The sequence below is a fragment of the Rhinolophus sinicus genome, linkage group LG09 (genome assembly GCF_036562045.2).
Source record: "Rhinolophus sinicus isolate RSC01 linkage group LG09, ASM3656204v1, whole genome shotgun sequence".
Taxonomy (NCBI): Eukaryota; Metazoa; Chordata; class Mammalia; order Chiroptera; family Rhinolophidae; genus Rhinolophus; species Rhinolophus sinicus.
The window spans coordinates 44,922,725-45,180,280 of record NC_133758.1 but is presented as its reverse complement, the minus strand read 5'-3'; the positions used below and the strand labels follow the sequence as shown (position 1 = coordinate 45,180,280).

At 37.3% G+C, this 257,556-nt stretch overlaps 2 protein-coding genes and 2 pseudogenes across 3 annotated transcripts; 2 read left to right on the top strand and 2 right to left on the bottom strand.

The window, feature by feature from the left end:
- Window positions 1-8,220: 8,220 nt before the first annotated feature.
- EMILIN2 (elastin microfibril interfacer 2) lies at window positions 8,221-64,289 on the bottom strand. The gene is made up of 8 exons (XM_019755771.2): window positions 64,012-64,289; window positions 63,379-63,501; window positions 33,518-33,693; window positions 27,444-29,372; window positions 14,182-14,589; window positions 12,923-12,955; window positions 12,045-12,173; window positions 8,221-9,292 (listed from the first exon to the last, which is right to left on the bottom strand). Exons 1-8 carry the CDS (start codon window positions 64,143-64,145, stop codon window positions 8,955-8,957), a joined length of 3,270 nt encoding a protein of 1,089 aa, XP_019611330.2. The 5' UTR covers window positions 64,146-64,289; the 3' UTR covers window positions 8,221-8,954.
- A 25,023-nt stretch (window positions 64,290-89,312) lies between these two features.
- SMCHD1 (structural maintenance of chromosomes flexible hinge domain containing 1) lies at window positions 89,313-234,906 on the bottom strand. Of its 2 annotated transcripts, XM_074340261.1 has the most exons (49): window positions 234,351-234,906; window positions 227,371-227,446; window positions 226,205-226,366; window positions 221,925-222,007; window positions 221,125-221,255; window positions 197,677-197,791; window positions 197,434-197,553; window positions 193,348-193,514; window positions 191,322-191,412; window positions 189,488-189,698; window positions 187,238-187,355; window positions 186,974-187,157; window positions 184,480-184,674; window positions 182,795-182,908; window positions 182,126-182,232; window positions 181,312-181,394; window positions 181,030-181,143; window positions 172,248-172,325; window positions 172,054-172,173; window positions 167,752-167,896; window positions 156,067-156,163; window positions 154,866-154,938; window positions 152,572-152,711; window positions 151,373-151,507; window positions 149,210-149,437; window positions 145,542-145,690; window positions 144,370-144,458; window positions 143,690-143,808; window positions 140,803-140,970; window positions 138,205-138,330; window positions 136,499-136,578; window positions 136,109-136,266; window positions 134,640-134,755; window positions 133,486-133,550; window positions 128,569-128,656; window positions 127,814-127,945; window positions 126,668-126,820; window positions 121,015-121,141; window positions 120,718-120,837; window positions 119,332-119,417; window positions 118,607-118,729; window positions 115,484-115,674; window positions 113,621-113,730; window positions 113,281-113,351; window positions 107,281-107,452; window positions 98,992-99,150; window positions 98,179-98,293; window positions 95,424-95,618; window positions 90,221-90,386 (listed from the first exon to the last, which is right to left on the bottom strand). In XM_074340261.1, the coding sequence occupies exons 1-49, from the start codon at window positions 234,525-234,527 to the stop codon at window positions 90,362-90,364; spliced, it is 6,201 nt and encodes a 2,066-aa protein (XP_074196362.1). In that variant the 5' UTR covers window positions 234,528-234,906; the 3' UTR covers window positions 90,221-90,361. The 2 variants fall into 2 exon arrangements, with proteins under 2 accessions (XP_019611303.2, XP_074196362.1); XM_019755744.2 differs by lacking the exon at window positions 95,424-95,618 and having other exon boundaries at window positions 89,313-90,386.
- Window positions 234,907-236,913: 2,007 nt separating this feature from the next.
- LOC109460380 (chromobox protein homolog 3) lies at window positions 236,914-237,540 on the top strand (annotated as a pseudogene).
- Window positions 237,541-255,855: 18,315 nt separating this feature from the next.
- On the top strand, window positions 255,856-257,222 carry LOC109460411 (actin, cytoplasmic 2; annotated as a pseudogene).
- The last annotated feature ends 334 nt before the right edge of the window (window positions 257,223-257,556 follow it).

Sequence of the window (257,556 nt, the reverse complement as noted above, 5' to 3'; positions counted from 1 at the left end):
GGAACTGTAGGATTCAACTTCTGTTTCCAATCTTTCTTTTGTTTTTCATTCTCCACTTCAGATTTTAGTATTTTATTCTCAGCTGTCAGAACATTCAGCTGTCCATTATATTGAAATACTGTTTTTGTTTCCTCATTCAGTTTTATTGTCTTTGGAAGACAGTCATTGATTTAAAATTGCAATGTCCTCAAAATACTTTCCATTTCCTGATTGTGATTTTTGACTGTGTCTAGTTCCAGTCTTAGTATGGCAATTTCATGCAACAGATCTTTTTCATGACTCTCAGAATTCATTTCCTTAAGATCTGTTTTTCTCCTTTCGTTTGCAAAGGTCCCTGGTTAGAATTGCATCTTGTAGTATTCTGTCATTGTGTTCTCGAGAACATGTTCCCTGAGTGTCATTTTGCTCTAGTACAACATGTGGGGGGTTATTTTCACTTCTATCACTCCTCCCTTGCTCTTCCTCTGACATCATGCTTAAGTGAGTTCTCCAATATGAGCCTTTTCTTTATCTGCTAAGGATATCTGCCCAAACTCTGTGGATGCTGACACATTTTTCGTCGTCGAGTGTGATGCAAACGGACATCGATCATCAACTTTCCAATCCCTGGATCTTTCACAAGTGTCCTGAGTGAAGGTCCAACTAGTATGATGCCATTCTGAAGAATCTTCTACTCTAGTAAGGATATATTTTCCTCTCTGATCTGCAGTGCCACAGAAATGATCCACATACTTCTGTGGACGTCTTGCAGAGAAACTGAGAATCCCCAGGTGATTTTGCATCTTCTCCTCCTCCTAATCTTAATGCTGACATTTTAACAGTTCTATTATTTTGGTGTGCTTCATCATAAGTCAAGTTGTCATTACTTGTTTGCTCTCGTGGAGCATTTTCAATAATATCCACACCATTTTCTTTTTTCCAATTGCCAGCTTTGTTGCTTTTTCCATTGGCAACATTGTGGGTGGACCTAGATGATATTATTCTAAGTGAAATAAGTCAGGTAGAGAAAAACAAATACCATATGATTTCACTTATTCACAAATGAATGACATTAAAAAAAAGTAAATGTCTCCATTGTTTCTTTGCCTTTTTGTTGCTATTATTTCAGCGTGGTGGTATTCTGATTTTTCCCTCTAGTTCTTTTTTTTTTTATGCTATATATTTCAGTTCTGGATTTTTTTTTGAGTGGTTACCATTAAGTTTATGCAAAAGAAAGTTTGATATTTAGAGTATTCCATTTTCTTCAGCACGCTTACTTTCTCCATTCCCTTGTGCCGGTTCAGACCTTTACTCTCCCCTTTTATGTTTTGTTGTCACAAATTATCCCTATTTATGCTGTGAGTTGGTTTCTGTGCTGCTGTAGCAAGTTGTCTTTTTCTTTAAGTGTTTTTTTTTTTTTCCTTCTTCACCCTGTATGTTATGTTTAAGTGTATACTGTCTTATGTGGTGTAGGGGTTGCCATTTCCTGCTTCTGTCTGTTCGTAATACTACTTATAGTTTTGTATTCTTTTGGTTTTCTGTTTCAGGTCAAATAGCTTCCTTCAATATTTCTGTAGTGCAGGTTGTGTGTTAGAAAATTCCCTCAGCTTCTGTATGTCTGGAAAGGTCTTTATTCCTCCTTCATATCTAAATGATATCTTTGCTGGATATATTATTCTTGGCTCATAATTTCTCTCTTTCAATAGTTTGAATATTTGATTCCACTCCTTCCTGGCTTGTAGAGTTTCTGCTGAAAAATCTGATGATAATCTAATGGGCTTTCCTTTGTAGGTTACCGTCTTCTTTTCCCTGGCTACCTTGAGGAATCTTTCTTTCTCATTAATTTTTGACAGCTTCAGTACAATGTGCCTTAGAGAAGGCCTGGTGAGACTGAGGTAATTAGGTGTTCTATTTGCTTCTTGGTTTTGAGGATCCAGTTCTTTCCACAAGTTTGGGAAGTCCTCATTGACTATTTGTTTGAATATACTCTGTTCCCTTCTCCTTTTCTTCTTCTTCTGGTATGCCCATTATTCTTAGATTGCTGTTTCTGATGGAGACAAAGTTCTTGTAGAGTTCTTTCATTTCTTTTAAGTCTCAAGTCTCTCTCTTCTTCCATCAGTGTCATTTCCAGATTTCTATCTTCGATGTCACTGACTCTCCTCCATCTGGTCAACGCTACTACCTAAGCTGGCTATTTTTTTCTTCATTTCTTTTATTGAGTTCTTAATCTCCAGAAATTCTATTTGGTTCTTTTTAAAATTTTCAGTCTCTTTGGTAAAGTGTTCATGTGTTGTTCTTTGATTTTTCTCTCTGAGTTCATTAAACTTCCTGTCTGTGTTTTGTTGCCTCTCGTTGAGTTTAAGAACTGCAATCTTGAATTCTCTGTCATTTAGTCACATATTTCCATGTCTTTAAATTCATTTTCTGGAGACTTCATTTTCTTTCTGAGCTGTCTTGTTCTTGGTTATCCACGGCAATTAATGATTTATTATTTCTCTTCTTAGACATCTACAGGAGTGGGTTCTGCAACAGGTTAATAGGAAGAGGTCTTTCTTTTGTTTTCCAATAGGTGTTGGTAGAATGTTTTATTTTCTCTCTGACTGCAGCCTTTTATTCTCTCTCCCACTGTAGTGTTATATTTTCTCTGCACTATTCTGGCTTCTCACAATGGGGGGGATTCCCTGAAAGGAGGGCTTCTCCTCTGTGAACAGGTCACCTGGGTCACAGGTCACCACCTCTGTGGGGGGATGTGGAGAGCTTCTGAAGTTCCAAAGCTCTTCCTGCCCCAAAACAGGGCCCATGTGTTTCAGCGGCTCTGTTTACTCCTGCAGGCATCCGCCCATATAGGTGGGGACAGGGGTAGGTGGGTTCTGAGAGGTGGCTCTGAGCAATGGCAGCGACCACCACCACAGCCCATCCTGCACCCAGGGCTCTCTCCCCTTTGCTGGAACTAGTTGGGCTGCGAGTCCAAGTCCGTGGCTGCGGACCACAGTTCTCAGAACTGCAAATATTCTGTTCTTTTGATCTGACAGTACTACCGTTCTGCTTCTAGCACTGGGCAGGTGGGGGCGGGGCGGGCTCTGGGAGGGTAGTGAGGGGGCCGCTAGTCTCAGTGCCTAAGGCTTCTGCCCTCTGCTTGGCAGCGAGGGCTTAAACCACCGTTTTCACCTTTGGGAAGGGTCTTTTTCTCTGTCCTTCTGCCTGCAGCTCATGTCAGAGTCCGAGTAAATAGCGCCAGAGAAAGGCTCTATCCCATAAGCCCCTCCAGAGCTGGGAGAGCCTGGAGCGATCAGGCTGGGTGCTGACAATCACCTCAGTACTCAAATTGAGAACTGTTGGGAGGCTTCCAGAGGATCAAATAACCACACACAGGCATCTGTTGGTGAGAAAGCAGTGAGCTGAGTTCCAGAGCAGAGGCACCAGCCTGCTCAGGATAGTTTCCATGCCCACCTCTGCTTTCCCCTGTTCTTGTATTGGGGGCTCTCCTTGTTTAAGTTTGCTCCCCCAAAATAATACTGATGTAAAGATGGAGAAACAGGGGCGGTTTTTTTTCCAGATTGGAGAGTTCCAAGTCCCTGATTTAGCTCAGCGTTTTTCCTAAGGCTACTGGATGCCAAGACCGTGGTGAATGCAGCTCTCAGTGACAGAACCCGGAGGCACAGGTGCTCAGAGGGGACACATTTCCTCCGGGTGAGCCTCCTCACCGCACATAGGTCAAGGCCTCATTGTTCAATGGATTTATTCATGTCCATTAGGGTAGGGAAATTAGTTTGTTTCTATGAAGTTCTGCCCAGTTAGTGGATTCAGTTCCTAGTAGAGTGGCTGTGCAGTTACTCATAGATGCCGTCAGTGTGTCCTCAACCGTATTTGCTTTAGAAAAATATGAGCTTTATGTGCTTAACCCGAGCTTAACTGGGCCTCTTTGCATATGTGCAGTATGGAAAATCTTAATACATGCTTTCTGTAGTCCTTTTTAGTTGTCCTTTAAAGAGTTTTTGACTAGACAATATCTCTCTGGACACGTGGGCCTTCCTGGGACCCTGGGTCTCCCAGTCCTGCATTGAGGGCAGCTGATAGCTGTTCCCAGTGTCCATTAGCACTAAACTTTGTCATTTCATCACTGCAGATTGATCCAGTGGGTACATAACGCTAATTAACATAAGTCTTTTCCCTTATTTAAAGGAGTCCCTCTTGCTGAAAAGTAGGTTATTATTACTATAGTGTTATGAAAGTATTATTTGTGCTGAAAATCCATTGCCATTTGGTACAAATGACATGTGTTCTTTCTGTGAAAGAGAGATGCCCTTGAGTGTGTTTGTACACAGACCCTTACGGTGGTGGGTGAGTGAATGAAGAAGCATTAGCCTCACGCTGCTTTCGGTGACAGCCAGACAGTATCTCAGGCGGGCAAACTGGGCTCTTCTCAGTCATTCTCTCGGTTGCTTCACTGGTGAAAAGGCCATGGCCCCTCTCCCTCTTTCCAACTCATCTTGACTTGAGTGTCTGCCTTGCTGTGTACGTGTAAGCTGGAGCTCTGTGGCGTCAGCATCTGCGCCTTCTCGGGAGTCGGGAAGAACACGTGTGGGCCTGTGGGCCCTGTGTGTGAGCTCTGGGTGCTGTGCTGAGACACATTTGCGTCGTTTGCAACTGGGAAAGAGAACCTTCCTACTATGATGTCCAAAAATAAAAGCCGCTGACGGTCACAGGGAGAACAGTTGAGGGACAACAGCCCGTAAATGACTGGAGGTGCTGAGCCCATTCTGGGAGATGCAGGCAAGACCTGAAAACAGGTCAGGAGTAAACTTTTTCTCTTTTTGCAAGTTGGTGAAAACAGACTGTTCCAGGGAATTTTAACATCTTTTCAGTATCACATTTACTCTGGGAAGCCTTGTTTCCCCTATTTTAGAGCATGCTGGGTTTAATGAAACTAGTTAAAAATTGAGTTTTTGTTTAAAGTAAGTACTCTTTCCAGGTGAAAACTAGTTTTTTTTGGTTTGTTTTGAAGAAAGGGAGAGGGAAACTTTGCTCTTTTAATTTAATAATTATAGTCGATGATGAAGTATTTGATTATTGGACAGCAAGCAGTGCCATTAATGTTTTAAGTTGTCAGAAATCGATTGTAAACATCACTCCAGTACTCTTAGTTATGGCAAAGACAATTGTCTTAAGATAAATGGCTCATATTTTGGTGCAGTGTTTGATGTTCAAAACAAAATGTTACAATAATAAACAAACGTAAACTGAATGCATTTGACTCTTTCCTTCAGAGGACACTTAAGCCATCTTCTCTGTACTCTTGCCAGAAATTGGTAATTTCCATAAATTACCATTTTGATTTTTGCTGACACTTAAATTTGTCTACAGAAAGGACTTCTTTTTTGGTGCTTATTTTTATAAAACCTGACTCCAAAAGTGAGGCTACACCCTCAGGAACTAACCTCTTGCTTTGTAGGTTTTGCCAGGGAGTGATTCATTCATACATATGTAATTTCTAGTGTGTTCTCACTGGTATCCTCTAGGCGTGTTTCCATCCCACCCCTCAGCATTTCAGGGGCCCCCTGAGAATCCTGCTCAGAACCACCCCACCTTTCATTAAACCTATCCTCAGGGTGAATACTACTTAGCAATCCTGATGTTTTCATCAGCTTAGGAAAGTCAGTGTGATCTTGGATCAAAAACCACATCGCACATATTATTTAAATGAGCATCTTTTTACCCTCCCGGATCGCTAGGCCCTGCCTAATGTAGTAGGTGCCGAACATGTTGAGTCCCAGAAGTCTTCCTTGAGAGTGTGCCTTCAGGTGTGGGAAAGCTCTCATTTCATGCTTCTTTGCCATGTAATGACAGCTGGGTGAGAAGTCGAGGGATGGCCACGGGGCCATTTGAGGTGTATTTGGGGAAGAGAGGAAGTGCTCAGAGAGGTTGATTATAAAGGAAATAGCTTTAACCCCAACAGCTTCGCGCGCTTTAGGGAGAAGCAAGGTGAGTTTCATCCTGGAGCTCTCCCAGGGCCTGTCTTAAGTTCAGCTTCCTTCTGCTGCACTCTGCACCCCTCAGAGTTTGCATCCTTCCTTTTTCCTTCCCTCTGATAAGGCAGTACAGGGAAAACCCATATGTATGTTTAGAAAGTGAATATATGCAAAGCTGTGTTTCAAATCTACAAGGGTGGACTTGGCTGTGTCTCTGATCACAAATATCAAACTGGAAATCAATTGTGAGAAACAGGAAGATGATAGGATCACTGAGAAAACTAAATTAATGTGCTAATGTGGACATGATTTCAAATGCAGTTTGCATTGATTTGCATTCTTTATTGCTAGGATCATTTTGTTTTTAATCATTTGCCGGGGACAAAAAAAATGTCCCAGCCCTGTCTCTGCTTACCTAAGAAGTGCCCCAACCTTTATCTCAGCAACAACTCCTTTATTTCAGAAGTTGTAACCCTGTGCCTGATTAAGTCCTAGGACGTGGTTCATATGCCTCACTTGCAGGCACACTGCTTAGGCACACTGCAGACTCCTGGAAGGAGCTGCTGCCGAGCTCCCGCCGAGCTCCCGCAGCCCTGAGTTCAGGTGACCTTCCATTTCCTCTCTGTACAAAAGGATGGCCTTTCCCTTTTGAAAGATGCTGTCTCCTAAATGAGCCATGATCCAGCTTTCATCCTGTCATCTTGACGTGAACACAGGACCTGCTGTAATTAATTAGACTTAAAACTTTGCCTAGCCTGAACACACAGCTGAAATTCACCTTTTTCAGTAAATGAGTTGTCAGGATGCACTGAGAGTAGGACCAAGTGTTGCTTGGTGCTTTGGAGAATCATTCATCTATGGAGTAGGGAAAAAAAGTAGTTACTACCTTCCCGGTCCCTGCCTTTCCGCCTATTGCACATTTGTCTCCTCTGACACTGAGTATATAGTCTTTACAAGGGGGGGTGAGAGAGAGAGGGCAAAAGCATGTGCATGTGCCAACTGGGTTTTCCTGAAAATGCTCCATTGCCCTGGGGTGTTTTCCCATGAGTCATTTCTAGGAAGCCAGCAATACTCTAACAGCTACCTCTAGCCAATTCTCCAGCTGGAGAAATGAGAATGCCAGTCTCCCCGCCCCTCCCCCTTGCACTCCTGGACAGAGAGGCCCAGACTAACACGTTGCGTACGGATCACGAGAATCTTCGTTTTTTTCTGAGCCATGCGTTAAGGACGGATAACGAGAATTCTCGTTTTTACTGTTGACTCTTTTTACTTTGCATATTTTATTGAATTATTTGTAGAATAATTTATAGAATAATTTATTTGTAGAATCTTATTTATAGAAAAATAATAAATGACATAGAAGCATTTACACTTAAAAGAGAAGAGTGCATTTTAAAGTAGTTTCTTTTAAAAACCTGCCGGAACAGAGGGGTATGAGGGATTTAAACCCCGCCGTACGCAACGAGTTAAAATACTAAAACAGCAAACTCTCAAGGTCTTGGTCACTGCTCCCTAGGTGAGGGAGGTGAGGAAGAAGGCTCCTCTCTGCAGTGTCCGGTGGTCACCCTTAATCTCATTTGCAAGCAGTCTTGGAAACGGAAAGCAATTTTTACAGTGTAAGAGTATCTGGTGGCTTGATTCAGACCAAGGAAACTTGTTTGTGGTCCACATGTTTCCCTGGGGCTCTAGGGGGTCTTGCCTCCCCCAGTGGCGCTTGATTGACCAACAAATTTTATCAAGCTGATGAGCAGAGACCACCTGGTGCTAAGGGTCTGCCTAGAGGTTTCTGTGGCTGCTGGTCAGGGAGTAACATGCCTGGGCTTCTCTGGAACAGAACGTGCTCTCCACGAGATGGTGCCAGCTTTTCTCAGATGAGCTCAGGTTTCAGTATGTGCTCAGCTTTATGTTGGGCCTCCCGTTGCCTAGGAACCCACGAGTTCTTAAAGTTGCATCTGTGGGCGGGGCAGCCAGCGAGCCAGGCTAATGCCTGGGCAGCTGCTGATTAGATGTGAATGCTCAGCACCCCCTGGAGTAGCTCCTCCAGCTGTGGGGCTCACATGGCAGCCTTGACCTCCAAGCACATCTGGTCTGTCTTTATAAGCAAAAAAGAACCAAGTGTACATCGTGGATGCTGAGGGGTAAATTATGTAGTTAAGATTAATTTATTCAAGCTTACTTTCTACAGCCATCAGAAAGTCAATTACCTTTCTGCAGTTTGCTTTTTAGCAACAACTCTCAATCCAGGCACCAGATTTAAGTAACTTGAAGTGGGTTAGTGGTTTTACATCTTTATTGACACTCCCTGTCTCTGCACTTAAATTGTACATGTCATTCAAGGAGCCCAATAAGCTGTGCAAATAGTCTCTCGTGCATCTGTTCACAGCTGGGGAGAGGCCCGGGGTGAGCCGTGGTGAACCAAACCTGGGACAGTCCAGACTGTGAACCCCAGGTCTCTGTGGTAGCACGTGCCACGTCAGCACTTCAGTGTTTAAACTTCTCTCCTGCATGCAGTATAAATAAACACAAAGACAGTTGGTGACAGGTTTGCTCTCCTGTCACAGACTAGCCACTGGGATCAATTTTGGCCAGGCTGCCTCCTCCCAGACCGGTATCCTGCAGCTCTTCCTTCTCCGTCAGCAGGACGTGATCCCACGGCCTAGGCCTACAGGGCAGCAGTTTGAGCCTCCTCGTCTGGCACCCTGGAGGCCCAGCTCAGGCCCATTGGGGCAGAGCCTGAGCTGGGAGAGGAGGACCCAGCTCACAGGTAGGGGCGTGTCGAGAGTGACAGAAGTCAGTGGCCATGTTAACGGTGTGTGTCACTCCTTGCAGCCTGCTGGGGAACTTGAAGGTGTGGGGGCCTCCACAGCCAGGGAAAGCCTTCATGTTGGGGGAGGTGGTGGGGATGGCTGCAGAAAACTAGACCATTGCTCCAGTAACATACATAAACTGAATATATTAAAGCTTTCCAGTTCTTACAACTTTTTCCCCTTAACTTTCCCCTGTGGCCTAGAGGTGGGAAAGGAAAGGATATAAGAAAACCCCACTAAATGTGGAGTACATTTCATCAAAGTCCGTGTGAGCCAACCTGCCCCCAGTCACTACTATGTTGACGTCATCTCCTGCCTTCAAGTGCACAACAAGGTGGAATGCCCCGGGGCCCCCACAAGTATGCAGAGGCCCTTGGGGCTGGTGGTATTCCAGGGATTCTCTCTTGTAGCCGGCTGTGTGCAGCTGGGCCACACTGGCATTGGAGACCGACAGGACAGCTTCCACGTACGCGTCCCTCTCAGGAGTGAGGGTGGCTGTGATCAGGTAGCGCCCATCGTATGGAGCCGTGAAGATCCCTGGGAGGAGGAAGACAGATACCTGTGCTCGTGTGACCCCATCATAGCCCCTTGCAATAGGTTATTGGTTAAGTCTTGGGGAGGTAGCCCACCTACACCCACCCAAGGACAGACCCCCTTAGCGTGCACTGCTCTTTGCCACTCACCCAGGCCTCACTGCAAGACTCACTGTCTTCTGTGTGTCACATCCAGAACAGGACGACTACTGCAAACCCCTGAGCATTTGGTATAATTAATATACCTCACTACACCCAGAGCAGCCCTAGGAAAAACCTGTCCCTTAGCACTGTACACAGTCCACGGATAGAACTTGGCAGCCTTGCTGGAAGAGCGCTCACTCCTTGTAACATTTCTGGCAACTGGGTCCACCAGCCTTTGCAATGCCGTGTATACCCCCCGTGCTTGGTGAAGATGCAGGGCTGAGCCCCCCTCACTTAAGGTGCAATGGGGAGGCGAGCCACCCGGACCCTGGTTGCCTCGGAGTTTTCTCCATCACTGAAAGCACCTCAAGGCCAACTTAGCCTCACAGCTTAGCTGCTGGGCACAATATCCACAAAACACCTAAGCTGCCTCCTGAGCAGGCTGGCCTCCAAAAAACCCACAAAGCTTGTCACTAACACAGGGAAAGTCCACAACCAGCTCTCCCATGGAAGAGCCAGTTTCCCTGCACTGGACCAGTATATAGGTAGCATCCACTCATGCCCAGGAATAAGTTGATTTTCACTTAGCCAGTGACTCATAGGTCTGGGCCTGGGAGGGCAAGGAGAGTGGTGGTCGGAGCTGAGGAGACGGTATGAGAAAGAGGAAATAAGGTTTGTAGATGTAGATACTGCAGCATTTGTAAAGCAGCAGCAACTGTAGGTGGCTCCACAGCCAAGAGAGTCAGAGCCCACACCAAATGCTGACAGGACCAGCCACTTCCCCTGAGCTCGGGGAGGACGAGACATGGAACGTGGACCACAGGCCAAGAGCTGACAGAAGGGTGGGGCCTGGAGCTGAGAAGGACTCGCAGGGGCTGGCCCTTCAAACTGTCCTGAAAAATGCCAGGCCACCCAGCTCCCTTCCCCAGCTTTTAATAGTAAGGAAGCGAAAGCTCCAGGAGCATGTCCTGAGGTACCTGGGCGTGAGGACAGACCCGGCCCCAGCACTTTGGGCCCCTGGCCTTCATTCCCTCAGAGTCTCCCTGAGGTGAGGCCTCCTCAGGGTCACCCAGAATTTACTGAGGACCTGCTCGACGAGAAAGGTTCTGGACTGGACATCCCAGGATTGTGGGAGAAATGTGGGTCATCGTCCCTGCTTGACAGTGGACAAGCAGTCCCCACCACCAAGGCAGCATGGAGTGAGGGCTCCAGAGGAAGCCATACTTGAGTTGAAAGCAAAGCAGCATCTGTCACGCCCCAGCCTTCCTGCCTCCAAGCCTCAGGAGCAGATCAGAAACAGGGTCCTGGGCTTCCCTCCAGTCAGCCTGGAGGACCCAGAGTTCCATGTTTCCTGGAGATTTTAATGCTCACTAACACTTAAGAACCACTGTCCTAAGAACAGGCAGGATTTACCATGTTTCCCCGAAAATAAGACCTAGCCGGACCAACAACTCTAATGCATCTTTTGGAGCAAAAATTAATATAAGACCTGGTCTTATATATATTACATTATATATATATTATATTATATATTATATACCGGGTCTTATATTAATTTTTGCTCCAAAAGACGCATTAGAGCTGATGTCCAGCTAGGTCTTACTTTCGGGGAAACAAGGTAACTAGACGGTGGTCAGACAGGGAAGACGTGAGGGTGATGACTAAAAACTACTCAGAAGGAACTCGGTTCCATCTCCCAATAGCCTCCCAGAAACGCACCAGCTGCCACATACATGCAACCCTTTGAGTACCCATGTTGGCACCTTGGTCTGTTGGCACTTGATGGTCCCAGATACTGGCCTCTCCTCAGTGTCCGAGCTCCTCAGGAAAAACACCCAGGCCATCTGGGCCCTCAGCAACTGCCTCAGGGCTCTGCCCTGATCTGACTCAGGCATACCTAGAGCTCTTCTTCCTCGAGGGTTGCCAGTGGGCCAGGTAGGGAAGCACGCCCCCTAGGGGGACATCAATGGACCAGGCGAAGGCCTGGCTCACCTTCCCTTTACATAGGAGACCATGTCCATCCACATCTGACCTGATGGGAAGGGCTCTGCTTCCAGTCCCCAGAGACAGGAGCCCAGGCTCCGGGGTGGTGGGGTGGGGGGAGGGAGCAAACCTGCGCTGCAGGAACCTAGGGTGACTTCTGTCCCTACTATTCTCGGGCTAGGGCAGGCAGAATCCAGGTAGCTGAAGTGGTTCTGTTTCAGGGCAAAAGACCACACACGGCCACCTTCTGGAGGGAAGGCTGTCCCTTTCTTGGCTCAGTTAATCATAAACCATGAGCTCCTGAAGGAGGCAGGGTGAGGTGGTCTCCAGCCTGTCCTGTCCCAGGCTTTGTTAGCTGTGGCTGGGAGAGCCTTTCTAACAACCTCCACAATCACATGAACAACAACAAGTCCCATGGCAAGGGCTGATATGCTGACCTCATGACTGGGAAATGTCACTGCACACCCACCCACCCTGCTGCCTGCGAGCTGGAAACCTCTTCACAAAAACCCACAACAAGGAACAGCAACATTGCCAACCACCCCCTCAAGTGCCCTCAGCTACTGGAGCATCTCTAGAGTGACGCCCACCCCCCAGGACCCCAGAGAGTGCGGCCCCTCAGAACTTACCCGTGCTGGGGTTATACACGTCCCCGTCATTGACCAGCACTTTGTTAAAGAGGACAACGCCCCCATCGCTGGGGAAAGGCTTCTGGGTGAGCCCTGCAGAGAAAGACACCAGAGAGGGCACCGGAACCCCTGGAACAGAGAGGACACAAGTGTTCACAGGCGGACGGGGTCAGCACCTGTTCTGAGAGGCAGCCTCACCAGTTTATTTTGCCTTTAAGTAGGAAAGCACCCAAGGACACACACCGTCCTCACCTGAGGGCCAGATGGTCCTTGTCAGATCAGCAGTGGGCACAGCTGGGCAGTTGGACAGGGATTTGCTGGAAGTGTGTGTGAGACTGTGTGTGTGACACTGTGCATAAGAGATTTTGTGTGTGTGTGACATGGGGGGGGGGCTAAGGACGATTTTGTGTGAGACTGAGAATCCCTCAGTGAGAGCAGACAGCATGCGGTGCTGTGTGTGAGAGGTAGGGGGCTTTTGTGTGGGGGCATGGGGTGGGCAGGGAGTGGGTAATGAGAAAAACCTAGGGAGCTGCTTACTTATTGAAGAACCAATAAAACCTGGACTCCCAGGAAGCAGGTCAGGGCCACACCGGGCAGAGGCCCACCCAGTGGTCCTCGGGAAACTGCATGAGCTGGGATAAAGCATGAGGGAAAATTCGTTGTCTCAGGCAAGACTCTGACCCTCTCTGGGGAGCAAACCTTGTGAGGAAGCTCAGTCCACTGCAGTCAGCAGAGGCCCTATCCCATGGCTGCTGGTGGGGAAGGGCTGGGCCCCAACCTCCACCCACACCAACAGACTGAAGGGAGGAGGAGGGACATGCCGGACAGAGGCTGCCAAGGAGAGCCAGCCTCCTGCCCTGGTCTCCAAGCAGACGTACCTGGGGAGGCTGCAGGAGGTGACTTAGGGTATCCTGAAAAACAAAAGTGGAATGGAGTATCAAAATCCTAAACAGCATCTCATTTTTTCAGAGCCCCTCTTTTTCTCCCTGCTCCTTACACTATTTCTTTAAATAGACATAAAGCAAGGGCACCCACTCCAAGCTGCCTCCCTAGCACCCAGTGTGCCTGCCTCCTTGCTAGCTGGCTTATCCCCAGGCAGAGATGGCCCTGAGGGGGAGCTGGCTGGGGGAACATGAAGAGAAAGATGCGATGCTGGGGCTTCTCAAGCCAGGGAGGAGATCTCCAAAGACTGAATCAGACTCACACATGCCAACTACCATGCTTGCCCTCTAGGAGTGTTGTCTGTTCACAGGCTTCGCCCCCAGCGAGGCTAGATGCAGTGTTTGTCACGCGGATAGATGGAGGCATGGATGGACAGACAGTAACCCAATAGCATATAAGCATTCATGATATATGAAACTAACAGAAAACAAACTGTCCAACACCATTTGTTTGCAAGTCATAGCCCTGAGCCTCAGTTTCCTCATCGGTAATTCGAACTAATATCAGCTTCACAGTGCTGTCAGGAGAGCTATAGGAGATCAAGCTCCTGGTTTGATTCCTGGCACGTGGTGGGGATCCCACAAATGCCTGCTCCCTTTTCTGTCTCCCTCCTGGCTTTGCCCAACACCATCACCTCACCTCCCACTGGTGCTGACACAACTCGCATGGAATACGCCTTAGCCAAGCACTGAACGAGGCTGTCCTCCTCCAGCCTCACAGTACTCGGGGGCCCTATTACTGTCCTCACTCTGCAGGGAAGGAGCTGAACCCCAGGTTAGGAAGCTGCCCCAGGTCTCAAAGCTTGTGATGACACAGCTGGGATTTGAGCCAGAACATTCTGGCCTACCCACTCTGGCATGCAGCTGTCTGCTGAGAAACAAGCTCCCAGTACACACTTGGCTTCCCAGGTACACTTCCTGCTGGGAAGATCGAGCTGCCCCATGGCCCAGGTAGTCCAGCCCATGGGGCGATTCTAAGTGTAATTTACTGCACTGTCCCTGGGGTACCCCAGCCTCTGGAGAGTCAATTAGCCCTCAGCACCTTTGGAGAGCTAAATTTTGGACCTTACACCCTGAAGGCTGGACCCTGGACCCACAAAGCCCCTGCAGCAGGTCCCTGAGGCCCAGGCTGCCCCTCCATTCATTCTCACCCTCTGCAGCTCAGATGTGCACAGCAACGGTGGCCATGGACTCACCTGGTGCTCCTGCGAAGCCTTCTGCGCTGGGAATGGGCACCTGCCTTGTCTGGCCATCCACCCCCTGGGGCAGGCCCCTGCCTGACATGCCCATCCTCCCTGGAGGCCCAGCCTCTCCAGTCTCCATGATGACCCCAGTGGAGCCAGGCAAGAATGGCAGCCCTGTCCAGCCGGGCAATGCTGGTGGGGGCAGCGGCTGCAGAGGTCTCTTAGGCAGAACAGGCTGCTGGCCTGTGTGTAGCTGTTGTCCAGGGTCCTCGGGAGGTGGGGATGCACTGGGCTTGGGCAGCAATGGAGGGGTCAGTTCTGGAGGAGATGGCTCTGTGGGGGCCTCTGCCAGCTGTGGGGGCTTCTCTGGGGTCTGCAGGTCCTTCCCTCGTGGTGGGGGTGCTTCTGAGGGCTCCTCAGCTGAGCATTTGGAAAATGGAAAGAAATACACAGAGTTAAAAACCTCAGGCTCGACTGCTCAGTCACAGCCCCTCTGAGAAACTAAAAGTGTGTGCCTAGGTGGCTGCCCCTGTAGTAGGATCAACAAAGTTGTGACTGCCCTGAGGAACACAAGAGCAGCCACCACAGCATGGGGACAGCTTGCCTCACAGCTTCAGAAAAGACCTCAGGTCAAGCTGCCCTTGGGTGGCCCGGAAGCCTTTGAGAAGGGCTTTTGGGGCCCGCATGCCCCAGGAAGTGGGATTTTCAGCCTTCCTGTATGATGGTTGCACTCTTTAAAACAGTACCATTCTTGGCTCCAGCACCCAAAACTTCCTGATTTTACTGCATAATGATACTCCAGATGTTATCACAAATTACTGAGAGGAATCTGCTGCCAGCAGCAACTTTACATTCTTTTAAACAAGCTAGTCTTGGGGTCACTGTGGACAGCTTCACAAGCCAAGGAGCTTCTAGGCACAGATAGCAAGGCGACCCAAGCAGGGGCAGGCAACTCTGGCCACCTCTGCAGGGAGACCAGGACCCAAAGGAGCAACAGCCCTTGCCTGTCACCACAACCTTAAGATCCCCAACCAAGGGGATTTCCACCCCTGATCAACGTTTGCCTTCCATCCTGGGATGGTGCTGTGACACAGCCGGGAAGTTGCCACCCTTTCCTCCAGTGAATACGTTCCTGGAACTAGCCTTCCAGGAAGGCTTCCTGAGGGCCCACAAGGCATCTAAAAATAATTGGGAATGGGCAGATACCACCCTCAAAAGCCATCCCCCATCTCCTCAGTCCCCATTGTGCCTGCAATGCCCAGGTTCCAAAGCTATAAATTATGTTCTGGCAAAATCAATGATTGCATTTTGACCCACTGTCTAGTTTGATTTTAAAACTCACTAAGGTAAATATGACATATCAAACACATGCTCCCCCTCCACCCACAGAGCCAGCTTGCTCATCCACCTCCAGCCCCAAAGGGAGGTTGTTTCTAAAACAGCCTTTCCTGACCAGTGCTCCATGAGAGAATTAAGCCCTATAGAGAATGAGTGGAGTTATCACTTTCTCAATTCTCCCAAGGTTAATACAGAGCTAATACCAGTCTAGATGCAGAGAAGAAAAGTGAATTCATGCCAATCAGTGGGACGGCATCAGGCCTTCTCTTCAGAACCCTGGTTGAGAAGGGCTGGGTTAGACAGTGAAATAGGCAGAGGGATTCCAGACATAGGGACAGCAGCCAGAGTGGAGGACAGGAGTTGACACAACAGTCTGAAAACACTAAGTCAAAGTTTACTGAATTAGGAGCCCAGCCCCCTTCCCTTGCTCAGCTTCTAGGATGCTTGTTTATATCTCAGGTCAGATATAGGAGAAATCTTCAAATTGACTCTACTGTCAAGTCCACAAGCATGAAACCCTATCTATGCCTCACCTTTAAATATGAACCACAGTTAAGATCACTTGAAGTGCAAGGAAAGCCTCTAATGTGAAAGAGACGAAAACAAGCCATCCAACCAACATTAATGAAAAGGAACTCTGAAGAAACAGACAATAAAATAACAAGAAAATAAACATGTAATACCCTCATAGAAAATAGAAGGCACCATCTAAAGATGCAAGAATAGATTGCTATAAAAAAGGCCTAATCAGAGAACAAGGGTGAGCCTTTGCTGATAAAAATATGCTTGCCAAAATAAGAAAATTCAATGAAATTTTGGTAGATAAAAATCAAGGATATCTTTTAGAAGGTAGAACAGGAAGACAAAATGATGGCTAATAGGAAGGAAACCATAAGAAAATTAGAGGGTCAACCCGGAAGTCTTTCCCTCACCAAAAAACAAAAGATCAGAAAAACTGGGATGAAGGGATGATGAGGTAAGGAGAGAATTATCAAATACAACACACACAATTTCTCAGGACTAAAGAAGATGAAAGATCCCAGCACAATTATTGAATAAGGCATAGTCAGAACACTGAGGATAAAGAGAAGTGTTCAGGGGAAAAACATTTTTTAAGTGACTTCGAATGAGAAGGGGGTCATCCGGCTTCTCAACAACAGGATCAAAAACTAGAAAACAAGAGAACAACGCCTTGAAATCTTAGGGGAATATCATTATTAACCTTGAATTCTATACCCAGCCAAAATATCTGTCAATTATGAGACTAGAATAAAAACATTTTCAGATATGCAATTTGCAAAACAAACAAAACTCCCTCAAGTACCATTTCTTAGAAAGCTATTGGAAAATGTGCTCCACTGAAACAAGGGAATAAACAATGAAAGAAACGTGAAATAAAGAAAAGGGTCTCCGACCAAAAAGAGGTTCAAGAAATTTCTAGGATGGTAGTGAAGGAAATTTCAGAATGAAAGTCTTATACCAAGTTTAGAGAATAAGCAGTCCAGATTGGATCAAGAAGAGAGAGGACTCCAGGAAGGCGGTTCACTTGTTTTAAGAAATGGAGTTGACAAGTATCTGATACATTTTATGCTATGGAAAATTATATGACAGAGTATTGATGGGAGAGAAAAATCCAAAATATACATTAAATCTAGCAAATAACAAGGGAACACTACTATGAAAAGCAAAACAAAAAGCAACATAATCATATTTAGCTATTATTGAGCTATTTAAGTTCATAACAACATAAATATTGATTTGATTTTTGTGGTACAAGTCTGTTGGAAGTAAGAGGAGGGGAAGCAGGGAGAGACATGAGAGAGTCTAAGGTGTAGGCTGTCTGTAGCTGATAAATGACATATACATATACTTTCTACATACTACATGTAATATTTATATAGAGAGATGTCTAAAGCTAATAAATCAATTTAGAAATATGGAGGCAAATATCAGGGGCAAAATAACAGCTAAAAGAGTTGCACACAGCTGCCCCTGGAGAGTGAGAAGGGTGACACAGAAAAGTGTTAGCAGCAATGCCGATTTTCATTATAAGATTCTCAGTACTGTTTTACTTATTTTTATAAGATGTAACTATAGAAGACACCAGGGCCTGTTTCTACCCCATCACTTCCAATCCAAGCATGCTTGACTCTATTTCTTGTCCATCTTCTCTTTCCTCTTCTTCACTGTTCCCCCGGCTCAGAAGTTATCCTTCCTCCCAGAGCACACCCTTCTGTCTGAGCCCCCAGAGCCCACCTCCCTTCTCTTCTTGGAGCTGCTCCATGCAACATCACTCCTCTCTTCTCATCCCTCTTTCCTTCCTTCCTCCTCATCAGCTCCTTCCTTTTAGACTAAGTTTAGTTGTCTCCACTCAAAACTTAAAAGTTAAACATACTTTTCCTTAGTCCTACAACCCTCAGTGAATTACAGTCAGCAAAGTACCTTAAAATAGCAAAGTCCAGCCCCTTAAACTGGTCGTTCTTTTCTTACCTATTCCCACCAAACCCTTCAAACCAGCCCTGTTTCTTTGAAATCTACTAGCCTTCTCCTGGCCAGCTTATTCAGGCACTCAGAGTAATATTTTACTCCCCGCTCTCCTTCATCACTCATAAGTCCAGCTGATTCTAATTCTGAAATATTTTTGGCTCCTTCTACCACACCTTTTTCACAGAGCTCTTTTGAAAGCATTCTAGTCGCCTTTTCTCTGCCAAAAATCTTCCATTGTTTTCCACTGCTCATAAAATTGAATCACATCTCCTCTGTCTGACACCCTGAGCCCCCATCACCTGGCCATCTCGTCCTGCAGGCTTCGGCACCCTCACTGGCGTCCAGTTCTCAGCTGAGCTTCATTCCTTTGTGCCTTTGCTTTTGTTGTCTGAAGTCCCTAAACTGCCTTTTCTGACTGCCTCACTGAGAGAAACACACGCATCCCTGAAGTCCCAGCTCAGATATCACCTCCTCCTTGAAGCCATCCTGGATCTGCCCAGGAGGGCTTGAACAATCCTGCCTCTGAACCATAAAGCTCTTTGGGCCTCTAAAGGCCCTTTCAATTTCTTATCTTTCCTCTTGTGCTGGGTGAAGAGCACTTGAGGATACATTTTAGGGATCAATTATCCCCAGGGCTAAGTACAGGGCCTAGCACAGGACATTGAGACATTTAAGTGTTTGGTGAATAAAAGAAAGCAGGAAGTATGGCAGGTACTACAGGCCACACCCAAATTCCTGCCAGCCATTAAATTGGGCACTCTAATTTTGCCAATAATTGCCAGTCTGGGGTCCTATTAGGCCAGTGCTGGTGTACAGAGACAGTGATAGTTCTCTCTTTTATAGTCATCACTCCCTCAGCACCCAGGTTTGTCATACCAGTGGAAGGCAGAGGGGAAAGAATGAACAAATATAATGCTTAGGCCAAATAGCCTGCACTAATCTCCTTGGGAGTCCGTCCACAAGTGCTGTGGAGAGCTCAATGCTCCAAAGCTCCCATCAGTTCCCAGCAAAGACAGTACCAAGAAAGCTGCACTGGACCTGGACTGACCCCAGCCCTGGCCTCTCCAGCTCACGCTCACTCCACAGCATCTGTGGTGTGTCTGATGCGCACATTTATTGCAAGTTGAACAAAGACTGGACAGGATTTTGCTCATTCTGGAAAGATAACTCTGGCAGTCGGTATCTTTCTGAACTGAACATATGTTTGTAATTCAGAGAGTGACCATTTGAATTGAATTCTTCATAAGAGCCAAGTTTTGCTGCCCCTGCATTTACTGGTGAGGAGTGGTGAGGAATGGATCAGCCACACATGTACTGGCTCTTGTTCTGGGACCTTGACCCATGGCACGGTCACGATGCCAGCGTGTGGCCTGGTGCCACTGTCATGCAGGGTGTCATGTGGGGTCTCTGATCCCGCTCCCCACATAAGAATGCAGGACATGGTGAGGCCAAAAAGGAACACCCACGGAGCCATACATAGGGGAGTCATATCACTATAGTCTCGCTGGTGGCTGAGTAGGAGACACAGGAAGCAGGAGCCACACGATCCGCAACCCGCCTTCCTAACTGCAGTCTGCACTTCCCAGCCACCATCTGCTGCTAGCGTAGCCACAGCAGTTATATTAGTGGCTAATGGCTAACTGGTAACAGCTGATGGCCAGCTAGTCACAGCTGATGGCCATCTACTGCCCGAGCCAGCACCTTTGCACGTGAGGCCGAGAGCCTGGAAACTGCTCTCTGGGGCTCTGTCCCTACAGCCACCGTGAGCAAGTTGGGCAGGGCCATGGCCTTCACAGATGGACCTAACACCCAGTAGTCAAGGCCACTCCCTCTTCTTTAAAGTTCTTATTAAAAGCCAATTTCAACTTTACTAAAACAAAAACCATCCTGAGAAAATCCCCAATAATCCACGAGGCCGATGTGCTAAGAATGCACATCTTGCAGCTGATTCTATCTCACTTTGCTGATATAAGCCTGTGTTCTGTCTCCTGCAGCTGCTAGGAAACCCTGCAGGCAGGCTGGTTGCAATGGGAATCTAAGTTGCAAAAATTAAGGCTCCTTAGCATGTTTCTGGCAACTTGGTGGTGTCTCGGCACAGAAGAAGAGGCTACATGGGACAGACACTAGTCTTAGACATTAGAGTCTGTATTGGAGACCTGGCTGTGGGAAAGCCACTGAAACCTCCTGAGTTATCAGCCTCCTCCATCACACAGGATAAACCTGCAATACCTCCTGTCACCCAGGCAGAATTCGGTGCCAGTAGATGAAGTGATGGGTGCGGGTAACATGGAAGAGTGAAGTGCAATTCATTAGAAGGCCAGTGGAGGTGAAATCTGATCTGCCTGGCATCCAGAGGGTGTGTCCACCCACCAAATGCTGCAACTATAGAAGTCTGTTAAAGACGTCAATCAAGACTTCTGGCTTAAAAAAAAAAAAAAAAAAAAAAACAAAAATCCATCGAAATGCTGACATAAGGCAGCTAAGTGGATGGACATAGGATCTTTTCAGAGTCGATTACCACACTGCGGCAAAAGCTCAGTTCCTGGGAACAGGCTCATGCGCCACCACTGACAGGTATGACAAATGCCTGCTCATCAGGAAGCTCAGAGGAACTGTGAACCCTGAACAGGCACAGGGTGGGCTACGAGAAATGGGCTTCTTGAGGAAACAGCTACTGATCTTCCCTGCAGGAAGGCTGAGGTGAGAGCAGGCCAGGAGGTGTGCCCTCTAAGTGGAGGACACATGGGCACACGAAAGGTTCTCAGGCTGAAGACATGACTGACAGAAAACCTGAACTGTTCTGACAGCAAAGAAAGGGAAAACGTATATTCACTGGAATGGTTCTACTCTGAGCAAATGGCAACCTAAATGCTGTTTCTGGCTTTGGTTGGAATAAAGAGGAAAAAAAAAAACCCTCAAGCTTGTACAAGGGACCATACTATGTTGGTTACATCACAGAAGGGCCCATATAGACTCTTCCTCAAGAGAGCCGAGCCAAGAAAGTGAGTCCAGACGTGAACACACAGAAATCTCATGGAATCAGGCAAAAACGGGTCTGCATTTCTAAAAAGTGCAACACGGAAATATAGATACAACTTTAGTTGCATGTGTTAAAATCTGTGGCACTACATTTGAAATGGAAAGTAATTCACTATCTGAATCCCAGAGAGGAAGTCTCGCCTATCTGAGCATCAGCATCACTTGGGAACTTTTTTTTTTTGTAGAAATTCACAAGCTAATTGTCATGCAGAATCTCTGGTCCCGCTCCCCGCATAAGAGCACAGGATATGGTGAGGCCCAAAAGGAACACCCACGGAGCCATAGGTAGGGGAGTCATACCACTATTTCTCACTGGCAGCTGGGTTGGAGACATGGGAAGCAGGAGCCCCACGATCGGCAATCCGCCATCCACTTCTCTGCAACCAACCAACCAACCACCCACCCACCCACCCACCCAAAAAACCAACCACCCAACCAACCAACCAGCTAGTGTAGCCACAGCAATTAATCAGTGGCTAATGGCTAACCTGTAACAGCTGATGTCCTACTAGTCACAGCTGATGACCATCTACTACCCGAGCCAGCACCTTTCCACGTGAGGCCGAGAGCCTGGAAACTGCTCTCTGGAACTCTGTCCCCACACTAATTCTAAAATGTATATGATGTATATGGAAATGCAGAAAGGATCTATGCTACTTGATTTTTCATACTTACTATAAAGCTGCAGTAATCAAGGCGTACAGAGATAACGAACAGAACAGAATCCGTAAGTGGATTCCCACATGCACAGTTGCCCTTTTGTTGATGGCAGGTGTCAAAGTTGGTGGTTTTCTTCTCTCTCCTCACCTCCCTCCTGCCCCCTCTTCTCCCCTTCTTTCTGGGCACAGCTAGTCCTGGGTAGTTGTCTCCTGCTGTCTCTGAGGTGGCCTTCCTTCCATTTCCAGGACCAGAGTCTGGAATTTATTATTTTAATTACAAATTTGATTACAAATTCCTGGGTCTCACCTCATCCCTGTTGAGAAGGAATCTCATGAGTGAGCTCAGGAGTTCTTATTTTTTTTAAGCTTCCAGAGGATTTTGCGTGCAGCTATGGGAGAGTTCAGTCCTCAGGACACTGTACTTCTAAATTCAAGGTTAAGATAGAGAAAAGCAGCTGCTATTTACACCAATTAAAGAGCATTATAAAAACCAGATGCCCACAAGGTCAAAGAGTGCATGTTGTTGGGATTCAGCACGGACCCAGTGTATGCAGTTCATTCAGCCTTTATATGTTTATAAAACTCCAAGTCCATCATGCTGTCTTAGACCTAAACTGGCCCCAAACTCAGCTGATTTTAAGTTGAGGGCTGAAACCATCATTATATTCATATCTGGCTACTCTTCCCCTGGCCAGCTTTTATGGTTAATTACTTGAAAAATCCATGCTTTTTCATTCTTACACATTTTGCACATCTTGATAAAGCAACTTGATAAAGAAGGAATTCCTAAATCTGTAACACTCCTAAATGAAACATCATGAATATAATTCAAGTACTATGAGAAATTACCCTAAGACATGATGTGGGGACAGAGCCAGGAGAGTAGTTTCCAGGCTCTCACCCTCACGTGGAAAGGTGCTGGCTCAGGTAGTAAATGGCCATCAACTGTGATTGGATGGCCATCAGCTGTGCCTAGTTGGCCCTCAGCTGTAACCAGTGAGCCATTGGCCACTAATATAACTGCCGTGGCTATGCCAGCAGAAAATGGGGGCTAGCAAGAAGATGGTGACTGAGCTAGCAAGAGCAGATTGCAGCTAGCAAGTGGGGTTGGTTGGCAGAGAAGTGGATGGCAGGTTGCAGATAGTGTGGCTCCTGCTTCCTGTGTCTCCAACCCAGCCGCCAGCGAGAATATAGTGGTATGACTCCCTTGTCTATGGCTCCGTGGGTGTTCCTTTTTGGCCTCACCATGTCCTGTGTTCTTATGTGGGGAGCGGAACCAGAGACCCCGCATGACATCCTGCAGGGCACATGAGCAGAAGAAAGAGTGGGCAATTTGGAAAAGGAAGTAATGCTTAGTCACTAGAGGATGTTGAAACCATACTGTGGCTTCTAGGCAGGCATGTCCCTTCTTGGAACTGTGACATAGGGAAAGAATTTCCCTGATGTACAGAAATATTCATGTGCCCACCATCCTCAGCTTTCTCAACACCAGGAACTCCCCTTCTCTTCCAACTGTAAGAGGAGCAGCAGAAATGCTGGAGTCCAGCCAGGCTCAGCACCTACGTCAGACCAGGAGAGGCTGGGGTATGCTGGGCTGTCCAAGGTGCAGTGCAGCAGAAAACAGACTCTGCCTTTCCGCCTCATATGGGGGGCAGACACCAGAGCTGTCCCCACCCCAACAGTGGGGGAAGATACCAACTAAAGGGAAAGGAGGGGGTGGCTGGTGATGAATGTGAAGGACCAGTGCCTCCGCCCATCTGTGAAAACGAACTGTCTAGTCACAGAGGGCCAAACCCTTACAGCCAAAGCGGACAGAAGGAAAAAAGGACTTAAGATGTCCTTGTCATTTAGAACCTAATTTGGCCCTAAGTGCCAAGCTTCTGGTCAACAAAAGTATTTGGACACGAATCCTGAACACTAGGGAGGGGACTTTTCTAGGCTTTTTACACTTCCTACCTGACCCTCAATTTAGAAAAGAAGAAAACAAAAGGGAAAGGGGGAAGAAAATGCCCTCTGGCTATCAAGAGCATTCTGCAGGGCAGTCGGGAGCCCAACACCCAGATCTGTCATCCCATGTCTTCTGCACAGACAGGCCCGCTCATTCCTCTGAGGCGGAGGCCTGGGGGTTTGTAGGAAGAGCAAGGGAGAGAAGTCCAGACAGAAGCAGACTGAACACCCATTGGAGGGACAGAGGCTTAAAATAATAGGTAATATTTATTGAGTAATTACCAAGGACTACTTAATACTCCACTACTTAGGAGTGTTAATCCTCATACGAACTTTTTGAAGTATTATTATTTCCAATTAACAGATGCAGAAAGTGAGGCAGATAAATAACTTGCCCAAAGTCACAGAGAACATATGGAGTAGCTAGGATTGCAAACCTGGGAAATAATAATCACTTCCTGACTCAAAATCCTCTGATACTGTGTTTCCCCGAAAATAAGACAGTCTTATATTAAGGTTTGCTCCAAAAGACACATTAGGGCTTATATTCAGGGGATGTCATCCAGAAAAATCATGCTAGGGCTTATTTTCCTGTTAGGTCTTATTTTCGGGGAAACACGGTAGTTTCTCATTGTACTAAAAATCCAACTTCTTTATCATAGCCTAAAAAATCCTACATGATCTGGTTCCTACCCCCTCTTTGACCTCACTGCCTATGACCTTCCTTGATCACAGACTTGATCAAACTGTCAATTCTGAGTTTTCAGACAGGGCAAACTCATTCCTGCCCCAGGGCCTTTGAACATGCTGTGCCCTCTGGCGGAAACACTTGTCCCACAGATCTCTGCAGGCCTTGCCCCTCATTTTATTCATTCATATTTCTGCTCAAATGTTATCGCCACTGAGCATCCCTCCCTGAGCACTCCCCTAAAATATACTCTCCCCCAATCTCAATCGCTTCGTACTGTTGTATCTTTTCTCACTAGCTGAAATCAGATCTTTATTTGCTTGGCTGTGCATTGTCTTCCCAGCTAGAGTGTAAGATCCATGAGGGCTGAAAATTCAGCACTAGGACGTGACTTGGTAAATATTTGTTAAATGAATGAATGGGTGGGAGTGTACGGGGGCCAGGAGAAGGGCCTCACACTCACTTCACTGAGCTGAAGGTGAGACAGTGATGAAAATGCAGTGGTTCTCCACTGATTGGAAGTTAGACATCTGTCCAAGTCCTAGACGGAAGTCATGGACCCTTTGTCCCCCAAATAACCAAACATCTGTACTAATGGGAGGAACACAAGAGAGACTTGGATCTATGTGAGAATCAGCTGAAGCCCCTCGCCCCCCCCCCCCCCTCCACTGGCTGCTTCCTGGATTATTCAGCTCCTGTTGGGGATGCTTCTGAAAAAAAGAATGGGATCTGTGAATAGGAGAGTGGACTGAGTAGAAATATGAGTCTGCATCCCTTGTCCAGCAATCTGGTCACTGGCTACTGCATCCTCACCCCGGCCCTTTGCTCACAGTGGACAATATGAGGACTATCATTAATATTCCCTCTCTCCTGACACATACAAGCCACATCACCCTTTAAGAGCTAACTTGCTTTGACCAACAGAATGTGGCAGAACTGACACGATGCCAGCCTGAGCCTAGCCTTCCACCTTCCCTTAGGGCCAGTTGCGTGTCATATATCTGACTACTCTGATATCACCATGCTGTGAGGAAGCCCAAGTGAACCACATGGAGAGAGAGAGAATGGCCATGTGGAGAAATCCTGAGGCACAGACATGTGACTGAAGTCTTCCTGGACCTTCTAGCCCAGCCAGGCCCAATGACAGCTGATTATAGCCAAGTAGGTGACTCAAGCCAATGCCGAAAGGAGCAGAAGAACAGCCAAGCCAAGCCCTGCCCAAGTTTCTGACCCACAGAATAGTGGACAAGAATTCATCTTTGTTGTTTTAAGCCAACAAGATTTGGGGTAGGCTGTCACACCGCAATAAATAACTGATCACTCCCAGTAACTCCTCACCAGATACACCCTCCCTCTTCCTGTTGTTCTGAATCATACCCATTCCTCAATTATTAGTGCCGGTAACACCTCCTTCCAGAAGTTTCTCTTATCACTACACCTCACTCCTTACCTTGCCAGTCTCTGAACTCTCAACCTATTCAACCTTAAAGGCTCAGCTGAGGGGCTCTCTCCTCTGAGAAGCCCTCCCCAGTGTCCACTGTGGCTGTGGGTGCTTCTCCACAAGCCCAGTACACCTATACGAATCCATTCCTGTGCCATCTGCATCTGCTTGCTTCCCCACAGACTGTCTTGTCACATACATTGTCATACATACTCCACATATATAGCTCATTACCAAACACACAATAAGGATTCAGTAAGATCCTATGAGCTAAAGGAATAACCCCTACACTACTCACTGGACCTTTACATACAGTCTCACTCATTCTCTCGGCAGACCTGTGTGTGTCTTCACCATTCTGACTGAAAATGCCTGAGGGTGAGGATCATGCCACTCGTCTACATTCGTCACAGAGCCTTGCACATAGTAGGTGTTCAATAATTGTTCCGTTGACTTTTCACAAGTTGATGTATGACTTTCACTGTGACCTTAAGTCCTGATTTGCCCGTGAAGCTCTAATACTCAGGTCACAGATCTCCCAGCCTGGATGCTATACAAGGACAGATAAAGCTCTACTTGGTTATTTTTGGCTCTTTGCAATCAACGAAATTCCCGGAAGTCCATGCGTTTCACATTCAGAACAGTGAGTTCATTCCAAAAGGATAATCTTTTGGAAGTCATATTCTCTTTAAAGGCGCCTCCAACTGCTACTTCAACAGACAAGCCTGAAAGAGTTAACACAGTGTCCCACACTAACTGGGAGTTACAAATCAACTGGAACTATCTGGTTCGATCTTTTACTATAAAGCACTGTCCAGACAGCACTGTCACCACAAGGGACAATCATTCTATGAACACATAGTCTTATGACCTTCACTCACCATTTCAGACCTACAGGAGCTGTGTGGGCCTGGGGAGGAGGGGGATAACAATAAATAGTGTGCAACAGTGAGCCCAACACTGGGGCAGAGGCCAGCTTCCTGCTCCTGGTTGGCCTGGGAAACTCCTTATCTACAAACCCCTTATTTCTGACTACCTCAGACCCTCCCCAGCGTCCTGAGGACCGGGTCCTAGCTCTCCTCAGCCAGGCCAGGGCTCATCTGCCTCTCATGCTCTAGCCTTCCCCTCATCGGGTTTTATGTCTCAGATGGGACTTGATGATAAAATCCTATAGGCTCACACCAGGCCATGAAATCTCAGCTCAGCGCATAAGGGCCTTTGTCACCTGGAGCTAAGCAAAATGGAAAAGGTGATAAAGGCCCAAAGGGGAGGAGAGGGAAAAAGAAAACAGGGAGAAGACAGGTCAGGAAGTGGGGTCCTTCTGGGCACACAGCTGACCCTCAACAAGTCCTATGGACCCAATAACTTGGCATTCAACTCTGGGAGACACAAAGGAGATGTGCGCTGGACCAGAAGACAACAGTTCTTGTATGCAGCCCACACACATGTCCTTGAATACTACGGTGATGTCAAGTTATTATACACGTTTCTAAATACTCTCGATGTTGGTGTTGATCTGATTACCATCCAGCACCAAACAATTCACAAACTGGCACCAATCTATGAAGCATACTTTAGGTAGCACTGATATAGTTAATTCCACAAACTGTCCAAAATCTAGCACAATACATGCTGCAAACACATATAAGAAAAGACATTGTAAAGGTCAACTTACCTGCTGGTGGTTGAAATTTGATCAGATCTTGCAAGTCAGTAGAAATTTGAAAAACATGGCTATAAAACTGCTGGACAGAATTCTTCAGGCCAGAAATGTCTCTGGAATGTGACCGGAGTGTCCCATTCATCTGCCTGACACAACTCCACAGGCTGCTGACATGCTTGTTGAGCCCTTCCTTGATCCTCTGAAGACTTCCTGAGATGGAGTCCAGTTTGCTGCAAGTTTTTTCCATCTGAGACACCCTGTCCTCAACCATGGAGACCTCCCTCTGGACCCCGTGGGTATTTTCCTTACAAGTATCCAGCTCAGAGAGGACCTGACTCTGGAGCTTCTGCCACCTCTCCTCCAGCTGGCTGCAGCAACGAGCCGTGGGGTCCTGGGGAGATGGGAGGGACTCCACCATTCTTTCTTGCTCACCCCCCTTAGAAAACCCACCCTCCCCAGCATTTTTGCCATCTCTACACTTGCTCAGCTCATTCTGAAGATGATTCATATCATCTTCTGTGTGGTTTAGTTGAGAATAAAGAAAACTAAAATCTTGTTGAAGTTTCTGGATGCTACGTTCAGTTTCTTGAAACTTCCTATGCATCGTGTCATTTAGAGATTTCAAAAGGTTCAAACTATCACCCACTGTGTGGTCTTCTCCATTTGGCAAAATATCTTCTATCCCATGAAGCTCTCCCTGGAAGTTCTGTAGGCAAATATCCTCGACAACTTGAACTTTGTCCTTCAGTTGGTTTAATTCCACCATAACCTGTTCATTCCCAGCCCCCGAAACACCTGGTAGGGCTGATGCTGGGGGAGTGAGTTCTGCATCAGTGCTGTTCGCCATCTCTAAGAGAATGCTCCCCAGACGCTCTTCCAGAGACTGTATTTTCTGATCAAGAAGTTGCTTCAAGTCATCTACCTCTCCATTAATGGTCCCCCGTAGGGTTTCTTCAATGTAAAAGCAATGTTCTTCCGCATTCTTCTCTGTCACATTGATCCTTGCATCTAGTTCATTCCATCTTGCATCAAAGTCTACATCTGGCTCTGGAACTATGAGTTGGTCAAACTCATTGTCCAATCGTCCATTCAGTATTCTGGTGGCTTCGGCAACTCTTTCAATTTTCTGGTCTAACATCTTGATCTGTTGCCCAAAGTCACTATTCTTTTCACCATCACAGCAATTTGACCGGACTGAAGGATCCTGTAGCTGGGCTCGAAGGTCATTTATTTCTTTCCTCAGGTTTGTTTCTTTTTCTCCTATAAGCTCGATCACTCCTAGGTAGCTGCTCCCATAGTCATCACAATGCTGTGGGAGACTAATCAGCTTGTACTCACACGAGTTCTTCAGATCAGCCAGCTTTCTGTCCATTCCTTCTATGAGTTCCTCTTTTAGGGCATCGATCTTACTATCAACATAAGCTTGATAGAGCTCATTGGTTGTCATGGTCACTGTTGGGCCCTGGGCAGCCTCCTGGAGCTGTTTGAGCTGCCCTTCATAACCCTTCACTTTCCCATCCAGCTCTTCCAGCTTGTCACTCTTAGTCTTCAGAGCATCTTTGACTTCGGCCAATTCGGACTTGATGTCCTTCATGCCAGATTCCTTATTGTTGATGGCACCAGGAAGCTGGTCTGTTTCTCCTTCTCTACCAATGGCACTGTCAGGCCCTGGCTGGGGGTGCAGGTTACTGAGCCATGATGCCAACATTTTGCTGGCATCGTCTTGAATGGTACGTTTGAGGTTTTTGTTCACTCCAGCCATAGAAGACTGGAGATCAAGAACTGTTCTTGTGAGATGGAGAACCTTCTCCTCAAGCATCTGGATTTTCTTACTCTGAAGTTCTTGGGGCCCCTGCTTTGGATCTACTGTCTGACTTGGTTCTGCTGCCCGAGTTGGTGACAAAGTCTTCTTGGGCTCTGAGACTTGGCTTGGTTCATTGTCTGTTACAAAGAAAGAGTTGACAATGACTTAACATTCTCTACCTTTATGCCGTGTCTGCAGACAATAAACAGGGTACATATAGAACACACTTAAACCCTCACTTCCAGATCCAGGTAATTATTGTGTTAGAGTAAAAAGACTATGGGCTTTGAGTCAAACAAACCTCCACTTGAATTCTGCCTTTGCAGTTTACTGTCTGTCCTTGATCAAGTTAACTTCTGTGAACTATAACTGCCTCATCTATGAAGCAGAGGTACTATCTTCCCTCCTAGGGTTGTTAATAGAATATGTACATGGCACATAATAGATACTCAATGGTCTCTTACATCCTGAAGGGAGATACTCTTTATCTACTTTATCATATGAACACATCCCCACATTAGTGAACTATAGCCACACCCCAATGGTTGACTGCACACTGTAAAACCACAAGAAGCCATTTTAGTGAGATCCACACGTTGGCTGTTGGATGGTATGATATCAGGCAAGCAGCAAGTTATCTTCCATGTAACTGCTAAATGTTCTCTTTTATTAACATCCCTATGCTAAAAGAGTTTCACAGACGTTGTTTAGCACTGTTATGCAGTTGGGGAAACTAAAAGCAAAGACAGATATAGAAATTGATTCTTTTGGTATCCCCTAACAATGGGAGCCATATGGCTGTATGTAGGAAAGTTCACTAGGTGAAAGAACACAAACACTGAATTTTTGATAATCTTACTTTGAGAAATACACACCCCCACAGAAATACTCCAAGAGAAAGAAAAATATTATAAAGATGATTATGATGAGTCATAAAGTGAAGATAAACTAACAGATATAAAGAAAGATAAATTAAACAAAAAGGAGATTATCAAAACCCGAGGCAACAGAAGACTAAGAAGCAAACCATACCCTTGAATGCACAGTAGGATAAAAGGAATACTAGAAAGAGGTTAACATCGACAAGCCTGCAGGATACTGTGTTTCCCCCAAAATAAGACCAGGTCTTATATTAATTTTTGCTCCAAAAGACGCATTAGGGCTTATGTTCAGGGTATGTCATCCTGGAAAATCATGCTAGGGCTTATTTTCCGGTTAGGTCTCATTTTTGGGGAAACACTGTATCTATACTGAGACATATTATGTAAAGTGGAAAAAGTCAAAGACAAAATAAATTACAATGAAATAAAATGCATTAATGTACACTGACAAACACTGGAAGTAAATTAAGAATGTTGTAGATATCTGAGTTAATATTCATTGTTTTTATCTCCTCTAAACTTTTGCACGATCATACTAACAGCTATTATTTATTAAAATCAATTTAGTAGTAAAACCAAGATGAGAATTCAGATGGCCAAACTCCCAAGCAGAGAACTGTAAAGAACACCTCATTTTCCATGCTGAGAATGTATTCTATTTCAAGGCACTAGAAGAAGAAAACAAGTTATTGAATCACGTACAAATGAAACGCTATTCTGAGCAAAGGAAACAAAACAGAGGGCAGGAGAATAGGGGAAGATCAGGACGTGAGGAACTGCTTCTTTCATATTTTACTGGTGACTGTGGGAATTCTACTCACAAATTTTTGGAAGGATAATTTGGTAGTATGTATCAAAATACTCAGAATCCTCTTGACCCTGCAATTATACTTCTAGAAATTTATTCTAGTAAGTAATCAGGGATGAATCAAAAAATCTAACAGGAAAAATTGCTTATTCAAATATTATCTATAATAATGAAAACTTACAATGTAAGTGACTATCAGTAGGGGATTGTGTTCAAATAATCACACTCTCTAAAGCCATTAAGTGATTTTGTAGAATATTTAATGAAATGGAAAGTTGTTCATTATAGATTAAGTTAAAAAATAAGTTCCAAAAACAGTATGTTCTTTGTAAGGATAGTGGATTGAGAATAAGCATTTCCTTTCATTCCCTTTCCCACTAAAATGACCAAAAAACCCTCACACAACCAAGTCACACATAAAAAAATGGGAATCAGAATGGTTTTGAACTTTTTAACAGTTACGTTGGAAGCTAGAGGAAAATTGAGCAACGCTTTAAAATTCTAAAGGAAAATGGTTTCCAACCTACAATTTTGAAACTAGAGTAAAAATATTTTCAGACTATAAAACATAAAAAAGTTTATCTCCCATCCAACCATCTCATGAAACTCCTAGAAGACGTGCTCTACCAAAACAAGGGAGTGAATTGAGAGAGAGCAAGCAGGAGATAGAAAACTGAGTTAAGAGAGAGGCAATTTAAGATCACAGGGCAGCAGCTGTGAACCAGGAAAAGAGGATGGTGCAGGCGAGAAAGCTCCAGGAGGGATTTCTTAAGGAAGATGAAACTGATGTATCTGAATGTAATGAGAGGACATTTAGATAACAAGAGAAGAGTTTGGGTTGAAATAGGAATAAAAACATAGAAAACCAAGCAATGAAAAATAGAAGATCATTATTAACTCTACAGAAGTGAAAAGGCTGTATAGAAAAGGCAACATATTCATAGCACACTATAGCTGTCAACATTATCTACATAGTTACTACAATGTAAACAGTAAATACTAAGTAAATAAAAATGCAGTATAATTCTTTGGAAAAGATGAAGGTAAAGGAACAGTGTGTTGGAGAGTAGATGAAAGAGAGTCAAATCCTCAGCTTCCATAATGAGAAGTCAATAGATATGGAGGTAAATTCCAAAAGGGTGCCTGAAACATTTAAAGTAATTACCCCTGGGAAGGGAAAGTGGGTGGGGAGGAGGATCACTGCTTTTCCTAGTAGAGCTCATAAAGCTATTCAACTCATTAAACTACATGTATGTTTAAACTTTTATAAAATGAAAACTGAAACTAAGCAAAACAAAAATAAACTATTATAATCCAAGAGACCCCCTTCATATGTGCCCATCCATCATGGTAGTACCTGTCATGATTTATTGTAATTACTTGTCTAATGTTTGCCTTCAATGAGGTCAGATACTGTGCCTGCTTTACTTTTCACTTTTCTCAAGTACCAATTATAGATATAGAAGCTCAATAAATATTTGTGGGATGAATGAATGAATTTTTCTTTCAAAAAATGCATATGCCGATATAGGAAAGAGAGTAATATACTATAACAAAATAGTAGTTATCACTTGGTGGTGAGATTATGTCTACTTAAATATTTTCCTATGTTTTATAAACATTCTTTAATTGATATGCATTACTTTTGTAATAAAACATTATCTGAAAATCTATTTTACGGACAACATTGGGACAAACTACCAGCTTCAAAACTGAAACATCTCATGGGAAAATACAATCATTTCAAAATGACTTAAACATTCCATTCATAAGAAGATGGAAGTTACATTTATTCTGACTCAACTTAAAACAGAGGAAAGATAAAGTGATGTAGAAAATAAAGACCAAAAAAAAATTTACCTGTATGTCACTCTTTTTTTTTTTTCTAAAGTTTATTGGAGTGTTGATTGTTAGTAAAGTTACATAGATTTCAGGTGTACAATCCTGTATTACATCATCTATAAATCACACTGTGACAAGTCACTCTCTTAATGTCATACTTAAAGGTGTGCTATACGTGAAAATGACCATTGCTTTCTTAGCTATTCATTGCATTTCTCCTACTTTACTTCAAAAAAAAGAATTTCAGAAACAAATGTAAGAACAATCTCAATGGATGCTTGTAACTTGAGGCTTAGCTTTGCATATATCTCAGCCGAAACAGAATGAGAATGATTCTATTTACCTACTAAACAAACAAAAGAAAACAATTTAACTCCTTTAAATTCAGGTTTATGGGAGCTTGTAGATGAAAGTAAAGTAAAAACAAGGAATGCACCCTTTCATCTTCTCATCTCTGCCTTAAGCTACACAAGCCTGAAACCATCAGCATTGTGTTCACTGATTTCTAAGGCCTTGGGTTTCCCAAGTTGGCCCTAACTAGGCCATTTACTTACAAAAACATTTGTCTTCCAATTGCTACTGCTTCTGCAAATAAATTTGTGTGCCACGCGTGTCTACTACAGGAATATATTCGTGTCCTTTGAAGACCCTGGAAAGCTCAACACTGTAAATTTTAAGTCCTGTTGTATGACGAGCTGGAATACATTAGTGGGGCCCATGCACTAATCAGCAAGTACAGATAAGAAGTTACCTGTGGGTTTCTTTAAGCTGTTTCGAGGCCGAGAGGGTGTGAGGCGTGGAGTCTTCAAGGGATCTCCGGGACCTTCTTGGCAGTCTGCCCCTCTAAAGCCAGGGCAGCACCTCCATTCCAACTGTGTCACCATCTTGTACCTGGTGACATATCTGGGTCTGTAGTTCACACGATATCTGCCAAAGAAAAAGGTGGTATCTCTCTTTACTGGCTGCTGTTGGAAGCAACTCTGGCCCTCCCAGAGCTGGACCCTAATGAAGAGGATCCAGGTCACTCAGGGCCCTGCCTGTTCTCTCCAGGCTTAACTAGAAAAAAAATCACTGGTCTCCTCAGTCCAGCCCTGATCCCTGGGGTTCAGCCAAAATCCTATTGGCCTCCTTCCTCCATCAGCTTAGATCCACCTGCATCCAGCTCGCCTCCCACTAAAGTCCTGGGAAAAGACAACTTTGAAAAACTTGGCCCCACAATTCCCATCGGACATGGACATTTCTTACAAACTGAGCTTTAGTTTCACTAACAAACTCCACAATTCGCTGCTTTGTGGAGATGTTGTCATGTGTCATCAGGGTTGTTTTGTATTTGAAAGAAGCATCCCGAGCGCCCTTCTCTCCCATAGTATCCAGATATTTATCCCGGCACCTTCTTTCCCTAATACTAGCAAAGTTAGCAGGCTGCAAGCCTTTGCCGATGGCATCTGATATTACTTGTGTTCAGATCTTTTTTAAAAGATGCCCTGATTCACACAGCTAATGACAGAAATAAGGAAGCAGAATTGACACCATTCAAAATTCCTATTTAAAAGTGCACATTCCCTGAAGTGCTTTCACATCACACAGAGACCCTTTGATGAGCTGTCAAGTCCTCCAGACCCAGAGCTGGGGCTGGGCCTAAAACAGACAGTGACGATCCAGCAGCCCCTGGGCACTCAAAGGGATGGCTCCAGGAGTGCAGCATCCCTGGGGTCCGGCTCACAGCTTAGATGCAAGCCGGCTCCTTAATTTACCCCAATTCCTGGCTTGGAATCATGACTCTCTTGAACTTTATCCCTTTCTCTTCATTTTAAACACCAGCACCAGCAGCTGGTTGTCTTTTGGGGGCCAATTCCCAGAAAAGAAAGAGGCTTTGTATCATTTCCCTATGGTTGCTGTGTCATGTTGGGGGTGGGGCAGGATTCGCGTGGACCAGTTGCCAGGTGGCCTGCGGCCCTTGCACTAGCCAAACAACTCCATCTCAGGCACCAGCCTGGTGGCAGGTGGAGTTGAAAGTTAGGTTCCTGAGAAAATTACAGATTACTACATGTAATGGACCTTTGGCATCTTCCAAGAGGGTCAAAACCATGTCACCTAAAACCTGACATGTAAGGATTTACTCTACCACCAGGACAGGTCAAGTGTCCCTTCAGAATTCCAAGAAAGCCCTGACAGCGCTGCCCCAACTGTGAGGGTCCCAGCTCCTTTCACCGTCCCTGTTTCCCTTTGTCTTTTAAGGCAGTGGTCTCACCTTGGCCGCGTATCAGAATCACCAGAGAACTGTAAAAATGCCTGGGTCCCACCGTCAGAGGTTCTGATTGAATTGGTATGCACTGGGGCCTGGGTGTGCAGATTTTGAGAAGATCTGCTGAGAGGCTTTTTCCAAGAGAATTGAAGAGAAAGCCCAATAAACAGAAAAGAAGGGCTGCTCAAGGAGTGAGGGGTAAGGAGGAGGGTAAGACCTCCATCCCAGGCATTTCATTCTCTCTCATTCCCACCACATCCCCCAGTAAGGCCCCACAATGCAGATTTTCCTCTTTTCACAAAGGAGAAAACAGGTTCACGGAGGCTAAGTGATTTGTCCAAGTTCTAACAGCCAGGAAGGGCAGGGCTGGGATTTAAACCCACGTGTTCTCCCCTGTATCCCACATGGCCTCCCGCACGCAGAAGCAGCAAGTCTCTCTAGCACTTGCCCTACATTTGAAACGGCCTCACCCACCCAGATATGTTCTAGAAGGACATTTGGATAAGAAGGTCCCCATTCAGCAAATATTCTCCAGAATGTCTAATTCAGTCCATGTACACGCAAGCCGTCAGCCCCTACCATCCACTTACCAAAAGAACCCTCTGTGTGTTCCTAGAAACTATAAAAGAAAAGAAAGAAAACTTCCACTTCATTGTTTTGAATGTTCAAGTACAGCATAATGCAGGAAAAATGTGTAATCTCAGAAAAACTTGGTTCCTCTGAGCATTTAACACTGAATGTGAAAATGTGTTTGCTCTGGATTTTTGTTCATATGCCAGTAGATGACAGCCCATGTTAAACTCTTTTGGATGTGGCTGAGCCAGGACTAGGAGAGCAAAGCACGAGGCTCAGATGCCCTGAGAAGAGGGACGACCTCCTAGCCCCTCACTGCTGGGCCAGGTGTAAGAAAGTTCTTGCTTTTCCAACACACTTCATTCTTTTATTTAAAACCAGTTATAATTTTGGAGCTGGTTCATAACTGAGGAAAACTCCCTGGAGTTCCCGTCTTCCTCTCCACCCTCACACACATTCCCCACTCCCACCCTTCCCTTAAATAGCTTGCTGTAGGGTTTCCAGTTTCAGGCAATGGAGTTTAGGCTGACAGTGTCTCTAACAAAGTTTTCAGGTCCAGCATGTGGAAGACGCCTTCCCAGTGACAGCTGAAAACGATCAGGTGGCTACTCTAACGCTCACGTCCCACTTCTCTGTGCATGACACAGATCCCAGAGGCGGCCTCAGGAACTCGGGCCTCAACTTGGAGACGATGAGGGGAGGAGATAGGTGTTCTCCAGCCCCACAGTCCTACTGGGATTTTCCTGCAGAAATGGGGTTCCTGCTTCCATAGGAGCCAACTGGAAGGTTCCCCAGACATGAGGAAGAACCCAGTAGGATTTCTGGGTCCCCTTCCGCCATCAGCCAGGGCACAGCAGGATGATATCCTGGCCAGGGAACCTTATAAAAATGCCTAGGCCTTTGCCCCTCAAAATTCTAATTTTAATTGGTTTGGGGGCAAGGGGTACCCAAGCACTGTACCTTTCAAAAATTACCCAAGTAATTGTCAAGCACCCCCAGAGTTGAGAAGCACAACCCCACACCCAGGGAACCCATCTGCCCCCAGAGCTAGGAGCTGGGAGCCTCTGAAGCAGCCAGGGCTGAACAACAGGGCAGGGAACAGCCAAAGCAGCCCAAGTGTTACCAGGGCCCCGGGCTGTGAGTACACGGAGATGCTCAATAAATACTTACTGAATCAGCTAACTCACTGCACCCAGCTGGGGGTCACCGAACTGAGAGACCAACAGCCAAAGGGGTAGCCAGGCTGTGCTGGGAGAGCAGGAGGGCTGACTCAGGCTGCAGCCTTGGCCCCCAGCCCAGTCTCGGGTCGGGACTGTGACAGCACCCTGTTCCTCAGATCCAGGCTATACTGCTGCCTCGGTCACCCTGGGGGGCTCCTGGGGGCTGTGGCACAGAGCCACCACCTGGGCCTGCCTCTGACCCCTGCCTCAGCCACACCCACTCTCCCCAACTCTCCTCTCCCCAAAACATTTTTCTGGGGTGAAAGAAGGGTTCACCATTTTCACAGGTTCAGCTCTGTGTTAAAGACACCAGATTGGCCCAAGGGAATTCTAATGATTAGGAAGGTGGAAAGGACTGAAAAAGTTAATCAGAGTTCAGGGACCACATGACTGGAAGTGTCCCTGTTGAATAGAAGGTGACAAAATGACTGTGCCTCCATTTGACATTAGCCCACAAAGACTCCTTCCTAACATGCTTCAATTCACACTTGCATTTGCTTGTTCAGTGCAGACCATAGGCCCTATTCAGGCAAGGATGCCTGTGGGTTTTGTTTTCTACAACATCCCCACTATTTAACACAGTGTCTGTCCTATTGTAGGAGCTCAATAAACATTTATTAATCAATCGATAATTGATTTATCAAACAATAATCAATGATACTAGGTCTACTTCTGACAAGGTTTTGCGGAGTCCAATGTTCATATTAAAAACCCCAGAGTTAGCCTCAGGTCTAACCCTGAGCAGATGTGAACTCCAAGTCTTCCCAGAACCAAAACAAGCTCCAGGGTTCTCAGGTCATGATGAATTGAATACGAATCAAACACCAGGTGACCTAGAGCTGTGCTGTCCAACAAAATAGCCATTAACCATGTGTGGCTTTTTACGTTTAAACTAATTAAAATTAAATAAAACTGAACACTTAGTTTCTCAGTCACACTAGCCACATTTTAAGTACTCAACAGCCACTAGTACGTCTCCATCACAGAAAATTCCATTAGACAGGGCTAGCCTAGAGTCATGAACTTGTCAGGGAAGAGCAATGGACACACGTCTATCTGTTCATCTCTGGATTTCTATCTCACACCCACCAGTCATCTTTCTCTTCCTACATCCCTAGAACTGCAAGTGGAACATTTCTCTGAAAATTAACCACACATCACTGGCAGAGGATCATCTAGACAGCTGTTCCATAAGGCAAGGATCTTTTCCCTGCATTTAGTATTTACCTGAATGTTAACATGGGCCACTCCGACTGCACAAATTCAAAGCCTGCTGCCCCATTGGGGACACTTGCTTGACTAGTGTTTCTCCCCAGAACAGACTTTCTAGTAAATTCCTCTTTCAGTCACTGGCTTGCCCTCAGAAATCTGGAGCCAACTCTTCTTGCTTCATTCTGCATGTGTGGTTCTGCACAGTGTTGACTGGAATTGGACTGAGAGGATGGAAAAGGAAGCCAGACAGAAGAGGTGCTTCCCTCTCTCTGGAAAGAGAGCCCCCTGGGCCTGGACAACCACCAGCCTGGGCCAGGGAAAAATTGCATGTATAGGCGAGAAGTCACTTCACTGAGTTTCAGAATGTTCATCCAGGGCAGATTTGGTTATCTTGCATTCAGCTACTACTCCAACTTTTCCACAGAGCAGAAGTTCACTCTAATTTTTGTTAATTATGGTAAAATACACATTACATAAAATTTACCACTTCACCATTTTTAAGAGTAAAATTCAGTGGCATTAGGTACACTCACATTGCTGTGCAACTGTCAATAGCATCCATCTCTATAACTTTTTCATCATCCCAACTAAAACTCTGTACCCATTAACATTAACTCCCATTCCCCCCTCCCAAAAGCCCCTGGCAACCATCATTCTACTTTCAGTCTCTATGAATCTTACCACTCTAGATACCTCAGATAAGTAGAATCATACAGTATTTGTCTTTTTGTGACTGGCTTATTTCACTTAGCATAATGTTCTTGCACGGAAGGAAAAAACTTTTCCTCTACCCTCTTAGGTTTGTGCTGGGGCCTGTGAATTAAACTGACAAAAGACAGATTAACAAGAGAAAGACATACAAATTTCATTGATGTTAATATTTTTACATGTACAGGGGCTTCAAAGAAAAGAAGCAAAAATTCAAAGAACAAGTGGTAGACTCAGGGCTTATATACCACGTTAACAAAGGGTGCTAAATTGTAGAAAAGTGACTAGACAAAGGAAAGGAGTTTGGGGCTTCCATGGATGATAAACTTTGGGAAGGTGATTAGGAAATATATGGGGAAACCTAACGGAAGATAAAGATTATTTTAGTAAGGTCTGTTTATACACGCTCATCTCAGTGCCAGCTCTCTGTCTCCAGTGACAAGGGTCACTCTCCTCATCCTGGTACAGGAGAGGTGGGAAATTTATACACTGCTTGAGGCAGAAAGGAGGAAGGCCGAGAGTTCGTGTGTCTGCTATTTCTCAATGAACTTCAGCTCAAAATAACCAATATGGAGTAGCATATCTCTCCTTTATCTTCAAGATTCATCCATGTTATAGCAGGTGTCAAAATTTTCTTCCATTTTATACAGTAATTCACTTTTACAAAGTTTGCTCTCTATGTTCTGATTTAAAACTGACAAGACAGTGGACTGATTTTCTAGGAACTGCATGTGACAAATGTTTTTTATTTTATTTGTTTTTATATCAATGAATAAATACATGAGTTTGTTTGTTTGAAGTAACACTTTTCCAAAAGTAGATACAGTCAGGCAGTAGACGCTATAAAGTCTGAAATTAAAATTTCATAACTACATTAGAAAGAAAGTGGCTCTGCACCAGCAGAAGAGACACTTGCCTTCTGAATGCACCCTGTCCTACTGACAATCAAAAATTGGCCATTTGGAACTATGTGCATCACAAAGACAAATCTCTGAAATCTGAGGAGGTGACTCTGATCCACAAGGACCCTCCCAATACTAACCCCACAATCTGAAAAGTTTCCCCATGGAGATAAGTGAAGGAACCAAAGGTCCTTCTTCTAGGTTAAAGCACATCAAACACAAAAATCAGAACTTTCACCTTATCTTTTTCTGCTACTTTACACACTTTTAATTAGATTTCAGCATGGAGAAATTAATGACATGAAAAGAAAAAAAAGAAATGTGAAACATTTAACATTTTTCTTGACTTTTTAGGAAAATCCATCTAAGTTTTAAAAGCCAGTATGCTTGGACAAGTATACTTCTGAAACACAAAATGTATTCAAAGAATCTGAAAGTCAGATTGATGAGCCCTGATTAAAATCAGATTACAATAGAGCTTTGTGCACATTTTAAAATAACAGATTCTGCATCAAAACAATGTGTTCAAATGAAAGTGTACATATAGGAGACTGTCTGTTTCCCAGTACAAAGGAGATACTTGCTGGAGAAACCACAATTGTAAGCTGCTTATTTTTCTGCTTCCTCTTGAATTAATTTTCTTATGTACTTAGAGTGGCAAGTTTGGTATCAAAACCTAAAATCCTCTTTATCTGTCAGTAGTTTGCTCTAACCATACAGTGTAATAAATAAAAAAATTTCCCTACAATTCACAATTTATCACCCCCCTTAACCCTGAGGACAGAGCAATTCTATAGTCTGGAAGAAAGGTGATTCAGGAAAACCACAGTGGCCCCACTACAAGACTCAGTCCAACTCGAGGACATAGCAATCAAGTTGTTACTCTTAGATTTACTATAAGAGCAATCAGGCCTCCCTTCTGAAAAACTTGCATTGCTAAAAATGACATCATTTCCAAGTGCAGGGCTTGTCCAGACCATGAAATACAGTTTATGCAAGAGTTCCAATGAGTCCACATTCTTAGTGTTAACTTCCTCACTTTAGGAGATATATTACAAAACCCAAGTCTATGCCGTGACAGTGGGGAGGAGGGCCAGGAGTGTGGGGCCTCTCCCAGGGTCCCAGCTAACTGTGATGGCTTTCTGAAGGGCTGAATAACCTAAGATTAGTAAAGGAACACAATCTCCCAAAGGATTCTTTTGGGAAGGGCTATCGCTGCTGCAGGCTGTTTTCCCCAAATAAATTCTATACTATCCTGTTTCTCAAACTTACATCATGTTTCCTCATTCCTGGAGTCAGAATCACAGAAGGCTCTCCTCCCTGTCATTCCCCATGCACTCATACTCAGTGTTCCCACAGTGCGGGCCATGAGAACATCTGCTGGCCTCAGCCTTTTGCATGTTGCTCACCACAAATATGACTTTCCATGGTTTGGGGATCCAAACCTTTCTTTTCAGAGCTACCGAATAAACTCTATTTTGATTATTTCCTTTTTTTTAAGAGGAAAAATTATTTCCTCAAATTCTCCTATAAAGTCACAATAATTTCGAAACCCTTCTTCCTGTGTTTCTCTTGACTGGTTAGCAACAACCATCCCTCCTTCGTAAGGATCTCAGTCACTCTCTTCTTCCTCAACTCCATATCCTCCCGCCACTCTTCAACTTGCAACTATCCACCCAATGTTCTCAGTACTGCTTTCTGATACTAAAAGGGAATTGGTTATGACATCCCTCTATATTTACTTTAGACCTTTGGGTAAAGACCATGGATGCTGGCAAGCTCTTACACAGGCCACACCTGTAACTTGGTGCAAGTCACGTAGAAGCTTAGAAAATCCTGAGGCATTACAAGTGTCTCTGCAGGTATAAAAATATTTTCTTCTTTTGGGCCAATTCACTCTCAGTTTTTAAAAACCCTGGGATTGGAAACAGGAACACTTATATTTCTTTTCTAATTTATGACCACATTTGGGGGAAAAGAAGCAAAACATTGCAACATTTCTCACATTATCCACGCTAACCCAGTATTACTTTATGTTTTTTTAAATCCACACTTAACACAGTGAGGTGGAGACATTTCATTCACCTGCACCCTACCTAGGAGGAGCATGTTTTTTCTTTGGAAGATGCTGTCACAACCCATCCTACCCAAGGCTTTAAGGTACAGACAATTAGGGAATTGGGATGGGGGGACTACTTAGCGAGACAAAAAAACAAAAAAGTTGTTTGCTTATTTGCTTTGGTAATGGAGCAGTGGGCCAAGAAGGAGAAAGTGAGGAGGAACTTTTCTCCAAGAAGAAAAGATAGGGTGACCAATGGATTTTTAAGGTTCGTGATACCTACAATATCCTTAAAGCCATCTGCGTTGCTACACTCTTCAGTACAGTCCTCATTGCTCACGTAAGCTTGTAGAACTAGATTTTTCTAAGGGAATTTGTAGGTATGGTATTCCTTACCTTGGTCAACCCCATGTGGTTCTAATAAAGCCGCCACAAAATTCAGGTACAAAGGGACTATGGGACAGTATGCCTTGGGAATTGTCCCAGGCTAGAGGGAAACTTTGGGGCACTGATAGTTTCTATAAATTGAGAGGTGTTGAAACAAATTTCTAGGTCTAAGATGGAGCTGCTCCTGCCAGGGGTACCACATCAGCAAACCAAACTTGTGTGTTCCTGAAAATGCTCCACTTGACCAGAAATACCATATATTCAGTCAGTTAATCCCCAAATGCCAAACCAACTCTAGGCTCTACACTTATTTTCTTGTTTCTTGATCTTTCTAAATAAGGTCAGGTATGCAACCCCAGCCAATCATGCCATTTCTGCATTGCTTCTTGTAACGCTCTATAAAACTCGCTGTTGCCTGTGAAAATTAATAAACAGAAACCTCATTTAAGATGGAGTTGGGAGGCTAGAAGAGAGAACTCACATGTTTCACTCAATGCACACTACTGACCCTACCAGGAAGAGACTTACCTTGAATTTCCGACAGGAAGTGACACTACTTTACTACCTCAGCAGGAGGAAGAAAAGATTTCTCCTAGGTAATAGCTCAGCCAATAGGAGACTGCCATAAGTCAGCCAATGAGAAGTCACTACACTTCAAACTTTCAGTTTCCTCCAATGGACTCTTTGTTTACAATAGCCCCTCCAACATCCATAAAAGAATGTTCTTCTCCTTTGTTTCTCTGGACTAGGGGCGCTTATCCTTTATACCACATGTACTGATTGCAATTCTTTATTGTTCCTGAATAAACCCATTTTGCTGGAGAAATATCTGGCCGTTTATTTGTTTAAGGTCAACATGCACAAAATCTCTAGGGAAGAGTGCTCCACTGCTTGAATAAAGGACAAACTTGTTACTAAATTGTATAGTTAGAGAGGAGTGAGACAAATATATAGACTTTGATATGAAGAGGGACCCAGCCAACAGCTGTTAACAAGTTGAAAATACATGCAGCTTGCTTTCCATTTCTTCAGAATCATATTTACCTTTTTTTTTAAGAAAAATTACATAGACTGCATTTTTTTATTTTAAAAATAAATAAAGCGAGCACTGACGTCATCAAAATGGCGGCATGAGGTGGGCCTCTGTAAGGCTCCCCTGGAATTTGCAACTGATCGAACAACAATGACTCCATGGAGCGCTCCCTGCACAGCAGACAGGCAAGATGAAGAGGCCCACTGATTAATTCACCTAGGGGTGGGCGAATCGCACGAGCAGAGGAGGAGGAGAGAGAGGAGGAATGCGGAGACGGAGCCGCGTGGGCACAGGACGCAGACCTAGCTCAGTGTTCCGAGCTCGCTGCTTCCTGGAACTACCACAGCTGCGGGAGAGGGAAGAACTCGGACTGCTAGGGCTCCACTAATGGCCCACAGGGCTGAAGGGACAGCATATAACACGGCTGAACCCAACGCTCATGGCAGAGACCTCGGAGAAAAGACTGAGGGAAGAGGGCTGAAAACGGTGCTTTGAGCCCTCACTGCCGAGCAGAGAATGGAAGCCTTAGGCACTGAGACTAGCCGCCCCCTCCTTGCCCTCCCAGAGCTCGCCCCGCCCACACCTGCCCGGTGCTAGAAGCGGAACAGTAGCACTGTCAGATCAAAAGAACGGAATATTTGCTGTTCTGAGAACTGTAGACCGCAGACACAGATTCGCGGCCCAACTGGTTCCGGCAGGGAGGAGGGAGCTGTGGACACAGGACCGACTGTGGTGGTGGTCGCCGCCATTGCTCTGGGCCACCTCTCACAACTCACCCCACCCCTGGCCCCACCTATATGGGCGGATCCCTGAAGCAGTAAACAGAACTGCTGAAACTCACTGGCTCTGAATCTGGTGCAGGAAGAGCTTTGGAACTTCAAAAGCTCTCCGCATACCCACACGGACACTGTGCCCTGTGACCCAGGCGAACTATTAACAGAGGAGAAGCCCATCACCCAGGGAATCCCTCCATTATGTGAGAAGCTGGAATAGTGCAGAGAAAACATAACATTACAGTGTGAGAGAGAAAAAAAGGCTGCAGTTGGAGAGAAAATAAAACATTCTACAAACACGTGCTGGAAAACAAAAGAAAGACCTCTTCCTAACAACCTGTTGCAGAAGCCACTCCTGTAGATGTCTAGGAAGAGAAATAATAAAACAGTAATTGCCATGAATAACCAAGGCAACAAGACAGCTCAGGAAGAAAGTGAAAAGTCTCCAGAAAAGGAACTTAAAGATATGGAAATATGTGAATTAAATGACAGAGAATTCAAGATTGCAGTTCTGACAAAACTCAACGAGATGCAAGAAAACACAGAAAGGCAGTGTAATGAACTCAGAAAGACAATCAAAGAACACCATGAGCATTTTACGAAAGATATTGTAATTTTAAAAAAGAACCAAATAGAATTTCTGGAGATTAAGAACTCAATAGAAGAAATTAAGAATGAAATAACCAGCTTAGGTAGTGGAGTTGACCAGATGGAGGAAAGAATCAGTGACATCAAAGATAGAAACCTGGAAATGACACAGAGATGGAAGAAGAAAGAGACTTGAGACTTAAAACAAATGAAAGAACTCTACAAGAACTTTCTGACTCCATCAGAAAGAGCAATATAAGAATAATGGGCAGACCAGAAAGAGAAGAAAGAGAGAAGGGAACAGAGAATATATTCAAACAAATTGTTGATGAGAACTTCCCAAACTTGTGGACAGAACTGGATCCTCGAATCCAAGAAGCAAATAGAACACCTAATTACCTCAATCCCAACAGTCCTTCTCCAAGGCACATTGTATTGAAGCGGTCTAAAATCAACGACAAAGAAAGGCAGCCAGGGAAAAGAAGACGGTAACCCACAAAGGAAAGCCCATTAGATTATCATCAGATTTTTCAGCAGAAACTCTACAAGCCAGGGGGGAGTGGAACCAAATATTCAAACTATTCAAAGAGAGAAATTATGAGCCAAGAATAATATATACAGCAAAGATATCCTTTAGATATGAAGGAGGAATAAAGACCTTTCCAGACATACAGAAGCTGAGGGAATTTTCTAATACACGTCCTGCACTACAAGAAATACTAAAGGAGGCTATCCGACCCCCATCAACAGGGACAATTTGTGGCAACCAAAACATAAAAAGGGGGAGAGTAAAGGCCTAACCGGAATGTGGGAATGGAGAAAGTAAGCGTGCTGAAGAAAATGGAATACTCTAAATATCAAACTTTCTTTTACATAAACTTAAGGGTAACCACTCAAAAAAAATCCAGAACGGAAATATATACTGTAATAAAAGAAGAAACAGAGGGAAACATCATAGAATACCACCACATAGAAATAATAGACAACAACAAAATGGCAAAGAAACAATGGAGATAGTCTTACCAGAGAACTAAAGATAGAATGACAGGAAATCCTCACATATCAATAATAACCCTAAAGGTAAATGGACTGAACTCACCAATGAAAAGGCACAGAGTAGCAAATTGGATCAAAAAACTAAACCCAACCATAAGCTGTCTCCAAGAGACACATCTCAGCTACAAGGACAAGCATAGACTCAAAGTGAAAGGGTGGAAATTGACACTCCAAGCAAATGGTACCCAGAGAAAATCAGGTGTAGCCATAATGATATCAGATGAAACAGACGTCAGGGTGAAAAAGGTAACAAGAGACAAAGATGGACATTTCATAATGGTAAAGGGGGCTATACAACAAGAAGGCATAACAGTCATCAATATTTATGCCCCCAATCAGGAGCAGCAAAATATACCAAGCAACTACTAACAGAACTAAGGGGAGAAATTGACCAAAACACAATTATACTAGGGGAATTAAATACATCATTGACAGCTATGGATAGATCATCCAAACAGAAAATAAATAATGAAATAGCAGCCCTAAATGACACATTAGATGAAATGGACATAATTGACATATATAGAGCACTTCATCCTAAAACATCAGACTATACATTCTTTTCTAGTGTACATGGAACATTCTCTAGGATAGACCATATATCGGGACATAAAATCAGCCTCAGCAAATTTAAGAAGATTGAAATCATACCAAGCGTATTCTATGATCACAAGGCTTTGAAATTGGATATCAACTGTAAAAAGAAAGCAGGAAAAAACACAAATACATGGAGATTAAACAACATACTTTTAAAGAACGATTGGGTCAAAGAAGAAATTAGAGGAGAGATCAAAAGACACATAGAAACAAATGACAATGAAAATACATCCTACCAAAATTTTGGGGATGCAGCAAAAGCAGTTTTAGAGGGAAATTTATATCATTACAGGCCTATCTCAAGAAACAAGAAAAATCCCAAATAAATAATCTCCTGTTACACCTTAAAGAACTAGAAAAAGAAGAACAAGTGAAACCCAAGGTCAGCAGAAGAAAGGAAATAATAAAAATCAGAGCAGAACTAAATGAAATAGAGAACAAAAAGACAGTAGAAAAAATTAATGTGACAAAGAGCTGGTTCTTTGAAAAGATTAACAAAATTGACAAACCCTTGGCTAGACTCACTAAGATAAAAAGAGAGAAGACACTAATTAACAAAATCAGAAATGAAAAAGGGGAAGTTATCACGTTATCACGGATGCCACAGAAATACAAAGGATCATCCAAGAATACTACGAAGGACTATATGCCACCAAATTCAATAACCTAGAAGAAATGGACAAGTTCTTAGAAACATATAGCCTTCCAAGGCTGAACCATGAAGAACTGGAAAATCTAAAGAGACCGATCACCAGTAACGAAATTGAATCAGTCATCCAAAACCCTCCCAAAAGCAAAAGTCCGGGACCAGATGGCTTCACTAGTGAATTCTACCAAACCTTCAAAGAGGATCTAATACCAATCCTGCTCAAACTCTTCCAAAAAATTGAAGAAGAGACAGTACTCCCTAACTCATTTTATGAGGCCAACATTACCCTGATACCAAAACCTGGTAAGGACAACACAAAAAAAAAAAAACTACAGACCAATATCTCTGATGAATACAGATGCAAAAATCCTAAACAAAATTCTAGCAAATCGAATACAACAATGCATTAAAAAGATTATTCATCATGACCAAGTGGGGTTCATCCCCGGGGCACAAGGATGGTTCAACATCCACAAATCCATCAATGTGATACATCACATAAACAAAATAAAGGACAAAAATCATATGATTATATCAATTGATGCAGAAGAAGCATTTGACAAGATACAACATCCATTTATGATTAAAACACTTAATAAAATAGGTATAGAAGGAAAATACCTTAACATAATAAAGGCCATATATGACAAGCCCTCAGCTAATCTCATAATTAATGGTGAAAAACTGAAGCCCTTTGCTCTACGTTCAGGAACACGACAGGGCTGTCCCCTATCACCTCTGCTTTTCAACATAGTGTTGGAAGTCCTTGCCAGAGCAATCAGGCAAGAGAAAGAAATAAAAGGCATCCAAATTGGGAATGAAGAAGTTAAATTATCACTCTTTGCAGATGACATGATGCTATATATAGAAAACCCTAAAGACTCCACCAAAAAGCTATTAGAAACAATCAACGAATATAGTAAAGTTGCTGGCTACAAAATCAACGTACAAAAGTTCATCGCATTCCTATATACTATCAATGAAATCTCAGAAAAGAAATACAGAAAACAATTCCTTTTGCAATTGCAGCAAAAAGAATAAAATACCTAGGAATAAACTTAACCAAGGATGTGAAGGACCTATATGCTGAAAACTATAAGACATTTTTGAAAGAAATTGAAGAAGACACAAAGAAATGGAAAGACATTCCGTGCTCATGGATTGGAAGAATCAACATAGTTAAAATGGCCATATTACCCAAAGCAATATACAGATTTAATGCAATCCCCATCAAAATCCCAATGGCATATTTTAAAGAAATAGAACAAAAATCATCAGATTTGTTTGGAACCACAAAAGACCCCAAATAGCCAAAGCAATCTTAAGAAAAAAGAACAATATTGGAGGTATCACACTCCCTGACTTTAGCTTGTACTACAGGGCTACAATAATCAAAATAGCATGGTATTGGCAGGATAACAGACACATAGACTAATGGAATAGAATTGAGAACCCAGAAATCAAACCACATAAGTATGGACAGACAATTTTTGACAAAGAAGCTAAAAACATACAATGGAAGAAAGACAGCCTCTTCAATAAATGGTGCTGGGAGAATTGGATAGCCACATGCAAAAGAATGAAACTGGACTGCTATCTGTCACCATGTACCAAAATTAATTCAAAATGGATCAAAGACTTAAGCATAAGACCTGACACAATAAACTGCATAGAAGAAAACATAGGTACTAAACTTATGGACCTTGGGTTCAAAGAACATTTTATGAATTTGACTCCAAAGGCAATGGAAGTAAAAGTTAAAATAAACGAATGGGACTATATCAAACTTAAAAGCTTCTGCACAGCAAAAGAGACCATTGACAAAATAAAGAGGCAACGAACTGAATGGGAGAAGATTTTTGCAAACGGTGCCTCCGATGAGGGGCTAATATCCAAAACATACAAGGAACTCATGCAACTCAACAACAAAAAAACAAAAAACCCAATTGAAAAAATGGGCAGAGGACCTGAAGAGACATTTCTCCAAAGAGGACATACAAATGGCAAATAGACATATGAAAAAATGCTCAACATCACTAATCATCAGAGAAATGCAAATCAAAACCACAATGAGATATCACCTCACCCCAGTCAGAATGGCTATCATCAACAAGACAAATAGTAACAAGTGTTGGAGAGGCTGTGGAGAAAAAGGAACCCTCATACACTGTTGGTGGGAATGCAGACTGGTGCAGCCGTTATGGAAGGCAGTGTGGAGGTTCCTCAAAAAATTACAAATAGAATTACCATATGACCCAGCAATCCCTCTCCTGGGTATCTACACCAAAAATCTGAAAAAATTTATACATAAAGACACGTATGCTCCAATGTTTATTGCAGCTTTGTTTACGGTGGCCAAGACATGGAAAAACCCAAAATGTCCTTCGATAGATGAATGGATACAGAAGTTGTGGTATATATACACAATGGAATACTATTCGGCGGTAAGAAAAGATGATATAGGAACATTTGTGACAACATGGATGGATCTTGAGAGTATGATGCTAAGTGAAATAAGTCAGACAGAAAAAGCAGAGAACCATATGATTTCACTGATATGTGGTATACAAACCAAAACAACAAAAGAACAAGACAAACAAATGAGGAACAAAAACTCATAGACACAGACAATAGTTTAGGGGGGTACAATAGAGGGTAATACAGACAATAGAGGGTAAAGGGGGTGGGGGTGGGAGAGGAGGATAAGGGGGATCAAATATATGGTGATGGAAGGAGAACTGACTCTGGGTGGTGAACACACAATGGGATTTATAGATGATGTAATACAGAATTGTACACCTGAAATCTATGTAATTTTACTAGCAATTGTCACCCCCAATAAATTTAAAAAATAAATATATAAGATAAAATAAATAAAGCAATTAAATGTGTAGTGTAAATAATGGTTCTCATCCTCCTAATAAGCTGGGGCCTAAACTGGCCCACTACCCAAAGACTTCATTAAAATTGCCTTCAACCAGTTTTTGCAAATAAAATACATAAGCAAGCATAGTATTTTCAAAGAAGCCACAAAGTTAATCTTTAAAATAATTCCCTATATTCTTAGTATTTAACTTTCTCAAAATGCAGTTCTCTCTCTGGTCATTTTAATCCTCCCAATAACACCAAACCATCTTTATAGTCATATAACATGAACCTTCACAAAATGAAGCTGTCTCATATCACAGAGAAAGTCAATGTCACTTACATCTTGGCAAAAAAACATCTAAGGTTACACTGAGATAGCCAGTTCAGGAATCTAAATGACCATTTATATCATTACCTTGATTGATTTAACTGGAATCCACCATATTTTAAATCCTTATTTCAGCTGCAAGCCACTGCATTTTTATTTAGTATTAACAATTATTTTCAAAGAATATATATATATACATATGTGTGTGTGTGTGTGTGTGAGTGTGTGTGTGTGTGTGTGTATGGTCCATTTTAAAAATACAAGCCATGGACAGTTGTTCAAATGTATGGCTTCCATGACTAAAAACTGAAAACCAAACTCAGCACATAGGATTCTTAACAATGGGAGGAAAGACGAGCAAAAAAACATGGCCCTCCCAAAAATAAACCCTACTGTAAACTACGGACTTTGGGTGATTATGATGTGTCAGTGTAGGTTCATCAATTGTAACAAATGCACCACTCTGGTGGGGATGTTGATAATGGGGAAGCTATGCAAGTGTGGAAGAAGAGGGCATGTGGGAAATCTCTGTACCTTCCCCTCAGTTTTGCTGTGAAACTTAAACTGTTCTTGAAAAAAAAAAAGGCCTCAATAGAAAAATAAAGAGTGTTGGAGAGGCTGTAGAGAAAAAGGAGCCTTCATACACTGTTGGTGGAAATGTAATTTGGTACAGCCACTATAGAAAACAGTATGGAAGTTCCTCAAAAAATTAAGACTAGAATTACCATATGACCCAGCAATCCCTCTCCTGGGTATCTCTGCCAAAAATCTGAAAACATTTATCCGTAAAGATATATGTGCTCCAATGTTCATTGCAGTGTTATTAATGGTGGCCAAGACATGGAAACAACCAAATTGTCCTTCGATAGATGAGTGGACAAAGAATATGTGGTAATATATACACAATGGAATACTATTCTGCCGTAAAAAAAGATGAAATACTGACATTTGCAACAACGTGGATGAATCTTGAGATTATTATGCTAAGTGAAATAATTCAGAGAGAAAAAATCAAGAACCATATGACTTCACTGATATGTGGGATATAAAAATGAAAGAAACAAAGGAACAAGACAAATAAAAAAACAAAAACTCATAGACACAGACAACAGTTTAGCGGTTACCAGAGGGTAAGTGGAGAGGAGAAATGGTAGAAGAGGCTAAAGGGGGTCAAATATATGGTGACGGAAGGAGAACTGACTCCGGGTGGTGAACACACAATGTGATACATAGATGATGTGTTATAGAATTGTATACTTGAAACCTATGTAATTTTACTAACCGTTGTCACCCCAATAGATTTTAAGAAATAAACAATAAAAAAAAAAAAAAAAGAAACAACCCACATGCTCTCTCTTTTATCCATTCATTCAGCAAACATCTTTTGGCTACCTATCAGGTGGTATGCAGGCACCACACTATCGCTTTCCTTGAACCAATAGTATCCAAAGTATCCAATATGAAACAATGACACTTAAATGGAGACTGTATGGAGAATAACATCTAATTCTATTATCCATTATAATAGTCACCATTCTACTCTCAACTCAGCCATAGACCAGTTATATCAGATAAAACCCCAAAACTTCTCTAATCCTCAGTTTCCTCTAAAATTTGGGATTTATAATATTTGCCTCTCTTCTACCTCCCAGATATTAGAATAAAATTAGGCAATAGCTATGAAAACTGTGAAACTATAAAACTTTAAATAAATGAAATTTATAAACTGTGTGTGTATAGATATATATATATATATATGGCAAAAATTTGCAATAAGACTAAAAATGTGGGTTCCTTCTATAATAATGAACTCAACTGCTCATGTGAAAGATTATAATTGGTTCCTGATCACCGAAGGTGATGAATAATGAGGTCCTGATTGTCCCATGGATAAAAGCAATGCTGTCATAATCTCCAAACCACAGTCCATGAACTAATTTGCCTTCCATTGAAATGTGTGCATCTTTTTATCAATATTCTTGACAACTATACAGGTTGCTCAGTGACAGATTTTCATACATCCTCAGAACCTGTGCAGTGAGTGCTATTGTACATTAAGCACAGAGGGCGTCAACTAGCCATTCAAACTGCATTGCTGCTTCTCCTCTTCTCCACAGCCAGATCTGCTTCTCCGATCGCACCTACCTCAGGTTTGGCATGGACTGCAGCCAGTCTCCTGACAGTGACCCTCCTACCCCGCCTTGTGCCCACCCCACTCTCTCCCCTCTCAAGCCCATTTTGTACACATTGACAGATCAACATTTGGAAGCATCCCTCTGATGGTGTCGCACATCAAAAACTTTCCATGACTCCCTTTTGCCTAAACAATAAAGCCCAAACTTCCAATCTTGGTTGTTATGGGTTGAATTGTATCTGCTTCTCCTCCCTAAATGTACATTGGTGTCCTTACCCCTAGTGCCTTAGAATGTGACCTTATTTGGAGAGGTGGTCAAGTTGAAATGAGGTCATTAGGATGGCTCTAATCCAGCATGACTGGTATCCTTATATAAAAAGGAAATTTGGACAGAGATACACATACCGTGTTTCCCCGAAAATAAGACCTGGCCGGACCATCAGCTCTAATGCGTCTTTTAGAGCAAAAATTAATAAAAGACTCAGTGTTATTTTAATATAAGACCGGGTCTTAAAATAAAATATAATACCAGGTCTTATATAATACAATGTAAGACCGGGTATAATATAATATAATATAATATAATATAATATAATATAGTATAATATAATATAATATAATATAATATAATATAATATAATACCAGGTCTTATATTAATTTTTGCTCCAAAAGATGCATTAGAGCTGATGGTCCGGCTAGGTCTTATTTTCAGGGAAACATGGTAGATGGAAGCTGTTGTAAAGAGACAGGTAGAAGGTAGCCATCTACACAACACAGAGGCCCAAAACAGATCCTTCCCTCCCAGTCCTCAGAAGAAACCAGACCTGCCAGCACTTTGATTTACTCTTCCCTATGGATATCCCAACTCTAGCCCCTTGCTCATGCTCTTTATTGGCATATGCTGGCCTCCTCTCACATCTGCATGTATTTAATTAGAACCATCTTTCAAAGCCCTGTTAAAATGTCACCATGAGCAAATAAGTGCTCACATTCCCCCTAGCTGGAAACATTTTCTTCCACCTCTGAATATCCTCAGCTATTTGTGCTTCTCTTATTGCAATTCTCATTTTTACCTTTTATTTTGTAATGATTTCTGTTTATGTCTAATTTCACCTACTGAATGTGAACTTCCAGAGGGCAAGTTCGAGGTCAGGTTCCCTGCTATGTCCCCGTGGGGCCTAGTCCTGTGCCAGGCATAAGCCCTGTACAAAGATACTTATTTAATGAAACTGAGTAACCAACAGCCTTCAAATAACAAGTCTTTTTTAAACCTATTGAGCTTTCTGCCAATTCAAAATGGCTTATGCTAATTATGTAGCCTTAATCCAACATTTGCTAGGACTATCAATGTAAACTGTGGATTTTTTTCTCCATTATGGTTTTATCCAGTGTTCTACATCTGTTATATAGCCACCATCTTGATTGGTCTTTAGAAAAATCAGAGAAGTAACCTTACTATCAATATAAATGATTTTCTACACTCTGTATTTCACCCCAAGTCCTCAGCTACAAAACTACTGTATGCAAATGGTGATATACACATAACAAAGGAATACTAGTCCACAACAGAAAGTATTCATTCAACTACTGATATATAGTATAAAATGGATGTACTTCAAAACCATTATGCTGAATGAAAAAAGTCTAAAATAAAAGAGTACATACTGTATGACTGTTACACAAAACTCTAGAAATTGCAAACTCATCTGTGATGATGGGAAGCAGATCAGCCTGGAGAAGGGGTGTGTGGGGAGGAACTGGAGGGAAGGATTATAAAGGAGTGTGAGAAAATTGGGGGGTAATGCAAATGTTCAATATCTTGATTGTGGTATTGGTTTTCATGTACATATATATGTCAAAATATTAAATTATACAACTTTAAATACATACAGTTTATATAAATTATATCTCACTAAAGCTGGGTTTTTTTTTTTAAACAACTATATATTTCTTCATTAGGGTATCTTAAAATCTCTTCAGGACTGTGAAAGCAGAGTGCTAGATAACCTTGTCTTGACCATCCAATAATATATCTCAGTTAAGTAGAAACCAAAACCAGCATCATTGAATCCTTTTCAGAATTTCAAAATGAGGATTTTACTAAAGTCTTTTTTTTAATGTATTAGATTATTCTTCAGACACACACCAATTAATTATTTGTCTATTGGAAACAGTTCTATATTTATTTTTGTACTTTTAAAGGTATAGATCAATGATTAAGAAAAAAAGTCAAAACAATTTTTTATAACCACCTTCAAATTGGCATTTGGTATAAAATAACAGAAAATATCAAAGGCATAAATTAGCATTTTGAAAATCAGACAGTCTACTCATGGATTATTATTTTCCCAGTGACACTTCTGACAAAAAATGTTTAGAGGATGCCTTGCTATTTGTTTCAGGAAACGAGCCATTTAAAGGAATTTCTGCTTTCCCTCTTGTACCATCGGGAATCTGTGTTATATCTTTCTAGTTGTTTTTTACAATGATAGAACAGAGTGACTCCCAATTATTTTGAGAATGGCCAGAAGATGATGCAACATGTTGGGATGGGAAAAGGGTGCATCATTTATTATGACCAAGCCAGGGCCCTGACCTGGCTTTGTGGTCCTCTAAAGCTGCTGCCCCAGTTGAAACCAGTTGAAGACGTCATAGACCACCTGACACACAAACCAGGCCTGAACACTGTCAGGACAGCAGTCCAGATTCGAGATTCTGCACAGTACTCAGAAAAACCCTGCTATGCCTCCCTGCCTAAGGTCTTAATTTCACCAGCATATGAGAACTCTTTGGGTTGAAACTGACTGAGACAGAGAAATGCTTTAATGGTGAAAAGATCTCCCAGTGAAGGGTTGGATTGTGAAACTCATCCCCACCCTGAGTGCTGTCGCAATCACTGCCACAGATTTGGAGTCCATTTTCAAGATAAGTAGAAAAGCCTGTTAGCAGAAAAACAAGTGGCATTTTCACCACTACAGTTTAGAAAAAGTTTTGGCCCTTATCTCATTATCCTTTAACAGCATCCCTGTCGAGCAGATGTTGGAAACAACATGAAGCAAGAGGGAAATCTCTAGTACCTTGTTTGATAATGGACTGTGAGTAAATCTCTATAAAAGATCACCGAATTAATCTCCCACATTCGGCAGACACTGTACAATCACAAATGTATATGAAGATGGGAAAAGTTAGGAAAAAGTTGAGAAGCCTCAGAGTAAATTTCCTTTCATCAAAATGACCAGTTTGAGAAGGCGTCGCCTAAACCATTAGTCTCTTAACCAAATTTCTTTTAACCAAATGCACAATAAAATACACTGTCCTGAAAGTCTGACGCTGCAAAAAATAACTTTTAGGCGTATTCCCTAATCTTCTAACATTTTTTTAGATGGAAAAAAAATAAAAAGAGCAGCTGGGCCCTGACACACCCAGCAAAGTTTCCTTCTACAGCATTTTCAAACCAGGAATTTAGTCAGTTTGAACCCTCCCCACTTCTCAGCAGCCATCACCACTTTAAAACAGGAATGAAAGAAGAAAACTTATTAGTAAGTTTCACTTTAAGCATTTCATTATTTTCCCTCCAATGCAAACTACCACCACATTGAAAACTACTGTGTTCCTCTCTTGATCCTCCCAGGAAAGTCATTCTTCATAAGGAGAAGTCACACTCACATCACTTTATCAAATGGTTCATTGTTATTTTTAAGTCCCGAAAACGGCTTCATTAAGGACAGAATTAAGCGATTAGTTCTGAGTAGTAAAAGCATTCTTGTAACCAACAATAAATCAAAACGTTTGGGTGACAGTCTGGAAGTAATATAAACACTGGCCCAGTTTGTCAGTCTTAGGTTTTAAAGGACACAGTGTGTAGAACACTGTGACTGTCGTATGCAGTACCTACCACATTGTTCATACTCAGTAAACATTAGAACACTTTAGTATCAAAAATTAAAGCAGTGTATTCATGTCTGGGGATCAGCACCACTCATAGCAACGTGGAACATCCAGCTGACCTCTTTACGGATCTACCACAGGCACTCAAACACCTGCAGAACCAATAATCAATGCCCACAGGCACTGGAGCATTTACTTCAAGTCAACTGTAATCACTTACCTACATTCCCTGAAGAAATTCTACTGCTGGCTCTGCTTCCAAAGCCGCCTCTAAGAGTTTAACTTCATGCTTAAAATTCAATTTTAGTCATTTCTTAGTTCACTGAATTTATTTCACTCTTTAGTACGGCAGTGTTTCTCTAACATGTCAGAAAGCATGAACTTCACATTCAAAACCCTGAAAGACCACCTGAGGAGGCAACAACACTCCAAACAAGCAGGGAGGAGTGAGTGTTCATTAGACATGACATTCGTGCTAAGTGTACCTTACATGAGTTTAATAGGGTGCTTTTTCAAAGTTCTGTCAGCTATGTTGTCTCTCTGGTAACAAGTCACACAGCTTGGGGGTGGTAGAATTCAGGCCAGAAACCAAGTTTTATATCTTTTTCCAGAACAGGTTGACCACACTAGCCTGCTTCACGGGATTACCTCAGGGAATGCCGGCCCCTATCCACCTCACCTTTTCTGCCTACCTCAGAATTTTAATTCATTTACCAAATGCCATCGTGGTAGGATAGATCAGCGAAGGAAGACAAATTATGGGGTCTAAATCGGGATTTAACAACAAGCAAACTGTGTTTCTTAAGGCCATAATCTCTATTTGAATCCCATTAATTTTTTCTCAAAGATAAGAAAGGTAAAAATGTAGCCCTTAAGCATAATTCTTTTTCCAAGACCCCTGTCACTGCCCTACTTAATCTGGCTTAGCTTGTTATGAGAAAAAAATAAAACAACGAACATGAAAGTGTTCTGGAAACACCAAAAGGTTCTACAAACACAGCATCTTATCTGCTGGGAACGAAGGGAGGGGAAAAGACCAAAATAACAAAGAAGCTTGAAAGGAAGGTCTGAGATGTCTAGGGAGAACATGGGATACCGGCCCAAAAGGCTGTGAGGCTCTCGGGGTCTGGAGGCTGCCATGCACATGGTCACAAGTGTCCTTCCATGCTAGCTCAAATGATTCAGGCTTCCTTCCATACCAAGGAGCAATGCCCGTAACAGCTAATCAATTGCAAAATGTTTGTTTAAAAGTTGAAGCGAAAAAGAATCCCCTAAAGCAGGGGTGTCCAAACTGTGGCCCGCGGGCCAACTGCGGCCCACAATCCATTTTTTATTGGCCCACAGCAAATTCCAAAAATATATTTAGTTTGCTTAAATAAACCAGGTGAGGCAATACGTACTGCACCTCGAGCGAGTGGCCCAGCTGTTTGTGTATTTTACCGCATATGGCCCTTGGTAAAAAATGTTGAAAAAAGTTTGGACACCCTGGCCCTAAAGCTATACACACAAGGAGCACGTTTTGAATTGAATGGAATTTTGTTCCTGGAGATGCAGAAAACTTAGAATTGGCTCTAGAAGACATAAGCCTTTATTTCCCCCCCCAGTCTTAAGTGTTCTTTGTTTAAAAGGAAAAAAAAGAAAAGAAAAAGCTTTTCCTGGCTGAGATTGCTCCCTAATAGACAACTTTTCTTCCAACTGAATGACCATCTGCTCCCCTTGGAATCTGAGAATTACGGGAGTTCTGGAAACTCAGCACTTAGAACTCACACCTGCTGCAAATTTGCAAATTCTTAGTCTGTGTTATCACAGCAGCACAGGCTCCTCCCATCCAAATTTCTCCCACAACTAATGAGATTTTTTAAAAAGAGCTAATAGGTAAGTTTCCACTGAGATGCAACTCACCCAAGAAGGGGGTGGGGTGAAGGTGGGTAAATGCTTCTATGCCCAAGTCAGTTTGTGGTATCAGAAGGCAGGAAGCTCCAGCCAGACCAGCAGAGCCTCAGCCCTGAGATGGGAGGGGAAGTGAATACAAGAAAATAATGCTGCCTGACATCTGGGATCCTCTGATCCAACCAGGCACCAGCAAGGCAGCTGTTCTGCACACAGGACGCCCCCAAACGCCTCCAGTACTAACAGCATTTGGCTGGACCACTGCAAGCTGAGTGGGAGGTTATGTAACTATCTGAAATTACTGCCATGAGCATGAATGATGCATTACACAAAACAATGCCTAGTCCAAGAAGGAGTAGAAAGATGGTGCTATTTCCACCATGAGTAGAGGGGCCCTATGAAGCCTCAGGCCCTGACCTCCTCCCTTCCCAACTCACCAGAGGTGCCAGCATCACAGCACACTGGGGCAGGCATCTCTCTCTCTCTCTCTCTCTCTCTCTCTCTCTCTCTCTCTCACACACACACACACACACACACACACACACATCCTCGGGATACTCATCCCAAGGTGTGGGTTTAGACAGCAAAGGATTGCAGGGGTACGGAGAGGGAAGAGCCTAAGGCTTGGAGATAACAGACCTGGATTTGGATCCAGGCTCTGCTACTTCCTAACTACATGCCCTTCTGTAAAGTGGGGATAATACCCCCAGGGGTTGCTGTAAACATGGAAGGCAATGAACGCAAAGGGGCTCAGGGGCTCATCGACTTACATCGATGCACTCCAGGGAGATATTCTAACTAACTCAGGCCCTGGACACTGCATTAAGCCTTCCAGGAAGGTCATCCAAACCAATACCCATAGAAAGAATTCTAAGTTGCTCACATTCCCCTGTCTTCCAAAATGTGTCCCTAAACCCAGCTCATGACCAAGACAGATCCTCTCCACGCTTATGTGCTGCTCCAGAGATTGCAGATTCAGAGACGTAGACCTGCCAGGACCATCCTAGTACAACATGGGTGGCAGTCTGATGTTAACAGTCTACTAAACGGGCCAAACTGCTAATGGTTTTTATGATTAATCAGAAAAACTCTTCAATGCAATGAAATTTTAAAGATGATTGGGCTTTCTTAATATGGAAGTATAAAGTAAAAGTTAGCTCAGAGGGGGAAAAAATCCTTAGAATTAAGAATTAGGAGTAAATGGTAAATCACTACCATCCAGCTTTATGCTACTTTACAGTCTATGAACAGCTGTCCCCTCCCTACAGAAGTCTATGTGATAATCCCCCTTAGCTCTTCCTCAGGTCCTACTCAGCTGCCTTTAGGATTAGCTGAGGGAAGGCAAGTCATTTCTGTTAAAGCAATCCTGTGCCTCGGGGACTCAGACCCCTCCTCCTCCTCACGTCTAGTGCCAGAGAGAGACTGACTCTGACAGATCCCTAAATTCCAAAATGACTGAAAATCTTCATAAAAATTAAGAATTCTTTATACACAGGAATGCTATCACTAATTCAAGGGAATAGGCTTTGAGTTGTTTTTCCAGAAGCATGCTTTTAACAGCATCTCCTTATGATGGTTGCGGAGCTCAGGAATACCGTGTTTCCCCCAAAATAAGACCTAGCCGGACAGTCAGCTCTAAGGTGTCTTTTGGAGCAAAAATTAATATAAGACCCGGTATTATATATTATTATATTATATTATATAAGACCCGGTTTTATATTATAGTAAAATAAGACTAGGTCTTATATTAATCTTTGCTCCAAAAGACGCATTAGAGCTGATTGTCTGGCTAGGCCTTATTTTCGGGAAAACAGGGTATATATGTGAGTGTCCCAAAGAGGCCAAACTTACTGGCTCATACAGTTATCCTCCTCCACAACACTGGTCTTACTACCATCACCCTTTAAACAAGTAGCCTAACAACCCAGGCAAATCAAATAAAATCTGCCAGTGTTTTATTAAAATAAGAAACCCTGTACAGCATAGTAGTGTACATAGTCATTGTAGCAAATGACCCACAGTCAAGGGATTTAAGCGTGTGAGCACAAACATGCACACAGACAAACAGTTCTCTCTTTCATATGGCAATTGTCTTCCATAAAAGAATGTAAATGTTCTTTATAGTTGAGTATTGTGCAGCCTACAGAAGGCACACACTAAAACAAACAAACGAAATCTCCACTAACACAGGGACAGAGACCAACTAGCCCACAAAGGCCAGCAGCCCTGTACGCGGAGGCAGCTCAGCCACCTATCATGTGACCACAAGCAAGGAACATCTTGAGTCCATTTCCTCATGGAAAATGGAGACAATGGTATTCATCTTGAAGGGTTGTGGCAAGAATTAAACTAATATATAGAATGAAAAGCCCTAACACAGCACCTTACCCTCAGAAGGTACTTTAGTTTCATAATAATGATTGCTCAAAATGCCCACATATCATATAAAAGCCCTCTCTGCTCCTAGTTTCACATATTGATACCCAAATTCATAATCTGGAATCTAAGGCTCTTCACATATGCAAATGTGCATCATCAACTTTCTGGAAATGCCCATGGAAGCTTAGCGCCTAATGACGTAGCCAGGCACAAACGTTCTCCTCTTATTTGTGTGGACTTCCCCTCAAGCCCCTTGCTTCCTAGCTGAGTCCCACCTCAGTCTCAGCATATTCAGTCTCTACCTTTGGCTTCTTCACTTCTCTCCTAAAACATGCAGACTTCTCTCTCTTGAAGTAATTCTTCACCTGCCTGGCTACTATCAACTCCCTTTTTCTACCAAAGCCTTTGAAACACATTGGATTCAAGGGTAATTGGGTTTCCTCACTACCCACTCCCTAATCTCACACCAACTACAATGCCTGTACCCCATGGACCTGGAACTGCCTCTTTCTGCATGAGCAAGTTTTCCTGCTAGCTAATATCTCTGGCCTTTCTGGACCCCTCAGCTTCTTGCGGTCTCCAAAATGGAGTTTCCTCCTCCAAAGCCCGGCTTTGCTGTCTCCCCTGGCCTGGCTTCTCTTTCTCTTTTCCCTCCAAGCCCCTCAACAGACCACAGCTCAGCTCTGCTCCAACTCTACCAAGGCCTTACTGGCTCACCCTGCCACTCCCAGAGGCCCAATTGTCACCAGCTGCAAAAATTCATTTCTAGCTCCTGCATCTTGGCCAGCCTCCAGTCCTGTTCAGGCACACCTCAGAGATACTACGGGTTCATTTCCAGACCACCACAATAAAGCGAGCATTGCAATAGAGCAAGTTGTAATCTTTTTGCTGGTGAAGGGTCTTGCCTTCAATTTGTAAAAAACACACCACCTGTGAAGTGCAATCAAACAAGGTATGCCTATAATTCTACCACCACCCAGAAAGCAGCCCTCAGTCACTCCAGGATTAGGATGATGCTCCAAAGAACCTTCACTTCCACAGGTCTCAGGTTTCAAGGATCAAATAAATACCTCACCTGACAGTACCTGGGAATTGGGAGAAATCAGGCTTCTAGACTCATCAAAAACACCTGGGAAATTCCGTGCTAAACAGCCATTCTTCCTCTTTAAGTAGCATTAAAGAAACATTTTCTTTAAAAGAAATGTTTCTCCCTTTGCCTTCATTCATCCACTAACCTGCAAAGTTTAGTTGAAAAATAAGGTAAACCATTCCTTTCCTGTCTCTAAAGAAACAAAGAAAAAGATCAAGACTGAATTAGCTGCTTAAATTAATTTCAAGATTTTCAGCTTGATCAGCTAAAACAGTCTGTTTTTATTTTTTAAATTCCACATTTACAAAGCAGTACTTAAAATGTGAAAACACACTTGAATTGTTTACATGCTTATTGAAGAAAAATACTGAGGTCACTTATTTTGGTTTTGTTTAATAAAACAACAGAAACATCTGTATATTTTATAGCATTTTTTTTGTTGTCCTTCCCATTGGGGGGCATAAATACACTCCAACTGCCTTTCATTAACCTGCTGATCTGGAGGTGATTTGCTCCCCACTAAAGACAGAATTTGTTTCACTGAGTTTTGGTCAAATACAAAAATTAAATCATCATTTGATTTTCCAAGCACTAAAATAATTTCAGAAATTTTTTTTAAATGATTTAAATGAAAAGCATTACCTCCCCAAAAGATAAATTATTTATTTCTGAGTTGTCACAAGTAAGCATTAAGGTTATAGCAATGCACAAAGTGCTGTTCTTGTGGAAAACAAATGAAACATTACTAACAATTCTAATTTTAAAGAAATCCATTCAAATGGCATGTCTCTACCACAACGTAAAACTCTTACTCGGTTCTCCGTTCACTGACTGCTGGCCATTGACTATGAGGTCTGCATCTTACTGACTAGAGATGCAGGCAGTGTGATGGTACTGCATCCCCCTGACAATCTACCCAACTCAGTGTGACGGCCAGCGAGTCCACTTCAGCCTGTTTCTCTGTGTATTAAAAAGTAGGGAACTCTTCTAAGTCCTTGGCCTAACAGGAATTCTCCCTTTCCTATTTGCAACTCCCACAACAGCCCATAGGGGGTGATTTAGAAACCACTTGCACATCACCTTCCTGAAGGCTCATCTACTGCCTTCTGGAATGAGGTTTCCTGGAGTACAAGTTTCAGTCTGTCCCTTTGCTTTGCCAAAGACAGATCTGCCTACTGGCTATTATTCTTTGCTGTAATGACAACTGTGCTCTAAGACAAGCAACTTATTCTTAGGGGAAAACAAATTCAACTATCACATGTGTTCCCCAACAGCCATTTATTCACATCCACTCATCCTCGGATATCTTACACAAAAACACAAAGACTTGGCCGGGTGACAGTTGAATGAGTGTGATGTATTTAACGGAATCTGTACTCTATTGCATCGCTTCCTTTTTTTTTTTTTAAAGATGGTGAAATCTTTATAAGCAAAAAGATGATTAGTTCTTCCCCTTGTTTTTAAGAACCATTCTCTCCTGACAACCTCCTAGCCAATCCCCAGATCTAACTTGAAAAAAACGACGACACTCTTTTCAGCAAGTTATTCCTGGGACTTTAGTTTAGAGATCTACAACACTGGGAAATGTCAGTTTTATGGGGGCATCTGGACAAAACTCGCCTGTTTTAGGACACTCAGTTAATCCTACATTAAACATTTTTAGCAGTATGCATTTTGGAATCGCTGTACCCCAGAACACACAATATGGATCTAATTAGGTCCAGCTGCCTTAGGTTAGTAATAAAATTGAAAGAGAAAAAGAGAAGTGGGGGTGGGGGCTTTGTTCATCCCCTCCTGTACCCTGGTGATCACAAGCTCGCAAGTCGAACGCATCCTCAAGGCTCGCTCAGGGCAACATACACTTCAATACCCAGGCGTGCCCGGGACCTCGCTTAGCGCTTAAACTTTTCAGCTACCGAGTCTTCACCTGCTCAGGAAGAGATTTAGGGACGGCTGGAGCCCAACGCTCAGACCCCACCCCCAACGCCTCGGCCGCGGGGCGCCCCGCAGGCTCCTCAGCTCCAGGACTTACACCAGCGCGGACGGACAGGGCATCTGGTTCCAGGCACAGTTGTACTGCGCCTGAATAAAACTCTCACTTCCTTCCAGCACAGAGCAGCTCACATTCTTGTTCACGATGTAGGCGCACCAGTTCCTGGGGTGAAGAAGGGAGAGGGAGAAAGGCACAGTATAAATCCAGAGAACAATGAGGCTGGGGGAGAGGGGACAAGCTGATACAAGCAGCGGATGGGGCCAGGGTCAGGAAGGTCGTGGTCTCTGTGGAGGCGGGAGCTCAACAAAACAGCCCGGAGGGTGAGCGGGTGAGCCTTTGGAGAGCGTGCACCTTTTCCCGACAGGGACAGTGAGAAGCATCCCAGAAACTCCAATAATCCCTGGGAGGAGTTTTCTGATGGCTCTGCTTTGTGGGACACTCCCTGCGCCCCACAGCCCGGGGGGTAACGCTGCTTGAGGCGCTGGCGAGGTCAGCCGGGAGGAGGGGCTGCCCAGGGCAACCCACGGGGCACCCTCAGGGACTGCTCATCGCCTCCGGCAGGGCAGCTTCGGGGCCCCGCGACGGGTCAGGGACGGGGATGCGGGGACCCAGGGCTCTAGGAAGGAAGCAGCCTCGCCGTTCTGGGGACGAGGAGAGGGGCCGCGCACTTACTTGTTCCTGGCTCCGGGTTGCGCGGGGTGCTTGGGTTGAGGGCCGGCTTGGCACAGCCCCGCGCCGCCCAGGACCAGCAGCACCAGCGCCCAGCGCCAGGGCGCGTGGGGCCGGGGCCGTGTTCGAGGCCACATTCTGCGTGCGACGGGCGCTCCGCCTGCTGGATCCGGAGCGCGGCGGGTAGGGGCGAACGCGCAAGGCTACGGGCGGCTGGGGCGCGGCCGGAGAAGACAGGAGGCTCGGGCGCTTCAGAGCGCCCCACCGCGCTCGGTGGCCGCCCCCTCCGGCTTCTCACTCCCACTTCTCCTTTTCCACCCCGTGCGCCCGTGCTTCTCCTTGGTCCCTCAATGACGCACAGGTCCCCCCGGGTGCCGCCCTCTTTATTTCACTTCCCTCTCCGAAACGTGACTCCCTCCACCACGTCTCCCTGTCTCCAGTCCCCTTGCCTCTCTGCAGGGGGCTTGGGGGTGAAAGGGCTAAAGGGGTAGGGAGAAGGGTCTGTGTTACAGAATTTCCAATTACTCATTCCTTTGGTCTCTTCCCAGCAGCCCGGCAACTCCGCCTCCCACCTTCCAACAGGCGCGGCCCGGCCCCTTGGGAAGTGGCCGAAGTCGGCAAGTCACAGTCCTCAAGTTGGGCCTGGGTGCCGGCTTCCCAGTGTGAGAGGGACATCTTTATCAGTCCTTTATCAGAAGCGACTCGGATTTCCTCCTCTGGCAAGACGTGGCCATTCCCCCACATTTGGACTTAGGAGAGTTTAGGGGGAAACGAACACGGATCCTCTTCTCTTTCTTTACCCAACTCTTACCCATCCATTTAACAGTTTCCAAGTCCACGTGCAGGGCAGCAGAGGACAGTAGAAGCGACAGCCCCATCCCTTCCCAACAGCGTCTGAAGCCAGCAGCAGGTTCTAATATATGCAACACTAATCTTTGAAAGGCAATCTCAGGCTCTGCCTCTGATGTCCTCCTGTGAACTTCCTTTTTCTATCAATATTAAAACCATTTACTCCACAACAGTCACCTTTGCTTCTGAACAGTTCAGACACTGCTAGCCATTTGTCTTTTCACTTGCTTGAATTATTTTCTGCCTATTCATGTGTTACTCTTATCTCGACCAATTTCTTTGGGGAATGAAGCAACTCCACAGAAGAATGTTACATAAAATCCAGACCGAAGTGTTGTATTCTCAGGGTATTGGAGACAGCTATGTATTTGAGTTAACTTGCTGCATCTAACAAACACTAGAGTGAGGTTATTTGCAAACTGCATAGATTAACTGTAATATCTGTGAGCTAACAGGACACTGTTGGCTGGGAATTAAGTGGACAATATAGCTTTGCTGTGTTCCCTACTAAATGAAGCCATTAGTCCATTTTATTTCTAATATGCTTTGATGGGGATGTTGGGCCTTTGGATTTGTAAATGGAAGAAAGTTCCCTAAGAGAAACTTTGTAAGAGCCAAGCAGAAAATTAAACGATGTAAGGACATAGTCTGCCCATGAACTTTCTAAATGGAAGATCATGCAAATAATGGACTGATGTCATCCCTGCCTTCAAAAGAACCACCCTGAGGGGAAAATAACAAAAAGGGATAAAGAGCCATCTTGAGTAACCAATCTATATCTTTCTGTGTGACTTCACTGTCCTCCCCATCCTAACACCATTTTTGTTCATGAAGTGTCATAGGGAAGAAACAGCACGGAAATGAAGGAGAGTGACAGAAGGAAAAACTGAAGAAAACACACAAGTGTGTATGTTTACAACTAACAGCTAACAACCACAACTCTTCTTCAGGTAATTCTCAAACTTGAGAGTGAAGTTGAATTGATTAAGTCAAATCTATTTTTTTCCACTGAATCAGAGTCATACGAGGAAGCTATATTCTTGTCCCAGAGTTTGAAGACTAACTTTTCATTGAGATGACCACTAACTAATCATCCACTGGCATTTATCGGTAATAAATTTGACTCTGAGCGTCCATTCCATGCTAGGCATTGTGCAAAAATACTGGGGATTCACGAGTGAGCCAAAACTGACATGGGCTCTGCGTTTCCAGAGCTTCCAGGCATTCCTGTGCAATGAAGGGTGTAAAGTTTCTGAGGTATAGTCAATTCAGTGAGATAATATTTGTCACATGTGTTTCTCTAAACACAAGTCCAAATGTACCCACTGTGGGGCTGCTCTGGAAGGTGGAAGAAGAGTGTTGGCTTTCAGGAAGACTTGAGGTGAAGACCCCAAGAAACCCTCTTCCCTTTCTCTTCTCTAACCAGAGGAAGGGGCACATCAAACTCAGGAACCAGAGAGCCCTCCAGGAGGCAAAGAGAAGCTTTCTGAGGATAGAGATGTTAGGAAACAGACTAATTGGGCAGGTCATCTGGCCCCAGCCATATGCAATAATATGGACATAATTGGCAGAATGCTGCAAGTGTGAATTCTTTATAAGCCACCAACTACCTTAAGCAAGCTCTTGAAAACTGTTAGTTTCCTATAACAAATCTGAAGGAATTTCTTCCATTTTTAAAAATAGAAGTGCCTTATTGTAACTTGCACTCTTGATTTTGTGACCAACTTACCTAAAGCAAAAATGCAAAGTAAAACTACTTCATAAAACCCATTCGCTCACTGTTGGTCATGATAAAAGATGCTCATCAGGGTCTGCACGTGGGGGCAATTCTCACGAAGTAGTGAGCCTGCTGGGCCCCAGAACACTCAGACTCCCATTCAGCTGCCTGGGGAAGGAAGATGGCTAATCATCAGTGAAGCAGCAGACGGGTACATTTTCCCCACCCCCATGCTCAGTCCTCTGGGCACAAGACTTTGATTAAGATGAAATTATCTTGCATCAAGGATGCGGTCAAGAGTCATAAGACTAGCCTGGGCATCCCACCCTTCTCATTCCTCATCTTTGCTTTCTAAAACAAACAACAAAAAATTTCCCCCTGATTTCTAAATGTACTTTTAGGTGTCTTTACTGCTTCTCTGTGCCGCTTATCTAACGATGAAAACAGAAAGTTCTTGTAGACTGGATATCTTGAATAAATTTTGATTGCAAAGCAATGCACCCTAAGAAAATGTTTTACACATTCATAAGTTAGTGATAAGATGCCCTTCATTCTTTAAAAAAAAAAAAAATGCAGTTTGGAACGGAAAAAGAGACAGAAATGTCTCTGAGAAAAACTAACTGGCTGCACTGTCTAGCTTGGTCACTGTTTTGGAATGCCAAGGTTCGGTTTGTGGATGAAAAGAGGCCACATACTAAACCTGACAAGCTCAGGGGGTGCCTGCAGGGTAGGCCTTACAAACTCAGAGACCGAAAGTAACCACATTGGGTGGTCTGAACATAAATATTCCTAACTAAAAGTGAGTCATAGTGGGTAGTCATGTACTAGGCCTGTAGCTTCCTTGACAAAGGTCCATCTTTACCTTAAGTGAGCCTGTCTATTGTCTTTTTGCATCTAAGATAACATACCTTTGAAATGTCAGAGTATTTTCCTTTCTCAGACCCCTCAATGCATACGCACTGCACTAGAACACTAGACAGAGAGCCCCTCATTGTTATCTTGTTCCCCTCATACTATCTCTATGTGCTGTAAGTGTTAATTATTAACTATCCTATACCCATCAATGTAAAAAAAAGTATGTGTTTCTCCGTTTTACTTTTTATCTAATCCCAGAGATTTCCCCACTTAGCCTTCTCCTACCCCTGTAATCTATCACCAATGGATTTCATATAATCCTCTTTATGACTCCTCCTTTGATTCTAATGTATAAAATAAGCTACAAAATTGCCATTCTCCAGAGCATTTTCACAATCTGTTGAGATTTTGCTTCCCGGCAATTGTCATTGGCTCAATTAAACTCATAAAAAATTTCTACAGGTTCGGACATTTCTTACATGAACAGGTTGATACAATTTTGTTTACCTCCATTTGACAAAGGATTGCATTGGATAAGGCACCTTCAGAATGAATTCAATGAATCTCCAGACTTCAAAATTTACAAACAACAGATACTTTCCTGTCTTCTTAAAGGCTTTGCTCAAATAGACTGAAACAGAATAAAAAAACTTCAATTTTTCTTAACTTATTTGCAAATATCCTGTTTACTATTGACAAGGAGAAAATTCTGAGATATCCTAAATTAAATTACAGCAAGCCAGAGGGTAGAAGGAAGAGACAAGAGAGGTTAATCAGTTAACAACTGCAGGGCAAAACCAATAAAAGACTGCTTGCATTCCTGAATGTGTGTTGGAATTTTAAATTAATTTCCAAATTACCACTTCTGAGATTATCTAAAGCGAATAGCCGGAAGCCACTGTGCCTTGGAGCCTCTACTTCTTGCTTACACATGACTTTTCCAATCTGTTGCCCACAGCCAATCCACAGGAGCAAACACCTCCTCCGTAGGGACTCTGTGCCTCTCCCTGAACTAGCTCTACTTCACCTTCTCCCACCCCCTTTATCTATGGCCAATGTAAATTCTTTTAAAACAACTTACATCTTTCTTCCCCAAACTGATTCCATAAAAAAAGCCCATCAACACCAGGGCAGTGGACATGTTTATCTCTTCTATGTAGCCATGTTGCTGGTGGCTCAGACATCATGCCCCAGGACCTGGTCTTTTCCTTGCTAGCAATGGCCTAATAAGCCCTTTCTTTAAAAAAAAAAAAAAAAAAAAACAAAAAAAAAAAACTTTTGGCAGTGAAAGTTTTTTATTTAACACTACATAGCTAAAGATTCAGAATCTCAATATCTTTTGAATCCAAGACTGATTTATTTATCAATTGATTGATTTGATGACACTTTAAGGATTCTGGCCATTATTTTAATCATCTTAGTTGAGAGATGCCAGGAGCAAATTTCCCTTTATTGAGAGAGCCACAATGGAAGAGTAGATAAACGCTGTGCCTGCTTCCTTCCATGAACACATTAAAATTACAACTAAATTATAGAAAAATCAACCTGGAGAACCAACTGAAGTCTAGATGAACAGAAGGTTTATAACTAAGGACATAAAAAAGAAGCCATGTGAAGACTGGTAGGAAGGGCAGAGATGTGAAATGGCTGGCTCTAAACCTCCGTGTGGCAAATGAGAATCAGAAGGAATATCTCAGCTTTGGGGGTTCTCCCTGGAGGAGTGAAGGATCCCAGCCCCACAACACTCTTCCCAGCTCAGAGTACTAGTGCTGGGAAGAGGAGCCCCTGTGGGGACAGAGCCCCAGAGAGCAGTTTCCAGGCTCTCGGCCTCATATGGAGGGGTGCTGGCTCGGGTGGTAGATGGCCGTCAGCTGTAGCCCTTGAACCATTGGCCACTAATATAACTGCTGCAGCTACGGAGGGAAGAAGAGCAGAGTCGAGGAGAGTGGAGGAGAGTCGTCGGTCGGTTGGCAGAAAAGCAGACAGCAGGTCGCACGTCGTGTGAACCCAGCCTCCAGTGAGACCACAGTGGTATGCCTTCCCTACCTATGGCTCCGTGGGTGTTCCTTTTGGACCTAGCCACATCCTGCATTCTTGTGCAGGGAGCAGGAGCAGAGACCCTGCATGACATCCTGCACGACAGCCCCCCACAATATCTGGCAGTGAAAATCAGTGGGGATTCCAACCATCTGGGTCAAATGGCAGGCTGTGGGAAAGCCAGGTATCCTCTTAAAGGGTTTACCCAGACTTTTTCATTCACAAGCACTCACTCTGGGCTCTGGTGGAGGGACAGAGACTCAGTGGGCATTGGAGGCATGCGAGGGACAGACTAGGTTATATGGCCTTAGGGTAAGAGCTGGGAGACAGTCGCCATTTTCCCTGTGTGAGATCCTCCTCCCATGCAGCCAGACTATCTTTCCTGTGTTGAGCCCTCCCCGACATGGCCAAATCTGAATCTGAATTGGTCTGGTGAGCTCCGCTGGGAACCCCCCCACTCCAACTCTCCCAACACCATTGCTGGACACACTTTCTAGGCAAGCAGCCAGATCTGCCTACATTGCACTCTTTCTTGGAAAACTATTGGAGTCCCTGGGCCCCAAGTGGGCAGCAACTGGCCTCGGTGCGCTCAGAGACTTTTGCCAAATAGCTCCAGGCTCAGCACTGGAACTAAATCAGAATCTACATTAACCTGGTGACCACAACTGCTCCCACTCTAGTGACTCCCTGAGACCCTGCCTCACCCAACTATGTGCTGCATGAGACTTTATCAGTGGCTGAACCTTAAGGAAGCTGGCAAGTGGTAGCAGGCCTTGGGGAGTCCTGGCTTTTTGCAAAGTTACCACAGCCCAAGTACTGGTGGTAGACATCCTTGGTTCGCAGCATGGCCTCTCCCACATGCCTCCAGGTTCAGCACATGAAGCAAACAACTGCAGATCACTTTGTAACTCCACCCAGGTAGCTCCTGGGCAGTCATAGGCAGTGGGTGACTTGGGCCTGCACCAGAGCCCCTCCTAAGAGGCCCCATAACCAGCATACTTGGAGGCTGGCTTCAGAGCACAACCGAGCACCACCCAATAAGCTCCACAATTGGCACACACAAAGGGCAGTCTCAACAGGCACCAGAGCCCACTGGGGTGAATCTCACTCAATGTGGTAAGCCCCCCACATAGCAGCCCGTAAGCTGTGGACATGGCCAAACCCCATAGCCAATCAGCCTGAGGGTCAATCCCACCCACTGATATGCCAATAACAATCAAGGTTCAACTATGACAGGATGGAACACACAATCCACACACGGGACACTCCTGGAGCACCCGGAGCAAGTGAACAGGGAAGCTGTGCCACTGGGCCCTACAGGGCACCTACTACATAAGGCCACCTGGCCAAGACTTAGAGCATAGCAGATCTATCTAATACATAGAAACAAACACAGAGAGGCAGCCAAAATGAGCAAACAAAGAAATATGTCCCAAATGAAAGAACAGAATAAAACTCTGGAAAGAGAACTAAATGAAATTGGGGCAAACAACCTACCAGATACAGAGTACAAAACAATGGCTATAAGGATGTTCAAAGAACATACTGAGAACTTCAATAGACATAGCAAGCATAATAAAGGACATAAAAACCGTAAAAAAGAACTAGTCAGAAATGAAGAATACAATAATTGAAATGAAGAATGCACTAGAAGGAATCGCCAGCAGAATAGATGAAGCAGAGGACCGAATCAGTGATTTGGAAGAAAAGGTAGCAGAAAACATCCAATTGGAACAGCAAAAAGAAAAAACAATCCAAAAAATAAATAAACAAGTAAAAGTAAGGATAGTTTAACAGACCTTTGAGACAACATCAAGAGTAACAACATTCTCATTAGAAGGGTACCAGAAGGAGAAAAGAGAAAGCAAAGAATTGAGAAGCTATTTGAAGAAATAATGACTGAAAACTTTCCTAACCTAGCAAAGGAAATAGACATACAAGTCCAGAAAGTGTAAAGAGTCCCAAACAAGACGAACCTAAACGGGCCCACACCAGACACATAATTAAAATGGCAAAAGTTAAGACAGAGAATCCTAAAAGCAACAAGAGAAAGGCAACTAATAACTTATAAGGGAGCTCCCATAAGATTGTCAGCTGATTTCTCAACAGAAATGTTGTAGGCCAGAAAGGATTGGCAGGAAATATTCAATGTGATGAAAAGAAAGAACCTACAACTACTACTCAGCAAGGCTATCATTTAAAATTGAAGGACAAATAAAGAGCTCCCTAGACAAGAAAAAGCTAAAGGAGTTCATCACCACCAAACCAGTATCACAAGGAATGTTAGAGGAACTTCTTTAAGATGGAGAGAAAAAAAAGATCAAAATTATAAATAATAAAATGGCAATAGCTACATACTCGTGTCTATCAACAATTACTTTGAATGTTAAGGAATTAAATGTTCCAATCAAAATACATAGAAGGACTGAATGGATAAGAAAACAAAACCCTTACATATGCTGCCTACAAGAGACTCTCTTCAGATTGAAAGGTACACATAGACATAAAGTAAAGGGATGGAAAAAGATATTTCATGAAAATGAAAATAAACAAAGAAAAAATACGAGGTAGCAATACTTATACCAGCCAAAATAGACTTTAAAACAAAGGCTATAAGAGGAGACAAATAAGGACCCAGTAATCCCACTTCTGGGTATTTATCTGAAGAAACCCAAAACACTACTTTGAGGGGACATGTGCATCCATGTTTATTGCAGCATTGTTTACAATGGCCAAGATGTGGAGGCAGCCTGGGTATCTGTGTATAGAAGAATGGATAAAGAGTAGGTGGTACATATACGTAATGAAATATTGTTTGGATGTGGAAAGAAATGGGTTCTTGCTATCTGTGGCAGCATGGATGGACCTGGGGGGTATTGTGCTAGTGAAGTGTCAGACAGAGAATGACAGAGGCAATGTGATTTTGCTTCTATGTGGAATCCAAAGAACAAAATAAATAAACAAAACAGAAACAAACTCACATACATAGAGAATATTTTGATGGTTGCCAAATGGGAGGGGGGTTGGGGATGTGGGTGAAAAAAGGAGAAGGGATTAAAGAGTACAAATTGGCAGTACAAAATAGTCATGGGGATGTAAAGCATAGGGAATACCATCAATGATATGGTAATAATTATGTATACGTAGTGCCAGGTGGGTACTAGGCTAGTCAGGGGGATCGCTTCTTAAATTTTATAAATGTCTAATTATTATGCTGTACACCTGAAATTTATATAAAATAATATGGAATATCAACTCTAATTGAAAAAATCAATCAATCAATCAATAAATAAGAAAAAATAAAGCACATAATTGATTTTAAAAGTTCCCTATATTTATCAGGAGTGTGTGCATTAGTATATTTTAAACTATCACCTGAGAACTTCAAAAATTTTAAAAGTTAAAATCATGCCTTAACTCATACATTAAAAAAAAAGTGTTTAAGAATTCATGCAACAGAGTTAGTGTACTGTTCAAAATTGGGTACCCTCACCTCCCTAGCAGAACAATCTCAGACAAATCAATAAGCCTCTCAATCCTTCATTTTCTTCTCTAAAAATAGGACTGCCTCGTGTGGCTGTTGGGAGGGTTAGGTGAGTTACCTAATTGCTTAATGCAGTGCCTGAAACACTGTAAGTGGAGAATAAATATTCACAATGTTATTGTTACTCACTACTTCAGCATTGCAACAAATTTGCAATCAGTTTCCAGAGGTTTGTCATCTTTTTGTCGTGTTAACAGATGTGGGAAGCTGACCATCTACTGTAGTTCTTTATTCCAAATAAGAAATATAAAGAAGTGGCTATCAAGAAGGCATGTGCATGATTCAAGTAGAATGATTACTTGTAAATGTGATAGTCGGGAATGGAATACTGAGCTCTTGACTTCTAGCCCAGTTTTCTCTCTCCTGCTCCCCAACAGAAGACAAATAGCTCAGCTTATTGTTTGGGAGACTTCATCCTATATACGAGGTCTGCCAATTAAGGTCTCGAACTTGTTGCAATGATGTTGCTAACCTTTTTTTATATCAGAGGGATTATTCATTATGAATGTGTACCAACTGGACAAACAGTTAATCAAGTTTACTATTTAGAAGTGTTGAAAAGGCTGCGTGAAAAAGTTAGATGACCTGAACTTTTTGCCAACAATTCATGGCTCTTGCATCACGACAATGCACCAGCTCACAGGCACTGTCTGTGAGGAAGTTTTTAGCCAGTCAACAACAAATAACTCTATTGGAACACCCTCCCTACTCACCTCATCTGGCTCCCAACGATTTCTTTTTTACTCAGAGATAAAGGAAAGATCAAAAGGAAGACATTTTGGTGGCATTCAAGAAATCAAGGGTAATATGATGACAGCTCTGATGGCCATTCCAGAAAAAGAGTTCCAAAATTGCTTTGAAGGGTAGACTAGGCGCTGGCGTCAGTGCATAGCTTCCCAAGGGGAGTACTTCGAAGGTGACAGTAGCGATAGTCAGCAATGAGGTATGTGGCACTTTTTCTAGGATGAGTTTGTGAGCTTAATTGCCAGATGTATTTCAAAGAAATTTAATTTAGGGCAATTCAATGAAATCTTTGGGAGGATTAATAACTCCACAAAAATAAACTTAGATCATCAGGCAATTCAATCATGAATAACTTCTTCTTCCTCAAAAAGATGAAATTAGTTACTAATTCCGTATCCCTTAATTTTTTTTCAGATGTATCTTAGTTCTAACAATGCTTCCTATAGCTAACTATAGTCCAAATACTACATTTGAAAACTTATTGCTGTCACACTTACGGTATGGTTTTGAACACATTTTTTCTTCATAAGAAATCACTAACAAAAATAGGCTCTTAGAATTTTGTTTCTTTCCAAGAGAGCTATAACAGCTTAGGAAATAATGTCTTCATATATACGAGCCACATCAAACTATGTTGTATGTAGTTCATTATTTATTTATGGAATGAGAATTGCTTGTTCTGGAATTTACAAAATGTCTTATACAGGTAGAATGAGTTTGATGATTATAAAATAAGTTATTCAATTTTACCACAATCTTGGTCCATACTCATTAGAATAGTATTCACGAGCAAATTAACTCTAGAAAGTATTTCAGGTTGTGCAGTTCTAAACAATGGTTTGAGTATTTGGGTATAGTCAATTCTCATTATTTATTGTACTATGTTCTACAAAGTTGCTGTGAACACTGAATTAGTGAATACAGAGAATTGCTCCTAGGGGAAATACAGGGTAGGTTTCTACAATGTTTTTGTCAACCAATGAATACATAACCCTGTTTAAGTGTGTTTCTATTAAAGACATCTTATTTAGTATATATTATTGATTCATTAACATTGAACTCAGGGCTAACACCACTGTTACTCATGCCTGAACTAACACATGTAGTTTCTCCATAAGGCACATCACAGCCTTTTTGTGCTTAGAAACACTGGGCAGCACTTTAGCACTATGCTTGGGGGCCATTTTAAACAGTGGTCAACAAAAAGTACAAAAATGCAAAAGAAAATGTAGCACTCTATTTATCATGAAAAGGACACTTGTTTATAGTATGAGAGCTAAAACAAGAAGGCAGAGTCTTGCCTTGCAGGACCTCAACTGGGAACGAGCGCATTGGGCAAGTCAAGTTTTTCACTGCTCTGAGCAAGTCCACAAATGACCATGAAAGTGCTACAAGTATTGCTTTTGGAATTACAAATATATTTAGTGAGTAGGCTAATTCACAAATACAGAATCTAAGAATAACAAAAGTCAACTGTATTTCAACTTAAATCTGGGAACAATAAGAAAATATGTTTGTGGGGATAAGAAGATGTTCTTGAAATTTTGTGGGCATCCAATGGTTTGTTTTGTCAGTAAGCATATTGAGGAAGTTTTGCATATTGAATACTATACCAAGCAACACGGAAGCCAGAGAAAAAACAGATTTAGTCTTTTATTGTCTTAATTGACTGGGAAGCAAGACACACAAGTATGAAATGACTTCAGAACACATACAAAGTTACATTCAGTAAATAGAATACAGCATAGTTAAAACAGTGTACCTAGGTGAGGATGAACATATAGAGCTTGAGGCAATCAGGAAACGTGAATATTAAGTAGGAAAGACCATGAAAAAGTGTGGGTTTAAACTGAGTGTTTTATTTTTGTTTTGTTTTGTTTTAAATCAGCTATGATATGGAAAATGAATGTGATTGCAAGAGAGGAAGCAATTGCAATTAATGTGACACTGTACACTATGTTTTTAAAAAACAAAGGCAAGGCCCAGCTAGTAGATTATCTAGACTAAGGTATGTGGTTTTAGAAGTACCCAGGAGGTAGGTGAGAGAGGGAAGCCAGGCAGAATTGAGGAGGAATGACCATGAGTCAGTATAGGGTGGTGGAAAAAAAGAAAATTCCAGTATTTTTGTTTGTTTGTTTTTTGTTTTTTCCTTATCTAAAATTAGGTAGGGTGACCAGATGTCCTGATTTGCCCGGGCCAGTCCTAGGTTATTCCTGTTGTGGATTAGTTAACACTATTAATTATTTTTAGTGCCTCCTTTCATCTTCAAAAGTGCCCTGGGTTTGGACAATAAATTATATAGTCACTCTAAGAGACCCAAAATGAACTGAAGGCCACACTATGTTTGTTTAACACAAACATAGTGTTTATAAAGGCTAAAACATTAGTATACGTCAATGTAAATAATAAAATTAAAAAATGAGAAAAACTGAACTGCTGTAAGTCGTAACTTTACTCAGGGCAAGCTCTTCTCCTGTTCTGTTATTGCCTCATGTATTTTGGTAACTTTTTGAAGTTTATATTATTAAAAAGAAGTTGATTAAGTGCTGGAGACTTGGTTGTTTAGTTGTTGATGAAGCTGGATATTTGCATGAGCTTTCCTTGGCTCAGTCTTCTCAGACTTAATCACTTTTAAACTCATCTTCAGGAGCTAAGCAAGAACACAGCACCATGGTGCTACATTATGTTTAAATGTTCTGGCCTAGTCATTTAGTAGTGTAGAGCAGGGAAGGGTCTGCTCGAATACAGCCCACCATCTAAGACCCACTGACATCTTTGAACATTTATTGGTTAAAAAGACTATAACAGCATAAATAATAAGCCATGGGCAGATAAAAGTTGCCAATATCTTTTGACTAACGGAAAATACAAGGTGAGACAAAAGTTTCATATTCAAAGAATGTTGAAGGGTTAAGGAGGAAGGTGCCTTAGTTTTCCTACACTTACATGTTTTTCCCTAACTTTTAAAAACATAAAGCCAAGTATTTTATTCCCTGAATACTCTGAGGTTATGCTTTCCAAATGGTTGTTTGGGGCAAAGTGGTGCCAGGATTCCTGGGAGAAATAGGAAGAACATTAGAAAAAATACACTAGAACTCAGTTCCAATGTGTTTCAACCCTAAAAACATCCTTCTCTTTAGGTACTAGGGGTTCCAATTTCATAAAGGTTATTTCTTTTTTAAATTAAAGTTTATTGGAGTGACAATTGTTAGTAAAGTTACATAGATTTCAGGTGTACAATTCTGTAATACATCATCTATATATCACATTGTGTTCACCACCCAGAGTCAGTTCTCCTTCCATCACCATATATTTAATCCCTTTTACTGTCATCTACACCTCCCTCCCCCCTTACCGTCTGGTAACCACTAAATTATTGTCTGTGTCTGAGTTTTTGTTTCTTCATTTGTTTGTCTTGTTCTTTTATTGTTTTCAGTTTTATATACCACATATCAGTGAAATCATATGGTTCTCTGCTTTTTCTGTCTGACTTATTTTGCTTAGCATTATAATCTCAAGATCTGTCCATGTTGTCGCAAATGGCATAAAGTTTTTTAAAAGTAAATATTTGTAGATGATGGTTTTCTAATGTAAATTTTATCAAAGTATAGCATTCTTACCCAAAGGGCACAAGTTATAAGAGATTTATGAATGAATTTTCAAAGTGAACACATAACCAGCACCCAGATCATGAAGCAAATCATGACCAACACGCCAGGGCCCCTCATGCCCTCTTCCGATCATTAATCCTTCCCAAATGTCACATCGATTCTGACCTCCAACACCATTGATTAGTTTTGAATAAAGGTTTGTTGAAGAAAAACTATCTTATTAATCTTATTTATACTTTAGCCCTATACCTGGCACAGTGCCTGGCATATAGTACTTGTTTAATAACATTGGTTGAATGTGTGAAAGAAAGTGGGTAGGTGTCTGACTTTTACAAGACTGTTGACCAAATTAACATACTAATAGATAGGTGGGAAAGAGGCATTAAATTTGGGTGAGAACTGAGATCTGGGGATGCTAACTTGGAAACAAGTTGAAAACTCAAACTTTGAACAGAAGAATACATTTCAGCTTAATCTTTTAACGTATGTAAACAACTTGAATAAACCTAAACCTCTGTAAAGTTTTCCTTGGGCCTTTACCAACTCTGCTCACATCACATTCACTGTAAGTGGTGAGGCCAACTTCCAGAGGCTTGTTTCTCTTTTTCCTTGTAAATGGACCCATATGAGAGAGGCCCTCCCACCTGACCAATGCAGCCAAGAAATGACTATTTTCAGCCCTTCTCCACCCCACTCTGAGGCCCAGTCAGAGAACAAAATAAGAGTCACTCTCTCCCTAGGCCAAAGCATGTGATCTCCAGCCAGAGTGCTTCCCACCCTCATGGATGAGGTAATGAGAGGCCAAATAAGGTCTCAAAGGTATGTTGCTTTCGAATTAATTTTTCGAAGCTGTACTTTTAAAAAGCTGGAATTAAGAACCAAGCATTGCCAAATCAATGCTTAGCCAGAAAGAACTGTCACCTATAGAGAGAACCAATAAAAGGAAAATCCATTTTAAACTTTGAACGGCTATGCCTTAATGATTCCCAGGGAAATGCAAATAAATTATGTCTTCTGGAGGTTAAATTCACTATGAATAATCTCTTTAGGTTGGGAATTTAAATAATTCTTGAAGATATTTCAAATTTGAAAGGCAGCAAGTCTGGACAATGAAAACAATTTTTCTTAGAGGATAGTTTCCTCCAGTTTGTCTCTTTGCCCAGGGATATGTTGTACTTTATCAGAGATGAGCCTCAAAGGCACAGCGCAGAGCTAAAGCCCAGGCTTGAGAAGCACACAAATCCATTTCATCCACATTAAAACTAGTCTTCAAAAATAAGAATGTTAAATACAAAAACAAATCCAATTTACCCGAGGAGGGCTGAAGAGGGAAAGGGTTTTTTCCTCTTTTTACCTTTTTCCAGTTATATTTGACTGGAGGACCTTAAGCAAATATAATCTTTGCATAAAGATTGTTCCCTCGGTGTGGAATTTTCATGTCCAGAGAACTTCAACTCCACCCTCTAGACCGTGGCATTCCTCATCCTTCTCTGAAGCTTTCCCTGGTGCTTCCAGGCCCTCTCACATGTTTGCAACATACAACTAATGAAGAATTGATAGAGGAACTTAATGAATTAACAATAACAAATCAACAAGAAAAAGACAATCCAAGAGAAAAACGGACAAAAGACTGGAATCTGTACTCCACAAAAGAAGAAACTCAAATAGCCAATAAAAAATATGCCCAACCTCATTAGTAATCATGGAACGCAAACTAATAATTAATTAATTATAATAATATCTAAGACTAATAGATACCACTACATACTACCAGGTTGACAAAAATTAAAAAATCTAACAACACCCAGTGTTAGTGTGAATACAGAGAGAAATTCGCATACATGGCTGGATGGAGTTCAAAATGGCACAACTGCTTTGGGAAACAGTTCTGCATTACTTTTTATATTTGAACAGTCTCATATCCTAAAACCCATAATCACACCCCTAGATGTCTAACCTAGAGAAGATCTTGCACAGGTGCACCAGGAGACTTCTATTGCAATGTTCCAGCAGCGTTGTTTTTAACAGTCAAATGTTCATTCAAGTAAAATGGATAAATTGTGGCACATCCATATAGTAGAATTCTATGGATAACTACTGATAAGGCACATCAACGTGGATGAATCTCCCAAGCACATTAAGCACAAGAAGCAAGTTAGAGAAGGCTCTATTCCATTAAAATATGATTTTTAAGTTTATGTAAAGTTCAAAAATGCCAAAACTATGTTGTTTGTAGATGCACAATAGGTGGTAAAATTATAAAGACAAGCAAGAGAGAAACAAGGCAAGGTGGTGATACCTCCAGGGAGGAAGGCGGGGTGAGAGGACAGAAGGGCACATGGGTGCCTTTAGAGCAGTGTTCTTGTTCTTGACCTTGTAGTTATTTAGTTATTAAATGGATGTTTGCTTAATATTTTTATATATATTAAAATAAATAAAAATATATATTTCACAGTAAGATGTCGCGACGAGCGAGGAGGGTGGCGCAGGGTTAAGAAAAGACAGTAGCCATGAATAGAGTTAAGCAGGGCCTCAAGGATTGGACTCACCTAATCCAGCCTATGCATTAGCTTATATTACTTAGGTGAGAATAAAGCTTGTCAATCTCAAGATCTGTGAATCCCATACATCATAATAGGAAACTGATTCAAGCCAATCACCCTTGCCTGCAGGCAGCAGAACCATAAGTCTCATGATGTCTATACTTCCCCAAGGGATAAAACCTATATGCATATGAATAGATGAATTGAATCTCTTCCCCTGCAGGTTTTGGGAAGGAATGCAGCCACAGAGGCAGAGGCTTTCCTTAGCCTGGGGAAGGTGGGGGGCTGTGTCCACCTCTATGAACCCCGTGGGTTCTCCTGTTGGTCCCCACTCCACTGTGCCTGGCTTGAGTTGTCTCCCCCCACCCCCCCCACCATGGGGAATCTTACTCGTCATTGGCTGACCAGCCATCTTTCTGGGGCCAAACAGGGAGACATAAGGTGCAAACACAAAGGTGAAGCAAAGTCTCTGAAAGGATCCGTCTCACAGACTCTCCTTTCTTTGGGGGCAGGTACAAGGAGACAGACCGGTAGGCTGCTGCGTGGCCACAATAAAAAAAACCTTTAAAAAAAGCACATTCTTGGAAAAATGTAGACCTATACCCTCTATCTCCTGATAAAAAGCTTTGGGTGATGTTTTGAAACACAGAAATCAATATGTTACGGAAATGGTGGTCCATTTGTCTGTGTCTGGAAAGCTCTATACACCTGACTCCAGTCTTTACTCATATTGAGGCTCAACTCAGTTTTCACTCTTACTCAGAGGCAAAAAAACACTGTCTTCTGGGGAAGGCTTGACTCAGAGAGCAGGGCATGGTCTTCATGACCTCCAAATTCCTGACCAGCATATCATTATGTCACCATATTCCCTCTCTTATTGTTTTAGGATTTTTCTCTTCTTTTTTCCCTTCTATTATTTATGTATAGTGTTACTCAGAAAAGTAGATTTTCTATTCCTTTTCTTCTTTTTTTTTTTTTTTAGGACTATTAGATTTTTAAATTTCTTCTTTTTTTAGAATTATTATATTTTTAAGTTTATTTTTCTAATTAAGGTATAATAAACAACATTATATTAGTTTTAGTTGTACAATTTGACTTAGTATTTGTATATATTGTGAAATAATCACAATAAATCTAATTAACATCCATCGCCATAGTAACAAACATTTTTTTTTGTAATGAGAAGTTTTAAAATCTGTTAGCAACTTTTAAATATGCAGTACAGTATTATTAACTATAGTCACCATGCTGTACATTATATAATTATGACTGATTTATTTTATAACTGGAAGTTTGTACTTTTTTACCCCCTTCATCCATTTCATCCACCTCTCACTCCCCACCTCTGGCAACCACCAATCTGTTCTCTGTATCTATGAGCTTGGTTTGTTGTTGTTTGTTTTTAGATTCCACATGTGCGATCATATAGTATTTCTTTCTGTCTGATTTACTTCACTTAGCATGATGCCCTCAAGGTCCATTTACGTTGTTGTAAATGGCAAGATTTCTTTTTTTTTTTGTCTGAATAAGTATTCTATGGTATATGTGTGTATTATAAATAATGCTGCAATGAACATGGGGGTGTGTATATCTTTTAACAGGTGTGAGGTGATACCTCACTGTGGTTTTGATTTGCATTTCCCTGATGATTAGTGATGTTGAGCATCTTTTCATGTACCTGTTGGCCATCTGTAGCTCTTCTTTGGAAAAATGTCTATTCAGATTTTTTCCCTTTTTTTCTTTCTTTTCCTACCTTCTTTCCTTCCCTCCTTCCTTCTTTCCTTCCTTTCTTGCCCTCCCCTGCTATTGAGTTGTATGACTTATTTATATATTTTAGATATCAACCCCTTATCAGATATATGATTTGCAAATATTTTCTCCCGTTTGGTATGTTGTCTTTTCATATTGTTGATGATCTCCTTTGTTGTGCAGCTTTTTAGTTTGATGTAGTCCCACTTGTTTATTTTGGCTTTTGTTGCCTTTGTTTTGGAGTCAGATCCAAAAAATCATCCCCAAGACTGATGTCAAGGAGTTTACTGCCTATGTTTTCTTCTAGGAGTTTTACGGTTTCAGGTTTTACATTCAAGTCGTTAGTCGATTTGAGTTAATTTTTTGTGTATGGTGTAAGCTAGTGGTCCAGTTTCACTCTTTTGCAAGTGGCTGTCCAGTTTTCCCAACACCATTTATTGAAAAGACAGTCCTTTCCCCATTGTATATTCTTAGTGTCTTTGTCATAAATTGATCACGTATGTGTGGGTTTATTTATAGACTCTTTTGTTCCATTGATCTATGTGTTTTTATGCTAACAACAGTTTTGATTAAAATTTTTATTGAGTTTTAAGGGTTCTTTATATATTCTAGATATGTCTCTTATCAGATATATTATTTGTAAATATTTTCTCCTATTCTACTGGTTTTCATTTCACTTTGAAGAATGCTTTGAAGCAAAAAAGTGTATAATTTTTGTCCAATTTATCTAATTTCATTTTGTTGTTCTTGCTTTTGGTGTCATACCCAAGAACTCTTTGCCAAATCTAAGATTAAGATTTATCCGTAGGTTTTCTTCTAGTTTATAATTTTTGATCTTATATTTATACTTAGGTCTTTGATGCATTTTGAGTATATCTTTGTCCATGGTGTGAGGTAAGGGTCCAACTTAATACTTTTGTAAATGGCTATCTAGTTTTCTCAGCACCATTTATCAAAAAGACTGTTGTTCCCCCTTTGGTTAGTCTTGACACCCTTGTTGAAACTCAATTGACCACATAGAACTCTCAATTTTCTTCCATTTATTTATATGCCTTTCTTTATGCCAGTATCACATTGCCTTAATTACTGTTGCTTTCTATGAAGTTGTGCAACTGGGAAGTGTGAGTCCTCCTTTGTTCTTCTTTTACAATATTGTTTCAGCTATTCTGTGCTGCTTGTAATGCCACATGAACTGTAGAATCAGCTTGCTACTTTGGACAAAGAAACCAACTAGATTCTGACAGAGTTTTTTTTGAATGAGTGGATTAGTTTGAGGAGTACTACCATCTTAACAATGTCTGGTCTTCCAACACATGATATAAGATGCTTTTTCATTTATTTAGATCTTTAATTTCTTTCAAAGTTTTGCAATTTTTAGAGTACAAATTTTGTACTTCTGTTGTTAAATTTGTTCCTAAGTATTTTCTATTTTGATGCTATTGTGAATAAGATTTTCTTAATTTCGTTTTTGGATTGTTCATTCCAAGTATATAGAGATATAACTGATTTTGTATATTGATCTTGTATCTGCAAACTTGCTGTACTGATTTATTAGTTCTAATGGGTTTTTAGTGAATTTTTTTTAGGGTTGCCTATATACAAGATTATGTCATATATAGTCCCACTTCTTCCTTTCTAATCTGGGAGACTTTTATTTCTTTTTCTTGCCTAGAACCTAGAGGTTAGTACCTTTAGTATACTGCTGAGTAAAAGTGTCAAGAGCAGACATCCTTGTCTTGTTCCTAATCTTAGAGAAAAAGCATCCATTAAGTATAATGTTAGCTCTGGGTTTTTCATAGATGAACTTTATCTGGTTGAAGAAATGCCCTTCTATTACTAGTGTGTTTTTTGTTTTGAAAAGGGGTTGGATTTTGTTAAATGTTTTTGCATCTATGCACAAGATCATGTGATTAAAAACAAAATTCTAGGGCTGGCCTGGTGGCTCAGGTGGTTGGAGCTCCGTGCTCCTAACTCTGAAGGCTGTCGGTTCGATTCCCACATGGGCCAGTGGGTTCTCAACCACAAGGCTGCCTGCCGGTTTGATTCCACGACTCCCGCAAGGGATGGTGGGCTGCACCCCCTGCAACTAACAACAGCAACTGGACCTGGAGCTGAACTGCACCCTCCACAACTAACATTGAAAGGACAACAACTTGACTTGGAAAAAGCCCTGGAAGTACAAACTGTTCCCCAATAAAGTCCTGTTCCCCTTCCCCAATAAAATCTTTTTTTTAAAAAAAAAAATTCTACTGATGTAATGCATTAATTACATCAGTTGATTTTCAGATGTTAACCCAATCTTGCATTCTGGGAATAAATCCTACTTGGTCAGGGTGTATAATTCTTTTTATATGTTGATAGATTTGTTTTGCTAGTATTTTGCTGACGATTTTTGCATTCATATTCATAAGAGATAATGGTCTGTAGTTTTCTTATCATGTCTTTGGTTTTGGTTATCTAGGTATTATTGGCCTAATAGAATGAGATGGGAAGTATTCCCTCTAATTTTTTTTGGAAGAGTTTGTGAAGAATTGGTATTAATTTCTTAAAAGTTTGGTAGGATTCAGTGGTAACTTCTTCTGGGCCTAGGGTTTTCTTTGTGGGTAGTTTTTCTTTGTTACTACTAATTCAATCTCTTCACTTGTTATAGGTCTGTTCAGGTTGTAAATTTCTTGAGTCAGTTCATGTCTTTCTAGGAATTTGTCCATTTCATCTGTCTAATCTGTTCACATATAACTATTCATTGTATTCTTTTATAATCTTTTTTATTTATGTAAGGTTAGTAGCAATGTACCTCTTTTACTTCTAATTCTAGTATATTCTCTATTCTAATGTATTATTTTTTTCTTGGTCTAACTAAATGTCAATTTTGTTGATTTTTTTCAAAAAACCAACTTCTGGTTTTATTGCTTTTTGTCTCTTGTGTATCTAGTCTCTATTTCATTCTGGTCATTTCCACCCTAATCTTTATTTTCCTCCTTCTGCTTATTTTACCTTTAGTTTTCTCCTGTTTTCCAGTGTCTTAAGGTGAAATGTTGTTCATTTGAGATCGTTCTTCTTAATGTGGTCATTTACAGCTATATTTCTCTGTAAGCACTACTTTAGATACATCCCATAACTCTTGGTATGTTGTCCTCTCACTCACATAAAAGTATTTTCTTAATTCTTTTTGATTTCCTCTATGACTCACTGGTTATCTAGGAATACATTATTTAATTTCTACATATTTGTGAGTTTCCCAAAGTTTCCTTGTTATTTCTAATTTGACTGCATTGTGATCAGAGAACATACTTTGTATTATATCTGTCCTTTTATTAAATTTGTTGAGGTTTATTTTATGGCCTCGTCTATGGTCTATCCTGGAGAACATTCCATGTGTGCTTGAGAAGAATGTATACTATTGTTGTTATTGGGTAGAATGTTTTATATGTCTGTTAAAACAAGTTGGCTTATAGTAGTCTTTAAGTCTTCTATTGTGTTGTTAGTTTTATGTCTAGTTGTTCTATTATAGAAAATGGGGTATACCTGATACCAAAACCAAAGACACTACAAAAGAAAGAAAGAGAGAGAGAGAGAGAATATTATGGGCCAATATCCCTGATGAACATAGATGCAAAAATCCTCAACAATATATTAGCAAACCAAAGTCAACAATACGTTAACACGTTGCGTACGGATCACGAGAATCTTCATTTTTTTCTGAGCCATGCGTTAAGGACGGATAATGAGAATTCTCATTTTACTGTTGACTCTTTTTACTTTGCATATTTTATTGAATTATTTGTGTTTCGTTAATATCTAACGGGCACTGCTTTCACCACCCGGATCCGGAGACAGGAGGGATTACTAACATCATAGGTGAGTAAATCCTAAAAAATTCCATAGAAAAATAATAAATGACATAGAAGCATTTACGCTGTAAAGAGAAGAGTGCATTTTAAAGTAGTTTCTTTTAAAAACCTGCCGGAACAGAGGGGTATGAGGGATTTAAACCCAGCTGTACACAACGTGTTAAAAAGATTATACGAGTACACCATCTTCAAGTGAGATTTATTCCTGGTATGCAAGGTTGGTTCAAGATCCACAAATCAATGTGATACACTACATAAACAAAATGAAGGATAAAAACCACATGATCATATCAATAGATGCAGAAAAAGGATCCAACACAATCCAATATCCATTTATGATAAAAACTCTCAGCAAAGCAAGGACAGAAGAGCATATCTCTACATAATAAAGGCTATATGTGACAAACCCACAGCTAACATCATACTCAAAAGTTAAAAGCTGAAAACTTTTTAAGATCAGGAACAAGACAAGGATGTCCACTTTCACCACGTTTATTCAACATAGTATTAGAAGTCCTAACCACAGCAAGCAGACATGGAAAAAAAAAAGACATCTAAATTAAAAAGAAGTAAAACTCATTAATTGCAGATGACATGATACTATACATAGAGAACCCTAAAGATACCATCAAAAAACTATTATAACTAATAAATGGATTCAGCAAAGTAGCAGGATACAAAATTAACATTCAGAAATTGGCTGCATTTTTATACGCCAGTAATGAACTATCAAAAAGAGAAATTAAGAAGCCAATCCCATTTACAATTGCATCAAAAGAAATAAAATGACTAGGAAAAATTTTAACCAAGGAAGTAAAAGACCTGTACTCAAAAACTGTAAGACACTAAAGAAAGAAACTGAAGAAGATACAAATAAATGGTAGCACATACCATGCTCAAGGATAGGAAGAATTAACATCATTAAAATGTCTATATTACCCAAAGCAATTTATAGATTCAATGCAATTCCTAACAAAATGCCAATGGCATTTTTTTCCAAAAAATTAAAACAAATAATCCTAAAATTTATATGGAACCACAAAAGATCCCGATTAGCCAAAGCAATCTTGAGAAAAAAAAAAAAAAGTCGAAGGTATCACACTACCTGATGTCAAACTATACTACAAACCATAGTAATCAAAACAGCATGGTTCTAGCAGAAAAACAGACACAAAGATCAATGGAACAGAATACAGAGCCCAGAAATAAACCCATGCTTATATGGTCAATTAATCTATGACAAAAAAGGCAAGAATATACAATGGTAAAGACAGTCTCTTTGATAAAAGGTGTTGGGAAAACTGGACAAACACATGCAAAACTAATGAAACTGGAACACTTTCTCACTTTCTTACACTCACAGGAATAAACTCAAAGTGGATTAAAGACTTAAATGTAAGAGCTGAAACCAAAAAATTCAAACCATAAAACGGATAAAACAAAGGCAGTAAACCCTTTGACATCACTCTTAGTAACATTTTTTTTTGATCTGTCTCCTCAGGTATGGAAACAAAAGAAAAAATAAACAAATGAGACTACATCAAACTAAGTTTTTGCACAGAGAAGAGAACCATCAACAAAATGAAAAGACAACCTACTGAATGGAAGAAGATAATCGCCAATTATACATCTGAAAAGGGGTTAATATCCAAAATATATAAGGAACGCTTCTCATACAATTTAAGATGGAAAAAATAAACCAAGTAAATAATGGGCAGAAGACCTGAATAGACGTTTCTTCAGAGGACATACAGATAGCCAACAGACATTTTAAAAGATGCTCAACATTGCTAATCATCAGGGAAATGCAAATTAAAACCACAATGAGGTATCACCTCGTACCTGTCAGAATGGCTATCATCAATAAATCAACAAACATCAAGTGTTGGTGAGGTTATGAAGAAAAGGGAACCCTCATGCACTGTTTGTGGGATTGTAAGTTGGTGTAGTCACTATGGAAAACCATATGGAGATTCCACAAAAAAATTAAAAATAGTACTACCTTATGACCCAGCAATTCTACTTCTGGGTATTTAGCTGAAGAAATCCAAAACACTAGTTTGAAAAATATAAGCATCCCTACATTCACTGCAGCGTTCTTTACAACAGCCACAATATGGAAGCAACTTAAATACCCATCAATACATTTAATAAAGAAGAGGTGGTACATGTATACAATGGAATATTACTCAGCCATAAAAAAAAAAATGAAATCTTGCCATTTGCGACAACACATATGGACCTAGAGGATATTATGCTAAGTGAAGTAAGTCAGAGAAAGAAAAATGTCATATGATTTCACTTATATGTGGAATCTAAAAAACAAAATAAATGAACAAACAAAACAGAAGCAAACACATAGATAACAGAGAACAAATTGATGGTTTGTGAGAGGGAAGGGAGGTTGGGGGAAGGGTGAAAAAGGGGTAGGGATTAAGCTGTACAAATTGCCAGTTAAAACAGTCACAGGATGTAAACTATAGCACAGGGAATATAGTCAATGATACTGTAATAATTATGTATGGTGTCGGATGCATAGTGGACATATCAGGATGATCATTTTGTAAATTATATAAATGTTTAATCACTATGTTTTACCCCTGAAACTAATGTATTGTATGTGAACTATAATTGAAAATTTTTTTTTAATGAAAATGGGCTATACAGTCTCCACCTATTATTGTTGAATTTTCTTCAGTTCCATCAGTTTGTGCTTCATAAATTTTGGTGCTCTGTTATTAGGTGCACATATATTTATAATTTTCATATTTTCCTGATGGATTGACCCCTTTATCATTATATATATAAAATGTCCCCACTGTATCTCTAATAACATTTTTCATTTTAAAGTCTATTTACAGTTATGTTGTTGCTGACATGTAGTTAAGCCTATGACAGTTGCATCTGTATGGAACATGCACAGACTTTCTGTCTTGTCATTATTCCCTAAAATACAGTATAACAATGATTTACATAGCATTTACATTGTATTAGGTATTATACATAATCTAGAGATGATTTAAAGTATAAAGAGGACATGTGTAGGTTATATGCAAATACTATGTCATCTTATATGAGAGACTTAAAGAGTCTCAAATTTTGGTATCAGCAGGGAGTCCTGTAACCAATACCCTGTGGATACTGAGGGATGACTGTACATGCTAAAAAGTAGCAACCTCTTTTTGAAGTCAAAAGAGGTGCTATGTGTTCAACAGACATGCAAAATAAAATATCTTAAATTAACATGTATAAAAGTTATTTTATAAATATAATTACATAACCATAAAAGGAAAGAGATGAATCCATGAAAATGCCTAGTAGACATAACTGAAATCATTTTTTTTTGTTTTTAAAGAGGATAGTTTATTAGAGGCAGGAGAAGAGGTTGCAGCTCCCGAGCGGGAGGGGGTCCCGAATCGGAGTTCCCCCTGAAATCATTTTAACAGTATAAAAATGAAACAAATTCAAACATTTTACTAAAAAATATTTGAAAATCATATGCTAAAAATATAATTGAATTAATCCTACTCACTCAGAATGATTGTAAGTAACCATATCATAGAATCAAAAGCATAAAAAATATAGAAGATGGAACTTTTATCTTTTTAGCACTAATATTTATCTAATAAGGACAAGTTTCATTTAAAAGGAATGGAATCTTTCCTTTAGTTAATTTTATTATCATTTTGTTTCTTTCTTCAAGCAAACAGTTAAATGACTCCCAGTTATAAAGCTAGGCTAACATCATAATAGTTTTTACCAAGGTAACGTTTATGGAGCTTTCAATTAAAAAAAGAAAACACATTTATTCAATAGGAAAAAGAATCATTTTATTAACCTCACTGTAACATTCAGAAAGGATTAAAAAACACACACATTTTCTTGGGACACAAAACTGTACCAAAAGGATTTCCTTACAAAGTAACTTCACAGACCAATACGACTGGACTTACACAAAGACATATGTGTGTACTGACATATGTTAGCTTGAATTAATACACAATTCAAATGTTTTTGAAGCAACCTTCTAACAGACTGTAATTGCATTAATGTGGAAGTATACAACTTCTTTAACCCTTTAAAAATAGTAATAAAAAAATTATAAAGTAATGTAAATGTAGAATTAAGGCTGAGACTATGTAATCTAATATTCATATAGTCAAACAATACTTATAAAAATTGATGCTGCTGCATATTTTATATATATACAGAATAAGTCTTTAGAAATTTAAAATGCTACTGCTGTCACAAGTTCACTCATCAATTTAATATTTTCCCATGTATTTTAACATTTGAATTCCCAGATACCTGTGCTTTTTCTTTTATTTTGACTTCTTCATTAAGAATTTCCTCACATATTTACAATTAAATACCTAACCTCTGGAACTTTCCTTAGACACAACACACAAAACAGTTTTGTTAAATAAGTTCACACAATAGTAGTAAAAAGGTTTGTTTCCAAGAAATAGTTCTAGCATATCCATAATAATCATAATGAAAAATAGTACATACGGTTTTCTTCAGGATTAATAAATGCTATGTGCCAGTTTTACAGTCACTGCCATATTTGCACATTTTCCTCTGACACATTTGCAAGATAATGAGTGATAAGCAAACGGCATGACAACTGGAATAGTTACAGTAAATCCATTTTATCCAGTGAGATTCATATAATTGAATGGTTGCCCCCAGTCCCATCTGGATTGACATGGAAATGAATGCCCATGTTCCTGTATCATCCCCAGAAATATTCAGTCTGGTAAAAGTCACTTCTTGGTCTTCTGAAACAGAGCTGCAGAAGGCAGGGCATTCTTACTGAGACCAATGGTCCCCTCCCTCTTCTCTGTCAACTTTCACACATCGGTTTTGGTTATAGTCCTGGTCATAGTGGGAAAAAAACATAATAAAATATATGTGTCAAACTTTTCCTTTCTCAAAGTCCCTCATCAGACCTGTATGGTGAAATATCCAATGGAATTATGTTCCATTAATTATGATAATTCTCAGTATAAACAGATTTAATCAAATCCTTGCATATAATCAGTTCTTTCACATGTATGCCCCCACCCAATAAAAAAACAGAAAGCCTCAAAATAAAAGCAGTAAACATATGTAGAAAAAGGGGTAAGTAATTTGTATCACAGTTCTTTAAAATGGTATATTTCAGACCCCATATCTGAAGAGTTTCATTTACTTTTTCCCATTTTCCTTTGAAAAATTAATAGGATTTATAATGCTTATTACAAAAATGTTATAAAATAAAGGCAAGCGAAAGAAAAACATTTAAAAATATCCATAATTCCATTCACATGGAGATGAACATAGTGAATACCTTGGTATATCTACGCAAGTATTTTTACTCATATATATCTAAATACTTTATTTCTAATCATAGTTCCCTGAACTTCCATCTCCAAATAGAAAATGCACATTTTTGATAAAGAGCTAACTGTAATCTTTATAAGTAGAAAATGAATTAGAAAATTGAAGTCTCTATTGAAGAAAATGAGTCTACTGTGTAGTATCACGCATTGCTAAGCATATTTTGTTGACCTTAAGATCCACATGTTTTTCCACATTTAACATCTGTGAAACCTACCTTTTAATGTCATGAGTTAATTTGTAGTTTTTCTTTAAAATGTTTCATGAACTAATGGTGTTTCTTATAATTAATGACATCTTAGAGTTGATGAAATATGGTTATGTAATCTCTATGAAAGCTTACAATAAATATATATGTATGTAATATATATATAATATAAACAAAAACATATAAGTATACATGCACGCATATATTACGTTGCTATTTCCTACTGTTAAATTTATTCGTTTGTATAGATAAAATATACCATTATTTCAGTACTGTTAAGATACTTTAATTTCAAATGCTCTAGTGTTTTTGAGATAGTGTGAGGATTAGTAGTTCAAGATTCATGGAATATAGGCAGAGATTGGGAATGAGGAAATTACTAATTAAACAGTAATTTAAACTTTAAATAGAAAGTAAGAGATTTACATTTTAAATGAAAATTTAAAGTGACTTTAAATTTCCCGAAAATAAACAGGATGCAAAAGGGGAGGAAGCCATAGGCTAGACTATACCAAATTTTCAACCTAAAACTTCTCACACTGACAACACAAAGCTCAACAATGGGTAACTTTTTGGTAACTTGTTTTGTGTGTACCAAAATCTGCATTAACAATATCGTTCTCTTTGTTTTCTGAAAACATTTACACTCTTCCACCTTTCCTTGATATTGTAAAATTTTATTATGAATTATCTTGGGGCCTCTTTTGTCTGTCATTGTGCTGGGCATTCAAGGGGCCCTTTCATTAACCCTGGGAAATTCTCTTCCACATATTTTTTCTTCATTTTCTTCTTTCTAGAACTTCTAATAGTCTGAATTGGTTCTCCAAGTCTCCTCCTTTGTCTTCACAAATATTTTCTATTTTCTTGGAAAGTTTCTTTGATTTTAGTGTTTTGAATTTTTTATTTCAGGAACAGTATTTGTAATCTGTAATCTTGTCCTGTCTGTATGTTCTTCCTAATACCCTCTCAGTTTCATAAACGTAACTTCCGTAATCCAATTAAGAATTATGAACTTTGAAAAGAATTTGGTTGAATTATCTTCTAGGGTTGGTTTTGCTAATTATATTGGATTTTCTCTCACATGTTGTTGATCCCCCTTCCCCACATGCATGCATGATTCTTGGTTGTACAATTAAATTTAAGAAAGAGGACTGTGTTGCTGACCTGGATTTATTCTACTGTTACAAAAACAGAACGATTTTCCCATCAAGTCTACTCTCTGAGTGGAAATTTTAAGTGGGACAGGAGATTTTAAGTAATTTTAAGAGCAGGGTCAGTGAGCCAGCAGGCTTTGCTTTAAGTGTGTGGCTGGAGAGCCAAATATCAGCTTCCTAGATATCAGCATTAGACAAAACTTTAGGGTGCCACTAACTATACCTGAAGCTAATAATATATCAACATTTAAGTAACTAATTGTCATTGTTATCTAATTCCATGTGGGAGTTGTAATGCCTAGAAACAAGGGAACAAAGCTTTCAAAGTTTTGCTTTGAAAATTTGGTATATTTGAGCTGTGGTTTCCTCATCTTTTCCAGTTTGCTCTCATCCCTCTTCATTCGGGCAGGACTTCTCTGAGTCTACTGTCTCTGGGTTCCACCTGGCAGACTGTCTGCCACTGTCTCTAGACTATTTCCCAGTCCCTCCTCCTTTAATATATTCTAGCCTTGTTTCTATCCTGTTATCCCCAGAAAACGTCATTCAAATGTGAAGGCAGAATTAAGACATTTTCAGACATGCAAGGACTCCAAGTTTCTTTGTACACATTTCCTAAGAAAGTTATGAGAGAAAGACAAGGAATCCAAGACACAGTGGATTCAACCCAACAGAGTAGCCAAGAAAGACCCAAGAGGCCTACAGTAGTTACTAGTCACTGGAGCAGGAGGAAGAGTATGTGATCAAAATAATTAGTGAAATGAAAAAGAAATGAAATTAGGAACTCCAGAAAAATTAACAACATTTAAGAAACAGTCTGAATAAGAATTGGATTAAAATTTAACATGATTTTAAGCTGATACAGTATGGTAGATTTATTTGATCCTTATGTTTGGAACACTGGTGACCTAGAACCTTACAGAGAAGGAAATGTAATCCTAGCACACAACTCTGCCTAGCACTAAATATTTACATAGCCATTATAATGCCTGTGGTTTATTGCTTTCTACCTATGGAAAAAACACGGAAGACAAGGTTGTGGTGATGGAGAAACTGACCTACGATGGTTCCCTGCCACGTGGAACTGACCTAAAATGGTGGCCCGAGTGGAGAGAGAAGTCCCCAGCCTAAGCCCCAGCCCACTTCCGCATAGCCCCCTCCAAGCCACACCTTGAGCCAATCATCAGACGACACCAACCCCTTCCCCAACTCAAGGAAGTCCCCAACCCATAAAAACCTGCTCAAAACCTTGCTAGGGGCTCAGTCTTTTGGGAAGGATCCCGCTGAGCCCTCTGGCGTAATAAAGCTGACTCTCCTAACTCTCTGAATGCCACTTGGCTTCTTTCCGGTCGTGGTATCCGTAACATGCGTTGCAGGATAGAGTATAACTAAATAATCACGCTAGAGAAAAAAATTCTAAAATAATTCAGAACAACTCAGTCCAAACGTCATTAGGTGGGCCAGGCAAGACAGACCTCCACACTAAGGGGTTGGGTGAACTGTACTGTCTGAAAGCTGATAAAACCAGACAGACGTGTACGTGTGTGTGTGTGTGTGTGTGTGTGTGTGTGTGTGTGTAAAAAATGTATGCAACAACAGAATAAAACTAGAGTTAAAATAAAATAAAGGTTGCCTGCAGGGAATGGGATATGGTGAGGATGCACAGGATACAACATATCATCATCATAAGCTCTTTCTATACGATGCTGTCCAATCTGGTAGCCACGACCAAGTGTGGCTCCAGAACACTTGCAATGTAGCTAGCCCTAATATAGACTTGCTGTCTTCAGAATTTCGAAGACTTTATATGAAAAAAAAATTTAATACCTCATTAATAATTTTTCATGCTGTTTACATGTTATAATGATAATATTCTGTATAGTGGATTCAATAAAATCTATTATTAAAATTAATCTCACTGTTACTTTTTCAATATGGCTCCTAGAAAATTTTAATTTGCTTATGTGGCTCACTTTACAGTACAACACAAGCTTTACCATTTGATTTATAAACATGTATGACTTTGTAAATGATAGTAATAATACTAACAACATAATGATAAACTGAAAAATTAACTTTAACCCATGCCCGGCTCTGAACTGCTACAAAATATTAATTAGTAAGATCCACATCAGTGACATCTGTAGTAGTGCTGTTGTAAGGTCTTGGGCCACTGTGTAACCTTCAATTATATGTACTTTAAAACTGCTCAGCAGGAATTTCTTCACTGGTCTCTTAAGAAAACTGGAAAATCCTCTCCATCTTTAATAAAACACTTCTTTAAAAATTATGGCAAGACTACATAAAAAAGCTTCAGTAATTATAACATTCTGTCCAATCTGTCACGTTTTTCCCCTCCTGCAGTATTTTAGAGTATACCCCAGACATCAAGTCACTTAACAGATGAATACCTCAGTACGTATTTCTAACTATATATGTGTATTTATTTTAATGTAAGTACTACGATGTTATACACACAATTAATTTCTTAATATATCTAATACCCAGATGATATTAAAATTCCTCCAAATTTTTTAAAAGTTGTCATTTTAAAGATTCAAATCCGGATCCAAAAAAGGTTTACACACTGCATTTGATGGTTACACCTTTCAATCATTTTTATTCTACAACCGTTTATCCTTCTCCCTATCCTTCTTTTATGTCATTGATTTATTAACAAAGCCAATCATTTTTCCTATACAAAGTCTTGACATTTTGGATTTGGCTGATTGTTTCCTAATGACATCATTTAACTCATCCCTAAATTCTCCTTATTTCCTGTACACTTGGTTAAATTGAGCCCTTCTCAAATTTGTGAGAGATTTCAGCTCTAATTCCTAAGGTATCTATGCAAAGTATAGATGTAATGCATTAACCTCCTTCTTATGTATCTAGAATGTTACCAGCTATATACTATCCTAGGAAAAATAGTCACTTAGTTTTCCGCAGGGCTTAATTCTTCTACAGACTCCCAGTTGAGGAAGGCTGACTAGAAGCTTCATTAGATTCAGGTTACTCCTACTGAATTACATTATAGCAAATGTCCTGCTTTTAGTGTTGCTAAGACTGATTAGTGGGTTGATGTTGCCACGCAGCAGCCCATCTGACTCCTTGTACCTGTCCCTAAAGAAAGGAGAGTCTGTGAGGCGGATCCTTTCAGGTACTTTGCTTCACCTTTGTGCTTGCACCTCATGTCTCCTTGTTTGGCTCCAGAAAGATGGCTGGTTAGCCAATGACAAGTAAGATTCCCCACGGGGGGTGGGGGGTGGCAACTCAAGCCTGGCGCAGTCGAGTTGGGGACCAACAGGAGAACCCACAGGGTTGTAGAGGGAGATCCTCTGCCTCTGTGGCTGCATTCCTTCCCACAACCTGCAGGGGAAGAGATTCAATGGTGTGCTCTGCATCTATTCATATGCATATAGGTTTTGTCCCTTGGGGAAGTATGTACATCCTGAGACTTATGGTTCAGCTGCCTACAGGCAAGGGTGATTGGCTTGAATCAGTTTTCTATTATGATGTATGGGATTCACAGATCTTGAGATTGACAAGCTTTATCGCCTTTTCTTCCCCACCTAACTAATAAAAGCTAATGCTAGGTCCGATTAGGCACCCAGCCCAGTCCTTGAGGCTGCAGGTCTCTATGCCCGTGCTTAAACTCTATTCATGGCTACTGTCTTTTCTTAACCCTGCGCTGCCCTTCTCGCTCCCCACAAACTGCTCCTCACAACCCTCCTCAGGCTGGACGTGACAGGTTTAGGTGTGTAAATTTGATCTTTCCATTAAGTTTCTTCATCATCTTTCTACCTAATCTTGGGTATCCATTGATTATATTATTGTCCAGATCTATCATTTTATCAGGGTAGAAAAATTCTGATGTGATTTTATCATGTAAAATAAATAAAATATCATTGTATTTTATTCTTACATAAAGAACTTTAAAAAGAACTTCTATAAAGAAGAATTTTTTCCAATTATTGGGTACCCTGAAAGATAGTTCATATAAGACAGAACACATGTCTTTTCTAGATGAATACATCAATTTTTACAGTAATGAGCCAGTGCCCTAACAACCGCCACTGATGATCAGTAAGGATTTTCTTGCATCATTTTGAACTTAATTTTAAAAATTATGTGTTTAAATCCACTGCAAATACTTGTCCTGATGCTAAACTGTCCCAATACACATTCAATGGTCAACTTAATAGTTTCTGTATACTGTATAAACAGAACTCATTTACATGCCCAGTGTGTGGAAACACCTCATACTGATGACTACTGTATTCTTATAATCTCATTATCATTTCAGTAGTTCTTTTCCTTAATAATTTACTTTAAAGGCAGCTATTCCAACACACTGTTCCCTCCTGCTAGCAGCTAATGTTAAGTACTGTGTTTCCCCGAAAATAAGACCTAGCCGGACCATCAGCTCTAACGCGCCATTTGGAGCAAAAATTAATATAAGACTTGGTGTTATGTTATGTTATATATTATATTATACCCAGTCTTATATAAGACCCAGTATATTATATTACATTATATTATATTATACCTGGTCCTATAGTATATTAAAATAAGACCATGTCTTATATTAATTTTTGCTCCAAAAGACGCATTAGAGCTGATGGTCCGGCTAGGTCTTATTTTCAGGGAAGCACGGTACTTAAGAGATGTCAATGGACTTAGAACATAAAGAATTTTATCCTACAATTTTTTGGAACATGATTTTAAAGGGGGAGGGGACATAATTTGGCTTCCAGCTACCTCTCCAACCACATCTTGGAACTCTCTCTTGCCCACCATGAGGCTACAACACAAGCATCACAAGCATCTTTAGCTACACAAGCATCTTCTTTTCAGTTGCTCAAACATGTCACACTTATTTTTCACAGAGCTTTCACATCTATTTTCCCTAACTGAAACCAATTCCTATATGGCTGGTTTCTTCTCATCCTTCACTTCTCTGCTAAAATGCATCTTTCTGGACAACCAATATAGTTACCCCATTATTTTATATCACTTCATCCTTTTTCTTTCACAGAAATTAACAATAACATGTTTAGATTAGATAATAAAATTAACATGTTTATATACAGAAAAATTTTTACTTCTTTGAATTGTACAATCCTTCTGCACAGGATTGTAGAGCGCCGTGGGGGCGGGGGGGGGGCAAGAACCATCCCACTTTTACTCACCCAGCAACATATAGCACAAAATGAGCATTTAAACAGTTACTGTATAAATGTAGACTATGTAGATGGACAGGGTACGGAATATACCAATTGCAAACATCACAGTCTCAAAGGAACTCTCCTAATGTCAATGTGAGACACTTAACAGGCCAAGTCTATATTTAAACCTTTTGAGATAATGTGCAAGAAACCCTAGTACCATGGTATGCTTCTGTGTGATGGCCTTCTTAATATCTAATCTAAAAAGGAAAGTTTTCTTACCATGGAGTTAGGTGAACAACAGACAGCTTTGTTGCTTTTTTGGTGAGCTATCTAAATGGTAAACCAAACATTATAAGCAATTTTAAAATAGGTAATGTACAAATGGTTTTGCATATTCTATACTTATCAAGTTGCTGATCCAATGAAGCAGGATACAGTGTGTTCATAAGATAAAAAAACAACAGAAAAGCAATTTAAACCTTAACAATAACTTTTAACGTAACATAAAAATAAATTATTAATGTTTCCAAATAATTAGCAAAAATCATTTATTATCCTAGGAGAATATGATTATGTCTTCCTTCACTATCCATCACTTAAATTAAAAAACAAACAAAAAACAATAACAACAAAAATACACCCATTCTGGCTCAAGGGGGAAATTAGAAATAAAACTCATGCTATTTTTTTGAAGTATGATGAGCCAGGAGCTTTGATAAACTAACCAATGATAAAACTCAGGTCATAAACAGACTCACCTATTTTGTCTTGTAGCTTCTCTTCTCATTCTTTTAGGAGGAATTGGACAATCTGTTATTTCAACCTTTGTTGGATGACGCAATGAATCATTACACTTATGTGTGGGAGTCATACCTGTAAAGATAAAAAATGTGGAAAATTAACTTTTAAAAGACTGGAATTAGAAAGCACAATTGGTAACCACAAGATTGCCACGGGGATACGAAAGTCAATTTGGGGAATGTAATCAACAACGTAAAGATTTTGTAGGGTATCTGATGGACACTTGTCTCATTAGAGAGACCACCTCAGGGATGATGTAGATGCCTGATCACTGCACTGTACACCTGAAGCTGAAGCTGAACAATAATGAATGTCAACTACAATTTTATATATATAGTTATAAGAAGTGGAGTACAGCATTAGGAATAGAGACAGTGGAAATGTAATGGCTGTATGTGATGTCAGAGGGGTAGTAGATGGGGGGTGGGAGGTTATCACTGTGTGAGGGATATAAATGATAAATGTTTAACTATTACATTGTTTTGTACACCTGAAACTAAAAAAAAGAAAAAAAGACTGGAATTATTATAAGCAAGTAAAGCAAATACATCTTAATTTATAGAAATAGAGTAAATAAATAACACCGAGTGAGTCTTACTACTCTTGCTGACAGAACAGTTTACAAACACCACATGACTTCAAGGTCAAGAGTGTCTGTTGATTTAAGTTCTGGATTATTCACATTCTTTCTTCTTGTAGTTGTACCTCTTTAATCATAAGTATTTACCTTCATGTAGAGAAAGTGGACATTAGAAAAAGTAAGCACATACCTAGTTTTTGTTCTATTAGTTTCAGATTTTTCTCTCGTTCATCAAGTTCTTGTTTTTTCTTCTTCATTTCAGGAGACTGAAGGTACTCTAATTGACTGTTAAGGTCCTTAAGCAGACTGTTCAACTTGTCTACAGCATTACGATACTGTTGAAGAAGATCTGCAAAGAAACCAAAGACATTTGAGTAAAACTACTGATATCATAAAAGTATTCTGTGAATGGGATCACTTGCTCAGTCAGTATTTACCTCTTGTTTGATATTCAGTATTCAATCTAATTCCACATAGACAAATTTAGGGAGTGCAAATGCACTAAATATACTACTGTAAGAAAATCACTGCTTCTAACAGATATGATGACCATTATTTTAAACATAGCCTTCAAAAACACACTTTTGACAAAAGACTTAAATTCTAAAAACCTTAATTATCCTTAAATTACTTGTCTAAAAATGTATTGCATAATTCAAAATTGAGACTATTTATAGCCTGCCTGTGTAATTTATTAGATACTAAATATTAAATACAGTGACTATACTCTAGTCCAGAGATCAGCAAACTACAACCCATGGACCAAAAATTTATACAGTTTTAAATGGTTATATTCTAAATGGTTGTAGTACCACACAAAGATGATCAATATTCATAGCAGTGGACATATAAACACCCAAACATTCTGGGAATCTACCTTCAGAGTGTGCAAATAGACACACACGCATATCTGTGTATGCCTATGAATATATTCATACATTTAAATACCAATTCTATATATGTAACTGAGTGATTACAAGATCCTCATGTTCCTTAATTCTTTATGACTTGTTATAAACTCTTAAAGGTATCTAGAAAAAAGGCTTCTTTTCTGGTCTAGTAGTACTTCCAATTTCAGAGTAAAGAAATATTTTCTATGCACATAAAATAATACTTATTTTATATGTGAATGAGTTACAGAGTCACGTCCAGACTCATGTCAGTGAAGCTGCCCTTCTTCACAAAACATAAAACTTCATATCATTAAGGATTTAAATCCTATTTCTTAATATAATAAGTTAGTTGTAAGGTTCTTTTACATTTTAAATACTCAAGAAAGGAGTATACTCAAATGCTTTAAATAACATTAGTCTTGTTATTTATAAGCAGAAAGAATATTAAATATTTCCCATTAAATGCACAACTAACAGGTTCCATATCTTATGCATAAAAGGGACAGTAGCAGCTTAATTTAACACATGACTTATCAACCTCTAATTTTTTGGATATGAAATGTAACTTCTATTTACCATAGTGTCTACAAAATTCTTTCCTAACTCATTTAATTTTGCCAAAGAGAAAAATTCAAAATTCGCATTCACTTCCGTATATAAATGATTTTAGACCTTTTCATATGGTATGTTGTCTGAACTTTTCAATTATCTGAAAAAAGAACTGATGAAGCTTTACTACCATATTTCCCCAAAAATAAGACCTAGCCGGACCATCAGCTCTAATGTGTCTTTTGGAGCAAAAATTAATGTAAGGGACGGTCTTATTTTACTACAAGATTGGGTAAAATATAATATAATATAATATAACATAACATAATATAACATAATATATAATACCAGGTCTTATATTAAGTTTTGCTCCAAAAGACACATTAGAGCTGATGGTCTGGCTAGGTCTTATTTTTTGGGAAACACGGTAGGAAAACAGCAAAATACTTTTAAAAATCAGTTCATATAAAGAAAGTTCAAATTACAATGCATTAATTTCTGTATGATACATATTAAGATAATAGATTATTTCATTTTATCTTGGGGAATGACCACATAAGAAAAGCTACTAAATATAATACAAAAGAATTGAAAGGCAGAAGCAATTTTCTCTCCACTGGAAGATTTAAGCAGTTGAATAGGTAGGTAGACTTTACTAAAAATATATAGGTCTCTTCAAATTTTGTGTTCTCCATGATTCTAAGAACTTTATTGGCAAAGAACTGATAAGCACTTATAACTAAGAAAAATATATACTAGAATCTCTGCTTTGATTTATTTCAAAATAATCTACCCAGGGACAAGACAAAGGAGGCAAGTTGTGAGAGGGGTAGGTATAACTGAAATAAAAGTAGCTAGGTGATGGATAGGTCCATAGGAATGCATTATACTACTCAATTTATTTCCACAAATTAAAACAAAACAAAACATCCTTGCCCTCAAAACCACAGCACTTAAATAATGTTGGTCAGTATTTTTAATAACATTAAGAATGGCTTTACTTAAAACAACAAAAAACCCAATAAATGAACAGTAATAATTGAGAGATTAAATATTAGAATAAAGCATGATGCAATAAAGTATAAATACTGTCTAAGCTTGCCTGCTATATAATACATATTTGGAATATATGAACATAATAAAAGTACCAATGAGTTTAATGATATGATTATAAACTACATATTGATTACTCATTGGTTATTCAAAAAGATTTTCCTTTCTTCGGTTGCTATTAACTCTTTCTTCTGTCCATATCCTGGCTTCTACAATGTCCCTACTTACTTCATTTTAATATATATTTTTAAAAAGTATTTCTACTTATAAGAGCTCTACAGAAGAATACAGAAAAAAAGGAAGTTGGGGAAAAACCCAGTACGTCTACATCTCACTTTTTTCTATTTTTTTCAGTCCACAAGTTTGCAGGTTTAATTTTTAACATGTCTGATACCTGCATTTATATTTTCTAGTCACTTTCCATTTAACATTATATTCTATTCCATATTACTTTTGTAAAAGTCATTTCCCAGATTATAAATGAAAACATTTAACATTTCTAATGTTTTGCTTCAAAAACAAGGCTGTAATCTTCACCTGAGTGAAAAAAAGTCTTGTCTGTATTTAGGATTGTTTATTTAGGCATGTTTCCTAGAAAATCAATCACTGGTTCAAAGAATATGAGTATTAAAAAACAATTCATAAATTTTTCTGATTATAAAAATGACACACATTGTTCATTGTGGCAGACCTGGAAAAATAGAAAAGAATAAAAGAGAATAAAATTATCTCAATTATGTAATCTAGAAATACACAATTTTATTTCTACTCTTTTGCCTCACTGTGCAAATAACTATACTGTTCTGAACTTGGGAAAGTTATCTTTCTGAGGCTCAACTTCCTCATCTGTACAATGAGGAGAATAGCAGTAAATGAAACCATTCAGTGATGGTTTATAAAAAGCTTAATAAAGTATATGGTATACACGTAAGCCTTCAAATATTAACTACTACTATTCAACTGAAAATTGCTTATTCATGTTATCTACCCATTTTTCTATTAATCTTTGATTTCTTGATTTTTAAAGGTTGTTTTTGATATAGGGTGCCAAAAAAAATCTATACACATTTTAAGAAAAAAAACTGTAGTAAAATTACACTGATGGTAACCATTCTGATGGTAACCATTCTGAGCACCTCTTGTAATTGCAGAAATCAAGCGTGACGTATTCATCTTTTGTTATCAGTATATACTGAGTATTACATTTTTAATAGTTTTTTCCTTTCTTAAAATGGGTATACATATTTTTGGCACCCTCTGTAGTAAGAGTATAATCTTTGCCTACCATATGTCGCATCTTTCTCCCTAGTTTCTATTTTTTCATGGTACTTTAAAATTTTATGTAAACTTTTAAAAACTGTAAAATATTTTCTTTTCTCACTTCTTCCAGTACTTCTATGTCTAAAACCCTTCTCTCCAATTTTAGATAGGGTGACCAGGGAAGTTTTCTGTAAAGGAGTGACAGACTACAGAACTAAAAAGAAAAGAAGCAAGTCATGCATATGTCTGGCACAAAGTCACTAGGTAAAGGAACATTAAATAAACTCTTTCTTTCAATATTAAGCTATCTTATTTCTATGTAACTGTGCCAAGAACTTCCTGAACACAGCTGAAGAATGGTACACATTAGTTTTCTTTTTCTGTGCTATTTTTGGAAATAGGTTTGTTACTAGTTTCATAAAATGACCTGTACTCTCCCTATTTATCTGTATTCTGCAACAATTTATATTTAAAAACAAAAAACCTATTAGAGTTAATTTTTTTAACACTTCCTCAGGTCTATATAAATTTTCTACCTTATTTAAATTAATTTTGTTCATTTGCCAATTTTCTGGAATTTAGTCCATTTTATTTGGAGATATTATATATATATATATATATATATATATATATGTGTGTGTGTGTGTGTATCTATTCATATATATACATATATATACATATATATATATATATATAAATAAAATCAAACCTAAGAAATCTCTATGTCTGAATGTATCCTGAGAGCCATTATTCCTTTTATATTTGTTTTTGTCCAAAGATCATTTCTAGGAATTATATATTCAACGTAAAGGTTTTCTTTTTCCTACTTAGTTGTACTTGTTTCTTGAAATCATTGTTTTCCTCCTGTCATTTGAGTTGATTAGTTTATTTTCTTTCTCATTTAATAATACAAGCATTAAATTTGTAGATTTACATTTGATTTCAATGTTTTCATATCTCCTAGGTCTAATTTGTAATGCTCTTGTACTTTTTAATATTTAAACTTTTTCTTTTTTGATGAAACAGTAGTTTCTAAATGTCCACTATTCGAAGTTCCATTGGGAGGAAAGGAATAAGCTAATTTTAATTCTATTACATGATGTCACAAAATGTCCTAAGTAAATTTTGCTTTTTATAATTTGTAGTCTCACTGCAGCTTAATAGCAAAGCAATTTCATCAACTGAAATTATGACCAACTTTGGTGACATATTCTATAAATATCTAAAAAGGTAATGGCTGGTATTACAACTTATTAAGTGGAAATTCCTTGTTTATTTATTTATTTATTTTTTTTGATTAATGACCTGTCATGGAATAACAGTCTCTCATAACAATGTTTCTATCTCTGTATTATGAACAGTTTTAAGAATTTTGATTGTGTAACTTACTATAATACATCAACTTTATTAAGTTTTGCACCTATAGTATAGAATATATCTTTATCAAAATGAATTTATCTTTGTCCTTTAGTGCCTTTGCCTTGAAAGTAATTTTAGCATTAATACTGTTACTGGAGATTTCTTCTATTTAATGTTTACATTACATTTTTGTTAATTTAAGATGTTTACCTTGTAGTATTTTGTTTAGAAGGTAGATACTAATTTTTTACATTGTTTTATGCTCTGATTTGCTCTTATATCAAATACTACAATGCAAAACTCCGTGTAGGCAAAATTATTTACAAGACAAGCACTCTGCTTTTAATTGTGCTAGTACAGACATTTTTTGTGGGGATTGTCTAGTTGAAAATTGTTTTTTCTCTGCAAACATCCCATGATACACAAGGAAATTCCTCAAAGCTCTGTTGATTGTTACTCTGGCTGGCTCATTCAGGAGGGAAAATCTCTTTCCTAGGAGTTGTACGATCTGAGTCCTGTTAAAAGATGCACTTCAGGGTGAAGGTGTAAGGACTTCAAGGCTGCTGAATGTCCCGGAGCCATTCTTGTTTCTGTCTTGGCTGTTTCAAATCTCTTTTGAATCTATGATTTCTTCCAATTTCCTTCCAATACATTCCTGTTTTGCTTAAAGTGGCCAGGGCTGGCTGCTATTGTTTACAACCAAAAGTATTTTATCCATATCAGTAATCTTTTTTTTAAAATAAACTTTATTAGGGAATATTGGGGGACAGTGTGTTTTCTCCAGGTCCCATCAGCTCCAAGCAGTTGTCCTTCAATTTAGTTGGGGAGGGCGCAGCTCAGCTCCAAGTCCAGTCACCGTCTTCAGTCTTTACTTGCAGGGGGCACAGCCCACCACCATCTCATGTGGGAATTGAAACGGCAACCCTGTTGTTCAGAGCTCGTGCTCTAACCAACTGAGCCATCTGGCCGCCCCATCCATATCAGTAATCTTAAATTGTCTCATTTGATTTTTTAAAAAAACATTTAGTGCTCAGAAATCTTTAATTACAATCTTTTCTTCCCTTAAGATCTATAGATAATGCCTCACTGTTATGCTGACATTCAGATGCCTATATGAACTGAAAATTCTGTCAATATGGCACCTGGTATTTTAAAAGTTCTACAGGCAATTCATTTTGTTTGTGAACACTGTCATAAATTGTAGTGCTACAGGGATGAGTTGAGGCTTTGTATGTTGATTCACTGCCTCTGACCGAATTGTTTTTTTCTCATTTCTTACCAGTTTGTTTAGATGTTCATTTGTAGTCTACAGAGAAGATTTTTGCATGCATTCACTGCAATCATAAATAGAAGTATGAACCTTTTATGTATATAATTTTAATTGTCTGCATATTATGATGTTTTGCCATCTTAAAAAACTTTTCTGGCTGGGGAGAGACTGTCCCTCCCAGAGCTAGCCAATTCTTGGAAATAGCAAAGGGCCCAACATGCCTCTATTATACCAACTGCCCAATCCAGAGCAACACCTCCTCTATCTGTCCTGTGCACACTGCCTTAATCATCTCAGGGCCAGGTACCAGGAAACTAGCTAGAGACAATGCCTATAACCCAAAGCTCATTGAAATTACTAAGAGTAGTCAGTGTTAAACTGCTTACCCTGCTTATGCCTTGCCTTTGCTGCAAAAACCCTAAGAAAGACTGTGGTCTAAGCATTCTCCTTCCTCTTGTCTCCTGCCTCCTGACCACATTTTTCCATGTCGCCCTGTGTGGTATGGTGCCTCCTGTCTCTAGGACCTGTGAGTATAATAAACTTTGTTTTCCTGAGCCCTCCTGTGTCTCCTCTTATAGCTGCACCTGAATGAACATCTCGTCAAAGAATACAAAGCAACCTTCTTACCAGTATGTTTCCCAACTACTACTTTGAACATGGCTGGGGACTGAAGTTATAACCCCAAACTGGACACTACTTAATTCCTCAATACTAGAATAAAGAAATAAACTGTGGTATATTTTACACAAAGAAATAATTACATGTGTATTGTTGAATGAACAAAGCCAGACACACAAGAGTATGCATTGCATGATTCTATTTACATAAGGTATGAAAATGGACACAACTAACCTATGCTGTTTTAAGAAGGCTGTTGTCCTTTGGAGAGGGAGTTGGGCAATGATTGGAGGAGGGCACGAGAGCCCATCTGTGGTGCTGATAATGTTCTATTTCTTAATACAGGGGCAGTGTTCATTTTGTGAAAATTTATCAAGATGTATGTTTATGAATTGTCCACGTTTCTATATGTATATTATACTTTAATAAAAGTTAACAACAAAATATGGTACATACACATAACAGAATATTATTCAGCCTTAAAAAGAAAGGGTATTCTGACATATGCTATAACACATATGCACCTTGTAGACATGCTAAATGAAACAAGCCAGTCACAAAAGGACAAATACTATATTACACTTATATAATATGCCTAAAATATTTAAATTCATAGAGACAGAAAGTAGAATGGTGGTTTCCAGGGGCTGGGGGAAAGGGGAATGAGTTGCTGGTTAATAGGTACAAGGTTTCAGTTTTGCAAAATGACAAGACTTTTTGGAGATTGGTCGTAAAACAATGTTAATGTACTTAACACTACTGAACTATACATTTAAAAATGGTTAAGATGATAAATTTTATATTATGTGTATTTACCATTTAAAAAAAGTTAACCATAACAAACTATTTTTTCCTGAAAAAGTAGGTATCAAAGCATATTAGAACTATATAAAATTAAGAGCAAACAGGCTCTGTAATGGCCTGTAAGGGACCGCTTAGAAAAGTACAGGTGACCCTTGAACTAAGTGGGGTTGGTATGCTGACCAATCCCCAACCCCCTGCCTACATGGATACCAAAATCCACAGATGCTCAAGTCCCTTATATAACATGGCGTAGAACAATTCATACAGTTCCACATCCACAGATTCCCAATTGCAGATCAAAAATACTGCTTTTGATTCATGGCTGGTTAGATGCATGGATGAGAAATCTGGGGATATGGAGGGCCAACTGTATATTTACTGAAAAAACCCACGTATAATTGGACCAGTGCAGTTCAAACTTGTTTTGTTCAAGGGTCAACTGTATATGCACTTTAGAGCATAGATGTAGAAACAATTACATTGGCTGACTAGAAACAAGGTGACACAGCCTACAGAAGGGAAAATGCGGGAGGAAGGTCACATGTCATGAACAAAACATCTTATTCATATTTGTTACTGGTTAATTTTTCATGTTAGAATATCAATACACAGGTGCCAAATAAAGGATTCAAATCAAATGAATAATTGTTATTTAAGTACTTATTCAACCTACCTATTTGTTCCCCTAAGACCACACACTGTTTTGGTACTGGAGCTCCAAATACCATTCCCCGAAGTTTGTCCATTGGAGGAGCTTTATTCTGAAGGCCCCCAAACTTTCCATTACTTCGAATGCGATCTCCATCTCTGGTGAGCAGTGTAGGACAGTGTGTAATTTTAACAACCTATTTTAAGTAAACAGATATTAACTAGTGAGTCTATAAAACTTATTTCAATTGTTCTATGAAAGGGGAAATCATTTAAGGATTCTGAGATTAGAAATGACATGATCATGCTAGTATTTTCACAAAATTAGTAAGCTACTCATGTGTAAGATGCACGGGGGATAAAAATAGAGGCAGGGAGATGAATTAGACTAATTCTCAAGTGTTAGCCTAAAGTAGAATAGTGACAGCACAAATGAAAAAAAGTGAAATGGACAGCTTGATTGATAAGAGGAAGGGAGAGTGACAAGCCAGAGCAGTCTGTTTCTGAAAGCCACGGCAGTATCAAGGTAGCATTACTACCTCAGTTTCCTTCTATTATATACAAATATCCAGACGATCAAGGATAGCAAAGAGAGAATATTACACTAAAGAAAATATAGACTGAAAAGTATAGGGCTGAATATGCAGAGGGCAATACTACGATTTCAGTTGTGGGAAGTAGAAGAGCTAGTAATGTGAGAGTTGGGGGGAACTAGAATTATGTAGTAAAACCTAAGTCCTGGAAAAAAGTAGGTAGAGGTAGTCAAGAACTAAATTCTTCAGAGAAGTGAGAGAATAAAAAAGACACTAGATTTAGTATTTCATGATCTTTAAGAAGGTTCTTTCGAAAAGGTCTAGGAAATATAAAAAAAATAAAATGTTTAAGTTCACTGGTAACCAGAGAAGCAGAATTTAAATGAGATATTTTCACTACTAAAAATGTTAAACAAATACACATACATGCACGCACGCACACACACACCACACACCACACCACATGACACCCAAGACTGAGTGTTGGGAGAGCTGTGGAAAAAGAGTCTTCTTGTATAAATCTGCTCTGGGACAGTCCTTCTCAAAGGAAAAATGTGTAAGTGTTAAAAAGGTTAACATTATGCATGGCTGAGCAATTCCACTTCTAAGAATTTATTCTGAAAAAATAATCAGAGATGTGAACAACGTGCCCTGAAACACTGTTTTAATAATGAAAAATATAAAACATGTTTCAGTAAGTTACATAAATGCCACATCCACCCAATGATACAGAATACATAGATTAAAAACGACTGAAGAATATTATAATTTGACACATAAAAATACCTATACCAATCTAATATCAAAGGTTAAATAGTCTCTGAATTATAAAACTAAAAGATTAAATAAAACCTGATATTTTAAAAATGTTAAAGTAATAATAGGTCATGTAATAGAAAAATCTTAACTAGTAGTTACTCTTTTAATATAATTCTAGGGGTACTTTACAAATGTTTCTCCATCAAATTGGATACTTAGAAAAAATTTTAATGTAGTAAGATGCCTACTTGAAGAAAACCTATGAATTCTTTGGTAAAATTAATCTTTTAGTAAAACAAACAATACCTTACTTTCCCAGTTTTGATTTGGATTTATATGTTTTCTAAAAGTGAACATTAAAAATACAAACTAGAATCACGAACTATCCATTATCAGGATTCAGGCAATGTTTTTAAGGATTTAATACCATCTTAAATAACAAACACACTCAAATTTACAGATTGTCTATTCTCTCTTAACAGATTGACAATATGAGTTATAAGCCTCAGGCAGAAAGGACAGCTTGGCTCCCCACTTTTAAAACAATTCTTCAAACAATATTTTTAGGGATAGTTTTTCAATGCTCAAAGTAACCTCCAATCTTATGATTCTATCCTACTAAGTACTCTATTAGGACAAAAAAGATGACAACTTTTGTAAATTCAGTGAGTGAACAACAGCCCTACAGCTCTGGGAAATACCTATTCACAACTCCTGCAGGAATTAGTAAGGGGTGGAATAAACAAGGGGTTGAAGTAGGATAAACCACAGGAAGAATTTAGAAAGAGAAAACAGTAACAAAGACTACTGAAACCTAACAATGTTACCAAGGAAATGCCATAAAAACCTTTCCTCAGAAGAGCTTTAAAACAATATTTAATTGTTGGAATTATATGACTTCATCCAAAACTTCAGAAGCAAAAAAACCAGTATGTGCTACACCAACTATGAGGAACATGTACTGCACCTGCTTTTGTCACATTACATTTTTTGAAGTTATCTATTGGTGTGTTTCATCAGTTCTAGAGTTTTCAGCCATTAGTGTTTCAAATATTGTTGCCTATGATACTCTTCTCCCTCTTCTCTTGGCACTATGATTAGACTTTTGTTGAGATTTTTCTTATTCTATCCCCAAAATTCTCAACCTCTCTCTTACATTCCTTCTCTCTGGGCCGCAGTCTGGATAATTTTTCTTACCTATTTCCAAATTGACTAATTCTCTCTTAAGCTGTTAAACCTGTCCAGTGAGTATTTTATTATTATTTTTTTGATTTTTAGAAGCTCTATTTGATTTTTAAATTGACTTGCTCTTTCCTCATTTTCAACAATTTCATTTCTTAAACTATATTAAACATACATAAAAACATTTGGTCTTATGTTCAACATGGAAATTTTTTCAGTACTAATATAAAGGTGAATTCAGAGAGCATCTATGTTTCCTCTGATCAGATACGTAAGGATACTATCAGTCCAGCACCATATGAAACCAAATGTTTATCTTGAGTTTTTTCAGACCATCCAAGTATTACGCGTGCAGGCTGCAAACAGACACGAGGGCCAATTTGTTTATATTGATGAATTCTCTAGGAAAACAATTTAATACTTTTCTTTTTTATTAGCATTCTGCCTAGCAGTGTGCTGGAGGCAGCATTTACTGGGTCATGAGAGGCAGGTCTCCTGAATGTTTCATTCAATTACTGCACATAGGAGCTGGAAATCAGCCATGATATGAGTATTTACATCATGGGACTGGCAAAACCACAAACCAGGGTCCCACCACAACACACCCCAGAGAGCCAGATGTTCAACATTTAATAGCAAACCACTGTGTCTCATATATGGTGGGTGTGCAAATATCTGATTGAACTAACGAGAATCTTCTAGTTACTACCCAATTTGTTAATTCTATCCTCACTAGTAAGTTTCTCATCTTCTAATAGATTCCATGGTGCCATTACATTTAATGGGTATGGTATCTGTTCTGTAATTCAGAACATATAAATATGCTAATCACTACCAGAATATAGCAAGTCCCCCATTCACAACTGTTTTCTGGTATATTATAGCCATTATTAGGTTCACAAGGAATCATTCATGAAGATGCCAAATACTAATCCCCAACTAGTTGTACAATTTTCAATAATCTCACTAATTTAGCTCTCCTAAATTTAAGATACTTTTATTACTTCTTCTTAACTAGACCCAAAGAAAAACTGCTCTGACTAGTTCTAGTTCTGCCATGAATCAGTAGTGTGGTTTGGTACATTATTTGATTGTTTCCTACATTATTTGTTTTGAGTGTAAAGTTTTCATCTAGAAAGCGAGACTAGATAGTCTCCAAGGTACCCACAATTCTAGAATACAATGTTTATAGATACTGGCTCATATTTTAAACTGTTTGCTTTTCTTACATAATTACAAACATTCTTACTCATTTTCAGTTATAATAATTTGCAAACCTGTGTTTTCCATACATGCTTATCACCCAGTATTTCTAAGCCCCAATACAATGCTTATTAAATTTAATTACTTCTTGTGTATCAAAGAATTCAAGATCTTTGGATCACAGATCCAAATAGAACTTTCTTTACTGAAATTTTACCATATCTAGGCTTTTTGCTTAATGTTTTACAAGTATTGTTTTATTCAATCTTTACAATAGCCCCCTGAAAGACCCTACTTCAGAGTATATTTCTTTTTTAAGCAAAATTTAAAAGTAATATAGAAGTGATAATCCTTCTTAATGTATCTAAAAATATACAACATATTCTTCCAGTTTGTTTAAAGTACGTAACCTTATATTTTAAAAGGGCATCATCTTATACATTATAATTTTGCAACTTTTCCACAAAATATGTTTTGTACATCTTCCTTGCTAGGACTTATAAGTCTATTACATTCTTTTTAATAGCTACACACTACTCAACTGTATAAATTACTATAGTGAAGTTCTCTAATCCAGACTAATGGACATTTACACTGTTTCCAAAGTTTCCCATTAAAAATTCTTTAATATTCACATGAATATTCTTGTATACCTCTCTTCCTAAACTTGTGGGAGTATGTCTGTAAAGTAAATTATTTTAATATCCTGTGATGGCACAAAGATTGTTGCAAATGTTTGCTCCTTTTCTCATGGACAAGGGAGAGTCTACTCCCATCTTCCTAACCCCCCCACCCTCCCCTTGGATCTGGGCTAGCCAAATTCTGACCAACCAAACAAATGTATTTTCCAAGGCTGGGACTTAAGAGACCAGCAGCTTCCGCCTTCACTGCTTGGAACACCTCTTTTTGGAACCCAGATGCCATTTTGAAAAAGCCCAAGTAGTCACGTGGAGAGGCTTATATGGAGAGATCCAAGTCTGCCAGCCTACAGTCCCAGCTGAGGGTCTAGCCAGCAGCCAGAATCAACTAGCCAGTATGAGTGGAAGATAAACTAAGGAAGGAACTAATTTCAAGGAAATATTTCTAACTCAGGACTTGCTGGGTAGAAAAACTGTTTTTCATCGCTGGACTGTTCGGCAAACAAAATGTTCTTGAAAAAGAAATGGAGAGATCCAATGCACAGCCAGTAAAATGTCTGTGAGTCAAAATCAAGTCAAGGATGTCTCTTTGTTAAGAACTCAGATTTAAGGCACTGCTTCCTAGATCTCTAGGTAGACAAAAGGGTTTTTAAAATGTTAATAGCATTATCTCACATTACCCTGGGGTTGGGGAGTGTGTGAGAACAATGACCCCATCAGACTATGCCAGCTCAGCTTCTGGCTTACTACAGCCGAATTCCCAGATGGCAACGAACTGCCAGCTGTGTGAGTGAGGCATTTTGCAGCTTCCACCATCCCAAGTGCAACTAGCCAACACTGCAACTAGCTAACACTACTTGGAGAAACCCACAGAGATATGAGCACTAATAATGTCGTTATGTTTGAAGCCAGTAACTTTTGAGTGTTTGTTATGTAACAACAGAGGACTGAAACATTTATATTGCCAAAATGTGCCTTCAAAGGTGTTATGGGTTGAACCGTGCCCTTCAAAATTCATACATCGGAGTCCTAACCCGCAGTTCCTCAGAATGTGACCTCATTTGAAAACAGGGTATTAACAGAAGTAATCAAGTTAAAATATGGTAATTAGGTTGGCCCCTAAACCAATGAGTTGTATCCTTATAAGAAGGGACACAGTTACACACAGATGTGAACAGATGAATATGACCATCTGCAAGCCAAGGACAGAGGTCTGGAACACATCCTTCTCTCACAGCCCTCAAAAAGCATCAACCTTGTCCATACTTTGAATTGGATTTTAAGCCTTCGGAACTGAGAGACAAAAATTTTTATTGTTTAAGCTACCCAGTCTGTGGTACTTTGTTACGGCAGCTCTAACAACTAATAAACAAAGGCTACATAAAATTACATTTCCACCAACATTATCTGAGAGTAAGCTTTTTTCCAATACCACCATCAATGACAGACATCAGTTTTGAGTCTTTGATAATTTCATAGCCCAAAAACACGTTTTACTTTAATTTGCATGTTGGTCCCATTCATTCATATATTTTACCCAATTTTATGTTGCTTTTCAACATGTAGAATTTAAATTGGTTTTGATAGGTTACTTAGTTATTTGCACATGTATCATGATGAAATTACTTCTATATAGGTCTCTAATACATTAAATTAAAATATATATATATAAAGTTAGAGCTAAAATTAAAAAAGAATTCAAATACATACCTCTTTCCTATAATGATTGGCAGCATCCAAATTATCCAAAATAATGGTGTCTCCTAACAGCATACCAAATACTAAAACATTCAATAAACACATTTTTTAAATTAGGAGATTGTTTTCGGTCATACTAAAATATGAACACATTTCAAATTTTTCTTACAAAAGACTGCTAACATTAGAATTTTATTCAACACTTTCCTCTAACAGGAAAAAAAAGAGAATTAAATATTAATAAAACTATCACTTATAAATTAAATAAGAACAAATTCCATAATCAGTAATTAATTTATATATGTGGATCACAAACATAACATCTATATAAAGTCACTGCAATTTCCTTTACCTGTTTCACAATGTTCTACATTATCTGGAAATGTTAACAAATTTCGGGCAAAGACTGGATCTCCAATGGGTCTAAAAAATAATTTTCCATTTCGGTAATGAGGTAGAGGTCTGAATGAAAAGAAATTTAAAAGAAGTATTAAAACACATACAACTTTTTAATTAAAAAATACAAAATATGAAAAACATGCATATATCACATATTATTGTGATCATTTAATCAATTCCTTATCCGTAAGTGAAACTACTGAATAACTATCATGCCCTGAAATGAAAACAGTATTTACCATATAAAAATATCTACTTAGTTTTTTCTGTACTACCCTCAATTAGTTTATAAAATCAATATAAACTAGCTGTTTAGTTTGACAAGGAAAGGAGAAAAGCAGCCTCTAAAGCTGACCCTAAAAGAGGATGCCAAAGATATGACTGTGTCACAGGGAGAGGGGCAACAGAATGGAGGGATGGGGGTAAGGACCAAGACTGAGACACAAGTGGGAGAGGCAGCTCAGTACCTGGCTCTCTGTCCTTCCCACACAGTGTAATGAGCAACTGAAGCCGGGAGGTAACAATGGGATCCAAGAGATGGACGCTGACTGGTGTGTCAGGGCCTTTCCCTCCCACATAGTATAGCTTTTACGAAATCTTGAAGGTAGGAGTGGTGGAGGGTAGGCGTGGCTCTAGAACCTAGTTAACCCAATCCCAATGAGAGGTATAATACCAGAAATAGAGAGGATAACTAGTTTCTAGAGCAAACATTAGCTCTAAATACCAAATTCATACTTTCCCTAAATCGAAGATTTTTCAATTGGTATTCAGGGATTATGGACATAAGAGAAGCCCTCCTGGAGAAAAAATTATTCTCACAAAAGGTATTATTACCCTTATCAACACAGTAATTGCAATCCAACAGGATTTCTTATGTTTAAAATAGATACTGATGAGTAGGTGGGTAAGAAACTTTAGAAGCAGATAGATAAGTTCAAATTCCAATTGTTTCCCTAATCTATTTTTAGATTACAAAATGAAATGTTAAATAACATAGTACATTCTTAATGAGTTATTCTCCTTAAAGTCCCTATTCCCATCCAACTGTAGGCCTTGCAAAGCTTTGTTTAGGAATCTGAGAAAATTATTGGTCAATATTCTTATACATTTTAATTCTTTTTGTTTTGTTACCATTTTTTTCTAGTCTTTTAAAGTGAATTTTAAAAAACAGTCACAATCAGAGTACACATAAAGTATTTTAAAATTTAGATTAAAAATACCTAATTGGTTTGCATGGTTATTCCCTAAAAACATACTTTGAAAAGTAAATGAAGAAATAATTAAAGAAATAAGATTCATATTAAAGTAAGAATAAAACATCCTAACTAGATGGTCTCTTACATTTCAACTTTGCTATTGGCCTTTCCACTACAGACCCTCTCTACCTAAATGATTGCTGCTTATTTTCATATTATATAAATAGGACAAAAGACATGTATCTTTACCCTAACTCCAAATAAAGCAATTTCATATTGTTAATGATAATGAAATCATTCCATACTAGCTGTTGCAAAAAACCAAAAATTTGCTTTGGGTTTGTGTGTGCATGTGCCTGCATATGTGTGTGTCATATATACAAATAACATTTAATTGGCAAATTAAACATGGCCAGAATCTATAACTGAATACACTGTAATACTGATCTTAATGAAGCATACACATTTGTGATGAAGGCGAAGATAAAAACAGTGTAGATAATTTGAGTCACTTCACACTTTGTTTTAGGCATCTTTTAGAGAAATCATTTCTCATCAGCTCTTTGATAAAAAAAGAAAAGATATTTCAGAAAAAGTCATTACTTCCACTTTTTTCTAACCTTTTCCAGTCTGGAAGAGTCTTCTTATAAACAGAATCAAGGGGTAACACCTGCTGACGACCTTGGGTTTCATCATAGATGCGACGTGCAGCATCAGTGGTCAGGGTGACAACACAATCCATATCACTCGCCAGATGCCAAGAAATAACCACTGCAGCTCTGTCATCTTCAATTTGTGCCAGGTGTGCAATCTGTAACCCATTTTAAAAATCAAGCATAAAACTCTAAATATATAAAAATGTGATATTACATATTTTAAAAGCCAAAATCTAAACAGCAAAAACACTCACATGAATTAAAAAATTATCACTCAGAAACCTACTGGTTTGAATATTAAACTGTTTAGTCTGCTGTTACATTTTGGAAAAACTGTTCCACAGGTTAAACTCCAATAAATTTGCAAATGAGCAAACAAAAATATTTGGAATATTATCAGCTAACTAATGATATACATTTTTTCACATTTAATATCTCTACTATTGGTATATGTCTTAAGTAATCATAAAATAAATTTAAATAATATAAACATACAGTAAATGGAGTTTTAACATTCAACATAAATATAATTACATGGCATACCCTTCTAAGTAGATATTTTATTCTAATACTATATATTTCTTTCAGAAAACAAATCTAAATGTCACAAATAAGAATCATTTCTTCTGCTTGTAAGAATACTATGGAGCTTAGGACTAATACTTTAGTCACAAGCATTCTTGCTCATAGTCCAACAAGGTCGAAATTTTGTGTTCAATTTCAAAACCTCATTCACGGCACAGAATGGTGATGGTGTCACATCTACCCTTCATTCTTATGTGGAAATGGGGGCAAAATACCTGTCCTAGCAATGAGAAAGTTGTGTGCACTGTTAGAAACATCATGTCTACCTTTGTATTTCCAATTTTCTTGAAGTTAGTGGAAGAAAGGTAAGAAACCAGACATGCAGAGAAACTAGCACATATAAATTAAGATAAAAAAAAGTTCTAGCAAAGGAAGAGCTAGCAGAGACAAATCAAATTAAGTGACCTCATTCTATTTTCGACCACAAGTGTTAGGACAGGTGTCCATTTTGTGATTGTTCACAAGCACCCTAATCTTAATGGGGTAATTAATTCTAAGCGAAGATATGGTTGGAAGCTTTCGCTAGACTCCTTAACACTATACTTTCTCCTTCAACTTTCAGGTGATAAAAAGTATACACAGTGTTGTTTTTCACTTTCTCAAAAATTTAATCCTTTCTAAGACATGAACTTTTTTTTTTAAACCTTGTATACCACATACAATGTTTTGTTCATTCAAGCTTTAACTACTTTTTCAGTTTTAAGTCCACCCTAGCCATTTTCATGGATGTTACTAATTCTTTCTCAGGGATGGGAGATGAAAGGTACTTATTAAAACAAAAGATATTTACAATTAGGAGAGCAATGTCCTAGTTAATGGAGGTATTCACAATGTTAAAAGTAGATACACATTATAAATCTCATCTTGTCCCATACTATATTCCACTTATTTATCCTAGTTTTAGGATAAATGCCAGGGAGAATTTTTTTTTAAGGAACCAAGGAAGAAGATTAAATATGATTTGAAAAATTTCCTCTTGCTGGTTAGGCTTATACTTCTGAGAGGACAGAGGAGAAACTACATAAAATGTGATTTCAAAGGTTTTCCCCTGATTTTCAAGACATCTGATGAGAAATGTTTGAATGGAAGACTTAAAAATGTATTTCTTCTGCTAAAATTTATTTTATACTTTGGTAAAAATCTTACATGTTGAACAAGAATTTTGTACCAAATGAAACACTGAATGTGGACATTAGTACCTTAAACCAGGTTATTATAGATATCAATATGCTTAGAATCACAGAACTGCTTCTTTCTAGAAATTCTATAAATTGGTTTTGAGGAATAACAATTTAAGCTATAACATTATAAATTAGCATCTTGTTTTCTAGTTTATATATTTACACTCTTAAGTTTTCAATTTTCATCTTTTGGGTTTGGATAATAATGTAACATGGTTTTGATAGTAAACACTGCTATACACTTTTAGAGTAACCATTACCCTCTATTTTCAGTGTACAGTTTGCTTGTGATGTTAGGGAACCACGTATAAAGAAACTACCACGGACTTCAGAGTCACAGAGACCTTGGTTTATGTCTATGTTCTGCCTCTTACTAATTATATATTGATGAGTTATTTAAGTTCTCTGAACTTCAATTTACTCATGTAAAAGCTAGAAATACTATAAAAAGTTTACAGAGTGGTTGTGAAAGAATGATGTACAAAGGCAATGAAGAATAGTAATAAACAGCACAAACTTTGGAATCAGACTGTTGAGACCTGGCTCTGCCACTTGTTTGCTATGTAACCTTGAGTAAGATTTTTAATCAATCTGTACCTCGGTTTGTTTCCTCAATTTTAAAACAAGAGATAAAAGCAGAAAGCTAAGATGTATATTAAATGGAAAAGTTTAACAAGTAAAACACACATTTATATACCACAAACCTTCACACCATTAAAACTTGAAGATGTTCTATAAGAAACACTTTCTATAAAATAGAATGTTCAGGACTGAGTAACGGTAGGATAAAAATGAAAACACAATTCATTTGACAAAAGGTAGAACCAAAGAAGGAAGAGATAGAAGAGAAGGAAAAATGGAACTCTTTTGGCAGCAAACATGGATAAAGTGTTTCGTTTATTCTTATGGTTTTCTTCCTTAAGTTCTGGGAGCATCCCAGAATTTATTCTCTAATATTAGACCAAGGCCTCAGAGAAATTTTAATCTTTCTCTCTCTTGTGTTGTCTCACTGAAGTATGAGGCACATGGAAAAGTCTTGGCTACCTACAAAGCTGTATGACACAAAAGCATCTCTAAGTAGACCATAAGCCTTGAACTAACACGTTAAATATTTCTGCCACGGCCCTCAATAGTAACAAGAATTATGGATTTTGGTTTTAAATTCTGCCAAATCCCTGTTACAGTAATGAGAGTAAGTAATTTACTGAAAAAAATTAAAAAATACAAAGGAACTGACACTTTTATTATGTCATTTAAAAACACATTTTAAACAAAACAACATAGTAAAATATATTGCCACTTAAAAGCTTTAAACACAAACCTTTCCCAAAACATTTGCACCGCCTTTAGCATAGTTTGGAAGAGTACATGATCTTCTAGGTTTTTTCTTTAGTTCTTCCTGTTCTGATATTTTTCTTTTCATAAGTGCTTCAATGTGTGGCACCTGTAATTTATAAAGAAAACTTAACTATAAGGCCAATTACTCTTGTACCAGATAGTCCATAATGATAGCAGAGAAAAATCAACAATTTGGACAACTCGAGAACATAAGGTTATCAAGCAGGCATCACTTTAAAAGAATATGGTTACAGTAATGTAAAGCTTTCACCTCACTCATTTTTTTTAACTTAGTTAAGAAATACATGACCTATAATAGCACTTCTCTTTGAAACAGTTATTTAAAAGAAGTTAAGGTTTTAAAAATATCTATTGTCTTTTGTTACTTTCTCTCATTTTCTCTGCCACCACATGTAACAGTTATAACTTTCACAGTCTCTTCAGTTCTCAAGTTGGTGTATTATTATTTTCACTTACTGGTGTCATTACATTAGAAATAAAAATGCAAATGCTTTGAAAAAGAGCACTCTATCATTTTGTTAGCCCCTTTTAATGCCTAGTAAGTGACTAGACTATAATCCATTTATGTCTTAGTACCCCCAAACAGTAGTAGTCATAATATTCCTAATAAAATATGAATAGTAAAAAAAATTATAGACTACAATTAAAAAACAAACAAAAACTTTCACATATACTTGGAAGCTGTACCTGCTGTGTGGTAGGAATGTCAATATTATGTGTTTTTAGTTCATTTCGCAACTGGGCCTCTTTTAATTTTGCTGCTTCAACTTGGCCTAAAGTTAAAAACAAGTAAACAAAAAAATTGCACCAATTTGTAATAACCCCCAAAATATAGTTTCTGAAAATATTTTCAATCTCTTATTTTTTTCACTTTTAATGACTGACCTGAAATGAAATAAAAAATTTTAAGTGATTATTACAGAAATTCAAAATTAAACTAAAAGTCTAAAATTCAAGTTCAGATCTGATAACACAAAAATAAGAAAAATAATGTGGTTAAGAGAGATATTACCCTCTTCTAGTAAACGGGGTCTAATATATGGTGATAGAAAGAGCAGTGACTCTGGGTGGTGAACACACAATGTGAGAAATAGATAATGTATTACAGAATTGTACACCTGAAATCTATGTAACTTTACTAACAATTGTCACCCCTATAAATTTTAATTAAAAAAAGAGAGAGATATTACACTAAAAACTCCAAATAATCTTGTATAAATTATTTAATCCTAATCCATGACTATATATAATTTATACATAATTGCATAACGTTCCAATAACTAAACAAGACTTTATAAAAATAATTTTTAGTGCTACAAATGATTATCTCATTACTCTACTTAGTTCCTATTATCCTTTAAAGATGCTTGACCTTGGATAGATATACAACAGTGAGTACTTGATTCAAGCAGTATATATTACATTTGTTGGTAATGGACCAAAATTTTAACTATGTAACTAACACGAAGCCAAAAATCATAGTGAAAAAAAATCTAACAATGGAAAAAGAGATAAGAGCACAACTCAGCAAATGCCTTGTTTAATTGTATACAAACATTATTAAGAATTGCAGCAAACACCCCACGTATTGATTAAAAAATAAGTTGCATATTTCTATATCAGTGTGTGCTACCTTGTACACTCCATAGGACATATACTGCAGATGTTTTAAATAAAATACATACGATTCTATGACTCAAACTAAAAATCAAATTATACATTCTCCATTATGGATACTGTCATCTAATATCTTTTGCCAGAAGCTGGAGCTAGATATAAACATTACTGTTACGTCAAAGCCTTAAATTTCCAGATTCAGATTTCTAATTCAAAAAAACTTAAAATTGTTGTAGGTAAGTAGGATATAAATTAATTTAAAATGAGGACTACTTCAGCTTAAGTAGATCAAATAATGAATACTACAGACCATCAATTCCACCTGTCTGCAGTGATCTACAGTTTACTTGTAGTCCAGGAAAGTAGACAATGTTTGTGTCCCATGGTCTCAATCTTCTGCCTTACCATTCCCCAAAGCATAACATTTTATTAACTTTGAATAAAAAAATGACTTACACTTCATTTCATCAATAAGTTGTTTGCTGGTTTCAAATACAGTTCTATACATTCCAATAGTTCTAGATAACTCATCCTTTTGTTTTGCAAATGCTAGCATTTGTTGCTGCTTCTTAACGTCTAAAAAAAAAAAGTGCCATTCAGATAATTTACTTCAATTTTAAAATTGTGACTTCCACAATATGTCATCACATGACTAGATAACTAATAAGCACAATATTAATGGAAAACAAAACAAGTTTTTCTCAAGTACCACAAACATAAAGAGTTTAATCCTCTGTTTTCCTAGATACTTACCATCAGAAAACACAAATGGTAGGATATATGATTTTAATGTTCTTGATAAAGCTGGTAACTGAGGCTCAAATATAATAAAATATTCAGTACTATCCTTTCCAGGACTATTTTCTGCCAGCACTAGACTCTATAAGGAAAAAAAAAACAGTAACAAAAACAAGATTTAGAAAGGTATTTGTCAATGTGTAAATGTTATATATCACATTGTGCTGTTTCTGAGTAAGCAGTGAAGTTTAAAGGTAAAAGGCATTGACTCACCCTTAAGATTCATCAGACATTCATTAAAACATCACCAGGACAAATCAAGACAAAACTTTTTAGCTTTTGGTACTGGTTTGAAAATCAAATGATCTTATCAATAAACAGATTATGCAAAAATATATACAATGTAAAACTATAAGAAAAAGTATCTTTTCTTTCAGACCAGAAATATCAATGGCCCTTATATTTTGACGTGCAAAATGTTCTTATACCAACCTATAAATTGAAGCAGTGTGAAACAGCTGATGGTGGGCAAGTTACAAAAACAATCACAAAGACATGCCCAAAGCCCAATGCTAAGTTTAAGTTACAGCTGTTACCATGGAAGCAGACCCACCAGTCCCAGGTGACCAAATAAGAGGTCCTGAAAAGCGCTAAATATGTTTTTAAATTGTATTTTTGTCATTAATGCACACAAAAATCTTTTTTTTTTTTACAAAAATCTTTTGATACACTTTAAGACCATAGTATACAACCAGTAAATAATGAACACAAATATTTATATCCTAAATGATTTTTTCAGTCTTATAGGAAATAGATACTAGCTGTTTTTTCAGACTACAATTCACGGAGAAGTATAATATTCAAATATCTAAATCAACAGAACACTGTAGAACAATCTACAAATTAACAAAATTACAAATTATATCTAACAATTCGTTTTCCAAAGAATATAAAATACAAGTCCACCATTAAACTAATTCCCAGTTCCACTTAGTTTCTCAAAGCAGTTTACAACGTATTTACTTGAATATAAACATATAAAATACTGATCACATTAAAAAAATAACATACTTTATACTTCAGCAGTTTGCTTTCAACACTCAATTTGATTCATTGGTCAATTAAAGTGAATGTCTAGATACCAATTTTTAAAATTTATGCATAGTATAGATATACTACACTATAATATTCACTAGGTGATGGACACTTAATTTAAACTTTTTTAGCTATTTATAATACAGCAAAGAAAATATATTTAACACTTCTATATGTATCCTCCAGAACAGATGAGGAATATAATGACTTGTTAAGATAGTTTAATAGGTAGTATCAAATTTCCCTTCAAAAAGGCTGCATCAATATATCCTTTCACCATTAGTGTATAAAAATATCTAACTCTGCTAATGCTAGCCAACATTTAATATCAATCAAGTATTATTTTTCTAAAAAGATGGATTAAAAACAACCAGTCATTATTGTTGTAAGTAGCATTTCTTTGGTTAGTACTGAGGTCATGCTTCTTGTTTATTGGTCATTTGTTTTCCTCTTGCATTAATTGCCTACTCATATTCTTTGGTCATTTATTTTCCTATGAGATTGTCTTTTCTCTTTGATTTGGAGGTAGTTCTTCAGGAGGTTTAAAAAATATGTTTATTAATCCTCTATTTTATATGAAAATATTGCTATAATATATGTACATAGCAATACATATGCAGCAATATAGATAGCAATATTTCTACCCAATTTGTCATCTTTAAAAAATTTTTTTATTATATACAACCATATAATGAATCTCTATATACCATCATTTAGTGTCAACAATTTTCAATGCATTGTCACTGTCATTTTAATTCTGCTTAAGATATGTGTATGATAGTTTTAATTTTTAATATAAAGATAAAATGCCTTCCTTTATATCTTGTTTAAGGAGGTCCTTCCTATCTCAAAGTTTTATAGTTTATAATCTCTGATGTATAGCTTATCAAGAAAAAAGCAAACATAGAATAACAGAAATGAAGAGAACTGAAGGGTCCCAAACTGGATCCAAATACAAATGGGAATTTGGAATATGATAAATGGACCAATGCAGAGCAGAATTAAACTTAGACACCTCTTTTAGAAATTTCCAGACCAAGCAGGCAAATAATATACAGAATTTGAATAACACAATTAACAGATTTGAAAAGTAATGTATAGTATTTACACATACTGGTGGTGTTCTGGGCCAGTGTATCCTAAGTGTCCCTAATGATAAGAACGACCTGCTTGTTATAAATCAGATTCCAGAGCCCTGCCCCAGACCTACTAAATCAATACATGGTCAGGTGTCATGTAGGACTTGAGTTTTCTGCTTCTTCAGTGTGGCATTAGGAACCTCTAGTGGAAATTCATATGTATGACATGAAGCTTAGATTCCATATGCAGCTGCAGGGGATTAGTTTAGTCGCCATCTTAACTTCAGAAATATGTACAGCAGAGTTAGCGACTTCAAATGCCTACAGAGAGGCCATAGAAATACGACATATGTAAACAGGAAATAAGTAAAGTGGGCTAGGTGTATTCTTCCAAAACAAACCTACTTTGCATGTTCAACATGTCTCCCCTTCTTTGATTTTCAACATGTGGCTTTTATTACCTAATTTTTGTTAGGGTACAAGAAATTTTCACGTTATTCTCCACTGTAATAAAAATAAAAGAACAAGTGTAAATGTAAACATCAACTGACACTTGCTCTCACCGTCAAGAGAGGAAAAGAAGAGGCATGGATACAGCTGACTGAAAAATCCTGCTGCCATAAAATAATCTTGGCCCAGTATCACCAGGTTTTTAGAATTCTCTAAATAAGTCAGAAATGCAGATCTTTCTGTAAAACTACAGAACTTTAAATGTTGGAAACTAATTAAAATGGAAATGTAAGGGTTTGTCATTGCCAAACCAATAGACATGTCTACTATAGACCAGGTGTAAGCTGGCAGCCTCCCTGACTGTAAGCCTATGTTATTAAAACAATGTGGTATACTATACACTGGAACTATTAATGTATGTCAACTACACTTCAATTTTTTAAAATTGATATTAGCAATGGGTTAGATATAAAGATAAATACTGAAAAAAATGCAAGAAAAGGTGACATTTCAAATTTATTGGTTTAGGAAGAATTCTTCAAATGATATCAAGAAACGTGGCTAATTTGAAAAAAAGATAAAAATAAAATTCAGACAAACCAAGACTAAATGCATAAGATACCAGTTACCACTGTGAATATAATCTTTTCTCCGGCCCCAATATAAACAAACCCCAACTAAAGACAAACTCAGGAAAAAATATTTATATACAAAAGAACATTAATATCTTTAATATATAATTAACACGTTGCGTACGGTGGGGTTTAAATCCCTCGTGAAGAGTCTCGTGATCTGTACGCAACGTGTTAAGAAGAAAATGACGAACATTGCAAAATACAGAGTTGAGGGACAATCCTAAAAAGATCAAAAATATGAAAAGTGTTCAACCTTACTAGTAACAAAGAAAATATTTTTTTTGAATATAGGAAACTTGGTTAGAATTTTAGAAATTGTTCATATTCAGGGTTGGTAATAATATGAGGATGTACACAGAATTCTGGTGGGAATATAACTGAAGAGCAATTGGCCGTAATTACCAAAAGACTCTGTCTCCAGTTCTACGTCTAGCAATTTCTTAAGGAAATAATCAGCTATATGCAAAAGGATATATACATGGAAGAAAACTGAGGGAAGCACTGTTGATAAAAACAAGCTTTGTATAGGAACTAAATTTTTACTTAGGACTGATCAAACAAATTATGATCATAAATACAGCGACATAGGTTTATACTTACTGATGAATATATCAAAGGTGTGTTAAATAAGAAAAGAAGATTTTTATAAAAGCAATGTTCTATTATATTATGAAATTTTACACCCCCCCGCCCCCATGTATATAAGTCATATGCACAGGGTATCCATGCAGTATTAGTGTACGAGACCTGACAATTAAGTTCGCAAACTTGCCACTGTGAGCTTACATTGCCAGCACTATACAAACAGTTCAATAAAGTTTCGTAACCTTGGTATATCAGTGTCTCACAGCTGTGTTTATATTGACGTGAGGCGGTGTTTTCCTGAGTGGCGTTCATTACTGTTTTTGCATGCTTTTGTGTGCTGTAGCGAGAATGTCTGAACTTGAATTAGAGCAATGAACATTCAATTTCTTGTTAAACTTGGCAAGAGTGGAAATGAAATCAGGGACATTTTAGTCCAAGTTTGTGGGGATAATGCCATGAAGAAAACGGCAGTGTACAAATAGAGAAACGTTTTTCTGAGGGGAGAGAACGTATCACTGATGAAGAGAAGTCAGAGCAGCCAGTAATGAGCAGAACTGATAGAAATATTGCAAAAATTCGTCAAATTGTGTGTCAAATTGTTGGCTGACTGTGAGAAGCACAGCAGACCAAATAAACATCACTGGAGAAACAGGAAAATCTTAACTGAAAATCTTGGCATGAAAAAGATGTGTACAAAAACGGTCCCGAAGGAGCTCACCGATGAACAAAAGCAAAGAAGTCAGCCAATTCTCCATGACTGAAAAAGTCCCGTCAGTCCATATCAAGAATCAAAATGATGTTGCTAACCTTTTTTGATATCAGAGGGATTATTCATTATGAATTTGTACCAACTGGACAAACAGTTAACCAAGTTTACTATTTGGAAATGCTGAAAAGGCTGCCTGAAAAAGTCAGATGAAAACAACCTGAAATTTTCACCAACAATTCATGGCTCTTGCCTCATGACAATGTAACAGCTCACACAGCACTGTCTGTGAGGCAGTTTTTAGCCAGTAAACAAATAACTGTATTGGAACACCCTCCCTACTCACCTGATCTGGTCCCCTATGATTTCTTTCTTTACCTGAAGATAAAGGAAATATGGAAAGGAAGACACTTTGATGACATTCAGAACATCAAGCATAAGATGACAACAGTTCTGATGGCCATTCCAGAAAAAGAGTTCCAAAATTACTTTAGGGTGTACTAGGCGCTGGTGTCAGTGCATAGCTTCCCAAGGGCAGTACTTCAAAGGTGACTGTAGTGATATACAGCAGTAAGGTACGTAGCACTTTTTCTAGGAGGAGTTCGCGAACTTAATTGTCAGATTTTGTATCTACAGAAAAGTCTGGAGATTATACACTAAATTACTAATCATTATCTCTAAAGGGTGATAATAAATAGTTAATATTTTTCAGTTTTTGCTCTGTTATTTTTTTATAAGTAAAACTATTTCCATTTGGGAAAAATAATAAAGATAATATGTTTTATTAATTTTTTCTAAGCTATGTATTTTTATGTAGGCAATGTTTTATTCTGTTTCTGTTCACAAAACGGCAGCTTTTCAAAAAACATGATTAGATTATCATTGAAGCGAAAAAAAGAATCAATAAAAGCAGAGAAAACAGTCATCCACAGGCAAAAAGAGGGTCTTGCTAAATAGTAATACTGATTCTAGCCTAGAGCAAAATCACAAAATATTTCAGTTAACTTTCCAATTTAATCTTATAATTAGAACATTTCATAGCCATACATACAAAGAACAGGTCTTATACTATTGTGGTTTAAACTGTAAAATACAGAAATCTTATCTACAAAAATTACCGTGATTTCAGCTGAGCCTTTCGTAAAGGGAAATTCAAGTGTCCTAACTTTCCCGATAAAGAGTGGTGTATCAGTATCTTCTTCATTAGAACCTTTGATGGTAGCTATTACAGTGCCAACCAAATCAGTTCCAGTCTGATTGTTGTACGCATCCTTAAACAACGGAAAATAACTAATTAGAAGAACTAGTAAGAAAATTAAACCCAGAGAAGGACATGTAAAAATCAGAAACATGACATATTTATAAAGCCCCAAATATCCTGATCCTTTACTCCAAGCACAGAATTCAGTTCTCAGATTAAGTATTCCACAGGTAGAAAATAATCCCAGAAGCCACGAAAGAACCAGAGGCTTCCATCTAAGACAATTGTTCCTAACATTCTACATTAAAAGGACTCTTATTTTAAACTTTCACCTTGTTACATACTTTTAGCATTCACTGATCTGGGGAAGAGAAGTTAAGAACAATTCATGTGTCTAAAACTGGAAAATAAACGGAAAGGGGTTAAGTATTCCACCAGCAAAATTTTCCATAAAGGTGAAGTCCCACTACTGTGTTTTACCTGTTTCTGTTAATATTCTTGGCAATTGTATTGCTGCTTACTCTCTAGGAACTTTGAGGAGCTCACTATGATCAGTTATCAGAGCAGATCTCTTAAAAGTAATTACTTAATTATTTCCTTCTGTCCCCTCAATGAAATGGACATGGAGGAATCAATTTATTTGACACATATTCATAATGCATACATGAAAAAGGGGACTTAAAGGGGATATATTAGGAAAGGTACACAGATTTCTGCATTTTTGAGTCAGTTTTACTTAGCATATTTGGGTATTTTATATACCAGGGCTGCCAAAAAAATGTATATACATGACTTGTATTCATCTTTTGTTATCGGTATATATTATTACAATTATAATAGTTTTTTCCTTTTTTAAAATGTGTATACATTTTTTCACACCCTCTGTATGTTATGCATTCTTTGTATTCATAGATATTTATAAATATTTCATTCATCTGCATAAATTTTTCCTATAACCTTAAACTGAATAATCAAGATCTGATTGTATAATAACTATTTTGCACACTAAAACTAGAAATAATTTTTGTTATCCTTTGCAATTTTGGACATAAATAAACATTACCGTGATAATAAGATGCAGATCTTTGACCAAGGTCCTATTGACAACTGAGTGATCATTTGAAACAGCTGGTGTATCTGGCTGAATTTTAGGTACTAACTTCACAGGTTGATTAGGTAGAACATCAACTATAATCTTTAAAACAAAAGAAGCATTCTGATTAACAATATATTAATGATTTTGTATTCAAGAGTAAGAGAAGAAATGATAACATATACTAAATGAAATGAAATGTTACACTCTAAAATGTATTTCCATTAATCTCTTAAAACTAACTTTTAAAAACTCAGGATTAAAAGTATATGAAAGATTAATTTTTGAATGTTAACAGCTACCTAGGAAGAAACTTAGAGGCATTGAAAAGTACAGGTAATTTTTAAAAATTTAGTACAGTACCATTTATTGAATGGATATGATGTATGTTAAAACTACCTTAAACTTCATTATCTGAAATTCTAGTACCTGAAATAATATTAACTGAAAATTTTTCATGTATGATTGATAGAAGCAACCTTATGTTATACACTAAAATGCTTACTAATTGAGTCTTGGACACAGAGAAAGGTGGAAAAGTAACTTCTGCATCAGGTCATTTAAATTAACATACTTTTAAATATATTGTATTCTAATATTTCTGAAAATTGCATTATTTGTACTCTGCATTGAATAATTAATTCACTTTGAAACAAAGTATTTCATTCTTAAAGTAAACAAGAAAATGTAAAGCTAACTGCAGTGTATAAAGAGAGCAAACAAACCTGTTCACTGTTAAGAGTATTTGCTTTATCCATCATAAAACAAAACTGGATATAGTAAATCCCCACTTTATTAGGAATTAATTTGTCCCTAAGTAGAAAGAAAGAGATAAGATTATTTACAACTTTTAAATAAAGGGGGAATGAATTAAAAGCATCAACATTTCAGTTCCTTTCATAAAAAGAAAATAAAAAGAATTACTACCACTACTATATTCGCCTTCTTTCAACAAATGAGTATGCACAGAAGCTCCAACTTAACACCCCCTAACTTTTACCTGTGGGCGACCTTAAAGGATGTGGTGTATGGTAGAAAACTGGCTACACTGGCGGTATTTTAGGAAGAAACTGAAACAGCATGCGCAGTGATACATGTGGACACTTTGGTCAACATGAGTCAAGCAGTAGTTCGCCGGAATCAGAAGTGTCTGGACACTGATGGTAACCACTTTGAGCACCTCTTGTAATTGCAGAAGTCAAATGTGACTTGTATTCACCTTTTGTTATCTGTATATATTGACTATTACAATTTTAATACAGTTTTTCCTTTCTTAAAATGTGTATACATGTTTTTGGCATCCTCTGTGTGTTTGGATAATAGAATTCTAAAGAAAATCAAGTTATTTTGTGTGTATGAGCATGTCTACGTGAATGTGTGTGCACATGCATAGCAGGAAGGAAGGAGGTAATGATTGGGAGGGACATAAGGTGGGGCTTCCATGGTATTGGCAACCTTCTATTTCTTAATTTTAGTAGTGGTTGCACACACATTCACTTTGGGAGAAATCACAAAGCTGCATACCTTTTATTAACTTTATAAATTTTCTATTTCAGTTTTTAAAAGGTTAAAAAATTAAGTGAGATTATATGTAGAATACTAAATACAGTGACTGACACACATTAAGGACACAAATATTTCTAGTCACTCAAATACAAGGTGTGATCAAACAATATGGCGAATATTTAAATTAAAAAAAATTTATTATAGTAAAAGACACATTGCCATTAATCCTACTCAAAATACTCCCCCTCCCTTAGAACACACTTAACCCATCATTCTTGCCACTTTCTGAAGCAGTTCTGGAAGTGCTCTTTTGTGAGTGTTTTTGGTTGCGCTGCTGTAGCTGCCTCGATGTCCTGAATCATTTTGACTTTGGGGAAGAGCCAGAAGTTGCATGGTGCCAGATCCAGTGAGTAAGGTGGATGAAGCCCCACGGTAATGTTTTTATTTGACAGAAATTGCCGTATACCAGAAGTGATGCATGACATGGAGTGTTGTAATGATGGAGGATGATTTACAGCACACTTTAAAACACACCTTCTCTTAACTGTAGCTCATACCTGACTGACTGCACCAAACAAGCTGAAACTTGTCACACACTGTTACTAATGTTTGGAGCACTGCTTCCTGTATTGAAAATCTCTGCCTTTCCATTGGATGGCACTTGGCAGCAGCATTCATCATATTTAGTGATCACAACAGAAAAGCTGTGTCACACACTGCTTCTGGTACAGCAATTTCTGTCAAATAAAAACATTACGGTGTGTCCTCATCCACCTTATTCACCAGATCTGGCACCGTGTGACTTCTGGCTCTTCCCCAAAGTCAAAATGACCATGAAAGGTAAATGTTTTGAATCGATTCAGCCATGACAGCACAACTAAAGACACTCATGAAAGAGAACTTCCAGAACTGTTTCAGAAAGTGGCAAGAACAATGGGGTAAATGTGTTCAAAGTGAAGGGGAGTATTTTGATGGGCATTAGTGTCCTTTATTGTAGTAATTTTTTTCTTATTTAAACTTTCACTGTATTTTGTGATCATACCTCGTATATCCAACATAGGGAAATATATTTTATTATACATACTACATGTATAACTGACAGAGTGTATGATTTCTTTTCATTGAGGTGATATTCACATAACATAAAATTAACCATTTTAGGGTACATTCCATTGGCATTTAGTAGATATACATTGTTGTGCATCCACTACCTCTATGCAGTTTGAAAAAATGTGTGATTACTTTTAAAAGATTTACTACAATGTCCCTTCAAACTGATGCCCATGTAACGATAATATAATTCAATTAAAACAAATTACAGATACATTTTGGAATACAATAAAATAGTTCAACGACTGCCCATTTAAATAGATTTATACACTGAAATATAATTTAATAGACTAAAGAGAAGACAGTGTATCCCTTCTAGGATGTCTAAATCAGTCCTATGCAATAACATGAGAACACCAAAAAGACCTAAGGCAATGTTGTTTAAAGTGCAGACCAACGACAATTGCTGGTATAAACATTTTGTTACTTCTCTCTCACAAGATAGTAAGAGTATTCAAAAATGTAAACAGCAATCTGACATTGCCTTGAGAACAAGTGCACATTCAGAGACACTTTTTTTTTTAAATAAAAAATGAAAACAAAGAGCAATGGTCTATGACAGATTGGCAATTTTAAAAAGAACAACAGAAACTGGTTCTTCAGTATAGTCTGAAAAAGCAGTGAATTTATAATAAGCATCCTGACCATACTGACGATTTAAAGAATTTTAAAAATAAAAGAAACTACAGAAAAATGCTGGGAAGACGGCAGGAGTAAGAAGTACCAGGAATCCAGACAACTGTACTGGCAGAATCTGTATGACATAATTATTTTGGAACTCTGGAGCTACCGAAGGCTTGCAACTTACAGCAAGCTAGAAGACTTGGATGGTAAATTGAGATTAATTTCAGTCTATTTCAGCTCTTAGCACAGCAGTAACTACTTACATCCCCACCCCAACCCCATGACAGGCAGTTGTGCATATGTGTTCTAGGGAAGGACCCCACCCTCCAAATATCCACAATCTGTATTGATTGCTGATTGCTGTCTCTGATCACAGAGTATAGATAAAAATGCAGGTGGTCACTGTTCCTGCACCAACCCCCATTATTGTAAGCCCCTCATTATCCAGCTGAAATGACTTCCAGGGAGATTTAAAGGGCCAGCACCCTTTCCTTCCCCCCTACATTTTTCCTTTCCCTTTTTTGGGAGCCAGACATTAAAAGACATTTAAAAATAACTGCATACATGGGGAAAATTAGAAAGTGACCACACATACCAGGGAAAGGCTAAAAAAGACCTGAGAAGACCTTTAGTTTACACCTAAAGTTGATCCTGGCAGAGAAATAGCTTACCACAATCAAAAAATAAAAAACAATCAAATCCTAGCTAGCTAAGGCAAAGAATCTGAATTCCAGAGCTACCACATTAGTTTCAAATGTCTAGTTTTTAACAACAACAAAAATCACAAGGCAAACAAAGAGGAAAGTATGGGCAATTCAAAAGGAAAAAATAAGTCAACAGAAACTGTTCCTGAAAAACACCTGATGTCAGATATACTGGACAAGAACTTATTTTAAAAAACTGTCTTAAAGATGTTCAAAGCACTAAAGAAGATGTGAAAAAAGTCAAGATAATGATGTATGAAAAAATGGAAATATCAATAGAGACAGAAAACCTGAAAAGAAATAAAAAACAAATTGTGAAGCTGAAAGGTACAATAACTGAGGTGAAAATTTCACTACAGATATTCAAAGGCAGATTTGAGCAGGTAGAAGAGTTAGCAAACCTGAAGGCAATGGATATTATAGTCTGAGAAAAAGAAGGAAAAAGATCACAGAAAAGTAAACAGAGCCTAAGTGACTTTTTGGAGCACCAGTATGTGGACCAACATATGCATTGTAGGAGTTCCAGGAAAAGAGAGAAAGGGGCAGAGAAAATATTTGAAGAATGGCTGAAAACTTCCCAAGTTTGATGAAAGACATGAATATATCCAAGAAGCTCAAGGGATTCCAAGTAAGATGAACTCAAAGTGACACACACTAAGACACGTTATTATCAAACTTTCAAAAGACAAAGAATATTGAGAGAAGCAAGAGAGAAAAAAATTATTACATACAAGGGATGCTCAATAAGATGATCAGATTTCTCATCAGCAAGTTTGGCAGCCAGAAGGCAGTGGGACCAATGTATTCAAAGTGCTGAAAGAAAAAACTGTCAACCAAGAATCCTATATCCAGCAAAACTGTCCTTCATAGTGAGGGAGAAATTAATACATTTTCAGATAGACAAAAGCTAAGGGAGTTCATTCCCTGGCCTGGAAAAAATGCTCAAGGGAGTCCTGCAAGGGAAGATGAAAGAACAGTAGAAAGTAACCTGAGTCCCCATAGAGAAATAAAAATCTCAATAAAGTTAAATACACAGGCAACTGGAAATGCCGGTATTACTGTAAAAATAATTTCTAAGTGTACTTTTTGTTTTTCACATTATTTAAGACACTACACTAATACATTTAAAGAAACAAGATAATTATTAGTCTAAAATCTAAAAGAACATTTCTCATTAAAAGTATAGATAGATAGATAGATGATAGATAGATAGATAGATAGATAGATAGATAGATAGATAGATAGATAGATAGGCAGGCAGGCAGGCAGGCAGGCAAAAATAGTCTACCAAAATCATTTTTCAGATTTCAAAGTAGAGGTCCAGAATGCAGAAGCAACATCTCAAAGTCACAGTTAAACAGTAAAAATCTAATCCAGCCTTCTTTTTTACTTTGTAAAATCCTTAAGTTTAGGGTTATAGAAATCTGTATAGTAAGATATTATAAAGTACTCTGACAATATAACATAATTCTTCTTCTGATGACTTTGATAGTTTTGAAAACTAACATATCTATCACAACAACCTTCCCTCAAACCATTTTACAAAGCTTCCTGACAAAAAAACTTCCTGACAAAAATTAAGAGACATTATAATTTTCTATTCAATTATTTTTCTCTAGCTGAGCAGGGAAGTATCATCAAGGCTGATTCACTTTTTAACAAAGTAGGCACAAAAATATGCAATGACTTGAGAAATACCTGAAATAGAAGCAGCCATCTTCCTTGTCATTATCTTTTATTTTAGTACAACTAAATACTTCTGCCTAGAAAGGGAAGTAGGGGAGAAGGCGGGAGGGAGAAATCACAAAATTTTAACATAGTATATTTAGGATGAAAAGTTGTATTACCTTCACCTAATGTGAATACAGATCACATCTGGATAAACACACACACACACACACACACACGCACCTCTATACGTGTATGTCTTACCAATGCATGTTAAGACACAATGGTGAGATTAGCCACAGTGGAAAGACATATTAAAGGACACACACTAGATCTCTATGGTAGTGATATAATTTAAGACAATAGCAGCTTAATAGGACTTATGGCATAAATGAAGGAAGCTAATTTCCTAAACAAATTATTAAAATGAACCATAAATCCTGCAGGGAATTGTTAAATTGGAACCTTCTGATATTTAAGGTTTAGTTTCCAATTTGAGATATATTTTAGATTTGCACGGTTCAGTATGGTAGCCAATAGCTATATCTGGCTACTGAACACTTGAAGTATGGCTGGTCTAAACTGAGATGTGGTGTAAGCTACATTTCAAAGACCTGGTAAGATGAAAGAACATAACATTTCAAAATAGATTTTAAAATATTGAGTTCATACTGAAATGCCAGTTTTCAATATATTAGGTTAAAACTACATTAAAATTACTTTATTTATTTTTAAATTTTAATGTGGTTACTAGAAAAATTTAAATATCATGTGTGACATATTTCTGGACTATGCTACTTTAGACCCTCAAACTGCTCTCACAGCTCTACCCCCTTCTCTGTCCTCTAAATCTATCAATCGCATCTCTCTACTATCTCATTTTTTGTATTATCTTAGTGATATTTAATGCTTTCTGCCTTGTGCCACTGTCCTTTAGACAAGATAATTTCATAGTGTAAAGCATCTTAAAGTGTTAGCAATATCACAATGTAGGCCATTCTTTTTCAATCGCGTCAACACTTAATTTTGAAACATACTCTATTTTTTTTTTAATCCCAATTGATGGAGTGAGTTAATTTCTAGTTCTCCAGAATATACACACTGCATTTTTACTTAAATTACATTTAATTTTCAGTTAAATGCAAGAGCTCTTTTTAATTTCTAAAATATTTTCCATGACTCACATTTGCTGGTGGTCGGTTCCCATTGTTAGAGAGCTTCCACATTTTCATGGAAATACGTCCTGGATTAATATTTTTAATGATACTATCATCTTCAGAAACAACAGTAATCATAAAATCTGTCACAGTGAACATTAAAAAAAATTATTTTTGTTCTAGTTCAATTAATAGATTTAGCTCAATAATTGCACAGTAGGTCCTTGAATAACATTGTTTTGTTCAACATCATTTATTTTTCTTAAAGCATACAACTTGTTTAAATGTTAATGTAATTCTGATGAAGAAAATAACACTAGTCTTTAATCAGCATTTCCTAACAATATGTCTATAAAACTTACTAATCATGACAGACAACTCCATTGCTAAATCTCCCCCAAAATGTAATGTATACATCGTTGCTATTGAATAGTCCCTTGTCTTATTTTCAGTTGGCCATGCTGTAAGTTCTACCACACAAGACCAAAAATGTTAGAATGTGAGTACTCAGCATCTTAGAATTTGGGCAACTGGTCATAAATCCATATGCTTTATGTATTCCAAGAACACAAATGTTTCCTTTCTTTTATGATTTTCAAAGCATTCAGTAGCTAAACTATTACTAAATATAATATTCTGTTATGTTTATTATCTGAAACATTCACTTGGCATCTGTTACAAATTTTTAATCAAAAGAAATAGGTCTTATCTCCCCAAACAGATTTAAAAGTCTGAGCATAAAAGCTATGCACATATGTAATGTAATTATTAAAAATTATTGTAAATTTTTGAATCTAAACTTTTTGGTCTGCTTCTTTCAACTGCTTATATGTACAGGACTCATCCCTTCAAAAAAGCAGAAGTTTTCAATAAAATTACCTGTATAAAACAAATACTATTTCTTGTTGACTTGGCACCTAACACATTACACTGAAATTATTTGCTTACTGATTGTCTCCCACATTAGACTGAACTCATTGAACACTGTCATATTCGTTACTGGAATTAAAAGTCCTGTATAGTACCTGGACATAGCAGGTATTTAGTAAATGTTTATTGTTCTGAAATATCTTTATTTATAAATTTTGCTGTGATCTATTTCCATCCAAATTAAGTTAACAATCCTGGTTCTATTTTGTTTTAGATAACATGGCAATATATTTCACAAAGCCGCCTGCAGCACCTCCCCCCACCCCCATTTTCACCATTTAGCATTCATATTTCTTTTGCAGAATTTCACAGTTCAGTGAAAGAACAAACACAAACTGAATTACCTTAGGCTATCAGTTTATGTATGAACTTTCAGTTCATTCTTGAACATTAAAGGAATGTAGGATATAGAGGTGAGAGAAGACAGGGCTAAGTCAAATATTCTCTTTGCCATTTAAAAGGTTATTGAATGCTTGCTTACCATGCTAAACATCTAGGATAAATAATTCATTAATGTAAAAGGCAAATTATCATTACAAATTTATGTAAAACTGTGAATTACTCACCAGTGAAAGTATCTCCTGCTAAAAAGGAAATATCTTTGTCATATTTAACATTGAGACGAATAGGTTTTTCAGGGTCTGGAAGAATCATTAACTTAATTGTAGGTCCTTCTATGGTATTCTTGTTATAGATGGCTTTAACCTGAATAGTATGTTCTCCTCTAACAAGAAAAAAAAGGGGGAAGGGAGAGATTCAAATTATGTAAGTTAGAATCAAAAAATTCTGAGATAATTTATACAGTTTAAAATTTAGGAAACTTCTCTACTCTTGTTGATTCCATCTGCCGCCTAACACTAAACAGAAGGTTAGTTTATCATTCTTAACTTCAGCATGTAATAAGAAAAAACAATCTTTATAATACTAATAACTATTAAAAAACTCTCAGTTCTTACCTAGGGGCCTGAACACTGAACACTCCCAAATTAGCCCTGCCCCTTTCATCTGTTTTATGCTGTTGGTTTGAAGGAGTAAGCTAAAAACAAAACAAAACAAAACAAGATGGTTACTTAGAAAATTCCAGAGATCAAATTATTTTCCTCTATTACTATCAAAAACTTGTATTTGCACACATTTCTGAAACCTGTAATTGGAACTACCAGGGGTGCCAAAAAAATGTACACAAATGACTTGTTTATCTTCTGTTATCAGAATATATTGAGTATTACAATTTTAAAACAGTTTTTTCCTTTATTAAAATGTGTATACATTGTTTTGGCACACTCTGTAGTTGAAATCATGTAATATATAATCACATAATCCAAAGGATAATAATCATTCATCTTGATCAATTAAACTATAATATCATGTATTTCAGTTATTAAGTTGCAGGATTCAATGTTCACTGTTTCAGTCACATGTTATATCAAGTGAAGTTTGGTTACATAAACACTCACTGAAGGTATATTCCAAAAGTGAAATGACAAAATAAAGTCCTGTATTTGCACCTGTCACATTTACCCTCTGATACACTGTCTCTCAACCCATATTTCTCAACGTATTTCTTCCATCTGGGTCCTAAATCCTTGTTGCTAAGCCAAAGGAGCAAATCTATTTCAGGCTATATAGAAGCAATAACGTAGTCTTTTTTGACAGGTTTAAGACCTCTGACCCAGATTACTTTACTATGAAAACAAGTCCATATGGACCACAAGCCATTCTTGGCACTTTAATAACCTGTATGACTTTTAAGATCAACTTGTCAGGTCCTGGGAAATTCCTGTTGGCATTCTTATCAAACTAATGGATTAATTTCAAGAGAACTGTGTATTTACATAAAATATTATCAACTGTTTTCATCCACTAAAATTATAAAGTGTTTGTGGAGGGATACTAAAGTCTGACTGAATTTAACCCCAGGAACTCTGTGTTCCTGGTAACAATGTGGCTGGGACAAATTAATTCCCTTCAACCAACAGTAGGGACTCTGCCAAAATGCAACTTTCCAAGGGACTGGCAGTTTTTCCCTTACAGGAGGGCTTCCAACTTTGCATCAGGCATCCAAAGTCCCTAGTAGATTGTAAGCAGCTGGCTATCCTAATACTCATGTAAAATATCTAATCTTGGACTTCCTGGTACCCAAACACTGTATTTGCCCTCAAATGTAATAAGGCCATGTTTTGCTTGCCCCAAACCCTAGAACACAACCCAGTATAGGTCTAGCAGCTATGCCCAGGTCCTGGTAGCTCTCCATAAGGCAAGTAGAGAACAGGTAACTCACATGACTCTTTTTGCTTATAAGTTTCCCCAATAATAACTGTTCTTTAACCCATACCGCAGGTCTTTATATCTGCCCTTCATTCACACCTTGTCAGTGTTACCCATCCTAATCTGAGATGCAAATATTAGTATTACATAATGAACACTCAGTCAGAGTTTAGAATGTTGCCCCTTATTACACTGCTTGCAAGATATGAACTTTATTTCCTCAAAATAATTATGAAATATCTATAGGTTGATTTAAATTAAGCAATAATAATAAATGTTATCCAAAAGACTACGTTAAAAAGAAAGAGAAATGTAACACCTAAAGATATTATCATCAGAATGAAACCCAGAATTTTAAGTAAGGAAAAATTATTTAACGGCATTTAAAACTTACCTTTAAATAGTTAGCTTTTATTAGATTTATTTTAACCTGTGGTATGGGTGCTGGATTGTCCCACTGATCACAAAGTTGAACAATGAGAGGAGTCTGTAATTCTCTTCCATTAATCACTGTAACGGACTGACACAGATATAAATATTTCAAGAAACACTAAAACATGTGCCAAACAATATAATTATACTTGTATACTTAAAATGATCACTTAATTTATCTCTGTTCTATTCATAAATGGCTTTTTATCAATTAAACTTTTGAAAGTTAATTATATTGTCAGAAATGATCCTTTATAGAAATGATTAATAATTTGATAAAAGAAAAAACAGCATTTGACATTACTGCCTTGCACACATTCCTGAAAGTCATATATTAGAATGACTTCAAAGGAAATAAAAGCTTATCATAGGTTCTCAGATTTAGCATTGGCTATCTATAGTTTAGCTCCTCTGTCAATTTTCAGCACTCTGCCATGAAGCAGTAATATACAGTTTAGCCCTTAAATAGGTCTAGTCACTGATAACCTAGACTGTCTTGTTGGCTTAAAATGCTTCTTGCTTGCCCCCTACTTTATGTAAGGCTTGTGTAATTCTGGGAATTTGCTTGCTGACCTATTAATACTGGATATAGCAAAGTAAACACACAGTCAAGCAAGAAACCTTGCTTGGATGAAGGTCTAATCCTCTGTGTCAGATTTTAAAAATTTAAAAAAATTAAAAAAAAAAAAAGGAAGAGAACTAACTAGCAAAAAACAAAAGCTGATTTATCATCTCTCCCACCAATAATGTTTCCTCTGTTTCTTCAATCCCCCACTTTATCTAAGGTAGTTGGTTACCAAATTACGTTAGGAGGTTGCTAAAAGTGGGAGAAAAAGCAATGCTGTGTATGAATAAAGACTTTATTTAAAAAAAAAAAAAACCCCTTGAGACTAATCTAGTGAAAATGCTTGACTATCACAAAGTTTATATGGCTATAGTTGACTATATTCCATCTGCCAAAGTTTCTAAGAAGCTTGAATTTAAAAAATTGCTGACAATTTCCAAATGTAAACACATCATGGTACTTTGTTCCTAATATAATTGTCAACCTATCAAAGGATATCCTTCAGTGAACGACTTGTTGCCCAAGATGTTAGTCACAAAGTTTTCTGGGAAATAGTGGACAAAAGGCAAATACCCAAAACGAAATGTTCATAAATACAAATCTGCCCTCTGCCACTTTTAGTCCTGGTTTGTATTTTAATATTTTGGGATTTCAGTTTCCTCATTTATAAAATAAGAATGATAATAATTTTCATAATGTTGCTGAAGATTAAATGAGGGACTATATGTGTATATTTGTATGTATTTTTCTATTTATTATGCTTGGGTGTTTGATCAGTGACCCCTTTCCACTTGATATCTGTAGGCGGAAGGTGGGTTAAGAATTAAATTAGGAAATTCTAGGGAAACTAGCTATTCAATGATTACCTTTTCAGCCCTATCCACATATAATGATATCTCTAACAGAATGAGAAATTAATATTAGGTTTTATTTTTAAAGTTTCTGGATTTCTATGTTATCTGCAACTAAATCTAATAAATTTTGAGTTAACAAGCTGTCATTATTTTTGGTATTCCCCTCCTCACACACAAAATCATATAAAAAGATGAACATGTCAAAAATTTTCTTCCGCCTCAAAGGTACGCAATTATTTCATAATACAATGAACCAACAAATCCTTTATTGACACCATTAGGCACAAAGAATGTATTAATATACATAGTATAAGTGCTCCTAGATAAAAATTGATGCACTGGCTTTTCAGTGAAACTCCTCAGTCAACACACTATTACAGACAAAAATTTTAAAGTAACTGTTATATACTAGTTTATCTGTTTTTTTTTAACCTCACAAATCAAAAAGGGCATTCTCAAACTAGAGCACCATATGTAAACTTTTCTTAGATGATCTGTTTCTTTAGTAGTATAATTTCACCTATTGCCATGATCATGTGAGTTCATCTTCCTTTAGAAAAAATGTAAGCTGTCATACCAACAGGTAAAGCCCTGTTATACCATAACTAAATGCCAGAATCTGAACATTTCAAAATTAGAATTCTAAAAATTTAGTAAATACTCAAAAAAAGGTACTAGGTTTGACAGACATTTGCTAGATAGTATTTAAGATTTAACTACTTGCATAGGAAGGCATATAGTTTGTATGGGTTTAATGACTTGATATCTGATAGGCTTTTCAAAACTCTAGCAAAAGTATTTTTTTAAGTCAGTAAGAGAACTATGAAACAAAATTGGCAAAAATCAGTAACTGCTGAACTGGGGTTTCATTATACTATTTTTACTTTCATGCATGTTTGAAAATTTTCTATAACAATGTTTTTAGGATTTGAATCATACTATTTTTTAACAAATGACACAGCGATGAATTAAATAATGAAATATTAAGAACCATATTACTTTGTCTTTTTGTTGTCACTGTTACTACTGTTATTTGTTGTTACTTCAACTACAAAATATATATATTCTGATCTACTGACAAACTGAAATTAATAAGCCATGTGATACTAAATTCTTTCAATCAAGGCAGGAAGGTACTTACCTCCTTTAATTCTGGCCAGTCTATAAGAAGTAGTTTAGCTGGTGGTCCAGAAATTAGCTGTACTCGAATAAAGTCGGAAAACTCACGCCAAGTAAAACAAAGATCCTTATTTCCAGGAGGACCTGGAATAAATTTGATGCCTCTTACACTTATACTTTGTGTATTTTCCTAGTGAGGAAAAGTACATTGAGGAAAGACAGGGAGATAAAAAAGTACATTGAGAAAAGACAGGAAATGTGTTTCTGGGTAAAACAATGGCAGATTACTTGCACACATGTCAATATTGGCACACCATAAATTTCATTTCCTTGAGAGGAGAAACTGAATTTTTTTTTTTTTGTGAAGGAGAGATCTAAAAAGTCTGGCTATGTCCTTTTACCTTATCATATCCTAATTTCCCTCTTATTTATACTTACACTCCTTTCTGTTCCCCACATAGCCAAGCAAGTACTTGCCTAATACCCTTTACACTGGCTCTTTCCCTCTGTGTGCAGGATTCTTTACAAATATTTCTATTGTTTTTCTTCAGGTGTTTGTTTGCACACAGGATAGCTTATTCAGAGGGTTTTCCCCAACCAATCTATATAATGGCACTCTATTCCCTTATCACACTTTATTTTTCTTCTTATCACTTATATCTTACTTACCTAATGAATGCTCTCCACATTACAAGGCGATCTCCAAGAAGGTAGGGGCTTTGATTTGTCACTGCTCAATTTCTGGTACTTAGAATGCCTAACACTAACACTTCATATTAATGGGAATCAATAAAACTAGCCTATAATTTTTGCAATGTGATTGAATGATATAAACTAATTCCACACTGGCATGAGCACTATAGTATTTGTATTTTAATACTGACCCTTAATTATTTCACCATCTTAAATTTCCACTTAGTACAAATCTAGTCCATCAGATTTTAAAAATCAGAGATAAAATTTCATGTTTTATGTTCTGAAACAACTATTTGTAGAACATTTTCTGTAAAAAGATATTGCAAAATAATCAAAATTAATTTCCCCCCAAATCCCAATGAGAATAGGAATTTTTCAATATTTGAAAAACAAATTAAATATTCATTAGTAAAACATATTGAAAGTTCAAAATACATAAATTTTAACCTAGACTTTCACATTTAATTGTGAAACACCAAAAGCCATTTTGAAGAGGTGATTTTTATGTCATGTTGGAAGTTATTCTGTTTTACTTCAAATCTTGAAAATGAAATATAAAATTCTGAACGTCACTCTCTAAGGTCTAACATTCAAATTATCACAGAAAAGTACTTCAGAATTGCAGTACATTTCATGTAGATGCATAAATGATTTTAAGAAACAATGACATTAAAACTACTTTTTATTTAAAAAAACGGAGGCTCTGTTTCCTATCGGCAGAGACTGGGAGTAGACTCCTGTTGTTTGGTTGACAGTAAATCAAGATAGTATATATCAATTGTAAAATGACAGTAGGAAGAAAGTCTACTTGGCTGGAGACTACTGAGCTATGGGAAGAGAAAGGTGCGGTGGAACACTAAGATATTTTGGGCCATACTAAGGTGATAGAATCTAAATTTATAGTATAAAATGCTGACAGGTCTGATAGGTGGCATAAGATGAGAACTGAAAATTGACAATGAATTTGGTCAGGTAGAACAGGACAGAAAAACACGTGAAGAGAAGGATGTAAAAACAGTATAGAGAACTGTACTCTTTCAAGGAGTTATACTATAAAAAGTAAAAGAGAAATAAGGCAATAGATGGATAGGGATTCAGAACCAAAAGAAGTTTTGGTGTGTTTTTTGGGGGGCCGGGGAGGGTATGTTTTTTTAAGATAAGAAATATTATATAGCATGCTTATATGCTGATGGGTATTTAATAGATGGGGAAAACTAAGTATGTAGGAAGACAGGTTACAATTTAAGAGCAATTACTGCAAGAGGATTGGAGTCTGTGCATAAAGTGATAGGAAGCAGACTGTTTATGCATAACAGCAGGAGCACATTTATCTTATTTCATCTACACATAGGTGAAGTTAATAATGGAAGAACCTGAAAGTCAAAGGGTAAACCTTATCTTTGTACAGTAAACAAACCGTTACTAAAAGTTCTTCAACAGAGCTAAGATATAGTAAAAGTGGTATTCTGAAAACTAAGAAAATAACAGCATAACAGATTAGTGGAAACAGAAACTCTAGTTAGGAAGGGCAACAATGAGGGTAGCCTTATGATTACTCTGTCAGGTAAAAATTGTAATGGAGGTTCTAAAAGGAAGATGTTTTTAAAAGCATTACATGTTCTAAAATGGATTCAATTTCACTTGGGCCTTAGAATTCCTCCTCTTTCATCTACTCTGGCCTAGCATGTTCCTTGAAGGTCCTACTCCAGCCTCCTTTTCTCCAAAGCTGTCTTTGATTTTTCCAAGCAGAATACATTATGTTTGCTTGATTATTTTAAACTGAAATAAATGTACCTTAGTTTTTATTTTTCAAGCTAATCTCAACTACACAGATGCAAACTTTCACAATTATTTTAACGCAGGGTGTGAGCACTAAGAAATTTTATTTAAATAGCTGCTTGAAAAACTTCCTTCATATATATAAGCATTAATGGGTAAAACGATGTATAGAATTTTCTTCAAAATGATATGTTAAGGAGGGAAGTGATGACTGTTGAAGCTGAGTCATGGGAACATGGGAATTATTTATACTATTTATTCTATTTCTTGCATATGTTCAAACTTTTTCATTATAAAACGTTTTTGTAAAGCCTCATGATTTTTTTCATTGTAAAACACTAAATTCAAATATGTTTCAGTTATTTCAGTTTTCCCAAAATTTTGTTATATATAAACCAATGGCATAAGCCTACTGTTAGGAAAAGCAGTCATACCTGAAAAGTAGTTTTCAACTGTGAGCTATCAAGTCCAATTCCAGCAATTCCCAAGGCAGATAAAGAACTTGATGAAAATGCTTGAATCTGATTTCCATACTGATCTGTAACTATTATAACTAAAAAAAAGTTTAATTTTAAAACACATTTTAATAAGATATAAATATCTATAAATACACGTACACACTTCAATAAAATTTTGCTTAGAAACTTGCTCTTTGTTCTCTTATGTATTTTTATAAAAAAATTATACTTATTTTATTTTATAATCACTACAAAAAAAAAATCAAGAACCTACAAAAGTATATTTATGTTTATATATTTAACATGACCTTAATGTAATCAGGTTTTTTACCAGGAAAATTTGAAAATAATTTAGTATTATGTAACAGTCTAGATATTTGAAAAATATGGGATACATATGAATTATACTTTTGATAATAGCTATTATTACTTCTAACAAAAGCCAACACTTTTCCAACAAATTATTTTTGCAAAACTGATTTCAGTTATGTCATCCTAGACAAAGATAGTGAAAATACTTCAATCTTTCCCAAAAATGGATTTCAAACCAATAATTATATATAAAATCAAAGCTTTCCTTTCAGATTATGTATACCAAAACATGAATGTAAGGACATGTATCAGTATTTAAAAAAAAAAAAGCAGGCCATACTAACCTATTTCTCCTTGAAGCTCTTGGCCCATCTGTACTGTTCTTACTCCTTTTAACTCACACTTTAGATGTTTAGGTTCATCAGGAAGGGGTCTGAAATTGGTTAACAAGTTTTAGTTACATCATTTACTATACAAAAAATTAGTTTCAATATGCTAAAGAGTTACCTATGTACAATATATGCACACACATGTATGTATATAGGTCACTTTCTAAAACTTAAATACAACACCCTTCCAAATAACTCAATTTATAGAACATCACTGCTAACCCAAAGGAAACAGAGAAAAGGCAGCTTGCAAAGATGGCAGAGAATACTGACAAAAAACAAAAACAAAAACAAAAAACTACAGAAGTGTTAAATTATAGTATCTGTGCTGGATTAAAAAGAAATTATGACGAGAGAGCACTGAGAAAGAAAAGATGGGTAAGAATAACTCATCAAGAGATCTGGCTATGGTTGGAGAGTAGTACATTTGACAATTTTATCTCAAACATGGAGCTATTCTAAGTGTTAGGAATAGTATGGAAATTGGTAGAGGAATAAAAGTGAAGGGTGTAATTGGAAAAGAGGTAGCCCAGGAATTGACAGGCCAGGGTAAAAGACAGAGTTTTTAATATACTGCAAGCATCAAAAAATGTATACACATGGCTTGCATTCATCTTGTTGTCAGCGTATATTGAGTATTACAATTTTAATAGTTTTTTCCTTTCTTAAAATGTGTATACATTTTTTTTGGCACCCTGTGTTTACCTGTTTTCCCCTTTTCTGTCAGTTCTACATTAGGTCTAGTTGGACTCAGCTTTGAAAATCATCACTGCCAATGAAAAGAATTTTTTTCTTCTGAACAATACATTGATTACATTGTACATTTTATATTTTTCATATCTGTCATTTTGCAGGTGTTTTCATTGTTGCTTGCACTAGGAGGACTTTCCTTTAATGAAAGTTCTAGTTCTTACAGATACTAGAGGGCCAATTAAGCGCAGGGTGCAGTGATATTAAGCACTAGCCACTATCTCCAGTGAAGCTTTCCAAAGAAAACCTACCATATTTCACAGAAACTAGTATTTTCTACATTAGAAACAACTTTTACATGTGTGCTTTTGAGAAAAGTATTTTTGTTGCCATGCACTGAATTTTGAAATACCTCTAAATATAATATGCACACAAACCTTACTGTAAATGCACTTTCCAAAGACACATGATCATCTTGAAATGAAACCTGGCAATAACGCATATCTTTTACAGATGTTGGTACTTGTACATCAGGAAGCAGACCCTGTAGCAAGTGTTCTTTGTTAATTTCAGGAGTCCAATTAACCTAAGAGAAAAATTTCATATTTAAGAATAATATAAAGCTTAGTCCAATGCCTTGCTACTGCCACGTATCTTACTGAATGAAGATTCTTAAAGTTAAATTAGAATCCATTCTCCCTACCTCTGAGGAAAAAGTTCCCTTTATGACCAGAACGATGGTGGTTTACATACTGCTATGATAAAAAAGTATCTTATTTGTCTTTGTTGTTAGTGTTGTCATATCTTTCAATGCAATAAAATGAAAATTCTTAAGTCATTAGTTTTGCCACAAGATTATAACTGTGGTCATTATAGTTTAAAAATAACATATAGATCAAATCATGTGATCAATTCTGAGATGTAATATTCATTTTAAAAAAGAATCTTATTAATATAGGCCTTAAATGAGAGTTAGGTGGACCCTTATTCAGGAAACAGAAATTATGTCCACCGATATAATTACCATCCTGGCCACCTTTTGGTCTTAATCCATTCTTAAATGCTTTTAGCTCTATTTTAATTTTACGTCTCTTGCATTTCATATTTGTTATTGGATCCATATTTTAAAGTTGATTACCCTACTCTATCCTACTTTTTTTTTTTTAAAGATTTTCTTGGGGAAGGGGAACAGGACTTTACTGGGGAACAGCGTGTACTTCTAGGACTTTTTTCCAAGTTAAGTTGTTGTCCTTTCAGTCTTAGTTGTGGAGAGTGCAGCTCAAGTTGTTGCCCTTTCAGTCTTAGTGGTGGAGGGTGCAGCTCAGCTCCAGGTCTAGTTGCCGTTGCTAGTTGCAGGGGGCACAGCCCACCATCCCTTGCGGGAGCCGAGTAATTGAACTGGCAACCTTGTGGTTGAGAGCCCGCACTCCAACCAACAACTGAGCCATCCGGGAGACAGCTCAGCTCAAGGTGCCATGTTCAATCTTAGTTGCAGGGGGCAGAGCCCAACATCCCTTGCGGGACTCCAGGACTTGAACTGGCAGCCTTGTGGGAGAGCCCACTGGCCCATGTGGGAATTGAACCGGCAGCCTTCGGAGTTAGGAGCTCGGAGCTCTAACCGCCTGAGCCACCGGGCCGGCCCCTCTATCCTACTTTTAAACTTCCAACATTTTCTATTTAATTTTTAGCTCAACTTCCTCTCTGCTTTTAGCCTTCTACAGTTGTGATTCTTAAATCACTGACATTTTAGTATTTTGATCCCAGTTTATGCTGTTCTAATCTTCTTAGTCAATTTTTTATCCTTTAAACCATCTTTTAGTCTCATTATTCTTTATTGTACATTTTTTTTTTAAATAATAGAAGAAGCAAACAGGAGTTACTTAAAAAGGCTGTGCTAGGCGGCGGCTGGTTGGCTCAGTTGATTAGAGCGCTGTGCTCTTAACAAGGTTGCCGGTTCGATCCCCACGTGGGCCACTGTGAGCTGCGCCCTCCACAACTAAATTGAAACTACTTGACTTGGAGCTGATGGGTCCTGGAAAAATACACTTAAAATAAATAAAAGTTAAAAAAAAAAAAAAAAAAAGGCTGTGCTACTCCTTCAGTGGATTCCCAGCTCAGTTTGGGTTGACTTTCCTCAATGTTAGAGAATTCTCCAAAGACCACAAAAGCCACTTTACAGATTATAATTTAATAAGAGAGTAGTATTTAATATCTTTTATTGTCAAGAAATAGGTGCATGTTTTAAAATCTTTGGAAACCAAGAAATACGTAATACTAGATTCGAGGCAAAATGGCCACAAGGTTAGGGAATGGCAAAAGGAAGGTTATATACAGAAGAGGCTCTCCAGTCAATGTTTCTTCTTAACCTTAATAAGAAACTAGAATGTGGAAACACTATTACGAGACAGCAAGGAACCAGTTCAGAAGCCAGGATTCTGGCACCACTTTTGAACCACTTACCTTCAAATCTGCTGATACAGATAAAAATCACTTGCCTCCCTTTCAGGATTATTTCTTTCTCAATCCTCCTTTCTCTCATTATGGAGGGAAAAGCTAAACTGCCTGGAGCAAGGGTTATTCCAAATAAGATTTTAAAAATAAGGTGAGTTGAAACTGTTAAATAATTCTCTTAAAATATCAGATCCTACATTTGGAAACTTAAGATGGCTATAGGATATGACAATACAAAAAAGTAATCTCTAAATCCTGTCCCACAATTGCAACTGTCCAAATGTTTAGTTAATTGGGATCCCTTATATAAGGGTCTACAAATGTTGGCTTTCCAGAGATTGGGGGAATGTTTATCTCTAATTGCCTTTGAGAAACAGGGAGTTTTAGAAAATTATTTTCTCACACAAGATTTAAAGTTTTTTCTCTCTGGTTGTCAAGGGAAAAAGCAGTTTGTTCTGCTATAATATTTGGTTTAAAAATGAAAATGTGTTCTAATGCAATTAAAATATTAGGGAACAATTCTAGTATATAGCAAATTTTATTTTACAATAGTTTAACACAGAAAACTGTACCCAACTAAACCAAGCCATGCAGGAATATACAAAATAACCCACCTCAAACACCTACCAGCCACCTCAGCTAATCATATTTATTGAGCCACATGTGTCCAGATCTAGTGGAGTTTTCACCACTTCACAGTAACTTGCAAACTGTAACCCTTCCTGCACCTACTTCCACAAGTAAACTGATATTTTTATAGTGTTTATAAATTTCTGAATCATTTAATGTGTTACAGTTTTTGATACTACTTTATTAGTTTATCTTTTTTTTTTTTTTAATGGGTGACTGATGAGGTTTGAAAATTATGCCTTTAGGTCCCAATTTTCCTGTAAGCCCTATGATTTTTATTACACCATTTTACATAATACAGTGAGTTTTGGGAATGTATGTGTAGCAGAATTGACTGTACTTTTATTAAAGAGCAAGCATAGATTGTCCACTATTCTTTCAATTAACCATTAAGAAGAGTTCTAGAGCTGTCTACTTTATGTGATAACAATCTAACTGTTTTGATTTGGTTCTGAAGTGATAAGTTATGTTTCAACATATTGATTTACCCTATTATGGTACAAATGATGTATTTATACGTCAGTAGATTGATGAGGCCCACCTAGTTACTGAGAACCAACCAAATTGTTTTCTAAGAATCATGCTTTTAGAGAGTGGTATGCCAATATCAAATGGGCAAATCAGGGCTCTATATAATTAACAATATTGTTTCACAGTTTACCTTTAACACCTTTTATTTAGTGCATTCAGAATAGCTACAAATACATAGCTTTGGTAAGGTGGTGATCTTGATTGTGAATGCAGAAATAGTTGGTCAGGAAGAAACTAAACAAAACGCCAAAGACTGGAATTTTGTTATTAAGTGTCAAAATCATTTTTCTAAGTACAATTTTGCCACACATGAATCATTCACATTTCAATCTAGTACATGAAAAAAACTCTTATTTAGCCTGGAATTTTAAACAGTATTATTTCTCTTTCATAACCTTCTTAGAGGTTACCCTATAAAACTTCTTGTTCAGAGCCTTCCAAGCATAACGTAAACAAAATTCCTGCAAATAACCAATCTGTTTAAAATACTTACTTTAATTTTCTCTGCTAAAGCTGATGTTACATGGATTTCTCTTTCTCCTTCATCATACATTTGAAAAATAAGATTATGCATAATATCGCCTGCTATCCAATTAACCTCATCCTGATGTTTGATCTGGATTGCCTTTTGTCCTTCCACACTGAATATCTGTAATCTTGCAACATGGCTACTGGGAAGCAATTTAATAGTCTTCTCCACAGGTGCCACATCTTTACAACTCTAGGAAGAGAGGGAAACACAAATATACACTGAATGAATCTATATTGAAACATAGTTTTTGGTTTTAATGGTGACTCTTACATTGCTTAAGAATTTATTTCAATATTATGGAAGATCATCTTATATATTGTTAACATTCATAGGTTTTGTCATTAAGAGGACCCTAGTATTAATAATTCCATATTTTGTACCATCTATATCATCAAGCTATAAATAATGATAGTGTCACAGTCTTAAAACCTAAAACTAACACATTTGGATTTAAAAGAATTCCCTTCTCCTTATTTGTAAATTTACTTAAAAGCTTTGCAAACTTGTGAAATTTTCATCACATGACCCAGATTTGGTGACTAATATCTATTAATAAAATATGTAAGAAGTTAAAACTTTCCATAAAATCAGAGACAAATAATTGCTGTAAAATATATTATTTAATGATATGAGGTTATAGTGACGCTCCTAGTTCTTTTTCAATTCCTTATACATTGGGATAAGTGGACAAGTTTATTTATAGCTAGATAAGGATTATAGTTGCCCTGAAGGCTAAGCTGGCACATTTATAATTCATCAGGAGTGTTCCACAGATCAATAAAGATGAGCTGGATTATGCTGCATAAGTTGATTTTAGTCACACAAAATTAAAATAGTACATCATTTTTTCATAATTTAGGTATAGTGCATTCCACAGGATACACAAAATTCAAAATTAGCTTAAGCCTAAAATACTTTTACAATCTTACTTAGGTCAAATCGTCTTCCTCATCAGTTACAGTCACTTCTATCAAAGCCCATCTACGTGGACAACATATTCAAATTTCCTACCTCACAGAAAATCAGACAAATAATCTATCCTCTATCATATGAATATCTTATTTGCCTGACTCAAACTCCAGAGTCACTGCCTTTGGATAACATTTCCTAATTGCATATTACATGATCTACTTGGTCTTTGTCTTAAACGATCTGGACTCTTGGGTCTTCTGCCTGTTGCTGCCCTGGAGTATTCACATAATTCTTAATAATTGTTACTCTTGCTTCCAAGCTCAGATTCCTTCCTAAATTCAAATCGTTTCTTCCTGAATCTTCTTGATCTTTTGCAAGGTAGTATGCTCAAAAATATGTTTCCCATATTATTAAAAAAAGGAAATGTGTAACAAATATTTGAAGATTATCAAATATAACTAGCTTGAAAAAATTGGAATAAAGTCATCTCATTCTAATGAAAAAAATAAGACCTGTCTTTTACCCTTTTGAGGCTCAAGATATGTTATTTGATGTATAATTAGTAGAAAAGCATCAATCAACTGGAATTAGGTTATTTATCATTTACCATATCAATATAAAGAAATCACATTTAAGTATTTTACTTGTTTAAGTATTTGTTATCCCATTCAGCAACCTTAGGAGATCAACTGCTTATATCAGGTTGGATTCACCTTCAGACACGACGTACATCCAATAAAAAGTATCCTACTGGCAACTTAACACAGAAATCCCTTTATATGAAAATACTAATTAAAAGCCATGTGTTTATTTTTTAAATTATACATAAAAATCAAGTGCTTGTGTGTCCTTCATTGGTGGTTTAAGTGGGAATATTTACGAAATTTTCTAAGAAACAGATTTAAACTATAAAAAATAAAACTGACACCTAAATGTCACCTTTGAAGAAAAAATTAATTTTAGGAATATGTAAATGTATAATAGCTACAGATATTATAAAAGGTTTGATCAAGAAAATTACTAATATTTGATACAAACTGTTAAATTATTCACTGTACTATTTCATGTTCCTTCTTTCCCCCTTTGGCTAAATGAACCACAAATACCTCGTTTTTAAAAGTCAAACAACTTTACAGAATTTATTATAAAGCTCTTACAGAGTATTTGTATGAAGAATCAATATAATACCAATGAATAACAATAACAACTTACAGGTATTTCGATTTTAGCTTTAAGCGTCTGGTCTTTTTTAATATTCTGAACTTGAATTGCAGATCCTGATAAAATACTGGTTCCAGAACTACTGCAATCCACAGTGTAGACTGGAAGGTTAGGAGCACCTGAAAACTATTAAAAGCATACAAATAATTAAAGACCCCAATAAATGTAACCGATTATTCAATAATAATTTAAATTTTCAACTATTTCTCTACAGCTACTATTTCTGGGTATAAATTGGAAAATTCTAAGTAGAATTCACTAATATTCTAAAGAATTTCTGAAGAGTTAAATTTCTATACTTCTAAGTAAAATTTATCTATTTTGAAAGAAAGTCCAACTTCCTCAATCACTATTCTTTACTTTACTTTGGGGTTTCCTTTCCTTTTTGTGGTTTTTTACCGTGTTTCCCCGAAAATAAGATCTAGCCGGACAATCAGCTCTAATGCGTCTCTTGGAGCAAAAATTAATGTAATAACCAGTATTTATATTATATTATATTATATTATATTATATTAGACCAGGTCTTATATTAATTTTTGCTCCAAAAGACGCATTAGAGCTGATTGTCCGGCTTGGTCTTATTTTCGGAGAAACAGGGTACTCAGCTTCATTCATCCATCCATCCCAAGTCCTGAAGGACATTTCTATCATTCCATTCATAACTACTTCATCTGAAATGAAGTGAATGAACCAAGGAAGGAGAGGGGAGGAATCTTTAGTTCATAAGTTTCTTTATGAAACTCAGCACAGCTAGCATCTTATTGGCTTAGAGATGCTGAAAGCTATTGGCAATGAGATATCCCACAAACATCTCCATCGAATAATTCAAGACCTAGATACCATGTTTCCCAGAAAATAATACCTCGCCGAACAATCAGCTCTAATGCATCTTTTGGAGCAAAAATTAATGTAAGACCTGGTCTTATACAATACAATATAATATAATATAATATAATATAATATAATATAATATAATATAATATAATATAAATACCAGGTATTACATTAATTTTTGCTCCAAAAGACGCATTAGAGATGATTGTCCGGCTGGGTCTTATTTTCAGGGATATAGGGTATTATATAAGGCTTACTATAAAAGCAGCTAAAATACGTTCATATATAGTCATTTCTACATACTACAACGGGACTCAAAGTAAAGTCTACATATTCTTTACCTTACAGTAGCTTACCTTACAATGAACAATTAATTTTGGTTGTGCTGTTATATTGTCTGATTCATCCAAAATTTCCACCTGAAATGGGAAAGCTGTTCCATTTTCTATAACTAAAATTTCAGAATCAGGTTTCACTTTCAATCGATGAGGGGGACCTACCAGGAAATTAAAGTTTCTAAGACTGAAATACTGAAGTAGCAAACGAAATAATTTTTAACATTTCAAGTTTTAATATTTTTTAAATAATGCTGAGAAGGAAAAAAATAAGCAATATTCATGTTTTATCATTTCTATTCCCCAAATGTATAGATTCTATATATGACCCTGAGCTGTCTCAACTGTATAAAAATGTTTGATGTCTAGACATAGTTTTATGCAATACACTATATGACACTGTGATAACTCATGATAGAAATTAACTAAACACATAAAATCTTAAAAAGATCCGGGAAAAAATTATTCAAGAGGAAAAGTAAAAGTTTATTAAACTACATTTTTATTTACTAACTTTAACTTTATACACTAACTGATTTCTCAGGAACACGTTCCTACATTTTAGATAAAAACGTTCAAAGGATCAGGTACTCTAATGACATAACCCAACAATTTGTTAGCTTGCCCACTACGTTGAAGTGATGTTACAACACAAGCTTCCTCTAAGATTAATAAAAGAGCGTTTACACTTCTGCAGCAAGATGACTTGATATGCTGTATAAACACTGATATTTTAAAATATAATTTATGCAAAATGCTGGTAACACAAGTTTACAAAGAACAGTTACTAGCAACATATATTTTACTTTATAATATTATTAGTAAATATTTATTTTTTATTATATGCCAGGTAACATGTTGTTTTAACTAAGCACTGTTCTCATAATCCTCACAATGATCTTAATAAAGATGGTAATATTATTGTCCCCATTTTATAGATGAGAAAACTGAGGTCACATGGCTAGTGAGTGGCAGACTCAGATTTAAGTCCTGGTTTGTAGTTTGAGACCTCCTAACCATTATCACTACACCTTCCTACTTCCAACTTTACCACTTTCACTCTCAAATTTTAAAAAATTGTCAGAACTATCCGGTTACTAAGAATTTCACAACTCCAATTCAGACTTTTAGCTAACCTCTAAAATAAAAGCATTATAACTGTTTATTAATATGCAATGATTTTATTATACTTCTACCAATGTGCTAGTTTTTACATTTTAATCAATTCATGCTTGAGGGAAACATCAAACTACTTTAATTTATAAAAAGAATTAATTTTGTTTTTTCACTTAAAACCAGCACAAAAGGTCATATATGGAGAAAGGTATCACGGTATTGTTAATATCAGAGCTAAAAATTACATCCCAAGTACTATTCTAGGTGTTTTACAAGCACATGCAGTTCTCACTTTACATAGTATTGTGTTAATGAGAAGTCATGCATATTGCAACTACATCCTCCATTCAGTTACCACTGAACATGCAAAGCAAGGGTTGCCTATATTAACTCATTAAATCCTCGCAACAACTCTGAAAGTAAATATTATTTCATTTTACTCAAGAGGAAACTGATATATAGAACAAGTTTACCTAGCTCCTAAGTGCCAGCTTAGATTCCAACCCAGAAAGGCTGAGTTCAAAATATACTCTTTGAATCTCCACAACAGACTACCTCTCAAATTAAGCCAGCATTTTCTACCCCACGTAACTTTAATGTAATTTCATTTTCAAATTGATAAGTCATTATCAAATTAACAACATAAATACATGAGAAACTTTTCTTCTTAAAGTATGAAAGTTACAGCTGTATCAAAAAAGGTAAAGGACTGATCCAATTCTAATATTAGCCTAAGTATATCCCTAAGAATAGTTCCTCAGAATATTTCCAATATTCAAATTTTTCTCCTAAGGTTATTTTTAGAACTTCACTAAAGTTTTCCTGCTTTCTTTTTTAACTTATGTTACTTTTATTAGGGAATATTGGGGAACAGTGTGTTTCTCCAGGGCCCATCAGCTCTACGTTGTTGTCCCTCAGTCGAGCTGTGGAGGGTGCAGCTCACTGGCCTATTTAGGAATCGAACCAGCAACCCTGCTGTTCAGAGTTCGCGCTCTAACCAACTGAGCCATCTGGTCATCCTAATGTTTTCCTGTTTCTCAACTGGTCATTTATGTCAGGGCTATGTTTGACATTCAATGTGTTTTTAAGACCTGTACTATAATCAAACTAAATGGCACCTCACCTTTTAAGTTTCGTTATACATTATAAGAGTATTATTTAAAAGGTAAATATTAGGAATATTTTAAAAATAATATTACCTGGTAGTAATCTAATTTTCAAAATCTGTGAGTCTTCTTTTAAACCTGGCAGAATAACCTTCAGATTAAAATTCTGTTGAAAAAAAATATAAGATTTACATATATGCTTAGGAAATGTATCACTTTAATTGATTTATTTTTTCATTTTCATACCATCATAGAAATCTACTTAGCAATTTTATACTGACTAAAATTATATATATGTATGTAAGAGATGCAGGTGAAAAATTGACGTACTGCTTTACAGACAATAGTCTCTTCAGATTTAAAAGGCATAACCTCTGAATAATGATCAAAAACAGGATGGACATTATAAAAAATGTGGAAAAATAATCAGGTGAAAAAAACCCCCAAATCTGCAAACGCAACATGTTCTGGATTAGTTATTTCAAAATAAAAGTTTTTTAAAAATCTAAAAATCTTTTTAATAAGTTTTATCTCACCGAAATCAAATTTTCCATGGATTCAAGTTCTTTGTCCAAGAAAATATGAATTCAGAAAGATGTACAAAACTTGATCTTTGATTAGATTATAAACTGCAGTAGTATATAGTACATACTTAAATTCACAGGCTCTATTTGAAACATCATTTTGCTAGGGAAAATTTTAAAATACATATTGAAGATAATGATACAGTGAAAATAAAACAATGTATTACTTAATTTGCCTTAGTGTTCCCTTTATTCATATAAATCTATTAGCTGCTTTATATACCTAATTGAATAATTAACCTTATTGAAGTTTATGGCTTTATCTTCCCTAATCTTATTCCTCTGAAAACACTTTCCTTTACACAAATACCAAACCCAATATGTTTACAGAAGTGAGCTAAAGTTTGTTATATGTTTCTGTTCTAAAAATTCAAAAATGGATGGAAAAAAAAGAGGAGAAAAAATAAAACACAGTAGTATTGTTACTGTTGAAAAAATGGCTCTGAATGTGAAAAACTGGATGGAATTAAGATGAAGAAGACAGCTAAAAAATAATTAATAAATATTTAATGAAAACAACAGTAGCAAACATGCTGATTTTTCTTAGAGATGTAAATGCTAAGTCAGGTGACACGATCCTTATTAATTCCTTAGAACCAACATTACTGTCATCTTTTTACAAAAACAGGTTATTCAATTTTGAATTTTCCATTTCATTTTTACCATATAAGAAATAAACATGTATTATAACATTTATGTACAATGCTTACCTTGCCTTGACAAGAATTTACAGGGCCCTGAGCTGTAACACCTCGAATTACACAATTTGGTCCCTTGGTTATTTCTTCATATTGTAAAGATAAACCACTGGAAAAAATAAATTATTTTTTAACTTCCTCTCCATTACCTGCAAGTAAGCTGCAAATGTGTTTTCTCATATGCCAATCACGTTTAATTCATTTTTAGAATAAAACAGTATTTTTTAAAATAGGAAGAAATAACTGAACAGAAGCAAATTCTGATGAATTTCTTTTCCATATAAAAATGATCCAACAAATATTGATAAGTGATACCCATAAGCCAAACATTGCAAATGATAAATTGATACATTATAAAACGTAAAACTTCACATATTGAATCAGTAAAGATACAAGGTAGGAAATAATCAAACGCTAAATCAATGTATATAAGCATAAAGAAAAAAAATCCAAACAGTTCAGGTTTATGCATTTCTTGTCATGGATTCTTTCAATTCTTTCACAGTATGGTATTGTAGAGAATTTTTGGCACCTGAATAGCAAATTTAGATGAAGTCCAAATAATCAAAGCAAGGATAGCCTTGTGGTGATGTAACCTTGTTAGAGTATGTACTGAGATCCCTAATCTACTACCATGAGCAATTTGAGTTCTAAATCACCTTTGAACATGTGTAGATCCTTACAGTGTAAACATTTTATTTTGTCAAGGTGTAAGTGAGATAAAAAGGGAAAAGTACACCATGATGCAGAAAAACCTAATTTTCTGAAGAATGGAATTTAAATATTCACAGGTATTATCTGAATAAATTGTTTAAATTAAAAAGCATGCTTTGTTTGAAAGAAAATGTAAAGTGACATACAAGACAAAACAGACTCCCTGAGAAAGATGGCACATTAAAGGCACACATCTATTTTCACTATCTCCTAAGACCTCAGGAATATGACAACAAAGAGATTTCTTTAATTTAGTATTAAAGGCAAAGATAAGAAAGAGAGGAAAGAAAAAACAGAAAAGGACAACAAAACTTACTGTTAAAAAACAGGATAGACAGTGGCAAGTGTCCTAGTCGTCTCAAAAGAACTGAACTCTAAAACAGCAACGAGCAACGGAAAAAGCTAGAAACCAATCTATACCACAGAATTCCCAGGTACCACTCAGAAACTGGTGCTAGTAGGTGCCTCTAGAAGTAGGGTCAAAAGAGAAAGGCAAAAACAAACAAATAAATAAAATGAAATGTATTTCCCCAGATCTCCCCTCTCTGTCACTGGCAGATGACAGAAAGATTATTCTCTGAAAAAGGTTTAAAGCAGAGAATCTCTGAACCAAGGGAAAGCATGTAAGTTGAAGGAGAGAGTAAAATGTCATAAAGAACAGAAGGGGTAATCCTGAATGAATGCATATGGATGCTGAGACCTTCCCATTCCCATTACCACTCCAGCTTTGTTCCTCGACTGGCTAGGAACAACTTGGAGAGGCAAACTATTCCTCTCCAGGCAAGACACTAAAGATTTTTCTTTCAGAAAACTGCCCAGCCCAAGGAAACAAAAAGACCCAAAGGTACTGACAACAGGATTTCCCCCCAACAAAATGTCACAGACAGTTCATCCTTCAGTGGAGTTACAGTCAACAACCTCGCCCACATTCCATCTGTACTTTACTTCTCCAACTCAGTTATAAACGAATAACCAATGATTACCAGATACCTGAAAAATGAGAAAAACCAACAAAACGCAACTAGCATGGAGGCAACAGAGATTTTCTGTGTAGGTAAAGATTTTTTAAAAACTACCATTTATTTATCGGTGAAAAAGGTATTACATTCCTAAAACAAAAAAGGATCTATAAAAGAACATTCAGAAAACCAGGGAAAATTCTTGGAAATTAAAGTACAGCAGATAGAAAAAATTCAATGGAAAAGATATAAAGTTGAGAAAATCTGTTAGAACGTAAAGCAGAAGAAACACAAAAAGACTAAGAAAAATAGAAAAATTAGGAAAATCAGAGAACCAGTCTAGGCAATTAAATATCAAATAAATAAGGATCCCAGGCAGAGAAAACAGTGATGATGGAAGGTAGAGAATGAAGTACTTCAAATAATAGAGAGATCTGCACAAACATGCATCACTATAAAATTTTGCCCTGTCAAGAACAAAAAGTCGATCCTATAAGCTTCTGGGGAGAATACACAGGAAACATAAAAAAGGAAAATTAACCAAGTTTAAATTTATCAGAAACAATGAAAGCTCCAAGGCAAAAATGGAGCAATGCTTTCATAATTTTGAAAGAACACTGTGTCCAACTTTCAATTCAATCAATCAAGTATCAGAGTAGAATAAACACAGTTTCAGAGCATTAATTTTATCTCACATGTACCGTTTCTTAGGAAACTAGTGAAGGATGTTTTTCAGCAAAAAGTGAGAAACTTGGGATTCTTTTAAAAGACAGGAGACACATGAAAGGTTAAATGCTAAATAAAGTAAGCCCCTTAACAGATTCACAATTCAGAAATATTTTGTCAGGGACCTGAGAGCCAATTCTGAAGTGTAATCATCAAACATAAAGCCCTCTCCGTTTCCTGGGCCTAACTTGCAGTCACCTGACTCCAAATTTCAAATCCTACATCCAGACATAAAGACAGTTAGCAATTTATCTTGAAAACATAAATATAATGGGTTGTATTTACTTATCATTATAAAAGAGTAAAATTTCCTAGTCTTTGCCATCTCTTTACCGAATTGTTATGATGAGCATTATATTCTGGCTTAATGTTAATTCAATGATAAAATTATTTTCCTTCTTGTCTACATTTCTGAAGAAGTTTTCTAGGTTGGGAGTAGGTTTTGTTTTTAATTATATCTGCCAAATACAGAAGACAAAGGAAATCCCCAGGATGAAAGTGAAGGAAGATCACAGAATGACAACTGTTAAGGAGCATAAAAATAATTCGTCTAGACTGCAACACATGACAAGTTCCAAGAGAGATGTCTCCAAGAATAAATTATATATGCATTTAAACACCTTAAGAAGAAACCAGACAATTGGCAGAAAATTTAGGATTTAATTTGTAATAAACTTAGGAAAGGAAAAGTATAATAACAACAAAGTTGTGCAATAAAGTGACTAGCATTTATATATACTTGTAATAAAATAAAGAGTAAATACTGATCAAGCCAGAATATAACTTTACTGAAAAAGGAGAGAACAGGAAGGAGACATATTTGTAACAGAACAGGCAAAAGAGAGTATGTTCTCATCTTTCATAACCATAAGTCAAGAGATAAAGCCTAAAACTGAAGAATCAACAAGTAGCAATATAAAAGTTACTTAGAAATATGGCAGTGGTTACTAAAAGATTCAAGTAAAAAAGTTGAAAGTGGTTCCCTGAGAAGTGATTATGATTGGGTGGAGAGGGCACACGGAGGAGGAAGTGTTCTTTTTTAATAACAAGCTTTATCAAATGGTTTGATTTGTTTAGGTGATACACATGAATAATTTTTTAAAATATAGGTAACACTGAAAAACAAAACAAAAAGGCACAAAGAAACCTACTCAGACAATGGTCATACTTTATTGAAGATAAATTCACACAGCCATGCAGCCAATATTTTTTTTAAAGTCCAAAATCTTAAATATCAAAATATCAGAGACTTTGTATGTAAGAATGTCCTATCAAGGATAAGTTGGAAGTTATAATGGATAACAGGTTAACAGGTGTCAACTAATGCACTAATATTCTAATATTTTCCATTTTTGACTAGTGGGATTCTTTAAGTGTTTTACTTTTTAAACAAACATGTTTAAGTACACGTGACCCCTGAACAACATGGGTTTGAACTGTACAGGTACATTTATATCTGGATTTTTTTCAATAAATACTGTAAATATAATTTTATCTTCCTTATGATTTTCTTACTAACATTTTGTTTCTTTAGCTTATTTTATTGGAAGAATACAGTATATAACACATGACATACAAAATATGTGTTAAGAGACTATGTTATAGGTGAGGCTTCCAGTCAACAGGAGGCTATTAAGTTTTTGGGGAGTAAAAACTATTTGTGAAATTTTTGTGTGTGCAGGGGTTGATTCCAGCTAGCAAATACCTGGAATATAGTACATGCTGAAATGACTGAAAGAGGAAATTATTACACAACAAGGGAAAAACAACCCAAAACATACAGACAAAAGAAAGCATACATGAAAAGTGGGCCAAAAAGACAAATTTCGCAGCCAAACCAAAAAACATAAAACAAATAAAAAACACAACTTAGCATTCGTGCTCTTTAAACTGATCAAGAATTTCTCATACATACCACAAAAAGAGGCAATGGAAAATAAGGAACACCCTCAATTACACCACTGGATACACTGTTAAGATTCTAAGAGCTATTTCTTAATATAAGCCAATGACATCGCTCTAAAAAGCTATTAAGTAACGGCAAATTCTAAGGAAGGATTCAAATTTTTATAGAAATCCTAAAGTGTATTGCTATAGTTTCAAAAACAAACCAAGAAAATGCATTATCAGGTGAAAAACCTACTAGTACGCACTAACTTTCAGCTTAAATGGCCATAACTTCTAAGCAAACAACAAAATAAACATAGTATTAATAACTACCAGGAGATCACATCACAGTTACAAAATGAAATGGAGCAAGACTGACAATCAGTTTTACCTAAACAACTTTAACAGTAAATTCAAACAAAACACAAATTTTAGCGAGTCAATTTATTTACTTTTTAATTTATTATTTTAAAGTTTATTAGGGCAAAAATTGTTAGTAGTTACATAGATTGCAGGTGTACAATTCTGTAATATATGATCTATATATCACATTGTGTATTCACCACCCAGAGTCAGTTCTCTTTTCATCACCATCAATTGGATCCCCTTTACTTTCATCTACCAACACCCTCTTCCCTTACCCTCTGGCAATCACTCAACTATTGTCTGTGTACATGAGTTTTCGTTTTCTCATTTGTTTGTCTTGTTCTTTTGTTGTTTTCAGTTTTCTACACGAATATCAGTGAAATCATATGGTTCTGGATTTTTTCTGTCTTATTTCGCTCACCATATTAATCTCAAGATCCATCCATGATGTTGCAAATGGTATTATTTCATCCCTTTTTTACGGCAGAATAGTATTCCATTGTGTATATATACCACAACTTCTTTAGCCAATCATCTATCGAAGGACACTTTGGTTGTTTCCATATCTTGGCTACTGTAAATAAAGCTGCAATGACCATTGGAACACATATATCTTTACGGATTAATGTTTTCAGATTTTTTTGGTAGATACCCAGGAAAGGGATTGCTGGGTCATATGGTAATTCTTTCTTAATTTTTTGAGGAACCTCCACCCTGCCTTCCATAGCGGCTACCCCAATCTGCTTTCCAACCAACAGTGTATGAGGGTTCCGTTTTCTCCACAGCCTCTCCAACACTTGTTACTATTTGTCTTGTTGATGACAGCCATTCTAACTGGCGTGGAGTGATACCTCATTGTGGTTTTTATTTGCATTTCTCTGATGATTAGTGATGTTGAACATTTCTCCATATGTTTATTGGGCATTTGTATGTCTTCTCTGGAGAAACGTCTATTTAGGTCCTCTGCCAAATTTTTAATTGGATTGTTTGCTTTTGTGCTGTTGTTCAGCTGTATAAGGTCCTTACAGTGTTTCCCCAAAAATAAGACCTTGCTGGACCATCAGCTGTAATATGTCTTTGGGAGCAAAAATTAATATAAGACCCGGTCTTATATAAGACCGGATGGTATATAATATACCAGATATTATATTAATTTTTGCTCCAAAACACATTAGAGCTGACGGTCCAGCTGGGTCTTATTTTCAGGGAAACACGGTATATATTTTGGATATTAGCCCCTTATCAGAGACATTGTTTGCAAAAATCTTCTCTCATTCGGCTGGTTGCCTCCTTATTGTGTCGATATTTTTTTTGCCATGCAGAAGCTTTTTAGTTTGATATAGTCCCATTCATTTATTTTAGCTTTTACAAACTTCCCTTGCCTTTGAGGACAAATTCATAAAATGTTCTTTGAACCCGAGGTCCATAGTTTAGTACCTATGTTTTCTTATATGCAGTTTATTGTTTGAGGTCTTATGTTTAGGTCTCTCATCCATTTTGAGTTAATTTTGGTACGGGGTGACAGACAGGAGTCTAATTTCATTCCTTTACACCTGGCTTTCTAATTCTCCCAGTACCATTTATTGAAGAGACTGTCTTTTCTACATTGTGTTTTTGGCTTCTTTGTCGAAAATTATCTGTCCGCATTTATATGGGTTAAGTTCTGGTTTCTCAATTCTATTCCAATAGTCTGTGTGTCTGTTTTTCTGCCAATACCATACTGTTTTGATTATTGTTGCCCTGTAGTACAAGCTGAAGTCAGGGAGTGTGTGACATCCAGGATTGCTCCTTTTACTTAGGATTGCTTTGGCCATTCGGGGTCCTTTGTGGTTCCATACAAATCTGATGTTTTTTTGGTTCAATTTCTTTAAAAAATGCCATTGGGATTTTGATGGGGGTTGCATTAAATCTGTATATTGCTTTGGGTAATATGGCCATTTTAACTATGGATTCTTCCAATCCATGAACACGGAATGTCTTTCCATTTCTTGGTTCTTCTTCAGTTTCTTTTAAAAATGTCTACTACTTTTCAGTATATAAGTCTTTCACATCCTTGGTTATGTTCATTTCTAGGTATTTTATTCTTTTTGTTGCAATTGCAAAAAGAAATGTTTTTTATTTCTTTTTTTGAGATTTCATTGTTAGTGTATAAGAACGCAATGGACTTTTGTACATTGATTTGGTAGCCGGCAATTTTACTGTCTTCATTTTTTTGTTTATCACTTTTTGGTGGAGTCTTTAGGGTTTTCTATATATAGCATCATGTCATCTGCAAAAAGTGACAATACAATTTCTTCATTCCCAAGTTGGATGCCTTTTATTTCCTTCTGTTGCCTAACTGCTCTGGTTAGGATTTCCAATACTATGTTGAAAAGCAGAGGTAATAAAGTGTCATGTTCCTGAACATAGAGCAAAGGGCTTCCGTTTTTAACCATTAATTATGATAGTAGCTGAAGGCTTATCATATACGGGCTTTAATATGTTTACGTATTTTCCTTCTATGCACATTTTATTAAGTGTTTTACTCATAAATCAATGTTGTCTCTTGTCAAACGCTTTTTCTGCATTTATTGATACAATCACATAATTTTTGTCCTTTCTTTTGTTTATGTGGTGTATGTATCACACTGATCAACTTGTGTCTATTGAACCATTCTTGTGCCCCTGGGATGAACCCCACTTGGTTATGATGTATAATCTTTTTAAGGCATCACTGCATTCTATTTGCTAGAATTCTGGTTAGGATTTTTGCACCTGTATTCATCAGAGATATTGGTCAGTAATTTTCTTTTTTTCTGTTACCTTTAGCAGGTTTTGGTATCAGGGTGATGTTGGCCTCATAAAATGAGTTAGAAAGTATTGTCACTTCTTCAGTTTTTTGGAAGAGTTTGAGTAAGACAGGTATTAGATCTTCTTTGAATGTTTGGTAAAATTCACTATTGAAGCCATCTGGTCACGGACTTTTGCTTTTGGGAAGGTTTCAGATGACTGATTCAATTTCCTTACTGTTGATTGGGCTATTTAGATTTTCCAATTCTTTGTGATTCAGCCTAGGAAGGCTGTATGTTTCTAAGAACATGTCTATTTCTTCTAGGTTATTGAAATTGGTGGCATATAATCCTTCATAGTATTCCATTATCCCTTGTATTTCTGTGGCATCCGTGGTAACTTCCCCTTTCATTTCTGATTTTGTTTATTTATGTCTCTTCTCTTTTTATCCTAGTGAGTCTAGCCAAGGGTTTGTCAATTTTATTAATCTTTTCAAAGAACCAGTTCTTTGTCACATTAACTTTTTCTGTTGTCTTTTTGTTCTCTACTTCCTTTAGTTCTGCACTAATTTTTATTATTTCCTTTCTTCTGCTGACTTTGGGTTTCATTTGTTCTTCTTTTTCTCCGTCTTTAAGGTGTAATGTGATTTTACTTATCTGGAATTTTTCTTCTTTCTTGAAATAGGCTTGCAATGATATAAATTTCCCTCTTAAAAATGCTTTCGCTGCATTCCCAAAATTATGGTAGGATGTGGTTTCATTGTCATTTGTTTCTATGTATCTTTTGATCTCTCCTCTTATTTCTCCTTTGACCCAGTCATTCTTTTAAAAGTATGTTGTTTAATCTCCACCCATTTGTGGTTTCTCCTGCTTTCATTTTGCAGTTGACATCCAATTTCAAAGCCTTGTGTTCTCTTAATATGTTTGGGATAATTTCAATCTTCTTAAATTTGCTAAGGCTAGTTTTATATCCCAATATATGGTCTATGTTTGAGAATGTTCCATGTATACTAGAAAAGAATGTGTAGTCTGATGTTCTAGGATGAAGTGCTCTATATATGTCAATATGTCCATTTCATCTAATATGTCATTTAGGGCTATTTATTTTCTGTTAGGATGATCTATTCATAGCTGTCAATGATGTATTTATGTCCCCTACTATAATTGTTTTGGTCAATTTCTTCCATTAGTTTTGTTAGCAGTTGCTTTGTGTATTTGAGTGCTCCCTGATTGGTGACATAAATAATGGTGACTGTTATGTCTTCTTGTTATATATTTCTCCTTATCATTATAAAACGTTCATCTTTGTCTCTTGCTACCATTTTCATCCTTATGTCTGTTTCATCTGATATCAGTATGACCACCTGATTTTCTCTGAATACCATTTGCTTGGAATGTCTGTTTCCACCATTTCACTTTGAGTCCATGTTTGTCCTTGTAACTGAAATGTGTCTCTTGGAAGCAGCATATGGTTGGGTTTAGTTTTGTGATCCAATCTGCTGCTGTGCCTTTTTATTGGGGAGTTCAGTCCATTTATATTTAGAGTGAATATTGATATATGGGCATTTCCTATCATTGTATGTAGGATGGTGCCTCCATTGTTTCTTTGCCTTTTTGTTGCTGTCTATTATTTCAGTGGGGTGTTATTCTATTATTTCCCCCGCTATTTCTTCTTTTTTTATGCCATATATTCCAGTTCTGGATTTTTTTTAGTGATTACCATTATAGTTTATGTAAAAGAAAGTTTCATATTTAGAGTATTCCATTTTCTTCAGTATGCTTACTTTCTCCATTCCCTTGTGCTGGTTCAGACCTTTACGCTCTCCCCTTTTATGTTTTGTTGTTACAAATTATCCCTATTTATGCTGTAAGTAAATTTCTGCGCTGCTGTAGCAAGTTGTCTTCTCTTTTTTTAAGACTCTTTTCTTTTTTCCCCTCTTTACCCTGTCAGCTATGTTTAAGTGTATAATGTCCTATTTGGTATAGGGGTAGCCATTTCCTGCCTCTGTTTGTTTGTAAAAAGAGAAAATTCATGGTTTTCTTTTGTTTTTTTGTTTCAGGTCGAATAGCCTCCTTCAATATTTCTTGCAGTGCATGTCGTGTGTTAGAAAATTCCTTCAGCTTCTGTATGTCTGGAAAGGTCTTTATTCCTCCTTCACATTTAAAGGATACCTTTGTTGGCTATATTATTCTTGGCTCATAAATTCTCTCTTTCAATAGTTTGAATATTTGATTCCACTCTCTCCTGGCTGTAGAGTTTCTGATGAAAAATCTGATGATAATCTAATGAGCTTTCCTTTGTAGGTTACCATCTTCTCTTCCCTGGCTGCCTTGAGGATTCTTCCTTTGTCGTTAATTGTTGACAGGTTCAGTACAGTGTGCCTTGGAGAAGGCCTGGTGGGACTGAGGTAATTAGGTGTTCTATTTGCTTCTTGGATTCGAGGATCCAGTTCTTTCCACAAGTTTGGGAAGTTCTCATCGACTATTTGAATATACTTTGTTCCTTTCTCCCTTTCTTCTCCTTCTGATATGCCCATTACTCTTATGTTGCTCTTTCTGATGGACTCAGAAAGTCCTTGCGGATTTCTTTTAACTCTCAAGTCTCTCTCTTCTTCCATCTGTGTCATTTCCAGATTTCTATCTTCGATGTCACTGATTCTTTCTCCATCTGGTCAACTCTATTACCTAAGCTGGCTATTTCATTCTTTATTTCTTTTATTGAGTTCTTAATCTCTAGAAATTCTATTTGGTTCTGTTTTAAAATTTCAATCTCTTTGGTAAAATGTTCATTTTGTCCTTTGATTGTGTTTCTGAGTTCATTAAACTGTCTGTGTTTTCTTGCATCTCGTTGAGTTTTTTCAGAACTGCAATCTTGAATTCTCTGTCATTTAAGTCACGTATTTCCATGTCTTTAAATTCATTTTCTGGAGACTTTTCATTTTCTTTCTGAGCTGTCTTGTAACCTTGGTTGTTCACGGCAATTAATGAAGTATTATTTTTCTTCCTAGGCATCTACAGGAGTGAGTTCTTTAACAGGTTGATAAGAAGAGGTCTTTTTTTTGTTTTCCTGTAGATGTTGGTAGAATGTTTTATTTTCTGTCGGACTACAGCCTTTTATTTACTCTCACGCTGTAGTTATATTTTCTCTGCACTGTTCCGGCTTCTCTCACAATGGGGCGTTTCCCTGGATGGTGGGCTTTTCGTCTGTGAACAGGTTGCCTGGGTTATAGGGCACCGCTTCTGTTGGGGGATGTGGAGAACTTCTGAAGTTCCAAAGGTTCCTGCACCAGTTTTAGAGCCTGTGTGTTTCAGCAGCTCTGTTTACCCCTACAGGGATCCACCCAGATATGTGTGTGGGGGGGTAAAGAGGCATGACAGATGGTTGCGAGCAATGGCGGCGACCACCAGCACAGCTAGTCCTGCACCCAAGGCTCCCTCCCTTTTGCCAGAACTATTTGGGCTGTGAGTCTGTGGCTGTGGGGCTAGTTGTCAGAACTGAAAATATCCTGTTCTTTTTATCTGACACTGCTACCTTTTCACTTCTAGCACTGGGAGGGTGGGGGTGGGGCAAGCTCTGGTGGTTGGGGAGGGGGCGCTTATGCTCCACACCTATGAGTTCCGTCTGTCCTCTGCTCAGCAGTGAGGGCTTAAACCGCCATTTTCACCCTTCTTCCTTCAGTCTTTGCTGCCGTTAACATTGGCTTCAGCCGTGTTATATGCTGATCCTTCAGGTGGGACTGTGGGCCATAAGCAGAGCACCAGCAGTCCGAATTCTTCCCTCTCCCATGACTGCGGTAGTTCTGGAATGCAGGGAGCTCAGAGCTCCAAGCTCCTCTACGCTGCTGCGCACACAGGGCCCACATCTCTGTACTTCCCCTTTTCCTTCTCCCTCCGCTCGGCAATTTGCGCTCCTTTAGATTATTTCACTTGTGCTTCTCTTGGTCTTGTCTGTCTGCTGTGCAGGGAGTTCTTTGTGGATTTATAGTTGTTCAACATGTTGTAAATTCCAGGGGAGATTTCAAGAGGCTCACCTCACGTTGCCATTTTTATGAGGTTATCTCCAACAATTACTTTAAATATGCGAGTCAATTTATATATAATACTGTAGTCACGGAGGATAGCTTGGTGCTAAATAAATTACCCAGGTATCATAAAACCCTCTAAACATTTTAATAATACTGTAGTTAACCACATAAAAAAAAATTAAGCCAGAAAAAGAAGACAGTAAATGCTTAGCAAATACGAAAAGTCAAATACAAGTCGATACTTCAAATTACCTTGCTTCAAGAACTGGTTGAATATCATTTATTAGTTGACTAGTATGACCAAATTCATCCTGAAACTCCAGAGGGATATTGAACGGAACTCCAACACGAAAAGGGGGATCCAGGAGACCAAATGAGAATTTCTCCGGCTTACCCTCTTTAAAGAAAGGTAAAAATGGAAAACAAAGTCATTTGTCAGAAAATTCACTGTAGGTCAGAAACAGATTCATTTATATACAGGAAATTAGACTGCTAAATCAGGTGGCAGTTTAAATCTATGCAAAATTACGTAAATTATATCTATAATCAACCTGGGAAAATAATAAAGTTAGATTTTATCTCAATATTCATAAAAGTAAAATTCTAGAAGTAGAGATTATTAGAATAAACAATATTCTTATAACCTTACAAAGGTAAAAATAAGGCAAAACATTGTTAAACACATACTTAATATGTATAAAATTATTTATTTGATAAAGTTTAAAATATCTTATTAGATACAATAAACAAAGTTAAAAGAGAAGTTCTACATGAGAAAACATTTGTAACACATGCAACAAAGAATTAAAATCCAGAATATATAAAGCCTCCTATAAACCAACTGTTCTCAAAGTGCGGTCTGTATTCTAACAGGTTCAGTCATCCCTGAGAAATTATTAGATATTCACATTCTAAGGCTCCCCCCTTAAATCCCGAGTCAGAAAGTATGGGCTTGATGCCCAGCAGTCTGTTTTAATAAACCCTCCAGGTGATTCAGAAATAAGCTTAAATTTGAGAACCACAGCGTTAACTATTGAAATGGACACAGCAAATGAACAGGCTTTCACAGATGACATAAAGTGTCCAATACAGCCTAGAGGAGAGGCATAACCTAATAACTAAAGGAATAATTTAACTGCCAAGTAAGTTACATAAATATCTAGGTTGGCCAGGAATGACCACAGGGAAACTAGAACTCTCATAGTTTTGTTGGAGAGAGTACAATGGTACAACCTTTTGGGAAGGCATTTTGACAGCAAATATATTTAAAATGTTATTAAATATATTTAATATATTTAATAATATATTTAAAAGCACATATACTTCAGCTAGGCAATTCTATTTGTTGGTATACACCCTAGAGAAATTCTAGTATGTATACAAAGAGCAGCATAATTTAGTCCCATATACCAATATAGCTTGTAACAGCCAAAAAATTGGAAAACAACTGAAATGATCATCACAGAGAATTGCTTAAACCACCACATCCACACTATGGAATGTGTTCCACAGCTGTTAAAAGAATATGGAAGATTTATATGTACAAAAAAGAAAGATCTCTATGGCAGCACTTCCTATTAAAAAAAGCGAAATTATCAGACACTTAGATCAGCCCTCTCCAAAACCTCCACAATGACACCACCGAGATTTTTGTTTTTTAAAGAGGCCTAAACCTACAAAACCAATGAAGAAAAAGATAATAGTAACAGAATTTGAAAGCTGGAGAACATATAAACAAGTATCACCAACGTAGCAAAAAGACTCAAGAACCTCAAAATCTCAATCATCAACAAAGCAGGCAGAGAATCCATCTAATTCACTCTGTAGAACACCCACAAGTCTCAGGAATGGCTGTATCAAATTGGATTAAAAACGAAAATTAAAAAAAAAAAAAGTCTATTGAAGCCTGTTTAAGAAAACAGTTCCACAGAGTCCTATGCTCGATATATAGAGCCAGTGAACTGCCTTCCTCAGCCGCAGCAATAAACAGAAGGTTTATTCTCTGGGCAAGGTAAAAAGAGTAGGTCTAAGGAGTGAGGGACACAGCACTACTAAAATTGTCATAGTTTAATGAAAATAGGAAATTCCAGCTCAAGATTATATACTAAATGTGAGACTCTCAACAGCCTTCCCAAGATTGGCTCCCAAAATGTTGGAAGCCAGGTGTTTACCTTCCTAGCAGGACGCTGGAGAATCTGAACTGACCCAGAGGAAAAAAAAAACCAAAAAAAAAAACCTAACAATTTCCACATTATAATTTCCATAAATGAAATAAAAGCTTTCAAATGCCCTATTCTTACATGTGAGCAAATCATAAGTCAGGTAAGAGAGCACCTAATATAAAAGACCCAGAAAAACCTCAAAATAAATAAATAAATAAATACATAATACATACAATACCATAGAGGAAACAGACTATGAATAAAGTTTAAAAACTTCAAGAAAAACTACCACTAAGAAACATCACAGACATTACCTGGAGTAAGATTTTTACTGATATATCCCCTCGCGCAAGAGAAGTAAGAGATAAAATAAACATGTGGGATTACACCAACTAAAAAGTTTTTTCACAGCAAAGGAAATCATCAATAAAACAAAAAGGGATCCCACTGAATGGGAAAAGATATTTGCCAATGATATATCCGATAAGGGGTTAATATCACAAATTTATAAAAAATTCAACTCAACTCCAAAAAAACAAACAACTCAATTAAAAAACGGGCAGAAGACATGAAGAGACATTTTTCTAAATAGGACATACAGATGGCAAGCAGACATATGAAAAAATGCTCAACCTCACTAACCATTAGAGAAATGCAAATAAAAACCACAATGAGATACTACCTCACCCCAGTCAAAATGGCTATCATCAATAAATCAACAAACAACAAGTGCTGGCACGGATGTGGAGAAAAGGGAACCCTTGTGCACTGTTGGTGGGATTGCAGATTGGTGCAGCCACTATGGAAAACAGTATGAAGGTATCTCAAAAATCTGAAAATGGAACTACCTTATGATCCAGCAATTCCACTCCTAGGTATCTATCCGGAGAAATCCAAAACTCTAATTCAAAAAACTTTACGCACTCCTGTTTATTGCAGCACTATACACAATAGCCAAGACATGGAAACAACCGAAATGCCCATCAGTAGATGACTGGATTAAGAAACTGTGGTACATTTATACAATGGAGTATTACGCAGCCATAAAGAAGAAAGAAATCTTACCATTTGCAATAACATGGATGGACCTAGAGAACATTATGTTAAGTGAAATAAGTCAGACAGAGAAAGACAAATACCATATGCCATATGATCTCACTTATATGTGGAATCTAAAGAAAAGAATAAGTGAATGAACTAATCAGAAACAGTTTTGGAGACATAGAGGAAAAACTGAGGGTTGCTAGATGGGCGGTGGGGGGGATAAGGGGGAAGGTGAGGGGATTGGAAAACAGTCAGTAACCACAAGATGGCCATGGGGTTTTGAAAATTAATTTGGGGAATGTTATCAATAATGTTGTAAAGATTTTGTAGGGTATCCGATGGACACTTATCTCATTAGGGAGACCACCTCAGGGAAGATGTAGATGCCTGATCACTGTACTGTACACCTGAAGCTGAAGCTGAACAATAATGAATGTAAACTTTACATATATATTATATATATGTTTATTATATATATATGAGTGTATGTATATACTTACAAGAAGCGGAGTACAGCATTAGGAATAGAGACAGTGGAAACGTAATGGCTCTGTGCGATGTCAGAGGGACAGTGGATGGGGGGAGGGGGATTCACACAGTGTGAGGGATATAAATGATAAACGTCTAAGTATTACTTTGTCTTGTGCACCTGAAACTAACAAAAAAAAAAAAAGAAAGAAAAACTTCCATTTATTAATAGGCTCAGAGATTTAATTAATAAAGATACTGAATCCATGCGGTAGGAAGAAAATACACTGAAAGGAAATAACCAAAAAATAAAAAATGTATTTTAGAAACGAAAAAATGATAGCAGAAAGGACAAACTCAATAGAAAACGTAAAATATCATGCTAAGAGAATCTCCCAAAAAGTAGAAAATTAAGAGCAAGAAATGGAAACTCCAAAAAAGAATATTAGTACATCAGTGAAGAGGTCCAACATCGTAACAGCAGATGTTGTAGAAAGATGAACAGAGTACAAAATCAAAGTAATTCAATGAAAATTCCTAGAATTTAAAATGATAGAAACTGGGTCAAAAAACAAAACAGTTTCTTCAAACATCTGGGGGTTAGAGCAGAGGGAAGACTAGGAGATAGGAATAGAGGGGTTCATAAGCAAAGGTCAGGAATCAAAATAACTTTACCTTCTACCAGCAACAAGAAAAGCTAGAAAACAATCATGACTTCAAAATTTAGAAGGCTATAATAATGAAAAAGAATTACAAAGTCATTTTAAGATCAAGATGGTTACATAATTTGTTCAACATCTTTCACTAAATTATCTATCTATTCCTCCTCGATTTAAAATGCCATCTTTAGCATATAGTTATAAATTAGTATTTTGCTTACCTTTAACAGAAAATTTAATTGCTTTAGATGGTAAAGGTCTTCCAGCATAAGTGTCCGCATTACTTTCATTCAATACAACTTGTAATTTCAATGTATAATTCCCCAACTTTTGAATATTTTCTGGAAAAATTAGGAAGGAATTATAAATCAAGTCAAATAATACTGATATAATTTTAACATTCAGAATAACTCACCCATTTTTTTAAACCAGTAAGGCCATTTTCCTCCATGTTGACTAATATGTGAAATGATTTCTTTATTTCCACTTGAAGCTTAGTAAAAGAAAAAAAGAAGTTTTTACACCTTGTGAAACTGAATACAGAGCATGAATACGAAATGTTACAATGGCATCAAATATGTACTTTTGTTGTACATTTTTAAAAATTGTTTTGAAACTTCAGAAGAAATCAACATATCCTATGCAAGTGAACAGCATAATAAAAATTTTATCATTGACTTCACTAAAATTCCTTTATTTGAATTCCTAAAAACGTATGAGTAAATAAGCTTAAATAGTACAAACAAAAGAATATAGATATGTTTTTGATATTAAAAATCACTTTCCTTAAAAGTTTCCTTCAACAGTAAAAGAGAATATTTTATTAATATAAGGTAATCTCTAAGCTCTCGTTATTTGTTAAGAAAAAAAAAGCAAGGAGTACAAACATATATATTTATATAAAAACAAAGTGCTACCTTTTTTTGTAAAAAATGGAAAGAAACATGAATATAGTTGTTCTTCCTTAGCATTATAACAGCAAAAACAAGAAATATAAGCCAAAAACAAATAAAGGGTAAAAAAAAACAAAAACAAAAAAACAGAGTAGAGGGATAATATAACTTCTCTGAAATATTCCTAATTATTTTTTATTTTGGAATTATGTTAATGACTTAAATATTCAAAAAGCAGAATTAAAACAAAGCAATTCATAAACAAAACCAAATGATTATCAAGTAGGTGATAAGACCACATAAAAAAGAGAAAATAATTTCAAATGACTTCAGAATAATTTTTACCATTTATAGAGAAATGTATTTTAAGGACAAACAGAGGTGCAAAAAAGTCAGATTTAATTCAGCTGTCTTATTAGTAGTAATTACATTAGCATTATTATTTTGAAACTATTTGAATGTATTGCAGGGGATTTCTGGTCAAGATGGCAGAATAGGAAAACAGTGCTTGCCTCCTTTCACGACCACATCAAAATTACAACTAAACTACAGAACAACCATCATTGAGAATCGCCTAAAAATCTACCTGAACAGTGGTCCTACATTTAAGGACATACAGAAGAAGCCACCTTGAAACTGATAAAAGTGGCAGAGACACAGAACGGACTGGTTCCACATCTGTGTGTGAACATTAACAATTGGGAGGGATATCTCAGCTGTGGAGGTCGCTCGTTGAGGAGTGAGGGGTCCCAGCCCTACACCAAGCTCCCCAGTCCCGGGTTCAACTGCTGGGAAGAGAAGTCCCCACAACTTCTGGAAGTAAAAACCAGTAGAGATAGTGGTTGAGCGAGACAGAGTGGGGCTGGAGACCCAAGTGTTCCTCTTAAAGGGCCCACGTAAGGACTTACTAGCTGACAACCTCAATTGCTCTCAGCTCCAGCGCTGGGGCAGCAGTTCGAAAGGTGCCAGGGATATACAGGGAGGAACTGACAGCCTGGCTCCAGGACGAGGCCTGGAGGAGCAGCTTTCTCCCAGACAGAAGTTCTAGCAGAATTCATTGTTCCATTGTTGAGCCTTCCCATGACCCAAGATGCAGACACAGGCACTGACCACATCTGAGTCTCCATCAACCTAGTTTTAACACACTCTTCACCCCCTCCCTAGCTGATTTTCCCGAGACCCCACCTTACTCAACTTCCGGACACACTCAAGCCACTTCCAGTGGCTTTTCCATACAAATGGCCTGTATTGGCTCATGCTATGGACTTTCCTAAAATCTCTCAAAAATTCACAAAACTCAAAAAAGCAGCAATTGGCCTCGGCATGCCCTGAACACTTGGCTGAGCAGCCCAAAGCCCAGCACTGGCGTCAGACGGACTCAGTTTGTGGAGTGGCCTCTCCCAAGCGCCTCCGAACTCAACACAAGTGGAACACAGTGGCATACTGCCTTTGGCTCATGCTAGGTGGCCCCGGGCAAGGCACAGGCTGCAGCTAAACTTGGTCTGTGGCAGGGACCCTCCCAAGATGCCCCGGGACTTGCACACCCGGTGGCCAGTTTTGCACCAAAACGGAGCACCACCCAGCTGCCTCCGCAGGTGATACACCCAAAGGGCAAATTGGGCAGGCACCAGAGCCCTGCTAAAGTGAATCCTGCTACATAGGGTCAGCCCCTGCACAACAGCTCTTCCATTGTAGTCATTGCCAGTCCTCACAACCAATCAACTTGAGGGTCAATCCCTCCCACTGATGTGCAAACAGCAACCAAGGCTCAACTACAACACGAAGAAACACACAAACCACAAAAAGGACACACTTGCAGCACCCAGACCAGGGTACCAGGAGACTGCGCCACTGGGCCCCAAAGGACATCTACTACATAAGGCCACCCTATTAAGACTGGAAAACATAGCAGCATCACCTAATATAGAAACAAATACAGGGAAGCAGCCAAAATGAGGAAACAAAGAAACATGTCCCAAATAAAAAAACAGAACAAAGCTCCAGATAAAAACCTAGACAAAATGGAGACAAGCAATCTACCAAACACAGAGTTCAAAACACTGTTTATAGAGTGCTCAATGAACTTAGGGGAAAAGTAGATGATCTCTGAGAACTTTCACAAAGAGATAGGAAACAATAAAAAACAGATAGAAAACATAAAAAACAGCCAGTCAGAAATGACGACTACAATAATTGAAACAAAGCAGTGGCCAAGACATGGCAACAACCAAAGTATCCTTCAATAGATGACTGGACAAAGAAGATGTGGTGTATATATACGTAACAGAACAAGACTCTGCCCTTAGAAAAGAGGAAATAATGCCATTTGCGACAAAATGGATGGATCTTGAGATTATTATGCTAAGCGAAATAAGTCACACAGAAAAAGTCGAGAACAATATGATTTCACTCAGATGTGGGATATGAAACTGAAAGCAACAAAGGAATAAGACAAGCAAATAAAGAAACAAAAACTCATAGACACAGACAATATGCTCCAATCAAAGGACATCGGGTGGCTGATTAGCTAAGAAAACAATACCCTTATATATGTTACCTACAAGAGACTCACTTCAGAGGGAAAGACACACACAGACTGAAAGTAAAGGGATGGAAAAAGGTATTTCATGAAAATGGAAACAAACAAACAAAAAGCTGGAGTAGCAATGCTTATACCAGACAATATAGACTTTAAAACAAAGGCTGTAACAAGAGACAAAGAAGGACCCAGTAATCCTACTTCTGAGTATTTATCCAAAGAAACCCAAAACACTACTTCAAAGAGACATGTGCATCCTTATGTTCATTACAGCATTACTTACAACAGCCAAGATATGGAGACAAGCTAGGTGTCCATCAATGGATGAATGGATAAAGAAGAGGTGGTACATATATACAATGGAATACTACTCAACCATAGAAATCAATAAAATCTTGCCATCTGCAATAACATGGATGTATCTATAGAGTGTTGTGCTGAGTGGAGTAAGTCCGAGAAAGATAAATGTCATATGATTTCACTTATATGTGGAATCGAAAAAACAAAATAAATGAACAAAGAAAACAGAAACAAACTCATAGATACAGAGGACATTTTGATGGTTGCCAGATTGGAATGGGGTTGGGGGGATGGGTGAAAAAGGGGAAGAGATTACGATGTACAAATTGGTAGTTACAAAATAGTCATGGGCATATAAAGTACAGCATAAGGAATGTAGTCAATAATATTGTAATAACTATGTATGGTATCAGATAGGTACTAGATTTATTGGGGTGATCACTTCATAAGTTATATAAATGATTAATCACTATGTTGTATGTCTGAAACCAATATAATATGTCAATAAATTAGGAAGGAATGAAAGAATCAGGGGGAAAAATATCACGTTTATCTATACCAAGTAACTAAATCAAGAAAACTTCATTAATGGATGAAACCAATACATGATGAGTAAAAGGACAACTTTATAATCATATCTGCCAAGTGAATTCAATGTTCCATCAGCACTAAAGGTTGGATTAGGTATTAGATGCCACCAAGGAATTACTATGCTAATTGCAAATATACACGTTTTTGGAGATGCACACACCTGCAATTCAACAACCTTGAAAAAGAACACATGAAGCAAGTACAACCAAATACTGGGTAATTGTTGAATTAGGTTAACTGATATATATCAGGGTCCATTACATAATTCTGTTTTATTATTTGTTTCATTCATAATAAAAAATTTAATTTTAAATGAGTTGCAATTATAAATTTGTAATGGAAATTAAACTGTAAACAACCATCAGAAGTTCTCTAAAAAAGATAAAGCAACTTTATGATTTTTTAATGTATTTATTCAACAAATATTTAATAATTACCTCCTATAATCACTAGAAAGAAAAACGAAAATATAAAAAATATCCTTGCATGGAGTTTATGTCTTCTAAAGCAAGGGGTCCATAAACTACTTTATTGTCCCTTGTCCCTGGCTGCTTTCATTCTAGAATGTCAGTTAGGTATCTGTGACAAAGAACTTATGACACCTCAAAACCTAAATATTTACTATCTGATCCTTTACAAATAGTTTGCCACCCTTATTTTAGAGAACAGAGACACAGTTAACAAATAACAGGATTCCAGTTATAAAAATAAATTTAAGGAAATAAACATGAAACTACAAAACATAAAACATGTTATTATTAGAAGCTTCTCTGAGAAAGTGACAATCTAAAACTTGAGAAATAAAACAGCTTGTCAAAGATTTGCTATCTGAAAATTTTAGGCAGAAGAAACACATCCAAAGGTTTAGAGGTGAGAAAATTGGACTTGTATGGGAACAAAAAGAATACAATTATGATTAGGATTATGGTGAGTGAGGATGAAAATGGTATGAAATGAAGTTGAAGAGGGAGACAGGGCTAGATCATGTGTGAAGCCTGGAAGACTTACAAAAACCCCACAGCTAACATCATACTTGATGGAAGACTGAAAGCTTTATCTCTAAGATCAGGAACAAGGCAAGGATGCCCACTGTCACCACTTATATTCAACATAGTATTGGAAGTCTTAGCCAGAGCAATTAAACAGAAGGAGGGAGGGAGGGAAAAAAAGGAATCCATTTTGGAAAGGAAGAAGTAAAATTGTACCTGTTCATAGATGACACTAAAGATTCCATCAAAAACTTGTTAGAGCTAATAAATTCAGTAAACTTGCAAGAGACAAAATCATATTCATGGGTTGCTGAGATGATAATAATACCCAACTGATCTACAGATGTAATATAATCCCATTCAAAACCCCAATGCTGTATTTTGCAGAAATAGAAAACCAACTCTAAATTCATATGAAATCTCAAGGGAGCCAAACAGTCAAAATAATCTTGAAAAGAACAAAATTGGAGGACTCAGTGTGGTACTTACTCAACCTTCAAAAAAATAAAACTTTGTCATTTGCAACATCGATGGAGCTAGAGTGTTTTATGCTAAGCAAAAGAAGTCAAAGACAAATACCACATAATTTTATGTGGAATCTAAAAAACAAAATAAATGAACAAACACAACAAAGAGAAACAGACTCATTGATGCACGAAACAAACTTGGTTGTTACCAGAGAGGGATAGGGTTGGAGGTTCGGCAAAATAGGTGAAGGGGATTAAGCAAGGCCCAAATTTCCAGTTACCATGTTTCCCCGAAAATAAGACCCAGCCAGACAATCAGCTCTAATGCGTCTTTTGGAGCAAAAATTAATATAAGACCTGGCCTTATATTATATTATATTATATTATATTAATCATAAGACCGGGTCTTATAGTAAAATAAGACTGGGTCTTATATTAATTTTTGCTCCAAAAGATGCATTAGAGCTGATTGTCCGGCTGGGTCTTATTTTCGGGGAAACAGAGTATAAAATAAATCATGGGATGTAATGTACAACATAGGGATTGTAATCAATTATATTGTAACAACTTTGTATTGTGACAGATGGTAACTAGACTTATCCTGGAGATCATTTTGTAATGTATGTAATGTAGAATCACTTAAGATGTACACCTGAAATTAATAGGCTATTGTATGTCAATTACATGTCAGTAAATTTTTTAAAACAAACCAAGACAAAAAACAAAAAAAGCAACAGTGTGATACTGTCATATGCACAGATATATAGACCAATGGAATAAAATAAAGAGCCCAGAAATAAACCATTGCATATACTGTCAAATGATTTTTGACAAGAGTACCAAGACCATTCAATGGACAAAGGACAGTCTTTTTGATAAATGGTGCTGAGAAAACTGAATATCCCCATACAAAAGAAGTTAACCATATACAAAAAATAAGAAGTTAACTTATATAAAAGTCAAAATGGATCACATAACTAAATGTAGGAGATAAAACTGCAAAACTCTTAGAAATAAATGTTCAAGAAAAGCTTCATGACATTGGATTGGGAAATGACTTCTTGGATATGACACCAAAATCACAAGCAACAAAAGCAAAAATAGACAAACTGGACTATAAATTTTTCTGCATCAAAGGACACCATCAATAGGGTGAAAATGTAACCCACAAAGTAAAAAAAAATATTTGCAAATCATGTATCTGATAAGGGATTATTAGCCAAAACATATATAAAGAACATCTACAACTCAACAACAAAAAATTTGGATTTTAAAATGGTCAAAGAACTTGAATAGACATTTTTCCAAAGAATATCTAGAGATGGCCAATAAGCACATAAAAAGGTGCTCAAATGCACTGATCATTAGGGAAATGCAATTCAAAACCATAATAAGATACCACCTCACACTAATTAGGATGATGTTTATAAAATAAAACAAAAAAATAAAACCAGAAAATAACATGTTGACAAGGATGCAGAAAGAGAAAAAACAAAACAAAATAACATGTTGACAAGGATGTAGAGATTCTGGAACCTTGGTGTATTGCTGATGGGAATGTAAAATGGAAAACAGTATGGCAGTTCTTAAAAAAGTTACACACAGAATTAGCACATGATCCAGCAATTCCACATCTTGGTATATATCCAAAAGAATTGAAATCAGGGACTCAAACAGATATTTGTACACCAATATTTAGAGCAGCATTATTCACAATAGCTGAAACATGGAAGGAACCCAGGTGTCCATCAATAGATGAACGGACAGACAAAATGTGATATATACATACAATGGAATATTATTTAACCCTTAAAAGGAAATTCTGACACATGCTACAACATGGATGGCATTTGAAGACATTATGCTAAGTAAAATAAGCTAGACACAAAGAACAAATATTGTATGATTCCCCTTAGATAACTAAAACAGTCAAATTCACAGAGTCAGAAAGTAGAACAGGGGATGAGGGGAGGGAGTAACGGGAAGTTACTGCAGAGTTTCAGGCTGGGATAAAGAAATAGTTCTGGAGATAGATTGTGGTAATGATCATACAACAATGTGAATGAACTTAATGCCACTAAACTGTATACTTAAAAATGGTTAAGTGTATATTATACATACTTAAATAATTTACCACAACAAAAATGTATTTTTTAAATTAAGAAATACAGTTTTTGTTTTGTTTTGTTTTGTAATAATAGGGGGGCAGGAGGGTCAGACTCACAGAGAGATTGAAGGATGCTATACTTCTGGCTTTGAAAATTGTGGAAGGGAACACAAGCCAAGGAATGTGGGTGGCTTATAAAGGTGGAAAAGGCCAAGGCTGCCACAGAGCCTTCAGAAGGAATATAATCCTGCTGACACTTTGATTTTAGCCCAGTGAAACCCATCTGGGACATATGACCTAGAGAACTCTAAGATAATAAATGTATGCTGTTTCACACCACCAAACATAGAGAGAGAGAGAGAGAGAGAGAGAGATGGGGAAATATAGTATAGGGTGTCAGAGGCCAAACATGAGTATTTCAGTAAAAAGGGTTAGTCAAACTGTTCACTGCTGCTGATAGCCCAAATAAGAAATTTATACAATCAAAGTATACAGTATCACTGACTGGTTTTTAAATGTTGGAAATAAAAACACACTGAATAAAATACTGTATCTTCAAAATTCATGAACCAGACACACAAGTATATAGTGGTAGAACAGATTACTGAAAGTATAAAGTGAAAATATTTTCAGGCAGTCAGGACAAAAACAATGGACAAAAAAATTAAACAAGGTGATTCAACTTAGGAAAATGCAAGATGAGGAACAGTACCTAGTTCTTTCCTCTTTACCTAACAGTGGCTCAGGCTTATTAGTATGAGAGCCAAATAGTTTTGGCCCACAAGTTCAGTGTCACAATATCTTCTACTTAGAAAGGATCTTAAAGATTATCTAAATTCCTATCCAGTACAAATTCCTATTCATACATACACATTTTTATTTTAGCCCCCAGTTACCTACATGGGAAAATTCAGAATAAAGTGTTTTAAAAAAAATTCAGGGGCGTGGCTTGTTGGCTCAGTTGGTTAGAGCACAGTGCTCATAACACCAAGGTCATGGGTTCAATTCCCACATGGTCCAGTGAGCTGCACCCTCGACAACTAAACTGAAAACAATTTAACTTGGAGCGATGGGTCCTGGAAAAACACTATTGCCCAATAAAATAAAATACAATTAATAAAAACAAAAAACCTCAGAAAATTATCAATTAAAAAAACATGAATTGTTCATACACATTTGAAATTCCTAACTTTAATCAAATCCAACATGTCTATCAGATGGCTAGGTCATCAATAATTATATGAAGATATTAAAATTTGTATTACACATTTAAGAACAATATTAAAGATCCACATAAGTTTGTATACTTACAGTGTAGTATAACTTTGAGCTCAACGAGGAGTTTCTTTGACCCTCCATGACTTGTTCCTGGAAGCTTTTGCATTGTCTCCCCCTTTTTGTTCAGTATTTCAATTCTTAATGCACCTATTAGTCCAAAATTTAAAGTAAGAATGTCTTAGTTACACCCAAAGAATCTGATGAATCTGCCAGGTCTTTACAGTGCATTTTAATTTTTCATGGTCTTTTATTTATTGGAAATGTAAGACACAAGAAAAATCTTTTTTCAGTATTAAGAAAAAAACAAAAACATACCAATGGGGGTTCCAGCAGGCCTAATCTCATTTGGCAATAATTCATCTCCTTCAGGCCAAGTTACTGACAATCTATCAGGGAGCCTATTATGAAACCAGCATATTAATGTTTAATGTCTTAATTATGGTCTTAATTAGAAAAATAGAAGTTACTAGAAACTTTAACATTTATTTTTCATATCTTTTTAAAAGTTAAATCTGAAATTCTATATGACTGATAACCTAAGTTTTCTCCTCCCTAACCATCACTGTGGCTACTGAAAAAGTCAGGCAAAACTTCTTGGTATTAAAAGTCATGAATTGTCAATTTTTCATGATTTTTTTTCTATTCATTTATAGTATAAATTACCCTTTAGAGATATGATAAACTCAAATAAGAGGAAAAGAATTATCAGTCGAATTATCAGTGAGATTCAGTGAGAATCAAAATAACTGCATCATTAGCTATACAAGAGTGAAAGAGTTTTGCTTTTCTATTTCCTTTTATTTCTTTTGTACTAATCTTTACCTCTCAGCAATTTTCTTCTATTAATAGTTATAGGCCAAAGTTTGTTTTTTAACATACCTTAATCACAGTACATGTAACAGTGACACTTTAGATATAAAATTTCCTCCTTTTTCTCTAAAACAAATATAGGATTCTGTTTTTATAACTAGAGCTCACAATTTTAATGGCAAGAAGTTTGTCACAATATATACACCTAGACTACAAATGCCCTATTAGAAGAGTATAACAACACACTCAAGAATAGTTAAAAGCATTACAATCCCTCTTGATTTTTCTTATTTATCATGCATCTTGAAACGTGAATTACCTTGCCATTTCATCTTCTACGTATTTTTTTACAGCTTTCTCAGCAACTGTTCTATCCAGCTTTGCAATGGGCACAGTTTTTATTTCATCATACAGTGCTCGAGGTTCCTGAATAAATAAATTCATATCAGCCTTTCAAAGAAAACTATTCAAGTTCAGCTGCAATGGAAAACATTAATTTCTCCCAAAACAACATATTTTGCCCTCATTAAGTACATAAATCATAATAGCTACATTACATTAGACCTCAGTGCTTATTTCCATTTTCCATGTATCCTCCTTAGGCCTAATTAAATATCATTCAAATAGTAACAAGAGCACGGACTAGGGATAAAACCCACTCCAATTTGGGAATCATTCATTCTTGAGATAGAATTCTTGCTCTCATCTTTACTAGTTTGCAGGTCTTGAACGAAATGTACACTTTACAAAATTACTGTGCTGACTAGCAATAACATATGTATGTCTGTTAAGCACTGGGCATAGCGATGCTAAGTTCTATAGATTATTAAAGACACCAAATATGAAACACAAAAATTCATGCTAATACTACTTTATCCAATGGAAAAACCAAACTCAAGCAAAATACTGTACCTTTATTTCTACATTTAAATAAAAGTAAATAGTACTAACAGACTTGCATAAATATTTTTATTACTTTCTGTCTTACCATTGCAATTTGAACTTCTCCTCCTGTAGCATATACTTCTCCATCATGATCACCATAAAGAAAAAATTTTTCTATGCTTCCATAAAAGACAGGAAGTGTCTTGACTGTCTTGACCTAATATTTAGTTTCAAAAAAAGGCTCTAGTATTAATATTTACTAAGAGAAACAGGTTTAATAATAATAATTTCTCAGAACCATTTTATACAAAGGAAAAAACTCAGTATCATTAGAAAAATTAATGGAGAAGCAATCAAATTATAATAAAGTTGTATTAGTGAAGTTCTCCACATATTCCTAACACATCTTTGTAAAGATACAGCAGCTTATGCATGCAAAAATGTCATAGCTATGCATGTGTCTAAAACATCCATAACTCCTTCAAAATCAGTTATTATGAATACCCAAGTACCTCAAACCTTTTACCCCCATGAAATCTTGCTTTCAGACTATGAACAGTGACTCAAAACTCTGACAAGTTATCATTTCCTTCAAATAAATTAGCTCAAAACTTGCCTATGATATTTCTTTACCTTACATGGCTTGAAAAAAACATAAGGGTAATTTCCATCAGTCCAATTCACAAATTCCCAACAAGGACTACAAGAGTTTATACTCAATCTACCTTTCCAGCCTCATTTCTAAACTATTTCTCTACATACACATACACACACACAAACACACTCTCTCTCTCTCTCTCTCTCTCTCTCAGTCGGTTGCAGGAACTTATCTATGTCTCTGTCTCTGCTGAGATTATCCTCTCTGAGAAAGCAGTTTTTTACTCAACCACCAGACAGAATTTGAAAAAACTGATTGCTTCCCCCTCCTTGCAACTCTTTATTTGAATTCAGGGATACCATATTCTCCTAGTTTCCTTCTATCGCACCAGCTTATCCCTTTCATTCTCCTTTGCCAGCTAAGTCCTAAATGTTGGTTGGAAAAGCAAGGCTCTAGCTACACACACAACTTTTAAGTGACTGCATCCAATTCTGAGGCTTTAAATAAATGATAATGACTCGTATTTATGAGGAGAATGTATGCCCTTCTACTTTTGTAATAATCTGTGTAAACCTGAGTCTCTACCTCTTTCAAAGTCCATATAAATGTCATTTCTTGCCCAAAGAATTTCACGATTTACTCTCTTCTCCCAGGCCCATCCAGAGTCTGAAAATTCTCTCCTCTCCTAAACTGCCAAAGCACTATTCGCCCTCTCTTTTCATAGCACTTATCCCCTTCTTACCTATTATTTATCTTTAGGTTATCTCTGACTTTAGGCTGTAATAACCCTAAGGACAAAGCATATCTTCCTAGATCTCTGCATTCTCCACATGCAGTCAATAAGCACAGTAACTTACAAAAGGCAGGTACTCAATAAAAATTTGCTAGAAAGTCATTACCTCATATCATGTTAAAAAAAAAAAAGCACAACAAAACATTGGGACTTTCCATTTCAGTAAAGTATATTGCAAGAAACAATAAAAATGTTGCTAATTGAGCCTCAGGCAACTAATAAGTTGGTTTTTAAATGCCATGCTGTTACATGATTAAAATCAGTTTCGCCTTTCCATTTTTTCCTGGCACTTGAGGAGCCAATACATACATTATTTTTGGTTGTTGTTAAATTCTGATACATCTAATTTAGTTTCAAATTATACTAAAAATTGAATCTAAAAATAAGTTAAACCTACCAGCTGTCCTGCTTTGTATGTTTTTCCATCCCATTCTATTGCTGAGTATGTGGCCCAGGGGCCCTGCTTTTTAGAAGGAAGATCAGAACGTGTAATTATTCCTTTAAAAAGTGTAAACTTTATTTGTTTGTCACACTTTTCATGACAGTCCTTCAGCCATAAAGCAAATTCTCTGTCAATTTTCATTCGCTGCTCCTGTAAAATTTTAAAATGTATGAAATATAGTAAACAAATATAATCATTGGCACTGGTCATTCATTCCATTTTTCCTTCCACATACCCACTCCAGACCTATTAAAAAACTAAAATATTTTGCTGGCTCTTTCTCCCATACAAATTTACATTTCTAACAAAACCATTACCACGGAAAGAAAATCCTTGGAACCAAGGTCTCAATGGTCAATACCAACAAGAAAGCTTTTCTTCCCTGCTTTAAATTCTAGGATACACCAAAAAACGATGAACAGTGGCAAAGAATGAGTAGAAATAACTGGCTTTGAGAAAGGGGTAAGTGGAAACCTCCTCATGGTGAGTCATGCCCATTCTCAACAGGACAATAAAAATCTCTTTTTATATATCAAGAACAAATACATACATGTAGTATATAAACATATATATGGTATATCTATGGTATTAGGATGTCAATGGAGTAGAGCAATTAGGAAAAAAAGTCTGAAAAACATTCCTTATGAGGGTGATAATGAAAAAGAGGTTGAGAAACACTACTATGCAAAACACATTTTTCCTTTTAATTATGTAATATGCTTATTACCTATTCAAAAAATTAAGTCACAAATAAAAATTAAGCGTTTTCTAATAACATATAAAAAGAAAATGTTATTGCTTATCATTCTTCACCCAAGAGAGTACAGAGATTTATAGTTAAACATAAGCTGCTATATATTTGTTTAATGCCTATTTGTAGGAGAATGAGTAGGGAAGACAATCTCCACACTGCATACTTTCAGAGAAGACAATGCAGTTACATAAGTTCATTTCTTTCTACATACCTTACTCCATAATATACTATTTCCAAATGAAAATGGGGAAAAATTAAAAATGATTTCAGCTAAAGTTTTTACAGCTTGCAGTTAGAGGACCAATATCTTAATCATTAAGAAACAAAAATATTTGACATTAAAGAGTTATTTGGATAAGAAATACATGTACTTGGTAAAGACTCAAAAATGGCATACAGTTTCAAAGAAAACTTCCCCCTAGCTCTATTCCCAGGGACCAACTCCTTTCTGAATCAGCAAGTCACTGTTGTTTCTTTTTTAACTTGACAAAGACATTAAAATTATTAACTAGGACTGGGACAGTCTGTCTACCAAATTTTTACACTGCATTTCAATGTATAGTCCTTGTATGAGATGAAATTATTCTAGGCTAAAATGTAAAGAAGTCTCAGCATTCATTACCAACCAAATTACCACATGTATAAATTAAATTCAGGAACCTAGTAATGAGTCAAAGAACAACGTTACAAGTATGGCAAGATGACAGTTAATACAGGAGAGGAGTATGTGGATATTCATTATAATATTCTTTTAATTTCTCTGTGTATTTGAAATTTCCCAAAATTAGAAAATAGATATTTTAAAAATACAATGTAACAAAAGAATAAAATTAACCCATTATGAATAACTTTTGCAAAAACCAAATTGTTCAATAAATGCTGGATAATTATTACCAAGTGTATCATATCTAAGTACAAGTAAGACTTTTCTCAGTGGATAATTCTTTAAAAGTATCTTAATCTATATGATTCACAATCTTTTATTATAACAGCCAAATGAATTTCAACATCTTGTAGGATTGACTGACTGACTAGAAATACTGTTTGCTGTGTACTGTCTTTACTGGCCAGCAATTTTAGGTTCACAATAAATGCATCTATCTCTTGGCAACTGAATATTAAACGACTGAATGAGTAGTAAATAAAGAAAAAGTTCCTGAGACGTTTCGATAGAATAAAAGTACACTAGTACACTAGCTCAATTCAACTTTTGAAAAAGTCTATCATTCTTTTTCTATCAATCAATTCATGTATTTTAATACTGATTAATTTCAAATCACCTTTTAGCCCAAAGTATTTCACAGTTCTACCTCAATTTCATCCTCAAGATTAGATTAAAATGGCATATTTCGGTTATTAATATACAAACATAACAATGTATTAAATAAAATTGTTCTTATGTGCTCTCATCAAATGGATACGCTTCTGTAGCTTCTATTTACAGAAGGTAAATAGAAACAAGGTCTCGATAGAAAGATCTAACAAAGATCTATAAACTTTATCCAAACATGGTCAAAACAGTTTGAAATTTTTGAGTGATGTGAACATATAAATTCTTATGAAGGAAAATTTATATACTCTTGATTAAATAAAATGAAAAGAATGCAAAATGTCATATAAATCTGTACTAGTAGTAACTCTTGTATATAAAACAAACATTTGCAAATATTCAAAACTTGGTATTTAAAATCATACCTGTCCATTTAAAATCCTTGTAAAAAGCGTGTTCTTATCTTTCAATTTTAGTTCAAGATCCATAAAAGTCAGTTTATTTGTGCTGACCTGGAATCTGTCATTAGTGAATAATGCACCAGATATTCTATTGTAGCACTCAATTGGTGCAAGCCCTCTTTTCTTAGGTGGAGCACACCAGTCAAAGCTTAAACAGAACAAAATTATTAGTTAGTGAAAAAATTAGGTTATAAAACAATATAATTTCAGCAAAAAATCAAAACTTACTCTTCAACAGATGTATATGGTATTAGTCGTCCATTCCAAAAACATTCAAAAATAGGCCTTTTCCCTCTTGCTGCTTTCTCAAGTATAAAACAATCATCATCATCATCTTCATCTTTTTCTAGAGCACAGGAGTTAAGTGGAACAAAATGTTTATTGCTATAAAATATATACACTTTTTATCACTGAGAAATTAACTTCTATGAGTGAAATGTTAAAGTTGCCTCAGAGAAATGGTAACAAAATCTCATATGATTGTTAACATTGTATTCTATAAAACCTAAACTTAGCTTTAGTCTTACATTGCCCTCAGAAAAGCAGATTTCCAAAGCAGTTCTACATTACCAATAGTGTTTCTCATTTAAATGTCAATAATTACTTACATACTAATCAATCTATGTTACTACTACACTAGCTACTCAGCTTGCAATCATCAAAACTTGTTCACAGAGCAAAAGGTCATACATCCAAAGAGACTATACCCTAGCAGAACCCCTCTTCCCTACAAAATATAGGAGCTTGAATCCTACACCTAAAACTCAAGTTTCACAATTTTGTCAGAACCATTATGTTCATAAAAAAATAATCTGGACAATCTTTGGTAGCTAGTAGCAGCAAGTTTGCCTACGTTGGGCAAATTAATCAATATTAAATTTAGTTTATCTTATATAAACTACTAAATTTTTGAAGATCAGAATCAAGTGATACTGCTAGAATTAGAACATGTTACAAAGCATCAAACGCATAATTAGCACAACTGTCTATAGCATTTTTATGTTTGTTAGCAATATATTTTCATATATCCAGATATATTAAGATCAAACATTATAATCCTGATACAGAAACACCTCAGTTCTTTTGGCATTAAGTCAGTACCCCCCAACCCCAAATAAAGCCTTCTTTCATAAAATCTTCACAAGGAGTCCTTAATTAAAAAGTACGTTTCAATTAGACCAAATCGCTTTGTTCTTGGAGAATCCATCTAATCATCACTCAATTTATTGGCTCTTATTTTAAGACATCATTTGAAGAACTTTATTGTCTACAAGAATACAAAAATTAGAAATGGCAAATTAAAAAGGAGCCAGAGACGAGAAACAGAGCGATTGAGTAGTAACAAAAATAAGCACTGAATAAATAATGTTGGTCACTAAAGACTTGCAGCAGTTTCTGATTTAACCCTCATAACACCTCTGTGAGGCATGCACTGCTATTCCTCCCCTCAACATTTCACAGATAAGGAAAACTGAAGTAGACAGTAGTTTGTCTAAGTTTACACAAAAAAGTGGCACAGATGGGATTCAAACCAGAAAATCTGGTTCTAGAACCCACTAAGTTCTAACACTAAGAATATACTGAAGAAGTATTCTGAGTGAGAAAATTTAATACTGTTAATCTATAAATTCAAAACAATCTCTTTAATCACACTAGGACTTTTTTAAAGTGATTGTATGAAGTGATTCCAAAGTTTATCTACAAGAGTAAGAGATTAAGAATATTCTCAAAAAAGAATAGTAAGTGCCTTGCCCTGCACATATCAATTTACAGTATAAAGCTATCAGAGTATTATTACCATGTATGAAAATACAAAATAGATCTAAAGACACCAGATCTATATACATATGGGAATTTAATATTATTAAAAAAGCTGTATTTCAAGCTATTTTTAAAAATCGTAACATTCAATATAATTGGTGCTAGGAAACTGAACACCCACATGGAAAATATTAAATTAAAGCCCTACCTCATCCTACACACAAAAAAGGAGATTACAGATGCATTAAAGAGCTAAGCATAAAATAATTTTTTTAAACTATAGTCTTTTTATAATCTTGTAGTATAAGACTTTCTACAGCAAGACAAAATCAGAAAGCATAAAGAAAAAACTGACTACATAAAATTTAAACTTCTTTATAAAAAGCTACAAAGATAAATAGGAAAATAATATGGAGAATATATGAAGGATTAATATGCAATACATAACTAAAAGTTCAGCTCAGTCAGAGATCTAAGATAAAAGAATATATACTGTTTCTTAAAGCCAATGCTTCATTTGTCTGGAAATGAATATATACAAAAATCAAGAATTATAAAAATTACAAATACCTAAAACCTTAAAAGATTTGTGTAAGGAAAAGGTTTTAAAATTTATCTAACCTTAATAACCCAACTAATAATAATCATTAAAAGAAACAAATCACTATCCTGAATCACAACTTCACATTTTGTAGCTAAAATAACAGATTAACATACTTGATGGAAAGCATGGATCATCAGGGTAAGTTTCTCTATCATATAAGAAAGGGTGATATCGGATAATCCCTTCCACTACACCGTCTCCTTCAACATGAGCTTTGAACTCAAAACTATCAGTTGCTGTGTTTATATACAACGTCTGCATGTCATCTTGTATTTCCCTTAGGTTGACAATCTTAGGTGCCTTCCCCTTTTCAAACACAGAAATCTAAAATAAAAATAAAACAAAAATAATTAAATTCTATGGTGACTTTTGTTTTCAGCTATGATCCAACAAAGGAATAGGCAAAAACTACTTTTATTTGTACAAGTAATCATCTGGCTTAATGAAATATATATGTGTATGTATAGGTAATACGCATATGAGGTGTAATCAAAAACTACAATGTTTAAAAAAAAATTATTACAGTAAAAGACACATTGCCGCTAATCCCCCTCAAAATACGCCCCCTCGCTTCGAACACATTTTTCCCATTGGCCTTGTCACTTTCTGAAGCAGTTCTGGAAGTCCTCTTTTGTGAGTGTCTTTAGTTGTGCTGTCATGGCTGCCTCGATGTCCTGAATCGATTCAAAACGTTTACCTTTTATGGTCATTTTGATTTTAAGGAAGAGTCAGAAGTCACATGGTGCCAGATCCGGTGAATAAGGTGGATGACGACACACGGTAATGTTTTTATTTGACAGAAATTGCTGTACCAGAAGCAATGTGTGACACTGAGCCTTTCTGTTGTGATAAAAAAGAAATATGGTGAATACTGCTGCCTAGTACAATCCAATGGAAAGGCAGGGATCTTCAATACGGGAAGTGGCACGTCAAAACTTAGTAACAGTGTAGGACAAGTTTCAACTTGTTCAGTGCAGTCAGTTGGGTGGGAGCTACTATTGAAAGGTGTTTTAAAGTGTGCCATTAATCAACCTCCATTATGAAAACACTCCATGTCACACATCACTTCAGGTATACGGCAATTTCTGTCAAATAAAAACATTACGGTGGGTTCTCATCCACCTTATTTACCAGATCTGGCACCATTGACTTCTGGCTCTTCCCCAAAGTCAAAACGATTCAGGACATCGAGGCAGCCACGACAGCGCAACTAAAAGACACTCACGAAAGAGGACTTCCAGAACTGCTTCAGAAAAGTGGCAAGAACGATGGCATAAGTGTGTTCAAAGTGAGGGGGAGTATTCTGAGGGGGATTAATGACAATGTATCTTTTACCACAATAAATATTTTTATTTAAACATTCACCGTATTGTTTGATCACACCTCATATTTATATAAATACCTATATGTAGCCTCTCAATAAGGAATATAGAATAGTAAGTAAAGAAAGAGCAAAGCAGAGCTGAAGGACTGGTAAGCCATGAATACATTTAATTCAAAGTTTCTTGCTAGAGATAGGAAGTGGAACAATGATGTTCATAAAATTCTTTCTAATGTGTGGGCAAAGGTATTGGGACCCCAACTCTCAAATGTTTGGTGCTTTTAAATCTTACTTTAGCATCACAAATCTTCTATGAAAAAAAAGGAAACTATTTATGTTCCTTTTCCCTTTTCCTCTCTGCTTTAAGACATAATATTCAGCAATAACTCATAGCTCTATAAAGGACAGAGAAAAATGAAACCAACTATAGTAAACAAAGGTTCCAGAAAAACACATCTAGAAATGACCTCTTTACTTAGACATCAAATCACCAAAGAACTTTTGTGAAAAGGAGAGAGAAGTTGTGTATTTATTGACTGATTTTTTTCTTATCCAAAGTCACTTGGAACTGTAAGAAATACCTAATATGATAATTTGTAATATTTGAAGAAGGAATTTTATCTTACTTCAATATCAATGTTGTTGAAAGGTCCAACTTCTTTTGATGTACATTTTTCATTTCCTTTTGGGCCATGAATATAGTAATGATAAATATGCCTAAAATATAGAAGAATAACTTTATACTTTTAATTTACATAAAATTATAGTTCATACATTCTTCTACCACAAAAAATTTTTATAACTACTATTTGGCAGTACCTACCAGGTACCAAGCACCACATTAAGGATTTTTAAACACAGTATCCCATTTGATGGTAAAAAAAAAATAAAAAAAAAAAAATCCTGAAATACAGGTATTGCACCTCATTTTACACATACAGAAACTGGGGCTCAAGGAGTTTATATAATTTACCAAAGGTCACAAAACTAGAGTTTGGGGAGGAGGGGGCTTCAATCCAGGCCTTTCCTACTTTGAAGCCCACATACTTTACACTTCTAAGACATATAATTCAAAAATATACTAGAAGGCAAGAGGCTATAATTCTACTTGTCAGGGATATTCAAGAAAGGACTCAAATTATCAGGGAGTATACAAGACTGGATATCTTTAAGTTATCTGTGCAATATGAGATCATCATTCTATAACTCTCATCATTCCTCTCCTATATCACTGAAACAATCTAATCCCAATAATCCCCAAACAAAGTAATACATTCAACATTATCCCATCGAAAACCACTTCAATAATCTTTGTTACTTTATTTTTAAGTAAAAGTTTAAAACACCTATATTTTGGTGAGATTATTCAGGTCTAAAACACATTACATCTGTAGTTATTCCTCAAACAGGTATCTGCAATATTCTTTCATATGAATTTTAACTTTAAAAAATAATTAATTATCCTAGCTACTGTTTAAAATATTACTGAGATAAAAGGAAATCACTGAAAATCTTGAGCTCTTTCTTCAGACATCTCAAGTGTTAACATCATAATCAAAGATAAGTTTACAACCATACATTAAGAGAGTGCTATAAATAGCTTAGCAATTGTCTGTTTCAAAGAATGGTAAAAGTTGTATGTTATTCTTTGTTAGAGTAAGAGTATGGCCTAATTACGTGTTGTGTACACTGAATTCCTTCAGTTACTAATAAAATAAGTACTCAGAGAAAAAAAATTCCAATCTTATTCAAAACTTTTGTGTTATAGGGCCAAAAAACATTAATATCAAGAAGAAAAATGGTATCCATAAAATAAAATTTATTTTTTCATACAAGGAAACCATCTTAACTCTGTTAATGTATATTTATGTATAAAATAGAGACTCAAATTAAGTGCAATAGCCTTTTGGGTAAATGTGAAAAGATACTTTTTCAAAAACAGGAATTCTGTGTCTGCAGGACTCAGTAATTCAGACTAATACAAATTATGGAAATATTCCAGTAAATGGTCTATACTATATAGCTATATAGAAAAGGCTCAGAGCCATTAAATAAATATTCCTCTGATTTGGTCTAATGGAATATATACTCCCTAAAAGGTTTCCTGGAATACACAAAGATTTTCAGTATTACTCATATGTCATACAGGCACATAGACACATTTTTTCATATTAACAGACTTGATGCATTAATTTGATAAACACTTATTGAGCATCTACTATGTAAAAGGACACAATGGGGATACAGCAGAGCATTAAAAAAAGACATTCCAATGGGAGAAGGCATACAAAAAAATAAGTAAAATATATGGTACAGAAGATTATGACAGGTCCTACAGAGAAGCACAAAAGGGGATTATGGGAATGATGACACTGAATTTGATAAATGCTGGATTATTTTAAATTTTATCATAGGTGTCAAAAAGCCTGTGTCTCAAATAATGACCAATACATGACTGGTGATCAATGAGTATTTACAGAATAGGGAACAATTTTAATGCTAACTTCAAAGAATTGCTTACTATAGTGAAGGGAAGGAAATGACACAGGAGCAAAGCAGACAGTCAAGAGGCTTCAATGTATCTGTAATATTTTCTGTCTTAAAAAAGATAAGTAACAACATGTCCTGAATTAAATATAAGCAATTACTTACGCTAACTGTCTTGTCCAAAGATGGAAATAATTTTTCAAGTACTGTATGTGTTCTGACTGTACTCCTGTGATAACCACAGCAGTAAAGCTATCTTTTTCCTTCTCCTCTGAGATAAGATAATGTAGAAATCTTTCATCATCATTTGTAATGTGAACAGAATCAGATGGCTGCAAGAATGAATACAAATAAAACAGATTTTATACACCTTAATTGTAATTATAGAAATAACATTTGACATTCACCTGAATAGTTTCAAACCTAGGCTTCAAACAAGTTTTGGGAAAAAATGGCCAAAAATATAATTCAGCTGAGTATGTGACAATCCTGTGAGGACAAGGGAACTTTTATATAGATTGCTAAACTAGCAAACATAAGAGTATCCAACCATAATGCTAAATCAATTTTAGAATCACACAGAAAAAGGTAAAGAAAAATAAATACTGAGTTTAAAAATTCTGGAAAAAATTGAGGACACTTACCCGAGGATAGAATAAATCCTTGCTTGGCATACCTACCATGTAACTTGGTCAAGATCAATGCCCTGCTCTACATGTGCAAGAAAACTAGGATGCAGCCTGAACACAGCTGGCTTAGCACAAAAGCACTTGAGTTTATTAAAAGGGAGTAAAATCATCCCAGGCCCCAGTCCACTTTCAGAGAATATCTACAGCTTACAGAAGGGGAGTAGGGAGAGGGGTGTAGGGGTAGTGTTTGAGGATAAGTATTATAAACTTCTCAACTTTTATTATGAATTCATATGTGTTAAAAATTGCATGCATATATATGCATACATATACTATGTATGTTGCCATATACATAAAAAAACTTGTAAGGATAAAGAAACACACTGAACTATTATGTCTAGGAAACTTTACTATTTAATAAGCATATTTAATATTACCACTTTCTTAAGAAAAATAAAAACAAACCCCACAAAACCATTCCAATCATCCCTACACACTAAGTCACTAATATTATAGCTACAGTACATAATATACAAGCAACATCTTATATACTTTGAGAGTTAGATTAGGTTGGGTTTACTAATGATGCAGGTTCATTATCCAAACATTTATCAAGAACCTTCTCAGTCCTATAACTCAAGCTAGACACGTGAAGATATGGTCCAAGATAAATAAGACAGTGCCCTTCTTCCATACAAATTCCATCTAGTAGGAGATGAGAAATAATTAAAAAAATAATGTGCCATTATATAAAGCTATGAACCAAGAGCTACAGAGTTAAAAAGGGTGACATTCACCCAACAGCTGACTTAACAAAGACATCCCAAACCAATGAGAACATGAAGGATTGGAAAGTATAAGGGAAATAAGGTAGTTTAGAATATGATGAAAGATGAGGCTGGAAAGGCTGATTCAAGCAGTAGAAATGGGTGGAAAAGAGGAGAGGTAAAACTATTTTAAAGGACAATTACATGTGGTGACTGATTAACAAGGATTATACTTACTAACTGCTTCGTCAGAGGATGTTAATTGAAAAGGGTAGTTTTGAAGACAGAAGAGGAGAGAATAAGAAAAATTTATAGATAACATTTCATTTCAGATGTACCAAAAGTGAGTTACTTATGGAATACTTGGAGGACATCTAATTGAAATTAGAAATAGGTGTGCTAGGTATGATCAGTTGGCACCCAGGCACTCATTCCCACCACCATTTATGTCCCCTCCTGGCTCCAGAGGATGGAAAGCCAAAATGGCCTATTGCTTAGACTTCCTTACGCTTTGGGTTGTGGATGCAAACTGAGTTTCACAACTAGATGCACTAGCCAAAGATTCAGAAATGGAAAATGAAGCAGAGGCCATTTCCTGAGGTTTCTTGAAGGTTTTCTGTTATCATGCAAGGCACTGAAAAGACCATTATCCTGGTTCCAGCTTCAAGTAGCAGCACTGATGCAACACTGGCCAGAAATTCTGTATTCTAGTGTTGGAGCAACTGTGGAAGTAAGGCCTTTCCAACTCCTGGATCACAGAGAAGGCAGTGTGTTTCTGAATTCCAGACCCAATGTTGGTCCTACAGCTACGTGAGTATAGCATATATTGCAGCATCAAATGAAGGTCAGAGTGTTCTGGCATCATTCTACAATGCTCAGCCTAAAGTTCATTCCTTCAGCCCTTCCAATAATCATGTAAGCATCTAATTCCATTTATTATATCCTTTTCTGTTTAAAGTGCCTAGAACAGTTTGTTGCCTTTACAAAGTCCAGCCTGACTTAGTTTCTCAGTCTTAAGAGAAAAGTCTCTTGACAAGAAATACAGATTTGAGAACTGTTGATATTAAATGGTGTGCGCGCGTGCGCGCGCGCGCACACACACACACACACACACACACACAGAAAAAGATGGTTGATTACAGATAAAACACTACCAATCTCACACACATTGTAATACCTGCTAAAAGGTCAGGGATATATGAGGAGCCAAAAGAAAATAAGTTGGAAAGGGCAGATCAAGAAAAAAAAAAAAAAAAAAAAGGACCAGGGACCTATCGGTACCCATGAAATGTTTGTTTGGATGAACTGAGCACAAAACAAAACAAAACAAAAAACCTGGCAGAAATGATGACCCAAGAGACCTCAGTTCTATCTAAGCATTATTATCTGTGTGTGTACAGTTTTGAAAATCACTTAATCTTCAATTCCTGTTTTTTCACCAGTTTTAACATGGCAAATATTTCCACCAAAATACTTTATAAGACTTTGCAATGGTAAGACAGTATGGAAAAGATAAGATAGAATACTGTAACGTTAATATATTAAGATACGTAAATTGTTAAATAAATGCAACAAAATTAAAGAGAAAAATATGAGATGAACAAAATGAAGAAATTTCCTAGACAGAGGAGAATGTTAAGCTACAGAGAAAATAAAAGTAGCTAATATGAAAAAAAAAAAAATCAGTTCACTAGCAATAAAAAGTACTTTTACCTATCAAATTGCCAACATTTTGCTGCCCTCCCCCATTCTTTTTAGTAAGAAATGATCAGATAGGCACTTCCATATACTATTGCTGAGTGTTTTTGATTTGGGTTCAACCTTTCAGAAAAGATGTTTTGCAATATATACTATGCACATTTATAAAGTTCAAATTTGTTGTTACAGCTGTTAAAATTCTAACAATCTATACTAAGAAAAAAATGTAACTCAAGCAAAATGTTATGCAAAGATATTTATGGCGGTGTCTTTATAATTACAGTAAAATCCTTTAAATAAGCTAAATGCTCAACAGAATAGTTAAATTACAGTACATTCAGCCCAAGAAATACTATAAAGCTATTAAAAATGTGTTTGGTATACCAAAATATTTTGTAAAATGGAGAAATACTCATATGTTAATTTAAAAAATGTGGGCTCATAAGTATATAATAAAAAAGAGTAGAAGGAAATTAAACTAAATACAAGTACCTTTTTTGGGCATTTGAGACTACTTTTACTTCTTTATACTTAACTACAAAATTTTTTACAATCTGTTTTAGAATCAGAACAGAATTTTTAAAAATCTCAAAATTACTTTAAAATAAAAGATTTTAAAATTCGAAAAGTGTTTCAAATGGAAAAAAGTTGAATGAATACAATAAATACCATATACGTGACCAAGATTCAAATTTGTTAACATTCTGCTTATTAAATGAGAATTTGAAAGCAAATTTAAAACAGAAATAAAATGCTCATTTCTTTCTCTAAAGCTCTGATTTCCTAAAAGACTATTACCCTATCACTGTTTTCTACTCTAGTTCTGTGGTTATTATACAATAAAAATTTAAAAAGCTCAAACTCAGTGCAAGGAAAAAAAGTTTACAATCTTATGAGCAATTTCCAGGAGACTTACTGGACTTTATGAGAAAACTTGCTGTCTGAAGATTGCCAGCCTGAGAAAGCACATAAATGATCACTTTTGCTATTCACACGATTAAAGGAAAAAGAGTGAAAATAATTTAATTTGAAAATGTCATACCTTCAAGTTTTTTAAAGCAACATTAGTATCTTAGATAGATTTAGAAAAAATGTTCTTGTAGTATCATCCATCCAAAGTAATAAATTTATAATTAATGAGTTAAAATGTATTGTACCTTTCTGTTCCTAATATATCCACTATATATTGACTCTTTATTTTTCTCCTTCTTCTCAAAATCTTCTTTAGAAAGCACAAGCTCATGAACATCTTGGGAATCTGCAGGTTTGCTTATCATCTGTTAAATATTAAAAAAGAGTACTTTAAGGAGTCCTAAAAGTTAAACTGGCTAACACATTTAGACAGAGTCAACCTCAAAACATTTTGATCGACTTTCATTTATAAGAAATTTTTTACTTACTCTGGCTGATTGTCCCACAAAGAAAACAGCCTGCTTGCCCCCAACACCAAAATAGGAAATATCACTATTTAAACTGCGTGGCACTGGTACTGGTCGAACATATCCTGAATGATCACTAAAATAAAACATTACATTAATGCAGTACTTTTTAAAAAACTACTTAGGCATAAGAAGAAAATGTTGTAGCACTTTTATTAAGTATCAATAAAATTATCTCTAAGCCAGATAACACCCCTACTCAAAGGTAAAAGAATCAGAGGCGGAAAGCGAGACACCATCTAGTCCAATGATTCCCAAAGTTTATTCCCCAGATCAGCTGTATCAGCATCACCTGGAAACTCTAAGAAATGCAAATTGTTGAGCCCACCCTACTAAGTCACAAAATCTCTTAGCAAATAGGACTGAAAAAAAAAAATCTGTACTTATCTATACATGTATACCTCTACAACCTTTGCCTCAAAACTGTTTACTGCTTCAAAACTCATTAAAATATAGGCTGAAAAATAATAGGAATTATACCAAAGACATTCTTATTTCCATGTATCATGACGAATGAAGAGCTCTGAGTGAACTTCTTACTGCACTATTGACACAAGGTCATTGGAAAGTAGACATCCCTATTCTCTCAAAATACGGCAAGGTCTCCAGGGACAACATTTCCCAATATCAAAAATAAACAGAATTGGGTGTGAAGCTGGAACCACAACTACACTAAATGAAAAGGTGGGAAAGCTGATGGGGCATAGCTGGAAAGAACTAAAGAACACAAAAATACATTCAAAGAACTTATCCGTAAAAAAACAAAGAAAAGGAACAGAAAATATTTCACAGTTTAAATGTAGTTCTAGAAAGAGAGGAGAGAATGGATAACAGCTGCAAATATTCTTGAACCACTAAAAGATGTGGTTCTACAGATTCAGACCAAAAGGGCCCAAATAGGACACATAAAGAGAAATCTACATCGCAATAAACACCAAAAACAAAACAGGAGAACTAGAAAACAAGCTGAGAGATAACACAGGATATAAAACAAGTTGGCAGGCATTGACAGCAACAGTATATGAGTAACACAATAGGATATTATCTCCAAACTGCACAGAGAAAATCTGTCTACCTACAATTGAGAACTAACCCTAAATAAAGAATTTACAGATAAAAATTAAAGTAAATTACCATTAAGAGATTTGCTGTAAAGGAATGTTTCTACAAGCACAATCTGAAATGCAAAGTCATCATAATATTCTGAGTATTTTTAAAAACATGTTAAAGATAATTTTGAAAATGTGTTAAATGTTTTATCTAAATGTATTGTTAGAAAAAAATGGTGCGTATAAACTGTCAGATTTCTAAAAAAGTCAGATTTGAAACACTAGACAACAAAATATTATTTTGGGAAGGAAGTGGTCAGAGCTGAAGTGTTCCAAATTCTTTAATATGGGTGGAAAGAAATACTTGAAATTTTGAAGTCTAAAGTTAAATACATATTTCAAAATTTCAAAGACGAGGAAAACAAATATATAAAATCTACAATATTAAGGAGACAAATATGGGGAGATGTCATAAAACTGGTGGCATGAGGTGAGCTTCTTGAAACCTCCCCTGGAATTTACAACAAATTGAACAACTCTAACTCTACAAAGGACTCCTTGCGCAGCAGACAGCAACACTAAGAAGCGCATCACTGAAATCATCTAAAGGTGTGCAAACTGGGCGAGCTGGGGAGGAAGCAAGCAGGAAGCACGGATATTTGGGCATTTCCGGTACAGGAGTGCAGAGGAGCTCAGGGCTCTGAGCGCCTTGCATCCAGCAGCTACAACAGAATTTGGACAACTACTGCTCCGCTTACGGCCCACAGTCCCACCTGAGGGATCAGCATATAATAAAGCTGAACCCAACTCTCATGGCAGAGACCTCAGAGCCAAGACTGAGGGAAGAAGGGTGAAAACAGCGGTTTAAGCCCTCACTGCCCAGCAGAGGACAGAAGTCTTAGGCACGGAGCTTGACCAACCCCTCCCAGAGCTTGCCACAATCCCCCGACACCCCCTAACACACTCCCCCCTCTCCTTTGCTAGAAGCAGAACTGTATCAGTGTCAAATCAAAAGAACAGAATATTTGCAGTTCTGAGAACTGCGGCCCGCAGCCACAAACTCAGACTCGCAGCATAACTGTTCCGGCAAAAGGGAGAGAAGCCTTGGGTGCAGGACAGGCTGTGCTGGTGGTAGACGCCATTGCTCTGGACCACCTCTCACAACCCACCCGCCCCTGTCCCCACCTATCTGGGCGGATCCCTGCAGGAGTAAACAGAACTGCTGAAACACACAGGCCCAGAAACTGGTGCAGGAAGAGCTTTGGAACTTCAGAAGTTCTCCACATCCACCCACACACGTGGTACCCTGTGACCCAGGTGACCAGTTCACAGACGAGAAACCCGCCTTCCAGGGAATCCCCCCCATTGTGTTAACAGCTATAATAGTGCAGAGAAAATATAACAATACAGCATGACAGAGAATAAAAGGCTGCAGAGACAGAAAATAAAACATTCTACGAACACCTACTGCAAAAAAAAAAAAATCTCTTCCTATCACCCTGTTGCACAAACCACTCCTGTAGACGCCTAAGAAGAAAAATAATAACTAATTAATTGCCATGAATAACCAGGTAACAGACTCAAAGACAAAATGAAAAGTCTACAGAAAAGAACTTAAAGAAAAGGAAATACATGACTTAAATGACAGAGAATTAAAGATTGCAGTTCTGAAAAAACTCAACAAGATGCAAAAAAACAAAACAAAACAAAAAACCGGCAGTTTAATGAACTCAGAAACACCACCAAAGAACAAAATGAACATTTTACCAAGCAGATTGAAATTATAAAACAGAACCAAATAGAATTTCTAGAGATTAAGAACTCAATAAAAGAAATGAAGAATAAAATAGCCAGCTTAGATAATAGAGAGTTGACCAGATGGAGGAAAGAATCAGTGACATCGAAGATAGAAATCTGGAAATGACACAGATGGAAGAAGAGAGAGACTTGAGAGTTAAAAGAAATGAAGGAAATCCACAAGGACTTTCTGAGTCCATCAGAAAGAGCAACATAAGAATAATGGGCACACTAGAAGGAGAAGAAAGGGAGAAAGGAACAGAATATATTCAAACAGTCGAAGAGAATTTCCCAAACTTGTGGAAAGAACTGGATCCTCGAATCCAAGAAGCAAATAGAACACCTAATTACCTCAGTCCCACCAGGCCTTCTCCAAGGCACTGAAGCTGGCAACAATTAACGACAAAGAAAGAATCCTCAAGGCAGCCAGGGAAAAGAACACGGTAACCTACAAAGGAAAGCCCATTAGATTATCATCAGATTTTTCAGCAGAAACTACAGCCAGAGGGAGTGGAATCAAATATTCAAACTATTGAAAGAGAGAAACTATGAGCCAAGAATAATACATCCAGCAAAGGTATCCTTTAAATATGAAGGAGGAGTAAAGACCTTTCCAGACATACAGAAGCTGAGGGAATTTTCTAACACACGACCTGTACTACAAGAAATATTGAAGGACGCTATTCAACCTGAAACAAACAAACAAAAAAAACACAAAAGAAAACCATGAGTAGTATTACAAACAAACAGAGGCAGGAAATGGCTACCCCTATGCCAAATAGGACATTATACACTTAAACACAGCTTATAGGGTAAAGAGGGAAAAAAAGAAAAAACTCTTAAAAAAAGAGGAAAAAGACAACTTGATACAGCAGTGCAGAAATCAACTCACAGCATAAATAGGAATAATTTGTGACAACAAAACATAAAAGGGGAGAGCGTAAAGGTCTGAACCAGCACAAGGGAATGGAGAAACTAAGCATACTGAAAAAATGGAATACTCTAAATATGAAACTTTCTTTTACATAAACTATAATGGTAACCAGTAAAAAAAAACCCAGAACTGGAATATACGACATTAAAAAACAAGAATCATAGAATACCACCACACTGAAATAATAGACAGCAACAAAAAGGCAAAGAAACAATGGAGGCACCATCCTACATACAGTGATAGGAAATGCTCATATATCAATATTCACTCTAAATGTAAATGGACTGAACTCACCAATAAAAGACAGAGCAGCAGACTGGATCACAAAACTAAACTCAACCATATGCTGCCTCCAAGAGACACATCTCAGCTACAAGGAGAAACATAGACTCAAAGTGAAAGGGTGGAAATAGACACTCCAAGCAAATGGTATTCAGAGAAAATCAGGTGTAGTCATACTGATATCAGATGAAACAGACTTCAGGATAAAAAAGGTAGTGAGAGACAAAGATGAACATTTCATAATGGTAAAGGGAACTATACAACAAGCAGACATAACAGTCTGCAATATTTATGCCCCCAATCAGGGAGCACCCAAATATAAGAAGAAACTATTAACAAAACTACAGAGAGAAATTGACCAAAACACAATTATACTAAGAGGCCTAAGTACATCATTGACAGCTATAGATAGATCACCCCAACAGAAAACAATGAAATAGCAGCCCTAAATGACTCATTAGATGAAATGGACATAATTGACAATAGAGCACGTCATCCTAGAACATAGACTATACATTGTTTTCTAGTGCACATGGAATATTCTCAAGGATGGACCATATATTGGGATATAAGACTAGCCTCAGCAAATTTAGGACACTGAATTCATCCCAAGCATATTCTCTAATCACAAGCCTTTGAAATTGATCACCAACTGCAAAGCAGGAAAAACCACAAATGTGTGGAGATTAAACAAAATACTTTAAAAGAACGACTGGGTCAAGGAAGAAATAAGAGGAGAGATCAAAAGATACAGAGAAACAAATGACAATGAAAATATGTCCTACCAAAATTTTTGGGATGCAGTGAAAGCAGTTTTAAGAGGGAAATAAGCATCATTAGAGGTCTACTCAAGGAAGAAGAAAAATCACAGATAAGTAAAATCACGTTACACTTTAAAAAACTAGAAAAAGAAGAACAAATGAAACCTAAAGTCAGCAGAAGGAGGGAAACAATAAAAATCAGAGCACAACTAAATGAAATAGAGAACAAAAAGACATTAGAAAAAAATTAATGTGCATATGGCTGGTTCTTTGAAAAGATTAATAAAATTGACAAATCCTTGGCTAGACTCACAGAGATAAAAAGAGAAAAGTAACAATTAAAGAAAATCAGAAATGAAAGAGGGGAAGTTACCACGGATGCCACAGAAATACAAAGGATCAGCCATGACTATGAAGGATTATATGCTACCAAATTCAATAACCCAGAAGAAATAGACATGTTCTTAGAAACATATAGCCTTCCTAGGCTGAATCACGAAGAATTGGAAAAACTAAATAGACCAATCAACAGTAAGGAAATTGAATCAGTCATCTGAAACCTTCCCAAAAGCAAAAGTCTGGGACCAGATGGCTCACTAGTGAATTCTACCAAATTCAAAGAAGTTCTAATACCTGTCTTACTCAAACTTGTCCAAAAAATTGAAGAAGTGACAATTCTCCCTAACTCATTTTATGAGGCCAACATTACTCTGATACCAAAGCCTGCTAAGGATAACACACACACACACACACAAACACACATACACACACACACACACACAAAGTACAGACCAATACCTCTGATTAATACAGGTGTAAATTCCTAAACAAAATTCCAGCAAATCAAATTCAACAATGTATTAAAAAGATCATACATTACAACCAAGTGGGGTTATACATCCCAGGGTCACACGAATGGTTCAACATACGCCATCGATCAATGTGTTACAGCACATAAACAAAATAAAAAACAAAATCATAGGATTATATCAATAAATGCAAAAAAGTGTTTGACATGATACAACATCCATTTATGATTAAAACACTTAATAAAATGGGTATAGAAGGAAAATACCTCAACATAATAAAGGCCATATACAACAAACCCTCAGCTACTATCACTATTAATGGTGAAAATCTGAAGCCCTTTGCTCTATATTCAGGAACATGGCACGACTGTCCCGTATCACGTCTGCTTTTCAACATAGTATTGGAAATCCTAGCCAGAGCAAACAGGCAAGAGAAAGAAACAAAAGACATCCAAATTGGGAATGAAGAAGTTAAATTGTCACTTTTTGCAGATGACATGATGCTATATAGAGAAAACCCTTAAGACTCCACCAAAAAGTTATTAGAAACAATAAATGAATACAGTAAAGTTGCTGGATAGAAAGACATACCACGTTCATGGATTAGAAGAATCAACATAGTTAAAATGGCCATATTACCCAAAGCAATATACAGATTTAATGCAATCCCTATCACAATCCCAATGGCTTTTTTTTAAAGAAATTGAACAAAAAATCATCAGATTTGTATGTAACCACAAAAGACTGCCAGTAGCCAAAGCAATCCTAAGAAAAAAGAGCAATGCTGGAGGTCACACACTCCCTGACTTCAGCATGTACTACAGGACAACAATAATCAAGACAGTATGGTATTGGCAGAAAAACACAGACCATTGGAATAGAATTGAGAAACCAGAAATAAACCCACATAAATACGGACAGATAATTTTCGACAAAGAAGCCAAAAACATACAATGGAGAAAAGACAGCCTCTTCAGTAAATGGTGCTGGGACAATTGGAAAAACCACATGCAAAAGAATGAAACTAGACTGCTATCTGTCACTGTGTACCAAAATTAACTCAAAATGGATCAAAGACCTAAACATAAGACCTGAAAATATAAATTGCATAGAGGAAAACATAGGTACTAAACATATGGACCTTGAGTTCAAAGAGCATTTTATAAATTTGACTCCAAAGGCAAGGGAAGTAAAAGCGAGAATAAATGAATGGGATTAGATCAAACTAAAAAGCTTCTGCACAGCAAAGAAACCATCGACAAAATGAACAGGCAACCAACCAAACAGGAGAAGATTTTTGCAAACAGCACCTCCACTAAGCGGCTAATATGTAAAATACATAAGGAATTCATACAACACAACAACAACAAAAACAAACAGTCCAATTAAAAAATGAGCACAGGACCTAAATAGACATTTCCCTGAAGACAGAGAAATGGCCAATAGACATATGAAAAAATGTTCAACATCACTAATCATTAAAGAATGCAAATAAAAACCACAATGAGGTATCACCTCACACCAGTTAGAATGGCTATCATCAACAAGACAAATAATAACAAGTGTTGGAGAGGCTGTGGAGAAAAAGGAACCCTCATACACTGTTGGTGGGAATGCAGATTGGTGTAGCCGCTATGGAAGGCAGTGTGGAGGTTCCTCAAAAAAATTAAGAAAGAATTACCATATGACCCAGCAATCCCTCTCCTGGGTATCTACCCAAAAAGATCTGAAAACATTTATTCGTAAAGATATATGTGCTTCAAGTTCATTGCAGCTTTATTTACCGTGGCCAAGACATGGAAACAACCAAAGTGTACTTCGATAGATGATTGGCTAAAGAAGTTGTGGTATATATACACAATGGAATACTATTCTGCCATAAAAAGAAGAAATAGTACCATTTGCAACAACATGGATGGATATTGAGATTATTATGCTGAGCAAAATGAGTCGGAAAGAAAAAGTCGAGGACCCTCTGATTTCACTGATATGTGGTATATAAAACTGAAAATAACAGAAGAGCAAGACAAACAAATAAAGAAAAACCCATAGATACAGACAATAGGTTAGTGGTTACCAGAGGGTAAGGAGGGAGGAGGTTGATAGATGAGGGTAATGAGGATCCAATTTATGGTAATGGAAAGAGAACTGACTCTGGGTGGTGAACACACAATGTGATATATAGATGATGTATTACAGAATTGTATACCTGAAATCTATCTAATTTTACTAACATTTGCTAACCCAATAAACTTTAATTTAAAAAAAAATGAAAAATAGGGAACAAGATTTTAAAAAGCAACAACAAAAAGATGCAATGAATTTTTTTTAAAAAATCACCAAGAAATAAAAACAAAGAAATAATGGAAAACATTTTAATTGCTATTAAAAAGTCCTCACCCCACATATCAATAATCAAAATAAACACAAAGAAAACAATGACCTGATAAGACACTGTATTACCAGACCTACAAAACAAAACACAGAAAAAACTGCTCCCTCACAACATACAAAACCACCCCCACATGTAAACCCATCTCCACACAATATAGACACAAATCTGTCCCAACACAACACACATAAAATGTCTCCACACACAAAAAAAGCACATGCATACTTGTATGCAAATGCCCCCACATAATACAAAAACCCACCACCCCACCCAACATGCATGCACTTATGCTGCCCCGTAAAACAAGCATACATCCAAACCCCCTCACATACAACATATACACACCAATGATAAAAAGAACATTTTAAAGAGTCAGAGAAAGCAGACACAATACATACATAATGAGAAACAATAAGAATGACAACAGCTTTCTGATGATGAACTATGCAAACCATCAGAAAATGGAGTGACATTTTTAAGGTAGTGAATTTTAACCACCTCAACGTAAAATTCTGTACTCAGAGAAAAATATTTTTAATGGAGTACGAAGGGGAGGGAGAGATCCAGACTTTATCACACAAAAGCTGAAAAATTCATCAAGAGTAAACCTGAGTTACAATAAGTGTTAAAAGACCATCAAGAATGAAAATGATACTAGCTGGATTTACACAAAAGAATGAAGACCACCAGAAATGATAAATATGTGGGTACATATAAATTGACTCAGGAACTCCAAAAGATACTTATCTGTAAATGGTCATAGCAACATTATTCACAATGGACAAAAGTTAGAAACAAGCCAAGTATCCATTAACCTACAAATGGAAAACAAAATGTAGTACAGCTCTACAATTCAGACATAAAAAGAATTTCTGATACATGCTACAACATGGATGAAACTTGAAAACATTATGGAAGTGAAACAAACCAGGTACAAATGACAAATGTATGATTCTTCTTAAATGAGGTACCCAGAATAGGCAAATTCATTGAGACAAAAAGCAGAATAGTGGTTACCAGCATCTGGACGTAGAGGGTTATTGCTTAGTGGGTAGACTTTCAGTTGAGGGAGGGATCAAAAATGGTAATAGTTATAAAACATTGTGAATATAATTAATACCGCTGAATTATACACTTTGAAGTGACCACAAAGGCAAATTTTGTGTTTTGCTTTTTAACCACATTTTTAAAAAAGCTGTTAAACAGATAAACTCATAATAACACAGAATAGAAAAGTGGTTGGTTGACTGGGGCTGAGAAGTACAGGAAATAGGAAGAGGTTAGTAAAAGGGTACAAACTTTCAGCTAAAAGATCAATAAGGCCTGAAGATCTAAACATAACATGATGACTATAGTCAATAACACTGTACTGTATAATTGAAATCTGCTAAGAAAGCAGAATTTAAATGTTCTCAATATAAAAAAATAAAATACATGAGGTGATCGATGTGTTAATTAACGAGATGGAAGGAAGCCTGTTTAAAGCAAAATAAATAGAATGTACTTTGATATTTATAATATATACCAATGCAAAGTGTATCAAAACAAAAGCACAAAGATCAAGACAGGGTAAATGGAATGGATGGTACTGTTGTGATGTACTTTAATTATATGTAAAATAGTCTATTATTACTTGATATAAACTATGATAAATTAAAGATGTACACTATGAATCCCAAAGTTACCAGTAAGACAACAAAACAGAATAACAGCTAATAAGCCAAATGAAATAAAATGGAATCACACGCACACACAAAATACTCAATTTGAAATAAGGCAGAAAAAAAATAAACCAGGAAAAGTAAAAAAGAATAACGAAGATGGTAAGTTCAAATCCAAACATAACAATAATCACAGTACAGGTGGTACCTCAGTTTTCGAACGTAATCCATTCTGGAAGACCGTTCAAGTTCTGAACCGTTCATAAACAGCAACAGCTAGCCCTTAGGATCTTGCACTCAGCGGAAGCCACCAGACATTCGGAAACCAAAATGTTCGTCAATGGAGACATTCGAAAACCGAGGTACTACTGTAAATATAATTGGTCTAAACATCCCAATTAAAAGACAGACTGTCAAATTTTAATGCACTAAAGAATTTACTACCTAAAAGTCCCTTTAAATGTAGAGAGACAATAGGTTAAAAGACTGGAAAAAGAGTTACCATTTTAACACTAATGAAAAGAAAACTGGGGTTGCTTTATTAACATCAGAAAAAGTAGATAAAAGACTATCACCGGGAAATGAAGAACAATGAAACAAATACGTGGATAAATAAAACACCATTCTCCTCCTGAGTTTTTAAAGTTATGTTAGACTGGTAAAATCAAAGTAACACTATCTGATGTGGTTCTCAATGTACGTAGAGGTAATACTTAAAAAAACTAAATTACAAATGAGAGATAGTTAAAGGACCTAAATAATTTGGCTAAGATTTCTGCAATTTTACCACTTTGAGTGGTAAAAATGTCCATACCAGTAGACTGTAATAAGTTTTATATGTATACAGTATTCCCTAGACACACTCAAATACCATATAACGAAAATGGTACACCAAAATGTTCAAATAAACCACAAAAAGGCCAGAAAAGAGAAAAACGAAAAACAGAGAATATGGAAAAGTTAAAACATGACATACTTAAATCCTAATGTATCAATAATTACAATAACTATGATGATACAAATACACTAAATAAAATCGGCAGAGTGAATAAAAAGAATGACCCAACTATATGTGGTTTACAAGAAAGTCATTCCAAATATAGTCATTCCATTTTAAACTATATAGTGATTTAGTTTAAAAAAAAACTGGATGGGGAAAAAAATGGGTGAAAACCAATATGCCATGCAAACATGAACGAAAAGATGGAATGGCTACAAAATCAGATAAAATACACTTCAGAGCAAGAAAATACCAGAGACAAAGAGTAGCATTACATAACAATAAAAGCGTCAGTTCACTGAGAAGTCATAACAATCCTGTGTATATACAAAATAACACAAGTTCAAAATACATAAAACAAAAATCCAGAGAATGGAAAAAAATAAACAAACCTGCAAATAAGTGGGGGATTTCAATACTTCTCCTCTTAGTCACCACCACACAGAAAATAAGCATGGATATAAAAGAACTGAACAATATTATCGACCAATGGAATCTAGTTAATATTTACTGAACACTTCTCAAAAGCAGCAAAATACACATTATTTTCAAGGACACAGAAAATTCAAAATAGATCATATCTCAGATCATAAAACAAATCTCAAGATATCTAACAGAACTGAAACCATATAGAAAGTGTTCTCTAACTATAATGGCATCAAACTAGAAAACAACATAAAGAAAACAAGAAAATCTATTGAGACCACTTGAAAATTGAACACATTCCATGGATCAAAACAATCCATGGATCAAACAGCAAGTTGCAAGGGAAATAAAAATTACCCTGAACTGAATGAAAGTAAAAATACAGCCTATCAAAACTTGTAGGATGCAGCCAAAGTAATTCTGACCAGAAAATTTATAACACAAAATATTCATCATAAGAAAGAAGGTCTCAAATCAATAGTCTTAGATTCCACTTCAAGATACCACAATAAGAGCAAAATAAACCCAAAGCAAGAAGGACATACAAGATAATAAAGGAAATACGTAAATAATAAAGAGCAGAAATCAAGGAATATGAAAACAGAAAAACAATAAAGAAACTTTATCAAAGTGAACACTCATTCTTTGAAAAGCATTATCAACAATTATAAGCCAAGATATTTGAAAACTTAATGAAATGGACGAATTCCTAGTAAAATATGACTTACCAAAACTAAATCAATAAGAAATAGAAGGCCTAAATATTCTTATAATTCTATTAAACAAATCAAAGCAATAGTTTAAACTTTCCTCCCACAAAAAACATACCAAACCCAAATGGCTTCCTAAGTGAGTTATATCAAATTTTCTTAACTGGTGGAAGTATAAATTAATACAATCACTTTGGAAAACAATTTGCCATTACCTCGTATATTAGAACTTCATTTTTATGATCTACAAATTACCTTCTAGGCATACACCTAAGAACTTATGTTCTGGAGGAGGAAATATATATAACACTACACACACACACACACACACACACACACACACCCTACATACAAAACAGTACTTCTCACAACTGCTAAAACTTGGGGTGGGAAAGCCAAATGCCTACTGTCTGGAGACTGGATAAATACAGTGTGATTTCTTTTTGGTATACACAAGAGACTATATGGTTATATAAAAGAATGAACTACAGACCCAGACAAAAATGAAATCTTAGTAACCTAATATTAAGTAAAAATGTAAGTCCCTTGTAGACCAACATACAGTATAATTAATTTTCATAACATCAAAAAAAGAAGCAAAATTGGATATATACACTTTTAAAAAAACAAGGAAACACAAAAACAGTTCAAGATAGTAGTTAACTTTGGTGCGGAGAAAAGAAACAGAATAAGGGAGGAGGCACAGAGATGTTAAGTTACAAGAAATATTCTACTTATTGCACTGGGTAGTATATAATCTGGTTGTTCAACTTATTAAATTTTCAATAAATAAACTTTAGAAGAGCAAGGCCTGAACTGATAAATTGTTACAAACCAAGAATTAATAATTAACCAAATTCTATGAACCTAATGTCCATTAAGAAAAAAATAAGAGTAAAATGAGTTCTGAGACTTTAACTGCAGTGACAATACTTCTAGGAAATAGGCTTAAAATACCCTCCATTAAATACTCTCAAGATACATATGGGGAATTATACAAAGGTTTGCGAAAAGGAGAGCTCAGAGATAAAACGACACATACATACTTAATCTGATTCAAACACTAAGGAATTCTGTTCTCTGATTAGGAATGGACACAATTAATCACCCAGCAAACCTAACCTAACCTAGGCAAAAACACTGTAGCACAGCAAATAGTTCCACATACAAAGTTCCAGTAGGTTTCAGACTTGTGTGAGTCCCAAAAATTTCCTATACCCACACTCAAGGGCTATATACCTTCATGAAGTAAATGCAGAAAAATAACCTAAGACCTTATGAAACAATTTTGCATCCTAGAAGCAGTCCTCTGGAGAATTTAGAAAGTCACCTCCTTCAGGAATAAATTTATATCACAGTCCAAAAGAATTCCAGAAAATATTCATATTCTTGACACAATATAAGTGGATATGATGTCTTTGTGAAACATGGATATTTGATTTATTAAAAGAGAAAAGCAAAATCTGCATGGAAACAAGTAATAAAAGACGTTGAAAGTAAGAAAAAGGAATAGGAGAGATGATCAAATTTTAACAGAAACTAAAAACGATATAAGTGGCTTCCAGGAAAAACAGTAGAATGAACACATACGTGTATTTATCTCACTATCTTCAATCTACCAAAGGGCAAAAAACAGCCACAATGAAGACTGCTTCGGGATTCCCAGTCAAGACAGCAGAGTAGGTAAACGCTGTGCTTGCCTCCTCTCACAACCATGAAATCACAACTACAGAACAACCATTACTCAGAACCAACCTGAAGTCTAGCTGAACAGAAGTCCTACAACTAAAGACATACAGAAGTAGCCACCTCGAGACTGGCAGTGGCAGAGACGCAGTAGAGACTGATCCTGCACGTGTGGTGGTTAAAAATCGGGAGGGATAGCTCAGCTGTGGAGGTCACCCCGGAAGAGTGAGGGTTCCCAGACGCACATCAAGCTCCCCAGCCTAGGGTCCCACACAACTTCTGGCTGGGAAAAACAGCAGAGATAGTCGCTGAGTGAGACGCAGGGCAGCTGGAGTCCCAGACATTCCTCTTAAATGGACCATACACAGACTTACTTTGCTGACAGACTCACTCTGAGCTGCAGCACTGGGCAGCAACTCAAAAGGTGCCAGGGAAATACACGGAGGAAATGGATTCTCTGACTACAGGGCAAGGGCTGGAGGAGGAACTTTCTCCCACACAGAAGTGCTGGTGGAATCCATTATATCTGTTGAGCCCTGCCCTACCCGAGCATGCAGACGCAGGTGGCCACATATCTGAGTCTCCATCAACCTAGCTAGCACTACTAACCCTGTCCTGGAGATTCCCTGAGTCCCTGCCTGACGCAACCAAGCCTCTTCCAGTGGCTTTTCCGTACAAATGACCTGTCTTGGCTCATGCTGCGGACTTTTGTAAAATCTCTCAAAGGTTCACAAAATACAAACAAGCAGCATCTGGCATTGGCATCCCCATACCTCTTGCTGAGCAGCACCAAGTCCACCACTAGTGACAGCTGGCCTCAGTTCATGGCTTGGCCTCTCAAGGCACATACAAGCCTAGCATGAATGAAAGACACTGGCAGAATGCTTTGTGGCTCATGCCAGGTGGCTCTAGCCAGGGCACAGGTTGCAGCGAATTTGGCCTGGGGCAGGGCCCCTCCCAAGAGACCCCAGGACTGGCACATCCAGTGGACAGCTTTCAATCAAGCTGGAATACCACTCACTGCATCCATAAACGACACACCCAAAGGGCAGACTGGGCAGGCACCAGAGCCCTACTAAAGTGAATCCTGCTACACAGGGTTGGGCCCTATACAACAGCTCCTCCACTGTAGTTACAGCGGCCAATCCTCACAGCCAGTCAGCCCGAGGGTCAATCCCTCCCACTGATGTGCAAACAGCAACCAAGATTCAGCTACACTATGAGGATACACACAATCCACACAAGAAACATACCTGCATCATCCGGCTCAGGTGACAGGGAGACTGTGTCACTGGGCCCCACAGGACACCTACTACATAAGGCCACTCTATTAAGACCGAGAGACATAGCAGCCCTACTTAATACATAGAAACAAATTAGGGAGGCAGCCAAAATGAGGAGACAAGACACATATCCCAAATGAAAGAACAGAACAAAGCTCCAGAAAAAGAACTAAACAAAATGGAGACAAGCAATCTACCAGACACAGAGTTCAAAACACTCATGATAAGAATGCTCAATGATCTCGGTGAGAACTTCAACAAAGAAAATGGAAACATAAAAATAGAGAAGAGACAATATAAAAAAGAACCAGTCAGAAACAAAAAATACAATAACTGAAATAAAGAATATATTAGAGGGAATCAATAGATTAGATGAAGCAGAGGATCGAATTAGTGATTTGGAAGACAAGATAGCAGAAAATAGCTAATCAGAACAGCAAAAAGAAAAACAATCTAAAAAATGAGGGTAGTTTAAGGAGCCCCTGGAACATCAAGCATACCAACATTTGTATCATGGGGGTACCAGAAGAAGAGACAGAGGAAGGAACTGAAAACCTATTTGAAAAAATAATGATATGAAACTTCTCTAACCTGGTGAAGGAAATAGACATAAAAGTCCAGAAAGCACAGCGACCCAAACAAAATGAACCCAAAGAGGCCCAAACCAAGACACATCATAATTAAAACACCAAAGGTTAAAGATGAAGACAGACTCTTAAAAGCAGCAAGAGAAAGCACTTAGTTACCCACAAGGGAGCTCCCATCGACTATCAGCTGATTTCTCAACAGAAACTTTGCAGGCCAGAAGGGACTGGCATGAAACATTCAAAATAATGAAAAGAAAGGACCTACAACCAGGATGACTTTACCCAGCAAAGCTATCATTTAGAATCAAAGGACAAAGAGCTTTAAAGACAAGTTAAAGGAGTTCATTAACACCAAACCAGCATTACAAGAAATGTTAGAGGGAGTTCTATAAGAGGAAAAAAAAAAGGATAAAAAATATGAATAATGGGCCTCTGGATGGCTCAGTTGGTTAGAGCATGAGCTCTTAACAATAGGGTTGCCGGTTCGATTCCCACATGAGCCAGTGAGCTGTGCCTTCCAAAACTAGATTGAAGACAATGAGCTGCCGCTGAGCTGCAAGAGGAGCGACTGGATGGCTCAGTTGTTTAGAGCGCAAGCTGTTAACAACAAGGTTGCCCGTTCAATTCCCAGATGGGATGGTGGGCTGTGCCCCCTGCAACTAAAGATTGAAAACAGCAACTGGACTTGGAGGTGAGCTGCGCCCTCCACAACTACATTGAAGGACAACAACTTGGAGCTGATGAGCCCTGGAGAAACACACTGTTCCCCAACATTCTCCAATTAAAAATAAATAAATAAATAAATAAATAAATAAATCAGACATCTTTTAAAAATATATATGAATAATAAAATGGCAATAACTACACACCTATCAATAATAACCTTAAATGTAAATAGATTAAATGCTCCAATCAAAAGACATAAGGTGGCTGAATAAGTAAGGAAACATGACCCTTACATATGCTGCCTACAAGAGACTCAATTCAGACTGAAAGACACACACAGACTGAAAGTAAAGGGATGGAAAAAAATATTCATGAAAATGGCAATGAAAAAAATCTGGGGTAGCAATACTTATACCAGACAAAACAGACTTTAAAACAAAGGCTATAAAAAGAGACAAAGATGGACCCAGGAATCCCATTTCTAGGTATTTATCCAAAGATACCCAAACAAAGGGACATGTGCTTCCCTATGTTCATTGTAGCATTATTTACCCGGAGACAACCTGGGTATCCATCAATGGATGAATAGATAAAGAAGAAGTGGTACATATATACAATGGAATATTACTCAATCATAGAAAAAATTAAATCTTGCCATCTGCAATAACATGGATGTACCTAGAGAGTGTCGTGCTGAGTGGAGTAAGGCAGACAGAGAAAGACAAATGCCCTATGATTTCACATATATGTAGAATCTAAAGCACAAAATAAACAAACAAACAAAACAGAAACAAACTCATAGATACAAAGAATATTTTGATGGTTGCCAGATGGAAGGGGTAGTTGGGAAGGCAGGTGAAAAAGGAGAAAGAATTAAGTAAAGAATTAACAAATTGGCAGTTACACAACAGTCATGGCCATGTAAAGTATAGTATAAGGGATATAGTCAATTATATTGTAAGAACTATTTAAGGTGTCAGATGGGAACTAGATTTATCGGGGTGATCACTTTGTAAGTTATATAAACGTCTAATCACTATGTTGTACACCTGAAACTAATATAATATTGTATGTCAACTGCAATTGAAAAATTTAAATTATTAATTAAGAAAAAGAAAGAATGCTTCGCTTTCAACAAAACTGATAAATGACCAGAGGTTCCTGGAATAAATCTGTGAGACACAGTGAAAACAACCAAATTAAAGTAGCATGCCTCAATGTTATACACTCTTTAAATTCAAGTTAACACAAACATCAAAAAGCTCATCTTAATTTGCAGAAAAATACTAAAGGCAAATTTTTTTCTTGGGGAAAATCCTGTTGGAGTCCATTTCTGCAACCTGAAATGGCATAGAAAGTGGGTCATGAGGGATGCTATTTTTATTTTCACAAAAATGGCTCCCTGATTTAAGAGCCTTTTAATTGCTGGGCAAGTTGAAAGTGCAGAAAGTAGCACTGATCCAACACGCACCTGAATTATGGCCACCCAGAAGACCTAAGGAATGTCAGTCACCTTCTTTCTTCTACAAAATAATTAAACACACAATATAACAACTATGTTCTAGCTATCTAATTTAACTTCTAAGGCAATTATTATAATAGTGTCCCAGACATGAGAAAATTTCCTAGATTCATGTAATGTTCTGTATCTTAACAGAGGTTTGTATTACACAGGTGTATGCAGCTGTCAAAAATCAGTTAAAAGAGTGAGCACTTCCAGAATGGCAAAGTAAGGACCTATGAAAATCTACTCATTGATAAAATCAACAAGACCCCCCAAAAACTGTCAAAAATCAACATTTTCAGAACTCTAAAAAAATTAACCAAAGTCTCGCAACAATCCAAGGAGTGTTTATTCAAGACATGGCTGAATCTCGGTAAAAACAGCTTCCTCTGTGATGTTTTAACATGCTCTACCCCATTCCCCTCTTACCAGCTCCACAGAAGTCTTGAAAACTAACAACCCTGCAATCATGGTGAAAACCAGCAGCTTAGGAGTCATTGGAATAATTTTGCAGTTCTCCAAAAGTCTCTTTACCCTAGAACTGCCACTATTAGACCTGACAGGAATCTCCACTCACAGGGTTTGTCTTTACTGGACCTAGTTCAAAACTTGCTCACTGTGAAAGTTTCCCTGGGCCATTTGTCAAAAACAATCAGTGGCAATTGTTTATCATCACAGCTGGCTAAAGCAATGAAAACAGTTGAGAGAAAACAAGAATCTGGCCAAAAATTTACATGGAAAATATGGAGAATGAGAGGTCCATAGTGGTTTTTAAAAGCTCCAGCAAATTCATGAGAATCAAGAAAGTCACACTCATGTGCAGAGTTGTACACATACATGCTCAAAAAAGAACTGAGAAGGCCCTAACTGTCATTCTGGCTGACTATGAGGTTCTGTGCAAGCAAGAAGTTAAGGCTAAGAAAGAGTTGTAAGCTTCCTGCTAGAACACTAAAAACATCACCCTATATGCACACAGAACCCCTTGGCAAAAGCTGGGAGACTTACTGGTTCCAGACATTTAAGGAAATCATTAGCTAACCACTAAGCAGAGATTTCGGTGGCAACACAAGTAAAGGAATACAGATTTTACAGAATTAGCTTACGGAAGTCACTACACAAACAACAAAAACCAGAAGCAACAACAAGCCTTGTGTAGGGGGATAAATCCGATTTCCAGAGCTGCCACATTATATTATTTGAAGTGTCTTGTTCTCAGCAAAAAATTTTGAGTACCACACCAAGAAATATTAAAGTATGGCCAATACACAGGAAAAACAGGAGTCAGTAGAAACAGTCCAGAGAAAGCGCAGACATTGGAATTAGTAGACAAAGATTTAAATCTGCTACTTTAAATACATTCAATGAACAGATATTATGGTTAATGAAGTAAAGTATGAGAATAGTGTTTCACCAAAGAGCGAACATCAATATAGAGAGAAATCATTTAAAAAGAACCTAATAGATTCTGGAACTGAAAAAGAACAATACATGAAATGAAAAATTCAGCTAAATGGCTCACAAGCAATTTGAGTTGGCAGAAAGATTAGTGAACTTAAAAAGTAGGTAGACTGATTTATTCAGTCTGAGGATCAAAAAGGAAAAAGAATGAAGAAAAATGAACAGAGCCTCAGAGACTTAGGGGGCATCATCAAGTACATCAGTATATGGATAACATGAGCCACAGAAGGAGAGGAAAGACAGTATTTTAAGGAATAATGGCCAAAAAATTCCCAAATCTGATGAAAACATTAATCTGCACATCCAAGAAGTTCAACAAACATGAAATAGGATTAAACTGAAAGAGATCGAAACCTAGACACATCAGAATCAAAATTTCAAAATCCAGAAAAAAGACAATCTTGAAAGCAGATAGAGAGAAGTGATTGGTCACATACAAGGGATACTCCCTAAGATTAACAATTGATTCTTATCAGAAATCATGAAGCCAGGAAGCAATGAGCTAACATACTCAAGGTGCTGACAGAATAACACTGTCAATCAAGAATTCCTTATCTAGCATTTAAAAATGAGGGAGAGATTAAGACATTCCCAGATAAATAAAAACTAAGGGACTCTATCATTAGCAGATCTGCCCTAAAGTAGCTATTAAATAGAGTCTTTTGGACACTAGAAAGTAACTTGAATACAAGAAACAAAGAGTAAAGTAGAGATAACTGTATATAAATATAAAAAGACAGTATAAATCTAACATTTATAACTTCTATCTGATTTAAAAGATAGCTGCATAAAGCAATAACTATAAAACTGTGTTGACAGGGTTATAATGTATAAAGATGTCATTTACATAAAAATAATACAAAGGAGTGGGAGAGAAATTAAGCTATGTAAGAGTAAAGTTTTTGTATATTATTGACGTTAAGTTCACATTAGTGCAACTGGAACGTTATAAATTAAAATGTTAACTGTAATCCCTAGAAAAACAACTAAAAAAGTAGATTAACAACTATTAAAAGTATATTAATGATTGCCAGGAGTAGAGAGGGAGACTACAAATTTATAGGGTTTCTTTTGGAGTGAGAAAAACGTTCTGAAATTAGTGATGATGGTTGCACAACTTTGTGACTATATTCAAAACCATGGAATTGTATACTTTAATATGGTGAATTTTATGGCATATGAATTATATGGCCTCAAAAAAATAAATTCAACAAAGACACACTTAAACAGGTATGAGCATTTCACCGTATGTAAATTTTACCTCAAAACAAAAAACACTGAATGCTTTTGTTGTAATGATATCAATGGTTAAAGCATTAGGAAAAAGTTCACTGTGATTTATTTCAACTGAATCAAAAATTAACATAAACTGAAGGCTAGTGTTATATATAGAGTGGTGATAAAGCAACTATCTATGGTAAACACTAGGTCTGAGTATCTGCGTATTTGCTGTAGAATTTCAACTTTTCTGTACACTTGAAAACGTTCATAAAATGTTGAGGAAAAGAAGAGTGCTTAGGAAACACTCAGATCCAGGCTGTGGATTATTCTATAACTAGCCTGAACTCTAGGGCAAAAAAAAAAAGACAATTTCATGAAAAACACAAGTGTGGAACATTACTACAGAATAAAGGAAACCAGAGAGACAAGCCAAAGGGAAAAAAAAAAATCTAAATATGGACATTAGCTATTTTGAATCAATGATAAATTTCTTGGGTGTGATAATGGTATTATGGTTATTTATGAGAACTTCCCTACGAAGGAGATACTGCAACTTACTTTCAAATGATTTAGGAAGAGAAAATGTAAGAGTCTGTTTTATTTTTTTATGTGTGTGTATAGGTAGGTAGGTCGATAGAGAAGATGACAAATGTGGCAAAATTTTAACTGCTAAATCTAGGTGAAAGCTATATGATTGCTAATAGTGTTCTTTCTACTTATTTGTTGGCTTGAAATTTTTCAAAATATAAATGGCAGAGAGAAAGGTAGTACCAAGGTGAGTCAAAGTTATAAAGGATATTGTCAAATGAAAACTCTCATTTCATCTCCCTTTACTTTTCCCTTCATGTACCACACTGGTCTCCTTTCCATCTCTCAAACAAAACAAGCTGCTCACAATTTCAGGGTCTCTGCTGATGTCCCCTCTATTTGGAATACTCTTATCCCAGGTCTTCATTTGAGTATTTTCTTCTTTCAAGCCTCAACTCAAATGTAAATTCAAAGAGGCCACTCACCATACCTAAATGAGATGGCCATCAGGCTCTAACATTACTCAATATGTTCTTACTAGCAATAGTCAATAACTGAAATGATTGTGATTTTTGTGTGTGTTTACTTCTGTTTTTCTCTCTACTATGACAGAAGCTAGAGGCCAAGATAGTCAGCTATTTTGTACTTAGGATGTTCATCCTTTTCTTCCACAGCCTGTCTCCTGTGACATCCATTTTTATATCCAGTAAAAACTAAACTTGAAGCAGTAGAGCAACTGATAATTTTTTCTATAGTAGTAGCTAGGGGAGTGAGGGAGTATATCTAATGTTAACAGAAATTGGAATGGGTCAAGAGACTACTACTGGACTCGAGCAGTATGAATACATAACTGTAACAACTGATTGTTTACTGACACAACACCTATAAAGCTAGGACCAAAACCAGCAACAGGTTGATTTCTACCAAAAATTAAAACATTCCCTAACATTTGGATTAAGTTTAAAAGTTTGTATTGTGTTAAAATCTAGAGAAAAATAAGTGTCCCATGAATCCAGTTAAGATTTAACTTTAATAGACTCTACTTCTTTCTACTCTTCCATTTTATTTAACTAACTTTTTTCTGACCTTTTAGATCAACCATCTATTCTCCTTTCCTCTTTGCCTAATATTTCTATCATATTGTTCTCTATTTTATAAATCCTTGAAGTGGTATTACTCATGAAAACAGTGAAAAAGAGTAGTTGTAGAAAAGTCTGAGGCCAAGAATGAGTAGTAATAACTAAAGTGACAGCTTATATTTATTGACTGCTTACCATATGCCAGGCTCTACCCTAAGGATCTTACATATACTCATTCACTTGGTCTTCACAAAACCTTATGAGGTATTATCCCCATTTTACAGATATGTAAACTGACACAAGTACCTTGACCAATGTCATACAACTAGAAAGGCTAGAATTCAAACGAGGCCAAATGATTCCAGGCCTTTGTTCTTCACGATACTGCCTCTCACAAATTTGATGAAAATTATGAGGGTGATGAAATTTCAGAAATGAGAATGCTAACTACATTAATTTTTAACATATTATTGAGATCAGTCCTTAAATTTGGGTGACTTTCCTTGACATAGCAAAGAGCAAAACAGGATATGCACAAATACTAACTACTTAATAAGAATGCCAACAGACTCTTCGTAAGTGTTTGCTAAAGTGCACAACAGACCTTAAAATATCAAAACATTTGTGGGTCACTGCACTTACTAGAATTTATTGGTAGCTATATTCCAAGGACCTAAATCTTTATATCCCAGACAGCCTCTAGCATATTTTGTTTCCTCTAAGACATTTTCATTAAGGATATTTTCTACAAGCACATTCTGATACAAAACTCCTGACTAAATTCTATTCCCTAACAGCTGTGAACATTTTGTAACACAGAAATTGTAACACAGAGACCTGAAAGTAGAGCACAATGAGCTCAACAGAACTATGTGTGGTTCACCAGCTATTTTAAAAGTGGTACCAGGTGATTTCTAAAGCCTATTTTATTTATTTATTTATTTAAGTTTGCACCTGCCCCCCCGTTTTTAAGCCATTGTTTCTCAGTTTAGTTGTAGGGCGCAGTTCCCTGGCCCATGCTGGTATTATGAGCCTTGCACTCCACCCAGTTGAGGCAGTCGAGGCAGTCAGTCGCTAGTCGTTGGTTGGCCGCTCATGGCAGCTCACAGCAGCTCACGACTGCTCTCGTCAGCTGCCGGCCGCTCACGATGGCTGCTGGCCACTCATGGCTGTCGGCCACCAGCCACTCATGGTAGCACACGTTAGGAGCACAGTGCTCCAACCGCCTGAGCCACCTGGCACCCTCCCCCCCCAAAGCCTATTTGAAAACCATTCTACTGCTCTAAAACTTAATAAGGGGAAAAAGCTCCAAAGTACTCAACATAACAACATAACTCCTACATACCTCAGGAAATATAAAAAAATTGTTCAATGGAAGGGCACAACATGATTTATGTAGTTTTGACTATTTCTAAACTAAGTATTGATCATAAAAATTCTATAATATAAAATCTAAATAAATATTCTGATAACATCAAAACCTCCAATGCATCATGTACAACTAAAAAAATACATAAATTCTTATCCTTATTAAAACACCCAGCTGCCCATAAAAAAGTGATTAAGGTTTTCTAACCTTTCAAAGTCACCTTGCCTTGTAAATTTTGACAACCTATACACGGCCCAGTTGTTAAGCTGTTTAGAGGTCATTCCTCTTCCATTATCTATCACTGCAACAGCAGGTTTTCCTTGTGTTTCATCAAAATGCTATGAAATAAAATAAGTTCAAAAAGACAGGAAAAGTAAAATCAATATTAAAAACATGAAAAGTTAAATATAGAAGTGATTCAGTGGGCTCACTCATACATTGATGATGGAAGTATAAATACAGCTACCTAAAAGATACTTCAGCTGTATGAATCAAAAAAGCCTTAGAATTCTTCACGTCCTTTAACCCAGAAATTTCATTTCTTAGTAATTTAGCTTGAAGAATTAATCACCGATGTGTAGCAAGACCTATACGGATGTTTATCATGCCAGTATTGCTTACAATGGCAAAAATACAGAAAAAAAACTTAAATGCTCAACAACAGTAGGCTGATTAATATTATATTTATAATTTATATTATATTATAATTTATATTATAGCCAATAAACCAAACTGCAGCAATAGTACATTATATTGTAGAATTTTCATGATATGAAAATATTTAAGAAAAGATCACAAAAAACAAAATGTACACTATGATCACACATATATTATATACATCTATGCACAGAGAAAAGGGCACATGAAAAAATTTTAACAATGAATGAAAAGATAGCAGATAATCATTTCTACGTTCAGTTTATCTTTTTTTCTAATTTTTCTCCAATGAACTTATACTACTTCTACAAAAGGAAAAGTTAAATTGCTTTATAGTACTATTTTCTTACCAATTTGATTTGTATTCTTCTAATTCCAGTGTTACAAGAAGTAGCAGACAATGAATTGTCAATTAATTCTGCAAGAGCAAATGCTGGAAGAGAATGAGAAAAGATTATTGCTTAAACTTTCCCTCCCAAATACTTCATATAAAAGTTCCAAGTAGCAGAAACTCTGAAATACCTTAAGTCATCACCTCTATTTCTCAAAGAACTAGAATTAAAGTATTATACAGATCCTAATAATGCAACACGTAATTAAAGGCATCATCACCAATCACCACCAGCATAAAAAAGCTGTCATCAACCAATATTTGTATAGCATTATACACAATGAGTCAACCAGCCATGATTCCTGGCCTCAAGGAGTTTATAATCTAAAGACAGATATACAGACATAGGAGACAGAAGACCATATCCGTAAAATCAAATAGTACTGTGGTAGGCAATTACATTAAGCAGATGTCAAAAGCAAGCACAAATAGAGATATGAGGCAAATATAAAGCAACTATAAAAGTGTCTATTAAGAGCTAATTTAGATATAGAAATCTTTCAATAACAGCAACTTGTCAAGTGGCAGAACATGTCTTGCTTAACCGATACAGAACTACTGATTTTCTACTACACAACCAACTTGATGTTCCATTTATCACCAGTTCTGCATTGTTCCTAATATTTTCCTTTTTTCCCATTTTTATTCCCTTAATTAAAAAGGGGAACACACGAAATTTATGTCTCTTACTTCCCCTGAAACTTAACGCAACTAAAGCTATAATTAATCCACAGAGTAGCATTCCAGCAAGCACTTCCACACTCTGAAGACTTTCAGGATGGTTATGTTTATAAACTAGCTAGAAATCAGACATGTACAAAAGATCTGGCTAAGGGTAGTAACTCTAAAAAATGAAGAAGGGACACTGACGAAAAGGGAGGAAAAAAAAAGAGTTCAGAGAAATTTGGAAGGAAGAAATGAGTAAATTTTAGTATCTAATTAAAAGAAAAACAAATCCAAGATGGTCTTGAGTCTTTGCTCCAGAGGACAGGATAAATGGTCATATTTCCCATAAACGGAAAATTCAGAAGGGAGGAAAGAAAAATTCAGTTTTAGGTGCTATGCCCTACCACCATATCAAGTTCAGTGAGATGTTCAATAGGAAATTGGAACATCTCTGAGAGAATAAAGACAGGCAGGGATAAAGATTTTTGCTTCAATGACAGAACAGCTATGGCTTGAATCAGTTCACTAAGATAAAAATGTAAAAAGAAAAGGTCAGCATGACTTGAAGAAATGTCCACCATACTGTCAAGAATAACCAGAATTAATACCGAAGGCAAAGGAAAGAAAGGTAGGGAACGACCCAGGAAGGTAAGTCACAAAAATCAAAAGTAATAGTTTATAATGAGATGCTCTGCTTCTTCATATAATGATGGCAGGAATGAGAACTGATGCAACCAATCTGGAAGATAAGTAATATATATTAAAAGTCTTAGAAATGCATATATCTATTGACTTCATGATGTGCATCTGAAATTTATCCCCAGAGAAAGAATTAAAGATTCATTCAATATGCAAACATTTAAGAACCTACTATTTGCCAGGCATTGTTCTATGAACTGAACACAACAGATAAAAGTCCTGTTCTTGTGGAGTTAACATTCTAGTGGCGAAAGATGGGAAATCAAATATAATCATAATAAATTGTAAAAGCATCTTAGAAAGTGGTATATGCTATGGAGAAAAGAAGGGAGAGAGAAAAGAAGGGAGATAGAAAAGAGATCAAAAACAGTACAAAGGCATAAAGGGAACACAGCTGCATTTTTAAATAGGGTGATCAAGGCAAGTTTTGTTGAGAAGGTGACAGATAAACAAGACTTGAATGAGACAAGGGAATGAGACAGGGACTGAAAGAGTATTCCAGGCAGAGAGCCCTAAGCTAAGTAAAAAGCTGACACTGGAGTGAACAAGCAAGGAGAAGAGTGTGGAAACAAAGTCAGAGAGGTATTAAGCAGAACTGCAGGGGCCAGTATGTAATTGTAAAGATTTTTGTCTATCCTCTTAAGAGAAATGGGAGCCATGAGTGTTTTCAGTAGAAGAATAACACAATCTGACTTCTCAACCCTTATGTGGACAGGCATGACAAGAGAGATGAATTAAGAGGCCAATATATAATCTAGGTGATAGGATGGCTCCCCAAACCTGGTGTTAGCAATAGAAGTAGTGAGAAATGGTCATTTCTAGATAAAGACAGAAGATACTATCAACAGGATTTTCTGACAGATTGAATGAACTATATGAGACACAGAAGAAGTAATTTGATTTTTGGCTTAAGAAACTGGAAGGACAGAGCAATGATCAATTGGGATGGGAAAACTATCTGCAGTATAGGATTCAGTGAACAGATCGAGGTTATCATCTTAGATGTTCTAGTTGAGATGCCATGTGGACGGTTGGCTAGACAAAACTGGAATTCAGGAGATAAGCCTGGCATTATTTTCAATATTTAACTAAAAATGACCATTTCTCACAACCTCCATTTGAGTCACTGCCATAAAGATGGTATTTGGAGCCATGAGTTTGGATGGTATTAACAAGTGAGGAAGAGAAAATAAGGGACCGAGAACTAAGCCCTGAGACACTTCAACATTTAAGAAGGTAGGGAGATATGTCAATTGTATCTGAATAAATTATTTTAAAAGGTGGAGAAAGAGAAGAAAAAAGGCAGCCAGTGGTAGAAAGAAAATAAATAGAGTGTGGTCTCTTAAAACTCAAGTAAAGATTATATCAAGGAACAAGTGATAAACTGTGTCAAATAACGTCTTGAGTAAAATGAGAACTAAAAATTGATCACTGGATTTAGTCACTGGTAACCTTAAAAAAGTAAGTACAGGAGAGTGAATAGGAGACAAAGGGAGGAAAGGCACTGCTGACAGTGAATATAGTCAATTCTTTCAAGTCATTTTGTTGTAAACAGGAGCAAATATCTGGGCAGTAGCTGATGGAAGAAATAAGATTATGTTTTTAAGATTGGAGAAATGAAGAGCTTTTTTTGTATGAAAAGAACAATGTCAGAGGTAATAAATATACCGGTTACGAGTTCAAGCTCTGAAGTCACTCTGCTAGGGTTCAAATCCTAGCTCTGACACTTACTAGTAGGGTGGCCTTTGGCACGTTACCTAAAATCGCTTAGCCTCAGTTTCTTCTGCAAACTAGGGTCATTACCTACCATTAGCTACCACATAAGATCAAAGGTTAAATGAGAAAAATGCTCATGAAGCACTTGACACAATAACTGGCACTGCAGCTGATAGCAGTAATAGTATTAGTAGCACTTAAGGTAAGGATGGGCACAAAAATTTAGTCACAAGAATATTCAGTCATTTGTAATAATAAAAAAACTGAACCTAAATGTCTAATAACAGAACACTATTCAATATATTGTTATCTAACTAGTGTTTAACCTTAAAAATATACACTGGCATATGTATTAAAGACGTTCATTTTATTTTAAACAGAAAACTAGGTTAAAGTAGTATGCATCATATAAAAACCACTAAAATAGAAAAAAAAAAAACCAAACAGTATGAAAAGGTCTGAAATGATTAACACCAAAGTGTTAGTGGTGGTTTTATCACGATGGTAGAGATATGGATATTCTTAATGTTCTTTTTGCTTACCTACTGTTTTCCAATTTCCTACAAATTACAATGCATATACAATTAAAAATATGTATTTTAATAAGCAAATTCATAAAGAACATCTAAGTCTATTAAAGACTTTGGCAGGGTCCAGACAGAGGACTCTCTAAATCAACTGATTTGTAAAGATCACTAGCAAATAATCCAAAGGTAGGATAAAAACTGTCAAGTAGTAAAGAAGAAGGAAATAATGAAGAAATGGAAATCAGAACACAGACCACTGACATGTACAGTTTAGCTATACAAATTTGCAAGGTAAAACAATTCTTTTCTCAATTGGGAGAGGTCTGTAGGAGGCCCATGTATACATGAGACAGAAAAATGTGTAGATACAAGACCTCTTATGAGTTGAGGGAATGAATTCTAATACTAGGTTAGTTTTAAAGGAGAGGTATCTTTACTATGAAGTAAGATGACTTAGGTAAAAAAAGAATTATATTGTGATGAAGAGGCTGAAGCAAGGAAACTCACAATGACTTATCAGTCTTCTAATAAAGTACAGTGAGAGAATTCTTTAAAGTGAAGGAATGGTACATGTGATCAGGGATAATGAAGAATAATCGTTTATCAAAATTAGTATAAATGGAATACTTACGCAAAGGATTTTGTCCTTCACTTGCATAATATTCATACATGCCACTTTTAACCAGTGTATCATAATGAGGTAGGAATTCAATTCGTTCTTTTGTAGCTGTTAATAATAACTGATCCACTGACTGTAGCAGGTATAGAGTAACTCCATCTTTAACAGTTTCATCTGTAATCAAAAGGTCATATCTTAAGGCGAAGCTAGTATCAGAAACACAATGAATTTATAATTTTGACTATGCAAATTTTATCTATGAAATATCTTTAAAGATGGTACAGGCAAACCTCAAACAATGGCTCAATATATAAATTCAGTTGCGTTTTGTTAAGACTATCAGTTGAACAGGCCCAAATACTTCCACTTATCTGAAACCCTCAAGTCCTAGTAAGTAAAATTATCCCAGGAAATCAGATGAGGAACTACTTTAGAGTGGTGTCAACAGAAATGAAGAATAGTTAAATTCAAAAGGAGTCAGGTATGAAAAATTGGCAGGTTTTAGAATCTAATTGAGTAAAAAAAGGCAATGGAAGTTAGGTCGGAAAATTAGCTTCTTTTTTTTTTACAAAGAGAGAATCCTTTTTCTTTATTTAAAGATTTTATTGGGGAAGGGGAACAGGACTTTATTGGGGAACAGTGTGCACTTCCAGGACTTTTTTCCAAGTCAAGTTGTTGTCCTTTCAGTCTTAGTTGTGGAGGGCGCAGCTCAGTTCCAGGTCCAGTTGCCATTGCTAGTTGCAGGGGGCGCTGCCCACCATCCCTTGTGGGAGTCGAGGAATCGAACTGGCAACCTTGTGGTTGAGAGCCCACTGGCCCATGTGGGACTCGAACCGGCAGCCTTCAGAATTAGGAGCATAGAGCTCTAACTGCCTGAGCCACTGGGCCGGCCCCGGAAAATTAGCTTCTTGAGGACCCACATGAAGACTGGAGGCTAGGTGCTGGACCTAGACAGAGGTCTTCTGTAGCCATAAATGGTATCAACAATTTTTTTATAAATTTGCTTAAAAAATATGACCTCTGCACAAACTGTGAACATATAGTTTCCTGCCCCATCCTAACAAAGTAACCAAAATCATCAATAGTTTTTAGATGCTTATCTATGTAATCAAATAGCTATCGTCCTCTGATGTACTAGAACGTATTAAACATAAAAGCATGAACTTAACATTGCTTACCAAAGTTATCACAGGTAATTTCTTTCCTACTTGTTGTTGTAATAACAAATTTCTCTTCAGGTGAAATGCCAAGCGTCTATCCAAAACAATAGGAATAAAATCAATTATTATACAAAGGAAATAAATGCCACAATCAAGTTTTCAAGAATATGAAAATACTGGTAGTGTATTATAATCTTGTAATAATTACTATGTTTATTTATCTAAGAATTGTCCTGATATTGTTAAATTTTGCCTTTTCATAATTAAATACAAATCTATAAATTACTTATTTGCTTAATAAGTTTGTTTTTTCTGCTATGATATGCCACCTAGGACCACAAGTAAATAGGTGACATATTTTGGGAAGGTTTTAACGTCAGCAGGGCCCTCCCAGAGAAATGGCATTATTTCATGTCAATATAGAAGTAAATTTATTTGCAGCAAAGTATTAACATAAGACATGTTCATATAGATTAAATATCTAAATATGTAAAAAAAGTACTAGAAGAAAATAAAGGTTAATATTTTATAATACTAAAGTAAAAATAATCATGCTACGCAGGACATTTATATTAAAGAATCTTTATTATAACCCCTTCCAAAAGAATAACTTTTAAAAATTAAGGCAAATTGTAAATTCTGGAGGAGGTTGCAAAAGGAGATAGCATCCTTAGGAGGAAAAAAGTCTTCATAAATCAAGGTGAAGATCAACAAAGACATGAACAATCAAAAAGAGAAAAATACAAATAAATGACCAATGAACACATGAAAAACTGAAATTTGACAACTAGCCAAAAAATTAGAATTAGAAAAATAAGTTAATGTTGTCATTAACATTTTACATATCTTTAAAATTAAAAGACAAAGGTTATTTCTAAAATTAAACAACACAACAATGTACGGTTAAGAGAAAAGACTGACTTCTGCTTCATGTAATGATGGACTGGTTAATCTAGACAACCTTACCACTGAAGACAACTGAAAAAAATCTGTACTAATGATACTCAAGTCTTCTTTACTGGTCACTACTGAAACTAAGGTACCAACTCCTTACTCTGAATACTGACAAATTAAAGGAAAAGAATAAAGCATTTATCTTGCTTTCTCATACCAACTGTATTTTATGGTAACCAAATAGCTCTAGCTGATGAAGCACAGTTGTTATTTTAAAGAATGCCAGCTAACAAATACAGGAGGAATGGCAATCAGAACATCACCATCAATGGATGCACCACTAGATCATAACTTTATTATAGAGGGATCCAGCTGAAAGTACCTGAATCCCACTAATTCAATCTCAGCATTGCTCAGGGGGTGAAATACTCATACCTATACATTAGGTGCCCACAGATGTGATGTAATATGAAATACCAGAACAATCTATGAAGAATTCTTTGCTTCCTCACTCCAAAGAAGCTGAACCTAAACCTTGATTACAAGCCTTAAAAAATAACTTCTAATTTACATGATATATGGAGATAGAACTAATTACATTACACCATAAAGAGCACAGACAAATCCAGAAAATGGAATATTAAAGAAAAACCTACTTGATTTATTTAACAGATCAACGTCAGGAAAAACTAGAGACTGGGGGAAGCGGGTTTTGCTCAAATGATCTAAATTTTAAAAGAAGTAAACATAAAAAACCAAGTTCAATGAGGGCCCCGTTGGGATCCTGACTTAAACAAACCAACTATAAAAAAACATTTTTGAGACAATCTAAGAAATCCAAATATGGACTGAGCTGTTGGATAATAGTAAAATGTTATATTTGATGGTGTAATAATAGAAATGCATGCTGACAAATACAGGAGTGAAGTAAACTAAGACCTGGGATATAAAAGACAAAGATGATGCTAGTGTGGTAAATACTTGGTAACTGTTGAATCTGGATGATGAATATATTTGGGTTCATTATACTATTATCTCTATATCTGTTTTGAAGCTTTTTACAAGAAAAATTTCTAATTTAAAATACACTATAATAGACCAGTGGAAGAGAAGACAGGACCTTAAAACAGACCCACACATACATACATGGGCAGTTTGGCAAATAGGAGAGGTGACATTACAAATTGGTGGGGAAAGAATAAACTAATCAATGAATGATATTGAAATAATTGGTTAACTTCATAGAAACAGGTAAAATAAAATCCCCATCTCAACACCACAAAAATAAATCTCAAGAGAATTAAAGAACCTGAATATTAATCCAAAATTATTAAGGAAAAATAGGAAAATAATTTTTAGAGGATAGAGAAAAGGATTTCTGGAAATATACAAAAAGTATAAGCAATAAAGGAAAAAACTAGAAAATATGAAAATATGTTCATCCTCACTAGTTAACAGAGAAATTAAAACAACTCGATTACCATTCCCATGAGGCTGTCAAAACTTTTAAAACCTGATGATATAAAGTATAGGCTACCATATAGGGAAATTGGACCTTACACATTGCTTGCTGATAGGGCTGAAAATTAGCACAACCATATCAAAAAGTAATTTGGTATATTTCAGTAAAATTAAGGATACTCATATCCAATGAATTCCACCCTAGAGAAATCAAGCTATGGACATATACTGATGGAGGAAATATTCTATTTGTCTAACAGAAATAAAAATTGTCTTTACAGATCTTTACCAGGTTTTGTGTAATCTCTGTTTTTTAGTTCATTACTATTTTATTCCACAATGTCCCAAATGAGCACATGCTTCTGCATCCTGTACAATAAAATTTGTTCTTACAGTTACTGGAAAACTGTGGTAAATTGAATTTTTAAGATCTATGAAGTACACCTGCAAAGTATTTATATCTAACTATGCCATACAATCTCTCCATAATTCTATTATTCAAATATGATAAACTATCTTTCTGTATGCTTTACCTATAATTCTCTATAAAAATTATTTCTTGAATTCATAATTGTTATAGGTGATATTTCACAAACGTAAATTAAATATTTTTACATTATGCTTTTATTCAAGATATATCCTTTTCTCTCCATATTTTTTATCTAAAATCTATCTTATCAGATGTTCAGATGTATACTCGTCTTTCATGTAGTTGTACTAACTTGGCCTTGATTACAGATATACTTCCTCTACCTCTGTCTATATGAAAGCAGGATAACATTCAATTTGGACAAAAGTTTTGATTAGGCTTTCTCCTTTTTATAAAAGCACTTCAATCCCACTTTCTTCTGAGTTAATTGTTAAAGCATATAGATCTGCCTTTAATGAGTAATATAAAATACCTGCATTTCCTGTCTTTAGGTCAGCTTCAACCTATCTGCTACCCAACTTCTCTCAAAAAAACAATTTTAAAATATTTATAAAGAGCAGTCCATAAAAACCTTCAAATACTTTAAATTGTATCCATGCATTAAGTCAATCAGAAACTACATACCTTAATGCACTGCTCTAAAACTAAACTAGCCTTTAATGATTTGTGCTTTGGCATTATATCCAATGGCTCTGTCCCCGAATCACCCCCAAACCAGGAACACCCATATTGCACTTCAATGAGAAATCTCTACAAAATTCTGGTGGTAAAGGGTTAAAGCAGCTTGCACTACCCTAAACAACATACACCTTATCTTGTGTTAAAGGACAAGATAAGCAGCCTTTCCTGTCTGTAAGGTTGTTGTCCATTTTATCAAAGTCAGGATTTGTGAGGAATCTAGGAGGAAATTTTGCTCAAATCAAAGCTTTGCTGCCCTAGAATTGGGAATGATTTTATTTTATGGATATTGTGGACTTTCTATCAATTATCTTTCCTTCTTTGTTTTGACCGAAACTCAAAGCTGGTTTCACGGCTCAGCATTGGTGTTAAGATATGTATTATCTCAAACGAACTCCCATTTATTAACTCTCTTTAGGTTACTATCCTATGCTTTCCTACATCTACTTTTCTTTTTTTCTTTCCATCTTTTGGAATTTTAAACATAATGTACCCTATGCACAAAATTTTTTTGAGGAAGTAAGAGATTAATTCATTAACTAAACAGCTATAAGTTATTAGGGAAGGCTCTTGCCCTCAAGGAGCATACAGTATTAAAAAAAGTACGATGCTATAACAAGTGCCATGGTATAACAAGGTATAATAAAGCATAGTAGAACCATACAAAGGAAAAAGTAGGGATTTCCTCAAAATTGGGTTTGGAAAGGAGGATTTACATTACATGGGATTTAATATATGTCCATATTTAAGAACTAGCCAAATGAGTCATTTTCTAATCTTTGATTCCTCAGGTGAGTCAATAGCCAGCTGTTTACCACAGGTCTAAGGGCTTCTTCCCTATCTGCCCTTTCTTCTTCCTTCCTTTTGATTGCTCCCTTTTTCCACGAAGTTAGTTTTCCCAAATAACAGTTTAGGATCCATAATACTTTCTAGCACAACAAACAGCTTTTGGTTTAAGTTTTAATGAAAAGCTTTAAAATAGTGCACTATTTTTCCTCCTCCACCTAACAAGGAAAATAAAGGCTTTAGAAGAGTGTGGGCAATGTGGAGGGTTTAAAAAACAAAAAAAAAGACAACAACTGTAGAATCAAACATATTTAAATTCCAATCCCAGTTTCACTGCTCATTAACTGTATAACCCTGGAAGTTAATTCAGTAATTTAATTCAGTTTTTCAAGTATGTAATGGAGACAAGGTTATAGGATTAGGTGACATAATCTAATGATGCTTTAAAAAATAAATTCTGAAAAAGAGGCTTCCTTTTCTTTTTCTTAATAGCTCTTCCTTCACTAATCAAATTTAACCTTCATCTGTTCTAGCAGGTAAAAATAGGAAGGAGGTAAAGAATTAGTCAAAGGAAATATTTTCCTTGATTTTCAAGTTAAAATATTGAAAGAATGAAATATATATATATACATTTATCTGTTCTCTATAACAAAGAACTTCATTTTGAGGCAGAATGGTATAACAGAAAATATAGATTCTGGGTTTGAATCCTAATTTGACTGTATTATCTGTCTTACTTAAATTAAGCGAGTCACCATCTCCAAAAGTGAATTTCCACTTCTGTAATAAGAGGCTAATAATACTTCCCCTAGCTAACAGGTACTGAGACTTCTCACAGGGGAGAATTTACTTCTAAAGGAAAGATAAATTAGTATAGCCTTTATGAAAAGCAATTTAAAAATATGTATCAAGAACTTTAAAAACGTTCCTGACCTTTGATCCAGGAATTTCACTTCTAAGATTCTAAAAAAAAAAATAAAGACACGAAAGACTATGTGTTCAAAGATGTTTATCATGGCATCACTTAAAATTGAAAGTAATGTAAATGTCGACGAAAAGATTTAGTTATGTAAACGTGGTCCTAAACAGATTATTTCAAACTTTATGAAGACTTGCATTAAAATAGAAAAACACCAACAATATTAAGTGAAAAAAATAGTCTCTCATATGCATTACAGCTATTTTAAAAAATGGGGGTCTAGATTGGGGTGGTGAGCTCACAGTGCAATATACAGATAATGTATTGTAGAACTGTATACTTGAAAATTATATAATGTTATCAACCAATGTCACCCCAATAAATTTAACAATTTAAAAAAATGTGGGCTAAGGATACAAAGAAATAGCCCCAAGTGCTAACAGTGGTTATAAGTTTTACAGTAAGTAAAGATTTACTTTTTCTTTCTGGTTCTATATTTTCTTTAATGTGCTAATATTTTTACCATAAAAATAATAAACATAAAGAGTTTCCTTTTTGTGGGACAGTTTTGAATACAAAACATTCATCAAAAAAGATAAGCATTTTTTCATTCATTCTTCAAACACATGAGAATCAGCCATATCAAGGCACAGAATGAACTTCTAAGTTCATACATTTTTGTCTTCATTCAAATACTCATTCTAATATGGGCAATGACTACTAGCCAGGCGGTTATAGACACTGGGAATACAGCTGAGGACAAATCAAAGTCCTTGCTCTCACATCCCTTGTATACTATGGGTCTTGATTTCAATCATTTCAGCAGCTATAAAGAGTTATGTCTCTAAAACAGTACTAAATCATCAGCCTACTGAAGTTAAAACACTGTTACAAACTTCTTTTTGCTTGGTGGCTAAGAGTTCTTTATAGCTTAAAAAGAACTTCCTATGATTAATGCAGGGCAAGACACTAACCCTTCTTTAAAGTCGGGCACCAACATCACTTCATATCTATAAAACACTTCACAGTTTAAAGTTGGTTTCCCTACTTAGTCATTAATTTTTAAAGCAAACTAATATAGTGGGTATGTATGTGTGGGTGTGTGTACACACGTACGCACACACACACACCCCTTCTCTGGTGTTCCACAGCTACCCAAGGACACCCTTCGAGTTAGCTCAGGAACACCGAAGGGCTAGGGTTCAGAAAACCAGAAGGGCAGCTCCACCTGCGAGGCTAACTTGGACACTTGTTCCCACTACGGAAGGAACCTGCCGGCGCGGATCTGCAAACCTTGACAGAACCACCGGAAAACTTAATTACTCCATCATTTAATGAACCTGAGGTAAATCGACTCCAGGAATTTCACAACTTCTAACCATCAAAACATTCCTAACAAAGCCATCACAGATAACTCTCTCTTCTTTAAAAATAAAATAAAAGTTCCACACGAAAGAGACACAAGTAGCTTTCCCTCCTGGAAGATGAGCTATAAGGCCTTTGACTACTAAGGTCGCCACGAGTCAATTAGATCCGAGGTCTCAAACCTTGGGGCAGCGAGACAACTCCACCCCCCAACCCCGATTAAAGGGCATGGCCAGAGGGAGGCCCATGGAGGAGCCGGCTCTACACTCCGAGTCCCGGGGTAGGAACTACCCAAGGCTTCCTGACGCCCGGCCACGGAGATGGCGGGCACCGGGGAGGGAGAAGCCAAGGCCGCCGTACCAGGGCCGGGTGACAGGTTTATTGCCCTTAGTGAGAAACTTGGGTTTCTCGTCACTCTCTCAACCCAAACTCTCCCCGCGCATCCCTCTTTGACCCATCGCGTACCTGACACACAGAAGCGCGGAATCCCGCGTAGTCCGAGCGCTCTCCGACCTGCACCACCCGGTCGCCGAGCTCCGACTCCTTCTCGCGCCGGTCAAACAAGTATACCGACCTGCAGCCGTCTCCTCCGCCGCCCTCTCCAGTCCCCACCGAGGGCCCGCCGCCGCCCGCCGCTGCCATATTGGGGGAAAGGAGAAAGAACAGCACCGCCGGTGCCTACCGCCGCGGCGCTCAGGGCCCAGGTGCTGCTCCGCACTGCGCCTTCAGTTCCAGTCCCCCGGGCGGCGCGAGGCCTCAACCCCGGCGCACCGCAGCTCCTCCCTCGGCGGCCGCGGCCGAGCAGCAGCAAGCGCGAGGATCACCCGGGAACCGATTCAAACCCGTACACGACGTCACTTCCGCGGACCGCAGCTCCCAGGGAGGAGGGGGCACGTGGCGCGCGCCTCTTAGCGCTCAGACCCGCATCCGCTGCCGCCCAGGTGCGTCTAGCTGCGCGACCTGAGAACAGCGCCGCCGCCCTGGACTGTGGCGCAGGAAGAAGAGGGGCCGCCCGCGTCTCAGAGAAGGCGGGGCGAATACCGCAGGCCGCGCAGGCCGGGGCGGGGTTTCGGCGCCCAAGGCCCGCCTCTTTCGCCCTCGCGAAGTTGGAGGGAAGCGCGGGCGTTCGTGGGCGCCTGCGCTCTGGCGGACGACCCAGTAACTGAGGCAGGCGAGCCAGTCTCCGGAGCGGCGAGGGTGGCTTCCGAGTGACTGTTTTCTCACGATCGAGAGGATCCTGGTATCTTCCCTCCTCTCTCTGAACTCGACCGAGCCTGCCCGGCCTCGTGCCCCCAGCCCTCAGTAGGCTGTGACCCCGCGGCCGCGTCGGGTGAACGCAGCAGTGGGAAACGTCAGGCCGGTAGACCTCGGTGGGTGGAACTTCCCCGCAGAGAATACGGAGGTTCTCACCCGGAGAGAGCAGATGCCAGGAGATCCTGCGCTACCTTTTCTGCCTCATTTCCTAGTGGTTCTGTGTGGGCTCCAGTGTGGGCCACCCAGACAAAGTTGGTCCCTGAGAACGTTGGAACCAAGGTTCTGTGATCAGCGCGACCTCCTTCACGTGGCCTCCGAGGGTCTTAGAACACGGACAGCGTTCTGGTCTCGGAGTATCTCCGCGTCTGAATCTTCCCACAATGTGCCTCACCTCTACCACCATTGGCATGAAAATTTGGAATGAGAACACCTATGCCGAAGATTTATGAGGATTAAATTAGCTAACATCCGCAAAATGCTTAACATATAGTACGCTTTCAGTAAAAGCCTTAAGTATTACTGTGGGTGTGCAGTGCCCTAATTCAACAATAAAGAATACTGTCATTGTTGGAGTTCTAGGTTTAGTCATTTCCTCCGCAATTCTTAAAAATATTTAGCAAATATTTTGTACTTGAGAATAACATGTTAATTCACTAAGCCCAAAGGGTAGCAGACTGGGGAATATTTTAATTCTTCAAACCAAATATTTGAGTAATATTTAGTATATTTTCTGTTACCAGGTTTGCCAAAATCTTCATGGTTAGGTATATGGATAGTACTCACGTCGCTAGTGTATGTTAGAAACCTAGATTTGTTTGCACAGATGACGATGTTCCATAATCATCATATGGTGTGTGTGTGTTCGCGTCTAGACATAAAAGATATTACAGGTAGAACACACAATTGGAACAAAATTGTGACAGGCATGTGTTTGGGAAACAATAGGGCTGGAAGTGGGGAGAATGAAGCAAAATAGATGGTGGAAGATAAAATCGAGAAGTGGCAAGTTGTGGCCAAATGCCATTCGTGTTCCTGAAGGGAGACGTGGGGGGCTGGGGAGGCAGAGATCAAAGTAACCCTCAATGCCTGTGGGAGTTCTTTAACTTCTCATCTTTTACCTTTTAAATTCAGGTGAAATTTTTTCCTATTCCATTATGTAATGGTGTTTGACTTAAATGACACAAGAAAAAGACAAATTGTTTTCTAAATCTTAGTTAATGGGTAAAATTAATTGTCTTTCTATTTCATCAAACTGGGACTAGATTTGTATGTTCACCATCAGGGTTATTTCTCATTTCTCTGTAATACCAAATTGTACAATTACAAACAAATGCTTTTTTTTGTCTTTACAAGAGATTTCAGTATATTCTGTAGGAGGAGAGCGATCCAAAATGCTGCCAGAGAAGTGTACCACAATATTATGGGCAATTATTGGTGGAAACATTGATACCTATCTTTTTGTTGAGAGGTCGTCTGAGTCAATGTCTTATATGGTAGTATGGCAGCCTGAAGCACCCTTGGAATCATTTGACAGTCACTTTTGTTTTCAGAAACTCCTCAAATAATTTTATAGCAAAGAAAGATTTTGAGTTTTTCCTTTACTAATTTTCATCACAAATAAGAGTTTGAGATGACCCAGTTCCACAAATAGTTCTCAACTGACTTAATTTTTATTTTCATTAGCCATCTTATCATATAGAATAGAAAATTTTAAGTGTCACTGTACCAGTTATTTATTGCAGCATAACTACCTACCCTCAAACTTAATGGCTTCTTGCACAGCTCCCCATACCCCCTGCCCTGGGATGTGGCCCCTATAATCTGACATGCCACAGACCCAGACCAGAGGTGCTGGGAGGCAATACAAAATATAGCTCTTCAAGTCCACAATTTAAAATGGCTTCCAATAAAACTACATTGCAAAGAATGGGGAATAAACAGAATGGAACAGAGTAAAAAAGTTGAAGATGTAGAGCCTAAAGATTTTTTAGTGAAAAACGTATTGGACCGATGGGTAGTGAATGGAAAGGTAGAGTATTTCCTTAAGTGAAAGAGATGTACAGGTGTGGACAAAACTTGAAAACCTGAAGAAAATTTAGATCATCCTGAGTTAGTTGAAGTATTTCTTAATTCTTTAAAGCTGGTAAAGAAAAAGATGTCACAAAAAGAAAACCTTTATCTGAAAGTGAATCTGATGATAGCAGATCAAAGAAGAAAAGAAATGCTGCCAACAAATCAAGACACTTTCACAGCATTCTTGATCCTGAAGGAATAATTGGTGTCACAGACAGTAGTGGAGAATTAATGTTTCTCATGAAATGGAAAGATGCAGATGAGGCAGACTTGGTGCTGGCAAAGAGGAAAACATGAAATGTCCTCAAATTGTAATTACTTTTTATGAAGAGAGACAAATTTGGCATTCTTGTCCAAAAGATGCTCAAAAATTATTTATATATACAGAGGGTGGCAAAAATATGTATACACACTTTAAGAAAAGAAAACTATTAAAATTGTAATAATATATACCGATAACAAAAAATGAATACAAGTCACGTTTGACTTCTGCAATTACAACAGGTGCTCAAAGTGAGTACCATCAGCATCCAGACACTTCTGATTATGGCGAACTACTGCTTGAGCAACATTGACCAAAGGGTCCATTTGTATACATTTTTTGATACCCCCAGTATATGGTTTTATGATTTATTAGTGTGAAAAATAATTAAATTCTAATGAAAACCAAATTTGATATGTTCACTTTGAATAATATTGAGGGGATTGGTTGCTTTTATTTTTCCATCAATAACACTGGTTACTTTAAACAAATAAAAGCTTTCTGCAGTTGCTTCATTTATGAGAAAAGAACATTTGAAACAATGGCATATGATTTCCTCTGCGTTAGAAAGAGCTTTTCTAAATGTTAGAAAAATATCCACAGTCATTACTCAATCAAAATTTATATAACCTATGATGCCTAAGGGCCATTCTGGGTTTGTTTTTGTGTGTATACGTAATTACATATGTAAGTGATTATTGTTGAGTTTTTTTAATATTCACCAAAACAAAATGTATTTCACAATCATGAGTAAGTCTACGTATATTGCTTTGGGAACACCATCATTCTGAGGAACCCAAGAAATAGATCACCTCAAGTTAAATTGAAATTTTTCCTGAAGCCATAACATTTCAAAAGGTGATTCTAATTAATTGGACAATTTAAATATAAACATTTTAAGTTGTATAATGGTGTAAACCATTCAAACTGGACTATCTAAAGCAGCCTTATCAGAACTACTATTCATATCTACAGTCATATAAATATAACATTTTATTTGCAAAACTCCTTGAAAGGAAAAATTTTTATCACTACCAACAACCTCCGCACTCAGATGAGGAAGCTAAACAAATACTTGTGTGTTTAATTAGCCAAATAAGGCTATTTAAAATTGGGTATTTAAAATTCATTCTGGAGAACCATTTCTTTACAAAAACTTGAAATCTTTGTGCTATATTGAATAAAGGATCCTGATTCATGGAATATCTTTACTCATGAAACTAATCAGATGATTAGATATGTTGCTGTTTAGCATCTAGTAGCATAAATTAGTGGGAAAATCTTTCAAATCTAAACTATTGATCTGCATGCTTTGTTTTTTTTTATCCAAGGCATTCCTTACATGAAGGCTCAGTCTTTTCAGTATTTATGTTACTGGTTCAGCCTAAGTCAGGAAAAACAAACTTTGTGGTGATCAAAATGTTATCCAACTGTATATTGCTTACTTTATTGTAAATTGGTGAACAGTAGTCAGTAAATAGTTTTATATTTGTTCAAAAAAAGCTTAGTAGCTTCAAACAGGAATCTCTAATTTGCTCTTGATTCTGTAATTTGAGCTGAGCTTAACTGGGCAGTTTTGCTGGTCTCACCTGAGATCACATACGAGGTCTGACAATTAAGTTTGCAAACTCATCCTAGAAAAAGTGCTACATACCTCATTGCTGAATATCACTATGGTCCCCTTCGAAGTACTCCCCTTGGGAAGCTATGCACTGATGCCTGCGCCTAGTCCACTCTTCAAAGCAATTTTGGAACTCTTTTTGCAGAATGGCCATCAGAACTGTCATCGTATTACCCTTGATGTCCTGAGTATCATCAAAATGTCTTCCTTTCCATATTTCCTTTATCTTCAGGTAAAGAAAGAAGTCATTGGGGGCCAGATCAGGTGAGTAGGGAGGGTTTTGCAGTTATTTGTTTACTGGCTAAAAACTCCCTTTGCTTTTGTTCGTCAGTGAGCTCCATTGAGACCATTTTTGCACACACCTTTCACAAGCCAAGATATTCAGTTAAGATTTTCCTAACTGTTTCTCGATCGATGTTTACTTGCTCTGCTATGCTTCTCACAGTTAGCTGATGATTTTGTCGCACAATTTGACGAATTTTTGCGATGTTTTCTTCAGTTCTGCTTGTTACTGGCTGCCCTGACCTCTTTTCATCAGTGATGCATTCTCTCCCCTCAGAAAAATGTTTGATCCATTTGTACACTGCCGTTTTCTTCATGGCATTATCCCCACAAACTTGGACTAACATGTCCCTGATTTCACTTCCACTCTTGCCAACTTTAACAAGAAATTGAATGTTTGTTCGTTGCTCTCATTCAACTCAGACAGTCTCGCGACGGCACACAAAAACACACAACAATAATGAACGCCACTCAGAAAGGTACTACCACATGTCGACACGAGCACAGCTATGAGACACTGATATACCAAGGTTATGAAACCTTATGGAACTGTTTGTACAGTGCTGCCGATGTAAGCCATGGTGGCAAGTTCGCAAACCTGATTGTCAGACCTCATATACCGCAGCAGTCACCTAAAAGCTTGACTATGGCTGGTTGATGCATGATGGTCTCACTCACATGGCTGGCAGTTAGCTGAGGCTGTTGAGACCTGAAGCTCGGTTCTCTTTTGTTAGGCATCTCTAATAGGATACCTTGGTTTCTTACTTGGCTGTCACAGAATTTCAAAAGAAAAAGCTCCTATGTGTAAGTGCCTATCAAAGCTCTGCTTGCATCACATTTGCTGATATCACCAGCCAAAGCTAGTCACATAGCCAACCTCCTGAGTGGTCCTCTCCCACAGTAGAGAAAGTTTACAGAAACCCCTACTGATTTGGAGGATAGTGCTGATATCTGCGTGTTGTGATGACACCAGCTTGAAAAAGTATTACAGATATATGATAGTTGGCAGAAAGAAGGGGATAAAAAAATGCAGTCTTGTTAGGATTTGCTGATGAGATTAAATTACCCCCAAATAATAATACCTAGGAAATAGGGGCCAGCCTAGTGGCTCAGGTGGTTGGAGCTCCATGCTCCTAACTCCGAAGGCTGCCGGTTCAATTCCCATGTGGGCCAGTGGGCTCTCAACCACAAGTTGCCAGTTTGATTCCTTGAGTCCAACAAGGGATGGTGGGCTCCACCCCCTGCAGCTAAGATTGAACACGGCAGGCACCTTGAGCTGAGCTGCAGCTGAGCTCCCGGATGGCTCAGTTGGTTGGAGCGTGTCCTCTCAGTCACAAGGTTGCCGGTTCGACTCCTGGAAAGGATGGTGGGCTGTGCGCCCTGCAACTAGCAGCGGCAACTGAAACTGGAGTTAAGCTGCGCCCTCCACAACTAAGACTGAAAGGACAACAACTTGACTTGGAAAAAAAGTCCTGGAAGTACACGCTGTTACCCAATAAAGTCCTGTTCCCCTTCCCCAATAAAATCTTAAAAAAAAAACAAAAAACCTGGAAAATAAAGGGCAAGGAAAGTGAGTTTTTAAATACTCCTATCTTCCCGAATTTATTATTTTTTAAGTATAATTCTTCCTGGAAAGGTAAGGACAATTTTAGTGATAGGAATTCAGACTTTGCCAGCTAAAACACTTATTTTCTGTATTACAGTTTATGATTCTGAGTCCCAATCTACCAGATTGGTATGGAATATCTTAGGGTTCCTTTTGTTTCCAAATTAACAAATTCCAACCTCTGGGTGGTAGGGGGAGAGGCTCATTTATGTCTACATGGCTTCTTTGGATCGGGGGACTTTCTTTTGTGCCACTTGCTTTTGTGCCACTAGGGATACGGGAATCACTTGCAAGCCTTCTTTTAATCCCATCTGTCCAGATACACCACATACCAGTAACTATTTAAGGGAGTAGGGAATACCATCTCTTCTTACCAGCCTAAAGGGAATTTTTTTTTTTAATCTGGACAAAATCCTTCTCTCTTCACCTTTCTGAAAGGCACTTTATCACAAGTTCCTTTCTCATTTTCCCCCCCTCTCCAAATCCTCTGCATGCTCCTAAAAATTTAGATTTTTTAGAAAAAAAAAGTTCCCAGGAGGAAAATACTTTTCTACCCTGCACCCTATTTTAGTTATCAATTGCTGTATAAGAAATTACCTCAAATCCCAGTGGCTTAAAACAATAATCATTGTCTTTATTTGCTCATGATTCTGCAATTTAGGCAGGACTTGGTAGAACTGGATCTACTCTATTCCATGTGGTTTCAGTCTGGACAGTTCTTAGAGCGGTCACTTCCAAGATGCCTTACTCATGTGACTGGCAAGTCATGCCAGTTCTTGGCTGGGAACTCTGCTGGGGCTGTTAGCCAGAGCCCTAAGATTTCTTTCCCATGCTTCCACTCATGGGTAGACCTCACAGAGAGGTCTCAAGATAGTCAGACTTCTTATGTGATAACTAGCTTCCCCTAGAACACAAAAGTGGAAGTTTGCAGACTGTCTTAAGGAGTAGGACTTGAATTGGAACAGTGTTCTTTCTGCCACACTCTTTTGGCTAAAGAAGGTCACAAGCCAAACTAGATTGAGGGGGAGGTACTACATCACAGGCAAGAATATGGGAAGCATGGTTCTTTGTGGGCTACCAAAGTAATAGTCTGTGACAAAGAGGAAAGTAAACACACTCTACTATTTTCTTGAATTGAGTAGGGAGTTGGTGAGGGCTGGTTAAGGGAAAAATGAAAGAAGGAAAACAAATGTTAAAATATGTTAATATCTCAAAATATATCTCTAGCCATATAGGCCTTTGCCAACTTTCTCCTGATGCATTAATTTCCATGCCACTCGAGGAACTAATTTAAAATACCTTAAAATATTTTAATTAACTGCTTAATTGTTTAACTTTTTGGTTATAAGACACATTATTTTTCCTTTAAAAATCTATATAGTCGAATATTTTCTTTATTTATGAAAAATGATAGTTAGCATTTATTGAGTTCTTGAATTGCCAGTACTTCTATACTTTACATTTTCTTATTCAATCTGTTTTTGCATTCTTATATTTATATCATGAAATAGTTCACATATACAAAAGTGTATATATTATCTAAATGTCTGTTAAAAGACAAACACATGTATAGCCACCACCAAACTTAAGAGCATTCCCAATACCTTGAAAGCCCCTAGGCCCCTCTATTACTGAGGTACCGTATTTTGCTGTGTATAATGTGCACTTTTTTTTGGCCCAAATTTGTGAGGGAAAAATAAGGATGCACATTATACATGGGTAGTACTAATTTTGTATCTGCGTAAATGTTTTTAATTTTTTAATTTATGCTTACTGAGTTAAAAGTATAACTAGAAATTAATAACGATATCCGTATGCAAAATAAAACCCTGGAATACAATAATTGGTTTGTTGAACTTACAATGAACTTGTAACAACGAAGAGTTCTTGGCCTTCTATGATGCATAAATATTATAAATTTGTTACCGGTACATAAAATTTCTTGCACTTGTATACGTTCTTGTGTTTTGTAATTATTTGTTACATAAAATTTCTTGTACCATAATATGTTAAAAAATAAATGCTAAAATTCCTTTATAATAAAAAACAAGTACCTATATGTAAACAAATAAAAATTTGAATTAAAAAATAAAACAAAAGATTTTTTTCCATGAAAGTTTGGACCAAAAACACTAGTGCTCATTATACATTGCAAAATACAGTAATTTCTATTCAGAAATTTGTGGCGTTTCCCCCTCTTCTGTTTACAATAAATTATTTGGTTTTTAAGTTTTTGAACTTATATACCATAAAGGAAAAACAACACATTTCTACTGTGTGTGTCTCCTCTACTCTCAATATTCTACTACAACACTATTTCTCTTCTAATGCCAGATGTGTCGGTCCCCCCCCCCCCCGCATCAAACAATTCTGTAACACCAACTGGAAATCCTACAGTTTAATTCAATTCTGACACTACCTGCCTAGAGATAGTGTTATGTCTTCCTTCCTCCCCCCATTTCAGATGTCCAATCTCAAGTCCAGGTTGTTACTTGCGTCTCTGACCTAATGGCTATAAATCAGAAGTTCTCACAACCCACTCCACAGGTTCAATTAACTTATTAGAGCAGTTCACAGAACTCAGAATAACAGTTTACTTACTAGACTACAGGTTTATTATAAAAGTGTTAAAAAAATCAAAATTCAAGTAAGTATGAAAATCTAATTGGTTTTATTAAATGATTCGTGAATTGGGCAGCATCCCATCTGGTAGCAACTAGAAGGGTGCTCCAAAGGGTTGAACAAAATGGAAGATTTTTATAGGAAGAAGGGCAAGGCAAGGGAGCTATTAACAAAAGGAAAAAAAGAATTGTTTTTGGGCCAGACATCTTTCTTTCTGAGGGGCAAGGATGGGGGGTGGGGAGGGAGGGAGATAGACTGAGCCCACGTGACAAATGACCTCATTGGTGTTGACTAGAAAACTTCAGACTAGTTAATTAAGATTATATTTCTGGGAGAGATTGAAACTGCAATTAGATCAGGTTTGAGATCTAGGTTTGGTAATATGGGCTTTTAGTACGAGTGATGCATTTGGGGCCTGTGGTTTTCTCTTTAACAAAAGGATAAACTCAGAAACAGTTAGATGGAAGAAATGCACAGAGCAAGATATGGGGAAAGGGGTGTGGACCTTCCATGCTCTCTCTGAGCTCTTTACTTTCCCAGAACCTCCATGTGCTCACCAACCCAGAAGCACTTTGAACCCTGTCCTTTTGGGTTTTTATGGAGGCTTGGTTTTTATGTAGACATGATTGATTAAATCATTGGCCATTGGTGACTGATTCAACCTCCAGTTTCTCTCCCTTCTATGTAGGGGCTGTGGGGGTAGACTGAAAGCTCCAACCCTCTAATCCTAGTTGGTTCCCCTAGCAATCAGCCCCCATCCATAGGGGCTTTCCAAAAATCCCCTCATTAACATAAATGATAACATCAGATGTGGTTGAAAAAGTTTGTTATCACTTAAGAAATTCCAAAGGTTTGGGCACTATGTGCCAGGAAGTGTGGATGAAGACCAAGTATATTTTTTATATTATAAATCACAATATCACGTGTACATGTATACATACTTCTGCAACTATTTTTTTGCTCAGCATATTTGTGAGATTCAATCATGTTGATGCATATAACTATATTTCTTTCTTTTTATTGCTGTATAGTATTTCTTGATATGAATACCTCACAGCTTTTCCATTCTCCTATCAAGGGTCATTTTAATTATTTCCAAGATTTGGGTTTTTTGTTTATTTGTTTTTGCTTTTTAAAAATCAGGCTCCTATGAATATTTGTATTGTACCCTGATATTCTTATTCAATGGACATATTGCATAGTATATGTGTCAAGTGTCATAGAGTATGTGTATTTACAAATTTACCAGATAATGCCAAATCATTTCCCAGCAGTATAGAAGAGTTACTGCTGCTCCATTTCCTTGTCAATACTTAGGAGAGATTTTACTTAAAAAAATTTTTGTCAATCTGATGGATGTGAAAGTGTCTCATGGTGGTTGTATTTTGCAGTTCCCTTCTTCTAAATGAGATTTAGCATCTTTCCATGTGTTTATTTCCTAATTGTGTTTCCTCTTAGGTGAAATGCCTGTTCATGCTCTGTGCCCATTTATTGATGGGCTTACTTGACTTTTCCTATTGATTCGTAGGAGTTCTCTATATATTATGGCTACTAAATGTTGGTTGGCTGTATATCTTAACTTTTCTCCCCAGTTTGTGGCTTGTATTTTTCCTTTCTTTTTTTTGATCTTTTAATGAACAGTAGTACTTGATCTTGATATGTTTGAATTTATCAATCTTTTCCATTGTGGTTTGTCTCTTTTTCAAAATTTTTTTAATACAAAGGTTTTCTCAAATTTTATTCTTAAAGTTTAAATTTTTTCCATTTTTTAAAATTTAAGTCTTTAATTTATAGGGAGTTCATATTTATGTATGATAATGAAAAGGAATCCACTTTCATTTTTTAAATGAATAATTAGTTATCTGAACATCATTTATTGAACAGACAGTCCATCTTTTCCCTGCTATATCCTGTGCAACTTTTTTCACATACCAAGTTTCTATAAATGCATGCTTCTTTTGTTCCTGGGATTTCTAATCTGTTCTATTGGTTAATTTCCCCCCCTCTCTGGTAATATCACACTGCCTTAATTATCTAACTTTATTATATTTTCATATCCTATAGAACAAACCACCTCAACTTATTCTTCTTCAGAAATGTACTGTAGTTGGTTTCTAGGTGTCAACGCAAGAATAATGACTTCCTCCTCTTTTTACGCAGTGTTTTCTCACTTAAGAGACACTTGAGATTGTGGTCAACTGCATTTCCATAATAGCAAAACCCATAGTTGAATAAGGAACTGAATACATTACAAGTTTTTACATTAATGAGCATTTCTTAGTATTAATATCTTAGTTGTGCTTGGAAAGCTACTATTGCCTCCACATCAAGCTCATTATGGTCGCAGCTAAAGTAGTTCTTTTAAAAAATACCAAACCCTTTTTCATATTGTTCTTACTTACCCTGTGCATTCTGACTCAACTACAGCACTAATAGACCAGGTTACCCAATAGGACCAAATTTTCTAATCAGTCACTGCTTATCTAAGACTTTCTCCTTCCTGGGTTTTCATGATTTTCACCCAATTGAACTAAATGGAAAAACATGATTTTGTTGATATTTCATGTCTCTGTGTGTGTGTGTGTGTGTGTGTGTGTGTGTGTTGCCACATGCATGTGTGTCCATATATGCATGTGGCAAAACTTTTAAAAAGGAATAAAATTGGAAACTTTCTCCCCCAAATCCTAAAAGTAAAATTGACCCTCTAGACTAGAATTATGTGCTACTTTATCCTATGACTTCTCCATCCCCTCATACCCCAAATATAGAAGCATGGCTATTAGCAGTCAGAAGCAACAGAAAATTTTATACTTGTGAGTGGCATAATTAGATGTGTCCTAAAAATATAACTGTGGAAACAGTGTTAAGGAAGGACACAATTTTGTGCAGACACCATTATGTACAGATTATACCTTATTTAGATGACAAAGCAACAGTTATTAATGATCTAGTATCATTCATTCATTCATTCATCAAATACTTATTGTGTGCCAACTAGACAGTGAGGATGCAAATCAGTGTCTATCTTCATGGTGCTCATATTCTATAGGTAGAGACAGGAACAATTTAACAATTAATCAACTGTGGAGAAAAATGTTAAAGGATGGGAGTCCGAGGAACCAGAGAGTCACTATTTTATATAGTGGTCAGAGAACATTTTCTGATAGGGCGACATTTGAACAGAAAGCTGAAGGAGAAGTAAAGGAGCAAACTGTAAAGATCTACAAGTCAAATGTTCCTGGCGGGGGGGGGGGGGGGAATCAGTGCAAAGATCCTGAGTTTCGAATATTGGTTGGTATTGTGGTAGAGAGAAATAGAGGATGAGAACAGAGACATAAATGGGGGAGAGAAGGAATAATGGAAATGGCCTCATAGGTCACTGTGGTAAATTTGGTATTCACCTTGAATGAAATGGGAAGTACTGGAGGACTTTGAGCAGAGGTGTGGTATGGTCTGGTATTTTCTAAGAGAACTACTCTGACTGCTATCTTCAAGATAAGGGGCCAAATGTAGAAATCATCAGACCAGTCAGAAGGCTGATTCAATAATCCAGGCAAGAGATAATAAAGGCTTGATATAGACTGGTAGTTGTAATCCTGAGGTGAAATGGTCAGATTCTGGATATGTTTTGAAGGTGAAGCTGACAGATTTGCTAATGGGTTGGATGTGAGGTGTGTACAAAAGAGGAGTCAAGCTAATCGCCAAAATTTGTGGCTCCCTAGGAAGTGTAGTGCATATTTACATACTTTTGACTACCTAGCTTCTCAATCCCTTCCTCTGTTGGGAGGATTCTCCATATACAAATCTAGGTGCCAGACAGAGCACATCTCCAACTGCAGGTGTGGCTGCAAATGCCAGAAACTCCCTGTTCCAGTCTCCTAGGCTGCAGAGATACACACATGTGACCAATCAGCTATTAATCGGGCAGCATTCATAGCATCCAGCTAGTGGAGGCAACAGAAGAATCCTAGCCCAGGGTGGAGTGATATCTACCATGCAAGGGGCAACTGGCAATGGTGTTCTCATGGACCAGTTCATGATTTTAGCTATGCTTTTGGCTATGTAGCTTTCAAGTGGGGTTTGCCAATCTTCTGGCAAATCCAAATGTTACACAGTTTCTTAGTCAAATACACTGTTTCTGCTTTTAAAAGAGCCAGAGATAGTTTCTTTTCCTTGGAACTAAAAAACTCGAATGATACATTAAGGATTCATATTGTTATTGTGAATGTTGTCATAAAAATAACTGCCATTTATTGAGTGATTAAGGCACTTATTTCAATTACTTCAGCTAGATAGATATTATTCCTATATTAGAAGTGAGGAATAAGAGAAAAAGGATAAATCACTTGTTACCAGAGGGTGGGGTGGGGGGTAGAAGAGGATAAACGGGGTCAAATATATGGTGATGGAAGGAGAACTGACTCTGTGTGGTGAACACACAATGTGAGATATAGATGATGTATTACAGAATTGTACACCCGAAACTTGTGTAATTTTACTAACCATTGTCACCCCAATAGATTTTAATTATTTTAGAAAAGGATAAATCACTTGCCTATGGTCATATGGCTAATAAGTGACACAGCTAGGACTAAAATCCAAATTTATTTGGCTCCAAAGCCTGAATACTTACACACTATAGATAAGAGCATTTGGAGTTCACATAGTATCGTGAACTGAGGTGTTTAGAACTGAGGTATATAGAGAACTGAGGTATTTAGAACTGAGGTCTATAGAGAACTCAGTTCTCTATGTATTCATATTCATAAGTATATTATGAATATTCGTGTCAAATTCTGTATATTCATAAGTATCAAATTTCCTTGAAATCCTCTAAAACTGTAAGGTTTAGTGCTGAAATATTAAGGTATGTCATTGTTTTGAAAACTTGTAGTCTGGTAAGAACCATAAATCTAATTCAAAATAAATTCTAATATTTTTTAGTATTGTTTGAATTTGAGCAAAATCAACTGTTTTTGGAGAAGTTTCAGTTTTAATAGACCTTCTTTCGATCAATTAGAAGTTGGAGGCAAAGTGCTATATTTAGCAAATACACCAGGCACTTCTCCAGATGGCATCTATTACCACTGAAACATTACAGTACCATGGCAGACGTTAAGTACCATGGCAGATTTGAAAGTACACACTTTTTGTGCTCTTTTAAATAAATTAGATAAACCATCTATAGTTACCTGAAATACAAGGGTGATGGGTTTGAATATTTGAAACTCACGGCTTGAAAAAAACATTATTTACCATTAAGAGGTGTGGCTAAAGAGAAATGAAAGTGACTATCAGAAACGAAACTGGTTCGTGAGCCTCTGAGAAACACTCACAGCACTCAAGAGCATATTATAAATACTTGTACAGCATTAAAGAAGCAACATGGTGTTAGGGAGAAGAAAACTGAGCTAGGAGTAAAAACGTGTGCTCCCTTGTCTCAAACCTAACCCCTATCTAGCTATTCAACTAAGGGCAGTTCAACACGTACTGAGCACAAGATTAATGAGACAGAGATGAGTAAAACAGACACAGAAACAAACTGTGATGCCTTATTAGAAGTATTCATTTGTTTATTGATAAATCCATTCAGCATTTCTTGCCAGTCATATGTCTATTGTGTGCCAGGTACTGGGGCTTCAAAGAACAACAAAAAGCAACAACCCCTCCTGACCTGCCAAGGAGCAAGTGGCCCAGGGAATAAAGACCAGACTTGCTGTGGCATTGACATTTCACTCTTCCCTCCAATAGACTTCTCTCTCCCCTTTCCTTGGCACTTCCTAGCTCTTTCCTTCTCTACTAACCATCTCCCTTAGTTTAACTAACTGGGCTCAATTTAGACCTTATTCCCCTAGGTAAGACTTTCCTGCTCTAGGTTGCCTCTCGCTATCCCACAGTCCTGGACCAGAATGATCTTCAGAAACCTCAAACTCTGAAAATATGATTGTGTTACCCACTCCATACATAAAATGAAAATAAAAACAATACAAAACTATATGATGAGTAAAACTGTATCTGATTAAACTGCTTTTCCAGATATTCTAAATCTTGGAAAATCTAACGCAATTTAGCATCTTCTCTTCATGGGGAAACATGTTGAAGTACATCAACTTTTGCATATATATTCATGGGGTTCTTCAATTTTTTGAAGTCTGTCATTGTCCCCAGATGATTCTAGAATACTGTTTATCCCTGAATTAATAAAGAGGTCTGCTCATTACAGGCCCCAGAGTCACCTTAACGATTTTGTACTCTTTCAGGACAACAACAGGAGTTAGGAGCTATTGAAGGTTTTTAACCTGGGATGGGGCACACTCAGATTTCTCAGAACTTGAGAAAGTTCTTCCTGACTGTAGCATGAAGAATGGTCACAAGTCCTTAAACTAGTAACTAGTTGGAGGCTGTTCCAGAAACTCAGGCAAGGGATAACGGTTAACTGCTAAAGGGTGCTGTCTTTTTGGGGTGACAAAAATACCTAAAATTAGATAGTGGTAATGGTTGTACAACTCTGTGAATATACACAAAACCCTTGAATTTTACACGTTAAATGGGTGAGTTTTATGATATGTGAATTATATCTCAATAAAGATGTTTTCAAAAAAGCAACAGATTAAAAAATAAAAACTCTCATACCTGAATGAATGGATGGATGTATGAATAAAAGAGGTCATGGTTGTGTTATGGATTGATATGAAAAACTTTTAGGAGATAAGAAAAGGGAGTGAGGAGAGGTAGGAGTCAAAGATGACTGGCAGGTTCTGGGTTTAGGCCTCTGTGTAGATGATAATGCTTTTATTGAGATGGAGAGAAAGACACAAGTGATCTTACTGAAAAGGAAGGGGTTCTGTGAGCCACTATAAAAAGAGCTGGAAGGGAGCACCAAAAAATGCCCCAAAGACTATTGCATTTAGGAAAGGATGGACAAATTTTATGTGTCATCAGTGCAAGGGTGTCAGACTTTTTTCTGATGAACCCAGAAAAACTAGTTCACCATATTCAAAATACAGGAACTTAAAGGGAAAAAAAAGACAAAATTATTGAAGGTACCAAGTTTACATTAGTCTGTTTATGGTGGGACAAAAGCAAAAAAAAAAAGCTTTCTCATACAACTTTTATAAAGATCATTTATGTCTTCAGACACATAACAAAAATCAGGGGTAACACTGTTTAGAGAGTCCAGGTTGACAGGAAATTTTCCAGGGCTTATTATTTTGGAAGCAGAACCAGTCAGGATGAGCCTACTATTTTCGGTTTATCTAAGAGGGCAAAGTAGATTTATTGTGTTCCTAATGACAGTATGTGACATGCTTAATCATACTGGAAGAACTAAGAGTCAGTTTTGCTTCTACAGGAGATTAGTAATAATATAAAGCATGGAGAAGGAAGGAAAAGCAGTAGGAAAGATGAGGTTGACGGTATGTAAGCATATAATGAGGTGGGCATGGCAGGCTTGTGAGGCAAGAAGGAGGTACTGAAGGAGGAAGTAGTCACTGTTACTGGGTTCCCGGCAGCCTTGTGTGATTACTCAATTGCATCAGAGGACCTGTGGGACACACAGCCGGCAGGTCAGTAGTTTCCAACGTTTGACTCAGGCTCCAAAGAAAACATTAGTAAAGCATCATTGTAGTATATGGAGAAAATGGAACTGAATCCATAAGGAAGATCCTACTCAAATGCTTTCAGAAAGACATTACCTGGCTCAAAGAAGATCACTGTCTTAAGGGCTTAACAGCAACTCTGCCTTCAGCTGTTGGCAAATAATAAACAAGGTATTTCTAGCCTTCTCTATCGAGAGTCAAAGCCTACGGGAAATCACTACTCCCTGCAACCACAGACTAAAGCCTCCACAATTGGCAACAGAAGGAAAATTTACACACAGGCTCTACAGAATAGCTAGACTTTGAAACTCCAGGGTTCCACTTGGGATGTCTGTTGTTGCCACTATCATCTCCCTCTTTAAGACTGTCACCTTCATGAACACAGACTCCCACCTTAATTCCTGGCAGCACAGTTGCTATCCCGCTGGTGCCTTCAGACGGTAGGATGCACAAGGATAATCTGTGATGGGGCGTTTAAGATATAGATCCCTAGGTTCTGTGCCCACATATTTTGAATCAGTTGAGTTCAGGGCCAGGGATTTTTATTTTTAACAACTTCCATGTGATTCTAATGGAGGCAGTCCAAATACCAAATTTTGAGAAACACTGGACCAATGGTGACAAAAAGCATAATGAATATAGAAAAGAACATATAGTCTGATTTACAAAAATACAGTTGAGTCATTTGCAGTTTATAGCCCTGGTCCTCAAATGGTCCCTCAAATATGCCTACCTTATTTCAAAGGTAGTACCCAAACAAAGCCCAGAGAAAAACACAAGTTCCCCCACGGACTGAGTTTCCATTTGCTATCTAGGTCTCACTTCCTTAAAAGAGAACTGAGCTCTTCCCTGAAAACTGAATACAGCTCATTGTCCCTTTACAGAGAAGTTGGCCTGTTTTAAATTTAGACTGCAGCATCCCCATGGAAGATACAGCAAGTAGCTCATTTACTTTCACATAATCGTATGATCACATAATCAAATTATGAAAAACAAGGACAGTTTGCATTTTTCACATTCCTCAGTCTATATTTTTCACTTCTAAATACTCCCATCAATACATCAAGCCCAAGCCAGTCCCAATTCACAGACCCTCCGCCAGCTTCAGGTGACATCAGTGCTGTAATTGTCCCTCTTGCTATCCTATGGGACTTAGCTGCTAATACTTCTGGAGTATGATCCAGAAAAGAAATACTCTCCAAAGTTGAGATAGAACTGCCTAAATCACTCTGGGTACATTGCACAAACAGAACCAAGTATCCCCATTCCCAATTATCCATGTATCAAATGTATAATATTTCAAGAAAGGTAGTTGGAACAAAATATGCACAGATACTCTCAAATTACATGTTTCTCTTCTTCAGTTTTAGGTTAGATATTTCCTGCTTCTACAGCTGTTGGGTGTGTCCCTCCTCCTGTTCCTCTGACTGAAACCTAAAAAAAGGCTTCTCAAAAAAGAAAGAAGTTAAGCAGTCACAAGTGCATGCGCGCGCGCGCGCGCGCACACACACACACACACACACACACACACACTGACACACACATACAAACAATATTTTACAGGATCCCATGAAGATTTGAGATTTTTAGATTCATAGGATCTCAACCATTTTAGAGAATGGTTTTGCTTTATATTGCAAAACTAAATCTGTACAACCCTGCTACTTTTTCAAAACAAAGAGAAGTTTACAAGAGAAAAACTGCTTGCAACTCAAAGCCAAATTCCTCAAGGTGTTCTAGCTCAAAGCCAACCACAACAGGAAGAGGAAGTGCACAGTGTCTTATGTTCAATACAATGTTGTTGTTCTCTTCCCATGTGCCTCAGTGTTCTCACAGAATAGAATATCTATGCAAGTGCAGAAAACAGCTTCTGGGGATCCGAGATAAGGTTCACCTTAGATATTTTACCAACTACTGAGCATCCTATTACCTCCACACAAGCCATATGCCCCACCGTCCTCCACTTTATTTGAATTTTTCCTGGAGTGTTTCTCTAGAACCACAACTCCACTGAGGCTTTTCCATAGCCTCCTAGTCAGTCAGATTACTTTTCCCAACCAAGACCTTCAATTTAACTCTAATGAAGGCAAAAAAAAAAAAAAAAAGGTGCAAAACAACTCCACTAGCGATCAGATTGTGATAAGCAATGTTTTCCACAGGAAGCAGAGAAACCAACAGAACAGTGTTTCTAACCAAACGTAATTAACGCTATACTGCAGTTGCAAAACTGATTAACAAGCCATCCATTCTTAGAACCAACCAGCACAAGCCCAAATCCGGCTCTGTCTTACTGAGACATCCCATGACCAGTTCTTTCTCACTACAAGTTTATAAACTTTTTTCTATAGGTATGTACTGGTGGCCTTTTCTTTGGTTAGAAGGCTTTAACTGGCTTTTGTTAGATCTGGATGACATCTTCAACTCTTAGAACTGTTGCAGGAAAGAGGGTTGTTGGCTACATGCAAGAAAGAATTCGAGAGCAAGCGAGATAGCAGAGTGAAAGTAGTTTATTGAGTAAAGATCTGCTCTGTAGGCAGAGCAAAGGTTGCCTCTGAGAGAGAGACAACCTTGACTTTAGGTGCAACTGCAATTGTTATTTGGTAAGGATTTTTTGTTGTTGTTATGGAAATGAAGGGGAAGAATATTCTACTAGTTTCTGGAAATGGGTGGGCTTTTCAGAGAATTGGGTTCATACCCCTTTTTTGTCTCATGGGGTCCTTTTCAGAAGTGTCATGGCACTGGTGGGTGTGTTATATCGTATAGAAATGTATTTTAATGAGGGCATAATGAGGCTGGAGGTTACTTGGAGGTGAATCTCGTTACAGTCTTGGTCTTGGGCCAGTCCTGGCTGGTTTGTGCTACATGCTAGTTTACTGGTTTTCAGCCCTCAGTTGACGTTCTGTTATTTCCTGCCCTTGGGTGTCCTGCCATCCTATCTCAGAGTGACTGTCCCATAGAATTGGAGTCTTCTTAATTTTTATTCCCCTAGAAGCCACATTTCCCACTTACTTGATGAATCTCTTCAAGTTCCCTTTCTTTGCCCCATGATAGAGGTTTCTTTAAGGAAAGACATCAAGATATGCTGTTCTCAGTTCCCAATTATCCAACTACTCACTTTCTCTTCACTTACAGATTGAGAACATCCACACAGGGTGGTCTTGGATTTGCTGCCTTCAGTATCTACTCCTTCCTAACCACCTTCTATCAGAGGTTTCCTGCTTGATGTGTCAGGGCCATGTCAGCTTTTCCCCCTTCTCCATGACCAACTTTATTTCTGGCCGGATTCAATTCCACATGATTGTTTACCCGAGAATGGACACCTTCAAATAACTAGTTGTTTCACTTCTCCATATCCTCTTCCAGGATATGAGGCATGAGGGTATAGGTATGAGAACAGATCTGGAATTCCTTTTCAGGGTCCAAATACATAACGTGGATCTTGACCCTCCTGATGCCTAGAAAACCAACTCTCTCAGACATAATCTCACATTCCCTACTCCAAAGCTGTCAGCTACCTAGGGAATTGGTTTTATAACCATTCCATTTTTCTCCCAAACATATTGGTAAAGTTTTGCATTCTCCATCCTTGTGAGTGAATTACTTAAGGGTCTCCTCCTAAGGGCCTACGCAACTAACTTATCCTCTAATTTGTAGAGAAGAGACACTCTTTCTATATCTGAGGCCAAAAGATATGCAGGGACTAATTTTTCCATGCAAGACACCACTCTGGTTTGTATCCTTTTTTAGACGTAATACTCAAACACTTCCCTAAGGTCAACTCATTTCTGCTAGTAAACAGACTAGCTGCTTCAACAAGTCATTTTTTTTCTTTCAGAGGAGTGGAAAAACCTGCCAGTGAGAGCTACTCATTGCCCCACCCTCCACCACAATGGAGCTGTCACCTCCCTTCATGGGGAAAACAACTCAGGGGCATTCCCTGTTGTATCTTGACCCTGGATGGTAGGATCTCCTGCTCCAGAAATGATATCTTCCTCCCTGTCAGGGTTGGAAGGTCTGCATGGGATAAACCACTCTTATAGATTGGAGATGGAGCTTGTCCCTCACTTACTTAGCTGCCTGATATTAGCCATTTTATCATCACAAATGTAACTGTACCCTCCCTGCCCCAATACGCCACACCCTTACTGAGTAGAACACACCCTTGGCAAACTCCCTGACTAATATTTCATGCAGTTTATGGTTCCTTTTTTTCTAGTCTTATTTCATTTTGCACAATTATTCAGCTCCAGAGGGAATTACCTAACTTCCTGGATATCTTCCTAATTGCTTCAGAAACTTTCATGTCCTCACAATACTTTTATTGATTTCAAGTTGTTTTCCTGGGAGATCTCTTTTCCTCCTACTGAATGGTTTGACACCTAAGTGATAACAGAGAAAAATCTAATGAACATCCTTGAAAGTTAGCATGGTATAATAGTTAAGAGTTGAGGTTCTGAAGTCAGACTGACTGAATTCAGTTTCACCATTTCCTAAAGAACTTTACCATTTACTATTGAGAACTTGGTAAAATTACTTAACCTTTCTGTTTCTCAGTCTATGAGAGATCAAGTAAATAAAAAATAAGCAAATTATGGAAATGTTAGTAATATAATTGATAAGGTAGATCTGATTAATATATCAAATTTTATGTACTGAAAAGAGAATACACTTTCCTTTCAATTGCTCATGAACATTCACAGAAACTATTAAGCCACAAAAGAAAACCTCAGAAATGTCCAAACAGTGAAGAGTAAAGATAGCATTCTTCGATCACAATGCAATATAATAGAAATGAATAAAAATTAGGGAGACAAAATTCTGTCTATGTGGAAATTTAAAAGTATTTGAAAAAATATTTAGAACAAAGAAAAACCACCAACTGAAATCAAAGACAATGACAACACGATGTGTTAAAACTGGAGTCACTTGCAAGTGTTTCATGTACTCCTGTGGCTCCACCTCCACACTTCTCTGCTCCCAGTCTCGTTGGATCATAAATGCAAGAAGAAATCACTGCATTCATCACTGACAAAGGCTTTGGCATGTGTAAAGCTGGCTTTGTTGAAGGTGGTGACAGTGAGCTATGTTTCTGTCCATTGTCGGTTGCCCAAGGTGTCATAGTGGACGTTGGGCTGACGGTCCAGAGCAAGTGTGGCATCCTGACCCTCATGGAGCATGGCATAGTCATCAACTGGGATGAAATGTGGAAGATACGACACCACATCTCCTACAATGAGCTGAGTGTGGCCCACAAGGAGCACCCAGTGCTGCTGACTGAGGCCCCGCTGAACCCCAAGGCCAACAGAGAGAACATGACTCAGATCATGTTCAAGGTCTTCAACACCCAGGCCATATACATGGCCATCCAGACCTTGCTATCTCTGTATGCCTCTTGCTGCACCACTGGTTTTGCCCTGGACCCTAAAGATGGGGTAATCCACATGGTGCCATCCATAAGGACTATTCCTGCCCCATGCCACTTGTGTCTGTACCTGGCTGGCTGGCCAGGAGTTGATGAACTACCTCATGAAGATACTCATGGAGTATAGCTACTGCTTCATCACCACTACCAAGTGCGAAATCATGCGTGACCTCAAGGAGGAGCTCTGCTACATTGCCTTGGACTTGGAGCCGAAGATGGCTACCACCAAGTCCCAGTGGTTATGGTATCCTGTGGTGCTTATCTAGTCCTTGTTCCTGGGTAGGGAGTCCTGTGACATCCAGGAGACCACTTTTAACTCCATCATGAAGTGTGATGTTGACATCCAGAAAGACCTGTATGCCAACACAGCACTGTTTGGTGGGAACAGCAGGTACTCTGGCATCTTTGATAGCATGCAGAAGGAGATCATGGTCCTGGCCCTCAGCACAATGAAGATCAAGATCATTGCTCTTCCTAAATGCAAGTGTGGATTGGGAGCTTCATCCTGGCCTCACTGTCCACCTTCCAGCAGATGTGGATCAGCAAGCAGGAATATGATAATTCGGACCCCTCATTGTCCATTGCAAATGCTTCTAAATGAGTTAATTCAAAAGTATACATTTGCCGCACCTCATGCTAGCCTCACAAAACTCGAATAAACCTTTAAAAAGAAAATTATCCTTGAAGCTTGTATCTGACACAATCTGGATTATAGAACTTGTTGCTGATTTTGACGCTGTACAAGTTAACTGTTTTGTTGGTATATGTTTAACACCTTGTATATATATTTAATTTAAACGCTTAGTACTTGCAGCTGCCTCACTTCCTGACTGAGGTGAGAAAACACATTTATGGAAGAGAAATCCATTGGCTGGGTGAGGATCTGTGAGACCATCAAATTCTTGATCTGTGCAGGGTATTAATGTGCAAG

Coding starts and splice junctions, on each gene's coding strand:
- EMILIN2 (XM_019755771.2), bottom strand. CDS start 64,145: ATGTGGCCTCGAACACGGCCCCGGCCCCACGCGCCCTGGCGCTGGGCG. Junction 63,502..64,011: donor CAACCCGGAGCCAGGAACAA/GTAAGTGCGCGG, acceptor TCTTCACCCCAG/GAACTGGTGCGCCTACATCG. Junction 33,694..63,378: donor CCCTGTCCGTCCGCGCTGGT/GTAAGTCCTGGA, acceptor TTTCTTTGGCAG/ATATCGTGTGAACTACAGAC.
- SMCHD1 (XM_074340261.1), bottom strand. CDS start 234,527: ATGGCAGCGGCGGGCGGCGGCGGGCCCTCGGTGGGGACTGGAGAGGGC. Junction 187,158..187,237: donor CCATATACATCTGTTGAAGA/GTAAGTTTTGAT, acceptor GTTCTGTTTAAG/CTTTGACTGGTGTGCTCCAC. Junction 156,164..167,751: donor CAACCAGTTCTTGAAGCAAG/GTAATTTGAAGT, acceptor TATTTTTTCCAG/TGGTTTATCTTTACAATATG.